This window comes from Pseudorasbora parva, chromosome 16 (assembly GCF_024679245.1).
Source record: "Pseudorasbora parva isolate DD20220531a chromosome 16, ASM2467924v1, whole genome shotgun sequence".
Lineage (NCBI taxonomy): Eukaryota > Metazoa > Chordata > Actinopteri > Cypriniformes > Gobionidae > Pseudorasbora > Pseudorasbora parva.
The window spans coordinates 29,629,871-29,883,314 of record NC_090187.1 but is presented as its reverse complement, the minus strand read 5'-3'; the positions used below and the strand labels follow the sequence as shown (position 1 = coordinate 29,883,314).

Here is a 253,444-nt window from a genome sequence, read left to right as displayed (position 1 = left end):
TAAATATATATATATATAAATTTATTTGAGAGAGAGAGAGAGAGAGAGAGAGAGAGAGAGAGAGAGAGAGAGAGAGAGAGAGCGCGAGCGCGAGCGTGTAACCGGAAGTCCGGTGTTTTATATATCAGAGTCAGAGACGCGTTCCCCACGAGCACGTGAATCAGCGGGGGCGCAATGAGGGCCGGGTGGGGTGAAAAGCAGAAATCCCGGCGACTGGTGGGGTTAGTGGGGGCTTTTGGGGTTCAGACTCCGTTAAGCCGATTATTTTAAATAGTCCACATAGAAAGCAGCACACGAAGAAAAATTATGACAGAATGCTATTCAAATGCCTTAGATTGATTTATCAAACAAAGAATAGCCCATGTCAATAAAATGACATAAAATATTGTAACGGAGGAATAAATAATTAAATTAAAATCATATAACTTCGAAAAAATGTAGCTTATTAAATTAAAAGCAAACATGCAAATACATTGCAACAGTTTGTTTGAAATTGATCTTTTTAATGAATCGGTTCTGATTTGTTTACTACTCGGACAATCCCGTTCCCTAAACAGAGAAATTTGAGTCTGTTCATCGCACAGTGCAATCGTATGACTTCAGAACATTTTGAATATAAAGCACCCATCGTGTGTGGATCTTTTTTTGCCTTGGGAAAGCTTTTCAGTCTCCATTGTTAGCCCATGAAAGAGGCCAGCTAGGACACTTCTGAAAGTAATAAGACAACATAATGGAGTAAGTATTGCAGCATTTTAATTTTTTTGAAATGTGAAATCCCTTCACGTTTGCTTTGTGTACGTTATGTAGCCTATAGTCTCCGCCCACCGATACTGCGCCACGCCCAGAGAGTTTTTCGGGGTCTCCCCTGCTGATGAATAATCATGAGGCGAAATGGGCGGAGCATCGCATGTGACTAGGCGTTGGGTCATATTGTCCGTCCGCCCCCCACTCTAAGTATTAATTTACATTTCCAAGGGTCCTGTATACAACTGAACTGTTTCCAAGAGAGAAAAAACAGATTTAACAGACACACCTTCATAACAGGAGAGGTGAACTGTCTTTCCTACTGAGGTTCGTCTGAAGTCACTTCCCATAGAGAAGTATCGTTCAGGACTGATTTTGAGGTATGTGTGTGTTTGAATGTGTGTCTGTTTTCAGGACGCTTTGCATCGAAACGCGTTATTTTTCGTGGTGTAAATGAGACTAGCGTTATTGGAAACAATGTTTATGTACACAGTCATATGATATATTGATTATATAGTGAATGTATAAGACAATAGATCAAACAATGAGTAACGGAACAATAAAGCGCTCAAATCACGCGCTTCAGGACGCACCAGAACAATGGCAAATGTTTGAAATAATGAAAGTAGGCGTTTCATATCGCTTGTCTTGTTTATATACACTTGCAAACTTGCGTTATATATATATATATATATATATATATATATATATATATATATATATATATATATATATATATATATATATATAAAACAACTTTATTAAAATTTCGTATTTCTATATGTTTTCACATTCTGAGCAAAAGGCTTATGCAAAAGTATTTAATGCATGCAGGTTGAGTTAAAAAAGTATAGAGGTATAAAGTAGTCAGCAGCAATTCTAAGCACATGGGACGTGTCATGTCTTGTCTTGTCATGTTGTCCTTACTGTACAGTGTCTCATTAAGTGTCAAATTTTTCCGCTTGAATAGCTTTTTATCTTATCCATACATTAGACCTTCTCATTTAAAACACAAACTATAGGGAACTTAAAAATGTGTATATTTCTAAAAATAGATGTTTTAGTGTAATTTAATTCACTTATGTCCAAGTGAACACAGTCGGAGCACATGCTCCACAGTGACTGATTCAGATCAGCTTGTTAGTAGAGATATTTAGTGTTCAGTATGATCAATGTTCAGTATGATCATATTGAAACTAGCTTTCGTTATTGGAGGGGATGTTGGGGGGCAGGAATGAGTTGGTTTCGAACACATGTGTTTGCAATTTGAAGGCTGTTTTGTCAAACGCCTTACATCTGTTTTTTGATCTTTGAACCATTCCCCCCCACTAGTGCTAGTGAAGTCTTCCCGTTTTCTGTTTGCCTATCTCTTTATCTGTTTCTCTCACACGTGCTATCATTCTCTGTGTGTGGTTTCCGTTTTGTATAACGATGAATGCGATGCAGAGAAAGTGAGATAGAGAGAAAGACATGACTTCAGTCTTCCCGTACATGATGATGCTTGTCCCTTGTGGATGGGTAGGACAGTGGAGTTGAGTGATTTAGAGAGGAGTCACACGATGTCCTCAGCCTTACGAAACATTTTAGGTCATGTGTTGTTTGTAGTAACATCTAGTTAAAACTGTTCTGACTTAGTATTCTCAAAGCAGCTCTCTTACACATGGGGGTCAACTCAGGGTGCATTCTGCCTCCTTAATTTGACCTTTCTCAATAGGTTTCCTTTGCGGATATAGACATTTAGAATTTATAGAAATGTATATGCTTTGACGTAGTTATTAAACATTAAAAAATAATACTTTGGCTTATTTAATTTCCTTGTAAACTGGGTATTACCTTGTTTAATTCTCTGAATACACTGTGAGTCAGCAGCATGCTCGGGTCTAGACTGAATTTTGTCTACACTGCATATTGAGTGCATGCTGGTGTGCATTTATATGCAGCATATTGATTAAACTAATGAACATGTTGCTTTAGAGGAACTTCTTTCTGTTGTGGGGCAGTGGCATTTCTGTACTTGAAACACATTGAAACGGATCATTGTTTTGGTCTGCTGCGTGTTCACGCGTGTGTGTCTCTGATGCTCAATGTGCTTTGTTCTGTTATAACAGAGCTGTTCTTTGACAGGTCTCTTTGTTTCCCCTTGTCTGCCCATTTACCTTCTCTTGTATCTCATATACATATTAAAAATAATGATAATACATCATTTTAATATGACTGCCTATATGTTTCTGCCGCACAAAGGATTCTGAGCTATATCTGCTCATTAAAGTATGATGCAATATTCATGTAGGGTTCGAAATCATAAAGCACAGAGTGCATGTTTATGTTCTTTGTTAGTCGTTTCCATGGATTTCTGTGGTGACGTTGACACCCAGGGGCTGGATTTTGGGGTATGCTAAACAGCCTGTGTTGTGTTTCGAAGCATGGGTCGACGTTGAGATTTGTTGTTTGGTTGATGGTTTAATATGGGCAGTCCTTGAGCAGATTAATTATTTTGTCAAATAGAAGTGCATACTGTGTTTTTGTTGGGGCATGAACAAAGAGTTTTGCCCCAAACCCGTTATTAATGTCTCAAGCGTCTTTGGCTTAATGTTAGGTGAGAGGCAGACTAGGATGGAGAAATGATATATGTAGTTACATGTGTGATTCAGGATGGTGTTTAATACATAAAGGTTTTTTTTTTTTTAATGAACCCATGTGTAGAGCGATATCTTGTGATTTTGAGGAGGGTAAATTATAAATCTATAGCACAGCGTTTAACAGATAAAAATTGTTTTAATATCCGATTTGAATTATGATGTAGGAAATTGAATGCTGTGTTCTTTTTGTCTTGTTTTGGTTGTAATTTGTGTTATTTTCACCACCATAAATGTCTTTGTGTAAGCTGTAGCTTTTGCATATTGTTTACTTTGCACACAAGTTTAGGTGTATGATTGTGTGAATTATAGATCTGTAGAGTAATCCAGACATGGACAGCTGTCTGTAAATCCTTTAGTCGGATCTGACCAATAGCTGCTTCGCATTCTGTTGCTGACATTGATCCCCCCCCCCCCCCCCCACACTCCTCCTTTAAATCAAACAAAAGAAACATGACAATCAGATACCTTTTCTCTCTCACCCGACATGGTCCAAGAAAGCTCACGGGGCAGAGGGAAGGCTGGACTAATGGATATTGTGCCCGATTCATGACCACAAGATAAATCGCAGATCTAAATCAGGATGTCACAGACTTGGATGAAACATTTTGTCCCGTGGAACATTTCATATTGTCTTATAGAAGCCCAAAATGCTTGTGAGGTGATTTTGCCATTGTAAATATAATAAAGATATTGTCCGTTTTGTGAAGGAAGGATGCCAGCCAAGTATTGGTGGTTGTTAGGATGTTCTAGGTGGTTCCTAGGATGTTCAGGGTTTTTCTACATTGAACATTTTTTTGGCGGCCGCCAAAACTAATTTTTGCTCATATGAACTAACTAACTTTATTGTATTAACAATAACTAGTTTAGGACTGCTATATTAAAGCCTTACCTTATTATAATGTTAATTCATCATTTAATATTCATACAATTTCTGAGTATGTTAAGTAAAGTAGGTACTTTATGTAAACAATTTTTGAAAAATAAAGTAGCCTGGTTCAAATTTCTAAAAATCTGGGCTGTGGCTTAATGACCATGGTAAAATGTGGGTCCCATGACCAAACCAGTTGAGAACGTCTGCTCTAGATACTTGAAACTAGGATGTTCAAGATGGTTACTTACACCTGTTTTATCATCTGCAATGCAAAAATCATTGATCTGATGATCGCTGGCTGCATGATTTAAGGTATCATTCATATTCAGAGCACAAATGTTGTTGAAGTTTAAAGTTACATGTTTGTTAAACTCAGTAATCCTAGTAGTGATACTTCCCTTATATGAGCAATAGTAACAGTGATAGTACTTACCTCAGCAAGTGCCACTAACAAAACTGGCTGTTTTCAAGCAGGCACATAAATGGCATGCAGACACATGTAGCCCCCCCCCCCCCCCCCCCCCCCCCCCCCCCCACACACACACACACACACACACACACACCACACGACAGGTTAAATACATCTGTCAGGTCAGCAGTCTTTGATGGCTTATCCTCTTCATCATGAAGGCAACAGTTGGCATTTTGCTGTCATGCCTCTGAGGGAAGTGTTTGCAGTTTTAAGACTTTCCTATAAGCCCTGTGCATTAAATTAATTTTTTGAGTGTAAACGCTGGGAAATTTTGAATGTGTGAAGTCATGTATGTAGATTTGAATGACCTTCTGTCACATTAAGTCATAGTTAAATAGAAATGGAAAAGCAATTGATGGGAGGAATAAGGTCTAGTAATGACGGAAGATAGATTCAAACTCATGTTTGCCTACATGATCACCACTGATCAATCTGTCAATCCAGTGTGGTCTGCGATTTTTCATTACTTGAAATCATTAGTCAGTAATCCTAAATGTCACAGACTTTTGCATGCATTCACACACAGGTCCCCAAACATACATTAGCTCCTCTCACACGGCTATTTAACGTAAGCTGTGACCCAGCAGGTGCTGGCCACAGCTGAGCAGAATCAATGGTCCCTCTGTTGCGCTGTCTTTGTTCTATAGCTCACAGTTGCTGGATCCCTCATATACATACTTATACACACCTGACCCATTCTGGACAGTTGCTGTACCCCTGATCTAGTCTCCATGTGGTCAGGGGTCTTAATGGTGACCTGAGAATGGAGATGCTGGCTTAGTTTTAGCTTGCACCGTTTGGCCTGAAGGGATGAAAAAAAAAAATTCTGTCATCACTTACTCACCCTTATGTCATTCCAAGATGGACAACAGAAGATATTTTGAAAATAATTTAATATTCAAAATTCAGTGCTTCAAATTTTTTTTTTTGTTGTGTGTCTATGTGTTCTGTAGAAGAGAGTCATACAGAATGACATGAGGGTGAGAAAATTATGACAGTTTTAATGTAATTTATTAAAGGCCAATTCAAACCACACAGACAAATGCCAACAAACATGTTTGTTGGGTTTTGTTGGATCAGTGTGTTACCCCTGTCAGCGTCTGTTGCCGTTGGTCTGGGTTTGTTTTCACCCGACTGAACATGTTTAATCAGCGTCTGTTGGGGCAGTGTGAACATGACAGTTATTTTTCATAAAGGTGTGTAAACTTGTTTGTTGGTGTTTTTCTGTGCAGTGAATTGGCCTTAAGACAAGCAATATTTTGAGTTATTGTATAAAGTTTAGCAAAGACATCAATTGATCTCTGCTTCAGTCACTTTACCACTTGTATTCTGTCAGTAAGTATGCTTCCTTTGCAGCTATAATCATGCCACAGCAGGTTATTTTGTATTCAGCTACTGTCAAAATATACACGACAGCTTTTGTAATAAATATTTAAAGTTGGTAGGACGCAGAAAATCCTGCATTGGTGCAAGCTCCGTAGCAGACTTCTTCCCGACAGTCAAAGCGGTGTAATGTCATGAAACTGCGGACTCGTAGCCGTAGGAATGCTGTGAGTGTTTAGGGTGCCATTTGGGACTTGGGCAAACAAAACGGCTTTTCTGACAAGAAAAAAATGTAGTGCAGGACCTGATTTTGTTTGTCTGGAATTGATTGAAACATTGGATTCATTATTATCATTTGCTATTGCTGTGATCACGTGACTGAGTGATGGGTTGTCCAACCCTCGGGCCGGTAAACGCATTACCAAAGAATGGAATAGATGTCAGGTGAGAGGGGAAGTTATTTTGATTAAAGGGGGGGTGAAATGCTGTTTCATGCATACTGATCTTTTTACACTGTTAAAGACTTGGAATCCCATACTAAACATAGACAAAGTTTCAAAAGTTAAGGTGGACGTTTGATGGGAGTATTTCTTTGTCAAAAATACTACTTCCGGTTAGTCATAAGTTTCGGCAAGTTTTTTGAGATCATGCGCCCCTTTGACGTTAATGGGGGCGGATTTTCCTTGTATGGGCCTTACGGACAATTCTACCGGAAGCGCGTGAGAGAGAGCGAGGGAGAGAGCGAAAGCAACAGCCTACGCCCATCAAAGCGCTGGCTTGTAGGATGCTGGACAGGTGACAATTACACATAGCACATAACAATGTCACCAAAAAAGTGCGTTTTTGGTTGCCAGACCAAGACAGTCCTGCAAAGATTCCCCAAAACCCCGCGTTAAGGCAACAGTGGATGTAATTTGCTTTTCCGGATCAGCAACTGAGTTGCGCGAATGTTTATATCTGTTCGCTGCATTTCGGTGCCGACTGTTTCATAAACAAGGCCCAGCTCGACGCCGGATTTTCCCAATCGCCTAATGCTGAAGGATGGAGTAGTCCCAACGTTAGAAGGGTGAGTGAGACTGCTTCAAATGTCTGTGTTTTTTTTAGTCCGCTTACTGTCTACACAAACCACCCGTAAACACACAAACACACGTGCACAACTGCACTTCCCACATGTACACCTTCAAAGACAAAAATACGACGATATAATTCAAGTATAAATATGTAAATAACACAAGCCGCTAAGCATATTATATAGTTAGTGTATAACTTGTACCACATATAGACGTCCTGCTCTAGTCGTTTTTGCTGCTGCTCCTGTTCAACTGCAGCCTCTGGGTCTGATTCCGGATCATAGATGTATGGCTGTATCTGATTAAAAGCCATATTTTTATTTTGAATAAAGTTTTTTTCCCGCTGTTAGGGATGACGCACTCGACTCAACACACAGCGCGCTGCTGCACACGTCATTATTTAGCTCCGCTCACACGACACGCCCCCACCCGCTCGGCTTTTTTCGGAAAGACTCGGAACAGCGCATCTTTCTTATATAATTATTAAAAAAATAAAGACTTTTCGGAGATATGCAGGATGCAATGCTACTCTATAGGTACTCAAGATTGACATGACACTGACTGAAACTGAGTGTTTCACCCCCCCTTTAAAGGTCCCATGGCATGACTTTTTTTATGAGGTTTTTCAACATTAATATGAGTTCCCCTAGCTTGAAAATTGTCCCCAAGTGTCTAGAAATGTTGACCAGTGTAAACTGAATTATGCCTGTCTTTCTCTGTCTTTGAGAAAATGAGAGCCCAGACAAGCTGATCTTGAATTCTCCTGTTATGACATCATGCCAGGAAAGGTTTCCTCCCCTTCCTCTGCTTTGCCCACCCATAGAATTAGTAGAGAATGGATTCAGTTTATTAGTCGCGATGTCAGCACAGGCTTTACCATATGGATTCAACAGCACTGCCACAAACAGTGAGTAACAGTGTTCTTTAATGCCTGACCTGGGATCAGTGAGTTCTGATTTGTAGCTAATCATTCAAGTTCACACAGATTTCTTTCTAAATCGTTCAATACTGTCTGTCCCGCCGCTGGCCGCCTTGATGCATCAGTGAATCAAGCCAGTGACTAAGGCCCCGTCCACACGAAGTCAGAGCTTTCCCAATCCAATCTTTTTTGTCCTTGTTTCAAGAAATATCAGCGTCCACACGAGATCACAGAAACCGACAAAAAACGGTGTAGTTTACATGCCAGGCCAGTGTGTGGCGCTGTAATTCTGCCACAGAAATACACTAAAACGGAAAAGAAGAGTTTTGGCTAGAAGGAGTATAGCAGTGGTAGGAGGTGAGGCAAAATCTCACAATAAAATAACAATAAAATACATTTGCTACTTAACAGATGTGTTAATTGCATATCAATTTATTAATAAATTGCATAACAATTTATTAATGCCTACACCTACCCCAACCCAAAACATACCCTTACAATAATGCAGATACAGTAATTAAATGACGCAATATTGATTGTCGCATGCCCAGTGCCCGTAGTTGTATGACCCGGTTTCAGAAAATATCAGATTCATGCTTCCAAAATGCTGGATCCGTATGGACGAAATGCTGATCAAAATGTATACGTATACAGCTGAACCCATCTCCGTGTGGACGGGGCCTAAAACAATCAACTTCACGTCATTTCTGTTAGTAGCATAGCATGAAACAAATCTGTTATTTTAATGATTTAACTACAGAGCGATCAAAGAACACTCTTTATAATGTTCGGATCTGTCCATCTCCCGTATATCTGCAGTGCACACGTGTCCAAACTGCCGTTATAATGAATGACGCTGCTCTAGTAATTATGCTCAACAGAAGCTCTTGCTGTATTTTAATGTTGTGTGGTGAAAGCATTTTGTGAGAAAAATAACGTTGCAAAGTTTACTCGTGTTTATTCAGAGCTCTCAGATACAAACAAAATAAATAATTGCGCTCTCAACAACTCGGTACAATAACGCTTTCTCAGCAATCTTTCCCCAGCTCCGTCTCTCTGTCTCTCGACTGGCAGTGAGTGCTCACTAAGCCACGCCCCCTCCGCACAAAATCTCATTTCAAATGCAAAGATGTCAGCCAATCACAACAGTGGGTGTTTTCATTGAAGACTCATAGCAGACACGCCCCTTGAAACAGAGCATTCCAGCCAGAGGGCTAATATCAGTAAAGAAAAAATGCCTTTTATTTCTAAATTATGACATTTTTTGATGTAAAAACCATACTAACAATATAAGTTCAGGAAACATTATAAAATAATAAAATAACTCATGCCATGGGACCTTTAAAGATTATGATTGCACATGATTAAAAAAAAAAATGTGCAAGGAAACTAGTCTGACATGGTCATACTCAATTCTAGTCAGAATATGAGTCTGAAACTGCTCCATTGGGCTGTGATTATGAGGCGTGTTTCAACCAAACCAGGAAAGACCTCAATTGGATAGACCTACAACCAATCAGAGCAACGAAGTGACGCATTGTCAAATGTCAACAGAGTTCAACTGCACTGTGTTGCCAAGTCCGCGTTTTTTCCGCGGGTTGTTTCTATGTCCGCGGGTTGAAGCGACTATTATGTGATATATAGACCCATGAGTGCGAATTTTAGCAGGCAACCTTGCCAAAATAACACACGTTTTACTCCCCAAACACCATTTTTCCCCCCGGAGAACCCCCCGAGAAGCTATTGTTTAGGGCTAGTAGCTGGCGGATTTTGTTGTAAAAACTTGGCAACCCTGTCTGCACGTGCTAAAATCAGGCTGGAATACACGATCTTTGCTGGTGTTGTAAAAAAAATAAAATAATTTAATGATACACAGAGTACTTACCCAACATGATCATCATTTCTGAGAGAAATTGTGAAGGTGAATGCATACAAAAGCAAGCTCTCCGTTTAGTATTCAAACAAATATAATCCAAGCCTCTTTGATGACGTGCTTGATTACGTTACTGTTGATCATCTGTCCATCATCATCTAAAGCCCCCCCTGATGATTTCATTGGTCCGAACAGTTTCTGTTTAGAGATAATTACTCCTCTATGGAGCAAGGCCAGAACGAACTGCCCGACCTAAAAATGTTGTGGGCGGGGCTAAGTTCGGCTGGCATCCAGGCTACAAGGAAACATCATTTATAATAAATACTGCAATATTCCATCATAGATAAGAATTGTCAATTTTGATATTATGGTTACTTTTTTTTTCTCATTTGATAAGCCAGTTGGGTATGACTCCCATTAGGAAATAATTTCATGCATAACATTTCATAAAGAAAAGGAGTTTAAACTTTGTATTTTGCAGCCAATACACAATACTGAGTCCATTTTTTGTCCAAATAACATTTATTACTTTATTACTTAACCAATCCTGACTATAATTATGTTTTTCTTGGTCTGCTAGTTGGATTTTTGCAAGAATGTGACTGGTGCAATTTAAGATATTGCTTTAATTTGATTAAATTAAACTTTTGAAACCTTATTGTGTTGTTTATAAAGACCTGTATGCCATAGACCTATTCAACAAGTTTTTTAAGGTGATTGCAAATTCACTGTGTGATTTAGAAAGCCTTTGCAGGTTCATCACATTCCAGTGGTATGACAACATGGTGTTGCACTCACTGAATAATCTCCATTCATGCCGATATCTCTCCTGTGGAACTCCCCTCTGAAGGCCTCTCTAACAACACACATTCAAAACTAACATAATCTACAGTTAATAATACCAACACTGTTCACTCGACTCATTGCTTTCTCACTTTACCCTCACTTGGCTGACTGTCATAAGACGTTTTATAGTCATTTGGTGCTCGGTTACAGCTAAAAACCGAATCAAGTAAAGACTTGAAACTAGAGTAGAAAAAGTTTGTGGTTATTAAGGACTTTTTGGTTGGTGGGTGAGAGCAACAGGAAGTCGTTTTTTTCTTTTACAGTTAGCACTAGGCCCCTCACAGAATTGAGAAAAGGCACACATGAGTGTGTTAAGCAGTAGGAGGTGGAGTGACGGATGTCTGAACACGGATGTCGAGATCACGTTATCTTCATTGTCAGATAAAGCTGTGACCCTATCAGCAAAAATTTTTTTGCACATTAGTAATACAGCATAAATTTTGAATTTGTACCTATTGGTAATTTGATGCAGTAATAGAAACAATACCAGCTCATATAATCAACAAATTTCCTTTTTTCTTCTCATGCCTAAACCACAGACTGTAAAAAAAAATATGGACGTAGTGTCCGTGACGTCACCCTTCCGATGAGCTGTTCTGAAGCATAAAGTAGAGACGAGCTGGCCGTTGCCATCTTGACAGCGCATCATCGTGCTTCACGCCCGGGTAACAGAAAATGGGCAAAAAGAACAGATAGACCGCAGAAAGCAGATAAATGGCTATCCAACTGTCACTCAAGTAACCACGCCCTTAATAATGCACAACTTTAATGCTTTATATAATGTAAAAGAATGTGATGTTACAAAAAAAAATTCACCCCCCTCACAGTTGTCATGAAGCAATATTAACTGTATAGACCAAAACCATAATTTGTACCAAGCTGTAAATATGTTTTTTTCTGCTGTAAAGTTGGGAATTTTAACATGGGGCTCAATGAGATTCTGCTCCCTTCTGGAACCTGCCTCTAGTGGCCAGTCGATGAAATGCAGTTTAAGTTACTTCCGTATTGGCAGAAACTGGGTGAAGTTACCGCTTGGGCTAAACACAGGGATGGCAGTTGGCGAGGTATAATTTTTTTTAATTTTTTTTATAGCATCTACTTAGACATTTTACTGAGCCCAGTGTGGAAGAGAGTGCTTTTTTTTGCTTGTCACTGTGTATTGATTGTGTATTGGTTTTAGTGTATTATTGTGTCAACATTTAGGGGGCATTTACTCTACACCATTTTCAACTATAAACGGAAAAACTTTTTATGCATTTTGGTCAGTTTGGCCGTTAATTTACACAACAACGGCAGGGTCTAAGAAGGTAAACTTTTGAAAACAGGTTTCAAAGTGTCACTGTCAAGGATGGAAAATAACTTTTTTGTCCACCGGCCACTGTGGCTGGTGGATTTCAAAATCTACCAGTCACTCAATGTTTTTACCAGCCACTTTCTTGTTTTTAACCGACAATGTGTATCAGCATCTGAAAATTAATACTATAAGCACTACAATACTTATTTAATCTCAAGTCTCAATGAAATACTGACATTTTCTCATTCTCTCTTATATACACACAAACCATGAACTGATATACATTTCATTAAATGAGTAGGGCTCTGTGCGCTCTTTGTTTTGTTTTGTTTTTTACCTGGATGGATGATTCGTGGTCTTTTATGGCTTCCAGTTTTAGGTTTTTAGTCCCAACAATGAAATGATTAGTTTTAGCATCTTCTGAAGCACCTGAACACACCTCGTTTTCAGACCAGCATGCCCATGGGCGAACAGATGGGCGCGAGTGCATTTGCTATTTAAACAACGTGCTGCTGGATATGAAAATGATAACTGTGTCGGACTGAAACTAGCAAAAAACGCTTGTGCTTCGCCTGGTGTTGTGTTGCGCTGAGATAGGGCCCTAATTATTACATGTTCAGTTTTTAGGCATGTAATTATTCTTCACAGTGACATGATTGCCAACTACTGGCCGAGCATCATATGACAACGTTGTTGTCTGTACACGAAAAGCTCAAAACACAATCTTGTGTAAACGTACTTAGAGAGTGGGTGAAATAAATGAAAAGGTAGATGAGCCATTTTAGCTCCAAAAAACTTGACTACCATTATTGACTAACAGGAATAACAGTGGGGAAAAAAAAGGACAAAAGGAGACTCCCACTTGCAACTGCACACTTGCACACACAAACAAGTGTTTCCTTTTCCCAGTATGCAGCAGTGTCATGACATCTCATCACATGACCTAATTTTCTTGTGGGTTAGTTGAGGTCAGGCCTTACATGCCAGAGGTCCTGACTTTACTCCGACTGGAAATTAGACTTAATTCTAGACCTTTCATCCAGATCCAGTTGTAGCTTCCTAAAAGCTGTTTACAACTGCAAAACCTGATGATTTGCCGTATGTTATGTCAACATTGTTTCATTAATCAAGGCTATTGAATTATTGACTACACATCATGTACTGTTGTTTTTGACATCCGCAGACAGCAGAATATGTCAGTCCAGATGCACACTTATCTCTCTTGACCTGATTCCTGTGTTTATTAGTGTATAACAGAGCTCTTCTCCACTGCCGCAGATACACAACCCCCACAGCAATGCCCAGGTGTGTCCACAGATGGCATGAGCGCGGGCGCTGTGTTGGTGTTTTGTCTCAGTTTGGCATATGGACTCAATCAGTTTTTATCGTTATTTTGTAGTTTGACTGTAGTGAGTTGTAACGGGTTATGCTTTTATCATACTGACTATAGATGGCAGTTTCGCCTTCAGCTCTATTGCTGTGGAGTCCAATAATTTTTTTCTAATGTAGTGGGGGTAATGCAAGCAGTTTAATGCTAGTAAGATGAAGTGTCTGACCTCTGACAATGCAAGAGAAGCCCATAAATGTTTATTTCTATGAGCTGTGGGAAACCCTTGGTTTATGAGATTTAACATTTTCTCCTGGCCCATCTAATGTGCATGAGATTCAGCTTAAAAATCACTTTAGGTAATTTCACTTTTTTTTTTCAAATTTAAGCAAACACAAGCAATTTCATTTACTGTATACTTGCCCCATAGTTTATTGTAAGTGTAAGTCAGTCCATTTGTTTATGTGGCCACTTATGCATATTTAGCCTGAACTATTCTTTAAAGGGTTACATGCAATCTGTTTCAGATCTCTAGCTGTTTAGCGGAGGTCTGATTCATTCCTGTTATGGTAAGACAGGCGGTTCATGAGAAAATGAGGGGGAGAAATGAATCGTCTAGAGGACTGTTGATACGAATTGATACCTCTGTGGTCTGTAATGACTGGCGGGGTGGGATGTAGAGTGGGGGATGGTCCAGAAAGGCCTTTATGCCAGAAATTGGGTTTAGTTGTTTTTAGAAAAGTGTGCAAGGGTTTTCATGAGTGTTAGGTTAGAAATGAATACATTATGAAGAATAGGTGAAAGTGACAGCACTACAGCACTAGTGAAAGGGGTTTTGGGATTGGGGAGGGGCTAATATACCCTCCCGCTGTGTGTAAACGGTGCCCAATAAGGGTCAGATGGTGCAATAGACTGCCAGCTGCTCCCTTCCTCCCTGCATGTCTCTGTCCCTAATGAGAGCGGAACAAAGAAGTGGCATCCTTTCCACCTCCTCCTCATCTCTCTGTGTGTGTCCCAGTACTTGAGTCTCACAAATACCTCAATTTTCATCTCCAAAATGTGACCAAAATCGCAAGGGATTTGTTGTTGTTGAGTTTGTCTGTTTCCTGTTATTGCTGCCCAATGTCTTCGTTCAAGGTTTGTGTGTGTGGGCATTGGGGAGATGACTGGAAAAGGAAGCTAAGGGTGATTGATTAAGGTGCGGCTACCCTCTGGTCTGTCCTATTATGTTGTAGACCATAAAAAAACAAATCCAAATACATATTGGCACATATTGTTAAAAGTATTGCAACAATCTGCATTGAAGGAGTTGGGGTCACATTTCAAGCCTTTAATTTTTGGATGTCATTTTTAGAACGAAGTCATGTAGCTGCATGACTCTTAGCAAATCTGCACAATGATCCAAGTATATAAACACTCATGATGACACTGTGTGATCATTTGCAGTAATGGTTAGTGCCCTGGGTGGGCATTTTCTTTTCTGCAGTTCCCCAGCTGTGTGTGCGCGTGTGTGTGTTTGTGCGTGAGTGTGCGTGCGTGCGAGGGTTTGTAAGGGCCATCCAAGTCATAATGAACTCCTGGAAAAAAAGTGTTTCCCACCATTTCAGTGAACTCTCTGTTAGTTCTTTTGTGCCTTAATTGTTAGAATGCCAGGAACAATTAATTGTAACTATTGTAGCAATATTACAATTTATATATTTGTATATTTACAATTTAAAATAACTATTTTCTGTTCATATATAACTTTTATGTTAAATACAATTAATTGTGATTAACTGTTTTGACAGCACTAATATATACACTGATCAGGGGTCCGTTCTTCGTACCTCGCTTAATACATCCAAGAGGATTTGAAAGATCCCAGATCTTCTAATCATAACTGAACTCTGGCTAATTTGGTTCTTCAAACGAATTTGTGAATTGGATTAAAATATCTGGATTAAGTTGTCTGACATTACTGGACGTTCTCGTGTTCCCTGAATAGGGCAGAAATCAAAACTCAAGCACGATCAGCATTGCAGCTATTGCCTGGCGGCAAGACTGCAATGTATTAACATATAATTAAAAAAAGAAACCTGATGAATTTCTGGACCTTTATAAGGCCCTGTCCACACAAACACGGGTATTTTCAAAACCGCAGCTTTTTCTACGCGGTTTGGCTGTTCGTCCACACGCAAACGCTGTATCCGGTTACTAAAACCGGACTTTTTTTGAAAACTCCGGCCAGAGTGAAGATTTTTAGAAACTTCGGTTATAGCGTTGTCGTGTAGATGGTGAAACCGGAGATTTCGGCTTTTTAAATTGAAGTGCGCGCCGTTCTCTCCTTTGTTTGATATCAGATTTTCCACATCTCCTTTTGATTTACGTGAGTCGATTCTATGCGGTGGACTCCACTAACAGCGCTTATCACATGTATATCCTACAGATACATGTTCAGTTATTTCATTGTATTGCAGAACAAAAGCGCCAGAATGCAATAATACAAAATAGTAAAGCAAGTGTGTGAAGCTATTACAGTCCACTTCGGCCCTGCACCTGTGTATACAGTTACCTGTCACTGAGTCCAAAGCAAAGGAACTTGTAGGAAGTGTTTCACTTGAGCCCATGGCATCCCTCAGTCAGTGCAATGTGCATTGGTGCAGTGAATGGGACCCATGGACGGCCAAGGCTCATTGATGCACGTGAGTAGGAAAGGCTGGCCGTCTCAAATTGCTCGATGCAAATGTTGAAACAAATGCGAAATATTACTTTGACACGTACCACCTACCTAAGCATTGTTGCAGATCATTTACATCCTTTCATGGAAACAGTATTCCCTGGTGGCTGTGGCCTCTTTCAGCAGAATAATGCACCCTGCCACAAAGCAAATGGTTCAGGAATGGTTTGAGTAACACAAAAACGATTTTGAGGTGTTGTCTTGACCTCTAAATTCCCCAGATCTCAATCCAATCAAGTATCTGTGCTGAACAAACAAGTTTCCTCCATGGAGGCCCCACCTTGCAACTTACAGGCCTTAAAGGATCTGCTGCTATCATTTTGGTGCCAGATACCACAGCACACCTTCAGGGGTCTAGTGGAGTCCATACGTGCCTCGACGGGTCAGGGCTGTTTGGGCAGCAAATAGGGGACCAACACAATATTAGGACATAATGTTATGCCTGATCAGTGTATTCAGTATATCAGATTTAACTAAATGGAAAATTGGAAGCTCGTTTCTGTCTGATGTTGGTACACATGGTTTAACACATTCCCACATTTTAATGTTAGTTCTTCTGGTGTTAGGAATAATTAGGCCAAGTTTTTAAACATCAAACATTGACTTGTAGATTTGGTGGTCATGTGCATGTCTTCAAATACGTGTAGAAAGTATCTCAGTACCAATAAACAGTAGTTGTATTGGGGAGGAACTTAAGCTTTGAATTTTGCAATGAACTGTTTCAAAAGATTAAGGGAAATTTAGTTTTGTCATGATATACCCGTTTCTTCCAATGTCACGCATATTACCCAATTTTGAAGACCAAGTTAACCATGTACAAGTTAAGTGTATTCACTTGAATTAAGATTCAAATTAATTGATCTAAGCACATATTTGATATTTTTTATGGAATTTTAAGTCTTAACTTCAAGTGGAGAAGGAACAAAAGCACTGTAGCTTTTAAACATTAATGCAAATCTGGCTGATATGCATGATTGCTCATATGTACTGTGATGTTAAATGAGAGCTGTCCCCTTCATGCGCAAGTCTGTGGGCTGGAACAAGGTACAAGTCTGAGGACTGGCAAACAGATGCCTGCCTAACACCTCCAGTCTTAATGAGTGACTAGACAGTTTACATGCATTCCTTTAGTACTTGCATGCGCAAGCACAGACATGCATGCAAATAAATGCTCTGATGTATCATTATCAATGCACAATCAATATGAAAATATATTGAAATGCTCATTCTTGGACACACCCATGTGTTTAGTGTTGTGGTGGTCATCACCATAGAGACGTCTGTGCTCTCTGCGCAGGGTTGAAGAGTGCAGCTCTCTAATTAAAAGCTAGATCTGTGCCTTTTATTAAATGCAGTTGTCCTGCAGAGACTTAAGCTCAATGAAGTGCACAAACCATGCAAAAAGTGTTGTTGACATGACGTTTAATGGCATGTAGTTCACATGTTTGAACATATTTGGGTTGTTGACATGACATGGCATTTTCACTGTTACCTGATAAAATAATATAATTAATATTGTCATAATTTAAAATGCAAGTAAGTTGTAATATATTGAGCCACACTGCTATGCTTGAAACAGTCACTCCATAGGACAATTAGTAAATAAAAAAAAAAAAACATATTTCAAAAAATGTAGGAACTTGATACATTTTGACACACCTCTGGTATGACACCAATCCTGATTTTAAATTTGGCAATTCCAGTGACAAGTTCAATTAGTTGAAGGACCCCATTCAAGGTCATGTTACTGTGACGCCCATGTCTCTGCAGGTTAGTAATAGGTGTAACCACATTTGTGTGGGCGCGGCCATAAACAGAGGGACGTTTTAAACTGTTACCTGATTTGCACGTCACAGTGTGGATAGGGTTTTAGAGTGGGGTCTGGTGAAGGTGATCATTTTCATTGCGTGATTTATAGAAACCCATAAATTTGAAAACACCCACAAATTTAGAAACGCCCACTCTTGTTCCGCAGAGACCTCATACTCATGACTCATGTGCACATGGTAAGATTTTGTCTCAGAATTGTTCAAATATGTAACATTTCTTTGAACCACTATAAAAATTTTCATTTCTGTTTTCCTTTGGCCTGAGACCCCAAAGTTAGTGACCCCTCATATTTTCTCAAACATCGGTCTTCACACTTGACTGGGTAAACCCAGTAGAAAATACAGAGACTCCCCAAGACCAATTTTTAATCAATTTTAAAATTGATCTTGGTCTGGTGATAGCCAGACTTCACATTACATTTTTTTTTGTTTTTCTTCCAAACTGGTGTTTTACAAAAAAAGTGTTTTTTACTGCGTATTTGTCAACTACCGTTGTATAGAAATGGTCAGTTATGTATCTGTTAATGTGATCGATCACTCAAAAATGAAAAAGCTGTCATTATTTTCTAAATTTATGTTCCGAACCTGTATGACTTTCCTTCTGTAGGATACAAATGTTTTTGAAATATTTACAGTGAATGAGGGTTTGAAAAAAGCCACCATAAAGATGTCATAAAAGTGGTCTTGTGAGCTATATAGCTTTGTGAGAAAGAAACAGATCGAAAGTCTTCATTCACTGATAATCTTATCAGTAACCACTTTGTCAAGATCACTGATCACTGAAGGAAATTAAAATAGACAACTGAGTCAGTGTTGTTCGGAAACTAATCATTCAGGGGTAAGGTTTCCAAAGCCAACTGTGGTCGCAAGTTCTGTCTTTACCAACACAATTCACCAGATCTTGTGTGCATAGTTGGCTAAAGGAACAGTTTTGTGATCTGAATCAATTGATTAATCGAAATATACTCACAGCAAAAGAATAATTGTAATTTTTTAGGTGAACATTTCTTTTAACTAGATAAGATCAATGTACCACGTCGACTTGAAAAATGTTAAGTTTTGTGAAACTCAGCACAAACTTTCAACACAGTGTCAACGGGAACTATTCTTAGGTTATAGCTGAAAATGAACTTTGAGTGTGAATAGACACATTATACAGCTGCCTTTGACGCACAGCATTAGGATAATAGCGCTAGCATCCATTTTCCCCAATGTATTCTTCCTGAATGCATAACGGAATTACTGGTTGTAAATAACACTGAGGTGATATGCCATATGCATGTGCAAACATATCAGAGCGGGAAACACTAAAGTTATTGCAATAAAATACATGAGCACGTGTTTTGCAACTTAATTATGTGTATTTAAACAGTGACCACAGTGAAAAAGGCTATAAGCAAACGTCATGGCCTATGAAGAGTGTTGATTTTGTCCTGGGAGTGCCACACACTTCACTGTGACATGATTTACCCTTGGCTTTGAGACATCCGCATAGAGTTTGGAATGTCCTCATATTGTTCCTTAAAATTGAATTATGTCAGGACAGTGAAAAAACAATCCATGTGCGTCACTTGGCTCATGGGGGCTTGTTGACGAGAATGACCTCTAGTGGTCAGCAAATGAACTGCAGCTCAAATTGTACTGCGTTGTTCAAATATGCTGCTCCGACATATTTGATTCTCAGATAAACTACAGTGTTGGTATTTTATTTCTTTCATGGTTTGATATAAATGCGTTATGTTGTTTTCTCGTCCACTAAAAACCTGCACTGTTTACTCTCAATTTCTTATTGAGGTTATAAGAATGATGAAAGTGTGAATGCACATTCATTTGCTAAAAATAACACTCTGATTTATGAGCACTTTGAAATTTTGAATACATTTCTGTGTAGCCCCATCACGTTCAATATTTTCTTTCTTTTAATAGCTACGACCTCAAAGTTTATCCTATTTCTGGAAGCACACCTGTGTTGAATTCTTTAGTTGGGAGTGTTCACCAGTTTATTGCTGCGTATTTGGGGCCACACTCTTTGATGTTTATATCTCGGGTGATAAAAGATTAACCGGGATGTTTGAGGGAGCTGCTCTGGCCAGGGGTGGGTGGGCTGTTAGGTAATAAAGCATCAGGCGGAGTCAGAAGAGCTGTTTATAGAGCGCAGTGCTCTGTCGGAGAGCCACTCAGACAGAGCTGCAGTTTCATCTAGCTGTGGGAAGTAGTGCTTAATATCCTGAGATTTTGAATAACGCTCGAACGCAGAGATGACAACCATGTTCAGATACCCAGTGTTTCCAGTCCTTCCAGGTGAGATTTGGGGTTGTTAAATGTATGCGAGTAGCTGACAGATAACATGAACATGCACTTTCTGGAAATACAATGCAATTTTAGGTTAAATGTATAAGTGAAAGTGTACATTTTTAGGTGGCGTGTTTTTAAAAGTTTTAATCACCTTTTTACTGTATTTTAAATAGTCCTGCCAATTTATGTTGTATCTTAATTATGTTGTATCTTATCTTAAATAATGAGGTTAAAAGTATTATCTGATGATATTCATTTTTTGTTTATTATTTATTATTATAATTAGAAAAAAATACCCAAATACTGAGTTGACCTACATGTACATGTAATGTAATTTTTGATGTTTTTTCTTTTAATTTCACATTATAATGTAAAATATTTCAAGTGGTGTTTATCATGTTTATTCAGATATAGTTAATCAAATTGCTAGTTGTTTCAGTATGTTAAATGCCTGTGTGCTAAATGATAAATGCTTGTTTGTTAGTGTAAAACTAGTGTCTAGTATCCGGCTGTAAACAAATAACTGTGAGATAAGTCACATGGGTTCATCATTCATCATCTGTTTAATGATATGAGATAAAATACGATAAACCAGTGAGAGAGCTTTATTTATTTCCTGATCAAAAGTATGGATTTTCCCCCAAAATTATTATTATTATATATTATTTAAATGTGTATTTTGATCCCATGGTTTGATACTAAATTAATTGTGTTTAATTGTCTCAAATATTGTTTTATTTTTTAAATATTAAAGTGCAGATGCTTTAGGAAATGTGGTTTATGCTTGTCAAACATTTTTACGTTTTTTACGTATTTGCGTTGATCGACTTGTTGTTGTGGTAGTTATTTTTGTCATACAGACGGTGGTCTGTTTGCATAATAATATTGAGCTAAAGAGGCATTTAAAAGAGCACATTTAAAGAAAGTTCAGATGAATTTATGAAATCAGTTACTTTGACTGTTATAAAATCTATTTGAAGCACTTTTTGTTTGTGTTATAGCATGTTAAAATGTGTGTCTTTATTTGAATAGTATGTCTTGTGTCCTTTTTCTCAGGGCTGGACCAGGCAGACATACCAGAGGGACTGTCCCGTGTGCGGAGCATTATGGCAGAGCCGGACTATATGGACAGTGATGGCGATGAACTCATAAAGCCCAAGAAACTCCTGAACCCGGTGAAGTCATCCAGAAATCACCAGGACCTACACAGAGAGCTCCTCATGAACCAGAAAAGGTGATGCACATACAGCCTACATTAGATCAGTCCTCCTACATGTGTACTTCTTTCGCTGTGTTTTCCCTCTCAGAATTCACCATTACGCCCCCAACCAGCTGCAATCATGTTTTCTCCTCTCATTTTCATCATCTTGGCAAATTATCTGTTCATGCTTTGTGGGCACTTGCCAATTCAAAACTATTTTATTTAGGATGTTAAACCTAAAATAAGTCACATTTGATCAAATACAATCAAACATTCTCTGATAAATGCCTATATGACTTGTGCGTCATATAAAGACCAACTTCAGCCGTTGTATATTTCACAAATGAGTTCTTCAAAAGTAAGAGTCTTTCTGAAAGTTGATGCTACCCAGAGGACTGTCAGGATAAGATGAATGATTTCCCCCTGGCAGATCCCTCTGTGTTTGTGTGCTGTATCTAGGCAGACAGGAACCAGGAAAAAATGCACTGGAAACAATAAGTTTGAGTCACTCGTTCTAGTCCTCTCTGCCTCATTCTTTTTCTCTCCGTCACTCTCATTCTCATTGGTGATGAATTGTGACAGCAAGTGTACACACATGCTCCCTATTACATAAAACAGTTTTTTCTTTTGCAGTTGGAAGTTATTAGGAAGATCCCTTGAGGGTAGATGTTGTTCTTGCCGCTTTGATGCGAACAAAAACGGATAAGTCACGGCACAAGTCATTTATGTTGCAAGAAACAAATAACACACACAAAGTCTCGGTTACCAGGATGATTACATAAACTCCGGTCTACTGATTCTCACTTCCCACATTAGTTGAGCATCTAAAAATCTGTTTGTCCTCTGCTGTGTGGGAATTGAGAATATTCCAGTGATTCCCAGTCAGGGGTATGTGTATGATTTAAGCAGGTTCGAGGAAGTGCTTGAAAGATTTGATTTTACTTTGTTATTATACCTGTAGTTACCTGCAGATCTTTGCTTGTTACTGATTGATAAAACGTTGTTGCTTGTGGGTGTTTAATACTTATTGAGCTTGCAGTTCCATCACAAGATTGCAAATCACTTTTATTAAACATCTAATCTAGCCTGATGTGGTCATACTCAATTCTAGTCAGAATATGAGTCTGAAACTGCTCCATTGGGCTGTGATTATGGGGCGTGTTTCAACCGAACCAGGAAAGACCTCAATTGGATAGACCTACAACCAATCAGAGCAACGAAGCGACCCATTGTCAAATGTCAACAGAGCTCAACTGCACTGTGTTGCCAAGTCCGCTTTTTTTCCCGCAGAGTGTTTTCAATGTCCGCTGGTTGAAGCGACTATTATGTGATATAGAGTGCAAATTTTAGGAGGCAACCTTGCCAAAATAACACACATTTTACCCCCCAAACGCCATTTAGGATTCAAAAAAATATAATCCAAGCCCCCATGTCCATCATCGTCTAAAGCTCGCCCTGATGATTTCATTGGTCCGAACAGTTTCTGTTCGGGGATAATTACTCCTCTATGGAGCAATGCCAGACCGAACTGTCCGACTTAAAAATATTCTGGGCGGGGCTAAATTCGGCTGGCATCCAGGCTACATCTAATCTGGTTCAATTTATAAATATATTTTCTTGGGTGAGAAAAATCTCAGCGATTGCCTCCAGAATAGTAAAAAATAGTCAAAAGACACAAGTTCGGGTGTTGTGTTAAAGAGAGAGAAAGTGTATAAAATGTATAGATTCATAAAAATAAAATTAAAAAAAGTTTTGTTATATTAATAAAATATTTAATAATCAGGGGTGTAGGCAAGGGAGGCAGTTTTGGATAACAAAATAATCCATATTACAAAAATAAAACTATGCAAATATTAGCAAATGTGACATTAAAGTAGCCTGACAAGCCAGACCCACATCAAGAGGTTTGGTCTGGAAACTCACCATAGACAGGGCTCAATCCGAGGGGCGGTATAAACGGTTGTCTTTCAAACTCCCCCTGCACGTATCTTTGTTCTTTTCTCAGAGAAAAGCTTAACTCCAAGTCTTCCAGAATCGCAGTCAATGCTGATTCGAAAGGCCGCCGTTCGCCAGTTTCTGTGTTTACTAGAAGCACGCGAACGCAACTCGGCCGTTGTCATTATGGCCCGACTTTATACACAATGTGATTGGCCCATCCAGATTGTGAGGAATACAGCTCAGAAGGGTATTGAGAGTTCCTAGACGACACTTGCGGGCAGATTAAATTTGCTGCCGCTAGGGTGCGTCTAGATTTCTAGGCTAACATTAAAGGGGACATGTCATAAAAATCAGACTTTTTCCGTTTTTAAGTGCTATTATCAGGTCCCCAGTGCATCTGTCAACCCTGAAAACGTGAGAAAGGAAAGTTCAGTAATAGTTTTGGTAGGCCTTTCTCTGCAAGCACGTGAAAAAACGAGCCGCTCAGATTTCTCTCCCCTTCTGACGTAGGAAGGGGATCTTATTAGAATATTACGGCCCCTTAATCTGCATTTTCCCCCCAATGGCAAATGGTGAACAAGACCCCCATTTACCACAGTTTTTTTTTTTAACACAACAGAAAATGTGAAATAGAAGTTACGAGACTTGATGTCTGATAGCCAGGTGTCTGTGTGCTTCCAATAAGTGTGCTCCAAAAACGATCCATTAGAAGTTTAAACTAATATAGCTTTAAAACGCGTTGAAATAATAACTTCAATGATAAAAGAACTATGCTATCCGTGAGAGTGATCGTGATATAGATGATAATCTAAATCAAGCAGATGTCTTGTTAATATTTGTCATAGAATCCGAACGTAGAGGCTCATTTGCATTTAAAGACACATGCACGAAAAAAACCTGTTCTTGACTCGGAAACATTCTGGGGACACATTCTGGGGACACCTCAGACTTAAATTACATCTTGTAAAAATTGGGATAATTAGTCCCCATTAAAAAAAACGTATAAATCACTTGTTTTTCTAAAGTAACGTTTCCAATAGCGACACCAGCAAATAAAGTTAGAGTGGGGGTCCACGTCTCTCTTGCCTCCCCTGAGCCCATTGACTTTTAACAGGCCCCCTAAAGTTTGCTGTGGGTTTAGTGTAGGATAACGGTTTCCGTACAGTACAGATATCTCCAGAATAATCAAACTTTTTTTTCTGCCCAGGGACTGCAAATGAAGTTTAGCTCTTCAGCTACTTTAGCAGTCATGGACTGTCCATTGACCCTGTTAAATAAACTAATCACTGATTTAGTGGCAATGAATGGGTTTTACTAATGGAGTTGTGAAAGTACATGAGATCTAATCACTGCACAGGCCTGGCGATCATGAAGACAAACAAGAAAGAGGGGCTTTAATTTCAATTGTCTTTTTGTATTTTTCCTACAAATGTTACAGAGTCTTACGATAGAGAGTGGGAAATTGAGTGTGTGTGCTTGTTTTGGTTAAGGAAAAGGGAACATTTCCACAATCTAAATAGGATTAGTTCCAGATGTGGTGCTCCGAGGGATGCTGAAAGATAGAGAGTTACATAAGAAGGATTACAGCATCCCTTAGACTTTCCTCCTACCCTTTCTGTGTTCTCTTTCTCTGACGCCTACCTTCTGTCTGCCTCCCACCCTGCTGTACACTAATACTCAGAGTTATAAAATCGATTGTACAGCCAGGGCAGAAGGTGAAGAACACAGAGTGATGGAGAGATGGAGGTCAGGCTATATATAAGTCTGTTGCATCATATATTAGATAATGTATTGGGTTGGGGGGCAGGGTGGTATTTTATGTAATTGCGGCCGGCCTCTGTTTTTTTTTGTCGCTATTCATCAGTATCATTCTCTTTTTTTCTATTATTATTGCCCAGTTGTCTGTGATGAGTAACATCACATAAGGACAAAGTGAGCAGTTTCCAAGGGACCAGTGTGTTCCTGGAGACGGCAGTGTTATATAATCAGTGACGACACACACTGAAATTCCTGACGATGTTTTGTATCTTGTCCATTCACAGAACAGAACTATTTTTAATCTTTTTATCAGTCTTAAAGGGATAGCTCCCCTAAAAAGTAAACTTTTGCAATCATTTACTTATGTCATTTAAACCTGTATAACTGACTTTCTTCCAAATTATATTGAAAATGACATCGGACCATACAATGTTTGGACAAAACAACACCTATGGGAATGACGGGAGGGTGAGCAAGTGATCAGTTTTTTTGGGTGCGAACTATCCCTTTGCATACAGTGTCCTGCAAGCCGATTTATCATCCTAAAGTCAATTCACTAAATAAATATAACTTGTTTTCTCAGACCCAACCATTGTTCTAGTTTTAGCTGAACGACAAAGAATATACAACCATAAAACCACACCTATGGACAAAAGCGCACTTATCTTAATACTAGCTCAGAGGAAGATAAAGGCTTTCAAAAAGGTCACTAGTCAGACTAAAGCACCTACTATTTTTTTTTTTTTTCTTTCCTTATTGTAGTTTAAACTAGAATTGTTTAGACCAGTTATCTCACACTCTTCTCGAGGGCGACTGTCCTGAATAGTTTATATCCAGCCAGCTCCAACTCACCTGTGTAGGTTGTTTGTAGTATTCCTGAAGACTAGACTAGCTGTGTTTAATTAGGGTTGGATAAACTGGGGCTGTCGTGGCCCTCCAGGAGCTGAATATAGGGTGAATCCCAAATGGCACCCTTCTTTGCACTTTCGGTCTTGTGGACTTACAATGGCTGCCGCGTGCGTGTGTGAGCTCCACGAGACCGTAGGGTGTCCCATTCATGATTTTAGGTTTCAGAAGGGTGCTTGCGAGCGGCCCCCTTTGCGGCCGTTATGTCCCCTCGATATGCTCTTCATCTGAGCCTGCAAGTTTGCGGGCCATGCTGAGGACTTTACAGTCCTGCTACCCCATAATTCATTGCGTGCCAGTGACTACAGGATTTTTTGAGAGAAATTGTCAAATTACACATATTTAAATGCAAGTATTGGTTTTCAACTAATATATCTAACGATACAAATGTAAAAATCAAAAACTTTAAAGGGGTTCAAATGTTTACATGCCGTACTAAGATGTAATGTAGAGTTTATACTCTTTATTATATACAGAAATGGACCATGGTGAAAATATTTAGACAGTCCCATTTAACAACACTCGGCCTGACTTTTGAGTCCTTTAAAGGGATACTTCACCGCTTTTTCATATTAAACTATGTTATTCCCTTAACTAAAACGAGTTGATACATACCTCTCTTGTCTGAGTGCGTGCACTTAATCGCTCTGATGCGCGGTGACGATCTGATAGCATTTAGCTTAGCTCACTAAGCCCAGTTCATTCATTAGGTACCAAACAGAGATCAAGTTAGAAGCGACCAAACACCTCCATGTTTTCCCTATTTAAATACAGTTATACGAAAAGTTGAATGATCAAGTATGGTGACAAAATAAAACTTGGCGCTTTTCTAAGCGGATTAAAAAGGAGAACTATAATGTATGGCAGAATAGCACTTCTGAGAATACTTCGACTCGGCACAGTAAAAAATCACGCCTGAAACATCCTACCTCACATCAGGGAGGATGTTTCAGGTGGGACTTTTTACTGTGCTGAGTCGAAGTATTCTCAGAAGTTCTATTTTGCACTCATAGTCACCTGCACAACAGATAGATATGTGTTGCTGTTCTTCATCTTTTCTCAGAGAAGAATGAATAGTTGGAGGGAGAAAGTGAAATACTGTTCCGAAACTAAATCAGTGACATGACACACAAATGGAGAACGGCAGATGTGGTTTCTACACTTACTAGGCCGATATTCTCATAATTCAAATTTTTTGGAGCCCATATAGTTATATAACTGCTGTCCAAATAGCTAAAACATTTTCTCAGCTCTGATATTCTCATTAGCTCCCTTTTTTCTTTTATTCATACTAGTCTAGACAAGTCTACAAGTTTTTGAAGGATTTACAAAGCAGTCAGCAAGCCTCTGTTGTGGCAGGCAGAGAGCTGGATTATGTTAAAATATAGCAGAGGACATATTTTTATGTTTTTGTCAGTGTAATTTTAACATTATTTATATACTTTATTATGTAATATATATTCATATTTGGAATTGGTGTTTAATTTCAATATATTTTTCAGTTTTCATTTTAATTTTAGCTCAAGTTGTATGTACTTTTGTGTAAAACAAAAAACCATCAATACAGCATACATTTTTCTTTCAGGTTTAGCAATTTTAGAATTTTAATTTCAACTTTTAAGTTTTCATTTTAAATATGTTTTGTTATTTATATTTTAAATTATACTTATTTCAATTGAAATTTTTATTTTATTTTAACTCAAAATGGTTTTAATAATTTTAGTTTTTAGAAAAAACTAAATCAGCAATGTGCAATCAATTATGAATTGTTACATTAGCCAGGCATTTTGAAATTATATTATATTGTGATTTATTGTAATTATTCATCATTAAATTAAATTGTTTTATTATTGGTCATCTGCCCTTAATTTTGGGAAACATGAGATTAAAAATTACGCAACAAAGATGTCACAGCAAAGTGCTGTAAATAAAATAAATAATCTCTGAATGCTCTAAATGTACAGCAGCTTCTGGACATTATGAACCAATTCCAATCCCTAAAACCCACCCAGGAATCCATCCATACTGGATTACACTATTTGGGGCAATCAGGATTTCCAGTCATATTATGTAACCCTATGGATTATATCATCTAGAGTCATATCTCTCTCTCTCTCTCTCTCTCTCTCTCTCTCTCTCTCTCTCTCTCTCTCTCTCTCTCTCTCTCTCTCTCTCTCTCTCTCTCTCTCTCTCTCTCTCTCTCTCTCTCTCTCTCTCTCTCTCTCTCTCTCTCTCTCTCTCATATATTGAGTCAGATCTCTGAACGAAATCATGAAATAGAAGCGGTTATGATTTTAAGCCCCTAACCCCAAATTGTACACTTATAAGTGCTCAAATTCTGCAACTTTTTGAAGATAAGTATGCTGTTACTTTTTAGATTTACAATTTTTGATGATAAAAACTATCAAACAAACTCCCATAGACTTGCTTTGAAGGAGATTCATGAGGCATATCTTCGCTGGACTGAAAGATGTTGTCGCACAGCAATAACTTGAGGCTGTCTCAACTGGACGTGACAAAGCGACTGTTGCAATTCCATTTGTTCTCCGTGTCAGAAGTAGCGTATAAACTGTGGCATCCATGGCTGTCTGGAATTCGTTGTCGCGTCCAGTGTAGACCGCATCATTGATTTATAATATGTTCTATTTGCTTTTCCCATGTCACATCGCTCACGCCCAGTTTTAGATTTTGGGTGGATTGTTTTGACTTTGATTGTCTAGCAATAACCCAGAACACTGCATAGCAACACCCTGGCAACCAACCATCCACAGTACTCTTGCATCATGGTGGCTAGTTTTCCAGAGCTAATCACCACCACCTATCTAGTTACTCATTGTCAAGTGTCCTCCTTATGTGTCCTACTCATTGTCAAGTTACTCATTGTCTCATCCTTTTTTTAATTTATTTTTTTTATCACAGAGGCCTCGCGCCGCAGAATAAACCAGAACTTCAGAAAGTGATGGAGAAGAGGAAGCGAGACCAGGTGGTGAAGGCTCAGAAAGAGGAGCAGGAGGCGCACAAGAAAAGATCAGATCTTGAGGTCGAGCTCATGAAGAGAAGAGAGACACTTGAACAGGTATGTCCCCTCACATACAAAGACATAGGAATACAATAAGCATTTCCAGAAACAAATGACTAAAATTATCTCTCTTTCCTGTTTAGCTGGAACTAGATCAACACAAGAATGAAGAGGAGCAAGAAAACACCCCAGAGTTTGTCAAAATGAAAAGCAATCTGAGAAGAACCAAACAGGAAGTGGATGGGCAGGAGCGTGCCACCTAGAAATGGTTTCCATGGCACATTTGTTGACATGGCAACTGGACTGTGTTTTGTGGGGATTTCCTGGTGTTCCTCCCCCATGTGTCCCTGTGAAACAAGTGACTATAGACGAACGGTTCCTGTTGCCTGCCCGCAGACGCAACCAGTATTCACGCAGCCTCTTTTCCTGAACAACAATCACAAATAAAGAGGATTGGAGAATAAACCATACACATACACACAAACTCTTGCACATGGGCGCAGCCTCTTTGCCACTGGTTGACCAGCTTCAAAGAACATGCATGGCGGAACAAACAAAGACCACATAATTACTTTGATGTTGGGGTTTCTTTTTGGAGGGGGGCACATATTTTACTATTTTATTTTTGAAACCTGAAACGGGACACTGGATGGACTCTTTTAAGCCAAAACAATCCTCTTTTATTTATGTTCAGCATAAGCTTTTGTTCAAAAGGGCTTCTCAAGATATTTTCTTCTTGGTTGATGATTTAAAAAAGAAAGGCAACTAAAACTTAAGTTACAGCCATGCAAATTGTGATGCATCATGCTTGCTTTTTATGAATTGTAATATTTGTGCGCTTCCTCTGCTATTTCATAAGCAATACTAGGTCTAGGTTTGTGAGTTTTCTTTGCAAATATTTTTGTTATACCTTTTTTAATGAATACATTATTAATAAGTTAATACACTTTAGTTCAATGTGATAAACGCAAGCGCATGTGTTTTTTTATTTTTCACTTGAATGGTAGTTGAAAGAGAAAATGAGATGTTTATTAATGAAGAAAGACACATGGTTTTGTGTAGATTTGAGCCAATAACTAACCACTCCTTGTGTTCCCTTAAAACCTTCTTTTAATAAATATTATTTTATCATGTTGAATTCTTTATTTGAATCTCTATATAAATCTGTGTAACCAAGAAGTGTAAGTTATCTTATAAATGAAGGTAGTTATGCAGATGAAGAAAGTGGATGAGTGAGTGGAACAACAGTCTTAAATTGCTGCAATTTTCAAGAAGAAAAGTAGGTGTAAGTGAGTCATCTGGCATTTGCACAAGGTCTGTAGCTCCCACAGCAAAAAATGAGACTGTCCATATAAAGGGATAAACACGAGTCTAAACGATTCACTCACATTTTAAGCATTTTACTTCATTTGTATCTGATGTCGCAGAAGACATGTTTAGTTAAAGAGATGCAATTTTGCGACACTGACCTCTTAGTTACGAATAAAATGTTAAAAGCAATTAATTTTTTTTTTAAAAAAGCAAATCAATCAATAGAAATGTCTTAATTCCAAGGGTTCTTATGTAACTGCTGTGTTGAACAGCTGGCAGCAAACGTAGGTCAGAGAGAACTGTGTCACAGACACTGAAAGATGTAGTTATCACAGCTGAAATAAGATCTACGTCAGCCCCATCTTTTCAGAAGACCTCTGAATATTACACCATTTATAGCATTGTGTCTCAAAGGAACTGTCAACAGTCAGTAATGTGATCTGATATATAATGATGGAAAGTTTTTTTTGTGTGTGTGTCTTTATTATCTTTGTGCACATATTAGTTCTCTTCTTATTTAAAAAATAAAATAAATAAATTGATACTATTGACCTGGTTGGAAATTAATAGCTAGATTATTTCATACTAAATCTATTTTCAGGAAAAGAAAACAAAAAGAAACAAAAAAACAGCCCTAAGGCAATAGATGACTCAAGGAAAATATAAAATGAAATCTAAGCAATATATAAATCCTACAAATAGATACAACACACAGAACAACAACGAAAAAAAAAAAAAAAAGACTAGCACTTGCTATAAGTGCTTTCACATAAAACAAACAAACAAACAAAAAAATACCAGTTATGTTTACAATGTACATTTATAAAACTAACACATATAAATATCAAAAAGTTTGGCAAAGATGTGAACAGGTAAACGAGGGACCCTCTATCATCAACATGTGAAAGAGAGATGAAATTAGTTTACTGGGGAGATGCATCACTAATAAGATCATATAAAATAACACATAAATGAACATTAACCCCCTAAGACCCTGGAAAAAAAGTCCTTTGGAATAAGTATATTAATACATGGTTTAGAGCATAAGAAACAAATTGTCAACTTCCTAAAATAATTGCCTAATGTTTGGGCAAAAATGTTATTATTATTATTATTATTATTTTTTTTTTTGTTGCATAAGTCATCTCCTCATGATGTTGGCCACCTCTGGTAAAGTCGCTCTCACCCTCAGTTGAACAGATCATGCAGTTCTACCCCTGTAGTATGGCCTATGTCAAGAGTGTGACCCTTGGCCAGTTTAAGTTTTTTTGTGTTTTCGGAGAAACCTGAAATAATGACTTGGGCAACTATTTAAGGAAGATGATAAAATTGTTTTTATTTTAATTTTTTTATTATTATATTTTATTCATATGCTATGATGTCCTCGTAAGTGGACACCTGGACTCATAAAATTACATAATATGACATCTATAGGCAAAAACAATGGAATTTAAAAAAAAAATCACTCACAAATAAGTTTTCAGGTTTCAGGTTTGTTTTTTAAACAAACTTTGTTTAAAGATGATTCTCAACTATGTTAGGAAAGATATAGCGGAATGAATTGATATACCATTTTACTTTATGCAAAACTTTGGTAAAATGACCATAAATGGGTTTTCCCATTCAATGCAACTCAATCAAAGCTCCACTGTATCTAATTTACGTATTAATGTGTTCTTGGAGCAACATGCAATGAAAAAATAAAATAAAAAATAGGTGTAATAATGGGAGCAATAGTTGACAACATTTTCAGAAAGATATATAATATTTATAGGACATATCATGTGACCATGTGACAGGATATGTTCTCCACATTACTGCCTGTTAAATAATCCCAGGATGTTACATGGTGCCCTTCAATACAACAACCACAAAGATTTTAAATTGAAATCATCAATATAAAACAAATACATTCAAACTCCAATATCTGCTAACGTTAGCTGAAAAATCTGCATTGGACGTTATAGTCTCTCAAAGTCGTACCTTTTGAGCGTTTAATTAAAATTATGTTTTGAGTAGGTGCACTTAAATATAATAACCTCTTGTGTGCCACTGTCCCCATTCAAGGACATTATATTTTAGTTAGAACCGTTTGTAGTTTTTCTTGTGGTATGCGATAGAGCGATTGGACTATGGATTGGACACGGAAGCTGCCGCGTGACGTCAGACCTAACAACGGGATAGTCCTAGCCAGAGCCATAGAAAAAGGCTTTTTCCATGGCTCTGGTCGTAGCATATTTTATTTAGTTTATGGTCCTAGCACCTTTTGTTAAATTATTTTTATGAAACACCGTGTAACTGTAACCACGTTTTAGAAGCGATGAGGAAATGAACAAACACCATGTGACAAAACTGTCTCTGTGGAGTTTGCTGCACTGCAGCCATAGTCTGGACAATAATTTAGCCATAAATAATAATACAATAAGAATAAATACAATGGAAATTTAGCAAAGTAGAAAAACATATTGTTTAGAAAGACCATTGTGTCGGACCTATTTGACAAGTTTTGGGCCACTCCTCGCTTTTTAAGTAATCTCTTCATGCCGATTTGCCATTCTACCAAATAATTTTCACTAAAGACCAGATAACGCAACACAGTATTGTCAAACAACAAACAAAAATAGATAAATAATAATATACATACACAGATTTACACAAATGCAAATTTAAATAAATTCTTTACAAAAGAAACTGAAAGTTGTATTTTCACACAGGCAAAATTCGGGGCAGCCCACTCACGCTGCAGACATGGCGACGCAGATGGCGGTAAATTCAGGTATAAATGTTTATATTCTATTTTATAAACATACTCCATGTTTTATACAGCACAGAGTAGCGAATATTGGCCATTCAAACCAATGTAATTTAATAGATTTAAAGTGCAAGTACCTAACGTTAGTCGTCTCTCCGTGTTACCCTTCATTAGTAAATATGCCAAAAGCGTGTAACGTTAGCTAACGTTATATGCGTCACACTACATTCATTATTATTATCTATCCACATTACTATAATTATCATTACAGGAAAAGTCGTTGTAAGACCATCTTCTCTGTGTGACCCTACAAAGCTGTTTATTTAGAACAATAACGTTAACTTAATTGCTAACATGTGAATAAGCTCTTTTTGTAAATAAGGTTAATAATCGCGAAGATAGTGTCTGATTTAAATCTAAAAATGCTTTAATGCGTATTTAAGAATATGGTTAGCGTGGTATCTTATATTTACTTAAATATGAGTCATTGCATCTATTTTGCATTCATGTTTGCTCCTGTTTTGCTCGCTGCCTGTTGTAACGTTACTTAATAGCAGTCAGTAAATTTATAGTTGATATCCAAGTTGCTTTCCATGCTTCATTAGTCGTATATATAACCTACTGAATTAATGATAATGTTGTAATAATCAACCTCTAATTTTAAGTCAAGGCAACTCAGTATAGTAACACTAAAGAATTTAACAAATTGTTGGACATATTGGAACTCGAAAAATCGATTCAGATAAAATACTAGGTATCCTCCAAACAGTATATGGTTTGTACAGAAAAAAGAGAGGATTTTATGATTTCATGGAAAGTGTAATAAACGGGAAAATAACAATCAATAATGCAAACTTCTTTAAATTCAAGATGAATTTAAATTCAAATTTAAAGAGGGCAAGTATTATATCAGCTTAAGTTTATACAGTACTGTGTTCAGTTCGATAACTTCTTCAATTATGAAATGAGTTCAATTCAGATACAAGAAGCTCTACTGAAGATAAGTGTCATTTATTCAGAATGCGTCAGTTCATTGTTAATTCAGTTCAGTTTAGTAACAATGTCGATGTTGCAACATTTGTAAATTAGGATTCAAAGTCACATTAGCAATAAAGCAAACAGTCATCGTCCAGCTCAAATCAGTTCAAGTTTTGTTCTCATACAAGAGTGGCATTGTAGTTAAATTAATATTACTGAACATTACAATAAAGTGTATCCTAAACCCATTGTAATGTGACATAAACCAAATGTGATGTGACATGGTTCCAGGAGCCAGTCTGTGGGGCCCGCTGAAGGAGCTCTGGGAAGCCGTGGAGGGCGCCATATGGAAACGTCAGCCTGAGAGCGTTCATCTTTTAGATCTACAGTTGAAAAAACACAAACCCAACTTCCTCTCCCTTTTCAAAAACCCAGTAGGCTTTTACTCTCCATATATTCAAAATATTTCAATCTCAATCTTATATTGACGACCCTTGAGGAACCCTTTAATTGTACTGTTGAGTTTGGTGGGGAATTATGAATCTGTAACCTGATTTGAAAGCTTCAAAATTCCAAATCAGTTTACAAAACCAATCTGAATGAATTATTCTCAAATCTTTTTTTCTTTTTTTTCGTGCAAAACAGCAGAAGAGTGCCGAACAAAGAGAGAAGGTTCGGAAAGCCAGCACCGAAGGCATTGCTATTCAGGGCCAGCAGGGAGCACGACTACTTCCTGAGCAGCTCATCTCAGAAGCTTTTATCCTTAGTGACCTTTTTGACTTGGGAGAACTAGCTGCCCTTGAACTGCTGCTGGCAGGTACGCACACTCAGCATACTCATTCAATACCGTTGAAATGCCCATTGCTCATATGATATTGCAGTTAAGTTGCTTTGTAGGCTTGCTACCATAGTCGGTTTTACCGGTGTTCAGCCAAACACAGATTACATCACTTGCCCACCGTCGTTTAGATTTTTTTTATAGTAATACAAATCATTTATTTCAGTTAGAGAACAGACACTACACTAAGACTGAACTTGAGCCAAAAGAGAGTCACAGCAGAGATCAGCAGAAGGAGTCAGATAAGCTGATAAGATGATGACAGAAGATTTGGTTTCAAACCGAAATGTAAAAAACGTCTGTATTTTGGATTTAAACCCAATGCTAATACAGGGAACCTGCAAACATTGAGGCAATCTGTAAACTTTGCCTGATGAAAGTGGCTGCATCTGGAAGTAACACTTCTAATTTACACACAAACACCTTCAAGCGCACCACAACAATGCAGCTGCCACGCTTGTTTGATTTGCTAATAAAAAAGACATTTAGTATTACTCTTAATGAGTTTTTCATTAAGAGTAATAATAAATTGCCAGAATTGCTTCTAATTCTGGAAAGTACAATGTGGATGAGATGATGTAATACCGGTATTACTGGTGTTGTCTTGTCACATGGCAATTAACCGGTGGGAAAATGTCCTCATCGTCACATCCCTTTTGCTTTTAAATAATGAGATCTTATGTGTTATGTGTGTATTTTTAGGAGAGCATCAGCAGCCTCATTTCCCTGGTCTGACTCGAGGCCTGGTAGCTGTGCTCCTTTACTGGGATGGCAAACGCTGTGTGGCCAACTCCCTCCGTTCGCTCATCCAGTCCAGACACGGGAAGACGTTCACTCTTGACTTGAGGTTTGCTGTTCTTCCTTCATGCATCCTCCATTATTTGGTCTCACCAAGCTCATGCTTCTCCCATACTTTACTTTTTTAAGAAACATTTTATCTAAGAGGTTCGACCACTCAACACCTCCCAGGATTATGGAAATATGGGATCATTGACCTGTAAACTTTATTGCAGACCATAAAAATATTGAAGCTTTTAGTCCATCTATATGCTAGTGTTTTATTAAACACTAGCAGATACATTTACATTTTATAGATTGATGCAGGGATCATGTTATTTTTGTAGTCCAAACCAAAAGTTAACATTACTCAGTAGAATTTTCTATTGGCCTTTGGATAATTGCTGAAAATATGCTCTGTGACCAACAAATGTTAATGAGTCCTACACATTTTGTTCTTCAAGGTAATCTAGAGTAGAGACCTGTTTGGCATGATGTTTAATGTCCCTGACAGTCTCTTTAGTCCCGTTTGGCTACTTGTTAACAACCACCTTTCAAGACATGTAAAAGCTTAAAATGTCATAGAATAAAATGTAAAACTATCTTGAGCTTGTGTTATTCATAGACCTTATTTCAGGAATTTAACCAAAAATGTAATTCTTTACAGAATTATTTGAGTGTTTTTGCTAAAAAAAAAAACCAGAAAAACCTTTTACTTCTGGATGGTGGAAGTGCTAAAACATGTTTCCAGGGTTTTGGACTTATTCCTGCAGCGCTCTGTAAACATTTGTGTGTTAAAGCAGTGGTTCCCAACTTTTCCCCCCCTAAGTCACACACTCACACACACATATCAGAGTACCTTTTATTTGCATCCATATTTGACCTCCAAGCAAGTAAGTTCCTGCTCTGACAGGGGGTGTGGACCGTAGTTTGGAAACCACTGTACTAAAGAATATTGACTCTTTAAAAAACGACAAATCCTGTACTGACAAATCGCATGTTTCAATAGGATTTCAGTCAAAGCAGAAAAGTAGTTTAAGTTTGTCAAATAATTTCATGTACTAGTGTGCCAACCCATAATTTTAGATAGATTGTAGAAGTGTTCATTACAAAAAACAGCAACAATTAATTTGTGTTTTTATCTTAGGTTTGTCGATTTTTAATGTAATTCTTTGGTTTTGTCATGATTTCTTCCCATGTAGTCCTGAATTGGTGAATCTCACTACACGGTTCACTGATGAGCTGATGGCTCAGGGTTTGACCAAGCAAATCTTGAACTTGCTCTCAGATGTCAGCGTGACCCGTGAGTTTGAGAGGCTTCAGAAAGAGCGGGGCCTTGGCAATGAGAAACACAGGAAAGAGGTGAAGCAAATAAATGTAAATAGACATTCTTTAATAGTAAGTATTAAAGAAGTATTTTTCATATGGTACAGGTATCTGACCTCATCAAAGAGTGCCGACAGTCCCTGGCGGAGTGTTTGTTTGCCTGGACATGCCAGTCACCTCTAAGCAAAGATGACACCCTGGCTCTCATCAGTCACTTGGAGACGGTGACTGCTGAGGCTGATGGCTCATTGGATAGCGTCAACCTTGCTTTAGTCATGGCGTTGCTTTATTGCTTGGATGTTAGTTTTCTGGAGCAAGGAACAGAGGACAGAGAAGGTATTCATGCTTTTTTTTCAACCATCTTTGGTAGCTATAAATGCTTTATTATTATCCACACTTATACAAGTGCAATTATTAGAAAATGTTGTTTATTTAGTAGAGTAGTTAATGTATTATATTTTCACAAATACATTTATTGTGTGTTGATTAGATTTGCTCCAGGCCTTGCCTCTACTGACGGAGAAGCAGTATGTGGCAGCAGTGCACAGTCGGCTGGTGGAGAGTCAGGGCTGGAAGCTTCCAGGACTGCAGGCAGTGGTGCAGCTGGCATGGGCTCTGTCTCTGCGGGCCCTCTCACAACTTCCACAGGGCGCAGGTTAACGTCTTTACATGTATATCTATATATGCTATAGTTTGTTATAGTAGATGCAAAGAGTAGATCAACCTTGAAAATGCATGAAAAAGTGTAAAGATGTGTTATTAGGTTAATGTACTCTCCCAATTTTATCTATTTTCTTCTCAGCTCTAGTGGAGTACACTGAGGCAGATGAGGCTTTGGCAGACCAGGCACTTTTGGGAGGTGTCTTCCTCTTCCTGACAGAGGGCATCCTGGGAAGTGATGGCTTCAGCCAAGAAGAATTCTACACACGCAGACTGCATTCTATGATTACTGATTTCCTGGCTCTTATGCCAATGAAGGTGCGAGGAGAAATGCATGCAATTTTAGCTATTTATTCATGCACACCAAGGGGGTGCCCAATTCTGTTTCTGGAGATTCAGCTCCAACCCTAATCAAACACAATGAACCAGCTAATTAAGATCTTCAGGAGCACTTGATAGTTACATAGTTGATAGTAACTTGATAGACAGGTGTGTTGGATCAGTATGTGTAGGTTTAGATCTGAACTCTGCAAGTAGATAGATCTCAAGGAACAGGATTGGGCACCTCTGCTGTACACTATCGTTAGAAAATGTGGACTCTTTATTGTAATGTTTTTAATTTTTCTTTACTCCAATCTACAGTCACAATTATTATCAATGTTGATTTCAGTTTTTGGTGCTTAATATTTTTGTGAAAACCGTGATGCTTTTTTTTCTTTTGTTGCAAGATTTCTTGATGAATAGAAAGTTTAAAAGATCATTTATCTGAAAGAAATTGATAGAAATCTTTCATAACCTTATGTCTTTACAGTCACTTTTGATCATATGTCCTTTCTGAATAAAAGTATTAATTAAGACATTAAGTGAAGAGTGTTGTTTGCAGGTGAAGCATTTGCGTAACCGTGCTGATGAAGATGCTCGACTGATCCACATGGCTCTGCAGATGGGCAGCGAGCCACCATCATCTCTACGCAAGGATCTGGACCACCTCATGATCCTTGTGAGCATCCCTTTACATTTATCACTTATTATATCACGTACTACAGACTTGATGACAGGGTTTCCGTGAGGTCATAAAAAGTAATCAATTTAACAACAAGAATTTAAGGACATAAAAAGTCATAAAAACATCTGGATTTTCCATACAGGGTCATAAAAACTAATGTAAGGCCTTATATAGTCTTAAATTTGCAGGAGTATTGCAGTCTAGGTCTTAAATAATGTGATAGTATAAAAATAACAGGTCTTAATTTTTGCTTCCGCCTCCCACAACGCGCGTTTATCCGGGGGTGTTTTAGTTGTTTCTTTCGCTAGTCCAACAATTGTTTGCTGTATATACAAATTAGACCAGTATGCATCTTATATTGCAGCCAATCAGCTTTCGTTTTATTGGCACAAGCCTCTTTCAGATTGTACCCCACAGACGCATAAAACTGATTTTATTCTTCAGCTGACAGTTCTTCCAGTACCACAATTGTGAAAGCGAAGGCCAGTCTTTCTCACCATATTTCATAATGACCAAATAAAAGTATAATATACCCGACTGCACTAAAAAGAGTTAATAACAGTGATGTAGACTCCGAACTCAGATGTCAGACTGCGTGTGTTTGCTGCCTGTCAGCGCTCGCACGAGTGTACTGAATGTGTTAGCTCATTAGCCTACTCTTACTTTACTTTACTTTATAACTTTATAGTCCTAAAAGGCAATTCTTGTGGCATAAGGCATAAGTACATGTTTGAATAGCAACACAGTATAATAACACACATTCAAATGACACACATTCATAACAAATCATTAAGAAAAGTAATTGCAGCAGGTATAAAGGAGTTTTTGTGTCTGTTAGATTTACACAGGGGGAGTTTAAATCTCCGACCCGATGGAAGCATTTGAAATTCAGTACATAATGGGTGGGTAACATCTGAATGGACTAACTGTGCCTTCCTAGTCACTCTAGTGTATAATCTGTAAATGTATAAATGTATGTATATAATCATACATTTGTTTAATGGTCCTTATATCAGTCAGTCCCGATGATCTTGAATGATCAAATACACACATATGCATATGCCCATATCCTGACTAGAGTAAAAAAGTTTGGGACATGTCAGTAAGTGCTGGATCTGTGCATTAGTAAGTTCTCAAAGTGAAAGCAAACTAATATAGCTTAACAACAACACAAACGGGGAAAACAGCACTTACACTTAAAGGCCCACTGAAATCAAAATAAAAATTTGAGTTTTTTAGCTTTTAGTATGACTGTGTTAGCCTTAAAGTTATGAATAAGCTGGTCTGTTCCAAAACAATGACAAAATTAGCATTTAGGAGATAAGCATTCAAAATTTACAGTCTCTCACTTCCGTTAAAACAAATCTCAGATTTTGATGACGTCTTCGCAGACTTCACCTTCTCGTCAAATCTTCTGTCCAATCAAAATGCTCTCTAGAACTAAAGCCCGCCCCCTACACTGCTGAAGCTGCGGCTGAAATCGGTCAGTTGTTAACACTCATTTACTCATTTCTACATGGTGAAAGGCACATAGGACACTATATATGTGATAAACAGTGTTAAAGGAAACTGGCTTTACCAAACAGAAAGGTCCGCTCTAGTCAAACTGTATATTAACGAAACAATATGGCCGTTTCAAAAAAGGGGGGGGAGCTGCTAACAGCTGGAGCCGTTTCAGGGGAAATAACGTCAACACATTGAATAATGCGGCACATTCCAAAGCACTTTAGTGGGCCTTTAAAGCACTGTTTGTATATATGTATCTTTATGTTGTATTCATTTGTCCTTTTCTGACAACTATTATCATTTGTTTATTAATATATATTTTATCACTGATAACTGATAACTTGATTACTTAATTACTTGAATTCTTTTTAACTTATATTAAGCAATTGCTTATTGCTGTGGTTTACTTGAAAGATTTGTCATGTTTCCCATCCCACCCCAAGCGATCATGTTATTAAACATAGATAGCACACCACTGGACCAGCCTTTTTTTTGTAATACCAAACAAGATTCATGCATTTTGTTTGATTTATTGCCATGTGTGACTATTGTGCATCTAACATAATAATATGGTTAATGGGGCATCCTAATTATGAAAAAAATAAAAATGTTTGCAAATTTATGGAAGTGACCACACAAAAAAAGAAAAGAAAAATAATTTTGATAAAAAAAAAAAGTATTGTGTGTGTGTATATATATATATATATATATATATATATATATATATATATATATATATATAAATATACACACATATATATATATATATATATATATATACACACACACACATATATATATATATATATATATATATATATATATATATATATATATATATATATATATATATATATAATTTTATAGGCTAGAATAATAAGTTTACTAATACTTTGTTCAATTTAAGTAAATTAATTTTGCTAATTTAGTGATTCTGCATTTCCTTTGCATGTTTTTTTTTATTATTGCGCAATATAGGTCTTAGATTTAATTCCTAATGGTCTTAAAAAAAGTCTTAAATTTGACTTGTTGAAACCTGCTGTTACCCTGGATGAATTCTTTAGCAGTTCATGGCTCTCTATAGCCAGGAAATATGCGTCTTCACATATTGCTTCTAAAATCTCAATTCTATATTAATTAGGATCTCATGCACCCATTTTTACTTGCACTAAAGCATTATATCAATAATTGGGACTTTTGAACCATTGTAATTAATGCTGAATAACTTTGTGTTTCAGATTGGAGAGTTTTACAGTAAAGATCCATTTGAACTTGAGCTGGCCCTGGAGTTCTGGTGTCCATCTGAGTCTCTTCAGCACACTTCCTTCACTGGATCTTTTCTTGGAGTACCTCCCCAAAGACCCCCTCACAAACAGGTCAGAAAATGCTAACTATGCTAAACATACTAAAGATGTATTTTTATTAAAAAAAAGTGCTTGTCCTGCAATATGCAGTGCCTAAGTATATTTGGGTGTGATGTGGCATGATTCATTACCATTGCTTTAAAATAAAGCACTAAATTTGAATATACATTTTTGCATGTCACTTCAGGTGGTTCTCTCCAAGTTTGTGCGTCAGATGGGTGATCTGCTTCCTGCTACTCTCTACATTCCTTACTTGCGCATGCTGAAAGGACTTGCTAATGGACCCCAGTGTTCCCACTACTGCTTTAGTCTGCTTAAAACCAACGGAGCTCCACACGGTAACTGCTCTCAGATCTTAAAATGGAAAGAAGTAATACGAGTGCTGTTGTAGTTACAAGTTTATTTTATGATGGCTGTTTCAGGAGAGAACCGGCAGGCTGGAGTGTCGGGCAGTTTAGTGTCATGGGAGCACTTTTTCCACTCTCTCATGCTCTACCATGAGAACCTGCGCCTTGATGTGCCCAATGCCGACAGCACACAGTACCGCCACCCACCCATCAGAGGCATCACTCAGAGAGAGCTGGATGGCCTCACTGCGTTCCTCCAGCTGCTTACCACTATCATCACCTGGGTATAGCACACATATATCACACTATTCTAAATAGTGAAAGATCACCATATCAGTCAATTCATTGAAACATTTCACTTCTAAATGTTGTGCAAATTAATTAAAGTAAGCAAGGTGGGAAAGATGTAATTTGCTCTCATTGAACTGTATTATACATCAGCATTAAATTTGCTACCCACCACCCAGTTTTCTAGATGTCAGCCAGTGCAAAAAGTCTGCAGAAATTTCTGAATAAATCACTGAGTCAAATTAAATATGATTCTGTACATCAAAGTAAAATTGAATTAGGAAATCGGTGTCAACCCAGCCCTCATCGCATCATCTACCATTTTTGAGTATTTTAGCATCATTCTAGCATAAATGCATTTTTGGATGTCTGTTTTCATTAAATTTCTTATATTTTTCAGAGTGAGAATGCTCGTCTGGCTCTTTGTGAACACCCTCAGTGGACGCCTGTGGTGGTGATGCTGGGATTGCTGCAGTGCAGCGTTCAACCTGTGCTGAAAGCTCAAGTCTTGCATGCTCTTGCTGCATTTGGCAAATCGCCTGAGATCGCTGCTTCCCTCTGGCAATCTCTGGAGTACACACAGGTTGAATAAATCTCTAGCCTATAATGCCAAACTGACCTACGCTAAAATAATGAATATTTTAACTGAATTAGCTCTACTAGCTTCAGCAGTCTCTTTGTTAAACAGTTTCAACAGAGATAGTGTGGTTTTCCCACTTTAGTGGCTTTTTCAGTTGAGTTGACTTGATTATATTGATATTGATCAATGTTGTTTATTTTCCCTTTCAGATCCTGCAGACAGTAAAAGTCCCTGGACAGAGACAGGCAGCTGGGATTGAGGTAAGCTCTCAGTTTCATATATATAGAGTATTAGGGATACACAATTTGGAAACAGAAATCTACTACAAAATGTTTATTTTATTTTTAATGCTTCAAGTTTGCTGTGCTTGTTTGTAGGGCTTCACTATTTGCTCAATTGTATGATAGATTATTAAGATTTGTGTTATTACTATATAAAAATATTAAAGTTAAGTAAAATATAATATGTAAGATAAAACATTTTTTTACAGTACAGTATTTATGGATTTGATTTTGAGATAACATTTACTTTGACCTGCGACACTGAATAATGACATGAGAAACTGGATCATGAGCTGCTCGTGAAAAAGGCACAGTATCATGTAGTGTTGTAGTCAAGACCAGCGTGTGCCGAGACTAAGGGTGCTTTCACATTTACCTTGTTTGGTCCGGATTTTCGGACTTTTCAGTTTGGTACGAACCAAAATACAAGTGTGAAACCTCCCTCAGACCATGGTCCGACTCCAGACCAAACAGACGAAATTTGGTCAGACTAAAAGAGGTAGTCTCGGTCCGGACCAAACTGGACAAAGGTTCGGTTCGTTTCTTGTGTGAAAGCATTTTCTGGATAGTTTGGACTTTCAGACCATTTACAGGAAGTTCTGGTGTAGGATTAGTGAAAAAACACAGATTAAACTCACAGCACATGCAGTGATGGAGTGCGCAGCATTTTAAACAGAACCGCTTGTGTAGTCAGCTCATGTGAACAGTGTGCTTTGCTTGACTATTTATTTTCGAGCTTTATATATGTCTGTGAGACAAGTAGCCTAAATGCTGAATTTCGGTTTATTTATGAGACCGCTCTGGTCAGTTCATGTGCAACGCAAATGATCGCTCTATCACGGGTTGTCTGCTATATTATTTATTAAAGCTTATTTATTAAATTCAGGCAAATGAAAAAACATTTATTAAAATTAATAAATACAATTTATACAATTTATACAAAGCTTTCTACAAAAAAAAAACTTATGAAGTGGTCAAAAAATCATTTCTGACCCGATGTCTTTGAGATATATTGCACATCTGTGCACGTTTCATAATCAATATAGCCTAGATGAAATAATTAAAAATAACATTCTAATATTTAAACATAACTATAAAACAAAATACATTGTTTGGCTAAAAAAGTATAATCTAGTCTTCTCCTTCCTGTCGGCGCCGATAAAATGTTTGCATAATTGTGCAAAATGTTTTACGAGGACGTTTATTTGGTGAATTTGCCTCGAGTATAGTTGGTGCTGTAGATAGTAATGCCATAATATCAACAGTATTGGCAACGATATGCGTCTGTTCATTCATTCTTGTCAAAGTTACCCGCTGAATTGACAACACACTGACATCAGACGCAAGTCCGCTAACAAACCAATTAGACAATGCACTAAATTAGACAATGCACCAGCAATTTAGTGATATCCTGTGAAGTCCAAAACAAGACCAAGACCTTCAAACAATGGTCTTAAGACCGGGCTCAAAGCCAAGACTACAATTCTAGTATATATATTAGGGATGTCAATTTTCACAAATTCCCATGATCGATCGTCGTTTAAATTAACGATCAATTAATCGATTAATCATTAACCATAATACTGAAATATGCGTCTACAGCAGTGGCTTATAGCCGACAGCATGACAGTAGGACTATATGTGCAATGCTGCTCAAAACGCCATGTTCTTCACCAAATGAATGAGAAGGATTTTTTTTTTTTTATCTAAACAAAGGGCTATGGGGTTGTAAAATTAGTCGATGTTATTTATAACTTAATTAAATTACTTATTTAATAACCGAATATAACATGTAATACAACACGAACGCCGCCTCAGATCTGTTATTCAGAATTTGTGGACGCACTTGCAAGAGCAACGTGCTAAAACGTCACCTAAACCCAGTTAATTCAAAACGATTTATTAAAATATTGTTTTCATGTGTTCATTGTTTTGTTATGTAATGTGACAGTCCCAATCAAAGTTATTATTAGTCGTGCGTTGCTGTTTGAACAGCGTGAGCTGAAGCCGATGCGCTGAATCAACACCGGTAAGTTACACTGAAACTTTGCTAGCACGTTATTTAACTCAACAAAAAGCTTCCTATATGAGATTAATCAGATTTATATAAAGTTAACAAAATATTACAAATTATATATCTTCACAAAGTGAACTTGAATTGAGTTGCTGATATTCATATTAAGAAGGTGTTCACGCGCTCTAGGAACAACGGCGCTCTTAACACGGCACCTAAACCCGACGACTTTACAACCATTTATTAAAATAGTGTTCTCATTTCTGTTATATAATATGACTGTCCCAATCATCGTTATTATGCATTGCTCTGTATGCGCTAAAGCCGAAGCACTGAATGAAAACCGGTAGCCATCACTTACTGAAGCAATTTGTTAGTGCGTTTTATTTCGCTGAAAGAAACGCATCCTATATGATTGATCACATAATATAACGTCACAAAATAAATGTAATATTACAAATTACTTTAGCACAATCTGATGCGAATGCAGAAATGAACTTGAACTAAGTTACATGCGCGAGTCAGAATGCGTGACTCATGTTGTGCATGCGCTCTTCCTGGATCAACGCAATGAAACACACGGCAAATAAACCCAAATAATTAACAATCACAATGTTTTATTACAATAGTGTTCTCATTGATGTTGTGTTATATGACAGTCCCAATCATAGTCATTATTAGTGCTGTTGGAGCTGCACGCTGAAGCTGATCACCGCCACGCTTTTACTACCGCTCACCTCTAACGTTAATTATTAACCAAATGCATCCTTATGAGATAAATCAGCTAAAGATAGGCCTGCACAAAATAAACACAATATTACAACTTACATTTGCACAAAACAAAAGGCTGTGAATGCACATGCAAGCTTGCAGTCATGATGAAGGTGTAACTCCAGCAGTAAAATGGTTCTAAATAGAACTCGGGCGCGCTCGCATCATTTTTCCTCCCGTTTCCTCACGCACGCGCATGACCCTGCTTAATCGATGATCGATAAGTCTTATCGATCAAATGTCTTATCGACAATTAATCGATCATCGATTAATCTTTGACATCCCTAATATATATATATATACACACACACATATACATACACGTATATTATTTAGAGCAGTTTATTTTTAAATAACTCTATACAATGTCTGTTGAGGTGTGAGACATGCTACTAGTATTGTAGTCTTGGCTTTGAGACCGGTCTTAAGACCATATATATATATAAAAACGTGCTTTAACTGCGGCACTAATTTCATTTTCCTCTAACAGGTGGAGCTGAATGAGATTGAATCGAGCTGTGAGGAGTATCCACTCACAAGAGCCTTTTGTCATCTGATTAGTACTTTGGTAGAGAGTGCACTTCCAGTGAATCTTGGAGCAGGACTGCGTGCACCAGGCTTTCAGCCTTATCTTGACTTCCTGCGTGACTCTGTGTTTCTGGCCTTCCCCACACGTGCATACCGTCGGCCAGCAGAAAAGGTTTGTTGGAGCCTGCTAGATTTAAACAAGTCTCTTATCTCTGTCTCGCCTCCATTTATGGTCTTGTATCTTTATTTCCTTTTTTACTCCAGTGGGAGGTAGCTGAGGCAGTGCTGGAGGTGTTTCACAAACTTCTACAAGAATATGAGCCACAGCCAGCGGACTTCCTGCAAGAGATGGTGGAACTGCAGGGGGAACAGGTGCTGGCCCATAAGCCCCCGGGTCACAGCCTGATGTTTCACCTGCTTAATGACTCGCCCACCCTCTCTCTCTGCCTCAGCCTGTTGGAGGAGGGTGCTCGTCAGCTAGACACCTACGCCCCCTTCCCTGGTCAGTATAATATGCCTGCTCTGCACTTTTTATGAAAGTGCTTTAACTTTTTATGCTTTTTTTTAATGTCCTGTCACATTTGTTAGCAACACTTTTAAAACTCTCATTACCAATTCATTTATTTTAGTGATGCAGCCATATTACAATTTTGGGTAATACTTGTAAGCTGATCATTCTATATTGTTTTGACTGAAATGGTGAAAATAAAACGCTCTTAAAAATCACAAATATAATTTAAATGTATATATTAAATAAATAAAATATAGTATTTAAACCTTAACTACAATTAAAAAGTTAGAGGTATTATATATTTTTTTTATTAAAAGACAGAGTAAAGACTTTTTATATGAATATTTCAATTTTAAATAAATGCTATTCTTTTGAACTTTCTATCCATCAAAGAATCCTGAAAAAAATACAATGGTTTCCACAAAAATATTAAGCAAGAAAACTGTGATAATCAGAAATGTTTCTTGAGCACTAAATCAGCCTATTAGAATTATTTCTGATGGATCATGTGACACTGGAGACTGGAGTAATGGCCGATTTCTCCAGTTTTTGTATTTGTTCATTACATTATGTCGGTGCTGCTGTTGTAGGTAAGAAGCAGTTGGAGTCAGCAGTGCTGCACTGTCTGTGTTTGTTGGAGCTGGCCTTGCAGAAGGAGGTGACGTTTATGGATCTGCTGAGAGAAAGTCAGACATCGCTACTTGTCTCCCCTGTGGAACAGCTCCTGCAGGGTGTCAGTGCTCAGAGCAGACGGGCTGATCACATCACCAACATTGCCAGGTCTGCTTTCTACATTTACATTGAGAAATAATTGTTAAGTGGTCTCTTAATTTTTTTCAGAGATGTATAGGTACCATTTATTGTTCACAGCTAAATAATTTTTTCCTTAACTCATTTTAGGAATGATTTATTGTATGTCTGATGCAGGGATACTTGTGCTGATTTTACTTGTTTGGCCTTCACAGGTACCTGTACCACAGCAGCTCGAACCCTGATGCTGCTTTCCAGAGTGCCAAGATCCTGCGGCGTATCGCACGCTACCCAAACATCCAGGCCAGACTAGTTGGAGACTTCACACATGATCAAGTAAGCGAGTTTACACCTTCATATGCACCCTCATATTGCGATTATGATGAAATGTTGGCAATATTGCAATTTAAACTTTACCTCATGTAAATGCAATATGTCGATCAAACTAATGAGATTAAGCTCATAATCGTAGTAACCATATTTGCCTTAAACTAATGCCCATTTTAATCACAACTAGACTAGACTCCCATTTTAATCGCAATAAACAGTAATGTAAACACCTAAATCACATTACCACTCACACAACTTTTTCACAAAACTTCATTTAACTGAACTCAGTGGCATTATTCAGAAGTTTCATCCTCTTCAAATCGCAAAAACTCTGTCAGCACAACTCGTTGCGCATCTCTGGTCTGTATCTTCATCCAGACGACAAGAAGAACGATGCGAGTATAATAAAACAATGGCCGGCATACAGCATGCATAATGTATGCCTATCTGAGTGTGGTATAACCATACTTATCAGAATAATGCAATTTGCATGTAAATGGGAGTGAAGAGTTCTTCTAGTGTCATGTTAGCATCTTACTGTGACCTTCCTTTGATTTCTTTTTTAAATTAGAAATAATTGTTGGCGCATGTAAACATAGGCACTGTCTATAGGTAATAAAATGAATAAGAGTTGCTGTAAATATGAAATTATTTTATGAGCAGGCAGTGAGTGAGAAGTTGATGGCTGGTTTTGTGGAGTGTCTGGACAGTGAGGAAGCTCAAGAGGGAGTGAGCACAGATGGTAAGTCCTTAATAATCCCAAAATGGCTGTATGCCAATTGTTTTAAGCAGCATCTAACAGCCATTTTTCTTGGGACAGACTCAGACCCTGAAAAACGGGTGGCCCGGATCCGTCATGAAACCCAGATCCACATCCTGAACCTTCTGATTACCTCTCTGGAACTAAAGGGCCCCAACCTTGGCCTGTATCTACTGGGCTATGAAGTGAAGAAGCCAGTTTCTTCTACTAACCTGCAGGACCCAGGTAAGATTTCAACTTTTCAACTTCGACCTCACACATGCTATGCTATGCCTGAAATGGGAAATGTTTATTGCTTTTTTGTCATGTGTTCATCAATAAGGTGTTCTTGGCTGTCCACGGAGCTGCCTGCATGCAATCCTCAGTCTGCTCCAGAGGGGCAGTGAGTGGCGCTCTGGACCTGTGCTTACCAAAAAGGCCCCTCAGTTAGCTGAACTCTGTTACCAGGTACACAAAGTTTAATTATTTGCATTTGATTTAGATTCAGACACTGAAATGGCCTTTACATCAGGTTAAAATACAGCTCTGGAAAAATTTAAAAGACCACTTAACATTGATTTCTCACTGTTAAGTGGTCTCGTAATTTTTTCCAAAGCTGATTTTTAGGCTGTGTAGCACCAAGTATTTTGTAGTACCCACCAGTTCACAATTAGACTAGTTTACTTTTTTACTGACATCAAAGTGAGCTTTTCACCAGAGATGAGATAGGGAGGGTGGTTTTTACCCTTGAGGTAAATTCGAGAAAAATGGGGAAGTGCAAATTTAACTCTCATTCCCTCGAGGAAGACCAGTTTCGGAGATGGTTTGCAAGAACTATTGACAGCAATGAAATGTCCACAAGATGTTTAATTGGGTACTATAGGAATGAACGTGAAGCTGATCTAGTTCAAGTGAAATTTGATTTAAAAAATGTGCAGCAACCCTGATCATTTATTTGTGCTGTGTATGATATTTTAATGTATAATATATTTTGTGTGTGTTCGTCCCAGGTAATCTATCAGTTGTGCGCGTGTCCTGACACTTCGGGGCCCACCATGCGATACCTCAGGACCAGTCAGGACTTCCTGTTCTCTCATCTGCAGCACCTGCCTTTCATTCTTCCAGGTGAGCTGCCTGTCTGCACTCTTTGTTTTGAGTTTGATAATTCACTAGTGTGTCCATAACATCCAGAACACTGCCGTTTAAAGGTTTGGGGTCAGGAATAATTTTTGTAAAAGTAATTATTACTTTTAGCAAAAATATTAAGCAGCACATCTGTTTTCAACATTGATAATACAAATAAATATTTCTTGAGCACCAAATCAGCATATTATAATGATTTTTGAAGGATCATGTGACACTGAATAATTATCCTGAAAAATCAGCTTTGCCATCACAGGAATACATTACATTTTAAAATATTATAATAGATGTATTATTAATTATTTTCAGTTGTAATAATAGTTCATAATATTACTGTATTTTTGATCAAATAAACGCAACCTTGGTGAAGATGAGACCTCTTGCAAAAACATTGCATTGTAATGTATTTATTTTATACCAAACCGAAACCTATGAATAATAGTGTAATATCCATTTTACATATTTTTTTGAATCTTTGATTTGTAACCCATTTCATGTGATACATAGAAAGGATAGCAGGCAAATTTGGTTTCAACAACTGTTAATGCCTCTGATTCCATCTTTATGTCTCACAGAGAATGAGATTGCTGCTCTGTCTCAGATGTCCTGGCTGATGAAGAGTACAGCCATTGAGCTTAGAGTGACCTCACTGAACCGCCAGCGCTCACACACACAGAGACTGCTCAACCTTCTCCTCGATGACCAACCACACACATTACATTCAGGTAATACGCATACACAGAGTTCAGCGAAGACCAGACAGCCACACTGAATTAAATGCATTCATTGTATCTGTAGCAGATGGAGAGACGGGCATGGAAGAGGAGAGTAGATCAGTCAGCGGTTTCCTGCACTTTGGCACCGTCTCCAAAGGTAATAGAAAGTCTGACTGCACTGCACCAAGGGCTGCTCGTTCAGCCAGCTGTTTTAGATTCAAATTAGTTTATCGTTATCTTTGGTGGGTTCAGTGCGCAGGAGGCTTCTGAGCGTTTTGGATGCCATAGACTTCAGTCAGGAGGCCCCAGAGCTTCTGCAGCTGGACTTCTTTGAGCGTACTCAGATCGAACATGTCATCACCAACTGCGAACACGTCAACGAGCAGGGACACACGGTCTGCAACGTCAAGGTACGTGGATGGCTTAACAATCCACAGTAGCTAGAGTTCATACTGTAATTTATTTTTTAACAAAAAATACAGTTAATTCCTTTATTGATTCATCATGTTTCAGTTGCTCCGTCGAGTTTTAGTTGCAGAGATCAATGCACTGCAGGGCATGGCGGCCATTGGGCAAAGACCACTGCTGATGGAGGTGAATGCATCTCTCTTATTTAAAGGCAAGAGATACAACAAATGTTTTTCCTAGTACTGATTGTTCTTTCATCGTCTCTGTCGCTATCAGGAAGTGAACTCCGTCCTGCAGCAGGTGGTGGAGAGGAACCGTGTGCGGCGTAGTCTCACTGCCAAGCGTCATGCTCTGCAGAGCTGGAGGAGTCTGGTGGAGACCATCCTCACGGCCTGTCCTTCAGAGCTCATCCCAGCAGACCAGCGGCAGCTCATCATCAGAGACCTTCTTTTAGACCTGCATGACAAGGTAGGCTAATAGAACAAAGGAAGGGAGTTTTTAATCATGATTTGCCTTTGGCGGGTGCTTTTATTCAAATGGGGAACAGCAATTTGACTTCCTTCTCTCTCTTTCTTCAAGGTGTTATCAGAGGATGCTGCAGGTGAACTGATGCCAATTGTAGCCGGGGCGGTCTTCACATTAACGGCACACCTCAGCCAATCAGTTCTATCTGAGCAGCAGGGGGCGGGGCCAGAGGGCGGATATGGATCAGGATTTGCTTCGATCGCAAACTCCGCTCTTCACCTCATTCTGAGGAAGCTGCTGGATTTTATCTTGTGCACAGGTTAGACGGGTCACATTTAAGACTAAACATCTGATCTAGGTCAATTAATTCCACCATGTTAATTCGTTAACCTTCTTGTCTTACTCCCTGGTATTTGTTTACATCAAGGTGGAGGTTTCCAACGTCTGCGGGCTCACCTTTATGGTGCTCTTCTCTACTACCTGCAAATTGCCCAGAAACCTGAGGAGCCTGAGACATTGCAGACAGGTATATAAACACATATGCTCATACCATCATCGCCAAAATATCATTTTATTCGCATACACTTACACATACATTCCTAGACAGAATTTTGGGCATCATGATTGCCTCGGAAGGTAGCACTATTTAGCTACCTACAATTCTGAAAGATTTTAGCAATGTCGCATATATCTTTCATGTCATATCCCAGAATGTATAATAAAGTGTATTTAATATTTAGTTGGATCTAATTTTATATATATACATCTAATACATTGAAATGTAATCATTTACACTGTATCTGCCAATGAAAAGCATGTAGACTTTTTTATAGCGATATTATGTAATGTATGCTAATATGTAAAACAATACAAATATTATATAATCCTGAATTTTCAGGTACATCCATGTGGGAGCGATTGACTGCCCCTGAAGATTGTTTCTCCAAGCTGCAGAGAGAGAACCTGGCCATTATTGAGAGCTATGGCACTGCACTTATGGAAGTGGTGTGCAGAGATGCTTGTGACGGCCATGAGATCGGCAGGGTACGAATAAAACAAGCCAACATCATCTTGCCTCCAAATGCCAATTGAGTTGATTCGAGGACATCATCTCTTTTTCAGATGCTGGCTTTGGCAGTGTTGGACAGGGTGTTGTCTGTTGACAGACAGTGCCAGTGGCTGGTGTACCTGTGTAACAGCGGTTACCTGCGTGTGCTGGTCGAGAGCTTGAAACAAGATGATGCCGCCCTGCAAACTCTGCTCACACCTCAGCCTCCACTACTCAAACCATTGTACATATACGAGTCCAAAATGGCTTTGCTGACCCGTGTGGCTAAGACAGCGCAGGGTGCGATGGAGCTATTGCGCTGCGGGCTGGTCAGTCAGCTGGTGGATTGTCAGGTGTTTCACATGCTTCCTCAAAATGATGCACTCAGGTACTCTTTAATCTCGAGTCCAAGCTATAGATGAACAAATGTATTTTGTTACCCTCCCTTCTTACGCTCTCGATTTCTCTTTCAGAGTGTTTGGGCAGAGAGATCCATCAGGGTTTATTCCTAATCCTCTAGAGAGGTACAGACAGATCCTGCTACCTACTCTCAGATTGATGCAGGTCATCTTGACATCCACCACCACACAGCACCAGCAGGGGGCAGCACAGGTACTTAAATGTCCATGAAATGATGTCCTCAGAAATGTGCTGAATCCTAATTCACATATCTCTCCTATATGCTAATAGAGTAAGCTAGTGATGGGGTAAGTACATACTTGAAGTACTACATCCTTCTGCATACTTAAGTTTGTAGTATGGTACGACTGAGTGAGGAAAATCAAGTTTATTTACACCTAATTTTGGGGTTGGCATGATCTTTAATGATTTTGAAAAGTCTTTTATGCTCACTAAGACAGCATTTTGTTCGATCAAACAGTAAAAGCAGATATATTTTGAAATATTATTACTAGTGATGCATTGAAATGAAATTTTTGGGTCGAAACCAACAATTTTGGATGCACTTGGCCGAAAACCAAGACTGAAAATGTTTTAATTTATTTATTATTTTAAATTATATAAATACATAAACATATGATGTGTTTTCATTTATAGGTGCTCCAGTGGCTCATTGTTCACTCTGATGTCATTCAGTCCATTCTGCATGGTCAAGATATGAGCATGGGTGCTCTACAGGAACTCTCTCTCCTCACTGCCATCATCAGCAAGACTGCACTGCCAGGTGCTGCAACACTACAGCTGTTTGAAATGATCCACAAACTGATGCATTACTAATGCTGTACATGTCAATTTTGTGTTTCAGGAGCCCTCGAGATGGGACAGGAAATCAACAGTTCCGCCCTTATGGAAATACAGGGACACATCGGCAGATTCCAGGTGAAATATTAAACAAAAAACATTTCAAAAACCTCTTATTTAAAAGAAGAAAATAACTTTAAATGGTTAAATATATGCAAGACAACAGCTGTAAGAAAGAAGACCATTCGCAGTTCATTATGATGACATCAGGGCTGTGGATCTTTGGGTAGAGCGAATCAATTCAATTCACAATTCATAGGTTTTGATTCTGCATTTTTTTTAGGTGCATTCATAGGATTATTTAAATGCTTCCTCTAGTCTAATGTATCTTAGGGTGTTAATAACTCAGCGACATTCAGGGGGTCAGAGAGTTGGGGCAAAACAAACCTTTTGTCATTAGATGTTGTTTCCTTCGTACTTTCGGGTTTAACAACATTAAGTTCAATTTGATTTATCATTCAATAGAATTGTATGCATGCATTTTAGACACTTACATTGTGTTTGCTCCATCCATTAGCAAAAAAACTAATGGAACTGTTCATTTAGATTTTTTAACATTTTAAATCAGTTATTGACCAAAATAAACAATTCAAAAATCCATGTTTCAAGTTCGATGCATATGCATTTGTAATTGTCAAGATTTGTAATTGATGCATCGACGAAACGAGTGAATCGTTACACCCCTAAATGACATCATAATTGTCAATTGCATTTTAAAAGCGGAAAAATCTGTAAATGTAGTACGTTTGCAAAATTAGTAATGTTTCTTGTTTCTCCCTTCTTCAGCGGCAGTCGTTGTCTCTGCTCGTGCGGCTGGTGGGCACTGATCGCGCTCGCTATCTGAAGCAGATTGAGGAGACTGTTTCCCCTGGTGACCTTGCAGAAAAGAGAGAGGAAATGGAGGTTGCCATGCAACAGGTGTGATGTCACAGTAAACATAGTGCCCACTAACTCCTGTTTGTAGCCATCTTAAAGTTACTGACTGTGTAAATGAGGAAAAACTGGTCATGGACTGAGGATCACTCAACTAGACTTTTGAGACGTTCTGAACACACTCATGCAGACACCTGCTAGGAGAGGCGTGATAAATCAAAACAATGTAATAATTCAATATAGCATAAATCATCATAATCATAAATCAAAATTTCAAAAAAGATAAACATGTCAAACATGTTTGAAAATCTTCAGACTGAATGGAATCTTAGGGTGCTTTCACAGTAGCGCTTTTGGTGCGCACCCGGGTTCGATTGACGTCAGAGTTCGGTTCGTTTGGATGATGTGAAGGCTGTCTTCTGAATTCAGGTGCGCACCTGCGAACCGTACCCAAGTCTGCTTAAAAAGGTGGTCTGGGGTTCTGTTCATGTGAACTCCGGTACGGTTCTCTGCTGATGTGAACACAATCGTACTAAATCGCAAAAAGTGAACCGCTATTAATGGCGATATGATAAAAATTAGTGTTTTGTGTGTTTCACTTATTTCTCTGATGAACGTGATTTACATACTGCAGGCAGAGAGCTATAGATCTCATTTCTGCTCGTCTTCAGCGTTCTTCAGAGCATTTGCAGCACATTCGCAGCAGATAGACGCAAGTGCCGTTTCATACTGAAGCTTTGGTAAGGAAACCAACCGTTAAAAACCAAAAATATAAAAGTAAGTTGAGCAACGCTGTTCATTTTGCCACCGTCGTACCATCGTTACCAAGCAATGGGGTAAACAGCTGCTGCTTTGATGCAAACACACCCCAGTTCAGACCCAAATAATATAATATGAACACAGTCCAGCTGGGGAAGAGAGTAGCAATGGAACTCGGGTTTGGTCCAGGCAATTGAACCAAGTGTGAAAGCACCCTTATGTAGCGTTCACACTGGACGCATGAAAATTTTGAATCCATTCGCGCATGACATTCACTACACAACAGACGCAAATTCATGTCATGGGAGGGGCTTCTGCCAGGCAGCGGCAGTCGTCAGAAGGACTAGCCGAGTTAAGGCTGCTCTCGCTGGGCTTAATGAGTGCTGATCACCGCTGATTGCCTGGATCTCACACCTCCGAAAACACCAGATCAAATTTTCAAACAGGCGCTCTCTTAATAAATAAACCACAGATTTGAGCTTTAAACAAATACATTCTGCCTGAAAAACTCTTAAAACTACATTTTGTGACACAATAACAGTATTTTTAAATTAAAAATGGTCTTCTCTTCACTCCAGTTGATGTGGTTTCCATCACCATTTGATGTTTTCCCTCAAACAAAGTAATAATAATAAAATAATAACAGCACGCATAAGTCTGTAACTGGAGATTGTAAGCAGTGTGTGGGGAAATTGGAAAAAATAGCCTATAGACACCAGAACGAGAGTCTAACCGGACCAGGACTGAAAAATGTACTTGCGGGAATTGGATAAAACGTGAACGTTTCAGGCATGAGCAGGATTAAAATTCTTTTCGACAGAAGCAGTATTGAAAAAAATCCATCCTATGCACTTAAAACCTGGTGTTGAGATTTTCTGTGAAATCTGTCCACTCTTGATAGCCCCAAATCTGTAGACAGGCCACTAGTGTCAAATTCTCTAGACTGCAGATCAGTGCAAAAAATCTGGGCAAACGTTGAGTAGTTTATCTCAGCTTTTAGATGTTTAACTCTGATGTGCATTGTGTGATTTCTCAGATTTGTGCCAATATTATGGAGTACTGCCAGACGCTACTGCTGCAGAGCTCCGCTGAAGCCCAGTTCTCGCTCTGCCTGTTCAGCCCATCAGCAAGTGAACCAGCAGGTTGGTCTTTGGGCTTCTGGCTATGTTGAGAATATACTGGCTGGCTTCTGTAAACGAACTCTGCATTTTCCTGTGTTGTTGTGCTGGATCAGATGTGTCTGTTCCCTCTGCGCGGGTGCCCAGTCTGGGATTGGTTCTGCTCCTACTGAAAAACAGCGCCACTGACTTCTTCCGGTACCATGACAGCCACAGACAGAGCCTGAATAAGCTAGAGCGAGTGGAACAGCTTCCTCCTGAGGAGCTGAAGGAGGTATACACACAAAGACGGAGAACATGTCTGATGCTTCACATTGATTTTCTCTGCTTGTTTGATTTTAAAAGGTTCAGAATTTGGAAGACATCCATGTGTAACATATCTTTTTGTGTGCAAAGCTGTGCCAGGGTCTGGTGTCTGGTTCTGGTGTAGTGGAAAAGATCCCATCAGTGCAGAGAAACGTGCTTGCCAAGCGCCGGCTTGTCCAGCTGGTCAACAACCGAGCCAAACTTCTTGCCCTCTGTTCCTGTATCCTAACACATAAAGATCGCCTGAGAAATCAAGAGATGCTCTAATTTGCTTTTCAAAATAACTTCTTGAGCTTTTGACTATTTATTGTGTTTATTTTTTTCTGGTGATTACAATCTGACACTTGGAAAGTGGACAACAGTTGCATATTTGTCTTGACATTTCTTTGAAGATATCATCGAGACGTGCTTGTTTGTGATTTGGCGCCACCTAGAGTTCTACTTGCTCTACTGCACTCCCACTGACCCTAAAGACTCACTTCTGCCAGGTTACAGAGGTCAGCTGTCCTGCAAACTTTCCTTCTTCAAAGCTCAGTTCATTTTGGGTTGTTTTTAACTGCATGGAGACTAATTTATCAAATGTCTGACTCATTTCTTTCTGTGTAGATCCTAGTGGCAGCAGAGGTTTAAGTGTGTCAAGAGTGAGCCAGCAAGATCTCGAACAGGTAATTGAGCACTTTCAGCAGGAAACTGATTTCTAGTCCTCTGATTTAAATTACATGTTGGTAAAGGGTGAGAACTGGCGAGCCACATGATTGTTGTCAAACAGCTACTGGTTCTTGACCTAAATTGATCAAAAGTGACTGTAAAGACATTTTATGTTACAAAAGAGTTCAATTTCAAATACAGTACAGGCCAAAACAGACACATTACTATTTGTAATGTTTTTGAAAGACATTTCTTCTGCTCATCAAGCCTGCATTTATTTGATCAAAAATACAGATCTTTTTTTTAATATTGGGATATATTATTACAGTTTAAAATATTTGGTTTTCAATTTATTATACTTTAAATTATCATTTATTTCTGTGATGCAAAGCTGAATTTTCAGGGTCGTTCTTCAGTGTCTTCAGTGTCATGATCCTTCAGAAATCATTCTAATATTCTGATTTATTATGAGTGTTGGAAACAGTTTTGCTGCCTAATATATTTGATGAATAAAAGGTTCAAAAGAACTGCATTTATTTAAAATAAAAACATTTTCATATAATATAAATCTCCTTTACTATCAATTATTGATTTATTTCAACAACAGAAAAAGACTGACCCCAAATTACTGACCAGTAGTGTATATTGTTGTTACAGAAGATTTCTATTTTTAAAACATTTGCTTCATTTTTATTTTATTTTTATTCATCAAAGTATTATTAAAATGTATCACAGGTTATGAAAAAATATTAAGCGGCAGAACTGTTTGCAACTTTGAAAATGAATCATCATATTAGAATGATTTCTGAAGGATCATGTGAGACTGAAGACTGGAGAAACGATCCTGAAAATTCAGCTTTGCGTCACAGAAATAAAATTATAATTTTTAAGTATAATACATTGAAAACCAGTTATTTTAAATTGTAATATATCACAATTTTTTTTCTGTATTTTTGATCAAATAAATGCAGGCTTGATGAGCAGAAGAAACTTCTTTCAAAAACATTACAAATAGTAATCTGTCCAAACTTTTGGCCTGTACTGTAAATATTTTAGTTTCTAATCATGAAAAAAACGGCATGGTTTCCACTAGGGATGGGCATTTCTGCCAATTTGGATCATTGATAGTTCTCAAAAAACCGAAAACAAGTACTCGAGTACCCGTGTGTGGCATGTCCGTCATGAAGATAATACAAATATTTTAAGACCGTTATGAAAAATAATGTTGAGGAATAAAAACATGAACATATGACGAGAAGAAAAATCTGATGATGCATCAATGTTTTTGAAAAAGAAACATCTAAAAACAAAATGACCATCTCAAAACACCCAGTCAATAATATCGAGCATTACATTTGAGCTGAAACTGAATAAACACCAGCCTGCAGAGCTTTTCTAGCGGGTTAATGAACTCAACCAAAGATTAATCAGATACCTATTACAACTTACATCTGCACAAAAGGACAATTTTAGTTTGCCGGTCTGGAAGCCATGCTGTCTAATGCCAGGCAGTTAGACCTCAGGTACCACCTAATAAGCCTTAATAACCAATAAAAAAAAAGACATTTTTTTTAAAGTCAGGCAATTATCGTTTTCATCATCGGTCGTCGCTGTCACTTGTACTCTTGCCCATTTCCACAAAAAAACTTAGCAGCACAGCCTTTTTTTAAACGACATGTTTCTTGATCAGCAAATTGTCATATTAGTGATTTCTGAAGGATTGTGTGACAGTGAAGACTGGAGTAATGTGTATTTTCAAATATATTAGAAAAGTTATTCTAAAATGTAATATTTCTAAATATTGCCTTTGTGAGCATTAAAGAATTTAGTCTCCCTAAACGTATCCGGATATCTGCTTAGTAGGCCTATCATTTTCAACCCTTTCTTGTTATAGTTGCAGAGTGACGTGTCGAACAGCTTCAGTGAGCCGCTACAGAGGAAGTTGCTGGAGGTCGAGGGGCTGTATAGTAAAACCCGCTCCCGTCACACCTTCATCCAAGCCCTTACACGCAGGATCCGCGGCCTAGTGCATCATGCCAAAGGCTGAACATTCACTAATAGTGCGAAACATTACTCTTTTGAATTAGGTGTCAAATAAGTGCTTTTTGCAAGTTTTGATTACGATCACCAGATTAAATTGTCTTACTATGAAGATCTATTGAAATTCAGCTTTTTTTCTAATGCGATAAATAAATGTTTTTCTAAACAGACAACACTGATGTTTCTGAAGTTTTTTCTAACCCTAACCCAATATATACGACTCAAAGAAAAAGATTTTAGTCAGTATGGGAAGTACTGTGCAGCTGCTTGAGATCATAAGCACGTCATGTGATTCGCATAGTGAATAGCTGAGGCACAAAACCATTGCAGAATAATCTTGTTTAATTGTTTAAGATACACTATAGAAGACAGTAAAGTGCGTAATTTTCAGTTTATTTTGTATGTTTAAAATGGGCTCTGTCTCGGCTTTGAGAGCTGGTGTAGCTTTACTGCAGAAAGGATTCTGGGAGTGATAATACTTGTAGGCTACATTCACATCACATGGTAAGGATTATTTCAAACGGCAACAATAAACACACGTCCATGTTTTAACACAGAAATCGACAGATTCAAGATGCCAATCTAGTTGCCTTCCTTGTTCGCCTATAAAAGTGTTCATGACTACATTATAAATGTCAGGCACATCTTATTCAGAAAATATGGACTGTGGAATCAACAAAATATATGAATACAATTCTTAGCTGTGATATGTTTCAACATCAGGTATCTTTTAAATCAATGTTATTACGATTTCCTACAATAAAAAAATAATAATTAGTGTGAAAGGTCTGTATCTCACAATGCTGATGTAACTAAAGTCGAGCCAAAGTCTTTTCCAGTAATACCAACAACACTTTAGAGAGACTGCAGGTTTGGCTAAAACAAAATGAAAATGCTCATTTCTTCAATACAAAGGGATGAAGAAATGGTCCAAACTAGACTGAGGGAATGAAAATGTAATTTTGTGCTATGTAAAATCATGCATATCTTCCATAAGTTATTTTTAAATAATAAAATTATAATTGCAGTATTTAAAGAACATATACATGTCTCCCTGCTCCAGCGGGCCTACTGAGTCTGATTGTGCTGCCCATCATTACATATACACAACAAAAACTCCTCACCTTCGGCTGACTGCCAACAAATAAAAGGACTATTACAGAAACTTCTAGACAGATTTGATTTACAACCAGTTATTTCATATCAATGCTAAATCTATTACCATGATTATTGAGTAAAAACTGATAAATCGCACCGTCCAGCTCTGATAATTCAATGTAAAATGTCTGTGGTTGATTGCTGAGCTGCTGTTTATGGAGCGTTTAAACAAGGACAAGTCAGATAGCTTATGGTGGGTGTTTTTGCCACTGTTGTTCATAGAGAACTGATCCGAGTGGTTTGATCGAGGTACAGCAGGACAGAAGGCTTATTAAGCTTTCATAGCTGATTTGCTGAGGCACTGCAAACCAGAAGGTGGCGTTGAAGCTCTTGATAACATCCCACAACAAAGTTAATGTTCCTCAATGGGCATCTTTGTTGGTCCTGGACTGCTGCTAATGGTTAGAGTTGTTTGAGGTTCATTGGGTTGCAGCGGTATAAGATTTTAGCAGTAGGATATCTCTGAAAATATCATGGTTTACTATAATATTAAATAACATAACTATAATATTAAAGGGCAAAATAAACAGAGACCAAACTATTGAATTCATTAGGCTACTTTAAATATAATTAACACAAACAAAGAGACTTTAAATAAAAATAAAACACTTGAATTGCACAAGGTGGTTTTCATACAAACTTGTCTTTGACATCCATAAATTATTAGCGGGTTAATTAAATGCTCCCTACTAGGCTAACCATCCAGCAGAATGGCTTTCCTGAGGTAAATATTAAGTAACTCGACATGTTCATAAGCAGCCTTGGCGTCTTTCTGTGGTTAAAACACCAAATAGACGATTAAAGGTGCACTATGTAGTATTTTTGCAGTAAAATATCCAAAAACCACTAGACCAGTGTTATATATTTTGTTCAGTTGAGTACTTACAATATCCCAAATGATTCCAACTATTTGTAAATTGTGAGAAAATTGCTATTTTAACTAAGGACAGGGACGTTTCAGCATAGCGCTTGAGCGAGTCGCCTGTCAATGGCGTCATATCTGCGTTACCCTCGGATTTATTCTGCAGAAGCGCTTTTCTCTTAGCAGTGTGAACATGTCACAGCAGCGCCGAGCGAATGCACAAAGGAACGTCATAATTTTAAAAACTTAAATTTATCTGATATGATAAAAAAAGAGCTGCTTTACCTGACCAGAAAAAGCAGAAGTGCACGCGCCCGGCGACTGTGTCCCGTCCCGTCATAATAAAAGTCCCGGTACTCACGAGCCGTGTGTTTGTATAACAATCGCTCCAGCGGCCGCTCTCAGCCCCACAACACTCGGTCCTGCTCTGCTTTACACTACAGTAATGTTAATAACCGCATCCATGAACATGATTTCTGCCTGAGTTCTATTTTCCACCAGCTATGAGGTGAAGACCACATGTCCCAAGATACTGCGCTCACACTTGGTGTCATCAAACTACGTCTTTGTTTAGAATAGGCACCCTCCAGTGGACGGAAAGTTGCATAGTGCACCTTTAATTGACAGCAAATACATTTCAATATGTCGTTTGGATCCTTCAACATACCTTGACGCTGCCGCTTAAAGGTGCAGTGTGTGAATTTTAGCGGCTTCTAACAGTGAGGTTGTGAATTTTAACTGGCCACTGCTCGCCCCTACCTTTAAAGCAAATAGAGAAGCTATGGTGGCTGATGCAGGACAAAGATGTCGTTGTCTGAGACAGCAGAGAGTAGCTAGCGATCTGTAGAGTAGTTTGTCCGTTTAGGGCTACTGTAGAAACCTGGCGGTGCAAAATGGTGTTTTCATTGTAAGGGGACCTGCGGTGTATGTAGATAGAAATGGCTCATTCTAAGATAATAAAAACATAACGATTAATTATGTAAGTTCTGAAACACCACTGAAAACATTGTATTTTATATTATATTGCATTTCTATCATTAGATCCTCATAAATATTACACACTGCACCTTTAAACTAAGACTACAGTGATTTGTCATGCCACATTAAACCGCACTCTACTGTTTATTGTTTGAATTTCGTGATAAAATTGACCGAATTTTAAACCTAATACTTTGTTTCTTATCAAAAGTAGCAAAGCACACTTATTGGATGGGAGGTTTATTCAGCCTCACAATTTTCTCTCTGTATAGGCGTTGCGTGTGCGATGAGATTCTCATTCCTGTTGCTTTCTTTCCGTACCGTCCATAAGTAAACGGTATGGTAATTGTCAAATTGAATAAAATGCTAGATCGTAAAACGATAGTATACCGCTGCAACCCTAGGATCAACAAAGATGCCAACACAACATGCCCGTCTTGGCTAAGTCACGATGGTCATCATGAAGGAGCGTCTATTGCATTCAGAGCGTTCTCTGATAGTCGCAGTAGATTGCAATCTTGATTTTTTGAAAAGCGCTCGCGCCCTGCACAACACATTTTTTACAATGGCGTCCACACATCTGGATTTTTGCCTCAATATACTATACAATATTTAAAATGTTCAGTATTTTGTACAATATTTACATTAGGCTTGAAACGGCATGAGCTGTAGTAATGTGCGATGATGGAATAGCATCTCCTAGTTCCCCCATGTACTCTTAACGTGCTCCATTCGCATGAACTTTAAATCTATCCAGGAAGGGTCAAGCTGATGTCCGTGTCCTTTTAACCCCCAAATCCTGGATGTGTTCAAATCCAAATGGAACTTTAGGACAAATGCTGTAGCTCAGACCGTCCAGCAGTGATGGCGCAGCAAGTCTGTGCAATGTGAGCAGGAGCGTCAACCCTTTTCTTACCAATTGCGTTGCGACACCAATAGAGACATCTTTAAAAATTTCGCTCTCTTTGCTCAGACCCCGTTAGAGCTCGGTTCTTGTGTGATTTCCGTCGAAAGGCTTTCTTCAGGCGATTCTGGTTCCTCTCCCGCCACCGCCATGCGGATCACTTTGAGCCAGCGCTGTTTCAGTTCCTCGCTCTCTGCGACAAAGCTGTGGACTGATTTCGACTGAGATAGTCTGAAGCTCGCGGGAGGGTCGGTGGGTCTCGGGCTGTCCTCCACCTGGTAGCCGAGCAGAGGAATTGTGGACTGGGCCTTGACATCCTGTGAGGGGACAGTACATCTTTGTTTAGTAAAGGGAAGTGATGTACAGGAACAGAAATAGCACGGTTCAGGAAGATAAAAGCCCGCTGACCTGAGGTGCTCCGTACAAGTAGAGAACTAAAGCTTCTTTCTGAGGAATGACACACCAGACTTTCTGCCAGGGCTTGTTCTTCTCACAGTACTGCAGGAAGCCACACATGATACTGTTGCCTGAGAACTGAGCAGCTTCAATCTGTGAGGGGAGAGAAGTTTAGCACTGAATATGCTTCATCACGCCAGTACGAGATGACAGGATGAATCTCACAAACCCTGTATGTGTGCAAATGGTTTTATACAGAATTATAATTCTTTCTCCCCCATAATACATTAGGTTGTGTCATAATTTAAAAGGATAGCGCACACAAAAATTAAAATGATCCCATGATTTACTCACCCTCAATTTCTGTATTGGTGTATATAACATTCTTCTTTTAGACGAATAAAATCTGAATTGTATATTTTTTTAAATGTCCCTGGCTCTTCTAAGCTTTATAATGTGACTTGTTGGGTTATTTTTGAAGTCCATAAAAGTGCATCTATCCGTCATATAACTGCGCCACATGGCTCCAGGGGGTTAAATAAAGGCTTTATTTCTGGAAAAATTCCTCCCATGACGCAAATTGACGATATTTGCATCATAGGAGGAATGTTTGGCCAAAGGCTAAAGACTACAGCCAGCAGAGGGAGCCATTTCCGCATGTTTTGAACCCGCACATGGAGGATGGAGATTACACTCAGAGCTCAGCTCGCAGCTACAGGCACTCATTTAAACGGAGCTATGGTCAGCAATGTAAGTCTTGTAACTTCTCAAATTAATTTCTATGAAAGTTAAGCTTGCAAAGGCATGAACTGAAACGCGCCAGACTGAACTCGCGTTGTGAATGTATGCCGCGAGTGTAGTCGCGATTACCTCAGCTCTCATCATGAGAGCTCATCAGCTCATTTATCTCACTCCTTCAGTTAGTGCTCAGTGCTGTGATACTCGCGCGGTGACTCACTCATTATATTGAACAGACACGTTTAGTTTTTAATTGTAGTGTCTTCTCCAACTCAGTCACAGTAATCCAGTAGCGGTGGCTTTGGGAATGGCCTCACAGGGCAGCGAAGCATTCTGGGAATTGTAGTCTTTCATCCCCATGAGACAAAAATAAATTTTCTGTCTTTTCTCAGTCGAGAAGGCACCAAATTCAAAAATAATTTCACATTTCTACTACATTGATGACCCAGTTTAAATACAGATTCATCTTCCCAGCGCTGAAGTACCCCTTTAACTTCAAAACAGAAACAGCCATTCACTGCCATTTTAAACGCTTGGAAGAGCCAGGACATTTAAATATATATAACTCTCTAATTATATATATAATTTATATATGAATATAAATTATATTTGCCTGCAAGAAGAATGTCATGTAAACCATGACTTGAGGGTGAGTATATCATTGGCTATCTTTTATTTTTGGGTGAACTATCCCTATAACTTCTTTTTGCCAGTTTCTGTAATTCATTTCCAATTTCAGTGTTCAGATTAAAAGGGAGTTAAGATTTCACTTCAAGATCAAAATAAAAAAATGGCACCTGTGTGACCCTAAAAAGCTTCATTTACTTAATAAAGTAAATACAAAATACAATGTATAACTTTTTATTGTGATTTTGAAGTGAAATAATCATGCTCTTGACAGGTTGAGAGATTCACAGAGTAAGCAAAACAAAAAGCGTAAGATTCAGTTTTACTGTAATTAAGAGTCAGTTTGCTCCCATGATGCACAGTGATAATTTAGAAAAGGGAACAAGCAAAACCATTACTCCACAAATGTGTTTTAAATGATAAGCTTAAACAACTTTGTTCCCTCTTCTAAAGCGTTACCAAACGTTAAAACATCAGTATATCAGTGGCAACACTTTATAATAAGTCCAATATTAATATTAACATTATTGCATTATATGATGCTAAACAGATCATTAGTACATGTAAATAAGTTAGAAATGAAACTTGGACTTGTAAATTCATGAGTGTATACATCAACCGCTGATCTGTTAAGCATTACTGAATGTTAATGATTACTGCTGCAGGTTATTATAAAGTGTTACCAAACCTATCTTACCGCTGCCTGTTCCACCACGACAGTTCGTGCACGTCGTATTTTCTTCCGTAACTGTATGTATAAAGGTTATATGAAGTCTTTTTCTGACAGTACAGTGGGTGGTAATTGATCCATTATAGATTGCAGCTCTGACCTCAGGTCACCGTTAGCAATTCATGTGCTTCTGAACTTACCTCTAGAATTCCCTTCTTCTTGCCCTCCCTCTCCTCGCCGTCTATATGGCCTGTCAGGATGGAGTAACAGTCTTTGCAAACCTTGCTCATCTTATTCCCATCATATTCCAGAGTGGCTTTGTAATCGGAGCACTTCCAGCAGACCACCTGAATAAATTGACATTTCGGCACATGCAATACACTTGAAAACTGTGAAAACACTAAATGTTTTTGGTTTGCTGCCGCTTACGTATCCACAGGCCCGACAGTGATGTCTCCTGCGTCTGATAGCATTAAAGCCCTCTTTGCACTTCATGCACATGGTCACCTCATTGTCTCGGATCCAACGAGGGGCTCTTTTTCCCAGCTCGGATATCTTAAGATCCTACATAGAAATAAAGACACGAGATGTATAAATATCAATTATTCTGGTGACTTTTTTCAGGTGATGTTTGCAGGACTTCAATCATTTAGTGTTTATCTGCCTCTTTCTGTTTCTTTAATACTTAAGTTTAACATGACTAATTAAATAATTGTAACTTTATTATTTAATTAAAAATATGAACCAATATTTAAATTATTCAATATTTGTAATTGAATTGTCATTTTAAATAATATTAATATTTTAAAAAATATCTATGCATTGCAAATCCTTTCTGTTATGCAAGTATACACCGATCAGGCATAACATTATGAATAATTTTGTGTTGGTCCCCTTTTGCTGCCAAAACAGCCCAGACCTGTCGAGGCATAGACTCCATTAGACTCCTGAAGGTCTGCTGTGGTATCTGGAACCAAGATGTTAGCAGCAGATCCTTTAAGTCCTGTAAGTTGCGAGGTGAGGCCTCCACGGATCCGACTTTTTTGTTCAGCACATCCCACAGATAGTTGATTGGATTGAGATCTGGGGAATCTAGAGGCCAGGTCAACAACTCAAACTCGTGCTCCTCAAACCATTCCTGAACCACTTTAACTTTGTGGCAGGGCGCATTATCCTGCTGAAAGAGGCCACAGCCACCAGGGAATACAGTTTCCATGAAAGGATGTACATGGTCTGCAACAATGCTTAGGTAGTTGTTACGTGTCAAAGTAACATCCATATGGAGGGCAGGCCCAGCACAACATTGCCAAAAGCATCACACTGCCTCCACCAGCTTGCCTTCTTTCCATATTGCATCCTGGTGCCATGTGTTCCCCAGGTAAAGGATGCACACACACCCGGCCACCCATGTAAAAGAAAACATTGACGTCGGCATCAGACCAGGCCAACCTTCTTCCATTGCTCTGTGGTCCTCTGATGCTCAAGTGCCCACTGTTGGTGCTTTCGGCGGTGCACAGAGGTCAGCATGGGCACCCTGACTGATCTGCTATGCAGCTCCATATGCAACAAACTGCATTCTGACACCTTTCTATCAGAACTAGCATTAACTTCTTGAGCTATATGAGCTACAGTAGCTCATCTGTTTGATCGGACCACACAGGCCAGCCTTCGCTCCCCATGTGCATTAATGAGCCTTGGCCATCTATGACCAGTCCTTGAACCACTTTTGATAGATACTTGCCACTGCAGACCAGGAACACCCCAAAAGAGCTGCAGTTTTGGAGATGCTCTTACCCAGTCGTCTAGCCATCATAATTTAAGCCTTGTCAAACTTGCACAAATCCTTAGACATGCGCCCATTTTTCCTGCTTCTAACACAAAACTTTGAGGACAAAATGTTCACTTGCTGCCATATATATTCCACGCACTAACAGGTGCTGTGATGGAAATAATCAGTGTCATTCACCTGTCATAATGTTATGCCTGATCAGTGTATATTCCCTTACAATAATAGAGAGCATTAGATATCTTGCATTATGTAGTCCAGGTGAATTTTACACTTCTAAGAATAATAAATACTGACCGATGTTTCCTCCACATCTTTGAATGCTGACTTAAAGGTCTCATTTTTCTGGAGGGAGATGTGTATTGTTTCCTGGAATGCCTAAATCACAGAGGAAGTAAATTTAAAAAATGTACATCTAATGACAATGTAATATTCAGTAAGTATATAAAAAGGTAAATATTACATACCTTTATCCAGCTTTTTTTATCCTGTTCAGAGCTGTAATGAAGCAACAACACTATTAAAAATGAAGAGTAGAAGTAAAGAATATTCTTGATGCATTATTAATGCCAGCATTTATATAAAAATGGCAAGCACAGATTGTACCTGGCCTGCAGCTCCAGTGTCCGTTCCTTTCCGGACACCTGAAAGGTGTGAGGATAATCCTCATTGAATGTCTCCATCACCTTCATGCCTTCAATGCCAATACGTGTGCGCACTGTAAACTTCTGTCCCACCAAGCTGAATTTGGGAACGCAGTACAGCAGCATGTTGTTGAACTGTAAGAGCGTTTAAGATATTTCAGAAAAAGAATGGCCAAATGCTCCTTAAACCTGTTTATTTAAAGCTAAATATTCATAATAACTCATCAATGCCTGAAATAGCATGGACAATAATTAGTTGACCTCACCAGGAAGAGATATCTGTCCATGGCTGAAGTATTTCTAGCCGCCAGTTTCAGAATATGACCCTCCTTTATTAACTCATTCGAGGGGTTCACGATGTCCTCTTCTTCTCCCAACATCTCATAAATTTCTAACAATTTCTTAAGGTTTTCCTGAGAGTTAAGGAGAAAGATAGAAAATGGAATCATTAATGAGAAAATCTTAAGTAGTCTTGCCTTCTCCCTTTAAATACTTTAATAATTTCAACAATAATTTATGCAATGTTATATATTATTTTAAAAGAAAGAAACTGGCAGGTTCATGTCTATCATGTTCAACTGGTTGCGGTTGATATGGGATTAACAATGTAGTTAATAATACTTTTTAGAGGGTAATTAGTTCAGTAATCTAATTACGCTGTTGAAGATGTATTCAGGTAATTATACTCAACTACTTTAACAGACTTTGGCTAAGGCATTTCAGAATTTCATTTTCATCTAGAGATTCAGTAGTACAGCAGAGGAAAAGCACTCACTGTTTTCTTAATGGCGCTGTTGGAATGCGTGGCAGCCATGGAAATAATCTCTAAAGACTCTGCAAAGACAAAGATTTCATATTAAAGAAAGGTCATGTTTCACATCCGTTTTGGGAATCTGTTTACTCCTGAACTCACTTTCAGCATCCCGTCTGTCTATGTGATCCTGTGGAAGTTTCTTCAGATAGTCTTTGAGCAGCATCTCGTATCGTGGCACTCTCTGAACAGGTTCCAACATGTGGTTCTGCAGCGTAAGACTGCCACACACTTCTTGACTCTAAACACACAAACATGCACACGTGAATCTACAAACACTAAAAAAGGCAGAAAAATACAGATATAGAGACTGAGTAAAGACATAATGGCCAGGGCTGCGTTTATCAAGAGCTCCACAAGCGTAAGTAAATCATACCGAACCATTGGTCTCTACGATCAACTTAACTCACGATGGTTTTTGATAAAAGCAGACATGGCCTAATTAAATCAGCCACATTTTAGGGGCTGTCACACCGGGTAGTTATAGGACCACCAGGACGGTCCCCCGAGAACAAAATGTTTCCCTAGGGCCATTTTCCTGGTTGCATTCACACCGCCAATACGATGTAAGCCAGCTGACAGTGACTTTATTTAAGCGCGACATTCAAAAGTGAACAACTCCATAGCGTAAAGGTACTTCGGCGTCAGTCCATCTATCACTGTTTTCCCATGTCCGTGGAGTTAGTTCATGGAGTAAGTAAATGTAAACTGTTTACATGGCATTTAAATCAGGCAGGTCCCAGTGTGTCGAATAGCATGTGTTCGGCCAATCAGCATACCCTTACGTCACTGTAGTGAGCTAATTCCAGTAGCTAAAATCGTTCTGTGGTGTAAACACACCAAAAATGTGTACTTCCTAGCCTACAAATCGAATCTGCAGCGAGTGTCGTCTAGCAACTCAATACACTTCTGAGCTGTAAAAGCCAAACTCTGGTTGGGCCAATCCCATCGTGTATAGAGTCGGTGGGCGGGGCTTAACATAATGACGGCCGAGTTGCGCTGGCGTGCTACTAGTAAACACAGAAGCTGGCGAACAGCGGTCTTTCGAATCAGCTTTGACCGCGACTCTGGAAGATTTGGAGTTAAGCTTTTCTCTGAGAAAAGAACAAAGAATGGCATTGAAGTCATCCTTAAGAAGGGAAGATGTGTTCTGAATTTTGCCGACCGGATACGGCGAAAGTTTAATCTTTCAACTAACTGCTTCACCTTCGTTGCTCTGGTTGGTTGTAGTTCTATCCAATTGCGTGGATGCCGTGCAGAGGGAGTTTGAAAGACAACCGTTTGTCCCGCACCTCAGATTGAGCCCTGTCAATGGTGAGTTTCCAGACCAAACATCTTGATGTGGGTCTGACTTGTCAGGCTAGGTTCTTCCATGAATAGTTATAGGAACTATGAAAACATTACTTCACTACGAAAGCCCCTTTTGTCTATTTTGAAATTAATGGTGATAGTTCTCCTTTATATCAGTTCTATAGTCTACCACCATCCATATCAATAATTATTAAACATTGTGTTTTCAAGTTTGGATTTTTTTGACTATATATATTTTTATAACTAAATTTCAACATTTAATTACACTGAACAACACAACTTTATTTTATATCAAATTAAATTATATTATATGATTATTTCATTCTATTGGTATTCCAGCTCTCTGATTATTGAAAAACAACTCTTGAAAATATACAAACTGCACATTAAGACTACATTTGTACATCAATGATTACCTGGATTTCCAAAATGATAGCTTTAAATGGAGGTGATCGATCGATCCATTGCTTCAGCAGATCCATGGCATGATCAAAGTTCCTCACATACTCAGCGTACATCTTAAGGAATGGCGTGAGCTTCTGAAGGATGTCCCCGATGCGAGGTGTTGACGTCCTGGTAGAAAAGTTTCAGAGCATTAAGACCATATTTCTTCCAATTAAACCAAAACCAATGTCCGCAAAGAGAGAGTGTGAATGTCTTGCCATTCTCCCATGCGTTTTTCCAGGTCAGGCAGAAGGAACTGGCTGTGGAAGGCATTAATGGAAGAGATGTTGGAAAAGACTTTCGTCACCACATCCACGGGGAATGTGTCTTTTCTTGCCTCTTCTATCAGCTTGGCATAAAACACCTGCACAGCAGGGCCAGAGTTAGATGATGTATGATCTGTTTGATTACTACTTAAAAAAAAAAAAGTTCAGATTGCCATATTGAACAACAATGCTCTTGGTTTCCCATTTGGCCTCATGAAAAGGAACTAAATGAGCCCTTACCTTATCTAATAAGTTGAGTCGTGCAACATAGGCCTTCTCTGTCTGCAGAAGTTCATTTGCTATCTTGTAGAGCTTCTGCTCATTGGTTTCCTAAACAAAAGAAGTTCTAAATTAACTTAAATGTTTCATGCAAATGTTGGTGTTAAAGATCTTTGATGGGGAATCTTACAAATAACATCATATTTAACACTAAAAATATTAAAAATGATATTGCACATAAAACATCATTATATCCATCACGATGTTTGGATGGTAAAAATCTTTAATACGCTACAAAATCTACAAATGTTCCCCAAATCCCATTACTGTGTAATGTGTCCAGATACTTTAATTTTGAGATTTTTCATAAATTCTTATTCTTACTATAAATGGTGATTTGCATTAGATTCTCATTACTGAAACACTTAAACAAAAATAATAAAAAATAATAATTAATAGTCGCAATTTGACAGCTAATGTCACAATTAAATAAATAAAAAATTGTCATTTAGTTAAATATAAAATACATTTTTTCTTTTGATTTTCGGGATGGAACATGATCTTATATTTACCATTAATTTGTGTCACATTTTACTTAAGTTATCAAATGCTTTCAACTCTTCTTGAGGCACTATAAATAATACAGATATCTTAAATTTCGGAGCTTTGAGCTCATTTTAACTTAAATTATACAATACTTTTTTGTTGGATTTCGCTGAGGGAACTAACACTGCAGACGTCCTTTAGTGCAACACCCAGCTCAGCACAGCAGCTCACATGGCTGAAGGGAAACAGAACTCTGAACATAAAGGTCAAGGGCAAAGCCAATTCAGAAGTTGACTCCCACTCCACCTACATTCCTCAACTCACCATAACATTTTCCCCCCTCTTTCTCTCTATCACACCCATACACAAATTAACATCCACTCGCATACACACGCTGCAGAAACTGAAGTCTGTTAGACGTCTGCACACACATATAGGTCTTCCTGATGCACACTGTCCACAAACAGTGCCGGTGTCTGCCTGTCAGCACTCTGAAGACACGTAGCCTATCTTTTCTTATCAGAATTTACAACCTCAGCTCACATAAATAACCTTTGAACTGTTTCGGACACCCTCCACCACTTAGCTGATGAAAGAAACAAACAAACATCCAATATATCCAGTTTTTTGTACAGTTGACTGCAATTCAAAAGAAATGTATTGTTGAAATGCACGTCAGAGGACAGGAAATGAAAGGATGGATAAGAGGAAACAAGTAAATCCAATGAAAGAGGTTCTGGCATGGACAGAAGATGGAAGGTCTAACACATGTTCACATTCACAGAAAAACTGGTCTTACGTTTTATTATAATAAAATGTATAAAAACAATAAAAAAAATTAATAATTAACATTTAAAATAATTGAAACTACAAAATAGTACAAATGGAAGTATGTGATTTGTATAGTGACCAAAAATATTAATAATACAAATTTAATTTTAATTGCAATTAGATTAGACATGCAGAATCCTTTAGTGTTTTTGAATCCCTTCTTAAAACGTTTTAGACTTGCTTATATGTGATTTCATAGTTATTTTAATTTTTTTATGTTTGTAGTATGTTTATTAGGCTATATTGTTTTGATGTTTTTTTTTATCTGTCTTTGTGTGTCCTTTTTTAAAGCACTTTGAGAAGTAGCATTTAAACGCGCTATATAAAATAAAGTTGTTTATCATTATATTATTAAAACTATGAAATAATACAAATAGAAGTGAATTATGCAGTGAACAAAAATGCTAAACAAATAATAATAAATTAAATCATTAAAAATAATACAAAATATATAATTAATATTTTAATGAATATTAAAGGGGTGATGAATTGAGAAATCAAATTTTCCTTGAGCTTTTGATATATAAAAGGTCATGATAATATAAGAATATCCTCTAAGTTTTCAGCTGAAAACTTCCTTGTTAGTCAAAGAAAAGCTTTTATAGACACCAGTCTCAGCAAACGGTCCTGCGCTTCTTACTGACGTCAGTGCACGTCAAAACACCGCCTCTACAGAATCTACAGCACGTCTAATTCAGTAGCCTCGCCCGTCGACTCATGGAGGGCTCGTGCTAGCTGGTCAACAACAATAAACATGCCGAGGAAGATTAAGATATTACGCTATTCCTGGTTGTGGAAGAACACAGTCACTGCATAAGCTTACTTTGGATCCTTATATTAGGAATGAGTGATTGAACTTTAGCCTAGAAATCTAGACGCACCCTAGCGGCAGCAAATCTAATCTGCCCGCAAGTGTCGTCTAGCAACTCTCAATACACTTTTGAGCTGTAATCGCCAAACTCTGGTCGGGCCAATCACATCGTGTATAGAGTCGGTGGGCTTAACATAATGACGACGGTCGAGTTGCGCTGGCGTGCTACTAGTAAACACAGAAGCTGGCGAACGGCGGTCTTTCAAAACAGCTTTGACCGCGACTCTGGAAGACTTGGAGTTAAGCTTTTCTCTGAGAAAAGAACATAGAACAGCACTGAAGTCATTCTTTAAAAGGGAAGATGTGTTTTGCCGACCGGATACAGTGAATGTTTAAACTATCAACAAGCTCCGTTTCACCTTCGTTGCTCTGGTTGGGTGTAGCGCTATCCTATCGCGTGCAGAGGGAGTTTGAAAGACAACAGTTTATCCCGCCCCTCAGATTGAGCCCTGTCTATAGTGAGTTTCCAGACCAAACATCTTGATGTGGGTCTGGCTTGTCAGGCTAGTTGAACTTTATTTTTAATGAAGTTTCAGCTCACGTGGGGAAGACAGTGGTGTTCACTTCATTTTACAGCGGGATCGTTTATAAACAAATCTCTGGTCGATGTTGGATTTGGATCCGACAGGAATGGTGCAACACACCGAAGTGAGTAAAACGTGTTTTTATGTGTGATAGTATTGCATTGTTATAGATCGTTTTGCTTATGTGTACGTTTCTAACAGAAACATTCCTTTAGTACGCTGGACTGAGACACGTATGGGCCAGGGCTCGCAAAGCCCGGCAGGCCGATGAATCTTATTATATTCCGTTCTTGTTCTGCTATTCTCTCTCTCTCGTTCGCATATTGTCCGATCTTGCTGGCTATGTGTAATATAAAAATAATATTCCAATCAATCGCGGGTGGATGAAAAAAATAAATAAATCATTGTGTTTGTTTGATAAAGACGTTTACGAGCCCTGTGATCGAGAAAATCATTCTGGTTGCCGCTTCTCCCTCAATCTCTCCTCTCTCATGTGAACTGACAGGGGAGCTTAAGCTCACTAAATATGTAAATCTTTTCCAATCCTAGCCGTGGGCGTTTACTTTCAAGTCTCCAGTGCGGCACGCCCATCAAAACACAGCGTTCAGGAGAGAGCCTCAAAACCAGTGTAGAAAATAGCCGATTACTTATTAGTTATGATGTTTTTGAATGTAAAAACCACACAAACATCATTAGTTGACCTCAGACAACAGTAGAAAAAAAGCCAGTTCATGACACCTTTAAAACATGTCAAACTATGAAATAACACAAATGGAAGTACGGACATGATTTAGCGACGTAAAATGTTAAACTAATCAGTCTAATATTTGAGTTGATTCTTTTTATAGATTCAAACGCTTGTCATTCTTTTAGCCCACCTTCATGAGGTGCATGCTGGGATGCTTTTTAAATGATATTGGAGGAGCTCACTTGTATGCTGGACACTTGCTTGCTTTTGAACAATTTATTGACTACATGACTTAGCATAAGTTTAAGACCATAAGAAACATTTAATCCAAGTCTAGAGTTTTAAATGGGAATATCAGGGACTATATTTTATAGCATATAGATGCCATTAAGTAGTTACTTTGCTTAATACATTTTTTAAGGGAAACCCTTCCAAAGCATTAATCTGTCGGAAAAGTCCATCTAAAGCCATCTTTAGAGGAAATAAAAGCCTGGTCTGTAAGACTAAAGGTTAAATAAAAAAAACAACGTCAGCATGTAAATCTAGCGGATGAGACAGCACATTGCTCAGCCGGTGTCAAATAACTTTTGGTGTGACAGTGTCACTATTGACTACACACACACACACACACACACACACACACACACACACACACACACACACACACACACACACACACACACACACACACACACACACACACACACACACACACACACATACACATACACATACACATACACATACACACACACACACACACACAAACACACACACAGCAGTACTATGCCTCACCAATCCTCTCAGATAACAAAATGATCATACCTTCTGCTCGGGAATGCTGTTCATCACAACGTCACACTGCTCTGGTGCTTTCCTCTCCGGCTCTTCGGCCTGGTCTATGTGAGCATGGGACAGATCTACACAGTCCTCATCCGTAACTGCCCTATTAGCCATATTGGCAGCATCTCCGTTCAGCAGTCCCTGCGTTTCTATCCTCACGACCGGAACGGTGTCATGCGTAACTCCATCCATGTCCCGATCTTGGTCCCGGTTTCTGTTCATTTGTGGTAGAACCCCATTGGGGGGTTTGAGAGCATGGCGTGGGCTGTTCGCAGCAGAGCCGGAGTCTATGGGCTGCTCCGTCTGTCTCTGGTAGTTCTTATGAGGTGGGCTGGAGTTAGGAGATCTGCTGACCTGCTTCAGAGGAGCGCCCTCCCTCAGACCGTCTGTGTGACTGTGAGCGAGAGAGAGAGAGAGACAGACAGAGTAAAGGAAGGTCACCTTCTTTAGAGTCGCCTGTACTCCCCAACAAACTTTTACGACGAACAGTGGCGAAAAAAGACCAGAAAAAAGAAAGATGCAGAGAAGAAGAGAAAGATGTGTTGTGCATAAGAGCGTGATGATCTAAAAGTGTTCAACAAACTTCCTCTGTCTGCATGTGTGTGTTGCAAGGGACGTGTGAATGTGCGGGTCATGGGAGGAGTGGAGGAAAAGAGGATAGGAGGAGGATGGGAGGAACAGGGAGGGTGAGGAGAGGTAGAATGAGGCTGCAGAGCGTCCCATGAGACGCAGCTGCCCTACTTCAGAATACATGCCAACATGCAAGCGAGCGCACACACATTTATGAGATGGTCTTTCTCTTTTAGACAAAATGCTTTCAGGAACTGTGGAAGCAAGCGATAAAATATGCAAGAGATCATGTACAGTGCATCCAGACAGACTAGCCACATTTTTATCACCCTGAAGGGGTTTATTTGGCGGTAATGACTGGCTGACTGTATATGATCCCACTTATTACACGGCGACTTAATAAATAAAAACATGCACATTAAATATTGATTCCAACTGAAATTATTTTACTACATAATAAGAAACATGGGAAGGACTGCTCCATCAAACTGAGTCACTTTGACCAGAAAAATATGTTTCATGAAATGAAACTGGAGTGAAACTAAATAATTAAATAATTAGAAAGCTGGGATTTCCCTTTTCATTGCAATGCAAAATATGAGATTATGATATACAGTACAGGCCAAAAGTTTGGACAGATTACTATTTGTAATGTTTTTGAAAGAAGTTTCTTCTGCTCATCAAGCCTGCATTTATTTGATCAAAAAAAAAGAAAAAAATGTAATATGGTGATATATTTAAAATAATTGGTTTTCATTTTATTATACTTAAAATGATCATTTATTTCTGTGATGCAAGGCTGAATTTTCAGTATCATTCCTCCAGTCTTCAGTGTCACATCTTCAGAAATCATTCTAATATGATGATTCATTTTCAAAGTTGCAATCAGTTCTGCTGCTTAATATTTTTTCATAACCTGTGATACTTTTTTATAATACTTTGATGAATAAAAAGTAAAAAAAATAAATAAATAAAAAAAGAAGCAAATGTTTTAAAAATAGAAATCTTCTGTAACAACAATATACACTACTGGTCAGTAATTTGGGGTCAGTCTTTTTTTTTTTTTTAAAATAAATCAATAATTTTATTCAGCAAGGATGTGTTAAATTGATCAAAATTGATAGTAAAGGAGATTTATATTATTTGAAAATATGTTTTTATTTTTAATAAATGCAGTTCTTTTGAACCTTTTATTCATCAAATATATTAAGCAGCAGAACTGTTTCCAACACTCATAATAAATCAGAATATTAGAATGAGTTCTGAAGGATCATGTGATAGACTGGATGTCACGTGACACTGAAGACTGGAGTAACGATCCTGAAAATTCAGCTTTGCATCACAGAAATAAATGATCATTTAAAGTATAATAAATTGAAAACCAAATATTTTAAATTGTAATAATATAAATCACAGTATTTGTTTTTTATCTGTATTTTTGATCAAATAAATGCAGGCTTGATGAGCAGAAGAAACTTCTTGCAAAAACATTACAAATAGTAATGTGTCCAAACTTTTGGCATGTACTGTACAAATATTCAAATTTACAACATACAAAATTACAATCAAGGCAATTGGTACAAATTGACACATTAAAAAGCGTCAATGGCATTTATAAATTTTCACAGTAAAACATTTGTAAATATTTTTTTTATACTGAGCTGAGAATTTTTTGTTTACATTTTTTTTTTCAAGCTGAGACTTTGCTCCTTCAAAAAACAAAACAAAACCAAAAACATAAAACCATTTTCTCATAAAATCGCATTTCCACAAACACCTCATTACAACTTCTGACAATTTTGTCACAGACCAATCATTATCAAGTATTCCAGAGTGCCGCGTAATAAGAATACTTTACTTGACAGATGAATAATAAATAATAGGGATGCATGATATAGTGACAATAACAATAGTACATATTTTTGTTATAGACAATAACTGATATTTGCTTCTAATCTCATTCTAATCAGACCAATACTGATATAAAAATATGATTGTCACTGATATATTGTGCATCCCTAATAATAATCAGAACTCCACGCGAGTAAACTTCAAAAACATGATAAATGTATAACTTCACACAAACGTGCATAAACCAAGCAAAATTAAGCCACAGTATAAGGCTTTGTGGTTCATGCACACAAACACACACACACACACACAGATATCCTGCACCTCCAGCTGTTTCCCTGTCTACGGCCCACCTGCCCTCTAGATCAGATAGCGTTTCCTGTGAGATAGAGAACAGAGATGTGGATCTGAGGGTACGGAGCACCACAGTGAACACTCCAGATTACAGACGGCTATTAATATACCGTTGAGCTCTGGACCGCTGAGACGGATTAATATGTGCCATCTAATATGTCGTTGTTCAGTGTTTCACTCAAAACATTTCAAATTTGTGGATGGCTATCAAAAGTCTTATTCATTTGGTATGGTATAAGCTAGTTACATCCCAGGCAAAATTATGCTATCAAATGAAGCCACACAAGTAGGGCAGTATGGATTTTCATTGTTTTTTCCCATGAGGCTGTAAACCAATCCCTGCAGTTGTCTGGGGTCATGGCTCTTCATTCAGAATTCATAAGTACGTGTTGGACCAGGCCAAACAGCTGCAGGAGTTTTAGAGTCAGACCCCAGTTTACTCCATCAACCCATGCTCTCTCATTTAGCTTCAGAGCTTACAGGATGAATTCCTGCGCAGATTCTGACCCACACACAAAACAATGCACTACAAATGGCAGGCAAAACAGGATAAGGGCTCGCAGGGATTTATTTGTGAGGAACTGGGGTTAATGGTCAGTCCATTTTGTTACTTTGGCCTTTCATATGCGCTAACTCAGTGACCTGACTACACCAATGCTGAGATACAGACTCCCAGCAGTTCACATATATAGTGAATATTCACAGATGTAGTGAATATTACAGTAAAGCAGATATATTTATCATGGTTGAGGGATGCCATTAGTGCTTAAGCACACATAAAAATGGTAACAACAGTAACACACTGCTTCAAGTGGCTTAAATATTTCATGAAACAGCAGCAAAAGCAATATGATAGAAGACACCAATGTTTATGAAATAATTAAATGTATTAATATAAATCACAAACACTTATTCTGCAAATAATATAGTAAAATAAATGAGCCTAAATGTAGGTGGTTTATGAAATGTACAGATCAAATCACTCTGACTAGTGGAACTTGCTATTAATATACAGTAGAATTCAACTTGGGATGACAGAATTCAAATCATATGAAAAAAAAGTACTAACTTATACGATGGTACTACAAGTGTCCTTGGAAATTACTTGAAAATATTTTTACAGTTTTTTTCTGCTATAGAAAATGTACACACAGTCATACCTCGTGTGATTTTGGAAACTGCGGTATGCTTTTGACGCAACATAACTACCACACGGATGTGAGTTTATGTAATTGGACATGAATTATCAACCTGTTATCAACTGTGTTTAAATAATTAAATGATTTCAAAAGTCATGTTTAAGGTATGATGGTGTGTAATAATCAGAGGTGTAAAACCATACTTGAGTAAAAGTACAGATACCATACAGCGAAAAGGACTTGAGTAAAAGCCAGTTTCACAAGCGTAGTCCCTCGGTTTCACAAGCCTAGCCCCAGACTAAAATGCATGTTTGAGCTGTCTTAAAGAAAGTGTATGTAAGATTGTGACCAAAGCTGGCCCTGCGTCCCAAATTCGCATACTATCCATACTAAATAGTATTCGAAAATAGAATTAGTATGTCCCAAATCGTAGTATGTTGAAAAGAGTATTCCAAAGATTCCCGGATGGTTTACCATTTCCGGTCCGAATTCGAAGTATGGATCGATGGGCACTCTAATGGCTGATTTTGCCCACAACCCATTGCGATTTGGATGAGGATTCGATTAGCATGAAGGATGTGCGAGTCCGATGGTAAAGTAGAGAAGTTTCCACTACTAAAGCTCTGAGATTACTATATATTTTTAAAAATGTATGATTAAAAAAAATCTGCAAGTTCGGCTGGCATAAACTTTACATTTCTTAACTTAATTTTTTTTGCAATTGATTGTATCAAATAATTTTTGTTATGCTAACTTATTCAGGTTTACAAGTGTATGAAACACCTGCGGTGCACAAATATGCACAACATATAGTACCTTCAATACCCTGTAGATGGTTATATAACTTCTTTTGTGGCAGAAATAAACTGTTGCAGAGAAAGTTAGGGGCCATGCAAAATTAAGTAATTTCATTAGTCATCAAAAATGTATTTAAGTAAAGAGTACATATTAGAGAGTAAACGTTATAATCTTTGATACTCAGTAAAACTACAAAGTAGTCAAAAAGATACTTAGGTTCAGTAACTGATTACATTTACTTAAATACTTTAAGCCATGATTAATGTTGTGGACTAACATGTGGAAGTCTCTTCATGTAATGTCAGCCACAGAACTCTTAAAAACCCATTAGAAATTCCAGTGGGAGTCCATGGTGAATTATCTTCCCAGGTTGGCCTACAAATGACTGAACAGCTCTATTGGCAGTAAAACACAATGTAGAGTAAGACATGAGCCATGGCAAAGTATAAATCTTTGCACCATGCTGAAGTATGCAGCTTTAAGCACTTTCAATACAGTTGAATACCTGAAAAAATATACATGAATCTTACCTCCCGTGTTGAAGTTATCACACACAGAAGTAAATGTCTCATTCAAAACTAGTTCTTTCCACTATGCTTAAGAAACACTGAACTGTACACTTGATGGTAAAGTAACAACTAACTTCTGCTTTTTGGTCTTCTTGTGTAATGAAAAAGAAGATGTGTGTTTGTTAATATTTCTGTTTTTACTGTACTGCTTTTACAAGCTTTGAGACATTTTTTCAGAAAAACAAAACTGCTTCAAAAATGTACAATCTACACTAAAGGCAGAATCAATAAATATATGTCAAACACTGATCATCAGCTAGACGTGTTTATCCAAAGCGGTTTACAGTGCTTTCAATGTATACTTCTGCAAAACCAAGATGAACAATGAGATCAGTAAACTTGTTTGTGAGAATGTCAGTATCTACATATTACAGAGGAAAGAGGAGTAGAAATAGATCCCAAGTTTACCGGTTCTCCTCGAAGCGACTGATGAGGTTGGACACTCGGCCCTTCCCAATTGCTCCTTCTACTCCTCCCCCCTCCATGCTGGGTTTGATGTGTAACTTTCCAGCAGCCAGAGGAAAGGAGACTTCCGTCACCGGACTCTGAAGGTGTGCTGGCTTAGGAGGCACTGCAGGAAATCACAAAGAGGACAGAGATTATATTTACATGCTAATGTAGCAAACAGTGCGAGTGGACGGCGGAGTGAGTGGCAGGTGGTAGATCCTTTTCATCCCTGAGCTTTCACTATACTTCAAACGGCATCCCAAAATGCAAGGAAATGTAAAACAAAGTGAGATTCTCACATTGAACCCCTAATAGTGAAGATGTTTTAAAGGGGTGGTTCAGTGTTTTTTTTAGGCTTGGTTGTAATCATAGGGCACAGTATAACATGTCTTAATACTTCTTCTTTTTTTTACGCCATATTTTCCATATTTTACCTTAATTCCACACCACTGTCCCACTGTCCTTTGAACGGCTCATTTGCTTCCTGCTTCTATGAAGCCCATCCCTCCGAAAAACCCAATGGTCTTAGATAGTTAGATGGCCAAATGTAATTTCATGTATTTTTATTGGCTGAAGTGCCAAGAAAAGGTTGTCCGGAAATTCCACACCCCTTACCACTAGGGCAGAAGTCACATCTGGGGCAGTGTTTATGTTAATAGCAAGGGTTTATGATGTCATGTCACCAACCCGGGAAGAAGCTTGTTGTAGTCCAAACCGGCCGTTTTTGTAGGCAATCAACTGCAGTAACTTTAAAAGACAATATCTCCGTTTGCATTGAACTTTCAGTGCTGTAACTTTGCAGATACTGTTTATGCTCAAGCAGCAACATTACACACTAACTAAAGTTAAAAAAGTGAAATCGCATGCAACCACCCCTTTAAGGAAGTACTTGGTTTAGTGCTATTAAACTGGAAGCTGTATTCACCACAAGGTGGCATTGCAGATTTAGTATGTTATGATGGAACCTGATAATAGTCTGCAAGGTGAGATGAAGTGCATCTTGAAGCCGAGGAGTCTGTCTCTACCTGTGGTGAGCGAATCACAGCTAATCTCAGTCAATCTGATGGGGTGGGTGGAGATACTGCAAAGCTCATGTCTCCATCCAGCTATAAATAGTGGGTACCCACTCATTTCACAGATCTCTAATTATGTGAGTGTGGCCTCTGAGGTTTATTTCAGTGGGCTTTCTGCCTTTAATTTCGCATAGACACAATATAATTTCTGTTCTATGAAGGAAGAAATCTGTTCCGACCCAATGTCGATCTGTGAAATAACAATCAACAACCATATCTGCAGTCAATGTTCTAAATACTTTTCAGTAAACATGAAGAGTCATCCAAGAGACATCCTAGAATTTGAGAGTTTAGGATCAGGCCTATCTACATTTTTTTTAATGCAAAGGAACTTCACAAATGTTTAACTGTGACGCATATGACTAGGAAACCATTCACACTTTTCAAACACAATCTGCTTAGTTTTTGAGCGTGGGTTCAAGGACACTGTGAGGATGCTTTACTCATTAAAACAGTTATGTCAGCATTAATCATTAGCCATGCTGATTTGAATTCTGTTAATGGTAACATTTAGTATTCAGAGCCTGTTGTAAAGGGGAAGATGTGTTTGTGTATAATTAGCATGTACTTCTTGTAAATTTGTATGGCTTTACATGAGCGGTTATCAACACTCGCTACTCTCTTTACCTTGTGGTTTGGGATGAAGTGGTGGCCGTCGGTCTGAAACTCTTCCATTTACTCCAGTAAGGCTCTTATTGCTGAATCTGCATCCACGATTCAACTTGTCATTGCGACGACCTTGCTCATCAGGACTGCTGCTGCCAATAGCTGCAGGAGATAAAAGGAGGATGGAAATAAATACATGGCAGTCGTTTTAAAAAAAGAGTTTATTTGATCGAAGTGCTTAGAAGCCATACTGTATGCAGACTTCAACATGCAAATACAGTACTGGTAAATATACACTCTGGCCTCTGTGCAGAAGTGAAATGCAAGAGGTCTGTTTTTGTGCTTTTGATATCAGTCAGTGCTGGTATGAAAGTGGCATTGAAACTAACAGCGACTTAAACTTGAAACAAAATATAAAAATAACCACAGGTTCCTCTGCATCAATTGCAGAACAAGCGAAGTGTTTCAGATTGTTTGTATGATCAATATCCAAACTATGAGGAAGCTGTTCTGTTCGCCTCAACCAAGAAATGTTTCCTGAAAAACAGCTTTGGCAAACAAGGCACGCACATATCTGTAGACAATGACAGACGGCCTTGAAAGTTCAGATCTAAAATGATATGGGTCATTATCTTGCATGTGAGGAATTCAGTTCTGTTTTAGATATGGAAAAATAACTGTATGAAAATCTTTGTGGTTTTATGGAAACTTGTTTCTGCTACGGAATGAAAACAAAATTGGTAACACTTTAGTTTAGGGTCCAATTCTCACTATTAACTCGTTGCTTATTAGTTAGCATGCATATTACTATTGCCTGTTTATTAGTACTTATAAAGCACATATAAATGCCTTATTCTGCATGACCATATTCTACACCCCTTAATGAACAACTACCTAACTAACTATTAATAAGCAGTAATTAGAAGTTTATTTAGGCAAAAGTCATAGTTAATAGTTGAATAGAGAATTGGACCCAAAAATAAAGTGTGACCAATAAATTTTTTTTTTTTTTTTTTTTAAAGATAATTGCGACTTTTTACCTCTTCCAATTCGGTATGAGCAAAATTTCAATATTTCCAAAACTTCAAATGGGCTAACAAAAGTCTCTTAGGAAAAGAATAAAAAAATCATAAAGAAGAACAAAAAAAAAAAAAAAGACTTCTCATCACTTCATACCATCAACATCAAGTCAACATGAAATGCCTTTGCAACCCATTTTACTTTCATAATGTGACATGATATTTCTAAGTAAAACTATAAAATGTTTTAGATAATTTTTAATGTTTTAGATAACATTTAGATTTAAATGCTAGGAAGGACTTGATTTTATCCTTTGGAAAATGACTGGATGTGACTCGTAAAATGGTCACTGGCAGGTTTTTGAGGAAAGAGGTTTCTAAATAAGAGGACCTGGTGATGTCATATAAACAGTAAAGTTATTTCATAGGCAAAGCAAGTTGTTACTTTTTAACAAAATGATTTGATGTTAAGAGAAAGAGTGAGTGTTATATACCCAAATGAATCCAGACCAAGTTTGCAATGCTATTGGCTAATTTAATCTGCCTGTATGGTGTGAAAGAGCAAGTTAACAAAAGGCAACCATTTTTTTATCACATGCACCGATTAATCAAGAAAATGAGGAACGTGTACCAAGGAAGTGAATGAGTTCATTTAGTCTTTTTTGTTAACTTTAACCAAAGCCTGTACAGCTAGTTCATTAGTACTACTATGAATGGGGGGAGAGAGAGAGAGAGAGAGAGAGAGAGAGAGAGAGAGAGAGAGAGAGAGAGAGAGAGAGAGAGAGAGAGAGAGAGAGAGAGAGAGAGACAGCTAAGTGCAATATAGTGAAACAAGTCCAGCACATGAAATAGGCAATTGGTAAAGTCAACACGTAATTCAAGCAGAGTCGCACGCACTTGGGACTGCACACGTGCATTAGCTTTATCAAATGGAAATTTGGCATTTATGGGCAAGTTCATGTCAGATTTTGCTGATTTAAAATGATATTTTTGAGACTTCAATATTTCCCCATTTAAGTAGGTAGGAGTTGGTATTGCTGTGACTGATTGGCCGTAAAGAGAACTGACTTTCCTTTTAAAAATAAAAATGCAAATGCATACGTTTATATATGTTTGCAGACAAGATAATAATGCCATTGCAAGAACTGTAAGGCCACTGTGACTGTGTAACATCATTAGTACACAACACATGTAATGTCCACTGAAGGATAGGTCCAATTGTGATAGCAGTGGTATTTGTAACAGTGTCAAGGTCCGTTCACACACAAAACATTAACATTCTGTTTGTTACAAGCTTAGACTGCACAATATCGCCTGCTACTTTAAATAAGCTCTTTAAAAGTCAGGTTGATTCCGATTGGCTGTTCCCTGATAATGTTTTTATGGTTCATCAGCAAGAAAAAAATAATTGTTCTTAAAGCCTCATAATCAAGAAAGCAAAAAGTTTCATTTTGAGTCCATAAACAAAATACACATGCAAAACAACATGAAGAGTTATATTTAAAGTCTGGCACTCTTTTTTGTCATCTAAGAAATCCCATTTGGATGCAATGAACAGGAAATCCAAGTGTGTTGCTTTCTTCTGTAAACCTTCTTCTTAAAGGCTCCCATGCAAATGAAGAGCCCGTCCCGTTAAATTAAAGCATGGGGATGTTAATGCATTAGTGAGCACAAAGAGTCTTTCTATGGCCTTCTCAGCGCTTTTCTTCACTTAGGCCAATCTAAACATCTTAGGTCAATAGGCTGCATGGGACTGTCCATGTCTGACAATGAATGATGCCGTTGTGCTGGCAGTAAATATATGGTGGTGGTGATGATGGTGGTGTAAGAACAGCTTCATGTGAGATTGGTCCATTCATTTCAGTTTTGGCTAAGTTTGTGAGCAGGATTGACAAAAAGCTTTCTTTTAAGGCTGGGAAGAAAGCTTCTAAATGCCTGTATTTCAGGATTTTTTTTCTCAACCAGAATTAAATCATTCCAATTTATGAATTTAAATGTAGTGTTTACATAAACGCTAAATAAGTGATCAGGCTGATTGTGAGCATTTATGTGTCACAAGCTTCAAAATAGTATTCATGCAGTGAGCTAAAAAAAAATCATCTGAGTTTCTCCTCTGTAGGTGGCTTGGCTCATACTAACCCTCATCCTGTCGTCGCTTCTATTTTCATTTTAATTTTTAATTAAGCTGTTTGCAAATGAGAGTCTTAAGCAAGGACTGTCCTGCACTACTTTACAGATGGTCAGACAGTCATTTAGGACACATTCAATAAAAACAGTAGCAGCTTGTTCCGTGCATAAAACGTTATTATTCCATTTCATATTATATATATATTTTTAAATTTTTTATATACATTTATATATATTTTTAATTGTTTCTATGTTTTATGGGAACTTTCCATAGGCGTAATAGATCATCTACACTGCCCCTACCCCTAAACCTACCCATCACAGGAAATATCCAGCATTTTTCAATTTTCAAAAAACATCACTTAGTATGATTTATAAGATGTTTTCCTCAAAAAATGTCCCACAAGGACAAAGATTTCAGATATTGCCATCTTTGTGGGGACATTTTAGCACCATAACGTAGGTAAAATTATTTAAAAAAAAACAAAACTAATTTCAAGCTATTCAAAACCTTCATGGTGGTTTCAGCGCATCTGAAGTGCTCTCAGTTATGTGTCCATTATATATAAGCTTAACACAATATACCAATATGGTGGCCGATATATCTTGCATCTCTAATAATAATTAAATATTACATTAAAATGCTACAAAAAAAAGACAACAATATTCTTTCCTACCAAGTGTCAAAACACTTCAAGAAACATGCAGATATTGTTGGTATATAATTAAGATTAAAGCGTTGATTTGCATTTTCACACATTCAGTCTTATCAGTAAATTTCTCATCGTCTTTCTATTTAAAAGGTCATGTGTGATCAAGGCTGGTGGTCAAAATGAAGAAATGGAACATTGCCGGAAATGTTCTGATGCTGCATGTGAAAAACACCGTAAGATTAATAGTTTGAACATGTACAAGTATGATGAGTATAATGAGAATACTGTTAAACTAGTATGAGCCAAAGTTCTGAAAAAGCTGACAACACTTCACACGGTTTAGTTGTAAACCTGTCACACATCTCAAAATAATAATTAGTGACACTGTGGGAAGAAATGTCATCAAACTGGATAGATGCAAAGACGAAGAGCTTCTCTTCATCCGAACAGATGAAGAACTTATTAGCCCGATTAGAAAATGTAAAGATTTTCTTACTAAAATCTAACAAGACAAAATACTATGGTATTGAAGGTGCTAAAAAGCCATTTCCAGCAGTTAGCATCATAGATTTAACAGCATTTTGGTGCTGATGTCTAAGTAGTATATATTATATATAGTGAGGAAAATAAGTAATTGAACACCCTGCTATTTTGCAAGTTCGAAGTTTTGAAATCATGGAGGGGTCTGAAATTGTCATCGTATAGGTGCATATATTCACTCTCCCTCCTCTGAACCTGACCAAACCATCTGAACCTGGCCTCTCTAACTTTGTCTCCAAAACATCTCACATGTGCTGTCCCTCTGATGTACTCATTCCTGATCCTATCCATCCTCGTCACTCCCAAAGAGAACCTGAACATCTTCAGCTCTGCTACCTCGAGCTCTTCCTCCTGTCTTTTCCTCAGTGCTGTCTCCAAACCATACAACATCGCAGGTCTCACTACTGTCCTGTACACCTTTCCCTTCATTCTTGCTGGTACTCTTTTATCACACAACAGACCTGACACTTTTCTCCACCCATTCCAACCCGCCTGCACACGCTTCTTCACCTCTTTTCCACACTCCCCATTGCTCTGGACTGTTGACTCTAAGTACTTAAAATCTTGCACCTTCTTTACCTCTTCTCCCTTTAACCTCACTGTTCCTCTTGGTTCCCTCGCATTCACACACATGAATTCTGTCTTGCTGCGACTAACCTTCATTCCTCTCCTCTCCAGAGCAAACCTCCAACTCTCTAGACTTTCCTCCACCTGCTTCCTGCTCTCACTACAGATCACAATGTCATCCGCAAACATCATAGTCCATGGAGATTCCTGTCTGACCTCATCTGTCAGCCTGTCCATCAAGAAGGGGCTCAGAGCTGATCCTTGATGCAGTCCCACCTTCATCGTGAAGTCCTCTGTCTTACCTACAGTACACCTTACCACTCTCATACATATCCTGTACCACTCTAACATACTTCTCTGCCACTCCAGACCTCCTCATACAATACTACAGCTCCTCTCTTGGCACTCTGTCATATGCTTTCTCTAAATCTACAAAGACACAATGCACCTCTTTCTGACCCTATCTGTACTTCTCCATTAACATTCTCAAAGCAAATAATGCCTATAGTGCTCTTTCTATAGCAGCACCTAGCAGAATTTTAAAATATTCTGCATGCCGTACTCAATTATCAGAATACAGCTCGTACTACGGGGACTCGAGAAGGCATCAACATGTAGAAGTAATACTAAAAGTCAATAGACAATAAAAGTTACAACATATGAGAAATAGCCTACTTTTTACTGTGTTGCTATATGTTTCAATAGGATTTTAGGACCAAAAAAATAGAAAAAACTGTTATGCACATCATAATAGAAACACCTCCAGGTACATCTATTAGAAATGTCTCGCTGGAATTTGCAGCTGTAAAGAGTAGCAGAGTGAGCCATGTTGATGTCAAACCACGTGTGGTCTAGCATGGGAAAAAGTACAAATGTTCCGCATTCCCAGAGTTTAAAACACAGATTTGTGCCAACTTTGGCATTCCTAGCTAAGTATAGAAAGGGAAAAGAAGTCTGTGGTCTGACCTGACATATACAAAGAGCTCAGTTAAAGATAACGGCTTACATTAGTTCAACATCTGAGTTTAATAGCAACAGTTTGTTCCAGTAAAGGATTAATGAATGATCTTAGGTCACAAAACCATTTCCAGATGTTTACGTGTTTGTACATGGACGTTCGACACAAAATCCAGTTTTAACTAGTTACAGTTACAAATTGCAACATAATAATCATCCTCAATTTGAATAGTGCAATGTCCAGCTTATGGGAAATACCCCCATACAGAATATTTGAATATGGCTGGTTCTGATAGTATCAATAAAAACCTTGTGGGAAAGTATCAACTAACACAGAACTGATAAGAACAGCTCATTTAGTTCACAAAACGAGGTGGGAACTGGGAAGTGGGAACTGACCATAAGGAGCAGGAATAGCAAGCAAAAGTGTTTTAGCTTGTCATGCAATACAGGAACATAAAGAGGCAATAAAAAAACGTGAAGGAAGCTAGAAATGAACATATGTAAAATGCATTTCCTTCAACATGTGATGGTGCTAGATGAAAAATTGCAAACTAACAGGACTGGAAAATGTGAACTGCTTAAACTTGTCCATACATGTTGGCAAACAAACCCGTGGGAAAGTCAGAAAGCAGACAGGTGAACAAATGTCTGACATGGACATTTCTGCAGATAAATAAATAACGTGGAATTCTATCACATATTCATAAAATCATTCTGATTTAAATTATTCTGTAAAACAACAGTTACTAAATAAAATAACATTTAATGCAATTTTACAATGTCACACTCACAGAGAAGAAAACAAAAACAAAGATTTTCCAGCGTTCTCCGCTAATGTGCTGTTGCCAAGTTGAATTATGCTGTGAACCAATGAAAACTCAGGACTAGAAGGGGTAAGATTGTGATCAGTGTTAAGCCAGAGTAATCTTACCTTCTGTCTGTTAAAATTAGTCCAAATAATCCTAGGTCAACGAAAATATAAGAGCCGTTTTCTTCATTCAAGCCTTTCCGGTCCTCTATAAACCACAGACTGAGTGAAACTCTGCCACAAAGACACGAGGAAACAGCCCCTCCCTCTACACACACACACACACACACACACACACACACACACACACACACACACACACACACACACACACACACACACACACACACACACACACACACTCAAGCACAACAGGCCACTTCGATTCAAACCCATACGCTCATAACCCATGGTCTCAAATTATATAATATTTTGTTCCTTTGAAAAGCCATTTTTCACATTTTCACCTTTTGTGTTCTGGAGCAGGTTTGGAATGGCATGAGTAAATGATGACTACATTTGTATTTTTGCATGAACTAATCCTTTAAAACCTTTAGTGCACAGTCCAGTGTGATTATTATTGTTGTATTTTTGAAAGGAGTGAGAACCAGAGCGACTGTGAGGGGAAGACACGTGATGAAATGATTTGATGGTTGATGAAATGGAGGAACAAATGCAAGACCTTAGTCAGGGTGCATGACATAGTGAAGTTTACGTGGAAGAAGAAGAGAATTTTTAAAAATGGAGTTGGCACGTACAGTTGGCACGTAGTAAAACACAATCACTGCACTGTATTTTTTCACAACCTCTTTCACTCCTGTCAAAAAGTCTATGGTGCCCCTTCATTAGCTTCAGGCAGCATAAGTCTCATTCCCAACCTCCAATTCTTGAACATGTAAACTGCATGCAGACACACTTTTCAAGTTCATTAAAATGTTTACCAGATTCCACTGCAGATCTGATTTACTTTAATCTCATTTTGACATCAAGTGGAGAATTTAGTGAAAATTTAGTGTCCCGAGAATCTGGGATTGCACAACCATCTTGATGCATCCCAGACAGCAACAACTCAACTCGAAGCTAAAGTACTGCAAAGTCTATAAATATGCATGCCCTCAGACTTTCTGTTCCACACAGTTAATGAAGTAAAATTTTCATATTCCGTTTTGCTGCTTATAACTTCCGGTGGCAATTTGAAGATGCTGTTAGTATTTGCAGAAATGCACATACAGCATCTTTCTGAACATCAACCTGCCATGGCAACAGTATCCACAACAATCACTAGGGCTATGATGTGATGATGCACACAAAGATAATGTGAAGTCCAACATACAAAGCAGGATGTTTTTTGTCTCTGCTACATCAACACTACAGGAGGAAACCGAAAAATCAATTAGTGATTTTATATAATGCAAAATATAGGTACATAATATTTAGCATACACTACCGTTCAAGAATTTGGGGTCAGAAAAATATATTTTTTAATGTTTTTGAAGTCTGTTATTTATTCCTGTTATATAGTAATTCAATAAGATGCATTTTCAGCATCATTACTCAGTGTCACATTTCAGAAATCATTCTTATGCGCGGATCTGCTGTTCAAGAAAAATGTCTTATTATTATGCGTATTGAAAACAGCTGTGTCGCTTAATATTTTTGTGAAAAGAGACATTTTTTTCCAAGATTCTTTTATGAATAGAAAGTTGAAATATTTATTTGATATAGAAATCTTTCTAACATCATAAAATGTCTTTAATGTCACTTCTGATTAATGAAATGCTTCTTTGCTAAAGAAAATAATTTCTTAAAAAAAAATAAAAACACTTACTGACTCCAAATGTTTTAATGGTAGTGTGTGATGCTTCAAAGCAATTTACACAATATAAATAATCAAGTAAAATCCACTCAACCACTATAGGTCATATACTCAGGGCCAAAACCACACCATAACCCAGTGAAGTTCTCATGCAGTTCTCAACTCAAAGTGTTCATGTCTCAGAGCTTAAACAAGTCTGACCAGCACAACTACTGTAATGCCATGTCACTACAGACCTCCAGTTGTCCATAATGGACTACAGGAAAGAACAACTTCTCTGTTTAATACTAATGTGACAAATGAAAACAAACGTTCTATAGGTATACCATGGCATTTGTTTACACAGAGCAAAGGTCGAAGGCCATCAGAACAGCACGAGGCCTGTGGCGTGATTGATAATAAGCGTTATAACAGCAGGATCTTCGAAAGCATAAAAGGAAGAGCGACGACATGGCCTGGGCATTTATGTTAAGTTTTGTTTATATGTCTGTCTGTGTGTGTGTGTGTGTGTGTGTGTGTGTGTGTGTGTGTGTGTGGCAGTCGTCTTGTGTTTATTTTGATTTATTAAAGTTGTGTAAAACGTTCGCCGGTATCCACCTCCTCCTTCCCATTCAATGTACCGTACCTTGTTATACATGTATTTGTAATTATGTGTTCATTTATTAATTGAAAATTTTCATCCAAAGCAAGGGGTGCAGGGATGACATTTTTTTTTAGGCCAAAATACGTTTCCATTTAAGCACTTCCGGATCCATCGTCTTGAAGTCAATGGGTTTTTGGAATGTTTTTTTTGTGTTAAATGTCGATTATATTTATGCTTCGAAATGTATAAAAGTTTTGTTCATCTGTGAAGATAAACATGATTAACAAAATGGTATGTATAAGCTTTGCATCATTATGGAAAGGCCTCTAAGACATCGATTATAAGACACCACCCCCCAGCACTTTGTCAAATCAACAACTGGCCGACGATTTTATTGCAAATTAGAAAAGCCCGGTCTGATAACCCACACCCATTCTCTTTATGCATCCATCAACACCTCCAGCAACCCCAATCTCTCTTACCCTCCTGCACTTTGTGTCTGTGTTTAGATCTTCCAGAAACAGACGCAAAGGACCAGGCTTAGACAGTGTTCCACCAGCCTGTCTAAAAACCAGTGCTGACCAGCTTTCCCCTATCTTTACACAGATCTTCAACAGACCACTGGAGTTCTGAGAAGTTTCTTCCTCCTTCAAATGCTCCACCATCATTACCATCCCAAAGAAACCCAGAATCATAGGACTGAATGACTACAAACAAACCTGTTGCCTTTACAGCTGTTGTCATGAAGTCATTTGAGAGACTGGTGTTAGCCCTTGCGGTTTGCTTACCGAACAAACAGGTCTGTGGATGATGCGGTCAACAAGGTTTTCCAAACCGCTTCCTGTCCAAATTAACCCAGCTCTCGGTGCCCTCCTTCATCTGTCAGTGGATCACCAACTTCCTGACAGAAAGGCAGCAGTCAACACCTGCACAATCAGCACTGGCGCCCCCCAGGGATGTGTGCTCTCCCCACTACTATTCTTTCTGTACACCAAGGACTGCGCCGCAAAAGACCACTCTATCTAGCTCCTGAAGTTTTCAGACGACACCACACTCAGCCTCATCCAGGACGGTGATGAGTCTGCTTACAGACAGGAAGTTAAAGAACTGGCTTCAGGTGCAGTCATAACCTGGAGCTTTTTCTCCTGTTCACCATCATCAACAAGCACTGTGGCAGCCGTGGAGTCATTGAGTTTCCCCGAGCTCCACCATCTCTCAGGAGCTGAAGTGGGAGTGTCACAAACTCTATTGTTCTTCGCCAGCTGAGGAAGTTTAACCTGCCACAGGAGCTGCTCTCTGCAGTCATGGAGTCTGCACTTCTACCACTGTCTGGTTCAGCTCAGCCACCAAATCAGATCTCAAAAGACTACAGCAGTCTTCTGCAGTCCGGACTGCTGAGAGAATCTGTAACTGATGAAAGTGCTGAGGATCTGTACTCATGTAGAGTGAGTAAAAGGGCTGCAAAATCAGTCAGGACTCCTCACATCCAGGCCACTTCCTCTTTGAACTGTCGCCGCCTTGCCGGCGCTACAGAGCGCTGAGCACCAGTAAAGCCCGCCACAAGAAAAATGTCCTTTCTCAGGCAATCCATCTTGAGAACAGTTAATGCCCCTACTGTGCAATAAACATGTGCAATACAAAATAATATTTATACTTGTATATATTTAGCACACCATACCCTTATTTACGTTGCCTTACAGTTGTATATAACATACCTGTACATACGCATTGTCTAAGTTGTATATTTGCTATATTTTTTATTATCTGTGTCTTGTCAAGGTCATTCTATCTGTGCTGTAGAAGCTTGTATGTGTAAACATATTTGGCAATAAAGTTAATTCTGATTCTGATCACCGATCTTATTTTCTGCAATAATCCAAACGCTAATGGGAAAAATCTTTTGGGTTTTTGTCGAGAGAACCAGGTTGATAAAAATATGGGAAAACAAATACGTCACCCCTGCACCACTCTATTTCTTGCAGCTTTTGTCCTTACCACAGAGAAGCAACAAGCAAAAATATATTTTGTAGATCGCATTGTTTCTATTTATGTGGTTGCATGCATGACAAACCCACTGTATAATCTCATTGGTCCAGTGATCCTGCCCTATATAATTGTACATTAAACACCAAATACGGCCTGGACTGCCAAATTCATCTCCATGTTAACCCTCTTCCATTAATCAAGAGAAACGGGAGATAAACATTTGAAAACAGACCGAAAACTGAGGTAGCTGAATCTTTGACCCAAGTGCATGTTCAGTAATGCCCATTAAATTTACATAACACTTAAAACTACAATTACATAACATGTAAAAGTATCTGTCATCTCTTACAACAGATAATAATTACAACAGCTCGCACCTGCATGTTTTTAGGACAGATTTATTCTGACACCCAACAGCTACAGTAAAATGGTAGACTCCCCTGTGTCCAGCGCTCCAAGTCTTAATGAACAGAGAAAGGAATAAACAAAATAAGGAGGAAAAGGGAGGGATATTGCCCACCTTTGTTCTGAGCAATCTTCAACCCAACACAAGGTTCCTCTTCATCAGACTGCTTGGAGGGGAAGCAGCTAGGGTTGCCAGCTTTATCTGAAAGACAACATAAGAAATATTTAGTTTTATTCTTACCACTATTCACAAAGTATGGTCTGCTCTGCAGTGTCACAAAATCGTTCAGAAATCATTCAATATGCTGATTTTGCTGCTCAGAAAACTGTTGTTTTTTGATGTATAGAAAAGCAGTAGAAATCTTTTGTAACATCATAAATGTCTTTACTGTGACTTTTTTCAATCTAATGCATGTTTTTAATCTTGTTGAATAAAAGTATTAATTTCTTACTGACCCCAATTAGCATCAGCTAATCGCTAGACCAACACTAATGGTATTAAAATTTGATCCTAAACCCTGATGCCTCTCCTAAGATGCACTGGGGACCTCCAAGTTGTTTGTATGTATGTAAGCAGTTAGGCAGTTTGACACGCAATCCAAACTACTGAAATCACGTGACATTGGCGATCTGAATCATTGATCGATTCACTGATACCGTTTGAATCTTTGAGGAACACAGAAGAGAAGACAATGCTGAATAAAGTCGTAGTTTTTGTTATTTTTGGACCAAAATGTATTTTCAATGCTTCAAGAGATTCTAATCAACCCACGATGTCACATATGGACTACTTTGATGATGTTTTTATTAGCTTTCTGGACATGGACAGTAAAGTGTGCATAGACTGCATATACTCTGGGAATAAAATATAAAATATCTTAAACTGTGTTCTGAAGATGAACTGAGGTCTTACGTGTGAGGAATGACATTAGGGTGAGACATTAATGACATCAATTTCATTTTTGGTAAAACTAACCCTTTAATCTGTCATTCACTGAATCACTGATTCAAATGATTTGTTCAAAAAGCTGATTCATTCAGTAAGGAAAACACTGCATGTTGCTCAGAGACGCGATTACAGTGCTGTGACTGTTTTGAACTATTCTTGTTGGCAAAATAGAGTAAAACTGTGCAATATGGTGTCTAAAATGCCACTTATTAAATTCTTGTTTAGTAAACTTCTATAAAATCAATATCACATTTGTTATCATGCTGATATCTGTATTCTTCCAGTGATCCTGGAACTCACTGGATACGACTACATATATCACACTAAATAAGATTACATATTTATTAAAAATACATGCTGTGAAAGCGTGCACCCGCACTAGTCTAATCTTCAAGACTACATCACATAGTGTACGCACACACACTCTGGGTGTGTGTATGTGATTGATATATTCGATAATGTCAGACCGCACATTGTTAAAAACGGCAACGTGTCAGACGATATATAAATCGCACACCCCTACTTGAGGGTAGGCTGAAAAAAGAAAATAACAGGAGATATCTTAAAACTGCCAAAAACATGTCTAGATTACTGCATGTGGACACCAGAAACACATGTGAAGCACATTGTGGCAAGGGGGGCGTGATTCAGCGAGGTCTGCAGCGGGAGAGAGAGCCGCGGGACGAGCGGTAAGTGAGTGGGTTGGACTCAGATTAATAACACCTGTCTCTTGTTCCAGTAATGAGCGCGGAGAGGGTATAAAACATCGGTGGAACCGGAGACCAGGGAGAGAGAGAGGGACTGCTGACGCGACACACACGGACACTGAGAAACTGAGCACGTTGACCCGGAAGCGGATGTTTAGCCGGAACCCGGAAGTGACTGAGAGAAATACACACTCGCTGAGAGTGTACAAAGACTGAGTTTGATTTATAATAAAAGCGTCAGCAGTCAAGCCGACCCCCGTGTCCTCTTCCTTCCTCACAATACGAACTTTATCACACTGGTGCCGAAACCCGGGAAGGAAGTAGGACCGCGCCGCCGCCATGCAGACGCCCTCCGCCACGCCGTTTGCGGACATCATCACCTCCCTCGCGGCCCTCCACCAAGACCAACACCAGGCGATGCTGGACCTGCGGCCAGATCAAGAGCGCCGCTTTGAGGCGATTGTCCGAGGCCAGCAAGAGGACCGCGAGAGGTTCCGGAGCTGGATGGATCGGGAGGTTCGCGCCGAGGCCGCCGGGCTGGCCAGCGCACCGGTGCACGTGCCCCTCCACAAAATGGGGCCAGAAGACGACCCGGAGGCCTTCAGAGACTTGTTCCAGAAGGCCGCGGAGGCCTGCGGGTGGCCCCGGGCACAGTGGCCGGTGCGCCTTATTCCACTACTATCAGGAGAAGCCCAGGCGGCCGCACAACAGCTGCCGGTGGCGAACCTCCTGAAATACGACGACCTGAAGAGGGCCATCCTTCAGCAGGTCGGCCGGACCCCGGAGCAGCACCGCCAGAGGTTCCGCTCCATGGAATGGGGCGAGGCCGGCCGACCCTTCGCAATGGCCCAACAGCTCCGGGACTCGTGCCGCAGATGGCTCTTGGCCGGCGGAAGCGACGTGGACCATATCGTCAATCTGGTGGTGCTGGAGCAGTTTATCACTCGGCTCCCAAGGAAGACCGCCGAGTGGGTCCAGTGCCACCGGCCCACGTCGCTGGAGACGGCCATCAACCTGGCGGAGGACCACCTGGTGGCGTGCCCGGGGGTCGGCGAGCCCCCATTAACCTCTCACTCTCTCTCTCCCCCCTCTGTCTCTCCCTCTCGCCCTGTCCCTCTCCCCAGGTCCCGCCCTCCAGGCCCTCCTCGCGTTTCCCCCAGAGGCCGGGGTGGGATAGGCCTAGGACCGTCCGGGAGTTTGCGCGCTCCGCCCAGGGGGGCGGGGCCGCTGGGGGCGGGTGGTGACAATGGCTCTGGTTTCACCCCCTCCCCGCGCTCATTCTCCAACCCACTCCCCGCCGCAGGGGTGGCGGGTAGGCCTGGGCTGGCCTGCTGGCGGTGCGGTGATCCGGATCATTTTGTGGACCGATGTCCGATGATGGACATCGGAACAATGATCCGGATCCCGAACGTCCAGCGGACCACCCCCGATCAAGCAGGAGAGTACCAAATTCCTGTGAGTATCAAGGGGGGTACATATCAGGCCTTGGTGGATTCAGGATGTAACCAAACCTCGATCCATCAAAGCCTGATGCAGCCTGGGGCATTGGATACAAGCCGCATGGTTAAGGTGCGGTGTGTGCACGGGGATGTGGTGGAATATCCGGTTGTCCCAGTCACGATACAGTTTCGGGGGAAAAAGCATAATGTAGAGGTCGCGGTTAGTCCACACCTCCGGCATCCGCTAATTCTGGGCACGAATTGGCCCGCCTTTCCGGCTTTATTGGGGTCGCTATGCGCGGATGCCGCTTGGGAGAAAAAGGCGAGGAGGGGGGCGGCGCGAGTGCAGCTTGGAGAGACTGAGACGGGACCCTTGGGGACAGCTTCAGAGGAACCGAGCGGGATCGAGAGACTGATTCTCTCGGACCGCGATGACTTTCCTCTGGAGCAGTCACAAGATGAGACCCTCAAAAATGCCTTCCAGCAGGTCCGATCGATTGACGGCCAGTCTCTCCAACCTGCCTTGCCTGTCTCGTATCCGTATTTTGCCATAATAAAGGATCGGTTGTATCGAGTGACCCAAGACACTCAGACAAAGGTAGATACAACCCAGTTGTTAGTTCCAAAGAGCCGCCGGGAAATGCTTTTCCAGGCGGCTCACTCTAATCCAATGGCAGGCCACCTGGGACAGGCGGCCACGCTGAATCGCCTCATGACCCGATTTTTTTGGCCAGGCATTCATGACAATGTGCGCAGGTGGTGCGCGTCTTGTCCGGAATGTCAGTTGGTGAATCCACTGGCCGCCCCAAAAGCGCCGTTGCGCCCCCTTCCATTAATGCAGGTCCCCTTCGAGAGAATTGCGATGGACCTCATCGGGCCATTAGAGCGATCCGCACGCGGACATCGTTTTGCGTTAGTCATCGTGGACTACGCAACACGATATCCGGAGGCAGTGGCTCTCCGCAACATCTCCGCGAAGAGTGTTGCGGACGCACTGTTTCGACTGATCTCCCGAGTGGGGATTCCGAAAGAAATCCTCACTGATCAAGGCACGGCGTTTATGTCACGCACGTTAAGCGAACTCTACGGATTATTGGGCATTAAATCCATTCGAACAAGCGTCTATCACCCACAAACGGACGGCTTGGTCGAACGGTTTAATCGCACTCTTAAATCCATGATCCGTAAGTTCGTACAGGAAGACGCCAAAAATTGGGATCGGTGGTTAGAACCCCTCTTATTTGCCGTGCGGGAGGTTCCGCAAGCCTCCACGGGGTTTTCCCCCTTCGAGCTTCTCTACGGACGGCAGCCCCGGGGGGTGCTGGACGTCCTACGAGAAACTTGGGAGGAGGGACCTTCTTTGGCCAAGAACGAAATTCAGTACGTGCTGGACTTGCGAACAAAACTCCACACCTTAGGGCGGCTATCTAGGGAGAATTTGTTGCAAGCCCAGGACCGCCAGAGCCGGTCATATAACAGGGGTACGAAGCTACGCAAATTCACACCGGGAGAGAAAGTGCTCGTATTACTCCCTACGTCGAGCTCTAAATTAATGTCAAAGTGGCAGGGGCCGTTTGAGGTCGCACGACAGGTTGGAGACCTCGATTATGAAGTGATACGATCCGATAGGAACGGGGCACGTCAAATATACCACCTCAATCTCCTTAAGAAATGGAATGAGGTGGAATCAGTGTTGTTGGCAACGGTGATCGGGGGAGAGGATGATCTCGGGCCAGAGGCGAGCATCAAAGCACAATTGGTCGCGCTGGCCCCTGGGGGAGATCACCTCTCACCGTCCCAACTCACTGATTTATCGAAGCTACAGGCGCCCCTACCGGGACGTACCAATTTGATTCAGCACCAAATCAAAACTGAGCCGGGCGTGGTAGTTCGCAGCCGGCCGTATCGCTTGCCTGAACACAAGAAAAAGGTGGTTCAGGAGGAATTAGGGGCAATGCTCGATATGGGAGTAATAGAGGAGTCCAACAGTGACTGGGCGAGCCCGATAGTTTTGGTCCCTAAGACCGACGGCTCGGTCAGGTTCTGTGTGGACTACCGCAAGGTGAATGCAGTGTCGAAATTCGACGCTTATCCAATGCCGCGGGTTGACAAGTTGCTTGATCGGCTGGGCACGGCTCGATTTTATTCGACATTGGACTTAACAAAGGGCTATTGGCAGATCCCCTTGTCTCCATTGTCCAAAGAAAAGACAGCTTTCACCACGCCGTTTGGATTGCACCAATTTGTCACGCTTCCTTTCGGGTTGTTCGGGGCGCCCGCTACCTTTCAGTGCCTCATGGACAGGATTTTGCGTCCCCATGCCGCATATGCTGCTGCCTATCTGGATGATATCGTGATTTACAGTCACGATTGGCAGCGGCATATGCAGCATGTCAGGGTGGTCTTGAGGTCGCTGAGGGCAGCGGGGCTCACGGCCAACCCAAAGAAGTGTGCGATTGGGCGGGTGGAAGTAAGGTATCTGGGCCTCCACTTGGGTCATGGACAGGTGCGTCCCCAAATTGATAAAATTGCCGCGATTGCAACCTGTCCGAGACCCAAGACCAAAAAGGAGGTAAGGCAGTTCTTGGGGCTGGCGGGATATTATAGACGGTTTATACCAAATTATTCGGACCTCACCAGCCCTTTGACTGACCTTACTAGAAAGGGGCTACCAGATACGGTCCAGTGGACGGAGCCGTGCCAGCAGGCCTTCACCCAAGTTAAGGCTGCTCTATGTGGCGGGCCGCTTTTACACTCCCCTGACTTTTCTGATTCAGCGAGGTCTGCAGCGGGAGAGAGAGCCGCGGGACGAGCGGTAAGTGAGTGGGTTGGACGCAGATTAATAACACCTGTCTCTTGTTCCAGTAATGAGCGCGGAGAGGGTATAAAACATCGGTGGAACCGGAGACCAGGGAGAGAGAGAGGGACTGCTGACGCGACACAAACGGACACTGAGAAACTGAGCACGTTGACCCGGAAGCGGATGTTTAGCCGGAACCCGGAAGTGACTGAGAGAAATACACACTCGCTGAGAGTGTACAAAGACTGAGTTTGATTTATAATAAAAGCGTCAGCAGTCAAGCCGACCCCCGTGTCCTCTTCCTTCCTCACAATACGAACTTTATCACACACATGTACTTGTTGAACATGAAGCACTGTAACATATTCACAGTCACAGTTTTAAATCAGATCGCCTATGCAAATACCCTAGCGCAGAGTTGCAGACACTAGCCGATTGCGTTCATGCAACACTAATTGTATAATTGGCTGTTACCACTATGATGGTTGCATCAGCACCAAACCAAATGCAGCATAAACCCTAATGATCAAATTGAACAAATGAGTTAAATCAAATTAACTTAAATTTTCAAGTATTTTGAACTTTTTTCCTTTGACTTCACAAAACTGACATATTTTGAGTAATCTGAATTGTTTCATTGTTTTGAGTTTTATTAACTTGGTTCTTTTAAATTTAAACAAACTTAAATTTATATCTGAAACAGGGCTGGGATTTCTACTTCCCAGCATGTTTTGCCATAACACTCATAACAGAGAGTAAATGTTAAAGTTAAGTGTTATATAATGTTTTTGGTGCAAGATCAATGTTAATTGGGAGATTTAATAGTGTTTAATGTTTGGTTATATTAGTTTAGAAGAGTATCATTATGTTTTTTTTGTAGGGTTTCCATTATATAGTGACGAGTGGAGCATGAGCTTAATTTTGAAATTAGATACATGTTAAATGTTTTATATTGTTGTGCTCATTCAGCAAGCACTATGCTATGCTAATGCTATCAAAGCATTGTCCCCTATTAGCAAGGGGGTATTTATTGAATTGGTCAACCCTTAAATGCATACCTCTGGGTCTTTAGCGACCAGAGACGTCATTCACTACGCTCCTACTCTTTTATTTTTTAATGAAGTTTAAAGCTTAAAAATAATGTCAATGCAAAATAAATCAAATAGACTTCATTTTATAATACAAAATCACACACTAACTAAATAAATATGCTTAATTTCATCGGCATGCAGACTATACATTTGACCTTAGACGTGAAACCATAAAACTGCATGATGTATGCTATTGTGATTATAGAAGTATACAAATGTATTCTGAATGATAAAAAACACTGAGCAGAAGGTCTGCGTGTGAAGAGGGAGCACAAGAGAACATTAATCCAGCATTTGTAGCAAAACAAAAGAAAAGTAAATCCCCAGAGACGCACCAGCAATTAATTCTGCTGTGATATCTAGGGCATGAGATAGCCGTGTTAATGTATACTCTATTTCTAATGCACATAAAAGATGAAAGCCAAACAGTAAACAAGTGGCGTGTGGTTTCCAATTGTTCACACGTGCGCATGAAGGCACACACAGACACTCACGCAGCTTATAAAGAGCACACACACAGCTGAAAATATAAAACTGTTACACTACAGTACTCACCGAGAGACAATTAAACAGGCTGGGGGGGGGGGGGAAGAGAGAAATGATGCAGAGATAAAGAACTCAAATGAAAACATAACCACACCAGTGGAAATGTAAAAGACCCCAAATGTTTAATGAAGTAAACAGAGAATGTGACAAAAGCAGTCAGTATAATGTACATTTAAATAAGTTTAAAGTGAGCGGGACGGGGTGTGTGTACATTTTATCCTGGGTGTGAGATTAAAGCAAGGCTTTTTCCTTGTACCATCTGGAGCCCTTGTGACAGAAGGATCTGGTGTCCCCCACACACTCAAACGAACACACATGTTCAGATAATAGTAATTTTTTATGGAAGAAAAAAAAAAATCTCTAAGCTAACACAACAACCACAACAAACACACTTTAACGAACATGAAAGAAAGGGCTGGTGAGACCCTAAATAAAGCCTTTTTTCATGAGCGATCAAAGGCAGACTCTTCCAATAAACGCTCCACAAATCAGCACAGTCTTAATGGAGTACTAGGATGTGTAGAGCTGGATAACCATCCAAATTGTTTCCATGACACCTCAATTAATCAGTTTGCTTGGTTAGAAACAATAAAATACATCTTTAATCTGAATACAAAATGACGCTTTTATGAGGTTATTTATGATACTGTGTAGCATGCAATTTAGCATTTATGTGGAGCCCTTGTTTGAGCATTAGAGTAGATTTGCCATGAATCATGTTCACAGTCGAGTAACCATAATGAATGTAAATACTGTGGTATTCAATAAGGCAGTGAATTATGGATTTGGTCGATGTAATAATGAATGCTTCCATAAATTAGGCTCAATCAATTTCCAGTATGTAATGCATGCATGCATTTAAGGGAATTGTAACCAACTATCAGATCACTGAGCTGAACTATAAAAGCATGCAAGCAATGATACATCAGATTAATCCCGCATTTACCAACTGTACTCTGAGCACGGATTCAATTGACATAATAAAGAGAGCCAAAACATTACAAAAATAACCGGTTTCTACCAAAATAAGACAGCATGCAGCTACTGTCATTATTACTACTGTACACAGTATATAGCAATAGTAATTAATAGGGGATTGCATTTAATCCGTGTAAGAAGCTTTCAGAACATTCACGATTGCTGTTATTATTTGGCTTTTCTTCAAGATACTGGTGGTGATTAATGCACTTTAGATATATCATTCTGTAAGGCCCACCCAATCGTCCCAAAAGGTGGTTTTCAATAAGCGAGTTAAGATTTCCGGAACCGTTTGGTCTTTTTAGCATGGCATTTTATCTAATTCCAATTTACTTTTATCTGAATCCATTTTATCATGACCTTGAATTTAGGTTAGAATGCCAACTGGTTATTTGGTCATTTGTATGATTATTCTGTTTAACCCTTTGTTGAATTACTGTTCATCTGGATCCCAAGGACACTTTGTGTCTCGCATCGGCCGGGTTACGATTTCTTCGTCACAAACTCGCCAGTCTTGGTCATTGGACAGAGGCGATTGACTAATATTCTAGATGACAATACTCCACTCCACTCATTCTAGAATATATTATTTAATCCCCATAGAGTAGAACATAATTAAGGCAAGACTTTTGACCATTACCTTCCTCTTAATTGTAACTTTGCATAATAATGCTGTGGTTTCCCACGTATACGTATTTAAAATAATATTACAAGAATCAGATATTGAGGCTACCCTAATTAGATCAGACTAACAACACTGTTGCTCTAAATGGAAAACCCATTGGGCCTATTAGCCTCTACAGTCTAAATATACATAACTAAAGCCGATGTGTTAGTTGCTGGGAGCTCTAGATCATTAGTCTAGACCGAGAACAGGATCCCACCCTGACCCTCCTGCAACACTCCTCAAATACCAAACCAAGTCAGAATTAAGGTGATTGAATCAGTGTCGTGTTGCATCTCAGGTGGGGATGCTAAGTGCATAAGAGAGAGTTCAGATGTTAATTTCCTTTGTTTTCTTAGAGAGCCACCCTCTCTTCCGGCTTTCCAGTTTCAGTAATAAAATACTCATAATTAATAGAGAGAATACGAATAACTGAAAGATCTCAATGTCAATGGATTCAATTTATTTTTAACGAACATCCTATAAACATAGTCATGTAAGTGCTGACTTGAGCGTTTGTACTATACATTTTACAAGCGACTGTTTTGAGAACAAGTAGCAATACAATACTGGCTTTGCCCAAATACTTTTGCGCAAAGATCAGGCTGTGCCAACTGTTCTGGAACCACCAAGGACTCTACAAACTGTAAGTAGCACATTTAATTTGTAAACAGGTAATGACACTAAATAATACTAAATAATAAAAAAGTAATTGAATCGTATGAATAATCCTAGTATTTTACTTTAAAGAATGCTCTCTTTATAATGGCTGAAGCTGTCAATCACGTAGTGCAAGTTTATCTGGACACTTGCCAAACACTCCCGTTATAGTGAAGCTCTTGCACTACACAATGAATCTCTTACTGCATTTACATTGTGTTTGCATTGTTAGTTATAGTGAAAGTATTTTGTGTGAGTGTAGAAATGCAGATAACTGCGGTCACATGATCAACAGACTGTCTGTCATCTGCTAAATGCTCATCACTGCAACCTTCCATGTGATCTAGATGCAATAATCGACACTTCTCACGATTCGTTCATTTTGACAGCTGTAGTAAAAATTTAGTACAAGTATTCGAGAGGCTGAGCAGTGGGTGTTTACACTGAAGTCTCACAGCAGACACAGCGTTCAAATCAGACGGCTAAAACAAAGTCCCTTTCAAGGAAAGTCGGTTCACTCAGCTTTGGCGGCCATATTTGCAACACCTCTAGGCAGCTATTCCATGCACCCAAGACCAAGTCCTATGTATTAATGTATATGAATGGAGGAAATCTTGAAATCTCAAAAAAAAAACTCAGCAAACTTGCAATTAAATAACATTTCAATTCAGCAACAAAATCTGACACAAACTGTCCCATCAGTGTTGTTTCTCATGCATAAATAGCATTTAAAAAAGCATGTTTTCAGAAATGAAATTCTTCTCTACTACAGTGCGAAAATAAGTATGCCAACAGAACAGTATATCTGACTACTACATAATATTCGACAAATAGTAGGCAAAAAGTCCCCGGATGACCTACTGCCAACGAGATTCTCGATGGACACTTTAGTATCCCATGAGGCCACAGATGAGGATTTATTAATGGAGGTGAAGGTACGCAACTGATGCTAGTAGGTCACATAATAATCACAACATGGCAGATGTAGTATGTCCAGATTACATTCATACTACACGCTAGTGTTGTCAAAAGTACCAACCGCGATACCAAATCGGTACTGAAATGTTAAAAATGTGACGCTTTGAGCACTGTTGAGCTGTAATCATAAACACCTCTGACTAGCCATTGTGCTCACGTGCTCATCGGATGTGCCTGTGATTGGCTACAATGATCAACGAATGGCAGCGGTTTTAAAAGAACACGGAAGTGTTTGAAAGTGTTTTGAAAGCGGGAGCAGGAGTGTTTGAAAGTACAAGCAGGCATCGACCAGTGGACCGGTAGGCTAATAGACACCTGCATTTAAACGCTCTGTGTGTATCTGTGTAAGCGCTCCGTGAAAAGCGCCATTGATGTATTTTTACAACATGTTTGTGAAGCGCTGATTGTAGTAGCCATTAACAGACATATTTGATGAGCACGTGAGCACACTGGCCAGTCAGAGCTGTTTACGATTCAGCTCAACAGCGCTCAAAGCGTCACATTTTTACAATTTGAGTACTGATTTGGTATCGTGGTCGGTACTTTTGACAGCACTACTACACGCATTCATACTACTGTATATAGAACGGATTTATTTTAATGGTCACGGAGTTCATATTCAAATGTAGTACTTACTAAGACTATGGAACAAGCTTCTATGGGAACCAGAGCTTATAACGGCAGCTGCAGTGTCATAATAACTTAATCAGTGATTGGCTCTTTAACCTTAAAAGGCAGGAAGTATACCGCCATATTAGTGTCATTTACGTGATGTAGTTTCTCCCATTGATAACTAATGGGTCGGAACAGTCTTTCTATATCTATTGTCTTTGGCTGGAAAATAGCCATTTATTTATAAATTATGACAATTTTTTAAATATAAAAATCATAACATTATTAGTGTACCTCAGGAAACATTATATAATTATTTTAAAAAATGCTGGTTAAAAACATAAAAACAGTTAAGTCTATTGACTTGAAAAAAGATTAGTCTATTTGATCCTAAAAATAAGACTGATTGCACCTTGACTAACCGCTAGTTATTCATACTAGTACTTGTGAAAAATTCTTAACATAACTGGCCCCTGGACAAATTTTTTGACTTGCTGTATGTGGTTGCACCCATTTATATATGTCTGTAATAATTTACAGCAAACTGTCCACAAGATGAACTGATCAGATGGATATCATACACCAACAGATATATGCAATGTATAAATAGCCTGATTTGTGTACTAAAAAAAAAAAAAAAAAAAAAAGACAGAATGCATGTCTGTCATCGCAAAACTTAAATTGGTCAGACAAACTGGTCTAAACAAGACTATTATATGGCACAAATACATGTGAACTGATGGTCGTGTCACAAGGAAATGCTATATGAAAATGAGAAAAATACCTGATCTGCTACTTGTCCCCCGGTGTGACTGGGTTTGAGTTTCTCTCGCATTCCTAAAATCTTTCTCCATCTTAAATAACACAGTAATATGCTAAGCAGCAGGGAAATGCTCTCTACATGCAACTCGCTTTACAAGTCTCACCCAAAACAAGCAGCAGCTTTTCTTCCTGTGGCTGTCTTACTCTTCCCCTCACCGGTCACAAAACCGGTTTCACAGCTAACGTGACAAGCCACCGGACACTGACTAAGCAAATGTTTACTGAATAAAAACATAGGCACTCTAAACATCAACTTAAATTATTAATTGTGCTACCAATACCTCCAGAAGAAAAATAAAGCCAAATGCAGAGAATTCCCTCTATTCTTCAGAGCTTTCTAAAATATTATGTCTGCATGTACAGTAGATGAATTTGCTGACAGCTGGAGGCTAAATAATAATTACAGGAGTAAATAAAAGCAGCTGAGTGAGGGATCAATGAGAGGGAAGTCATGTGTGATAATATCAACAAACTAACACTTTCCATCTTTCATCTCTCTATCTATCCCATATAAGTTTTTGCAGAACCATATAGGTTTTTAAAAATAATTATGAAAGGAATGAATGGATGGCACATTTTTGAAACTCTATACTAAGGTTGGTATCTATAACACTAAGGTTGGTATTAAAAACATATTTAGGAAATGAGTCATAATCTTATACATTTGTCTGCAAATTATTTTGTCTATTTTTGCTAATTATTTTATGTCATCTAAACAATAAAATATGCAGTTGTATTATTATAAGTAGTATAATGTAAAGGAAATATGAATGCTATGCAAAAGTCACCACTGTGGTGCTACAGTGCTGTGGTTGCCATGGTCTTGCTTTGCAGTTGCTAAGGTGTTCTGACTGTTTTGAGAGCATTGGAATTAGGTTCTGGATGGCTGCTCCTGTAAGTGGATTCCTACTGTCAAACGATATTACTGTTGTTCCTGAGTTGTCCTAAGTCCCTCACCTAATGTAGGTCTTTAAGTAGTAAGATTTTTTCACCCGTTTTTATCAAGTCAAAGCACCTTTCGTAGATAAACTGCACAATGTATCATTTAATGTCTGTAGAAACTGTGCTGGAGCCAACATTTTGTACTCAATTATTCAAACAAACTCCTAACCCCCAAGTATGAAAATAAATTTGGGAATTAAAAAAACAACAAAAAACTTCAGAATAGTGTTTTTATATTATTTAAAAAAATACTATGCGATCTGATTATGATTGATGACTGTTCTAACAGAATTCTGTTCTCTTTTTTGAGCTTGTTTTTATGTCACTTTCTTGCAGCACAGTTCTGCTTTTCGCTTCTTGCTTGTGTGCATGATTGACTTCACAACTGAAAGCAGTCACATGTTTAACAGTGAAAAGCAGATAATAATACAACAACATTTCTGTTTCTCAGTATGAGAGAGTGTGGGTGTCGGTGAGGTGAGGTCATCAACCCATCACTCGCACAAGACTGCGCAGACGTTTGCCACAACCCTTAGGTGAGAAATGACACACTAGACCTTAATAGTTTACACAGAAACAAAATTAGAAAGAAAAATTTGTCAGCCCTAGATTTTAATAACGTCACAAACTAATTGTAACGTACTGCTCCGAGACTAAAAGGTTTCGGATCCAAGCGCAGTGTTTATTTGAAACATATTCATCCATTCACAATCGTAGTCAGGAAAAAGGCAAACACAGGCAAGCAGTCCAAACAGGCAAACAAGGCAGGAGAGACAGGCAAAAGGGTAATCCATGGAACAGGCAAGTAATCCAAGACTAAGAGACAATAGACAAGAAACCAGGGAGAAAGCTCAGCAATGCAACATTACACTTAACAAGACTTCGTAGTAAATGACAGAGTAAACATGGTTTATATATGCTGCGTTCCAGTTCGTTTGTATTATGCCCTTCACTCGCTAACTTCCCTCCGTCTCGTTCACTCAGATGTGCGTCATTGCTTACGTTGCATGAGTGCCCACTACTGGCGGAAGCTTTGCAATGGGCTGAACTGGAATGTCCTAAGGCCCTGATCACTTGGAATCCACTATGGAGTTGATTTATTATTTATTTTTGTCCTTTATGAAATTGTTTAATGCAGCGTTCTATATGTATATAGGTGTGTTTGACTTGTTTTTAAAAAAATTAAACTTTTTTTTTTAAATATCCTAGAGTTGTTTGTGGTGGGGTAAATTAAACGCGATATGCGGTGACGTCACAATCGTGTTGCACTGTGGTATATGAAGCTTCCTGAAGTGTACATATGAAATAGACTCGCTACGTTTTTTGTAGCTATAAAACGTAGGCAACAATAGTCTACGCGTCAAATAATTAGCCTACTCGTTCATGTAAATATAGGCCTACGCTACATTTAAAGACAAGACTATAGACTGTCTATCTGTTTTGGGGTAAAAACTAATAAATCATAGCTATTTGTCACAGCAGTAGTCCTCCCTACCAAAGTTTATGGCATGCCCATCTCGGGAATTTGGGTATCAAATTTATTTCCAAACTTGCCAGTGGTAAACACGACATCAGAGGGCATTCAAGTGCAATTTTTATCTCGGAAACTCTGAAATGTATTTCAATTAATCATAAAATGGTCCTGAAATGTCACTAGACATTAAGAAATCATGTTCATTTCAAATACTTATATCACTGACAACAGTAGTCCAGCCAGGATATTGTCATTTAAAAGTTGCTGTTGCAGCCCTCAACTGATGTCGATGTTGACATGTTGTGTTTTGGCCTGATGCTCCGCCCTCCACCTATCTACCAATCACAAAGTCAGTAGTGTTTCTGCATCTGGGTTGCCAGCTCTGCTCTATTTACCATAGCTGCAGCTACAAACGTTGCAGCCTATCTGGCAACCTTGAGTCAGGCGGGAGGGGGAGAGGGGATACACCTGCAGGACCAGTTTTGGCCACAATCTTACATACACTTCCTTTAAAGTGGAGTGGAATGCAGCAATAGACCGATAATGAGGTAAATGAGACAGGGGTGTAAACAATGAGTCTGGGTAAAGGATTATGGGTAATGTAGGCTTTGATGGAATAATAGTCCTGGGTGGAGTGCACTCTGGTGGTAATCAGGGCCCTTTCACTGGTGAATCGTGACACTAATGTTAGTCAAAGCCATATTATTTGATGATATTACACTATAATAGTGTTAAATATATACTACAGGTCAACATTTTTGAATAATTCAGATTTCTAAAAATGTTTGTCTCTTACGCAAACCAAGTCTGCAGTTATTTGTAAAAAAAAAAAAAAAAAAAAAAAAAACAGTAATATTTTGAAATATTCTTAATTTACTTAACTGTTTTTCATTTTAATATATTTGAATGGTTTTAAAATATTTTATTTCAGTGATAGCAAAGCTGAATTTTTTTGATTCATCACTCCAGTCTTCAGTGTCACATGATCCTTCAGGAATAACTTTAATATGCTGATAAAACTTTTTTTTTTTCCAAGAATCCTGAAACAAAAGTATCCGTTTCCACCAAAATAGTAAGCAGCAAAATCAGCTTCCAACACTGATAATACTACGAGCTATTATTAATCATTGAGCAGCAATAACAACATCATAATGATAAATTTGAATGATCATGCGGCAATAAAGAAATATATTGAAATAGAAGTCATTTTAATTTAATATTAAACAATATTACTATTTGTACTGGATTTTTGATCAAATAAATGCAGTCTTAATGAGACTTATTTCAAAAACAAACAAACAAAAATTATTCCAAACTTTCGACTGCATTTTGTGTCTATTGTAGGGTAAACAACTGAGATGAAGTTTATAATAAAAAAAGAGATTGCGCTTGAACTGACTTACGAGTACGACTGAGTCTTAGCCGTCTGGAATGGCTATGCACACTACATATTTGTTATTTAGCAGGTTAATGAGTCTTAACACTCCCTTGATCCTGTAAAGAGATACTTAATCTGATTGCGGTCTGGTATTTGCTGGTGGCTGCTCACTGATCACACACCTATCACACCCACACCCACAGATCTCCACCTGCTTCCATGAAGCACCCTGACCTGTTTCCACATCCATCTGTTTCTGCATCTGTGTCTGTGTTTGCATTTGTATGGCTGATTCACCACAGGAATGCTCATTGCTGTGACTCGAGCACAACAAAAAGCAGGTTTAAATTTGTCATTGCTTCAGGTTTCACACCGTTTAAAAGCACCATTCACATCCACCCACGTACACACACACACACCGCTGCTTCAGTGTCTGCAGAATTATAAATGTGCCTTCCTAAATAAAAATGTCACACATAATTACTTTCCTGTTCAAAGCAGCACATTCTAGACTAGTTGATAGACTAAACCGTAATGCTGCGGTAAACCTGAAGAGCTTCAAGAGCCACAGCCCTTCTCAACTGTGGTCAGCTGTGCGAACGCAAAAGATTAAAGCACTGACCTGAAGGGAGTCTTCCGTCGATTTCGAGATGGCAGCAGCGCGTGTGAGCCAAAGAGATTTCCACTTCAGTTCTCCAGAGGAACTGGACCGTCGTTCTTATCCAGAGAACCACACCAGACTGAACAGCCCTCTCATGAACCCTCCCTCTCTAGCCGTGCTGCCACACACACCGCATCCTCCATCCTTCCTCTCTCTCTCTCTCTCTCTCTCTCTCTCTCTCTCTCTCTCTCTCTCTCTCTCTCTACACTTGCTTTACTCCTCCTCCTTTTTCTTTCCTCCCTAACTTGCTTCCCCCGCACACTGTTTTCCGCTCAGCCTCTGTTTTTTTCTCCACAGAGGATAATCACATTCCAGAGGAGGGACGGCATATGGCAGGGAAACGCCACACGCTCTTGTCTGTCCGTCTTTATGTGCCAATGTGTGTGTGTTGTATGGACAATTACCCCTATTGTGTTGCTGGAGGAGTGGGCCAACAAACAGGGGGTGGGGGTTTTGGATAAAGGGGTGGGGTGAGACTCGGGAGGATAAACTAGAAGACTATTAATGAGTGGGGTATGATATTTGGGGAATGCCAGCTCTCCTCCCGATTGGTCGGGTCATCTGAGTCCACGTATCATTATAATTCAGTGGAGGGGTGAAAATGAGGCTGATTCTATTGGAGGGCACAAACCGGTCATGTGACGAAATGACCCGGGCCACATGGGAGACAGCAGAGGAATACAGATGAGTCAGTGATTTGTGGGGGAAGGGGTCACTGTCACCACCTACAATATTCTCACAATTTTGGATGATGAAACAAAGCCAATAGGGGAATATATAATACAAGGTTTCATCATTTCACTTTTTTTCACTCTATAACAACAAAGTACACTGGTGACACCATGGATTTTTGGACATGTACTAAGGTAGTACCGTGGTAATTACTAATCTGTATTTCTCAAGGTAAGCCCCCTGTATTGCCATTGTAAGGTATTTTTTACCCTTACAAATATACATTTATGCATGCGACTGTTCAAAAGTTTGGGGTCAGAATTTAATACAAAATTAATACTTTTATTAATTTGATCTCATGAAATGTGAAATATGACAAGCCAATTTGTATGCCATTTTGGCGTGCTATGAAGACGCATAATCTCTTTTTAACGTGTTTATCAACGCTGTTTCATTCTATCCCCCTACACTGCCCCCATCCCTAAACCTACCCATCTCACTCACACACACACACACACACACACACACACACACACACACACACACACACACACACACACACACACACACACACACACACACACACACACACACACACACACACACACACACACACACACACAAACAAATTAGTATGTTTATAAAACTATTTACATTGTGGGGACACACACACATAATGGTCACACACATAGACATTGACCCGGAATCACACACACATCAAAGTCATGATGTCATGTTGCAGGAAAAGGCATTTATAATATAAAAAATATATATTTCTATTTTAAATAAATGATGTTCTGTGGAATCTGAAAACATGTCTCATTTCCCACAAATTCCACATATCCATATTTTTTGATCAAATAAATGCAGTCTTGGATACTTTTCCAAAATATTAAAAATAGTTGAATAGTTTGAATAGTTGTGTATATGGCGTTTAGAATCAAATGAGTAAATATTGTTATATATAACATGGAAATAACCTATTTTCTGTGGCAATTAATTTACAAATGGCCACTCCCACTCTTTTGTTAAAAATAAGGTGGATAAGAGTCTATGGGAATTAGTCATTTACTTCCTGTTTTTCAAATCTATTATGTACCATAGCTCTAAAAAATAAGTGACATACAGGAAATTGAATTTAGCCTTTAAAAAGTGCTGATGTTCATTTTAGGTTTTACTTTCACTTCTCATTTACACGAACATGCTTTAATTCTGATGGTTTCTGATGAGTGTGATCCAGTAAAGCTGAGGCTGACAGCCTGAGGTGACAGTGTCATACTGAATTCCTGGCATGCCTGTTAATGTACACGCACACAAACACACACATATCACACTTCAATACTTGACTATAAACCTCCTAATTATTTATGTCATATGCCTCGGTTTGATGACCCTTGTGCTAATTCAACCAGCCAGGCTAAACACTCCTGACCTCTTTTGAGTCGCACTTAGTCCCTTTCTGATTTTACTCGCTTATCTGACTCAAAAAAACACCACCATTATCTTGCCCTTTGACAACTATACTTTATTAAGGTCCCATCAAAGCAAACACACACAACACATTTCCATCTCCCCACTCTCAGCTCCCTTGCTGCCCTTAGCTCCTCCCTCAATCAATACATGTTTGGTCCTCTCCTCCCCCTTCACCACGTGTAGTAAACGGAGCCTCAGGCCATGTCTTTTACACTGACTTGATTCCCTAAAGATGTTTTGTAATGATCCTTTGACAAACTGCCTTCATAGTCGACTGGATTCAGTCACTGTGTTTACTAATAGATTAATCTGGCCTAAAAGAATACATAATCCATAAATACAAATAAATAAAAAAAACGAATTATTATAAATGTAATGTAATATCTCACTAGAATAAAATTGTAATCTAATAATATAGTCTTAATTGGATGATACAATAAAATGTTAATATACGTGTCCTTCTATCCATCTGTCCATCCATCCATCATCCAAGTATCTATCCGTCTGTCTGCCCATGTATCCATCTTTCCATCTATCGATCATACCATCCATTTATCGATGCATCCATTCTTCCGTCTATCTACCCATTCATCCATCTGTCCATCCATCCAATTATCTTTTCATCCATCCATCCATCCATCTACGTATCCATCCGTCCACCCATCTATCAGTCCATGTATCTATCCTTCCATCTATCTATACATCCATCCATCCATCCATCCATCCATCCATCCATCCATCCTTCCAGTGTCCATCCATCCATCCATCCATGTAGTTCTCCTTCCATCTATCCATGTATCCATCCATCATTCATCTATGTATCCATCTGTCCACCCATCTATCAGTCCATCTATCTATACATCCGTCCATCCATCCATCTTTCCATCCAGCGTCCATCCATCCAACCTTCCTTCCATGTATATATACTTCCATCTAGCTATCCGTCCATCCATCTATCCTTCCAGCATCCATCTATCCATCCATCCATCCATCCGTCCAGCCGTCCATCATCCATCCTTCAATCATCTAAAAAAAAATTAAATAATTATTATTTTAATTTATTGATATAAATGAAGCCCTAAAGGTTTGGTATGTTTCAAGTTAAAAAGCCCTGAGATGAAACGGATATAGGCTAGGTTTTAATAAAAAGGGCTTTTAATGTCAAATGATACAGTATATCTCCATTACATAGCACATTTGCCAAACAATTTTTTAATCCATATCACACCATAACTGCTGACTCACTAATACTGCTTCTAAAAGACATCTACCAGTTGTCGACCATCCATTAGGACAGTATTATGAAAGTCACGAACATGTGGCAGAATCATAAATGTCACTGAATCTGTAAACTGTACTACTGATTGTGTGAGAGCAGGTGCAGGTGTTTATGATCTTATAAAGGGTGCATTATTCTCAAAAAATACCTTCCTTGTTATAAATACAGAGGACAACCAAAATACCACCCCAGCGTGCATATAACACAAACATGCTTCAGATTTCCTGTCAGACAGCTTTGTGTGCGAGTGCACGAGTCACGAAAGCTGACAAAAACGTTCCTCATTGTTGTCCAACTTGGCTCAGTTAATATCAATATTCAAACATGAAGGAAAAAACAGAGCCTCTTTTATTAGAATTTTTTTTAGAATTGTCCTCTTTTATATTTTAAAAAGAATGTAATTAATACACAAATCTCAAGTGTAATAAAGATGTACATACTATACATACTATACAGACATACTATACTATATATATAGACAATCAGTGCACACAAAACTGCACATACTTGTCACTTATTTTGGGCACTGTGTTTTCAGAAGCATTCTTTTATAATGACAATGTGAGTTGGTAATTGCAGACTTCACAGGTTTCTGTACATGGGGTGTCAAAGCACCTCTGCCCCCTGCTGGACAATCATATATACGTTTAATTTCATATTTTTTTCCTTTGTCGAATTTCCTATGACTAATATAACAGCAAACTTTAAATAAGTAGGTTTAAGAATAAATCATTTAAGAATAGGAATAATAAAATAATTTAAAAAGCATGAATTGTGCAAATAAAATGTTAAAAAATAAAGTCAAAGCAAGTGAATAAAAAAAACTAAATTTAGTTTAATTTAATTAGTTTTTCATAAAAATTAAAAAAATCCACATGCATATTGTGCCTCAGCACAAATATAATTAACCAAAGCCACAGTACACACAGAAAAGTGAATGGAGAGGAAAGGCAAGGACAAATTACACATAAAGAGACAGAAACGGAGAGGAAAAGAGAAGGAATGGGAGGTGGTCCTCATATGGCTCAGACACTACAAAGGGAAGTAGAATGGGAAAGAGAGAGTGTGCACATTTAAAAAGGATATGATGCCATTATTCAGGTGCATGAGAACATTGGAGAACAACCCTTCCTCAACAGCACATAGGTTCACCACACGTGTAAAAGCATTAGAATAATTCATTTTCTTAAAAGACTAAGCCTGGTCAAATCAATCAACTCTATATTGATTTGAAGCAAAAATGTATTTGAGAGAAGACTGTGCAAGAGAGATAATCTGGTATCTGGATTAGCCCTGAAACAGCTGCAATGAATTTTAAAAGAAAACTGAATTCCAGTTACGGTGTATAACTAAAGGCAGTCCATTTAAAAAAAATTATAAACACCTTTTGTTATACTGATTGAAACTCTCTTTACATCGGTCCGAATGTAATGATGAAATGCCCTACCTGCCTGCCAGCATATACATTTCTATACCTCCATACACCCTGTTTGAGCAGACATCACGTGCTCCATGAGACTATGCACAGTTGAAGACAGACAGTCACCGAGCGCCACAAACAAACAGCATCCGCCTTTTACAGCTCCCTCTGACCCAAAACAACAAGCCTATGCTGCCTTCACGACATGTTGTAACCATAATTAAAGAGTTAGTTCACACAAAAATGAGAATTATCCCATGATTTACTCACCCTAAAGTCATCCTAGGTGTATATCTATATAATGATTCAAATAAAATCATATTAAAAATGTCCTGCAGCTCTTCCACGTTGATTGTTGGGTCCTTTTTGAAGTCCATAAAAGTGCATCTATTCGTCATATAACTGCCCCACACTACTCAGGGGGTTAATAAAGGCCTTCTGAAGCAAAGCGATGAGTTTGTGAAAGAAAAAGATCCATATTTAAAACTTTATAAAAGTAAATTATCTAGCTTCTGGCAAATCACCTTCCGTATTCAACTTACGGAAAAAGCGCAGCGCCTCTCGCAGTTCAAAATGCTTACGCTACTTCTGACGACACTGCACACCAGTTACACTTTTTCCGTAATCATGTTTGATCAACATAAAATAAAAATGTATGGTATTAGCTTTAATACATACATTTTATCAGAGCATGTTAATTGAATGATTAAATTGTCTTTGTAATCTTGTTTCTAAAATGTGTAGAGTGCATCATTTTGAAAATCAGATAAAAAGATAAAAAAAAGTTACAAGACTGTACAAGTGTACTGCTTTAGTGAGGGAAAGAACTACAATCCCACAAAGCATTGCGAACAGCATAATCAAATTAAAACCGAGAAATATAAAACTACTCATTTACAAATGTTGATTATATGTACAAAAGCAATACACTTTAATTTTACTTCATAAATAAATAAATGAATAAATTACACACACACACCTGTTTGGTGTAATTTTCTGTAAAGCATAATGGGTAGTGTAGTTTTTCACCAGGAATTCCACTTTTAAACAACCATTTAAAAAAGCTGAAATAATGCAGGCTGAAGGCTTCAGCAGACTCAATCCACAAAATATTGTAAAATGTGTAATATAAAATGTGCTACGGGTCACTTAGAAAAACTTCTCCAGGAAGCTTGCACAAATGTCCTGATTCCTTCTTTTAATGCAGTTTTGTAAAGGGATAGTTCACTCAAAAATGTAAATTCTTTATTCATTATTATTTATTCATCCTCATGTCATTCCAAATCTGACGTTCTTTCATCAGCAGAACACAAAATAAGATATTACGAATGTTTTAAGTGTTTGTCCATACAGTGAAAGTCATTCAAAACAACATTGGACCCCATTGACTTTCAATGTATAGACAACAAATATTTAGTTTTAAAGAATGACGTGAGTGTGAATAAATAAAATTTTTGGTGAACAATCTCTTTAGCACCGACTACCAAATATGAATGGTTACTGAAACACATTACCTTTAGTTGGCCAAAACCAATACTTTTGACGATGCTTCATTTTTCTCAATCCATTCCCCATGATCTGTTGTTTTGTGATTATCTGGATGCAGCTTTCCTACTCATAACAGATTCATTTTTGGCAAGAGTCAGAGTTCTATCAACAGCCTCCATTCTCTAACAACCAACTGCTGTTTTCTTTCCCAGAGTCACGGTAAAAATTCTCATGGCTGGCATGTTGGAGCTCATTACAGCGAGAACTGTTGGGTCACCTACCGGAGGCCAAGCGGTGGAGGAGAGCTTTCCTGAAGCCAGAGCCCAAACAATCCATCACTGTCCATCAGCGAGACTCCAGCACAGAGAAAATGAGTTAAAGACAACGACGGAAGTGCAGGGAAGAATCCAGGGGTTCCACAAAAGGAGTGACGAGAAAGTAGGGGGAGAAAGTGAAGCCCGGCTTCCTGTAGATGAAGAATAGACAAATGTATCCACTGTATCACCGCTTCCTCTCTCAGGCACGCTTGTGTACACCCCTGAAAAGCAGTTCGGTTTCCAAAATCAACCTCTTAAAGATCCAAACGATCCCATAATGGTAGATGAAGGAAGACAGGGATTTGTTTTACTCAAAAGCTGAAGATTCCAAGTTTTCAATGTTTCTTCATTCGCTGATGTTGACGGAGAAATATACATGTTTTATGTTGCCATTCCAGGAATTTCCATTAAATCCAGCAAGTCCAGCAAGACTATGTGGATGAAAGATGCTACTGGTTCTGAAAGTCTCCAAAAATGAGTCTTTAGGCATGATGCATAAGTTACAGGATTGCCCCATTCCCCTCCGGCCCGAGGGAAGAAACTCTAGACAAAAATCAGGAAACCCCAGCCCTGAGCCAAGTTGAGCAAGAGGAAGGGGCATGAGCAGAACTGCACCGGGTGGAGTACATGCAAGAGCTTTAACTTCTATTATCATCACTACTTCACTAATTCTCATAGGTAAACAGTGCAGAGATCTGACCTGGGTGAGCCTGAGTCAACTAAGGGAGAAATCAATAATCTTAAAGTCTCTTTAGTGTATCATTAAGATAAGACAGGAAGTTACATAGGGCACAATAAATAAATAAAAAATACACTATTTAGAGCACACCAATGTTCCTGATTTCTCATCGCCAGACCTAGACTACTTTTTTAACCTGATTACCAAGCTCCTGTATGATATGACTAACACAAGACCTTGCAACACCCCGTCCGCCGCACATTGTGTTCTTCACAATAGGCAAGAATGGAATACACCCTCCTATCATCAGAAACTGACAGGAAATGCGTCATTTTGGATTGACCTTACAGGACTTTCCCATGGATACCCCCCCCCCCCAACAAAAACAAAACAAACAAACAAACAAACAAACAAACAACAACAACAATAGTAATAACTAAAGTGATGAACCCTACCCTGTGCATGTACATAAAAAAATATTGAGTGATTTCACGTCTTCTTTGTGAAAACTAACTAATGGCCCTGTTTATATCTTGCAATTCAGATTTTTTTTAACTTTATAAAGACACAATTGTTAGATAGGAATTGTGAAATATACTGCAAACATGCAATTCTGAAATAAAAAGTCACAATTATCATTTTAAAATGTTATATTGTAGCAGAAACAAGCTTCCATAGAAAACGGTTGTGCTGCTTAAAGTTTTTTTTGGAGAGCATTATACATTTTTCAGTTAATGAATAAAGTTCAAAAGAACAGCAGTTATTTTAAATAAAAATATTTTGTTGCATTAAATGTATTCACTGTAAACTTTAACTATTAACTGAAGCCATTGACTTTCATAGTAGGAAAAAAAATTACTATGAAAAGTTAATGGTTCCAGTAAACTGTTTGGTTACTGACATTCTTCAAAATATCTTCCCTTGTGTTCAGCTGAAGAAAGAAATTCATACAGGTTTGAAACAACTTGAGGGTGAGTAAAGGATGACAGAATTTTCATTTTAAAGTCACCTGTCCCTTTAAATTGTCTTAACTTTAATTATGTTTTTAAAAAATTAAGCTAAAATAAAAATAAAAAGATTTATACCAAAAAGAGGGGGAAGGTGAAATATAAAAGAAGTAAGGCTGAGTTTTAACATTGTAAAGAAATATTAACAGTTTTGACTAGCACAAATACAGTTTTTTTTTTTTTGTATTATACTGACACCTGCTGGATGTTTCTACATGAATACATGCCTTTAAAGTCCCAGTGAACCGGAAGCGAGTTTTTCTGTTTTTCTTCAGTACTGTGACGTATTTACAAGTGAAACAGAAAATACTGAATGGAGGGCAGAGTTTTACCTCAGCGCTTCTCCTCTCCATCTCTCGTTCATAGCAGACTAATGGTTGGAGGGGAGTGGTTACGCATTTTAAACAGACAGACAGACAGACAGACAGACAGACCTCAAACTGACATCAGCTGAGAAGGAACGCCGTTTCCAGACCTGAAGTAACTTTTCAGATTTTTATTAAAGTTTACCACAGCAAACAATTTTATTCTGTTTATTAACTTGCATAGATTAATTGTTCACCCGAATTGTTCACCTTTAATATGTGCTTATTGTGCTGAACAAAGTAAATAAGATCGATGATTTCATGAGGACTTTAAAAAGCTCTGTTGAGTAACTTCCCTAAAGATAAGGTTATTAATGCCAATTATTTGCTGATAGAAAAATTACATTATTTACTTTAGTCTAGATAACAATTTCCTGCAGCTTGACCGACCTAATCTTTAAATATTTACTGGAGGATAATGGAGGGTGTGTATGGGTTACAGAAGTTATTTATAGCCCCTCTCTATCACATGTCTCACATCACAAAATACAGCCCTCCAGAATACAAAAAAAAAAAAAAAAATCACATCAAAGTCTTTTACTCTGATGACGCTACAACAACAGATCCATCTAACCTGACTGACTCTCAACCCCAAAAACAGACTGGCCACAGAGAAAACATGGTATTTAGCAAAGCGGCACCAACAGTTAATAGTTAACTTTATAACACAACTTGGGTTAATGAAAACTCTTACTAAAACTAGCACAATTATTCAAATCCTAAAAGTTTCCAGAGAAAAGCATCTCTAAAATTACAGATTGAGAATAGCTAATCATCAAACACTTTTACTAGAAGAAAACCCATTAAACATGAAAGTATTTTGCAACCATTTAAGACATTCATTGATAAAACATCAAAAAAAAGTACACACTTAGTAAACTTTTTTATTTTGCCAGTTGGCAATGATTATATACATACTATATAGGTGCATTGTGCACACACATATATTATATATATATATATATATATATATATATATATATATATATATATATATACACACACAAACACACAGGCTCACAAGTTGTTGTTTTTCGGAAGTTATTGCGTTTAATAACTCTTTTTAACATCAAGCAAGTCACATAAGTAAAAGTCGTGTGCTCAGTCTATTCTCTGCTATATGCATCGCAGCTTTGACAGCTTTTTTCACAATGTTGAAGTAGCCTATAATCTTTCAGATATTGCGTGCCATTGAGATATGCATATTGCGATATGTACATTTGCAATATTTCGATAATTTCGATATATTGCGCAGCCCTAGCTGGCACATTACCATGGTATCATTTTAAGGCACGATTTTACACGAGTGTCAGAACTAATGCTGATTTGTTGTCTTTTAACTTTTTTATTTCTATTGTTGAAGAGCTTCAATAAAAAGTGCCACCACAGGCATCAGAAATGGATTAAAACCAAATCTGCACAATATTAAAACACAACATTAAAAAAACAACAACTATAAAGTCTGTTTTGTTGAGGAGATTTGAGAATGTTAACAAAAACAACAAAAAGTATAATCATTATAAACATTTAAAGGTAGGCTAGGTAAGAATTGGTTAAAAAAACTTTTTTCCAAATTTGTTTAAACATTCTTTATATATCAATACATAATTAAAATGTAAGTACTCTAAAAAAGAAAGTATTAAATTTAAGTGTCTGTAGAACTCTCACGACTGTTCTTAAGACGGCTCATTATTTCCATTCACTCCACCTTCTCCCTTCTGGGCTGTTTCCAAAGCCACGCCCCCAAAACACATGAACACGCCTCACCGACCGCTCAGCTAGAAGACGCATTAGGTGTGTTCGACATCGGCTGCAGCTGGATCCATGCGATCTGCGAGAGTAGCCGTGTGCAGGCGGGGAGGAGCAGCAAACGGAGATGTCAAGTCGGACACTTTCTGCTTCCCGTGGTGACGCTTGCGCTGCGTTTGCAAACTTTATCACAGCTGAAGTTAAATAAATGCAATATTTCTCAAACACACAGATGTTTAAAATGACATTTTCATTCAACGCTTTATGTACTGCTTAATAAAGTGTCTATTTGGACAAGATTAATGTTCAACATATAAACCTACACTATCAATGAAGTGTTGTCAACGGTTTTTATCAGTTTTAGTTTGATAAACATGAGATAACATCGCGACTACATGAAAAGAGGTTTTCCTATTATAAATAAATGATTTGTGAGCATTAGCGTAACATAAGGGTTTAGAATTAACACGAAACACGTGGGATCACTGTCATGCGGTGAATCCGACCAATTGTGGATCAGCAGTGTCGTCATCAGAGCTCGTGCATCCTGCTGCAGACACCCTTGAGAATCTGCAGCGGCTGCTTCAGCCGGCTTGTCTCGAGTCTCTCTCTTGCGGTACTTTGTTGACATACGTCACAGTCACGTGCCGTCGGCGCTGTCTCAAGTCGGGCAAAATTTCTAACCGGCATGCACTGCTTCAAGCCTGCCGCCGATCGGTCTGCACATCGCTAGGTGAAGTCGAACAAGCCTATTATTTACCTGAGAGGAGCGGTGTGCATGTTGTGACATCATGTCAGAATCACATGTAATACAAAATCTAACTTTATCAGTATGAATATAAACAAAAAAGATGTTTTTTAGTACTCACTATCAAGCTAGAATACCGGTAAAGTTTAAAATGTATTTTTGTTTAATTTGGTAACAAGCTAGTTATAATTATAAGGCAAAGCTAAAAACATTAGCAAAAACGGGTAGCATTGATACATTTTTTCCCCCAATAACATGAGTTATACTGTGATGAAGATTCATTTTGTGTAAGATTCATAACATATACTGTGTTTTGCATGTAAGAGTTTCCATGACGAAAGCATTGTTGATTAGTAGTAACTAGATAAAGCTAACTTAGTTCTAAAAAAAAGTTCCTGGATGCGGTGTACTAGCTTTTACACATGCCTACACATACACATTATCTAAATAATATAAACTTTTGTCATTTGAAAAAATGTTGTGTGCTACTTGGAGTTTCCAATTGTTACTTTAGCATCTCTTAATGTTGTCTTACTAAGAAACTTTCAATTTGAATTGGCTGACATGCAAATGTTAGGGGCGTACATATTAAAGGGGGGGGTGAAATGCTGTTTCATGCATACTGAGCTTTTTACACTGTTAAAGACTTGGATTCCCATCCTAAACATAGACAAAGTTTCAAAAACTAATGTTGGACGTTTGATGGAGTATTTCTGTGTTAAAAATACTCCTTCCGGTTTCTCACAAGTTTCGGAGAGTTTTTTCGAGTATGGCTAGACTTGACGTTAATAGATCGGAAGGTCCTTGTATGGGCCGTACGGGCTCTTCTCCCGGTAGGGTGTGCGCGCGCGTGACTAGAACGAGAGGAAATGCACGCCCATAAACATTGCTCTCAAGCTGCAGATCCAGTCGTCCGTGAACACTTATGTCGGTTATAGTCCACGCCGCGCTCCACTTCATTCCTCCACTTTGACATTAAGCTACTTCAACGCTTCAGCACAGCATTCCGGGAAGGCAGCGCTGCATTTGAACCGAATTGAACGCAGAAATGACGGGAAGCTTCACAACATCGCTTCAGTCACATCGCAAAGTGGATCTCCACGCTCCAAGAAGTGTGTTTTTGACGGAGCGGTCCCACCGATAAAGGTTCGGTCCTGCTTTGGAAGCAGCCGGTGAGTAAAACTGCTTCAAATGTCTATGCTGTTGCTTATCGTCGCGTGAGTAAACATCAGTAAACGACACGATCGCGTGCGCATGCGCTAACGGTTAGTCCATTGTTGTTCTATATATAACGTTACATTAGTCTGACGTGGAAAACCGTTTTGCTTGCTACTGCTAAGGTTAGTCGCATACAATAGTCCATAAACCGAATCATGTCTGAATCATTCTTTAGCTCCGCCCACACGATACGCCTCCAGGCGCTCGTTTTTTTCCGGAAAGACTCAGGACAGCCCATATTTCTTTTATAAATATAATAAAACTAAAGACTTTTTGGAGATATGAAGGATGCAATACTACTCTATAGGTACTCAAGATTGACATGAGATTGACTGAAACTGAGTGTTTCACCCCCCCTTTAAGGATCTCAGTGATTGCGTCACAGTTGGCGTTATGTTGAAAATAGCCTGTTTTTCCATGGTGATTTTCACAAACAAGATTTACATATGAAGGAGGATGCAATGGTGTTTGAGACTCACTGTATGTGATGTCCATGTACTGAACTCTTTTTATTTAACTATGGCAAGATTAATTCAATTTTTCATTCTAGGGCACCTTTAATTTTGTATTTTTTGCATAATTAACTAAACAAATTCCTCTTAAAGGTGCACTATGCAACTTTTCCGTCCGCTAGAGGGCGCCTATTCAAAACAAAGGCGTAGTTTGATGACGCCAAGTTTGAGCACAGAATCTTGGGACTTGTGGTCTTCACCTCACAGCCGGTGGAAAAGAATCGGGATAGGACTCATGGGGATAGGAGAAATCATGTTCATGGATGCTGTTATTTACATGAATGTAGTATGAAGCAGAGCAGTACCGAGTTTTGAGGGAGCTGAGCAAGGCTGCCGGAGCGATTGTTGCACAAACACACGCCTCGCGAGCATCAGGACTTTAATTATGATGGGACACAATCACCGAGCGCCGGCGCTATTTCTGCTTTTCCGGTCATGAGAATGAGATAATGCAGCTCTGTTTATCATATTAGATACATTTGAGTGTGTTGAAATTATCCAATGACGTTACTCTGTGTGTTTGCTCAGCAGCTGCTGTGACACTTGTTCATGCAAAGAGTAAAGCGCTTCTGCCAAATAAAACTGGAAACCGAGGGTAACGCAAATATGACAACTGACAGGCGACTCGCTTAGACACAATGCTCAGACATCCTGGCTCCTTGGTTAAAATAGCAATTTTCTCACAATTTACAAATAGTTGGAAACATTTGGGATATTGAAAGTACTCTCAACTGTACAAAATATATAACAATGGCCTAGTGGTTTTTGGATATTTTACTGCAAAAAATACTACATATAGTGCACATTTAAGAGCAAAGTTAAGCAGCAAAGAAAATCCTTTTCTAACTATTCAACTCCAAAGAAACCCACAACAATGTAACTCCACTGTGTGCTCCTCATGCTCATTCCGATTCACTGGGCAGACAAGCTAACAAGCTCAGAAAGTGGAACTTCACCAGATAAATAAATGAGACCCCTGCAGCCTCTTGAATAAGATACAGTACCAAGAGTTCTCTCGACTGACAATAGTGAATAGCCAGCCTTAAGAATAAACACTGTATTATAAAGATACAGTGTTAACCCTAGCCTAAAATAATAAAACAAATAGAACCTTAAAATTGTATTAATATGCAACAATATGCAAAGGACCACAGTATGTTGCTGTTGACAAGCAAAATATGCATTGGCATTCATCCAGTCAAAGTCACACTGAACTCTATGGCACCAATTGACTTCTATACACCAGTGACTCTGCTGTGCCATGCAGAGTAGTATTTACAGTAGGCTGTTATCCCTATAAACATAGACTGACTTAATAGATTAAGATCTTGCACATTCCTTGTCCTTAAGCAACAGAATTATGCAGGCTGGTTCATATAGTCAGAGATGAGACATGTCACTTGCAAACACTATAACGCAACCTGTCAGGACTTGTTCACTCTCATATTCTGAGCTTTCAGTACAAACGGGGCTTTCTTCTAAAGAAGAAAACGGTGTCTGGCATGTTTTCCAACGCATTTCCCTAAATCTCTTGTGTGCTGTCAGAGATTAAGGCAAACCACGACGATGAATTTGAGCACGAAAAGATTGTATGGGCTGGTTTGACATGAGAACTAAGAACAAAAAGACCTCTCAAAAAGTAGATCTGTTGATGTTTTTTGTTGTTTTGTTTTTTTTTGCAAAAAAAATATTTAATAAAAGGACTCAGGCCTTAAGTGTGTATGTATGTTTTAATAACTTTTTAAAATATCAAATACATTTCCAAATATTAATTAATAGTTAATTTATATTAATAATAAACATGTTGTGTTGGTTCAAATACACACTGTAAAAAAATTATTTAGAAAAAAAGTTACCTGTTTGCCTTAAAATTTTGAGTACATTGAAATTAAAATTGAGTTAATACAATGACAAATTTTTGAGATTCGACAACCTTTATTAAAATATTATTAAAAGATTTTGTAAGTATATTGGGTAATTGAGTGTCTTTTATTACTGATGATGCAGTAAAACATGCCAAATAGTGCTATTTTCATGATTTATCAAATTTTTTATGTGGTTCAGATATAATATTCAAAAATATTTTGAGTTTCTATTTAATAAACAAATTTCCTTAATTGTATCAACTCAAATTTTTAATTTTAATAAACTCAAAATTAAGGCAACCAGGTCACTTACTTTTTTAAGTTAAACCAACAAAAAACATCCAATTTTTTTTTACAATGCACCAATATATTGCAATTAAAACAAACGCTAATTGCCACGATATGCCTACCTTTTATGTTTTAATTGCAATATATTGGTGTAGCTACACCAACATAACCACATGTCAATCGATATCAATTTTATAAGCCTAACATTCATAACTAAATAGATAATCTATTATGATAGATCATAAAAAGTAAAATAAAACATTATAAAAACTTTTTTTTACCGAGTAGGCCTATCAAGTGTGTCGTTGTTGTCGTTAATTATTTACAAGCTGACCAAAGAAAATATTTCCACAAATTACCGATGGAATGATAGAGCTGTTTGTTTCCCTGAATAAACTGTATCCAGTGTAGGCTATTAGACGTTTGACACTTGAAGGATAAACCCAAAAGCGGACCATACCTGACCGCTGCACTCACCTGAGGACTGCAGGCATTCCTCCGCCGACCCTTCTGCCTTCTTCGGCTTCGACTTCCTCCTGATAGCGTTTCTCCTCAATTCACTCATGTTTGCGTTAGTACGTTCCAACATTTAAAAGATTTGTTTTACAATTGAACCCTTACATAAAACATTTTCGCTTTACGTCCACACGGCATGTCTGCGAAGTCCTAAGCTTAAGCGCCTGCGACAGTAAACGGTCTAGTGTTGGGCAAAAGTAAAGCGAAACGCTTCGTTTCAGTGTTTTCCTCTGATTCTTTGGCTCCCCAAGTGGTGCACTGCACTGAGTCAGTCATTATCGCTTTATCAGCCCACATCACCGCCCTCTAACAGCTCTGATAACACGATTGGTCCAGTCATTTCATCTGTGCTCTGACCTCCTGTTTACTTTAACTCACCGACCTCAAAACTTTGGTTGGTGGAGATTTGATAAATCAACGAGTCGAATCTTTTGAATCGGTTTACTTAAACGCAGATTCCCAACCATTTAGAGGACAGGTTGTTGTCCTGAATTTTGACACCTTGCAGGGTGATTCTCCGCATTGAAGAATAACTAGACAAAAAAAACTGCCTATCAAGCTAAATGAAATTAAATAAATAAATATTAAAATAATTAAGTCATTTTCTGGGGAATTTTGATTCATCTCAGTGAGTCGAGTCTTTTGAACCTGTTCACCTAAACATGGCTTAGCCAATCAAATTAGAGGATTGGAACTGTCGTACACTATAATGTTGATTGGGGTTATTTAAAAAAAAAAAAAAAAAAAAAAAAAAAAAAAATATATATATATATATATATATATATATATATATATATATATATATATATATATATATATATATATATATATATATATATATATATATATATATATACACACTTTATATACACTTTATATATATATATACACACTTATATATATATATATATATATATATATATATATATATATATATATATATATATATATATATTTTTTTTTTTTTAAATGGACAGAAATAGTTAAGAAAACTTAATTGCAATACAATAAAAGTGCTTAATACTTTTTATTTTGTGGTAACAGTTTAATAAAAGCAATAATTCAAAGCAATATGTGAATATCTATCTTCACAATACAGCCCAGCTTTGTCAAGTATTACTAAAAATTAAATAAATAAATAGATTTTGCTCAGTCCTCTAGACATTGATATAAAAGGTGTAAACACAAATGTGAGCTGTGATATGCATGAACAAAAAACCTTTCACACACATTGTGTCTCATATAAACAGGACAGTAGACAATGCTATTTTTAAATTTTATTTCACGAAAAACTTATGTGGTTTATGACTGTATACACATAAAAATATCCTGCGGCAAGACCATGCTTTCCCCAGTCCACACCATGTGACATTGTAGGTGTTATTGACTATATTTCACTTCAGAGGCAGAACATTTACCACAATGTGTAGTTAATAAAACGGAAACTCCTCTTGTCTTATTGAAAATGCTCAAAAAGAAATGCATATAGTCTAAAACACCAAATGAATGGGTTAGACTGAACAGAAACTGAGAACCGGGAGCTAAAAGAGATTGAATGAGACCATTTATCTTATATCCTTCTTTGTATGTCATTACATAGACTGAGCTTTGTTCTAGCTCCACAATGGAGATAGTTATGCTTTGAGAAGCTACTGATTGTATTCTTAACACATTAATAACCTTTTAGTTGATCAATGAGACTGAAAATGTGTTTTTGTGGTTTACTGCCATATAAAAATCTGATGTCCTGTTGGTAAAAATCACGGTGTGATTGGAGGACATATGACCAAATGATATAAAATGATCCTGTGCCTGTTTCAAAATGCATAGATATATATGTTTGTGCTTTATATAAGGTAAAAGTTAGATATAACTTAAAGAGAAAATGAAAGGGATATATGTAATGAGTGATATATGCCTCATATGCTGTTTTTGAAACAGATCTGACAGTAATAATCTCACTTGATGTTCAAATTTAGCTGCGCACTAGGATCAAGCCCCACTCAAGCTATAATGCCACTTCCTCAAACATATTTTTTGCCCATCAGGAACTATATGTCCACTCAATCCTCAAAGACTTATCTGACATCACTTCAGCAATAGAAAAAAACAATTAAGGTATAAAATATAATCTTGCTCAGTACAGAACAAAAACTTAAAAAAGGACAAAGGAACAAACTCCATGTGCAGTTACGTTAAAAAGGCGGAGACTGGCAAAACTCAATTGTACTATCAATGTAAGGCAATCATCACCTCAGTTGCTTAAAGTTCAAAATAAAAGTCATTCAAATACAACATTGAAAATTGTCTCAATAGTCAATATCAACCATTCAAACATCTCTTTCTATTATGTCACACTTTGTTGTGCGTTTTGGAAGTCTAATATTAGCTTAGACTTATAATGGCACTCGAGTGGCCTTGCATACTGTAATGTACTCCTGGGTTGATGTAATTAATACTTCCATTTTTAGGGTTTAAAAGTGTATTTTGAAGCAAAGCTGTATCCGTATCCATATAATCAGACATACCACACATCATTTTTTTTAAAATAAACAAACAAAAACACAAATAAGTTAAATAATAAATAGATAAATAAGTGCATCAATCCATTTACGTTTGCTCTCATCTCACTCAGCATGATAATAAATACTTTCACAATGAGCATCATTGAATAATTCATCCAATCTCAGCGATTGGGTGAGAAATTAGGGCGGGCTCCTGTAAGATCAATCATACATTTCTAGGGGCATCTCTGATTGGCTGGAGGTCACAATTGACTGATTTGCCCCGCCCCCCGAATCTTTCTCTGTAAGGATAGGCCACTGGCAGTTCATTGACAGGAGACTAAGGGCCAAAGAGATGAGAATGATGGGCCAGACAGTTGAAAGGGTCACATGGAAGTCTGAAGTTGGTTTCAGGTATCTGGTCCTCTTGAAGAGCTAACGACACATTAGGACTACCAAGAGACAAATGACACAGCCAGAAGAGAGAAAAAAGAGAAACAGAGACCATAAGTTGGTGTAAAATGAAATCTCCATATCCTGTTCCCTAAACTGGAGGAACTGCTATAGAAATAGAATCATGTAAATCATTTAATATCGCTGACATGAACATTAACTCACTTTTGACAGACACACAGGGGCACGTGCAAAAGCTGGCAGCATTTAAGCAGGCAAAGGGGTTTGGGAGGAAAGGAATGTTTTCTATATTTGGCAGCACATGGATGAGAGGGTGATGAAAGGGCATCGGGATATTTTGTTTGCTTAAACCATCAGGCTAAAGTTTGGAATAATTAAGATGGTTAAATGTATTTATGTTAAATTATTTTTACAGTTTGAAATTCTGTTTTAAATGTATTTTATTCATGTGATGGCAAATTTCCAGCAGTCATCACTCAGTGCCATAGTATTCAGTGTCACAAGATCCTTCAGAAATCATTGTAAATGGTTATTATTATCAATGTATATATTATAAATATATATAAATGTCTTTACTGTCACTTTACAACAGTTTCCTGCATCTGCTGATAAAGTCATTATTTTCCTAAATCGTATAACTTTTGAGCAGAAAGTGTATCACGGTTTCCACAAAAATAAGCAGCACAATTGTTTTCAACATTGATAATGATAAGAAATGTTTCTTAAGCACCATATAATATTACAATGATTTCAAAGGATCATCAAAAAAAAAAAAAATCATAATTGTTCCATACTTTTAATCGGTAGTGTTCAGTGGTGTGAAAAAGTGTTTGCCCCCTTGTTAAATCATTTTCAATAGGGTTCAGGTCAGGGAACTGGGATGACCCTTTCAGATGCTTGATTTTGTGCTAGTGACCCATTTTGATTTTGATGTTTGTTTTTGGATCACTCTCCTAAAGGAAAAGATTCAAACATGGCCCGTTATAAGATTTCTAACACAGGCTGTCAGGTTTTTATTTTTTATCTGTTGGTATTTGATCGAAACCATGATGCCATGTTATCTGAACAAGATGTCCAGGACCTATGGCAGAAAATTGTACACATGGGGTAGTTTTTTGTCCTTGAGTGCACCAAACCCATATTAAAGGGATAGTTCACTCAAAAATGAAAATTCTGTCATCATATACTCATCCTCAAGTTGTTCCAAACCTGTTTGAGTTTATTTCTTCTGCTGAACACAAAAAGAAGATTTTTTAAAGAATGTTTGTAACAAAGCAGATAAAATACTATGGTAGTAAATGGTTGCTCTATCTGCTTTGTCACAAACATTCTTCAAAATATCTTAATTTGTGTTCCAAAGTTGAACAAAGGTCATGAACAGCATGAGGATGAGTAATGACAGACATATTTAAAATTTTTGGGTGAACTAACATTTTAAGTGTTTGCTGCTTTTTGTTCGTTTCATCAGTCCCTTTTTGTTTACAGCCACCTTTGATCATATTTAACAAGGGCGCAATGACTTTTTCACACCACTGTATATCAACTGCTTTGTAAAAGTGTGACCAAGTAAATGGGTGCTGTTAACAATACTTGTGACTGCATGACCCTTCTGTAGGTGTGACATTTTTCTCTGTGAGAAATCGAGTGAGAGAGGACGCAGTAGAGAGCGAGTTCCTCCAAAGGGCGGGTTACCTGTGGCCCGTGGATGCCCTCCCGCGCCTCAGTTGTGGGGAGGTTGGTGGTACTGAGGCAACAAGCTGCTGACAATCTAAGAGAGACTGATAAATTAGACAGATATACAGAGGTGTGACAGTCAGGGTTAGTGACACAAACACAGACATTAATGGGCACAGAGATGAGAAGATAACACGCTTGAAATGGTTGCAGTAGCAGCATGGGTGTATGTGTTAGTCTCATGCAGAATCACACACAGAGCATGTGAATGAGAGAAAGTATTTATACATTTGCACATTTGTGAGGAATGCCAGGTACAAAGATAGAAGGAAAGCAACCTTTCTGTTAAACAGATACACTATCGTTCAAAAGTTTGGGGTCAGTAAGATTTTTACATTTTTGAAAGAAGTCCCTTATGCTCACTAAAGTTGTATTTATTTGATTTAAAAAAAAAAAAGCAGTGGAACAGGTAAATTGTGAAAAATTATTACAAATTAAAATAACTGTTTTGTATTTAAAATATTTTAAAATGTATTTTTTTTTGCTGTGGTGGTAAAGCTACATTTTCAGCCTCATTACTCCTGTTTTCATTATCACATGATCCTTCAGAAATCTTTATGATATGCTGATTTGCTGCTCAATAACATTAATTTTTATTATCAATACTGAAAATTGCATAATATTAACAGATTATTTGATTAATAGAAAGTTCATATTCAACAGTATTTATTTGAAACAGAAATCTTTACAAATGTCCTTATACTCTAAATTCTAAATTCTAAAAAGCTAAATTCAAACAATTTAAGGGGTTAGTTCACCCACAAAATGAAAATTAGCCCATGATTTACTCATCCTCAAGTCATCCTAGGTGTATATAACATTCTTCTTTCAGACGAATAAAATCAGTGTTATATTAAAGTCCTGGCTCTTTTTATAATGGCAGTGAATTGTTGGGTCATTTTTGAAGTCCATAAAAGTGCATCTATCCATCATATAACTGCTCCACACGGCTCTGATAGGTTAATAAAGGCCCTCTGCTGCAAAAGAGTAAACCCTGACATGATGTAATAGGAGCATCGCAAGCTTTGACGCCTCTCGTGGATAGGGCTGGGCAACAAACTCAAGCCCCTCTTCTCTTATTATATCTAAATCCTCCACCATTTCTCTTTAAAAGTTCATATTTTAGACTCTAATTCATGACTGCCGTTTTATTTTGCTATAACCTCTGCACTTCTGCATTCGTCAATACGCATGCGTCAAGGGTTACTCTTTCACCGTAAGTCGACTTGCGTACCGCTGACCGCCGGAAGCTAATTATTTTAGTCAATAAAGTTTTAAATATTTATATTTATCTTACACAAGCAACTTCGCTTCAGAAAGCCTTTATTAACCCCCCAGAGCCGTGTGGAGCACTTATATGATGGATAGATGCACTGTTATGGGCTTGGAAGAGCCATACATTTTGTACATAAATTTTATTTTATTAATCTGTAAGAATAACGTCATAGTCACATGACTTAAAGGGGTAAGTCAATCATGGTCTAATTTTATTTTTTAGGTGTACTTATCCTTTAATGCATCTTTTCAAATTAATATCTTAAAAAAGAAAAACTTACTGACTTCAAACTTTTAAACGGAATGTCTGTGCAAATTACATGCGACAATGTTGCTGCTTTGTTAATGAGAGGTTAATGAGTGTTAACACATACGTTTACACATTTAACAAGACAAAATATAAGATTTAAAACATAGTTTATAAATAGCTATAGAGTTTATATATATATATATATATATATATATATATATATATATATGCTCTTACATATATATCAAATAAGTGGACATTTTAAAAACATCCTTTCCCCGTTTCATTGTGAGTTATTGTGCAAAACTCATAGTCATGATGCTAGGGTTTTATGTGTGGTTGTCAGGGCACTGCTACAACTATCTATGCATTTTTGAAAATGTTGTTATGCACTTGCTAGGTGGTTGTTTGCATAAATGCATTAGTGATAACCATTCCATACTGCAAACAATTATATCTACAGCTCCAATTTATATAAACAAATATTTGTATTCTTTTATTTATTTAAACTTATATGGGAAGGTAACAACTGCTCTAGGGTTGGCATACGTTTTAATCAACATGGGCAAAACAGCATTTGACACGTTCAGTAATGGGCAAAGGTTGTGAAATTTAGAAACGCTGACGCCTGCAGGCAGAGATTGGTAACGACTACTGCTCTTTTAGGGGCATCATTAAACCAGGAACAATAAAAAGTATTTTTATCCTCACTGCTGTGAACTATTTATTAGTGTTAAATTAGTGTTAAATAGTGTTAAATGAATGTAGTGCATTTATTTGAAATACATTGTGTGTCATATTTTATTTCAAGGTGACACAGGTGAAGCGGCTCAGACTGGTTTCCATTAGAACTCTGTGATTTACAAACACTATTTACTGAATCACATCATACACAATACACGCCACATACATTTAAGTAAATCACAGGAAACAGTTGAATTAGAAAACTAAACTAGACCTGACATCTCTGATTACTCCTAGAAAAACACCTCTTATTTCCAAAGGCTTGTCTATACATGTACCTTTAACAACTGTCTATCATACTGCATGAACTGCATCTCGGTCAGTCTTGATTGAGCAATACTAACACAGATGTTCTGAACCTTTAACTTGTCAAATGCTTTTTGGCCCACAGCTCCTTAAACAAAGGCCATTCTACAAAACAAGTGCCATTTTTGTATTATATACATATTAAACTACAAATAATAAACACTTTATATACATATGTTAAAAATCCTTTAAGACAGTACACATTTTCATCCATTATTTGTTAAAAGCTGCAGTCCATAATTTTTGCCTCTTTGTCCCTATCTCGTTTGAAACCTGTTTGTAATTGCAGTTATTTGTGGAATTATCATCTTTACGTGGGCTGTGCATCGGCATGGCTCCTCAGTGCGGATGAATCTAATGTTTTGAGGATTATATGTGGCTGTTATTCATATATATATATATATATATATATATATATATATATATATATATATATATATATATATATATATATATATATATATATTGCATATTGTGATAAAGTTCTTTATTTTCCATAATGTAATGATAAAAATTTAACTTTCATATATTTTAGATTCATTGCACACCAACTGAAATATTTCAGGTCTTTTATTGTTTTAATACTGATGATTTTGCCATACAGCTCATGAAAACCCAAAATTAGCATATTTCATCCGACCAATACAAGAAAAGTGTTTTTAATACAAAAAAAGTCAGCCTTCAAATAATTATGTTCAGTTATGCATTCAATACTTGGTCGGGAATCCTTTTGCAGAAATGACTGCTTCAATGCGGCGTGGCATGGAGGCAATCAGCCTGTGGCACTGCTGAGGTGTTATGGAGGCCCAGGATGCTTCGATAGCAGCCTTAAGCTCATCCAGAGTGTGTTGGGTCTTGCGTCTCTCAACTTTCTCTTCACAATATCCCACAGATTCTCTATGGGGTTCAGGTCAGGAGAGTTGGCAGGCCAATTGAGCACAGTAATACCATGGTAAGTAAACCATTTGCCAGTGGTTTTGGCACTGTGAGCAGTTGCCAGGTCGTGCTGAAAAACGAAATCTTCATCTCCATAAAGCTTTTCAGCAGATGGAAGCATGAAGTGCTCCAAAATCTCCTGATAGCTAGCTGCATTGATCCTGCCCTTGATAAAACACAGTGGACCACACCACAGCTGACATGGCACCCCAGACCATCACTGACTGTGGGTACTTGACACTGGACTTCAGGCATTTTGGCATTTCCTTCTCCCCAGTCTTCCTCCAGACTCTGGCACCTTGATTTCCAAATGACATGCAAAATTTGCTTTCATCCGAAAAAAGTACTTTGGACCACTGAGCAACAGACCAGTGCTGCTTCTCTTTAGCCCAAAGTAGCGTGACCTGGGGAATGCAGCACCTGTAGCCCATTTCCTGCACACGCCTGTGCACGTTGGCTCAGGATGTTTCTACTCCAGACTCAGTCCACTGCTTCCGCAGGTCCCCCAAGGTCTGGAATCGGTCCTTCTCCACAATCTTCCTCAGGGTCTGGTCACCTCTTCTTGTTGTGCAGCATTTTTTGCCACACTTTTTCCTTTCCACAGACTTCCCACTGAGGTGCCTTGATACAGCACTCTGGGATTTCTGTCTTTCTGTGTCTTACCCTCTCGCTTGAGGGTAATATATATATATATATATATATATATATATATATATATATATATATATATATATATATATATATATATATATATATATATATATATGTCTAACGATCTAACCGTGCAAATTATTAATTTAGTTATATTTTGTTCTCAACAAAAAATGTTTGTTATTTTGGCAAGGTTGCCTGCTAAAATTTGCATTCCTGGGTCGATATATCTCATAATTGAGGTCGCTTTAACACGCGGACATGGAAAACCACCCGCAGGAAAACCGCAGACTTGGCAACACAGTGCAGTTGAGTTCTGTTGACATTTGATAACTAACCTTAATGCGTCGCTCTGTTGCTCTGATTGGTTGTAGGTCTATCCAATTGAGGTCTTTCCTAGTTCGGTTAAAACATGCCCCACAATCACAGCCCAATGGAGCATTTTCAGACTCATATTCTGACTAGACTTGAGTATGACCACGTCAGGCTAGATTTATACGATGTTAATTAACAAAGATTCGGGAGGAGGGCTTTCAGATAATTGACACAGGTGGATAGCACTCAGCTAATCAACGAGAGGTGCATATATATACACTGCAGTCTTACCTCCATTCTGTTGAAAGTTTATCAGCACGGGCGGCATTTCCGACCATTCGCCCCGCCTGCCAGCCCCCTCACGCTGTCTACGGCTCCGCACGCCTCTTGAAGCAGTTCTACAAAGCTAAAATCTTTTTCTTTCAAAATTATAAGCTACCTCAAACCCCCTATTGGGGCCGCGTCGATCAGCATTCACGCTAAAAAAATAAACTTATGCTTTCACGAGATGTAATCATTTCTTCGTCACGTTCACAAGCTCGTCTCTGTCTTCTAACCGATTGACAAAATAAGCTATGTTCTATCAATAACGTGGTGTGTTTAGAGCAGTACTCGGACAGCGTAAAGAGTGTACATCGCACAGACTTTCAACAGGGACAACAACAGTTCCTGTCTTTAAATGATGTGTACAGCAGCAAGCTTTTCTTGCGATCTCGCCGCCTCTTTATAAGTTACTACAGTACAGACGGTCACTTTCACACACGAGAAGTGTAAACACCATGGACGCGCATGCAGTTGCCGTGGTGATGAACAACAAACTTGCTGGTAAAGCAAAACGTATCGCGAGGCTAAATCGTTAAAATAACGGCAACGTAAACAACGCTTATTTTGCCAAACAAATCAGCCACTATTGGAATCAGCTGATAATCATTGCTTTGATTCAATACTTCCCAGCTGACGCTCACAAGCTCGGTCACAGCGTGACCATACTCTCGTTTGCGACTATGAACAGATGTGTGCGATCCATACAACGTAATTAGTGGGCACTTGAGCGTTCACGTTTCAAAAAAAAAAAAACTGAACGGGGCACTGTTGTGTGTTCTACTAGCTTGCAAGTTTTTCAGAATGCTTCAGAGCACTTTGGATATTTATGCAAATCTCCTTGTGAACAATTACATTATTTTATTAACATGATTATATCGTCATATTTTGTATACAGTTGTAAGGCTGTATTCCATGTCCCTCATAAATTTTAGTGAGTATCTTGCAATATAAGGCATATAGGCCTACATTTCAAAATAAGAGTCTCATCTTTTAGCCAAATCAAATTCCGATGCAGTATTGTCCCGTTTAACACCGTGAAGCTGCTTTGAAACAATCGTCATCGTAAAAGTGCTAAATAAATAAAGTTGATTTATCGATTGATTGATCTGGTTACACAACGTATTTCCCTTTTGTCCATCTAATTTTTTCTCTCATTTTTCTCCTACAGGAGATCAGTTTTTCTGGCTAATTTTCTCCACCAGCAGTGCTGTTCCTCTGCTCCCACAGGAATTAAGTTTCTAACTAATTTTCTCCATTGCAACAGCAGTGCTGTTTCCTCTGCTCCCGCAGGAGCTTCGTTTCCCTGAATGATTTTCTCCACCAGATCAGCAGTGCGGTCTCCTCTGCTCCCGCAGGAGCTCAGTTTCTCTGAATAACTTTCTCCACTGCACCAGCAGTGCTGTTCCCTCTGCTCCCATAGGAGCTCAGTTTCTCTGGTTATTTTTATCCGCGGCTACAGCAGTGCTGTTCCTTCCGCTCCCGCAGGAGCTCAGTTTCTCTAACTAATTTTCTCCACTGCACCAGCAGTGCTGTTCCCTCTGCTTCCGCAGGAGCTCAGTTTCTCTAACTAATTTTCTCCACTGCACCAGCAGTGCTGTTTCCTCTGCTCCCGCAGGAGCTCAGTTTCTCTGGTTATTTTCTCCACGGCTACAGCAGTGCTGTTCCCTCTGCTCCCGCAGGAGCTCAGTTTCTCTAACTAACTTTCTCCACTGCACCAGCAGTGCTGTTCCCTCTGCTCCCGCAGGAGCTCAGTTTCTCTAACTAATTTTCTCCACTGCACCAGCAGTGCTGTTCCCTCTGCTCCCGCAGGAGCTCAGTTTCTCTGAATAACTTTCTCCACTGCACCAGCAGTGCTGTTCCCTCTGCTCCCGTAGAAGCCCAGTTTTCTCTGGCTAACTCGTGTCTTTGAGAGCAGAGGAGACACAACATAAAATCCAACAGTTCAAAATGTGAATTTCTAGCCCTGCTCGGCCATTTAAACTTTGCAATGCACATCGTTCCGCAGGGTCGCCCCTTCATATCGCATCTCCTCTCGCTCGCGTCCTCAGTCCAAGCGCTAGAAGATCCCATCTCCATAACCCAAGCATGTCATGGCGAACTCAGGTTATGGTTAATATTTCTAATTCATTGGAAAGCCTTCTCTATTTTGCTATAGCTATCTCGTTTCGTGCCCCATCGATATATGATCGTTCACAGACGCTACCCCCTCAATCGGTTTGGGGGATTTTATCAAGGTAGTGGTTTGCTTCTCCATGGTCACCGGAGCTCAGGACATGACAGTCCTTAGCACTATTTAAGCTTTAACAGCTCATAGTACCAGCTTTCCCGTGGGAGAAATAATGGGCCACTAAAAGCATTTTTAAGGGCATTGCAACAACGACACAATGGTGCATTACATAAATTAAATCCATTCCTATGCATCTGCTATGATGCCATTTTTTAAGGTGCCTCGTTTGTGATCAATATTACAATATTATTATATTGCGAACATTTATAATATATTTAGTAACATATATTCATAATTGCTAAACACGTCCCTGGATCAGAAACTATGTTGCTGACTCCCTGTCTTGCTTTCTATTTCAGAAATTCAGGACGCTGGCTCCAGAGGCGGACAAATTCCCAACTCCAGTACCTCACTATTCGCAACTAATATTCCCGTAACCCACCCGCTAAAACCCCTACTCAACGCATCGCTCGACGCCATCCTCCAAGCGGTGTCTCCTAGGACCCTCCAATCCTACGTGACCGCTTGGAGAAATTTCAAAGCATTCCACATTTCCTACAACATACCGTTCCCCGATTTCACTCTCCTTTCAATCACCTCGTTTATTTCCTACCTCAATACCATTAAAGGCTTCCAAGTTGGGTCTATTAAAGGTTACCTGAGCGGCATTCAGTTTTTCCACAAACTGATGTATGGTGCTCCTTCTCAGGAGATAAATAACTCACAAACCTCCCTCCTGATCAAAGGGATTCAAAAATCTCAGCCCACCCGTCCTGACACCAGACAACCCATAACACTAGACATCCTCAACAAATGTATCCGTACCCTCCGCACAGGCTACCAACCTCTCCATACCGCCCGGACACTCGACGCCATGTTTATCCTAGCCTTTTTTGGGTTTCTCAGATGCTCAGAACTCGCTATCACTTCAAAATTCGACCCTAAAAGCCATCCCACCATCTCAGACTTATCAGTACTAGATGGAGAAACAATCTCCTATTTGATTAAGCGAAGTAAGACTGACCAAACCAAAAAAGGCCATTTTATCTACATTTTTAATCTCTCATCACCAATTCATCCATACCAGTCAGTTCTGGCTTATCTCCAATGGAGAAATTCCCAAGCTAAATCTCCCCTGGAACCTCTATTCACAGACGAATCAAACAAACCCGTGACACGCTTTTGGTTCCAAAAACATCTAAAATCTGTTCTCCAGCAGTCAGGTGTCCCAGCAAAAAACTTCTCAAGCCATTCATTCCGCATTGGCGCTGCAACCACAGCAGCTCAAAAAGGCCTCTCCCAACAGCAGATCCAAGATCTCGGGAGATGGTCCTCAGACGCTTTCCAAAGTTACATCAGGACCAACCGTTTCCACATCAAAAAAAGCCCACCAAACCCTTATCGGCTAAAATCCTCCGGGTCGCCACCGGCCCAGCGGATGAAGCAATTAATCTCCCAGTCATACACTCATGCTGTTCTTTCATGTTTTTCAGCGAGCCACCGGGAAGTTCCCACGCAGCACAAAAGAGAGTGGAAAGTTTCCACGCAGCACGAAAGAGTGGAAAGTCGCCACCCAGCACAAAAGAAAGTGGAAAGCTTCCACGCAGCACGAAAGAGTGGAATGTTTCCACGCAGCGCGAAAGAGTGGAAAGTTTCCACGTAGCGAGAGAGTGGAAAATTCCCACGTAGCGCGAAAGAGTGGAAAGTTTCCACGTAGCGTGAAAGAGTGGAAAGTTCCACGTAGCGTGAAAGAGTGGAAAGTTTCCACGTAGCGTGAAAGAGTGGAAAGTTTCCACGTAGCGTGAAAGAGTGGAAAGTTTCCACGTAGCGTGATAGAGTGGAAAGTTTCCACGTAGCACGAAAGAGTGGAAAGTTTCCACGTAGCACGAAAGAGTGGAAAGTTTCCACGTAGCGCGAAAGAGTGGAAAGTTTCCACGTAGCGCGAAAGAGTGGAAAGTTTCCACGCAGCGCGAAAGAGTGGAAAGTTCCCACGCAGCGTGAAAGAGCGGAAAGTTTCCACGCAGCGTGAAAGAGCGGAAAGTTTCCACGCAGCGTGAAAGAGCGGAAAGTTTCCACGCAGCGTGAAAGAGCGGAAAGTTTCCACGCAGCGTGAAAGAGCGGAAAGTTTCCACGCAGCGTGAAAGAGCGGAAAGTTTCCACGCAGCGTGAAAGAGTGGAAAGTTTCCACGCAGCGTGAAAGAGTGGAAAGTTTCCACGCAGCGTGAAAGAGTGGAAAGTTTCCACGCAGCGTGAAAGAGTGGAAAGTTTCCACGCAGCGTGAAAGAGTGGAAAGTTTCCACACAGTAAGGAAATGTTTTATTGTTGTTGTTTCTCTCATATTTCTCTTTTCCCGTTTTTCTTCTTTTAGACAATCTACCACCTACGCACACCAAAACAACATCAGGGGCCCCCTGGTCAAGCAACCAGGCCCTTTCCCGAATGCCAGCCCGCCAAGCTCAGCTTTTTGGGGGGTAATTAGCCAGGCGGCTGTCCTATGCTCAGCATTTTTTGGGGGGTACTCTGGGTTCGGGCCAAGTTCGAGCTCGAATCCCTCCCCCCGGACAGCACGCCAAATACGCATTTATATTACTCTATATAATTATATGTAAGTGTGAACTCGTGAAACGATGTTAATTAACAAAGATTCGGGAGGAGGGCTTTCAGATAATTGACACAGGTGGATAGCACTCAGCTAATCAACGAGAGGTGCATATATATACACTGCAGTCTTACCTCCATTCTGTTGAAAGTTTATCAGCATCCCTCCTCCACCCCTTCTCCACATTTTGCTCTTTTAGTTCTAACCACTTACACGAAGGGGGGGGTACTCTGGGTTCGGGCCAAGTTCGAGCTCGAATCCCTCCCCCCGGACAGCATGCCAAATACGCATTTATATTACTCTATATAATTATATGTAAGTGTGAACTCGTGAAATGTGAATAAAAGCCTAAATTCAATCTGTTCATCATATAAAGCGATCGTGTCTCTTCAGAAAATTTGGACAAAACTTCTCAAATCATATGGATTAGTGTTACGATCTCTTCATGAACTTTTTAAAACATCAAAGTGGTAGTTGCGTAACTGTCAACGGAGGGACAGAAATCTCTCAGATTTCATCAAAAACGATGAACGACGTGTTTGGATTGACACAAGGGCGAGTAATTAATGACAGAATTTCAATTTTTGTAAGAACTAACCCTTTAACCCTGTTAAAATACATTCAAATTCATACATTTAGCTTGAGATGGCACCATACACTTGTTTAAAACTTAAATGAACATGAGAGAATGTTTAAAATTTCATTAAGAAATTTACTTTAAATGTCCTTATCAAACTTGAAAAGGCACCAGTTCCATAGAATGACTCATGAATGAATGGCACATTTGATGTGGCTCTGTTGAATGTACTCTACAGCTCAGTGAAATGCAGTTGCTGGGCAGCAGGCAGCATAAGCAAGAACACGTCCCTCCATTTGCATATGGCAGATCCTGCATTGCCATATGCTGCGTCCATGAATAGAACAGCTCTCTCCGGCACATTTTATCATGCAGGGTGCCTTGGGATCATCTGAGCATTTTCTGTTAGCTGGCGAAGCAGTTTGCATTTAGGTTTAATATAAAATATAGATAGGCAACTGCTCAGAATTCCAATATAAATCACTTTGAAACACTAGCAAAGCTTTAAGACTGATGATATACAGTAGATATAAAGGTAAAGGTAACTGTTCTCCTCAAATGCACACTGTCACCAGTGGATGGAGCTATAGTTAAGTCAGATATGCTGTTTGCTAATGCAAAAATAACCGAGAACTCCATCACACAAACTAACAGCTTGGCATGCAGTATGTAGCACCCATTTCATCAAGCGGTGAAATGGAAGCACACATGCAGGGATGATATTCCAATAGACACATGCATCAATCAATACCTGTTTTGCTTTAAGGAATAACTCTTCCAATATGATCCAAATACATAGATGCAGATTCCAACAATTATGCTTGCAAAGACCTGTTTTCTTACCCAGTCCGCAAAAACAACATCAAACACGGGTAGTGCAGTTTCTTTGATTTAATCTTATTTTTATACATCATTATTTCAATAAGTACCATCTCACAAAGCCACGATGTGACTCAAATGTATCTACAGTTAGCAAAACACAAAGTAGTATCAATTATATCCCTGAGTTGAATCAAACAATCATATAAGATGGAAACCAGTCTGTCCTTAAACTGTGTCACCTACTGAGGGTCAGTACTAGGGATTCTGGGAACCCCAGGCTGGCCTAGCGAGTGTCTTGAAGCGGCCGAAGGCGTGAACTGAGTCACATTGGAGCGAATGCGAGATCTCACGGACCGTGGCGACGGCTGCCGAGCACCTAGGACAGGAGAACGGTATGGGGAAGTCGGAGCAGACCTGGGAACGTGAGCATTAGATTGGCCAGAGTTTCCGCTATGAACAATATGACAAAACTCAATACTCAATGTCTGTGGGTCTAAGACTAAAGTCTGAGTGCCCAGGTTCCACTGTGACTGGCCGAGGAAAAATGGCTGGGCTGAGGAGGTCCAGGAGGAGGATTGATTAGGAACATCCAGTGAAGGAGAGCTACTGGCTGATGCAACCACATTGTTTTGGAATTGACAAGAAGGAAGCTTTGAAACCGACGCAGTGGGACTAGAGGGAGCAGTGAGTGCAGTTCGATGACTTACTTTTTGAGGGCTGCTCTTAATTTTTGGCACTTTCCCTCCACGGCCACAGTACGACTGCTCGTGGTCAAACTCCAAATCCTCCAGACGCTGTGTGAGGGCCAGTTTCTGCTGAATGGCCATTCGCAGGAGGGAGTTTAGAGTCTTCTTTTCATCTTCTGCGGCAGCCAGCTGCCTCTGCATCTCATCCAGTTGAGTTACGTACTCATCGCATCTAGAGGAAGAGGGAAAGAGAACCTCAAAATGACTCAAAGAGATTAAACAAAACATCAGAACACACTGTACAACAGTGGTTCTCCAGCTGGGGGAGAGGGTCCACTAGGGGGCCTTAGAAAATGGTTTAATGAGAGAAGATATTTCCAAAAATGAAAATTAACCCATGATTTAGTCACCCTCAAGCCATCCTAGATGTATATGACATTCTTCTTTCAGACAAATACAATCAGAGTTATTTTAAAATATGTCCTGGTTCTTCCAAGCTTTATAAATGGCAGTAAATGAGGTTGAGATTTTGAAGCCCAAAAAAGTGCATCCATCGATCAAAAAATCAGGTCTGCCATTCACAACCATTATAAAGTTTGGAAGAGCAATTATATTTTTTAATATAACTTAGATTGTGTTTGTCTGAAAGAAGTTAGTCATATACATCTAGGATGTGAGTAAATCATGGGATGGCTAAAATGGAAAAATTTTAGAAAAAAAAAGAAAATGGATGGAAAAAAAAGAATGGCTAATTTGTTTAGTCAGTGAGTCAAAACATACAGCACAACCAGTGTAGTCAACTTCGTGAAAAATGATATGAACCGTTTTCTTTTTAGACTCAAATACATATAGCTTACATGTTGTTTATATGACATTGTATAGCTAAAATGCACATTCTGTTTTTTTTGTCAGTAGTAAGATAGGTTGCCACATTTTTAGAAAGATTAGAATGATAGGGTCAGAAATGTGAATATAAAAAGGAAATCAGTACAATTTGCATGTCCTCAATAATATAAGGTGCATATATTGGGTGAAAATGTACCTTGTGGCAAACATTGCCCTCAGTGAAGAAAAGGTGGCTGCGTCTTCTTTGAGGGCCTTCAGTTCATTTCTAAGCTTCATCATTGTCTCCGTCACCATGCATTTTTCATTTTCATATTTGCTCTTCAGGTTCGCCAGGGCCACCTCTGCCGTCTAAATAGAAGTGGTGTACATGCTTTTACTTGAGACCAAACACAACAGAAGATATTGGAATGAGTAGCAAAGATATATACACTTGGCCTTCTACAGTACCTGTTTGTTGGCTTTCAGGACAAGACGCAAGGTGGCGATCTGCTCTCTTTTGGTGCTCAATAGGGATTTGAGTTTCAGGATCTCCTCCATGCAAGCCTCCTTGTCCTTATCGAGGATGGGTGCCAACTCTCGTGCCGCAGCCCTCTGCCTGGATAACTGGAGCGAGCGGTCCACAGCTTTCTGCAGGTGTTTGATCTGGTCACGGATGATGGCGTTGAGGTTATAGATGTTCATGGGCTCCCTGCGAAGATCACCTGTCTCTGGTACTAGGGAGGGCGAATGAGATGAACCATTGATTGGTGAACCAAAGGGGGTTCTGTTGGGACTTCCTGCTTCCCCTTTATTTCCTTCTCCAAGGGGTTCCTTTGATGGAGAGTCTTGAGGACTCTTGGACATTTCTGAGGAGTTAGCAGCCGCGAGACGGCGAGCTAAACGTGGAGAAAGCAGGGCTCTTGGGTCCTCGGGGCCTTTGAGACTGCCGCTACGCGTAACTCGGCTCTGGCGATAGTAGTCCAGCATGACGCGGTTCGGTGTCTCGTTGTTGCACAAGCAGACGTGGTGGTAGAGCTGAGCAAGTTCCTCACTAAATGTAACCAGCTCGTCCTGAGCTGCGTTCAGCATACCGTTACTTTCGCTAGCCATACCCGAAGCACACCGGAGCTCTGCTTCCAGACTGCTAACCCGCTCGCGGCCCTCATGGCAGGCTTTCTCCAACCGTTTCACCTGCTCTTCGAGAGCCTGGATCTTCCCTTCGCCGTGGTTGCTTTCTTCTGATCGGCTCTCCACAGACTGGTTATATTTTTCCTTCAACACCTTAAGCTCCGCCTTCAAATCAATTACCTCAGTCACGGCAACTCTGTATTTGCACTCCAGAAGCTCTATTCCATTGACGTCCGTCTCGTACTCACAGCAACCGTTTATGGGCCCATCGGCCTTCTCAGACTCCTCCGTGTCAAACTCCTTGTCGCCGTGGAGACGCTTCATAGCATTGACACGCTCTGTAAGACGGTGAACACGACTGTGTTGTTCAGTTAAAGCGCCCTGCGTGTGCTGCAGTTGAGTTTGAGATTCCTGCAGGTTGTTAAGCAGAATTGCCTTCTCTCGCTCAACCTAGTAGATAAGAAGACACACAACTAGTTAGCAAATACCAAGGTCTAAAATGCTATTATTAGCATAGCCATTCATTTACACTACCATTCAAAATGTTGGGGTCAGTAGGATACTTTTTTAAAATGTATTAAAAACTTTTATTCAGTAAGGATGCAGTAAATCGAACAAAAGTTACAGTAATTGAAAGCCATTTATAATGTTACAAAAGATGTTTCAAATAAATCTATAGATTTTCTAGCCTATAGACTGTTATATAGACAAAACAGGGACTTAATTAGTTACAATGCTGCATTTTCTTGGTTCGGTTTGCTTTCACAAGGCAACATTTCAAAGCATACCAAAATGTGTTTATGTAACTGAAATGCGAGTACAACGGTCCTCTTATTTGGTCTTCTTAAGGAAAGTCAGCAACAAGGATATTTTCTCAAGAACAGCTAGTCCCAAATCACAAAACAAAAGAGCACTCATTGAATAACATGATACCTTTAAAAAGAGCTTTTCATCTAATTTGATTTTAATTCACTTTCTCTAGTAAAGGCCTTATCTACAAAAAAAAAAAAATCACTTTATCTGTGGGATTATACAAATTCCACTCTACAAACAGTTGTGATAGTTAGGTGTGTTAGCTTGCTTGTCACAAATTTAGCATAAATGCAGACATGTGATTCCTGTCAATGAGCTCAAGTGCTGCTTAATTGCTTTTTCATCACTCATTGTATCAGAAGCGTCAGCCATCTAGTGCATGAGGCTGAGATAGCGAAACCCAATCGATTCCTTACTGGAGAGGATCCAAGAACAACAATATAGGGGTGGATGAGGAAACACTTTTTGTTTGGATAAATGCCAGGCAATTACAATTGCTTAAAGGGGTGAGGAAACAATTCATTATAACCAAGCAGTCATATAAATGTATAAAATGCTTATCTAAATACTAATACTGTAGCAACTTCTTTGTGCAACAGGAGGCGGCAATAACAGGCTTCTGGCTATGTATTTGATAGCAATACCACATAGCTAAAGAAAACATTCCCCAGAGGAGACTCTTAGATGCAAACATGTTATATAATACTTTATTAAATCGATCTGTTTAGACTATGTGGATGAATTTATGTGTGGTAACATTGTTTTTTTTTTCTTCTTAAATGACCAAATGCCCATAGTTTTTTGTTTCAATAGATCATCACATATAGATTATGTATTTTATCTTAAAATTCTAAATCAATATTTTAATAAATTGTTATATATATTATATATGTTTTTATTATATTATAAGCTACATTTTTTTGACATCCCAGTGCATTTCATCCTTTAAGCAGATGATGCTCTCTATGTTTCTGTGTCCAGCCTGGCAGATTTTCTATTCTTGTCCCATGCTGTCTCTTATGCTGAATATGCCCGTGGCGCGCGCTCACACACACACACACGCACGCACGCACGCACGCACGCACGCACGCACGCACGCACGCACGCACGCACGCACGCACGCACACACACACACACACACACACACACACACACACACACACACACACACACACACACACACACACACACACACACACACACACACACACACACACACACACACAAATACATTACTGTGTCCTGCTTTTACAGGGACAGCCACAAAGCATTCGCTCATAATGGTAATCAACCTGACAGTAGCCTCCCGAAGCACAAAATAGACCATTGCATTTACTGCATTCAATTTTCCTTCAATCATATTTACACTTAAACTGTTTAATACCAGCTAAGGTATTTTTTCAGTCAGTACAAAAATGTCTACGTAGAAGTGTCAAAGGCATGAAAATGTGCAAATATGGAAGGCACCACTTAGATGTCCATTAAAACTGTCCATTGAAACAATAACTTGCATGTAAAGTTTAAGGTATTTGTGTTTATTTCTAAAGTAGCATTTTGGCTCATTTCCATCAAGTTGTACGGTACAGTACAGTTCAGCACGGTACACAATCATTTCCATTTCCATTTCGATTGTTAGAAGTTAGGGTTAGATTTCGTTAGAAGGTTTGAGTTAGGGGTAGAGTACCAAAATGGCAAACCATGGGACCCTTCTGTTGGGGTACCTAGCACAGTAGTCCGGTACCTAAAGGGTGGAGCTGGACTCACTGCAGAACATTGATTTAGAATCGTCACTTGCGTGTGCTTTTTCGTTTGCTTTGCGTTTTTTGTGTGTGACTAGAACAAAGCTTGTCTTCTTCTTGTGGCAAACAGCCACATGCCGAGAAGCAAGAACAAAATCTGCTGTATGTTCTCCATTGTTGTTTATTGTGTCGCTTTTTTCTTCACGTGAGAATGTTGTCAATCACTACACCACGCCTATTAAGTAAAGGTACTGTTGGTGGTGGAAATGCAAGCCATATTAGGGTTTACCATCCTGAATTGTATTGTTCTGTACTGTACCGCTCGGTGTAAACAAGCCATAAGATGCCACCAAAATGTAATGAAAAGTTCTTCACATAAGTCAGTAGACTCAGTATTTAAAACCCATTTAATGCAATGGATAACAGCTATTTTTCCCCCAAAGCCCCCCTTATTGATTTACCAAACATTTTTACTAAAAAGGCCTGAATGAATTAAATAGTCATTCTGACAGATAAAAAGAAAAAATGAACGGAAAACTGTTAGAGGGCATATCAACATGATATTTAAATGATATATAATGTAAATTATAAGCCATACATTGGGGGGGGGGGGGGTATTTTTATTTTACAGATATTCCTACATGAGCATGAACCATGCTTAAAAATAATTAAATAATGACGCAAATAGCAGTAAATTGACTCGTGCAAACCTTAGTAAATCACCTTTTCATGATTCATTTAAATACTCTCACCCAATAAATTTTGCGTCTGAAAAGGAAACTCTTACAAATTCATTTGCAATAAGATCCGCCGCAAAAACACCATTCACGCCTTTTCAGCACTAGTTTTTCACTGCGTGTCTTAAGTAAATCCTAACAGTAGTTATCTAAAAGAGGGTTTGTGCTGACGCAAGTCTCCAGTTTCATTTCATAATCTGGTTGTGTCAAAATCCTTGCATATTTTATGCCTTAAGTGTCATGTGACTAACCTGTAGAAGCTGTTGCTTGAGTTTCTGTATCTCAGACAGGTTGAGTTCGCTGAAGAGATCAGAGACGGGGTGCAACACCTCTCCCTTCCTTCCACCCGGTCGGTGATATTCTCCGTTCAACTTTGGTCCATGCCCATTGCACTCATTACACCGGTTACTGTCCTCATTGTTGGGGCTAGACTCGGATGCAGATGTGCCGTTGGTCGCCGCCTCCTCTGCGAACTTCAAACCCTCCACGGCAGAGATGGCCAGGTGGGTGCTGGCTCCATACACGCTGTCCGTCAGGCTGAGCTGATGGGCCAGCTCCTTTCTGAGATTGTTCTTTTGCTCTCTTTCACTCTTCAGAGCATCCAATGCCTCCTCCAACTGGCCTTCAGAAATATCTTTTAAACGCAAAGCATCTTCCAGCTGGCTGTTGAGGAGCACTGTCTCTTCCTCAAGTACTTTGATTTCATGCTTTAGACCTTCAAATTCCACCTGTACATTTAAAAAGGTTTGACAATTATTATTATTATTATATATTTAATTTATTTTTATTTTCAATTTACTAAATCACAACCTCAGTACCTAATATAGCACTGAATAAAATATATAAGAATAGAATAAGTATATATATACATTTAGCTGATGTGACTAAAGTACATATTTTGTATATTACACTATATTGTATACTATAATTTTAATTAATTAATTATTATTAGTATTACTATTATTCTGCAATTTGGTGGGTTACTAAAAATATGTTATCCAATAACTACTGAGGTCATTTGGCTTTCTTAAAAGGTACACACAATGTAATTAATTTGCTCAAAGTAGAACATGTTCTTGGGTGAAAATGCTTTCTCATCAAATCCTCCCATTCAATCATAGTCCCTCCTAACTCTTACCTACTCCTAAAATCAGAGGAAATCATTATGAAAATGTTGTTGTAACCTCTGAACCCCCACCTTAAACCTAGCTGTCAAATCTGATTAGTTAATACAAAGTTTTCCAGGATCAAGTTAAACTAAGATGGTGATCCAGGAACATGTTCTACTTGGATATAGTAGCTTGAATGTTACGCTTGGAGGAAAAACAGCCTGCTTAATTTTGAGGGTGGAAAATAGGGGACTAAGCACGAGAAACCTCACTAACATAAGTGTGAAGACAATCTATATACCCGATAAGTAGAATAGTGTGTGTGTGTGTGTGTGTGTGTGTGTGTGTGTGTGTGTGTGTGTGTGTTTGAACAGTATACCTGATTCTGCTTAAGTGTTGACACTAGTTTCTGTAGAGTGATGTTCTCTTCCTCCAGTTCAGTGTAGTCCTGCAGCAGTCTGGTCTCTCTGAACTTATACTCTCTTATTTCCTCTCTCATCCTGCTCCTCTGTAGCTCTAACATCTCATTATTCTGAAAGAGAGAAAAGGACAATACAGAGTCATTTGGTTAAGCATGACCCCATTTCAGAAGAAAAGATGACTGACAAAATAAGCTTATTAAAGAGGTAAAACATTTTTTTGATGTTCTGGACAGCATAGTTTGAGGGGTTTGTCTTCTCCGAGGAGGCAAGGGAGGCAATTCTTTTTCATACACAAATGAGCCAGGTTTTAGCAACCATTTATCTCAGTTCATTTAAAACTAAACATCTGGTTCTAATAACAATGTTTACTATTAGTATTGTTATTATTTTTAATATGCCTTTCTCACTCTCAATGCAAAAAAGAGAGAGAGAAAAGGGCGATATTCTGGACATTAAAAAAAAGTGTTTACACTCAAAAATTCTGCACATGGACACAAGGAGAGATTAGGCTATTGTCCATGGTAAGTTTAAAGTTATAAGATTTATTAATATTGGTTGTAGTGTTGATTAACATAAATTTTAGTTTTAGAATAAGTTTCCAGCAAACAAGCAGAAAGTTGAAAAGGCAGAAGGGAAATCAGGCTAATATAAATCTGGCTTTCGTTAGCATAGCAATGACAGCCCAGGCCAAACTTCTGGATAATCTGCCTAAGAGACAATATATAAATACTAAACAGAGTAGGACCCAACAGCGACCCCTGAGGGACACCCAGTAATGGCACAGTCTGAGATTTATTAGAACCCAGGTAGACAAATTGGGAATGTTATGAGAGATACGATGCAAACCAGTTCAATCTGTGATAATTTTGAAATATGCAATGTTAACCAAGGACTTTATGACATTCTCTGGAAAGAGGGTAGCTGTTTAATTTATTAAAACAAAAAATTAGCAGAAATGAAACCTATATTTAGAGCCTCATTATTGCCATTATAGTGGTGGTATGTGGGAATATGCCATTATGATTTTTGTAAGCTATACATAAAGATCCATAAGGTCATCACTCTATAATGATTCTGCTACTTGTGCAGACAGGAATTCTGGGTAACAAAGTGCTTTCCATCAGAGGAAACCCTCAAGTCAGCACTTTCTTTACATATCTCTTACACTCTAAAGTCCCCAGCCTAAAGCTCACTCCCATCCGGTTCACGACACCAAATGTAACTGTTCTGATTCGATCCGCTCCGAGTGGTCTCCAGCATGGGAGACAGGCACTTACATGCAAAAGACCGCAGCTACTAGCATCACTTGCTAGCAAGCCTCTTGAGGCATTGGGGAGTGAAGATTAGATGCACAAATCCTACTGGCCTATGTCCATAACATATACACACATATATACATTTTACATACTATACTGTAGTGTCTATGACATTTTTTTCCTAGACATTCACTTAAGCAGCAACTAATTTATCTGAAGCTGACTCCAATAAATGTGCCACTAATAACTGGAATAAGAGGTTTAAACTTTGTTATAGTGTGAGATATATTGCACACCCTGGCAGATGACCTTCCCATGAGCTGGGATATTGATTACTGTACACGATATCACAGCTCACCCAGAGGATGTGATGTCTCATTGCATATTTTAAGCAATGCCGAGCCAGTTCAAATGAGCAGGGCATGAACTCCAGGGGATTACTGAACAATTATATCCTACTACAGCTCTATTGTAGCAGTGGTAATCATGGGCTTCACACACTCAGGGGTCAGGAGTAGTGCAGCAAACCTAGTATGTGCTGTGCCAGAAACTGCTACAGTAAAGCTGGTTATAAGGCTGAAATGCTTCACACACATTATGAAGTACATAAAGGCTCAAATTAAACCAGTGCCCTCAAATGGTATTTCAGAGATAATGACTTGCAAACCTCCCTTCTGCCCTACAAACAGAAGGATCCGCCCCAAACTCAAACAACTGGTGCCACAGTTTAGTCAAAAATTGCTCTTTTATTGCTCCTGTACATTAAATTAGAATATGATTTTTTTTAACATTTAATTTTTAAAGTACTATATATATATATATATATATATATATATATATATATATATATATATATATATAGTGCTTCTAGTAAACACAGAAACTGGCGAACGGCGGTCTTTCGAATCAGCTTTGACCGCGACTCTGGAAGACTTGGAGTTAAGCTTTTCTCTGAGAAAAGAACAAAGAACGGCACTGAAGTCATTCTTAAAAAGGGAAGATGTGTTCAGAGTTTTGCTGTTTAATCTGTCAACTAGCTCTGCTTCACCTTCGTTGCTCTGGTTGGTTGAAGCGCTATGCAATTGTGTGCACGCCTTGCAGAGGGAGTTTGAAAGACAACCGTTTATCCCGCCCCTCAGATTGAGTCCTGTCAATGGTGAGTTTCCAGACCAAACATCTTGATGCGGGTCTGGCTAGTCAGGCTAAAGTGAAATGGCTTCTCTAACAAGAGAAATTGAAGGGCGGGACTTGATTTTGTCCATATACTAAAATGACTGGATTCGTATTCGTTTTGGAAAGTGTTTTTTTTCTTCCGAGTATGGCCCTATATTACATCATAAAGAGCGGAATTCCTTGTATGGGCACTTCCTCCAGATCAGTGTGTGCTCACTTCAACAAGAGTGAGCGCAAGATCACATCGACAGCGCTTTTGTTTTAAGACCACAAAATGTCACAAAATAAGTGTTTTTGGTTGTGAGGGAAAGATAACCTTGTTCAGGTTCCCAAAGAATTCAGCATCAAGTGTTTTTTCCGAAGCAGCAACAGAGTTGTGCAAGTGTGTTTGTTTGGGGCATTTCGGAGACGAATTTAGTTTATTTCCATGATTGGATGGTTGTGGTTTGCTATTGCTGTGATTTCATGCGATGGACAGGTTGTCCCGCCCTTACACCAGTAAACAAGTCATCAGAGAAGAGATGTCGTTGCAAATGCGAGGGGAAGTTGTTTAAAAATAAAATAAAAAATGTATATATATATTATATATATATATTATATATATATATATATATATATATATATATATATATATATATATATATATATATATATATATATATATATATGTATATATATATATATATATAATATATATATACCAGCCGTACCGAATGGTTCAATATTAACTTGAGAATAGTGCCATCCCTTTTATATATATATATATATATATATATATATATATATATATATATATATATATATATATATATATATATATATATATATATATATATATATATATATATATATATATATATATAGGGGCAATACACAATCACAATACAACATATATTGTATTGTGATTATCATATGTATTATATTCTATTATCATATGCACTGATAAATCATTTATAATAAATACTGCAATATCATAAAAAACACAAATGGTCAGTTTTGATTTCATAGTGATACCATAGTTTTAATATCCCATGCATTTTGCTTAATAGATAAATTGCTCATTTAATGGATGTTTAGGGAAATTTACACAAATAATAAATATATAAATACATATAATAAATAATAAATATATATTTTTAAACATTCTAAAAACATACAACTGTATGTAAAATGAAATTAGAATGACATTCCATTGATTATTAGAGCTATAAAATGCTCATCTAGGCTGTCAGAGTACCTGTGTGTACTGTAGTAATTAAGCTATACTAAATTTAAGGTATGTGACCCCAGCGTGAAAAACGTAGTGAAATTCTCTGTCTCAGGGCCACAGTGACCGCACGTGTGTACAGTGTGTCTTTGTGCCGACCTCAGGGTATTTCTCTTATGCCCCAGCTTAGCCATGGATTTGCCCCCTACAATGCACTATGGCGACAGTCTCTGACCCCGACACCATTGACTGCTGACACACACCACACACACAGACTCACTGCCCTCAAAACAACCCTTTGGTCTAAGATGTTATAAGTTGAATAAAATCACTTACTTTCAGAAAGGGTGTATTGTGAATTGTGTGCTGACGGCGGTTACACCAGTACAAGAAAATACACAACTCACCTCTCTTAGTTCTTGCAACAGGGTGCTGAGACGTTCGGTCTCCGCTTGGGCATTGGAGGCCACAGAGCCGCTCAGTTTGAGCTGGCTTTGAAGGTCCACCAGACGTCCCATGTAATAGGCCTCTTTAGAGGCAGACTCCTGCAGCAACGTTTCTTCGTTTGTCTCACCATCCTCGGCTACTTTACGCTGGTTGGTGTAGGCCTGACCGAATGCCTGGAGGAAAAAAAATAACAGAGACTGAGGTATGGGGAGTGTTCAGTTTAAATAAATGTCTACAGAAATAATGGGTATGTTACAGCATATTACCAAGTGTTACCATATCACTGTTTTTTGCAGTATGCACTACCATTCAAAATTGTGGGGCCAGTAATTTTTTTAAGTTAAAAGGATGCGTTAAATAGATTAGAAGTAACAGTAAAGACAATTAAAACAATTGGAAACACGATTCCACAGTCTTTTGCTACTATGTTTACACAAATTAAAGGACAACTAAGGATAATTAACACATGGTTACTGAGTAGATCATTTTCTGGGATGTGTTTTCAGGAAAATTAAATGTAAAGAGTTTTATCTCTAAAAACAGATTAGCTTATAACGCTAGTATAATGGGGCATAGAATAAGTCAAATTAAATCGCTAGTTAATACCACTAACAAGGTTCAAAATAGCCTCACACTAACACGGTAGCATAATGAGGGTCCCAACATGCAAACCGAAGGATTGAGAACTTTGTAAGTGTACAAACAGTTTAATAAGAAGATACGGACAGGCAAACAAAGTCTTGACCAGTCGAGCCACGAACACATTCCTCCCCATAAATATATTTAAATGAATCATAAAATGGCCCTGATATGTCACTAGACATTAAGAAATCATGTTAATTTAAAATACTTATATTACTGACAAAAGTTGTCCGGCCAGGATATTGTCATTTAAAAGTTGTTGTTGCAGCCCTCAACTGATGTCGATGTTGACATGTTGTGTTTTGGCCTGATGCTCCGCCCTCCACCTATCTACCAATCACAAAGTCAGTAGTGTTTCGGCATCCGGGAACCTCATTTTCACCAGAGTTGTCCTTTAATTTGTGTAAACATAGTAGAAAATGACTCTGTGTGCTGCACAATTCAGAGAAAAGCATACTTGGGAACTCTCAACTTGAAGTTTCGGCAACTGAAAAACTAGAAATCTTTACACATATTAACATTGCAAAAGAACATACTGAATTGTGACAAATGATCAAGCAATTAGCACATTGATGGATATGTGCCATTAGGAAAGAGTCAAGAACAATTTTGCACCTAAACAATTAAGTGAATTTCTCAAATATATACTATGCTAAATGACAGCAAATTAAACCAATAATATGATCTGACAACCAGCAACATTATGATATGACTGACTTGATCTTGTTTAGATTTTACTGAGATGTCAGCACTCAACAAAAAAAAAGACACCGGCAAGGTATGCCTCAATGTTATGGTTGGATGGTACAAAATGTGATGTGTTTGTTAATGCAAGATTAATGTCATTTGAATTTAAACAAAAAACAAAAAACCTCCTGGTGAAGAGAGCCCACATTTCAACATCACCTCATCGCTCACATCACCTGCCCAGTCTAAGTGGTGCACTTCAAGGTAACTGAGATAATATTTCAGCTGCTCGCTCTGATCAATAGAAACAGTGTTCCGATTCCCCTGACACAGGTTTTCACACCATGCAGATCCAGCGTTTCATGACTGAATCATCCTGTCTTGTTTGGAAGATTACAGTAGATGGTAAACAGGAAAGAGGAATGAGCCAGGTTTAAAAGTCTGTTTTCAATAACAGATATATGAGAAATCAGAAATCAATATATGAGGTTTATTAAAAAATGAGAATTAAATAATTCAATCCTCATTTTATGATTTACCTATATGTAGCCTACATTACCACATGCGATAAATCAATAAAGCACATCAGAGATCATAATCCTCTGGTGCAGGTTGTAAACTGTATCTCTGTGACGTTCCCAATACCTAGACTATTATGAGCAAAGCATAACTGGGATGAGTACTAGAGGCCTTCCATCAAAAGAGAAAATCATTTGAAGATGTACTAAAAATCCATTGGAGTACCAGTAGATGGCACCTTGCAGCAAATCTGACTGAAATTGGGGTGGTTAAAAAGTTGCTGACGTGGAGAGAAAATGTCAAATACTAGAATTAAAGCACTGAATCAATTCCATTACTAATTTACAACAATATGTTTACATGCATCCAAGGTAAAAACAAAAAAAACAAAAAAACACTTCATTGTAGCACCGTCTCTTTTCTCAGAGTGTCTTAACAGTTTTAACAGTCTTTTTTAACAGAAAGATTTGGTCTCTCTAAACTCCTCCTTTCTGAGAGCCTACTCTGCTCTGATTTGGCCATCTGTTGGCCTGTTGTGATTGGTCTATCGCTTACAGATGTGTGTTGAAAATTAAATGTCAATTACCATATTTGAGTTTTGGCTCAGAAGGCTTCCTCAGCACTTATAAACACAATGATAGAAACAGTAACAATGCCGCTGGTTTTATCATATCAATCCTGATCCTTTGTGCATGCAAAGTGGATTTGCCTTTGCAGTGCACAAAACAGCATATTCTGTAAATGTTGACAACACGAACCAAAGTATTCCAGGCCTCAGGTTCAACTTTGAGGGCGGGTCAAAGTTGTTCATTGGCAGTCAATGAAGACCATAGTTGGGCATTATGCAAATTTGTTATAAACTAAAGTAGGTTTGTGCAGAAAGTGATACTGAAATTACTGACGACATTTCAGGCAGTTCAGATTTGGTTCTTTCTTTGGCCAAAAACTTCAAATGTTGTGCACGTTGATCTTTGAAACTAGTAAAAAGGTAATATCTGAAAAAGCATGTAGAGGCACTTTAAGAAACACAATATTTCAAAAGGTTGTTTGTTAAATCCAAAAATAGAATTATATGTAAATATTTACACATAAATTTATAAATATTTTTTTTATTTTATAAAAACATTAAAAAAAATAAATGTATTACAGTAAGGGAAATTTAATTGGACAACGGGTTTTAAGTTGCCATGAAAATGTCACCATGCAAAAAAAAAAAAAAAAAATTATAAATCATAACAGTAAGTCATTATTTATCACATACACAGTTTAGCCTCATAAGTAAATCCGCACATTAGAATGTAAAACTTTCCTTTTTAGTGCCTTTAGTGGATCTGAGTATATTGTTTTGTATGTAGTAGTTGTTTCTGCCACAGGCCATTTATCATACTCGCCCATTTCATGAACACGAATAATAAAGATATTCCTACTACATTATTTTTGTATTATTGTCAAGATTTTGATTTATGATGCACTTTGCAGTTTTCACAGGTTCTATTTAATAATCTGGCTTCAGTGGTTAAGAACTCACTGCCACAAGATTATCAGTAAATAATAAATTACATGTTGGTCAATATCTACACAAAGCTATGGCTTCAGAAGCCTAGTAAATACAGTGCACAAGTTCTATGAATAACGCTCACAGCTTTTCTTTAAAAATGTTCCACTCCTTTTGACTGCTGAACTCTGGAGAGAATTAAGACACAAAAGCAAATGGATACACCACTTTCATTAATTCAGTGACAGAAGTGTGAATAAGCTCTCATTGTGATTTAAAACGAGGGCCTGTCACTGTCCCAGGATCCCTGCTGAAGGCCCTCTGCCTCGCAGCTGCGCTCTGAGAGAACAAGAGACTCATATATAGGACTCACATATAAGACGTTGCTATGACCACAGAGACTGGTTCTTTGCTGTATAATGTAGGAGGCAGATGGTTTGTGGAGAAGTGTGTCCGCAAAGCCGACTTTCTCCATCTGTTTTCTTTTATTTAGAGCGGGGTGGTCAAGATATGATGCTCACTCAAAAACTAGTCTCTAAATAGTGTCTGATTTTAAAATGTATGCAAACAAAACAAATACATTACTGAAGCACACTTCTATTCATTTTGTAAAAAATATATATTTTTATATTTTTGAGAACAGAAGTATGATGTTTTTGCATGCTTGTATTTCAGAGAACATCACAGTCACTGCGTAGCCTACATTGTGACTAACGTTATATAAACATGCAATATAGTTTACAAGAAAACACGAGTCTAAAATGTAGTTTAAAAAAATAAAAACAAAGAACTGAAAGCACTGGTTTTGGTTTTGTCCAAGCCTGCAGCACCCCTCTCAGAAACTGAAGCCTCCGCGCCTCGATCGCCCCCAGGTGACCGGTCCCAGTATAGCCGCACCTCCGTGTTTTCTAATGGACGCGAGTCAAACGAAACAATCAAATTACACTTCAAATATTCGAAGAAGAGCATTCGAGTGTTCGTGTATGCTGTTGCCAGATATATATATATTCCTCATTAGTGCCAGCACGGATCGGTCGAATGAGGCATCTATGTACACATATGATCGCGCTGTTATTTTGCCCTTTTTGGCGGAAGTAATGGCATTGGGAATACTGGATGAGATTCGTCTGATATGAGTATAAAATAATACCATGAATACTGATCGTTTTGTGTTTTAAGACATCATTGTGTCGCCACGAGCCACAGGGTTTAATATGGATTCGTAATGTCTATGTGTTTTTTACTCATAGTGTCTGTCATAGAACCCCCCCCCCCCCCCCATTGACATGCATTATATCAGCAATGGTAAGGTCATTCAGTTTCTTTACTTTTAATGAAAATCATTGTGTGTTGAGCATCTGTGACTTACTTTCAGTAGTTTGTGCATTGGCTTGTTAAAGAGATACTCCACTGGTCATCTGCGGCTATGCATTCTTCATTGGCGCTGTCATATCGGGCTATAACATGTCATATAGCCCATAATACACTCTGACACGTTCATTTTTTTCCAGCATTGTTGCGAGGAGTAATGTGGTTTCAACAACCAGATGCGTTTAGACTTTAGTTTTGAGTGTAATGCAGCCCAGACCACCTCCTGAAGTGGCTCTTACTATTTACTTTTGTGTATTTATTCTAAATGAGAGTTTTGTTTGATACATTCAAGAAGCGTGTTTTCCTTGAGCAGGTAAAATTAAAGGTTCAGTTCATATACATAACTAACTGACAAAATTATATATACATGATGATGCAGAGCATCGTCAATGCATTGTGATGAATCATGATATCAAATTGAACCGAATCGATGCTAATCATAATCGAACCAAACCATGAGTCCAGTGCAGGTTCACACCCTTACAGTGCACATAAGAACTTAACAAAACAAAACTCCCGTTATAGGCAAAAAATCTTATTTACATTGTGTTTGCATCTATTTACATTATATTAGTTATGATGAAAGCATTTGTTGGTGTGCAGAAAACGAGTTGTAATGACGAGATCACTGCATTCATGCGCTCAACATGTCTGTGTTTAGCCACAATGATCCCCACTGCAACCTTTTATGCCACAAAAATATGCTACATTTTCGAGAGACTTCCATGTAATATTTAGCTATTTCATATACAATCAGAGGGCTAGAATCAGGGTAGGTAAAAGGCCTTTTATTTCTGAATTATGACAATGTTTAATGTAAAAATAATACTAACATTACAAGTGCACCCCACGAAACATCATAAAACAATAAAACAATGCAGTTCATGACCCCTGGTCAAGCAAATATTTACCTGTTATTTTACAAAGTGAGAGCACACTTCTTTTTTGTTGTTGATATATGATTCAGACATGTTTTTGACAGATTTTTTGACAATCATTTATATAGATTTATTTTCGTTGTTTGATTTTCGATTTACCTGTCACTAAACATGCCATTAAAAACAGCAACTGCCGCAATAACATTAAACTCCATGCTGTGTAAATTAATGTGAATTCTTTCACCGCTTTCACGTGAGCGTGTGCATATGCATGGGAAACAGATAGAAAAGACAAAAGAGTGGGAGAAAGAGAGAGCTCAGAGCAGTCATCAGTCAGTGCTGTCAGTGATTTGTTGCAGACAGTCATGGTCGCAGCATCTGCATGTCAGTGACAGCAGGACAGGAGTCTGTTCTGTAACGCTGCCAGCACAATTCAGAAAATCCTTGTTATTTCCATAACAGCAACAGTCCAACCTTGCATTATGTCTCATTCATTCAAAGGTATTGGCGGTCAGTATGGATTTTGTGTGTCTTGAATGTAAGTGAAACATGCCATATAGTATTGTATCGGTTGAATTAGCAAGACCTTACAAGATTATATGTATTTGAAAGTAAAATGTATTATTGCATGTAAGGCAACAATAATAAACTGCATGCGACAACCAACCTTTAAGCAAATAAACCAGAGAATAATTGGCAAAACAAATTTCTGCACACTCCTAACTAAGCTCACGACTTCTCTCAAAAATACACCAAGGATTTATGTAAGCAAAACAGAATCTAAACATAAATCACACACTGATTTGAATTCTGACATCAGCATATGGTCAAAACAATGTCTTAAGCAAAGTTTGAAGCAAAAGCAAGCTCATCACATTCATTTTTGTTGCTCCACAGTAGATATACTGTATATAAAGTACATGTGGGCATTTTTCCCAAGCACTTCAAACTTGGAGATCTGTGATATAATGCATATGGAAAAACCCAACTGTTAATATACATTTTTAAAGTAATATATATATATATATATTATAGTATATATATATTATAGCAGTGGAGAAGACGTGCTCTGGAGTGCTCTGGATCACGCTTTTCTGTCTGGCAATCCAGTGGACGAGTCTGGGTTTGCTGGTTCCTAGGAAAATGGTACTTGCCTGACTGCATTGTGCCAAGTGTAAAGTTTGGTGAAGGGGGATTATGGTGTGTGGTTGTTTTTTTGTGGTTGGGCTTGGCCCCTTAGTTCCAATGAAAGGAACTCTTAATGCAGCATACCAAGACATTTTGGACAATTTCATTATCCTAACTTTGTGGGAACAGTTTGGGGATGGCCTCTTCCTGTTCCAACATGCACCAGTGCAAAAAGAAAGGTCCATAAAAACATGGATGAGCGAGTTTGATGTGGAGGAACTTGACTGACCTGCACAGAGTTCTAACCTCAACCCAATAGAACACCTTTGAGATTCATTAGAGTAGAGACTGTGAGCCAGGCCTTCTCGTCTAACATCAGTGCCTGACCTCACAAATGTGCTTCTAGAAGAATAGCAAAAAAATTCCCATAAAAAAAAAAAAAAAAATGGGCAAGCGTAAAAATTTGAGCAAGTTTGACAAGGGCCAAAATGTGATGGCAAGATGACAGGTTCAGAGCATCTCCAAAACTGCAGCTCTTGTGAGGTATTCCCTGTCTGCAATGGTATTTAGCTATCAAAAGTGGTCTATGGAAAGAACAGTGGTGAACCTACAACAGGGCCATGGGTGGCCAAGGCTCACTGATGCACCAGCAAAGGCTAGCCCGTATGGTTCAATCAATCAGACAAGCTACTGTAGCTCAATTCTCAAAGGCAATGCTGGTTCAGATAAAAAAGGTGTCAGAATACACTGTGCATGTCTACACACTGCATAGCCGCAGATCAGTCTGGGTGCCCATGCTGAGCCTGTCCACCGCCAAAATGGCCAAAGGTGGGCATGTGAGCATCAGAACTGGACCACGGATCAATGTAAGAAGGTGGCCTGGTCTGACGTTTTATTTTACATCACATATCTATGGGGAACACATGGCACCAGGATGCACTATGGGAAGAAGTCAAGCCGGTAAAGGCAGTGTGATGCTTTGGGTCATAATGTTATGCCTGATTGGTATATATATATATACAGTGTATACACAAACATATTTCCTGAATGTAATTTTCATCATGTGTAACTGCTCTTAAATCAGATTATTCTCAGATGGATTATCTATTTTTCAAAACCTCAACATAACCTCAATCATAGCCAGCAGTATTAAGAAAACTACTGCTCTACTGTAGCAATAGTCTCATCCTCATATTTCTCTTTTAGACAAACATATTTGTGGAAAAGACACAAGAAGGCTAGTGGTCATGCAGCCAGTTCAGAGATTCATCATCATGACTCAGAGAGAGTGTGAGTGTTTCACAGGCTTCCTGTCAGAAGGAAAATAGATGGCAGTAGATACAGCAAGCCAGCATTATGGAGTCTCATAGCATAATATATTTGAAATGGACACATTAAAAAAAAAAACAGAAACCTCAAATATTGTAGTAAAAGCTTTGCAATAAAGCCTAATAATTATTTCACTGATATGTACTGCATGACAAATTACGACAAAAGAATACATATTTTACGTTTACGGCCAAGAGTACTGATGAGAATTAACAGTAGCTATACAGTTCAAAACCAATGTGATGGAAACACCTGGAACTTGTTGAGTTTTGGTGGGGTTCTAATCCCATATGCGAGGTAATTTCCTGTTGTTGTACTATTTATCAGGTACCACCAGAGTATGTTTTTAGGTTTTAGGGAACCAGGGTTGTTTTCACAGTCTCAGGAGGCTTATAAATCCAGGGTGGAGTTTGGCTAAAATGCTTTCCTCAGCAGTGAGAGAAAGCAAACAATACTATCTTCATTCTAGAACATACCCTGCTGAAAACACTAGCTTATTCCCGCATAAGCATCCATACTGTTAAGTTCTGGTTTGTTGCTGGTCTAGCAGGTGAACCAGCACAGTGTCACATGATCGACCTTCAGAATCCTTCTAATATGCTGTTTTGCTGTTTAAGAAAGATTTATTTCTAGAACAGACGTCATTTGTAACATTATACATGCCGTTACTTTCACTTTGATCAATTGAATGCAATCATGCTAAATAGAAGTATTAATTTCTTAATTTTTTTTTACTGACTAAAACTTTTGAACAGCATTGTATATTGATCAACATTATAATATTTTATACAAGTAAAAGTAAAACATGACATGCTTTACATTACAGTTCAAATGCTACATAACTTTGTGAAGAATTAGATATTAGCTTATACCACATCATTACAGACCCTTTTCAAATCTTAAATTTATGTCTAAAATACTAGAAAATGTTCAATCATGATTGTTCAATCATGAAATTTTTCAGTCAGGATTCGGGGTCTATCATAGCACAAAAAACTGTGCTTGTTAAAATTACAAATCCCTTAGTTTTAGCTTTTAACCAAGGCTGCATCTCAGTATCTTATCTTAGTGCTGCATTCGACACTAAATATCGTGACATACTCATTACAAAATTACAATAATATTCAGGGACAGGTATTAAGATGGTTTAGATCGTATGCATATGACTGTTACCATTTTTGTTTATTTAAACAGGGAATTGTTAAAGGGGTGATGAGTTGAGAAATCAACTTTCCCTTGAGCTTTTGATATATAAAAGGTCATGGTAATATAAGAGTATCCTGTAAGTTTCAGAGCTGAAAACTTCCTTGTTAGTCAAAGAAAAGCTTTTATAGACACCAGGCCCAGCAAACGGTCCTGTGCTTCATACTAACATCAGTGCACAACGAAACACCGCCTCTACAGAATCTACAGCGCGTCTAATCCAGTAGCCTCGCCCACCGACTCATGGAGGGCTCGTGCTAGCTGGTCAACAACAATAAACATGCCGAGGAAGATTAAGATATTGCGCTATTTGTGGTTGTGAAAGAATACAGAAAAATAAATAAATCATTGTGTTTGTTTGATAAAGATGTTTATGAGCCCTGTGATCGAGAAAATCATTCCTGTTGGCGCTTCAGAACTGAACTGACAGGGGAGCTTAAGACCATTAAATATGCAAATCTTCTCCAATCCTAGCCGTAAGCGTTTATTTCCAAGTCTCCAGTGCGGCACGCCCATCAAAACCCAGCGTTTTTGAGAGAGCCTAAAAACCAGTGTAGAAAATAGCCTATTACTCATTAGTTATGATGTTTTTGAATGTAAAAACCACATGAACATCATTAGTTGACCTCAGACAACAGTATAAAAAAATTAAAAATCCAGTTCACACCTTTAATGTCAGTAAATCATGGAGTGCAGCAAGGGTCTGTTTTAAGACCTCTGCTATTTTCAATGCTGCCTCTTCGTAATACTATTAGAAAACAAGTCTCAGATTAAATCTCTAAACTATCCAAGTTGACAAAGTGTGTTAAAGATATTATTGTATATATATATATATATAATATTGGATGAGCAGTCATTTTCATCTATTAAATTTGGATATCACCCGCCAATAATCATGATTTCAAAACCGACCTAAATAATCGTGATTATGATTTTTTTTTTGCCATAATCAAGCAGCCCTAACGCCCACTCCAGTTTGAATCCAGCATCTTATGAAGAATTCAGATGACCTAACACCTGTGAAGAGATGACGCCAACCCCCGCCAAGACTTCAGATGACACCAACTCTAAACCAACATGCACCACTGCCAAATTTTTTTTTATATATTGTAATCATTAAAACCACATCTTGTAATATTTGCTTTTGAGCTCATTGTTTCTGCCTAAATTAATACAGGATATTAGCTAACTGTAGGATTTGTATTATCTTAGAACTGTACATTATTGACATATGGACACCTAAACTACTAAATTGTAATTGTAGAATTGTTGAAACCTGCATTTTCTTTAAAGCTGCTTTGAAATGTATTGTGAAAAGCGCTTAACAAATAAAATCTGAAATGGATTGAACTGAATAGCATACTAAACCAGCGCACTTCCTGGTAAGTGATTATAAAAATAAGATGAAGGGAGGAGGAAACACTAAACAGTTTTTCAGCAAAACACCTCTGCAGCAATGCAGCACTTCTTATTCACTGCAACACATGTTCAGCTGACAATGGAATGCAGGGCGAGAATAATAGAAGCCTGTATTGCTCCATATCACCGTTTGGGGTATAATATGCCTGTGAATTAGGAGTGTATTAGGAGCCCAGAGCAGGAAAGAGGATTTTCTTTTTATTATACCTTGTTGAAAGGGATGGGCAGAATATGATTATGTTTGAGATTGAAATGCGCAGCATGCCTAGTAACAAAACCGACTATGAAAACAGCCTCGTATTTAGCTGAACAGAGCCTCTTAAATCTCTTATTTTGGGGAAGCAGCATTAATGCCTATCAGCCCTGTGCACTGCCAATAGGGTTGTCAGTTAATGTGTAAATTATCTGTATTACCTGTATAGCAGTTTACTTCAATGATAAATGGCTGCATAGCTCATCATACTAATACCGCATTAAATAATGTACAATACATTTCTGCACCCCTGAGGCAATGAAAACAAGCCCATTCATCACAGTTAAAACAGTATAAACCAGTATGATTTGGTATCTCTCTTGCTGTCTCTCCCTTTTTGTCTCTTTTTCGGAGACTAGTCCAGGTCTTGAGTCTTTTAGGGCAGTAAATTGACTTGTATAGAGGTTGTATTCCAGTCCTCTGCCTCAAGCATCTCATAACATCATTACTTAGTAGCCATCCTTAGAGAGCGAGTGTCCTACATACATGTTGGGAAAGGAACTGAGACAGGGCAGGGTCCCATCTAATTAGCACACAGGTCAGGAGCCATGGACCACAACCACCTGAACATACAAACACTGAAGGACAGGAAACTGTGCCACTGGGTAACATCCAAACAGGGTGTAATTGATGGCAGAGTCTGCTAAGTCTCATAACATGCTGGCATGGAAATAACATGGTAGTGGGGAAATGAGATTTAGTGGAGGATTATATTGATATAATCATACATGTCGGATGTCTACCATTGTGTCTACACTGGAAGCGTCCTTAGAATGTTTATTTACCACAGATCAGCTGTGAAATCATCATCATCATCAAAAATAAAAAATAAAACTGCTGAAAAAAATAAAAATACAAACATGGGTTAAAATGTTGGCATTTTAGTGAAGTGAACTCATATGAACAGATAGGTAGACATATGTATTTGGGTTCCTCTATGATTAATAGCAGTAATGAGAGAAAACTCTACAAAGTGAAATGAGTATGAAGTGTGTTCACCGTGATACACTCCATAAGGCAGGAAATAGATTTGTCACACTTAGTGAGAGAACAGATAGAAATAGAGTCTATAGTTTACATGATCTGCCTGAAACAGTCATAACAGAGACTTAATTCATTTCATTGTCAGAGCCCACAGTTTCTTTTACTGCAGGCAGTGAAGTTGCAGTCTAGAAAGCTAAAGTAAAGCAACAATCAATACACACCCCTGGGTAAAGCAGGCTATTTCCCAAAGTCTCATTGCAGCAGAAATAAACACAGTGTGAAAAAATGTGCAGGGTTCTAGCAGGGCCGTAACCACCATAGACATTTAGGGGGACACATCCCCCGAATAATTAGCAACTCCAATTTTGTAACAAAACAACTGTTTATATTTACAAATGCACTAGAATGCTCTCTCTGAAAATCATAAGACACAGCTACTAGATTAGGAAGTATGTGTATTCAGATACAGCCTATCTGGTGTTTTTATTGGCAGGTTTCAAATTATTATTTGACTAGCTCACTATGTGGATGCATCAGTTAAAGTCTACTCCAGCAGGGACTTACGAAACTGATAGGTCATTGATAGGGCCTTCTGGGTGGTTGCTAAGTGGGGTTATTAATTGCCCAAGTCAAAAGACACTATCCCTATTTGATCATTCATCATGGGAAAATTGTCACCCAGCTCAACCAGATGCGTAATTTGAGGTATCATCCATTCGCAGTAATTAAGATTAACATTCAAGATGTGCAACGAAATAGTGATGCTTCCTGTAGCAAGCGCCAATGATGTACAATTAGTCTACTGTACTGAAAATACTGTTTATTGGTAATAATTTGGAGAATAGTGCTGGCACACAATGCAACACTCATTTGCATCAGAGACTCAAATCAATATCTCTCACCTCTAGGGGATTCTTGAGAGATGAGGTCCTTTGTGCCAAGAGGTTAGGCTATGGGGGCAGGGCAGAAAAACTAGTTCCTGTCGACCAGTCTTTATCGATCAGCTCCTTGAACCTCTGCTGATGTTGTGAGGGGGTATTGAGGCTCTTACCATGTCCTGCTGTCTCTCACTATTTTTCTTTTCAATATTTTCTTCTGTCTAGGACAGGCAGATTTATGACTCCATAATGGATGACCTAGAAATGCTCTATGCCCTTTTGTGAGTATTCAAAAGAGGCCTAAGGTCAAAGAGTTAATCAGAGTTCTTACCATATTCCAACTACCTAACTCCACCTTTCAATGCCACTTACATTTTTACTTTGTGTACTACCATCCTAACTGCTCTCTCTTCATCATTTTAATAAAGAGTTACAGATCTATGACTTTGTGTTGGGCTTTATGCTCACAGCTTCATGCTCACTGTTAACTAAAGTTGTGGAGGCTAGTTTTGACATACTCAAGTGTATTTGCTGTCACAAAGCCTTCTGAATCTACAGTGTTGGGCAGTAGCAAGCTACAAGTAGTGATGCTACTAGTAGCTTAACTACATTTTTCAGTAGCTTGTCAGTAGCTGAGTTATTTTAAAACAATATACTAGTCCTTCTCAAAAAATTAGCATATTGTGATAAAGTTCATTATTTTCCATAATGTAATGATAAAAATTAAACTTTCATATATTTTAGATTCATTGCACACCAACTGAAATATTTCAGGTCTTTTATTGTTTTAATACTGATGATTTTGCCATACAAAAAAAAAAAAAAGTCAACCTTCAAATAATTATGTTCAGTTATGCACTCAATACTTTTGAATACGGGAATTCTTTTGCAGAAATGACTGCTTCAATGCGGCATGGCATGGAGGCAATCAGCCTGTGGCACTGCTGAGGTGTTATGGAGGCCCAGGATGCTTCGATAGCAGCCTTAAGCTCATCCAGAGTGTGTTGGGTCTCAACTTTCTCTTCACAATATCCCACAGATTCTCTATAGGGGTTCAGGTCAGGAGAGTTGGCAGGCCAATTGAGCACAGTAATACCATGGTCAGTAAACCATTTTCCAGTGGTTTTGGCACTGTGAGCAGGTGCCAGGTCGTGCTGAAAAACGAAATCTTCATCTCCATAAAGCTTTTCAGCAGATGGAAGCATGAAGTGCTCCAAAATCTCCTGATAGCTATCTGCATTGACCCTGCCCTTGATAAAACACAGTGGACCAACACCACAGCTGACATGGCACCCCAGACCATCACTGACTGTGGGTACTTGACACTGGACTTCAGGCATTTTGGCATTTCCTTCTCCCCAGTCTTCCCCCAGACTCTGGCACCTTGATTTCCAAATGACATTTCATCCAAATTTCATCCGAAAAAAGTACTTTGGACCACTGAGCAACAGTCCAGTGCTGCTTCTCTGTAGCCCAAAAGTGTCTTGACCTGGGGAATGCGGCACCCGTAGCCCATTTCCTGCACACGCCTGTGTACGGTGGCTCTGGATATTTCTACTCCAGACTCAGTCTACTGCTTCCGCAGGTCCCCCAAGGTCTGGAATCGGTCCTTCTCCACAATCTTCCTCAGGGTCCTGTCACCTCTTCTTGTTGTGCAGCGTTTTTTGTCACACTTTTTCCTTCCCACAGACTTCCCACTGAGGTGCTTGATACAGCACTCTGGGAACAGCCTATTCGTTCAGAAATTTCTTTCTGTGTCTTACCCTCTCGCTTGAGGGTGTCAATGATGGCCTTCTGGACAGGGTCGGGTCGGCAGTCTTACCCATGACTGCGGTTTTGAGTAATGAACCAGGCTGGGATTTTTTAAAAGCCTCAGGAATCTTTCGCAGGTGTTTAGAGTTAATTAGTTGATTCAGATGATTAGGTTAATAGCTCGTTTAGAGAACCTTTTCATGGTATGCTAATTTTTTTAGATCAATTTTTTTGAGCTCAATAATCCGCTCTATGCAGATGCGCTTCATGAGCTGCTAAAACAACATTGTAAATAAACCAAAACTCAGCAGGCTACTTGCCTCACAGACATGAGATATATCATGTGTAGGCTAAAGAAAGCTTGAAATGTACACTTTTAAACAAAATGAAAATAAATAGGCAAGCAAAGTGCCTGTACCATTGACGCAAAAAGCTCATGATACTCACAGCGGTTTGTTCAGAATGCTGCTCTCCATCACTGCATATGCTGTGAGTTTAACCTGCATTTCAGACTAATCCTTACTAGGGTGAACACCCGTCCCTCTCTGCGTGTACCGTAGGCTACAGCATTTCCAGCCCTTGTCCCGCACGTCGCATATTGAGAAAATGTCCCACATTTTCATCAGTCTGTTAGTTTTTAATTATCATATTAAGAAATGCATGTGATCAGAAAACTACTGGATAATTCGGCAAATTGGTTATATTGTTAATATATAATATAAATGAATATATAAAACTGTCAATTAACTAATTTCATGTTGATTTATATTTTATTTTGTTCGTTATTTATTTTATTGGGTTTTAGTTGGACTTGGTCACAACTCTTTCAAAAATAGTTTATCTACATGATGCCTGCTGCCTTTGGGCTCAGTGATGTTGAATTTAAATAAAAAAATTAATTGTGATGTAATGGTGTTTTCTGGTAGGGACTAAAGAACAAAATATGTTTATCAGCTGAAAGGCAGAATACAAATGTTTTTATTAACTTAGACATTATATAACAGTTTCAGTTTTGTTTTAGTGTCGGTAACATTTCTCACATTGTCCCACACAAACTTAGTAATCGTCCCACATTGGGTTTGTTTGATGGTGGTAAACCTATTCCTGACTCCTGAATATTTAATTTAAGTTGCATACATTTTGTTCTTGCACTGATGTAAAATTTTTAGCCATGTTGCACTTTGACAGTCAGTTTGAGATATAAGCTATATTAGATTATTGTGTGTATCGGATAGTTTACAAAATCAAATGATTCTGACAGTTTTTGCCTTTGAAATTACTAGGGGAAAAGTGTCCCAATCAACCTGAATTCACACTATACTCTTTGAAATCAATTCCATTGCATTATGTTGCTTGAAACCCCAAATAGTATAACATTATTCATTAATTATTCAAAGTTATTTGTCATTGTAAAAAAAAAAGCAGTTTCAATGTAGCTAGCTACTTTTTGATCGTTACTTGTAGTGTAGCTAACTACTTTTTCAAAACGGTAGAGTGAATGTAACTTAACTACTTCAAATTACAGGTAGCTTGTAAAGCTATAGTTTCAGAGTAGCTTCCCCAACACTGTGCATCTATAATGTTCATTTTCACTAGATGGTGCTTGTCTCTTTAAAGGTTAGTTCACCCAAAAATTCTGTCATTAGATTACTAACACTCATGATGTTCATTCATTCGTGTTCAGAACACAAATTAAGATATTTTTTTTTAATGAAATCTGAGCCCCATAGACTGCAATCCTAATACCACTTTCAAGGCACAGAAAGGTAGAAAAGACATAGTCCATGTGACAATTTCTTCTCTTTCATGTCAGTCTCCTATGCTGTTCAGGTTGTAAACACAATGCAGCTCTTCCGGGTTCTAAGTTAGAACGCTGGCTCAGTATTGCCTTCTGCGTCGTGGCGCTCACGTGAACAGCGTTTGCCAATAGTGAGCCGGTGTTCAGACGTAGGACTGTTTACACAACATGAAAAGAGGAGACTGGCATGAAAGAGGAAAAAAAATTGTTTAATAAAGTTTTTTTTTTTTTTTTTTAAGTATTCTTGTCGCTTCATAAAATTAAGATTTAACAATGTCTTTACTATCTTTCTAGGCCTTGAAAGTGGTAATAATGTTGCAGTCTATATTGGGGGCCAGAAAGTTCGTATGTATAATACGCCATAAAGTGCGTATCATATGCACGCGAAAAACCACGTAGCATTTGCACGCCAAAACTCATTTTGGCGTATCCATTCCACAAGATTGCAAACTCGTACTATTTATATGCATTTTCGTGAGATCGGGCTCAATTTATTTTATTCCCATCAAGCTTTTTGTATGTCTTCCTGGTTTATCATTCTGGTTTAGCATGAAGAGATGGAACGATTTTTTCTTTGCAAAGTTTAAAATGTTTCTCTCTATAATTACTTATGAGTTTAAAGGCATATTTGTGTTTTCCATGTAATTGAATGTGTGACTGATGTTGGTTTTATATTCATCCTTGTTATTAATTTCCAAGGTGTTGGTGTCTATGTCTATAAGCGCATTAAAAATCTATAATAAAAGCACCTCAGCCTTCATGTTGTGACTACAGACGAGTCCAAGGTCATGGGTTCGATTTCCAGGAAATGCATTAACTAATCAAATGTTTAGCTTGAACGCAATATAAGCTGCTCTTACTAAAACTAGTATAAATACAAAACTATGGCCTAGAATAAAACTCTTTATTTTATTTTATGTCTTATCAATGTAGATCAAGTCACATCAAGAGCATTTCAGTGGAAACAGAACTGTAGGGCACTACACTGTTCAAATACACACAAACCCCCTCCGTTTGTAACCATAAACACTCAACAGTCTGTTATTTGTGTCCTGAGGGACCGAAAAACATTTTAAGCTCCATTTGCTGTTTACCACAAGTAGATTAAAAAACAAATGCATAACAATTAATCCTTTTACTCTGTATGTCTGAAAAACTGAAGATGATTTATTACAAAATTTAACTCCATGTGAATATATTATGCATTGTACTATTGAACTTAAAGTGATAGTTCAGACAAACAATTCAAATTCATAAATTAAAAAATACAAATGAAAGAAATTTAGATTTTTTTAGGTCCAAAGTCAGTGGGGTCTAACATTGTTTTGGACCCTATTGACTTTAACTGTAGACAAAAAAGAGTTCTTTAAAATTTCTTCTGTATTCTGCAGAAAAAAAAGAAAGTCACATAGAATGACATGATGGTAATTTTAGGTGAACTATCCCCTTAAGTAGGGTTTTAAGTAAATTACAGTTGTAGAATTTCCTGTTTATGAACATTTAATAAACTAATGGCATTGACCTGTTTTCCAATGGCCAAATTCTAATAATCTTGTATGCTTTTTAATGCTCCATTTAACATGATAATCAATGAACCGATAAATTCTAATATCAATTCTGAAAAATTACTCACAAACTGTGTGCTAACTAAAATATGTGCACTTCCTTTATTATAGTAAAAAAGACATATCCACAGTTATGCTTAACAAACAATAGTAGCAAATTACAGTACAATTTGTTAAGTTCTTTATGACCAAAAACCCATTGTAAATACAAACGGTGATGAATTGAGAAATCAACTTTCCCTTGAGCTTTTGATATATAAAAGGTCATGATAATATAAGAATATCCTGTAAGTTTCAGAGCTGAAAACTTCCTTATTAGTCAAAGAAAAGCTTTTATTGACACCAGGCCCAGCAAACGATCGATCTCAGAATGTGCCACACCTGGATGTCATATTGTGGTGAAACATCGCCTCAACAGAAGAAGAACGCCTGATTCTGTAGCCTCGCCCAGTACCAACTCGTGCCTGACATGACATAGGCCTACGTGGAGCTAAACAGGATCGAACTTCTAAGCAATAAACATACTGCATAAGCTTAATTTGGATTCCAATTTTATGAATGCATGGATGAACTTTATTTTTAATAAATACAGGGTTGCCAACTTTTAAGTTCAGGTTGGAGTGAGATTTTTTGGGGGCCGGGGGGGGGGGGGGGGGGGGTAATGCTTTTGATCTTGATTCAGTATCAGTTTATATCTAGTATATATACTGTACATAATAATATGTTTGTTTTGGCACTAGTTTAAAGATTTCTTGGGTCAAATTATATGTGCCATTCCTTAATATTCACTTGTGTCTGCTTATATAAGTATCATTATTCATTAAAAAGATTAGGATGCAAGTTATTTAAGTTTTGAAATTTCACATTTAAAGAAATCTAGTGTTTGATCATCATATCTAAATATTTATTAGAATGCAAAGACTGCAATATATTTTTGAGCAACTAGATTAGATACATGTATATTTATTAAAGAGCCATAAGGCACCTAATGGCATTACAAATAAACATTAATATTTTTTAGCCACAAAATGACTAATTTGCCTCTTTGAATTGGAATTCTCCATTTTAATATTAATTACTACACTAATTGTAATATAAATTTTAGAAGAAATACAAATATTAGAAGAAAAATATTTTAAGTGGTCATTTATTGAAAATAATTGTTGCACAAATAGTTTTTAGTACCAAAAGACCTCCTCAAAATATTCAATAAATATAATTTAATGAGTATGAGTGTGACCTATTAGTAAGGATTACCTGAGGGCTAAATACAAGAATAACATTAATGTTAACAATGTTGCATCTCTATCACTCTCCATAATAAAACGATCCTGTAAATATGGCTGACTTAATAATCAATAAACACTAAGCTGTACTGTTTACCAAAACTTGCAGCAAACATCTATATGGTGAAACTGTTGTGTATCCGCTTAAGCCATTTAAATTCATTGGCACAGCGCTATGAGCGCTCATGGGCCACGTGACCAGCGCGCACCGCAGGGAGACGAGAGCATGCAACTCCGCTTTTCAACGCCTCTGGCTTTAACATTATGCCACATTAGCGCCAAAACGCTATTTATTGTTTGAATTTCATTAAAACACATTTAAAAAAAATTAAAGCTTATAGCTTTGTTTAATATCAAAAGCAGGTTTGGCAATTTGGCGTGAGATTGAGTTGGGCGGAGTGAGAGCGTGAGACAGAGCCTGAAAGCGTGAGAATCACGCCAGATGCGTGAGAGTTGGCAACCCTGTAAATATCCAGCTCACGTTGGGAATTTATTGCGTGTTTGTTCCTTCATTTTACCACAGATTGTAAAGGATTTGCAGTAGGGCTGCACGATTAATCGAAATCGAACCGCAATCGCGATTTGGCTTGTGTGCGATTATGAAAGCTCAGAGGCTGCGATTTAAATAAAATAAATAAATGCCCTGTGTGTTAGCGAAGAGCGGCTCTGTGATCAACGCTGCTCCGTCTGAAAGACTACGAGTTTGAGTCGTTTATAACGTGCGTTAAAAAAGCAACACGAGTTAAACATCTTCACAAACTAGTGAAGCGCTCATAAACCTGTTCAGCAAAAGACAACGTTTAATAACATGTTTTACCTCACTTCATATCGTCAGGCGAGTGTGTGAGCTGATATCAGCTGTGATGTGGCTTCTCATCAGAGTGAGGCAGACGATGCGTTATTTTATAGCATTCTATGTCAATCAGCACTGCATTATAATACACTTTATTACTATGAAAATACCTTTGACGGCTTGAAGAACTCAAATACACCATATTTTGCTGCAGTCGTGTTTATTGTCGACATCTTTAATCAAAGCGTCTCTATCTTCTGTTTACAGAACATTATTACTTCTCTGAGGCAAATGTGGCGTTTTCCGCTCAAGGGCGCCCTCTAGCGTTCAGTATGAATTAAAAAATTTGGATAATCAATAATAAGAAAAAATTATATTTAATACATTTTAAAACTTAATAAACTTAAAAAATTATACATTTATTGGACAATCCATGTTTTTCTTCAATGTACAGGAGTTTTTCCCCCCACAGTGGATGCACAAGAGGTTCATATTTCATATTAAAGACAGACTTTAAGAAATTGAAATCACAGATAAACCACACACACACACACACACACACACACACACACACACACACACACACACACACACACACACACACACACACACACACACACACACACACACACACACACACACTTTTCTTTTAAAATCTTTTATTTTATTTTTTTACAATAACTCCTTAGGCTTAGACCTTTCTAATGTTTTTAGTTATAGGCTGTCTGCATATTAATAGGTAACCCAGCAGTTTTTTTTTTTTTTTTTGTAAAATAAGTTTTCTGTAAAATATTACAAAAATAATAATAATTAGTATTATATTGTTATATTTATTCTGACATGCTCTTTTTATTTGTAATTATGAAAATGTTATTGTAATGGTAATACGTCTTATTTTTTTAAAAATATTTTAGCAGTAATAATAATCATAATAATTATTATTAGTCACATTAATATAAAAACACAAAATGTTAAATACACACACTTTACATTTGTAAAAAAAATTATAATAACAATAATCGCATTTTAAATCGCAATCGCAATTTTATCCAGAATAATCGCAATTATATATTTTCCCCAAATCGTGCAGCCCTAATTTGCAGACAGGATGAGATTACATAAACAAATGAAGCAACACACTAATAGGAGTAAAAAAGAAAAGAAAAGTATATATGTATAGGCCAGAGCTCGCAAAGCCCAACGTCCCGGGGCTATGCGTTTTCCAGATGGGCTACCAAAACGGGCTATCTTAAATAGTGAAATAACATTCCTCTCTTGATGTGTGTTGTTCACTCTCTGGACTTGATATTTGAAGGAAAAATACAATAGCGGAAGTTTTGATCATGCAACGTACTTGGCGTATGTGTGTGTGTGATGCACGGTTCTCGGTTATATCCAACGACCACGTGAGCCAAGTAATAAAAAAAATAAAACATTCCAATCAATTGTGGGTGGATGAGAGATAAATCATTGTGTTTGTTTGATAAAGACGATTTGCGAGCCCTGTGGGTGATTCATTCCGGTTACCGTTTCCCCACTCTAGGGGTGTGCGATATATATCGTCTGCGATAATATCGCAATTGTCGTTTTGACGATGTGCGATCTGACATTATCGAGTATATCCTTCACACTGTGTGTGTGTGTGAAGGATATACTCGATAATGTCAGATCGCACATCGTCAAAATGGCAATGTGTGTGTATGAAGGATATACTCGATAATGTCAGATTATCAGAGTGTGTGTGTGTGTGCGCGTACACTACGTGATGTAGTCTTGAAGATTAGACTAGTATGGGTGCATGCTTTCACTGCATGTATTTTTAAAATAAATATCACAGGAAGAATACAGATATCAGCATGATAACAAATGTGATATTGATTTTATACAAGTTTACTAAACAAAAATTTAATAAGTGACTTACATTTTACACTCTAAAAAATGCTGGGTTAAAAACAACCCAAGTTGGGCTGAAAATGGACAAATCCAGAAATTGGGTTGTTTGAATGGGTCCTTTTACTAGGGTTCAAACAACCCAATTTCTGGGTTTGTCCATTTCCAATCCAACTTGGGTTGTCCTTAACCCAGCATTTTTTAGAGTGTAGACACAATATTGCCTATTTTTACTCTATTTCGCCAATGAGAATAATTCAAAACAAAGTCACAGCACTGTAATCGAGTGAGCAACACATGCTGTGTTTTCTTTACTGAATGAATCAGCTTTTTGAACAAATCATTTGAATCAGTGATTCAGTGAATAAGACAGATTAAAGGGGGGGTGAAATGCTGTTTCATGCATACTGAGCTTTTTACACTGTTAAAGACTTGGATTCCCATCCTAAACATAGACAAAGTTTCAAAAACTAATGTTGGACGTTTGATGGAGTATTTCTGTGTCAAAAATACTCCTTCCGGTTTCTCACAAGTTTCGGCGAGTTTTTTTCGAGTATGGGTCTATTTGACGTTAATAAGAGCGGAAGGTCCTTGTATGGGCCGTACGGGCTCTTCTCCCGGTAGGGTGCGCGCGCGCGTGACTAGAGCACGCTGTAAACAGTCTCTCAGCTGCAGATCCAGTCGTCCGTGAACGGCGCCGCGCTCCACTTTATTCCTATGGGTGACGTCGAGCTTCAGCACAGCATTCCGGGAAGGCAGCTAAACTGCCTTCTGAGTTAACTTAAACTGCTTCAAATGTCTGTGCTATTGGCTACCGTCGCATGAGTAAACATCAGTAAACGACACGATCGCGTGCTTCGTCATTCAAATGCGCTAACGGTTACTCCATTGTTGTTCTCTGTATAACGTTACAGTATTCTGACGTGCAAAACCGTTTTGCTTGCTACTTCTAAGGTCTAGTCGCATACAATAGTCCATAAACCGAATCATGTCCTCATACACTGCGAGTAAACACACAGAAATGTGGAGAGGCCATTAAATACAGTAACTTACCACAGAGACGGACGTCCTGCTGTTGCCGTTTCTCCTGTTCAATTTATTTCTCCCTCAGATTTGATTGTGGATCATTATCTGTATTAGCTGAGATAGATGGGTTTCTCCACGCTTGAGGACGTCACCGCTTTGCGCGCTTGTCATTCTTTAGCTCCGCCCACACGATACGCCTCCAGGCGCTCGGTTTTTTCCGGAAAGACTCGGTACAGCCTATATTTCTTTTATAAATATGATAAAACTAAAGACTTTTCGGAGATATGAAGGATGCAATACTACTCTATAGGTACTCAAGATTGACATGAGATTGACTGAAACTGAGTGTTTCACCCCCCCTTTAATATAGTTGATGATTCGTTTCTGAATGAATCAGTCGTTTGAATGAATCGGTTGAATATCAATGACTCATTCATTAACAGGGACTTGCTGCCGCCTATTGGCGGTTTTAGTTTCACATTTAAAGAATCTTTTCATGTTTTAAATAATTTCAAATATCAATATTCAACGTTATGTATTTAAAACATCAAAACGTTATTTACTACTGGTTATTTGTCACCGCAAAGCTCATTAGACAGCCACTTCAAATGCATCTCTAGCCTGGATGCCAGCCGAACCTAGCCCCGCCCACAACATTTTTAGGTCGGGCAATTCGGTCTGGCATCGCTCCATAGAGGAGTAATTATCCCCGAACAGAAACTGTTCGGACCAATGAAATCATCAGGGCAGGCTTTAGACGATGACGGACAGATAATAAACAGTAATCATGCACGTCATCAAAGGAGCTTGGATTATATTTACTCCTAAACGGAGAGCTTGTTTGTATATGCATTCACCTTCAAAATTTCTCTCAAAGATGATGATCATGTTGAGTAAGTACTGTGTGTATCAATAAATTCTTTTATTTTTTACAACACCGGCTAAAATGGTTTGTTTCAGCGCGTGTGCAGACAGGGTTGCCAAGTTTTTACAACAAAACGCGCCAACTACTAGCCCTAAACATAGCTTCTCGGGGGGTTTTCCTAGGGGAAAAATGGTGTTTGGGGGGTAAAATGTGTGTTATTTTGGCAAGATTGCCTGCTAAAATTCGCACTCATGGGTCTATATATCCAGTAGCACGGGAAGAGGGGTGCTGCGGGGGCTGCAGCCCCCCTCGTTATAGCATCAGCCCCCCTGTTGGGGGCTGTGGACTAAAATTGTATTGTATTTAAAACATGAAATGAAATAAAATAAATTAAAATAGACTGACATAACATACTGTGTTTTAATGGGATTAAAATAATGGGCAGTGGATAAGATATAAACTAATTAATAATTATTTTAATAATTCCTTAGGAAGCGCTTTCGTCACCATCATCACCTCGCTCACTCTCGTTTGGTCATGGTTAGCAATAAGCAGCAGAAACGTATTTGTAGACTTTTTTTGAGTTACGTTACTACTAACACGGTTAAGAAAAGTAAAATTGGGAAATCTTCTCAAAAAAAAAAGTATGTAAACAACGACGCTGACCTTGACACCGACACAAACTCTGTTCAGAAATCCGCGAGGTTTGTGAGCTGGACGTTAACATGTAACTTAGCCTACTCTCACCAGTCTGCTGAAGTCGGGACACATGATATTTTACAAACGTGATTATGAATCATTATTTCTCCAAATATGCGCACATGAGGGACTTAAAGCCCTGGCAGATGCTGGATGTATGTAGCCTATGAACACAAGTAAAAAGAATGCTTTATGAGTGATGATTAACGTGTGTCTGTGTATGATCCATTGGCGTCGGAAACATTGTGTGTCGTGAGGACAAGACTCACCCACTTTTAAAGACCAATGAAATTGGACGCTCTCACTTTTATCGTCACTAATTCAACACGTCTGTTTACCTACCCCTAACCGAGAAAAACGTATTAGGTGTTTGACTCTTTTTTTTTTTTTTCACTTTTCTATTATTTTTTAAATTTTTATTGAAAATAAATGCCTTTCTGATCTGTGATGTGAAAAGGGAGTAGCGCGAGTTTGGCAAAAGGCAGGGCAAATAACTCAAAACAAATAACAAATAGTATATATGTATCTAACGTTACTCCAGCAAAAATAAATTCTGAGACCACCCACAGTTTTGCTTCCGACACCCATGGTATGATCGCGTTTTAACAAGTAATTAATTTTAAACAACAATAATCTGGGGCGGTGGGTCCGTCTGTGCTCTTTGACGGTAAAGGGGGGTTCTACTACAACACCTGTCTGGTTGCCACCGACAACATAATGACGTCACACATTTTCCGACCTAACTTTCAGCCCCCCCGGAATTAAACGGCTTCCAGCGCGCCTGTATATATCACATAATAGTCGCTTCAACCCTTGGACATATAAAAAAACCGCGGAAAAAAACGCGGACTTGGCAACACAGTAGTTGAGCTCTGTCTGTTGACATTTGACAATGCATCGCTCCGTTGCTCTGATTGGTTGTAGGTCTATCCAATTGATGCCTTTCCTGGTTCGGTTGAAACACGCCTCATAATCACAGCCCAATGGAGCAGTTTCAGACTCATATTCTGACTAGAATTGAGTATGACCACGTCAGGCTAATGCATCTCTCCATTGCGAAGATGAATTTTGTTGATACTCATTTAATTTGATTGATAACAGCCCTATTGTGTCTTATTATTATTCCAATTTAATTTGATTAAATTTATGAAATGACCAAAAAAAAGAAGAAGATGCATCTGTGCACATCCATATAATTAGGTTAAATAATATTATCGGCACGCCCATAAAAACAGTGTCTTGAGAGGCTCAAAACCAGGGTAGAAAATAGCCTATTACTTATTCATTATGATGATTTTGAATTTAAAATCCATGCAAAAGTAATAAGCTGACCTCAGACAACAGTATAAAAAAAATAAAAAAGCCAGTTCACACCTTTAAAAAAAAAAGTGTGTACAGTAAAATTGTCTTCTGAAAGATTTTCTATGGTATTTCCTTTCTCTTATATTTTTCTCTCTTCTGGTATTTCAGATTCAGAAAATCTGATTTGCAAGTAAATTCTAGGAAAACTCTCAAAGGAATTGAACTGAGCCCAAAGGCAAATGGTGCAGTGTGGTCTTTCATATTCTGTTTAAAATTCATCAAAATAAAGGAGGAACAGAGACAGATAAAAACCAAATACAATCTTTGAGATGAAATATCACCTCCAGCACTCGTGCCCTTCACAAGACTATCAGCCGCAGACAGACTCTATTATAAACAGCACAAATGCTTTGAACAGAGAGAGAGAAAGAGACACTATTCGAAATGCAAGGACCCAAACAGATTTGCATTATTGATCGTATCATAACCCTAAAAGATAAATCTGAATTTAAACTGTTTGCACTTTCTGTACTCAAAACATTTCTAATAAACAAGGAAATCCACATCTGAATACATTACCTCATTGCAAATAACTAACAGATGCTGCACAGTTCAGCAATCCCAAACTAGTTGATACAATGAAGGTACATTTTTGTCAAACTGACCACATTTTTTGGTTGACTTGAAAATACAATCTGTATCATGATTTGCATGATAGAGTTAATTAAAGACAAGCCCACAGGGCAGACTACAGCAGCAGATCTAGGGGGAGCTGCCATGAAAGAAAAAAATGAAATTACTGACACAATTTCATGACAGTTATTCACTGCAAATGACTCATTGCTGTCCATAAATAACTATAAATGTCTGAGATAAGCATTTATACACATTGTCAAGCTTAACAAAGACCTGTCGTCACTTTACTTCAGGCCAGGGTCATTAGGGAAAAACAACGGGTCTAGGCTAGGGATGTGCGATATTAGATTTTGGCCAATATCTTATATTCCAATATTTTTCAACTTATTTTGACCGATAGCCGATATCAATATTTTTTTTACTTTTGTTTGGAAACAACATCAAGTCTCTCCTGTGCAGAGCCAGAGATTATAAACAAATCATTTTGCATTTCGGTTAGTTTTGAGCAAAAATGTACTTTTGTAAAACATTATTATGGCTCTTTTTATAATGAGAGTACATTGAAAGATTTGAAACTAACAGAAATTAAATCATAACATGAATTTTTTCATAAATTTTCATAATTTTTTTTTCATAACATTTTCTTTATGGATTTGACATTTGTAGATGGTCCACTACAGCAAAAAAAAAAAAAAAAAAAAAAAAGTTAAAATTGTAGCATATATGAGTTACTGCAAATGCATAAGTAGATGCATATTTTAATCCTTTATCAGCCGATTCTAATAATGTGCCGATAATATTGTGCATTCAGAGGGGTCCAAATTTGCAGTACAAGTTCTTATAAGCAACACACGCTATTGTTTAAAAGTTTTGGGTCAATTAGAATAATAATAAAAAAAATAAAAAAAATAATAATATATATATCTTTTATTCTGCAAGGGTGCATTAAATTGATCAAAAGGATCAGTAAATACTTCTACAGTGTTATAAAGATTTATATTTTAAATAAATGCAGTTTTTAAATGTTCTATTCATCATAAAATATTGAAAAAATATTAAGCATTAACATTAATGAAAAATGTTTCTTAAGCACCTAATTACCATATTAGAATGATTTCTGAAGGATCATGTGACACTGACGTAATGATGCTGAAAATATAGCTTTGCCACTTCAAGAATAAATTACATTTTTAATATATCTTCATAATATAGTTTATGCAATAATTGTAATAATATTTCAAAATATTACTATATTCAGCCTTGGTGAGTTAAAAACATCTTCATGACCCCAAACTTTTGAACAGTAGTGTAGTAAATATAACAAATCACCTATCAATTATGACACCTGTATAGTCTTCCTGTGCTGTGCAGCCAGTCCCTGGATCACTGCCGCAGTCAGAAAGTATCTTGTTCCATCTTTTTTTTTTTTTGTCTCAGTTTTCCTTTGTCTCTCACCTTTCATCCCTATCTCTTCATTATTTCACCTCTCTAAAAGGGTCCATTTATCCACTTTAGATGGTTACAGTTGACTCCATTTGCCTCATTGTTCTTATCATTAAAGATGTAAGAAAAACAAAGAAAAGCATGTTTTGAGAGTATTATAACACAAAAAATTGCATAATGATTCATAAAAGCTTCACACATCATAAACAAGTCAACAACATGCTTAGTTCTGAGTTTTATACATTACAAATATGCAGACGATAAAATTGCACTTATATACTATAGTGAATAAACATCCTGTTGACATTCAGACAGAGATACACAGAAAAAAGACAACATTTCCCAACAGAGATGGACTATATGAGTCAACGGTCTAGAAAACTTACTGACACACCAAAGATTCTTCATAAACCTGTGACACCAGAATCAATGCTCCCTTGAGCAGTCTAAAATTGATGCAATATTTTTGAGGAATAAATAAAAACTCAATTTCTTTCAACAATGTTTCAAAATATACTTAGAAAACAGTACCGTGAAAATAATATGGTGCTGTTAGTGAAAGACAAAAATGCAGTATCTAGAGGCATACATTAGGCTACAAACAGTGCGTGTGAGTGTGTGTGTGTGCATATATATATATATATATATATATATATATATATATATATATATATATATATATATATTTATTTATTTATTTATTTATTTATTTATTTATTTATATATTTTACATTTACTGATGATCTGTTGTTCCTGATCAGCCCCTGAAAGCGATGTTTACCTCCTGTAGCTGCTCTAACTCCTGTTTGAGAGCCTCCTGCTCGGTCTCGAGCTCCGCGTACTGCTGCTTGAGCGTCTGGTTCTCCTCCAACACAACCAGACCGCATTCCGCAGCCCGGATCTTTTCCCGGTTTGCTTCTGCGAGCTCACGGGTCAGCCTTTCCACCTCGGCCCGGTACTGATCCACTGATTCCCCACATCCTCCCCCGGCTGCCATCGCCTCCGGACGGGTGTAATCTCTGCGTGCTCCGTTCCCGTCACTCGCGCGCTCTCGGAGAGGCGGAGGCTGAGGAGATTCAGGTGAATGCTGCAGTCCGTCAGTCCCGATGCGCCTCCTGTTTCCTGATGATTAAATGATTATAAACGAATGACATGGGCTGGACTCAACTGCTTCATCGTAACATGGCTGTAATAAACTGCACTATTGTTCCATCCATCAAGAACATATTTATTTTTTTCGGTTTTAAATTAAGACGTTATGAGGAAAACCGGCGCCATCTACCCGGAATGCAAAGTGTGCAGAAGTTGAATCTGTCTCCTAACCCGTGACGTCACTCCCACACACACACACACACACACACACCAAGAGGAATTTTTTTTTGGAACTCTTTAATAGATACAATAAATTGGAAAAAGGCGTGGTTATTACCTTATAAATTTTGTATACCAAATAAAGTTAAAGAAATACACTTAAAATTCTACATAACATATACCCAACCAATGAGATTACTTCTAAATTTGGTAATGTTCATTTGAATTGTAAATTTTGTAATTCCAATACTGAGTCAGTAGATCATCTTTTCTTCAAATGCCCCTTTATCAAAGAATTCTGGTCTGATTTGTCAAAATTTCTTGCTTCTAATTCCAGTTTTGTCATTGATTTTACCATGTGCGATATAATTTGTTATTTTTCTCATTGCAATCATAGTATAGAGTACATTGGGAATGTATGTATCTTGATGGCAAAATACTATATTCATAAATGTAAATTTTCATCATTGATACCCAAATTGAATAATTACCTTTGTGACTTAAACTACTTAATTAAGACACTTAAAAAAATTAACACAAAAAAAGTGTCAAACTTGTGGAACTATACAATGACTTGTTAGAAATGATATAACTTACTTATTGCCTCTGTAATTTATTTCTTTTTCTTTTTTTTCTTTTTTTCTCTTCCCTTCCTTACCATTGTTCTACTTATAGAACCTTGTCATCCATTGTTGCTTGTTAAGATAATTGAATGTAATGTTTATTCATATCTGCAATAAAAAAACAATAAAACACACACACACACACACACACACACACACACACACACACACACACACACACACACACACACACACACACACACACACACACACACACACACACACACACACACACACATATATATATATATAAAACAATTCGAATTAGTTATATCATATGTATATTATAATAATCATTTGTAATACTCGGCCTACATTTATCCTATTATTATTCAGTAATAATTCTAATACTCTAACACTCTGCCTACATTATACCTATTATTTATATTATAGTATTATGTCATTAGTGCACATTTATATACTGCACATATTTTATAGTGCACATATTTAACCTATTATTATTCACAAACTTAATCTACATGGTGACAAAATAAATGTAATAACTACACAATTTCCCGCTACTTAAATCTGCAAATTCACATAGGGCTAACCTTATGCTATTGTGGTTGAAAACATAGCATTTTATTAAATACTATTCAGCCACCTGCTGGAAAAGAACATACATTACATGCTTAAAGAAAAGTTGTTGGTGGTTAAATAAATAAAAATAGGGAGCTTTATTTACACTGTAAAAAAAAAAAAAAATAATTAGGCATCTCCAATTGAAAATGTTCTAGTGACTGATCACATCTAAATTTTTCAGTTGGCCAAATTTAATTTCTGTGAATTGATACAATGTAATTCACAGAAATTCAATTTGGCCAACAGAAGCAAATTAGATGTGATCAGTCACTAGAACATTTTCAATTGAAGACCTGATTTTTTTTACAGTGTACTTTTCTTGAATGAAAACGTGACCATGTTGTCTAATTATACAGTTCCAAAATATGCAATCAGCGAGATGCTTTTTGAAGGTGCAGGTGAAGGTGCTCAGTTCCAAAAGACTGTGCCTTGAGCAGTGTTGGGGTAGTTATTTAAAAACTAGTTTGTTACTAGTTACTAGTTACTTCTGTAAATTGTAATGAGATTACTTTACTAGTTACTGCATTTAAAAAAAGTAACTTCAGTACTTATTACTTTACTTTCCCGTTTCTTAATTTAGAGTACATGGACAGATATCATAGCCCTGTCAGCATAGTGTTTATTGTATAAATGTTTACAAAATGCCACATAAACCATATGAAAGAACAATATCTCTTTCTGCACAAAGAAATATGCCTCATGTAAAATCCACAAACAACAAGATAAAGGAGGCTATAATGGGGTCATTTTAAAATGACAAGTTTCAAAACACAGCCTTGGGGAAACATGAGAACAAAACTCTTCTCCTGAGAACAAAAACAGCTTTTTATTAGATTCATGGCACACACACAAAAAAATAAAAAATAAAATAAAAAGGTCAATGAAAAATATAAAAATAAAGGTCACTTTGTGTTTAAGAGAGATAATGAATGTGAGTCAAGGCCAAATCTTGCAGATAAAGTTGAAAACTCGCTCATTTAAGAACGTGCATTTATTACATGGACAGAGCTAGAAAATAATGTAGAAGTGTTTAAAATGCAAAGCATAGTTCAGTTGAAACCTTGCCTTCTTTGGCTTGTTTGATGCAGTAAACTGAATTTACGAGGCAAGCTGACTGTTTAAATAAAACCACTGAAATATATGCGCTATTTATCTCTTAATTCATGTAGGGCCATTCACAGGTCGCGTTTTGTGGTTAAAATGCGTTATGCAGGTCTAGAGAGGAGAATTGTTTTTTTTTTTAACTTAGGTGCCGTGTTGCATGCATGCACAATGCCATGCAAACGTATGGAAGAGATACAAGCGCAACAGTCAAACGGCCTGGTAATGTTTACATTAAAAACGAAAGAAAAGTAGCAATGGAATATAAAAAAAACATCCTGCAATGTGGCATTTAATTGCCCCTCTCCACGCAAGGTTGCATCCGTTGCTATATTAACATGTAGGCTTCCATTCTGTTTTCGTTCCAAATTATCACTGGACCATAGAAAAGTAAAAATGTAGGGGGGAATGGTGAAATGCTGTTTCATGCATACTGAGCTTTTTACACTGTTAAAGACTTGGATTCCCATCCTAAACATAGACAAAGTTTCAAAAACTAATGTTGGACGTTTGATGGAGTATTTCTGTGTCAAAAATACTCCTTCCGGTTTCTCACAAGTTTCGGAGAGTTTTTTTCGGGTATGAGTCGGCTTGACGTTAATAGAGCGGAAGGTCCTTGTATGGGCCGTACGGGCTCTTCTCCCGGAAGAGTGCGCGCGCTCGTGACTAGAGCGAGAGAGGAAATGCACGGTGTAAACAGTCTCTCAGGTGCAGATCCAGTCGTCCGTGAACACTTATGTCGCGCCGCGCTCCACTTTATTCCTATGGGTGACATCAAGCGACTTCAGCGCTTCAGCGCAGCATTCCAGGAAGGCAGCGCTGCATTTGAACCGATTTGAACGCAGAAATGACGGGAAGCTTCACAACATCGCTTCAGTCGCGTAGCAAAGTGGATCTCCACGGTCACTGCTGTCAGGACTTCACCAAATCATACCAAAGAAGTGGGTTTTTGACGGAGCGGTCCCAGCGATAAAGGTTCTGTCCTGCTTTGGAAGCAGCCGGTGAGTAAAACTGTTTCAAATGTCTGTGCTGTTGCTTATCGTCGCATGAGTAGACATCAGTAAACAACACGATCGAGTGCTTCGTCATTCAAATGCGCTAACGGTTAGTCCATTGTTGTTCTATATATAACGTTACACTAGTCTGACGTGCAAAACCGCTTTGCTTGCTACTGCTAAGATTTAGTTGCATACAATAGTCCATAAACCATATCATGTCCTCATAAACTGCGAGTAAACACACACAACAAATGTTGACGGGCCACTAAATACAGTACATACCACAGAGACGGACGTACTGCTGTTGCTGTTTCTCCTGTTCAATTTATTTCAGCCTCTGAATGTGATTCTGGATCATATGTCTATTAGCTGAGATCGATAGCCATGGGTTTCTCCACGCTTGAGGACGTCACCACTTTGTGCGCATTCGTCATTCTTTAGCTCCGCCCACAGGATATGCCTCCAGGCGCTCGGTTTTTTCCGTAAAGACTCGGTACAGCCTATATTTCTTTTATAAATATAATAAAACTTAAGACTTTTCGGCGATATGAAGGATGCAATACTACTCTATAGGTACTCAAGATTGACATGAGATTGAGATTGACATGAGATTGAGATTGACATGAGATTGAGATTGACATGAGATTGACCCCCCCCCCACCCCCGTTTCTGTAGCAGCTCTGAAAGTCGGAGGATGATATTTTCCATCTTTAAAAGGTTTTTTGTTGTTGTTGTTTCAGACAGTCTGTCAGGAATCACTCTTATAGTCATAAACCTATATATAATATATATAATATATTGAAAACATATATTTTCCCAACTTGTTTTGAACACTGATCAGTTCATAGCAAAATGGAAGAAGACGGTTCTTAGGCACAGTGTGTTCACCCATAGCCACTTTGAAAGTATGCTTCAGTTTTAAAAAAATCAAGATTAGTTTAGTTGGCAAACACTTGGTGCATGTCTTATAAAATATTAAAAATATAAACGTCTGGGATAAAGAGAAGGTTAAAGTTGGGAGAATATCAGAAGTGTATCAGTGTATTGGATCCGTGCATTTGGCCTTAAAGTGACATCAGCTTTGTAAAGAGCTTTGTAACTTTTCTACAAGTATTTAAATGAGTTTAAGTTAGTCGTATGCTAGTATGTCGGATGGAGCATCACTGAATGGCTTAAACCATGATGACAGTGTGCATTTATACAACAATAATAAAATAATGCATTGGCATAAAAAAGAAAATTTACTTTGATACTTAAGTACTTTTGAAAACAAATACTTCTGTGCTTTTACTTGAGTAAAAATCTTTTTTTTACAACTTTCACTTGTAACGGAGTAATATTTGACCAGTAGTACTTTTACTTTTACTCAAGTAATAGAGTTGTGTACTTTGTCCACCTCTGAGTAAAGTAGTTTAGTTACCGAAATTTTAAGTGTAATACTTTACTTTACTTTGTTACTCAAAAAAGTAGTATCGTTACTGTAATCCGTTACTTTGTAACTCGTTACCCCCAACACTGGCCTTGAGCCACAAAGCTGCTCTGAAGATCAAATTCATCATGGCTATATAACTAATAAGTTGTGCAATTGTAAATCACTGTGGATCTACTGCCATTGAACCAATAACTGATCACTAAGAGTAAGATATTTAATAATAGGCTACATTTTCCTTTAGTCTCTCCACACATGCTGCACATTTCAGCATAACGTAACCTTGAATGTGATGCAGAAAGCATAGAAGGAAGCATGTCTAAGTACATTATATGAAAAAGAGAACAGGCTGAGGAAAAAGATCTCATGATGCACACTATCCTTCTGAATGTTTATTCTTCACCAGACTGCATGTAATTTAATTTAACTGCGTAGCACACCCACTGGTTTCAACTGTTCAAACACGTTAAAGGAAATCAAGCATCATTAAGGTGAAAGATCACATTATCTAGAAAATGCGCTCGACTTTCATAATCATTAACTACAGTATGGCACAGTCAAAACAGTGTGATTCATTTCATCAGAGGAATGTCTGTAAGGTAAGAACAGCATGTCTTAACATTATCTAATGGTCTAATGAAAGAAATGTTCTTATGTTCATGAGAGCACTGGGTATCCAATGGGTTGATCTGATGAGAGAATGATTGGATGATTAGGTTTGTCCTGTCACTATCTAAGATAAATCTGCGAAATGAGGAACATGTGATACGTAGTATTTGGAAAGTCTTGCATTGGTCTGGTTTTGAGAGCTTTGCAGGAATGCAAAACCAAGCTCACAGACATTATTAATATGCTGTATCCAAACATAGAATAAAAAATAAATAAAATATAAGAAAGAATCTGGTTTATGGTTTACTACAATTTTTTTTCACATACTAGGTTTATTTTTGAAAGTCAGGTAGGCACATCGTTTAAAGACTTGACAAAAAAAATCTATTGCGACAAAAACAGGTTCATTATGTTCACACGTTTTCACACCGGGGTAAATTGGGAACCTGCGATTGCAGCAATACTACCAGTATCACAGGTTTAAAAATAAAATGATCACAAAATTGCTATAAGAAGGATAAAAGCATCATGGCTTCAGCAAATAATGCTGAACTTTCTACACTGTAATTTTTTTGTTGTTGGTTTAACTTAAAAAAGTAAGTAACCTGGTTGCCTTTAAATTTTGAGTTTATTGAAATTAACAATTTGAGTTGATACAATGAAGGAAATTTGTTTAATAAATACAAACTCAAAATATGATTGTATCTGTACCACATAAAAAATTTGATAAATCATGAAAATGGCACTATTTGGCATGTTTCACTGCATCATCAGAAATAAAACACACACAATTACCCAATATGCTAACAAAATCTTTTAATAATATTTTAATAAAGGCTGTCGAATCTCAAAAAATGTTCATTGTATTAACTCAAAATTTTAATTTCAATGAACTCAAAATTAAGGCAACCAGGTAACTTTTTTTCGAAATATTTTTTTACAGTGTAGGAATAGAATAATATTATAGAATATTATATACTAATAGAATATATTACTTTGTATTATTAATCATGATAATATATGTGTATGTACTGTGTATAATTAATATTTCTAAAATATATACATGAAGGAATGTGTATTTATATAATAATTATAATAATCAAATTAAGAAATATTTGCATGTATATACTGTATATATAATTTATCTTATATATAATATATTTTTTAATAAAAAATGTAATATTTGCATGTATGTGTGTATATTTATATATACATAATAATTATACACATAGCCTGATGTGGTCATACTCAATTCTAATCAGAATATGATTATATATATGAGTATACGAACTGCCCGACCTAAACATTTTGTGGCCGGGGCTAAGTTCGGCTGGCATCCAGGCTAATTATACACAGTACACACATGCAAACTTTTATTTTGGATGTGATTAATCATGATTAATGCACATGATCAGAATTATTGGCAACCCTGGTAAATACGATCATAGATGGCTATAAATATAAATCTGCATTGTTAATCCTTTTGATATTTTATTTAAAAATGTGCCAAAATCTAACCTTTCATTGAAGTAAAATAATTGAAAGGGGGGGGGGGGGGGGGGGGGGGGTAAATCACATTATGATTTTTTGTGCCATAATTATTGGCACTCTTTTATTAAATACTTTTGCAACCTCCTTTTGGCAAGATAACAACACTGAGTCTTCACTTATAATGCCTGATGAGTTTGGAGTACACCTGACAAGAGATCTGAGACCATTCATTCATACAGAATCTCTCCAGATCCTTAAGACTCCCAGCTCCATGTTGGAGCATCTTCTCTTCAGTTCACCCCAATCATTTTCTATAGGGTTTATGATGGCAGAAGCTTCATTTTGTGCTTAGTGACACATTTTTTCAAAAAACGAAAAAAGCCCTTTTGATGTTTGTTTTGGATCATTGTCCTGATGGAAGATCCAACCACTGTCCATAAGATTTCTGGCAGAGGCTGTCATGTTTCGATTTTTTATCTGTTGGTATTTGCTAGAATCCATGATACCATATCTGAACAAGATGTCCAGGACCTCCAGCTAAAAAAATAGGCCCTCATCAGTCAATATTAAAGATCCAGCGGTATTGTTAGCCGTGGGCATGGGGTACTTTTTATCCCTGTTTGCACCAAACCCATCTGGTAGATTTGCTGCCAAAACGCTATTTTTTTTAGTTTCATCTGACCACAGAACCAGGTCCATTTTGACATTCCAGTCTTGTCTGACAACTGAATATGCTGGAGAGTGTTTCTGGATGAGCAAGGAAGATTTTTCTTGAAACCCTCCCAAACACGTTATACTGCGCCCCATAAACACAACCAACCTTAAAAAACAGCACGGAACCACCCCTTTAAGTATTGCCCTGTTGGTGGATATGGGAATTTTCAGTGCTTTAGCAATTTTTCTTCAGCCACTTTCTATTTTGTGAAGCTCAACAATCTTTTGCTGCACATCAGAACTATATTATTTGGGTTTTATTTATAGTCCTGTGGAACAAGACATAATAGCTGGACAATTTCATAGTCACCCTGGTGTGCTAAAAAATGTAAATATTAATTGGAATACTTCAGAGATATTTTACTCATAAAATATTCTAGGTGTGCAAGTAATTGTGGCCAATGTGTTTACGAGAAAAACATTTATTTCATAATGTGCTTCCCCACCGACTTTCCATTCTGTTAAAAGGAAAAATCAATGAAAGGTTAGGTTTTTGTGATTTTTTTGAATGATAGATCAAAAGGATAAACATTCATTTTAAAGCCATATTTGCCAGGGGTGCCAATAATCCTGGCCATGACTGTTATTTTTTTATTTTTTTATTTTACAGTTTACTAGATAAACTCAATGAAAATATAAAATGTTGCTTTGGCAACTGGCTGAAATAAAATAAGATTACATTTTTTTTTTGATAATGAATTGGATTTCAGTTAAAGTTTATTTTATTTAAAGTAACAAAAATTGAATGGTTTTAGTTATCCATGAGTTAACCCTGCACCAAGTTACTATATAAACCTAGCAATCATTCAGCAGCATAAAAGGACCCTTGCCCTCAGAGAAATAATAAGTTATTCTCTTTTGCTTTTAATTCATTGCATGCTTCAAATTGATGATACAAATTGAAATGCATGCATATGCACTGGTGCGCATGCACACATTTGTTTGTGTGTGTGTGTGTGTGTGTGGGGGGGGGGGGGGGGGGGGTGTCGAAGTATATCCTTAAGCCAGAAAGAGCTCTGCTCCAGCAACACGTGGCTCTGGTCAGCTGCCTGCAAGTTGTGGTGTAATTGAGTTCACATGAGCAGCTGATAGGTCCCATAGCATTTACAATCAACGGCAGCATCCCCAAATCCAGTCCCGTGTCTCTGTTTTCCCCCTTCCCTTTTCCTCTCTGGACTCTTCTTTAGTATCCTGTCCTTAACTAGCTCTTGCCCTCTCTCTTATTAGAACTTCCATTGAGAATTCTACACTGCCTCCTATTTCCACACTCATGGCTCCAGAGAAGACCAGTGATGGGCTGGACAACTATGCATTTACAGTGAGTAAAATCCATTAATAGACAGAAATTTAATGAATTACTCAATTTGACCTTTAATTCGTTTTAGAGCTTCTAGAAATGGGAAGATCGAATCCCGGAACATTGAAAATTGAATGAATTATTTGATCATCGGTGTGTAAAAGTTCTTGTATTCATTACGTGTCAGACTGCAGTCATGTTGTAAGAGATAAACAACTGTAAAGATCTATGGTGTGATACATTTTAACCACCGAGATGATTCAAACATTACTCATGTGTTTGTTATTGTGGTCATGCTCAGTGTTTTAGCGGCTGGAATGCGTAACTGGAGCAATGTGCGTGTATATCACTCAGAGCTCAACGTTTCTCTTTTGATAAAATCATTATGATATTATTTTGCATAAAACACCAATTTCTTTGAAAATTGTGTACAATTTGATGGAGGTTGATAGACATTGCAGTAATTTATTATTATAAAAAAACAGCAATTTAAAACCAAGACATCAGAATGTAGAGGAAGTGCCATGTAAAATTTACTGAATTAGGAAACATTGTTGATTGAAAACTTCTGAATTAGAAACCGTTTAATCTTTTTTGACTTTAGGTTGATGGTGTAGACCGCTTCTGTAATTTATCGGAAAATATGAACAGAAGAGGACGTTTTTCAGAGGGAGACCGTAACAAACTAGCATATTGTGTCACAGATATTCCACCATGGTACCTTTGCATCTTTTTGGGGATTCAGGTAAGCATTGTGCACATCTGCCAGTATGAACATTGATTTATCTTATATCATTGGACTCATATACATCAATTCAAATAGATCAATATCAGTTGGAGTATGGACTATGAACAGCAGAGCATTCATCACTACCAATAAATATGTACAGTTCTAAAATACGGTGTGCTCCAAAAATCTAAAACCACATTTAGTCTGATATTTTTAATGGCTGAATATAAAGAGAACGAGATAGCACTTTACAATAACCTAAAATTATACTTTGCTAAAAAAATTCCTATGTACCTGTATTGCTGTACTAGTACAAATGGCAAATCAACTTTTCAACTTCAATGTTTTTATGTAAATAAAAGCCCCTAGATTTAATCTGTTCATCATATAAAGCGATTCAGTGTCTTTAGAAATTTTGGACTAAACCGTTCAATTCATATGGATAAGTTTTACAATCACTTTATGAACTTTTTGCAGCAACAAAGTGGTAGTTGCGTGGACTGTCAATGGAGGGACAGAAATCCCTCAGATTTAATTTAAAATATCTTTATTTGAGTTTTGAACCTAAAGTCTTCGATGACAATGTTTAAATTTTTTTTTGGATGAACTAACCCTTGAAATAAATACACTTTGCAAAATAAAACCATCTTCATTAGTGATCACAGACTTTTAGACTTCACTGTACATAGGATGTGTTTAGCAGGTTACTGAATGATGCACTGTTTCTCTCCACTGTTTCTCTGACAGCACTATCTTACAGCTTTTGGTGGCATCATAGCCATTCCTCTGATATTGTCTCAAGGCCTTTGTCTGCAGCATGATGGCCTCATGCAAAGTCATCTAATCAGCACTATTTTCTTCGTGTCTGGGGTGTGCACCTTACTACAGGTCACTTTTGGAGTGAGGTATGGTTCCTTATATCACTCACAGCAAAATTATGTTTCACAGGGAAGCCTGATGAAAAACTGCACAGCAGAATTAAAAAATACTGACAGAACCAAAGACAAAATCAGCACAGAGTGGGAAGTTAGCCGGATTTCCATGGGTCTTAAAAAAAGTCTTAAAAAGTCCTAATTTGACCTTCCACAATTTAAGGCAAATGTCTTAAATTGGAGCAGAAAGTCTTAAATTCAATATTGTAACATTAAATTACCTGCGATGCAAACAACATGGACAGAACCATTCATAAAACAGATTAAAAGTAAAAGTTCCTGAAAAAAAGTATTTCATAGGGCGCTAAAAATATATATATTTTTAAACGTTTAATACATTTCTGTTAAATTGTCTGTTTCATGACTTAAGTTGATTTTTATGAACCCATTGGCAGCTATTTGCTTTTAATCGTAAAATCCCTTTCACAAGATTTCTTATCTCAAACTTTAAGATATTTCTTTTTTGTATAATGAGTTAAAAAGTTATGGAGATCTGTTTAACATTGCATTTTCTAACTTTGAAGTGTTGCTAATACAACTGTTCTTCCTAGACAGTAGACATTTACATTTCGTGTTACGTTCCCTACAAATGATTCCTTAAATGCTCTTTAAATGGTCTTAAAAATGTCTTAAACTTACCTTCATTAAAACGGCAGAAACCCTGAGTTAGGCAATGACAAAGATTTTGTAAGAATGAGGTGTTGGTTAAACAACAATGATCATTGTAATTTGTCATGAATCAGTTGTGTTGTGGTTACTGAGACAATAAAAAAAGACCTTGATTTTGTGAGGTATGTTTATGATGCAATCCAGTTTGCAGGGCATGAGTTTGTATGTGTTTATTTTGAATGTGTTATTTGAAGAAAAGTTACTTATGTTGCAGATAAACTATCTCCCGGGACAACAATCCAAATATTCAACCCAAAGGTTCATTGACCTAGAAAAGTGTGAATAATGTAGGCTTAGCAATGTTTTCACTGTCTGAAATCTCACTAGGCTGAAATCTCATTGTGTTCTTCTGCTAGATCTGCTTGTCCTGAATAACAGCCCAAAGAAATTCTGCTAAGTTAACTCTACCAACTTTAAGATCTTCGAGGGCATTTGCTTTTATCAAACATGATGAAAATTAAACAATCTATAACTGATGTACAGCAGATTTGTGTGGGCCATTGGTCGGACTGATTCATGAATTAACTGAAAACCATAATAGGATTAGGAATTTTCCATTTTATTAGCATGAAGTTCAGCACATTTTAAATCCACATTCCTCAGGTCTCTCAGCTGAGGAGCTCCCTTTTGGGTCTGTTAAAGGGACAGTTCACCCCTAAAAATGAAAACTCCGAACACATCTTCCCTTCTTAAGAATGACTTCAGTGCTGTTCTTTGTTCTTTTCTCAGAGAAAAGCTTAACTCCAAGTCTTCCAGAGTCACGGTCAGCGCTGATTCGAAAGACCACCGTTCGCCAGCTTCTGTGTTTACTAGCAGCACGCAAGCACAACTCGTCATTATATTAAGCCCCGCCCACCGACTCTATACACGATTTAGATAATAAACGCCATCTGAAGCGAACTGATGGGTTTGTGAAAGAAAAATATCCATATTTAAAACTTTATAAAGTAAAATATCTAGCTTCTGGCAGACCATATTGTGTATTCAACTTACAGAAAAAGCGTAACTGCAGTAACTACGTTGGAGTGTGAGACACTTTAAAATTGAACGGAAGTTGAATACGGAAGGCGATTCAACGGAAGCTAGATATTTAACTTTATAAAGTTTTAAATATGGATATTTTTTCTATCACAAACCCATCGATTATACACCCCTGAACAAAATCTTAAGACCAGGGGATGCATTGCAAGTTTTACACATTTCGCACTTGTCGCACCGGGTTGTAAGTGCTGCTTCAAAATGCCAAAAGAAGAAACAGGCGCAAGAGACAAAAAATAGAAAGTAGGCAATTTATTGAAAACTGCATTTAAACTGAAACAGGCCGTTCATCAGCTGATAAAAAGTTTAAGACCATAGCCATAAAAAGGTCAAATCGGCACAAAAATATGGCTTTCATGTCATTGTCCTTTAAGCAGTCATACTGTCAAGATCTCCTGATGGCAAAGGCAAAAAGGCTTTCTCTCTTTGAACGTGGTAGGACTGCTGAGCTGCACAAGCAAGGCCTTTCGCAACGTGCCATCGCTGCTGAGGTTGGACGCACTAAGACAGTCATTTTACATTTCTTAAAAAATCCTGAGAGTTATGGGACAAAAAATTCAAGTGGTAGACCCAAAAATATTTCACCTGCACTGAGCCTCAGGATCCGACGGGTTGTCCGTAAAGACACAGGTCGATCCTCAACCCAAATTAAGGCCCTTACTGATGCTGACTGCAGCCCAATAACCATAAGACGTCATCTGCTAGAGAAGGGCTTCAAGAACAAAAAATGTCTTCAAAGGCCACGTCTCCTCCCACGAAACAAACTTGCCCGTTTAGAATTTGCAAGGGAGCACCAAACATGGGACATTGAAAAGTGGAAGAAAGTTTTATTCTCTGACGAGAAAAAATTTAACCTGGACGGTCCTGATGGCTTCCAACGTTACTGGCATAACAAGGAGATCCCACCTGAGATGTTTTCTACGCGGCACAGTGGAGGAGGCTCCATCATGATCTATGGTGCTTTTTCCTTCAATGGGAAAATGGAGCTTCAGGTTGTGCAGGGGTGTCAAACGGCGACTGGCTATGTGGATCTGTTGCAGTGGGCATCCCTCTTGACCGAGGGCCCCAATCTGTGCGGTAATGAATGGGTCTTTCAACAGGACAACGCTGCAATTCACAAAGCCCGCCTGACGAAGGACTTCTTTCAGGAGAATAACGTTGCTCTTTTGGACCATCCTGCGTGTTCCCCTGATCTAAATCCTATTGAGAACATTTGGGGATGGATGGCAAGGGAAGTTTACAAAAATGGACGTCAATTCCAGACCGTGGATGCCCTTTGTGAAGCCATCTTCACCACATGGAGCAACATTCCCACCAACCTCCTGGAAACAGTTGCATCAAGCATGCCGAAGCGAGTTTTTGAAGTGATCAACAAGAATGGTGGGGCTACTCACTGCTGAGTCCTTTTTTGACACTTTTAGTACTGTTGTGGGTTTATTTTTGGGCTATGGTCTTAAACTTTTGATCAGCTGATGAACGGCCTGTTTCAGTTTAAATGCAGTTTTCAATAAATTGCCTACTCTCTATTTTTTGTCTCTTGCTCCTGTTTCTTCTTTTGGCATTTTGAAGCAGCACTTAGAACCCGGTTATGATCCGCTAGTGCGAAATGTGTAACACTTGCAATGAATCCCCTGGTCTTAAGATTTTGTTCAGGAGTGTATACACCTATGGCTTGAGGGTGAGTAAATCATAGGGTCATTTTCATTTTTGGGTGAACTATCCCTTTAAGTTAGTTTAGCACCCCTAAAACTAAATTACGTTTTGTAGGCGTAACATATCTTGTGCAAGATTGCAGTGTACAGTAAATGCATAAAATGGCTCTAGATGTTCACTTATAGAAATCTTTTAAAAAGAAGTCATTATATACAATTGAACGAGATTTGAATAAACTGTGCAGTTAATCTTACTGACACACAACAGTTTTATCTTGATTTTAGGTTGGATTAGTGGATTAGAAATGGATTAGATAAAGCATTGACCTTTAGTCAGGAATCAGAATGGGTTAAAGTCAGCTTGAAACAGAAGTTGTGAAAGTCCAGTGAAATGGCCTCTCAAAAAAATTGTAGCATGGGACTTGATTTTGAACATTGGGAATTAATTGGATCATTTTCCATTTCTGTGATCTCATGTGAGAACAATTAAATATGTACTCAGAAAAGAGATGCCACTAGAGGTAATCGAAGATTATATGGGCATATGATTTAAAAATTTAAAAATAATGAAAGGATAATTCCACACGTTTATCCAAACAATTTCTACGTTGACAAAAGTGTTTGAGACACCTTTTTTAAACAAAAATAATCATTGACAAATTTCTTCTCTTTCCTAATGCAAGGTTACCCATTATCCAAGGTGGAACGTTTACGCTTCTTTCGCCCACCATGGCTTTGCTTTCAATGCCTGAATGGAGCTGTCCAGCCTGGACACAAAATGCCAGCCTGGTCAACACCACATCACCTGAGTTCATCCATGTTTGGCAAAGTCGAATCCAAATGGTGAGTATCTCAGTAATTGATAGACCCTCCATGTAAGGACACTACTCTACATATGTGCATAGTGTAGAGTAGGGGTGTCCCCGACTAAGGATTTACACATTCGAATCAGAATTTTCGAATCTCTCTATGGTCGATCGATAGTCGAATCATCTATGCGTGTGTAAACCATAGACCGGAAAAAAATAAACGATATAAGCAGGTTGGGAAGGGCAGGACACTAGTCAGCAGGAAGCTAAGACTATTTTTATTTTACTTTACACACAGCCACCACTTTTAATAAAGTGATCAAAACTAGGCTACACTAGCCTACACATTCGTAAATTAACCGTTCTGTCATAACATTTAAAAGCCGCGATCAAAACACAGAACATCACACAAATATATAAGAACATTTTGATAAATAAACCTAAAAAAATACCTGCCTAGAGAGGAAAAGAACACTGAGTGCGTTTATATGTACATTCTTAAGCCGATTGTGCCTAAAGGGGGTCGCACACCGGACTGAAGCTCAGCGCCGTGTCTCAGGGATCTTACACCAGGCAGACGTGAACATTATATACGCGCAAGCTCAATTTTGAATCGACTTCTGACAGAAGAGCTGCACGATGAGTGTAGCTATCTTGTAGCACAGGGTGAAATCAGTATGTATATTCACGATTTGAGGGAAATATACATTTAATAGCCGCGGACAGGCATCGAATGCCGCCGTCGGTGTATATGTGTTCGAATTTTAAAGGCGCGGCGCGTTTGGTGCGAAGCTCAGGGGAGATCGCTCAGCACTGTGACACATCTTTATAATAGTAATATTGAGCACCCCCATATTGCCAAAATGGTATGATCCTCGTTTCATAACACCAGCCAAGATTCGACCATGAGATCAGTGCTCGAATCCGGTCCTGCATATCGATGCATCGACTCTTCGACTATTAGGGGTCACCCCAACTGTAGAGTAGTCCCAAATTGTATTAAAGTCGTCATGAAACAAAAGTCTTTTCTTCCTTATTGTGACATATATCTGAGTGAAACAGCTTAAAAAACAAAATGAAATTTAGGGTAGGACTTGATATTGTCCTTTGAGAATCGATTGGATGCTTGTAGTTCGCTACTGCTGTGATCTCATGTGAGTGAAGTGCAAGTTGCTTGATAACATGTGGCTCAATATTTTATATTCTAACCCAATGGAATTCACACTTCTTGGGGCCACTGCATATGTAGATAGATGGAAAGACAGAGGTAAATATGTTGTCTAACAGAAGGTATAAAAGATTATCTTGTTGCAGCAACACAACATCTAAAAGAATATCATTAATGCTGAAATTCTGTTTCTGTTGTCGTCTCTGCACAGCTCCAAGGCTCAATCATGGTGGGCTCCCTATTCCAAGTACTGGTGGGATTCTCCGGTCTCATTGGCCTCTTCATGCGCTTCATTGGCCCTTTGACCATCGCACCAACTATTTCACTAATCGGACTATCGCTTTTTGACTCCGCTGGCATAAACGCAGGACACCATTGGGGCATCTCTTCCATGTGTGTACTTCTCAGATCACCATTAATCAAAATTTGAAGTATATGTTTACTATAATCAAGAATACTATTTGGAATAAGCTATATGTTTTTGCTTTTAGTGTAGGCTAGATAACTACAGTAAGTTAGCATACTATACGTTTCTTTTAATGTTTTAATGATTGACACACACACACGCATGTTTGTTTTTGTGAAATGTGGGGACATTCCATAGGTGTAATGGTTTTTATACTGTACAAACCGTATATTCTATCCCCTTACACTGCCCCTGCCCCTAAACCTACCCATCACAAGAAACATTCTGCATTTTTACATTTTCAAAAAAACTCATCCTGTATGATTTATAAGCCTTTTGAAAAGTGGGGACATGGGGAAATGTCCTCATAAGTCACCCTTTTCTGTAATACCTGTCATACCCATGTCGTGTCTTGTTATGTCACAAAAACAAGCGCGCACACACACACACACACACACACACACACACACACACACACACACACACACACACACACACACACACACACACACACACACACACACACACACACACACACACACACACACACACACACACACACACACACACACACACACACACACACACACACACACACACACACACACACACACACACACACACACACACACACACACACACACACACACACACACACACACACACACACACACACACACACACACCTCTAATTCATCCCAAATGTGTTCTATCGGGTTGAGGTCAGGTTGTGCAGGCCAGTCAAGTTCCTCCTCACTAAACTTGCTCATCCATGTCTTTATGGACCTTGCTTTGTGCACTAGTGTGCAACTGTTCCGACAAAGTTGGGAACATGAAATTGTCCAAAATGTCTTGGTATGCTGAAGCATTAAGAGTTTCTTTCACTTGAAACAAGGGGCTAAGCCCAACTCTACACTACAATCCACCCTCCACCAAACTTTACACTCGGTACAATGCAGTAAGGCGTGCACCGTTCTCCAGGCAACCGCCAAACCCAAACTCATCAATTGGATTGCTAAACAGAAAAGTGTGATTCGTCACTCCAGAGAACACATCTCCACTGCTCTAGAGTCTGCTCAGAGTGCTTTATGCCACTGCATCCAACGCTTTGCTTTGCACTTGATGTAAGGCTCATGGAAGCCCATTCCATGAAGCTCTCTGTGCACTGTTCTCAAGCTAATCTGAAGAGCACACAAAGTTTGGAGGTCCAGTTGCCCTTAAATATTTAGTAGTGAGGACATTTCACAAATGGATTCATTGCACATATGGCAACCTATCATTGTACCACACTTGAATTCCTTGAGCTCCTGAGAGCGACCCATTCTTACACAAATGTTTGTAGAAGCAGTCTGCATGCCTAGACACCTGTGGCCATGGAAGTTATCGGAACACCTGAATTAATGTTTATATATATATATAAAACAAACTAGGGAGTAAGGAGTGTTAGGGAGTAACAAACTGCTAATTAATATTAATTAGCAGTTTGTTACTCCCTAACACTCCCTACTCCCTAGTTTGTTCCCAAAGTAACAAATCAATTTTAAGTCACTATGAAATCCAAATGACTGAACTCATTAATTTCTTCTCTTCATGACATGAGGGTGGGGCAGCCTGTCTCTCAAACGAGATGATTACAGGTTATGCTCTTTTTAAAAACTGAATCTGACACCGAGCCATAACACACAGTCTTATTCTCTTCCACAGGACGACGTGTTTGATTGTGATATTCTCACAGTACCTCCGTCATATTGCCATCCCTTTCCCCAAATACAGCAAAGCCAAGAAATTTCACACCACCAGGATGTACATATTTCAGATTCTGCCTGTAAGTTTTATATATGTTTTCTAAATATGAATGCTTCATAAAAATACCTTTTATCAGCAAGGTCTGTTTCCTCAGGTCCTGCTAGGAATTACTCTGTCTTGGTTGATTTGCTACTTGCTGACAATCTACAATGCCCTGCCCTCAGACCCTGATAAATATGGCTATCTGGCTCGGACTGACATTAAAGGAGACGTTATGAGCAGGGCCCCTTGGTTCAGATTTCCTTATCCAGGTATTGCAACCCGCATAATTAACACCAATATAGTATTTTATATGACAATTACTGAATCTTAACAGTCATATTTTATTTTTGATGTTGTATTATCAGGCTGTTGAAATTATCCATATATATATATATATATATATATTATGGATAAGTAATTATTTTCCCAGGTCAATGGGGAGTGCCAACTGTTAGTCTGGCAGGAGTTTTTGGAATCCTTGCAGGAGTTATATCCTCAATGATTGAGTCAGTGGGGGATTATCATGCCTGTGCCAGGTTATCTGGGGCCCCACCTCCACCTAGACATGCCATTAACAGAGGCATTGGCATTGAAGGCATTGGGTGTCTGCTGGCAGGTGCCTGGGGCACAGGCAACGGAACCACCTCCTATAGTGAGAACATAGGAGCCTTGGGGATCACCAAGGTACAAAGTTTCACAATAAGTTTTACCATGATAATAGTCGAAATGTTTCATATTTAATTGCATTTCATAATGATTGCATAGTCTTACAACACTACTATCCACTATCTAAAATACTTTTTATATAAAAAAAAAAAATAAAAAAAGCTTTTTTCTTTGCAGGTTGGTAGTCGCATGGTGATTGTGGCAAGTGGCTTTATAATGATTATAATGGGAATGTTTGGGAAAATTGGAGCCATATTTACTACAATTCCAACGCCTGTCATTGGAGGAATGTTTCTGGTCATGTTTGGGGTCATTATGGCTGCTGGTGTTTCAAATCTACAGGTAAAAAAATGCAATCGTTAATGCAAAAAGATTCACATTAGGTACTCATGTTGTATCTACACTACCGGTCAAATGTTTGGGGTCAGTAAGGTTGCTTTTGAAAAAAATAAAAGTCTTATTCTCACAAAGGCTGCCTTCAAAATGGTCCAAGACCCTAGGACTTTTGTTGCATTTGAACCCCGAATACACAAATAAATTACTGGATTCAAGGGCCTTTGTGCTTGAATATTTAAAAAGTAACAAATCCTTCACTCTTAGGGAATGAATGGAATGTGAGGAATGTTTCAGAACACTTAAGCCCCTTTCACACTGCGATTCCGGCAAATACACAGATAATGCGACCCAGCATTTGTTCCCGGGCCGCTAGATTTGGTCCATTCACACTGCCAGCGAAATACCGTAATATGTGCGCTTTCACACAACCCGTAACGGTCCCGGATCGAGTTGACACGTGACATCCGGATGTGACGTATAATGGCGAGCGATCTCAGCTTCAGCACGGATAGTAAGGAGCTCCGTGGTCTCGACTTGTGTCCAGTTTGCGCACATTTCTGCTTGTTTAATTTTAGTTTCTTTTGTATATGAACACTCTCTGCGTTTAAAACACAGACTAGCTCTTCTGGCACTGCAGGGTTGTATTATTGAAAAAACAAGCTCTAGGAGTCACACGATAACTACGTACACGTTGCGGCATTAGTTTTAGCTTTTGTTTACACAGCGCTCGTCCCGGGTCGAATCCCGCAATGTTACTAGGTCCCCGACCCGGGTTTAAGTCGGTAATCAATTCCGGAACGTGGTTGCTTTCACACAGAAGGCGACCCGGCAATGTTCCGGGAATATTGCGGGTCCGATGTGCAGTGTGAAAGGGGCTATACAAAAACCTAAAAATACTCAAAATTCTAACTAAAGATGATAAAAAAAAGTTTCTATAATGTCTGTTTATCTGAATGCATTTTGAAGAGAAACTGACTTTAGGACCCAGCGGAACAGTTCATTTGCTCCATATAGAGCGATAAGGCCATCTAATGCGATAAGGCAACTCATGAAATGCCATGTTAAATTAGTTATTTTTCCTCCACAAGAGATCAGCAAAGACACAAAATGTAAGAGATTTTAAGCTGAATTAAAATGGCTATAGCCTGACAAGCCAGAACCAACATCAAGATGTATGGTCTGGAAATCAAGGGAGTAATCTAGCACTCGGAAAGCATTCCACCCATAGGGGCGGCCATTGCTAACCAAGCCATCACCTGCTGTTAGCATCCCATTGACTCCCATTCATTTTTGAGTCACTTTGACAGTCAATAACTTTACATCTGAGGTGTTTAAAGACTCAATTTGTCCATTGTTTATTTATAAAGAAACACGACAATGCATAAAAGGCTCCGCTACCTTGTATCTTACACTATCGCCCCGTAGAAGCTGTTTTTGTAAAAAAAAAGGCTAACGATTGCGTCATAATCAACGCGACTGTCGCTCAGTTGCGAGATTACCAAATAGACAGAAGGAGACGCTCAGAAGCAATCTTTTACTGTCTATGAGGCAGTCGGGGGGACGTGGAGACATAAAGTCCGATAAAGCCAAGGGAGAAGATTGGGGAGAAGCCCAGAGAGAGCCAAAAGCAACGGGAGAAAATATTTAAACAACGTGATTCAGATTTCACTTTCCGAAGACCTACAACTGTCAGACAGGTTGGTTACGTCACATCTACGTCGTCAAGCTCAGTCTGAGCCTGCGCAGTACACTCAGCCATCAGGAAGTGAGTGCCTCTGATTGGCCTCATTTTTCCGCCGTTGAAGTCAATGGGATCGCTCTGTCCATTTCTTTTACTGTCTATGCTGGAAACTCACCATTGACAGGGCTCAATCTGAGGGGCGGGATAAACGGTTGTCTTTCTAACTCCCTCTGCACGCGATAGGATAGCGGTACAACCAACCAGAGCAACGTGAAGCGGAACTCATTGGTAGATTAAACATTCGCCATATAATTAATAATAATATAATAATAATAATTAATAATTTGTTACATTTATATAGCGCTTTTCTAGGCACTCAAAGCGCTTTACATAGAAGGGAGAATCTCCTCAACCACCACCAATGTCGAGCACCCACCTGGATGATGCGACGCCAGCCATATTGCGCCAGAACGCCCACTACACACCAGCTTATGGTGGAGAGAAGACAGAGTGATGAAGCCAATCAGGATAGGGGGAAGATTAGTAATAGCAATAGAGTTCCCTTGAAGGAGTGAATGAAAACGAGTGTGTGAAGTCGGACAGTCTGTGTGTAAAGTTACACTGGCTGTACACTCGTTATTGCGGTGCAATGTGGGATTGAATGAGTGCACTCGATAACGTCCACTATATGGTTTCGGACACCACTACAAATGTCTGTCCCATACAATCACAATCAACAAGCATATTGTTACACAACATCACTGAACTTTCAATTTAATATTATTTATGAGATAAACATGTTTTATGTTACAAAAATAATCTAATTTCGCTGGAGCATATTTTTACCTATCCAGTCGGCAAAACTCTGAACACATCTTCCCTTCTTAAGAATGACTTCAGTGCCGTTCTTTGTTCTTTTCTCAGAGAAAAGCTTAACTTCAAGTATTCCAGAGTCGCGGTCAAAGCTGATTCGAAAGACCGCCGTTCACCAGTTTCTGTGTTTACTAGAAGCACGCAAACGCAACAACGCCCGTCTTTATGTTAAGCCCTGCCCACCGACTCTATACACAATGTGATTGGCCTGACCAGAGTTTGGCGTTTACAGCTCAGAAGTGTATTGAGAGTTGCTAGACACTCGCGGCAGATTAGATTTGCTAGGGTGCGTCTAGATTTCTAGGCTAAAATGGTTATGCATGAAATTGTGACATTTAGAATTTGTTGAAAAAAGTGATTCAATTATTTATTGATTAAAAAAAATGTATTTAAAGGGAAATCAAATCTACAAAGAAATTGTATTAAAAAATAGAAACAATATTATAAAAATTAAATTAAATAAGCTTTATGGACCAAAAAAAAAAAAAAAGTATAATTTTAAGGCTTCGGGTCATTTTGACCCACAAGGGAAGGATTTGTTAGTGTGAAGGATGAGGGTTAAACACAAAATAAATTAAAAAACTGTAAAAATTATAATAGAATAGTATTACAATTTAAAAGAGCTGTTTTCTATTTTAATATACCAGTTTTTCAAAATGTGATTTATTAATGTGATGGCAGAGCTGAATGTTCAGCATCATTAGGCATTCAGTGTCATCCTTCAGAAATCATTGTAACTGATTTGCTGAAGAAGAAACATTTCTTCTTGTCAATTTTTAAAACAGTTGTGCAGCTTAATATTTTTGCGGAAACCGTAATACATTTTCTAGTCCTTTGCTGAATAGAAGCTTCAACTGAAATAAATAAAAAATACAAGAATGAACTGTTCAAATAAACAGAATTAAAAATCTTTTCTAATGTTATAAATGACTTTTCTGCATCCTTGCAGAATAAAAGTATTAATTTCTTAATTGTCTTTATAAATACGATTAATATGATATATTGATAACATTTCCATCATTAATAGTATACTGACATGAATTCTTCACGCAACATCTTCATCTTTGGATTCTCCATGTTCACTGGGCTTACCATTCCTAACTGGATAATGAAAAACCCTACATCTATAGCAACAGGTATAGCCTATATATGACCATACTGGAAAAGCACATGCTACAGTTTCTTTATAGATCTGCTGTCAACAGATGCTGTATTGTAATTAATTCTCGTGTGCTATACTTTTTGTATTAGGAGTTGTTGAACTGGACCATGTGCTTATAGTGCTTCTGACAACCAGTATGTTTGTTGGCGGATTCTTTGGATTTTTTCTTGATAACACAATACCTGGTGAGTTCTGCTCCAGTAACTGTACAAATTCCAAAATCTGATTCATCAAGTAACTTGGTGTCCAAGTAACGGTCTGTTTAATATTCCTTCAGGAACCAAACACGAACGTGGCATTATTGCATGGAACGTTGCCCACCAAAATGAGTCGGACACCACCATAGAAAGTGATGACGTGTATGGGCTGCCCTTTGGAATTAATACCCGCCTCTCTTCCTTCACATGGACAAAATATGTGCCCTTCTGCCCTACACACAAAGTCAGCACACAGAATGACACACCCTCCAGTTTGGATTCCTTAGAAGCCAAAACAGAGCCTAACAAAGATGATGCACACATCATAGTGGGGGTGGCATTATAGTCTGTGATGGTGACCTCCATCTTAAATCAGAGACAATATCTAAAGTAGAAAATGCTCCATATTCAGAGGTATGGACTGCACTGAGAAGGCAGCTACCACCATACTCATAATCTAATCTGAAGCATTACTATTCAAATATAAATCTCCAGTTCACCATTATGTAAACATAATGTTAACGAATAATGGGTAACACTTCACATTAAGGTCTCATTAGTTAATGTTAGTTAATGCAACCAACTTACAGGGAGCAATACATTTGTTAAAGTATTTGTTAAACTTTGCTAATGTTAATAAACATACAACTATTGCTAGTTCATTTTAACTCAGGTCATATAAATAATATTAACAGATACAACTTTGTTTTCATAATGTATTAGTAGTAAATGTTGAAATTAACATAAATAGATTAATAAATGCTTTACAGTAGGTTATAACTAAATTATCTAAATGTCACGAATGCAACAAAGGAAAACTGGTGCGAGGACTCAAGTGCAGGTAAATGAGGATTTTATACAAAATGAACATAAATACAAAATGAAACCCATGAGGGGGGCAAAATAACTAAAAATAACAAAACCAATTGAAAACATACCAAAGAGAGGACACGGTAGACAGCGCAATACAACGATCCGACAAAGACTAACAAACACAAGGAGCTTGTAAAGGGGACAAATCAAGCAGGGAATGAGGAGGGAACACAGGTGGGGCAAATCAAACCAATAATGAGATAACAATGAGGAGGGATCAAACAATGACAGGAGCACATGGCCAGGCATGTGACAAATAGTACCTTATTGTAAAGTGTTACCAATTAATATTTTTCTAGGGGTGATTTCAAATAAAGATGAGAAGAGCAAACATTTATTAATATTGTTTCTTTTTAAAATGCTGATCATTATAAAAGGAATGATTTTAGCTATAAGTGACAAACTGTATTATATTTTGTACACATAATTTTGATTTAAATAAATTCCCTTTCTCTGCCTTTTAATCGGTAATTCTCACAGTTATTAATAAGTTCATAGATTTTTAAATAATGTAAATATAAACATAAACATAAATTTTCCTGCATATGTTTGATTTACTGTGTTTAGGTCTTTTAGCCAGATTTTTTTCAAGTAGGCCAATCTCTTAGAATTCGGCACAACACCCGAACAAATAACGATTGTTTGATTCATTTGTCTCCCCATATAGAGATTTTATAATATACAAACACGAGTGATAAATAGGGTACAAATATAGGCTAGCCTACATTTTACAAAATAAATAAACTCAGCTTTGGAGTTCACGCGATGTCATTGAAGCTTTTATTAAGCTTTAAAGGAACACACAATTTATGGATAATAAATCTGTTAACTGCTCTGGGGAGATCCTTAAAACACACCTGATGGACACATGCTGAAATATTGTCTGTATTTAAGGGTCCTCGGAGACTCTAAACCCCAGATAACGAGGCCGTATTAAATATCTTTCTGTTGTAGTGTTGATTGACAGTGTTGAGGTGACAGAGAGAGTTCAGTAAAAGTTCCTAAAAAGACCAAAATACAAAATGAAACTGTAGCGTGACAACAGGATTAAACGATTTACAGTAGGCTAGGCTAAGACCTGCTGAGACTAACGAGACTGTGGAAGTAAGCTGTATTGCTAATACACAATTCAAGAAACAAACAATCGAACTACACACCAACCTGAACAAACCTCAAACGGTCACGTGGAAAACATTCTCTCTTGTCAGAATCAATCAATCAAAACACTATAACATTAGGATTCGTGATTAATTTCAGATCATTGTTTTATCAGTTTCCAACATAAACGAAAGAGTGCAGATAGCTAGGCTACAATAAAATACATTAATACAATACATTAAAATACATTACAATAAAATACAGTACCTATAGCAATTTCTTGGTCTTCTGATAAAACACTACACCTACAAGGCAGCAATTTCTCATTTAAAATAAGGTAGGACAACATGTCAAACAAAAACAATAGGATACAATACAAATTGGCTGCAAATAAATTTGACAATCAGTTTGAGAGCGTACAACATGTCCAACAGTTGACTGTAGCCTACATAGAATAGTGAAATTTCCCTAATTTAATATACTGTCATGACTCGTGTGCAGGCTAGTAGCCACAAAACCTTATGGAGGATGCAGTTTTATGGAGTGAAATTTCCCTAATTTAATATACTGTCATGACTCGTGTGCAGGCTAGTAGCCACAAAACCTTAAGGAGGATGCAGTTTTATGGCATTCGTGTTTTAATCCACAAGATGGCGCCAAATAACAACAGTTTTCAACCTCTTTAAACCCATTTTGGAGCTCCAATTTGTCTCTATATACAATATGTTTTGTATGCAGTCCATTGTGAATGATCTGCTAAATTCATACCTTTGCAAATAGATGAAGAACTATCAAGGATGCTCTTTGGTTAATCCTAAACCTTTTTTTGCGCCACTTTCTGCACTTTTGAGACCCCTTTCGCCCATTTGAATCAGACTTTTGAGTTTTAACACAACTGCATTATGCTGAAAGCATTTTGCTAAAGAAGGACACCATGTAACTCTAGTTGTCAAAATCAAGCCTAAGTGCATGAGCAGCAGATGTTCCTCTGCATTCCAAATGAAGGCGTTGCCGTTACAAATGCTCACATAAGTAAAACAGTGTGAAACACACCCAAGGTGCATATGAGTTGATTTAGTGTTATTGAGCTTGGAGTGGAAAGCAGTGGTTGGTGGAAAACTGTGGTAGGTCTACTAAGTGCCTTATTATATATTGCGCTTGAAAACCCTGGTCGGTTTTGTAGAAGAATCTGTGAAATACTGAGCTGAACGTCCTGTTTTTTTTTCTTCTTCTACAGATGTGTAAAAACTTGACGTTATACAGAGGTTTTTGGGGGGCCTGAAATGTTCCACAGGTTTTTGTTGCTGTTGTTGTTGTTGCTTTTTGGCCATCATCACCTATCACAATATCAAATGATCAAGATTGTTTTAATTGTATATATATATATTTTACTTATATTTTATATAGTCTAGTGTTAATTATTGTTAATTGTCTACTGTTAATTAAACAATGAAAAAACTATTTCAACATGTCTGTTAATAACATTATCCTGTCTGATGACATAAATCTCTTAAATGCTCTTAATTTGCTTTAATTTACTCTCAATTATTGTTTTTTTTTTTAATGCATGAACTATTTATTTTAAGTATGCTTGCATTGGCCAAGAAGTTTGTTTTAAACTGGTTTTGCACAATGACGCACGCCTATCACTTCACAGCCGCGCTGAAAGGAAAAAAGAATGAAACCCACATTTTTTGTTCATCTTCCATCCTGCTGAGTGCATGATTCTTGGCACCTGTATATCAGTTTCCATTGAGAACAGAATCCTGTGGAAGCCATCTGCTGTAATCTCTCTTTCCTCAGGCTTCTGATCTGTGGTTCCTCCCTTTCCCTAAATTAGTAATAAATGAGACTTTGTGATTAGGGTTGGTGAAGCTGATCATCCTAACCACAACAGAGCTAACATACTCAGGCACGACCATCAAACTATTACCTATCTGCTCCTCATAATCAGTTTGCTGATCACGCTAATCGCTATCATCAAAAGGAGAAATATATATTCCAAGACAGACTAAAGTACTTTCAACCACATATGCCATTTTCCACAGTAGAACCATCTTGTTATTGCTAAAACCAAGGAATGGAGGGAAATATTTTGGCTTTAATATAATGATTAAAATACTAGATTAAAAGGACACAAAAATTAAATGAAATGTGAAAAAATGTTGATGTGCTTTGCATGCAGTTAAGTATGTTTTGGCTATTGATTAATAAAAAAAAAATAGCTTGAACATTTTTAAAAGGATTGATGATCAGCCGGATCTCACGAAAAATGCGTATAAATAGTAGGAGTGTGCAATGTCGTGGAATGTGCATATGATATGTATACATTTTATTCAATTCACATCTGAAATACTGATGGTTCTGATTGGTTTCTAGGCTGCTGCTGGGTGATAATTGGTTAATCAGGTATTCTGATTGGTTGGGCTGCTGCTGGGTGGTTACTGGTTAATCAGGTGTTCTAATTGGTTGCTAGGCTGCTGCTGGGTGGTTACTGGTTAATCAGGTGTTCTGATTGCTAGATGGTTGCTGACTGGCCCAAGGCCAGCTGTTCAATAGTGTATTAATCTTGTTTTAAAGGACAGGCTGCACTTTAACCATTTGTCATCTTTGATTCTCTCTCTCTCTCTCTCTCTCTCTCTCTCTCTCTCTCTCTCTCTCTCTCTCTCTCTCTCTCTCTCTCTCTCTCTCTCTCTCTCTCTCTCTCTCTCTCTCTCTCTCTCTCAAATTCTTTGCAGTTTTATCACATCAAAACAATATAGACACCATTATGAATACATTTATATTAGAAGTATATTAGACCAGCATCATGATAATGTCATTGTAAGAATAATGGCAATGAATATTGTGTTTTTGGAAAATATTGCTAATATAATTGGCTAAATAATATGATTTATTTTTTCTTATCCTCCTAAGAACCAGGAAAATAACGTCTTTTATTTTTTATGTCATTACATTGTTTAGAGGATAATAAACAAATTAATTTTTGTTTTGTTTTGAAAAAATATATTTTATTCACATGTTATATACTATGTCCTCGTAAATGGACACTGGGACTCAGTTGTTTAAAAAAAAAAAACCTGACACATGTATAAGCAAAAACACTGGGATTTTCATTCACTATTGAACACTTTTTCAGGTTTCAGGATTTTTCTTTTTTAAAGATGATTCTCTTAACTATGTTATGAAAGATATAACAGAATTAATTGATTGAATGGTTTTCCCATTCAATGCAATGTATCTATACACTGTGTCTAATCTGCATATTAATGTGTTCTTGGAGCAACATGCAATGGAAAAATGTGAATGTATAATGGGAATAATAGTTTGCATAATATCTAATATTTAATAGGAACATTGATATCCAATTTATTTCTCTGTTAATTTGTTGTGTCTCCCAAAAGGCATGATAAACATGATTAAAGTCCCGGTGTCCTCTATTGAAAGTCCTATTTTGATTAGAGACCCCATAACATTTTCCTAAGATGTTGATTTATAACAATTAGAAAATTAGTCAGATTTAAATGTTAATTACAAAATAGTATCATATTTCCATAAGAGTGCTTGGATCAGTGCCACCCAGGATGATAAGTGGCGAAAATGAGCTTTGATATACATTCATCAGACTAATCAGTCAGCTAAAGTAAAGGTTTTATCTCTACTAACCTTTGCGGGAATGAAACCTTTTATTTTGCAGATGATGCCTGAGAACTGCAGCATATTGTTTCCTCACTTCCAATATTCAGAGGCATCTGGGGCTTGTGATTGTGATCCCTGTGGAGAAGATGATTCTAGTAAAGTCTGCTGGACATCCTGGTCTCCTCACTTTGGCCTCAAGGCTGTGTCCCTGGAGTGTTTGATGAGGCAGCTCTGGTGCCAGACGACCCAGCCTGAATCTCTCTATAGCAGACCTGAGACACAAGCACTCAATGTGGGCTTATAATCCTGCTTAACATCTCAGGCCAAAAAACATTCTTCATCTACCGCTTCCAATGGAACCAGTTTAATGTTCACTCCATTGCGTGGAGAGAAGTATTGATGAACAGAAAGGAAGAGGTCACGAAGACAACAGGGTGTAGAAAGACCAAAAACATATGTATTTGAGAGTTGTCCAATTAATCCTTTAAAAAGTGTCAGGATTGAGAAGGCAAAGCTTGTGCTGATAAGCAGCTGTCACAAACTGACACTGAACACATTGTGAACATACCCATTAAAGTGAAGTCTTGAGGTTATAGTAAGTTGAAACTGAAACCATTTGGAAAGTGTTTGGAGGCATGTACTTTGCCGGTTTTAGTGGCTATGAATGTCACTCATATCAATGTGTGCATGACATGGCCTCACCCACAAAGGGGAGGTAACAGGTAAGAGTTATATTTTTGAGCTATTTAAAACGTTTGAAGTCATGAAATAAATGCCCTCTATCTTACTGAGAATATTTTAGGGGCTGTTCACACAGAATGCGTTATTTCTTTCCAATGCGCTACTTTTACATTGTTTTACAATGTAAACACAGGCAAGACAGACAGCTCATGTGAAACACATTTTAAAAGATAAAATAACTGTTTTCCATTATTTAGAAACTTTTGTGCAATGGAAAGGTTCCATTGATGTTAAATGTTCTTCATGGAACCATCCCTGTATGACACCAATAAAGAATAAGCCTATTTTTAATCAAATGTAAAATAATAAAAAAGCAAACAACTTCCCTTTTTTTGGGTTGATCTCACCAAGCACTCTTCCTTTGAACCTCTCTCTATGATAATATTTGGCAAATTATATCTAGAAAGGACTTGATATCACCAAGGATTTCAGCAATATGGAGAAGGCGGAGGTAGAAGCAACGCAAGGATGGATTCGTCATTCAAGACGTTTCTTTCCAAGGTGTCTTGCTAATGACAACATTGCCTGCTATTTTGATCAACATCTCTGGCCAGATCCAGCTAGGTGAAGAGACAATGTCTAGTTGTTGTGTTTTTTACAGTAAACTTACAGTATAAAGTGACATTGTTGCAGTATTATGAATGTCCATGTCAACATTTTGGGCGTGTTGAGAAATAAATTAGTTTCTTCAGTCTGCTACATTGGTATTGGGTAGTGTTTGGTGGATTTACATTATATTCGTACTTTGTTGATGGTAGCCTACTTCAATCTTAGGGAAGTAGAAGTGCTGAAAGTGTCTTAAGTGTATCACAGCAGAGTGTAACTTGTGCAAACAGAGTATAGTAAGTAAAACGTTTCATATTGTAACAAAGTTTGGTTTTTAAACAGAAGTGCATAGTAGAGTTTATGCAAGGGATCTGTATTGTTTTGCTATTGTGTGTATTTTTTGAAAACACGGGCCCTGTTTTGAAAATTGTGCTTAAGCAACCCAAAACTGTAATTGTAAAAATCTAGTAATCTGTACTATTCACTATTCCATGTTTACTCAAAAAACCCAAGTTAAGAGTAATTGATTGGTTTGAGTGCCATTTTGTCAAGCAAAAAAAACCCAAAAAAACACCTCACTATTGTGGTGATCGTGTTCAAATAAATCTTAAGTAAAAGATCAAGTACTCTCTATGTCAGGATACACACACTGGACAAGGTTAATGATGAACACAAGAAGACTTTATTTGGACCATATAGGGCAGTGAACGGTAAATTAGAGAAGAGTAGAGACAGTCTTACGGCTGAAGGAACACAGGAGAACTGGAAAAGCCAGCGGCTGCAGTCTTTGATGATGGAAAGGTAACCAACACTTTGGTAAGCATCACAAGGAGTCTCTGGAGCTCACTCAGGAAGATTCACGAGTTCACACTTACATCAATTGAACAGAGTAAAGATTATGCGTATTTGGCGTGCTGTACGGGGAGGGCTCCGGGCTCTGAAATTTTGCCCGAAATTAACTAAGCATTTGTTAGATACTAGTCCTATTTCACTTCACTTCAAGTTTTTTAAGGCAATCGCTTTGCCTGCTTTTTTAAAGTAAGTCTAACTTGTTGGATTTTGCAGCGTATGTTACTTTGGGTTTTTCCCATTATCATTTGTGTTCTTGGTTTCAGCTGTGTGTATTAATTAGTCCTGTTTGTGTTTGCTATAAGTTAAACCCTCTCATTCACTCTCTGTTCGGTCTACGTTCACATTTAGCGTGTTGTTCCTGCCTGTTTGCCTGTTTTGTGGATCATTAATTCGTGTTGGAACTTTAATCTTTGTCTTCGTCGGCCTTCCTACAACCACCCGTGACACCTGTCATTTAAAGTGCATTTTCATGATTCAATCAATTCTTATGAATAAAATCTAATCCTACATTTGTTTTCTTGTTCGATATCCAGCTTTATGTGAAAATAGGCCTCGTTACATGACTTAGGCATACACTAGTTTAAAAGGCTGAGGTCAGTGCATTTTAATAAAGTTTTAGAAAGAAGTATCTTATGTTCACCAAGGTATTTATTTGTTTAAAGATACAGTAGAGTAATATTGCAAAAAATTATTACAATGTAAAAATATTTTTTTTATTTCAAAATGTAGTGTATTCCTATGACAAGAGCTGAATTTTCAGCAGTATTTAGAGAAACATTTCTTTCTTACGGTCAATGTTGAAAATAGTTATGCTACGATAACATTTTTGTGAAAACCATTTTTTTGATGAGCAGAAAGTTCAATAGAACAGAATTTATTTGAAATAGAAATCTTAGAAATGCCTTTACTATCAATTTAAAACCATTTAATGCTTCCATCCGGAATAAAAGTATTCATTTCTTTTCTTTCTTTTTTTAATCTTACTGACAAACTTTTAAATGGTTATAGATGTCAGTAAATGGGTTAAGAAATACCATACATGTAGACTTTTATACATAACATATACCTGAATATTAGTTGTAAATAGATAATGCCAAAGCCAAATACCCGTTTACTTCACTTTCCACGGAAGAAAGGCAGCTGATCTAAGGCCCCGCTACAATATCTTTATTTGCCATTATTCTTTGACAGAAAGGTGCTGAGATTGACCACTCAGTTCTTGGCTGTACGGTTACAGCTCTTGTTCTGATTTTATCTCCTGCTGGGTTCCTGGCCACAGGCCCATCACCAGGCGCACTGACCTGAAAGGAAATCCCTCATTTAACAGCCGCCTGGAGAACTATCACATAACACCGGAGCCAATACATTCGGCCACAGAACAGTCACACCTAACCAAGGGTCATCTGTCCCACAGAGCTTTGCATCCATTAGCAGTATCTTCTTTTTAATACGTTCATATACTTTCAAGTTTCATATACTGATTATCCACCTTGGAATCTTTAAATGTATGTGTAATAATCTGCAACACGAACACTGGCATACATCATGCTGTGGCGGTGATATCGTTGTCTAAAAACTGTAATTAGTGTTCGATGAACAGCTCTGCAGAGACACATGCTGCATTCAGCTACGCATGACTGAATACACTGAAGAACGGAGCTCTGCTGTTTCCTTCTGAAAAACACATCAAGTCTAAATGAAGGTAGTGTGATAGGCATGGTTGTGTCGTTATCTGATTTGCATAATTGCTAATTATAATTCTGATGCTGAAACAAGCAGACAGTACATGTTAAAATAAATAAAACCATCATTCTTAGATTCTTAGTAGCAACTCAGTGTGTGTGTGTGTGTGTGTGTGTGTGTGTGTGTGTGTGTGTGTGTGTGTGTGTGTGTGTGTGTGTGTGTGTATATATATATATATATATATATATATATATATATATATATATATATATACTCACCTAAAGGATTATTAGGAACACCATACTAATACTGTGTTTGACCCCCTTTCGCCTTCTGAACTGCCTTAATTCTAAGTGGCATTGATTCAACAAGGTGCTGAAAGCTTTCTTTAGAAATGTTGGCCCATATTGATAGGATAGCATCTTGCAGTTGATGGAGATTTGTGGGATGCACATCCAGGGCACGAAGGTCCCGTTCCACCACATCCCAAATATGCTCTTTTGAAATGATTTGAGCTTTGTGACATGGTGCATTATCCTGCTAGAAGTAGCCATCAGAGGATGGGTACATGGTGGTCATAAAGGGATGGACATGGTCAGAAACAATGCTCAGGTAGGCCATGGCATTTAAATGATGCCCAATTGGTACTTAGGGGCCAAAAGTGTGCCAAGAAAACATCCCCCACACCATTACACCACCACCACCAGCCTGCACATTGGTAACAAGGCATGATGGATCCATGATCTCATTCTGTTTAGGCCAAATTCCAACTCTACCATCTGAATGTCTCAACAGAAATTGAGACTCATCAGACCAGGCAACATTTTTCCAGTCTTCAACTGTCCAATTTTGGTGAGCTCATGCTATTTTTAGTGGAGATGAGTGTTATCCCCGGTGGGGTCTTTTGCTGTTGTAGCCCATCCGCCTCAAGGCTGTGCGTGTTGTGGCTTCACAAATGCTTTGCTCGGTTGTTACGAGTGGTTATTTCAGTCAAAGTTGCTTTCTATCTATTCTCCTCTGACCTCTAGCATCAACAAGGCATTTTCGCCCACAGGACTGCCGTATACAGGATGTTTTCCCTTTTCACACCATTCTTTGTAAACCCTAGAAATGGTTGTGCGTGAAAATCCCAGTAACAGAGCAGATTGTGAAATACTCCAACAACCATGCCACACTCAAAATTGCTTAAATCACCTTTCTTTCCCATTCTGACAGTCAGTTTGGAATTCAGGAGTTTGTCTTGACCAGGACCACACCCCTACATGCATTGAAGCAACTGCCATGTGATTGGTTGATTAGATAATTGCATTAATTAGAAATTGAACAGGTGTTTATAATCTAATAATCCTAATAATCCTTTAGGTGAGTGTAAAATAGAATGTGGTCTTAAGTATCACTCGGGACAAAAATTATTTAGTAAGTATTAAGTTGTAAGTATTAAGCTAGAATTAGTATAATGTAATTTACTGAATCAAGTTTTTGTTGGCTTTACTTAGCAAAATTAGCTGATCTAATTTCTTAGTTGGGATTCAAATTAAAGTCAAGGAACTGCTGCCTAAAGAAAGGTGATTCAGAAGATTCATTTTTAAAGAAACCTCAAACTGGGCCATTCATTTTAGAGCAGATTATGATTATACTGCAACATATTAGAATAAAGGTAAACACTTTAGAACTGTTCAGTCATTACACACCATTAACATTAGTAACTACTATTAAATAACATCAAACTGATTAATTCATTAGTAAATAATGGCACTTCTCTTCTTTAAATAATTAGCTAGGCATTAACTACTATTTCTGTCAGGATCATTATCGTCAAAGATGACTGACAATTAGCATACAGTTTAGATTTGCGGTATGTTTCTGTTCTGGGCAAAAACTTCCTGCGCATGAATGCAGCCCAGCATTGCAAAAGAGCAGGGAGAGCAGCAATAACCCCCCTTAGGGTAAACAGAACCAACATAATGTATTGCAGATATTATTAATGTTCAACGATTTAATGTAGGCTACATAAGTTGAGAAAGTAGTCTGATTTAAAGGGGAATCTGAAGGCCAAATCCTGACAGGAGGAGCTGGGCATGGAAGAGGGTTTATTAGCTCATTGGAAATACGATAGCTGCTGATAAGGACCTTATATGAATACTGTGAAAGGCATCATATTTCTATATATTCCTAACAAAATGTAAAAAGATAACTAATGACTGAAGTCAGCTTTTGAGGATTTGTAAGGTTTTGGATAGTAATTGCGTCTGACGGATTTAGTAACACATGAGTCATTACTATTGGGTTACCATAATCTTCTCTTTAGAATACTGATCCAAATGGCCAGTAATTCCTTTAGAAAGCTTTAGAAACACTTGAGTCATTACTATCCAAAACCTTACAAAAACCTCAAAAGCTTACAATGGCTTTTCAGTAATTACTGGTGTTGTCATGCTGTTCACTTTAGAATACTGTTCCAAATAATTAGTAATTCCTTCTGAAAGATTTGGTAATACTGGAGTCATTGGGTTACCATGATCTTTACTTTATAATTAATTTTGTGCATTACTCTCATGTGTTATGAACCTCTGGGAGGTATGAAGAAATTGTCGGCGCAGTTTTTGATTAGCTATAGTGAACTATGCCTCATACAAATGTTTCTGTGTAGTCATTAATTAACGATGGAACAGTATTCTAGTGTTACAGAATTAAGTAATATGCTACTTGAGGCTATAGTGATATTACCAGGGCATAAGTACTGTACAAAAGGTTGGCAACAGCATTATGCCAAAAGACCAAATGTTGTATTATGATAATAATCAGAATATTCCTAATGGCAAGTAATTAATTAAGGAATTAGGTTCGTGAGCGCCATTGCCAAACAATGCAGCAGTAAAAATGTCTAGTAAAAATATCTAAATATCTTAACAAAAATATTTATTTGAGAGAAAAATCTGCACAAGACATTAAAACTTATTTTCATAGATTTTATCTAATATTATATATATATATATATATATATAAAGATACATTTTTCTCACTTGTTTTAACTATAAACAAATGTTTACATTTATATTTAAGTAAAAATAAATTGGTCATACATTTCAGCTATATCTGTAAAATAAAACATACAGAATTTGCAGTGCTTTATAAATGCCATAAAACAACTTTTTTGTTTCTGTTAATCTAGTTGTATTTGAGAAAATGTTTGCAGGGTACAAAACCATATCTTGACTTTATGCTCTGAGCTACACCCAACTGGCAAAGGTTTATCATACTTCTATCTTTACTGGAAGAAAAGTAATTTTCATAGCAGACCAATTAATATTAATCTTTCTTTAGACAAGAAAATATGCTTACTGCACTCTAACTACAAGCCAATTGACTCTTTCTGTCCTGCATACACTTGCAAGGTCCTTCATAACATCAGGAGAGCATCTCAAGGGTTCGCTCTTTCACCTCTTAGCTCCACTAGAACAGACCTTTTATCTGTCTATCTGGTTTGCTTCCAGGGAAATCCTGGCACAAACATACACACAATTTCACATGCACTCACAGACGAACATACACAAGCAGGTGTGAGAAATATGAAATGATTTTCTGCTGCAAATTGTGAAATCCACTTAAACAGACTGTTTTCACAGCTGTGTGATAGGCGCCAGTACTTAGGGCCAGACGGAGCAAAGCATAAAAAAATAAAAATAATCAAGCCTTAGGGAAAGATACACTCTTGAAGAATGTTTTATATTGCAATGCTTCATTATGGTGGTTGAGACAGTGACCAGTGAGGAAGTGGCATGTTTTGTGGTGCATTTTCTACTGCACTGGTTTTCCATTGCTATGTAAAGTACACATAGCTCTTGTATACCTAATATGGAAGCGGCTAAACTTGTAAATAAGCTTATGTCGGGTAAAAACTACAAAATATTTTTGTCTGTTATACGATATTCACTGTGTAGAGGCATGTGAAGTAAGGGTATCTTGTTTTCACAGGATTGTAAATGCAATGCAAATTTGTATTCATTTTACATTTTTATTCCTGACCGCAAGTCAACCTTCCATGTTGTGTAAAGTAGACAGTTTTTTTTTGTGTTCATTTTTATTCTGTAATTGTGCAGGCTCTTTTATTGTATATGAGTGTAAACAGCTCAAAAACCCTTTAATTTAAAGGCTTAATTTATATCTTGTAGACCAGTCCATTATCAGTTCAGATGCATTATGACTAAGCAGTATCAATAATGTTAAAAAAAATCATGTCAATGTAAAATGTCTCTGTGTGTATGTTGTTTAAATGTGTCATGAACTGGCTTTTTAAAATAATTTCTGAGGCAGTTTTCTGAGGTCAACTAATTCAAAAACATCATAATGAATACGTAATAGGCTATTTTCTAATCTTGTTTTGAGGCTCTCTCCTGAACGCTGGGTTTTGATGGGTCTTGGGGGTGTGGAACAACATTAGGGTGGTTCATTAATGACATCAATTTCAGTTTTGGGTGAAATAATCCTTTAACGTTACATGTCCGAGTCTGATCTCAAATCTCAATGAATCAACAAATAAAAGATTATCCAGCCTGTGACAGTGTGCTAAGGTATGTTCTGTTAGACACGTACACATAATCAAAACAATCTTATTATAATAATAATAATACTACTAATAATAATACTAATAATCCTTTGCTACATTTATATAGCACTTTTCTGGGTCCTCAAAGCACTTTACATGAAGGGGAGAATCTCCTCAACCACCACCAATGTGCAGCACCAACCTGGATGATGCGACGGCAGCCATATTGCACCAGAACACCCACCACACACCAGCTGATTGGTGGAGAGGAGACAGAGTGAAGAAGCCAATCAGTATATGGGGATGACTAGGAGGCCATGATGGACAGAGGCCAATGGGCAAATTTTGTGTTACACCCATACTCTTTTTCCATGTCCACAGAGAGTCAGGACCATGGTTTAACGTCTCATCTGAAGGACTGTGCTTGTTACAGTATAGTTCCCCCATCATGCACTATACTAGGATGTTAGGACCCACACAGACCACAGGGTGAGCGCCCCCTGCTGGCCTCACTAACACCTCTACCAGTAGCTACCTAGTTTTCCCAGGAGGTCTCCCATCCAGGTACTGACCAGGCTCAGTCCTGCTTAGCTTCAGTGGGAAACCAGTCTTGGGCTACAGATATGTCTTCTGGTAAGTAACAATGCAATATTAACACATATAAAAATATGTTTAAAAAAAATAAGTCTCTTGCACCATTCCTGTCGGATCAATTTATCAGTGCATGCTGACATCTACTAATTTTTTCTTTCTAGTTGAGATGGTGAAGACGGCTAAGACGTTTAAATATTTTTTTTCTCATTTATCATATTTTGTCTGTGGCATTGAAAAACAAATCACATGTAAAATATTAACATTTCCTTCACTTTAAAACATTTATGAATATAATAAACACATAAACAGTTCAACTTTGTCCATATGTCTCTATTTTTTTCTTTCTACTAGTTCTACTGTACATTCATATTTTCATTACTAATAAAAAAAATCTGTAACATTTCTCCAATTCTCAATATCAATAGTTACTAGGATATTGGCTGTTTATTAAAACACATATTAATGCCTTATTCTGCATGACCATATTTTTCATCCTATACCTAAACTTAACACCTAACTATTAATAAGCAGTAATTAGGAGTTTATTAAGGCAAAAGTCATGGTAAATAGTTAGTTAATAGTGAGAATTGGACCCTAATATAAAGTGTGAAAAAAAGTCTACATCTTGGCAGCTGTTTATAATATTTATAATAAGAATTTTTTTTAATTTATTTACAGTGCAATCCAAGTGCACAACAGACAACATTTTACCACAGCAATGGTTTCATATCACTCCATTTCCTGTAATGATGTTGGTAATTCTCAATAGCACACAAAACTTACTGTGCCAGTAAAAATGAGGGGACTGATTCACGTTTTCATTCACAGCTTGTGTCTGCTTGTGGTCCAGTCAACATATCAGTAATGTACAGGTTTACTGGCTGATTTAAGTCACAGTGTGGTCTGCTCCTGCTGACTCAAACAAAAGAGAAGTAAATCATGAAAGCCACATCTTACAATGCTGCCCACCCAGTAGGATGAGGATTTCAGATCTCAGACATACACACTCCTCTCCCATGAGTCTCAGTGAGTTGGGCTGGGCAAAACCAATGTTTGGAATGAATAATTGGTTGGTTAGTCAAAGATCTTTCCTTTGGTCTGGACGAAGTTGAACTGTTTCTATGTTTATTATATTCAGAAATGTTGTAAAGTGGAGGAAATGTTTATATTTTAAATGTGGTTTGTTTTTCAATACCACACACAAAATATGAAATGAGAAAATTGTTTATTTAAAATAGTCTAGGCGTTAAACGGTGCAGTCAGACAGTCATAATTACAAAATACATCCCGACAGGGTTTATTTTGTGAAAATGTCTTACAGTATCCTTGTAATTAAATAGCTGGATACTTACCATATAAATAAATACATGGACATAAAAAATGACTACATATTCAAAAGAGCTATAATATACACTACATGTAATAAACACTACATATACTGTATTTATCAAAATGTGCATAGAAGTATATACAGCTATTGATAATTGCCCTTTTTCACAGCTAACAAAAATATGTTCTAAGAACGTTTCCCTAATGTTCCTATTAAGTTGCGAAAACTCTATTTCTTAATGTTCTCAGAGTGTTCAAAATGTCCAGTTATTTGTTTTATTTCTTGGTTATGTCAATTTTGGAGAAAACATTCTCCAAAAAGGTGCAGGCCATAAGTTTTGCTTCTTTTTCCCATCTCTGTTTGAAACCTAATTGCAGTTATTTGTGGAATTATCATCTTTACGTGGGTTGTGCATCGGCACGACTCCTCAGCGTGGATGAATCCAATGTTTTGAGGATTATGTGTGGCTATCATTCATTCACCACACCAGTTTGGATACTGTACTTCGGAATCAAATTTTCTACATCTTGGAAGTATGACCAAAATAAGAATTTTCATCAGAGAATTACAATAAATTGCGTTACCAATGGGGACTAGATCTAATTATCACTCAGCTCATTTCACATCAAATATTGTAAATTACTATTATTGTTATACTTTCTTCTCAAATTGTTAATGTTAACAACATCAGCATTGTGTGACTATGCATTGGGTGAATCTTCTGATGTCACTGATGATTGTTGTTTGGACCTTTCAGGATTACAATCTGCCATGAAAATTAAACATTGAATTATTCCAGCGGCTGTGAGAAAAGGCTATAAATCAGGGGTCTCAAACTCAAATGACTCGAATCGCTGGAGATAGACTCTGGGTCAGACTGGGCCGCATCAAATTTTCAAAAAAAAAAAAAAAAAAAAAAGTACAACTGATCCAATCTTCTCAATCTTTATTATTAACAGTTCTTCAACATTAATGTTTCTTCTGAACATGAACATGGCTTCTCTTGCTTACTCATATTTTTTTTTATATTGCCAATATATTTTTGACATTTTTGGATCTGGTTATCCTTCGTCCTTCACACCTATCTATTTCCCAACAGGTGTGTGATGGTAATTGTGTACTAATAAATATGGCCAATAGAAATTAAATCATTATGTAATACTGAAATAATAAATGTGTTTATTTTTATTTAAAATAATAGACTATTTCAAAGCAAGGCCATAACCAGGTCAAACAGATCATTGAACGAAATTCTACGAAATTGCATTAATTGTTGTCAAATATTATTAGTCCCATTATTCCCATGAGTGAATAAATACGTACATCCGCTGCTTATATTTGAGTTCCTCAGTGGTCTAATAGTAGACTTTTAGTAAATCATCTAAAATGTTCAGAGTTTTAATCCGCTCATATAGTTTTCTTCATTATAATGTTCATCAATGATTGTATATTAAGAGCATGGAAACGTTGCATTTTGTGTGCTTTTGTGTGTGTGCAATTTAGTTTTGTGATTTTACCAGAAAGAATAGTCTCTCTTCGCAACGGCATTACGTGATAGATTGACATGCTCGTCTGTGCGTGGGTGTGAGAAGACTGCGGGAGCATGTGCGCGAGCCAAAAGAGCGGTGTCAACCAATACTGCATGAGAGAGGGCCGAGCTAACTCTCTCAAACACACACACACACACACACACAAAGTGAGGCATAAAGCGCGGCACACGCAACGACTCCGCAAAAATGACTTTCAAAGCAACTCGCGGGCCGCACTAACACTAAACTTTGATGTCAAGTAGGGGGCCACAAAATATCATCCTGCAAGTGGCCCGCGGGCCGGGAATTTGAGACCCCTGCTATAAATGATCCACCACCTGCAGCATCCTCACACCCGGACTTCTATATGTTTACAGACATGACGTAATGACGTGAAGACGAATGCTTGAATTTCCCATGGAAACCAACCAGTATACCTCATACTGCACATTATTAAAAGCTTCCTGTTGTGAATCAGGCAAGGCAAGGAAATAGTTTTGAACACTGGCTGGTCATACTTGCTCAAAAATTGATTTTGGATAATTTTAACCCAAAAAAGTTGCCGACTGCAGCTTTAAGGGAATGTGTTCTTGAATTTATCACTTTGCAAGTATTATGGGGACGTTACAATTCAATGTTCTCTGAATCTTCTGAAAAAACTAGTTAGTAACATTTTCCAACTAAAATGTTTTAGAAAAATGATCTATGAATGATGCATAAGTAACATTTTTGTGCTTGTTTTGATAACAGTGGGTTTTACCCTCTTCATTTAATTTAATGATTACTTCACAAAATGTTTTTTTTAACAGTCGCTGCAGTTCCGTTGGTTGAGCTCATTGTCCTCTAAACAGGAAAGTCTCTCTTTGTACATGACATTTAACTGTTTTCTTTCTACTACAGCTATTTTTATTGAGTAACATTTTTTCATAAGTTCAAAGTGAGGACCATTTTATTAGCAAAATCAATATGGAAATGTGTATTAATAATAGAAGGGTATCTATCCATATGTGTCCGCATACTGTATGTTCTGGTGCTTGTGAGTTGTGACATACATCTAAAATTGAAATCAGATGAAATGTAACAGAACTATTATGGGTACCACTTTATTAAACTCAGACCATACCCAAGCTTTATGAGGCTGACATCAAAATTTACACATTCGCAAACCTGACAAAGACTTTTCCATTGTCAGCACAGATCAGTGATGTCTGGAGTTGATATAATGGGATGACATAATGGAAGCCTTCCATGAAGGGTGAAAACACCACAGCAAAAAGCACAGAAACTCTGCATAGAGATTTGGGGTGACAGGGGTTTCTTTTAAAGAAATAAACACCCATGAACATAAGTTGAAAGGATGGTCTTAGTTTTAATAAAACATCTGAGACAGAACAGTTCCTCCAGATGCATCAATGTTTTACTAAGCTTTCAGACTCTGTAGGCCTAAAAAGTATATAAACCATTTTAATTTGTGTTCAGTTTAAAGGAAACGAATGTGCTTAACAACACTTCATAAGAGAAAGTAGAATTGTCCGCAGTTACCCTGAAAAAGACCATTCGTGTCCTGGATGAACTGGCAAACGCTAACAAGATTTCCCTCAATTTGAGGAAAATAACTCTTAAGTGCTTCTTGAAAGCTCTTCAAAGGTCTATGTTAGGCGATGTAAATAATGGATTCCAATTCTGAATGTTTTTGGGCTAAATGCCTCTGAGGGGAAAATTATGAAAGTTGAACTTTCCAAGTTCTTGAGAGACCAAAGGTTTGTTATTCTTTCTTAGCTAAAATAAACGGAGTGTGTATTAATCACTTTATCCTTGGTTTCCATCATTAATACAAGCCCTAAATACATATGAATAAAAAAAAAATCATTTTAACAGACTAACAGCAGGCATGAATTGGTATGCAGGAAATGCAGAGCTCCAGTTTAACATTTGCTTCTGATGTTCTGATGAAGGTCGAACATAGATAGATAGATGTACTATGTTGTATATCTCTGAAACATATATTTTCTTATAAATAATCTTCAAATTGAATTCTGCCAGGATCAACAGAAAACTGACCAAGAAGGTTTAGCGCAACATTAATTGCACTTGTCCTGTTTTGTAAAAGGGTCAGTTCACCCAAAAATGAAAATTCTGTCATTAATTACTCAACCATGTCGTTCCAAAACCGTAAGACCTTTCATCTTCGGAACACAAATGAAGATATTTCTGATGAAATATGAGAGCTCTCTGACCCCTCCAAAGATAGCAATTTAATTAACACTTTTAAGGTCCAGAAAGGATGCAAAGACATTGTTAAAATCGTCCATGTGATTACAGTGGTTCAACCTTAATTTTAAGACAAGAATACTTTTTTGTGTGCAAAAAGCAAACAAGGGTAACGCCTTTATTCAACAATTTCTTCTGGCCTGTGTCAGTCTCCAATACTGTTGGCATACAGTGCATGTGTCGTGGTGCCCACGTGAACAGCGTCGGCCAAACATAAGCCGGCGTTCTAGAAGTGCTGCACTGTTTATACTGCGTTAACAGTGTAAGAGTCTATCAGACGTGAAGAAATTGTTGAATGAAGTTGTTATTTTAGTTTATTTCATCAAAAATATCGTAATCTGTGTTCCGAAGATGAACGAAGGTCTTACAGGTTTCAAACGACATGAGAGTGATTAATTAGTGTCAACTGGGTGAACTAACCCTTTAATAAGACATGATCTATAATATTAATGGGCCCACTTTATATTAGGTGACTTTACTATGTATTAACATTTAAATTAATAATTTAATACTTATTGTGTACATATGTTTTTACACATTTTTACACTTGAGTGAAGTTACATCTGCAATTCATTTCTGTAGTTTATAATTACACTGTTGATCCATCTTTTACACCTAAACCGACCTTTAAACTTACCCATACCACCACACCTATCCCTAACTTTACCCGTATTCCACCTCAATATCAGCAATAGTCACCTAAAGTGGGACCACCTAATATAAAGTGGGACCAATATAATTTACATAGGTAAGAGGCATTTAAGTTTATTCTTTGTTATTTTAGTATGGCAGCACAAACTTGAAAGTTGTAGCAGCAGTTAATAAACTGCATTTATTATTATTTTTTTATTTCTTCATATGAGAAAAACAGAAAATGTTTTAAATCTTGTTTGACATTTCTGTCAGTCAAGTGATTCAGAACATCAGCAGTTCCGCACCACAGAATTGTGGGATTAGTAGTGATTCTTCTTTCTTTAACCTAATAATCCAGCTGAGCTTTCATCCACTTAGTCACATCCATTTAGACTCATCAGTGGCACAATGAGAGTGTCTTTTTCTAGCAAATTAGAAATACATCAATACAAACTTTAAGTGAAATCCATCTTTATATGATATTGACAGTAGGACGCCAATCTAAATCCAATTTGCATCATGAATTGCAGCGGGGGGGAAACATGAGTGAACAGAAATCTCCGTCTTTTTCTCCACACCTCACTGCATTTCTTGTATCCTGGGGTTGAACTTGTACACCTCTGTCCCACCAGCCGGCTTACACTCCCCAGACTCAGCAGGCTTCTGATAGCAGCACATTTATCTTCATTAAACAAACTATTTCATTGCCTAACAAAGATCTGTACCCTTTAGGACCACCAGAGCCAATCAGAGCTAAACAGAGGAGAGGGAATCTCCCTCTATTCGTTTTAATTCAATTTATTTGAAAAAAATAAATAAAATAAAAAATACAGTAAAAAACAAAACAAATATTTAATTTAAAAACAATTGTTTGCTACTTTAATATTTAAAATATAATTTGTCCCTGTGATAGCAAAGCTAAAAATGTTTTGTCTACAGTGCCACAATGATGATTCAGAAATCATTCTAATATGCTGATTTGGTGCTCAATAAACATTTATTATTTTTATTCATAATATTGAAAATAGTTTTTGCTACACTGTAAAATATTGTACTGGTCATTTTCTGCCAGTACATTATCCAGTAATTTTACGGACATTTTAGTTAACCCTTAAAACACAAACTAATGCAACGTGTAATTCAAAATACAGGCAAAACACCTATAAAAACCAATATGGAAAATGACTTTGTTGTTGTTGTTTTTTTTTTTTTTTTTTTTTACAGGAAATTCTATACATACTGCATTTTATACACATATATCTTATTTTATACATATCTTATACATATACAGCACAACATATGCACTTTTGTAACATACACTACTGCTAAAACGTTTGGGGTCAGTAAGATTTTCTTTGGGGAAAGAAATGAATTATTTTATTCAGAAAGGATGCATTAAATTGATCAAAAGTGACAGGAAAGACAAAAGCTTTGTATGTCAGATACATGCTGTTCTTTTGAACTTTTTAATCATCAAAGAATCCTGAAAAAAATTATCTATTTTCAACATTATCATTATTATTATTAATACTACTACTACTACTAATACATGTTTCTTGAGCAGCAAATCATCATATTAGAATGATTTCTGAAGGATCATGTGACACTGAAGACTGGAGGAATGATGCTGAAAATTCAGCTTTGCATCACAGGTATAAATTACATTTTAAAATATAATAAAATGTAAAACAGTTATTTTAAATTGAATTTTTTTTATTTATATATTTGTATACATTTTATATATATATATATATTAGTGTGACAATTTTATAAATTTGTCTATGTTTTATTTGCAACAAGTCTGTGTAACACATATGTCACCCCTCTAATGCATTCTCACACATTATACACACATTCCAGCGACTTACTGGGAGTTACGGCTACACAGTATTTCAGAATCTGGGAAGACCTCTATTTTTGGCTGGCAGACTACAATGGAGAGTGTTTCTGGTTTATGTTGAACACTTGTTAAAGTTGCTCAGATTCAGATTTTCCCGAGACCTTTTCAGAAGGTGTTTGATTACAGTGTCACTGCATGGGACAGTTTGATTTCATATGAGCAAATGGTGCTCATCTCACTGGAATGTATCACCTCATGTGTTTTACTGAGCTTAGTGAATCTGACCCGTTGAGTCCTACAGAAGAAACCCCATTGAAAGTGCACAGGGGAAAATCAGGTTCTCCTCATCCACTTGCCAATGAAAAGGGGTTGCCAGACATGGTAAAAAAACAACAACAATTACCTGCTAATTTAAATAAAGAAATGGCAAAACTTAAAAGCCTGTCTAGCAGAAACTACGACCGCTTTCATTACAATTTAGTTTACTGCAAAGGACAATGTGTCCGCAGGAATGACTGCATTTAAAATGCATATTTTCCCAAATAATCAAAAACATTAGGGTTAATATAATGACACACAACTAAAACAAAACAAACTGAAATTTTGTCATCATTTATATTACAAAATAGCAACAGTACCATGAAAGTGTGCAAAGATGTGTATTCTAAATGCTCTGTAGTCATTTGATACTTTTGTGTAAAAAAAATAGATATTTATTTGATTAAAATCATCTTAGCTGTACTTCTCAAATCTCCGCAGCACTTACCAAGCTAAAACACTTAATATAATTGGTGGGAAAGGCTATTTGAAATTAGGTAGTAACACAAATGTTTGCGGTCAAAAGTAGCCCAACGGCATTCAACTCAGAGTAAGTGTTAAGTAATCAAGCTAACTCTTCCCACATTTCGTCTATTGAAGGTTTCACGTTATATCTTCCTAATATGGGACTAAAATTGTAGATTTACTGTCTATATATATGCCATGCCAAGACCCAGCATGCATTTTCCCTCTTAAAATCCCCAACCTTTTTGTTTTCCGAGTGTTTATGAGGTATGGAAACCCGTATACAGCGGTGGGGGACAAACATCTGTTGCAGTCGAACATCCCACTGGAGACATTTAATTTTGCAATGAACGGAGGGGGTTGGCAGAAAATTATAGCTTCTTATGGAGACAGGGACAAAATACCAATTTCCAATTTTGACCCTGACCGCAAACTGACAAGAAAAATACAGCAAACTCTGTGAATTTATAACTTTTAATGAGAGAGTTTCAGTTGGGCATATAGATAGAGTATGGGATTAATGGTAGCATTAGTATTGGCTTTTAGTTACACACTGTGCATATATCATACAAGGTCAATGGGGTTTGAATATCAACGCTCATCATATGCATGAAATGTTGCCCTGTCTGTCTCCACTCTCTCCCTTTCTCTCTCTACCCACCCAGCACAGCAGCTGTTTGTTCTGTGATGCCATCTGGACTTTGTCAAGGTGGAACGATACAGAAACAGATAGAGAGACAAGGGCCAGGACACAGAGAGCCAAGCAAGCTCCTTTATCAAACTGTGCATGCATGTATATTTATAGTAAACAAAGTGTTCAGAAAGATTAATGAGCTGTGATGTTAGATTGTGACAATATTCACCCAATACCTTCCTAAGAAAGAAGGTTAGTATTGTTCTGCCAACAATACTGGAAAATAGTACACTGGCAGCAGATTCTAATTGAGGAAATGGCTTGTATTCTCAAAATTGGCTAAAAGCCTACTGGGGGGAAACTACTTTTTCGATTATCTTCCAAAACAATATAAACTAACCAAAAACCACCATAGAACTTGCTGTTTTTAGTTGTAGACTGTGAAATTGCCCCAACCAATGAGGTCAAGAGGTCACTATAATGACAAAAATAAAATAAAAAATAAATTAATATTATGAATAATTAATTTAAACAATATCAAATAAATAAAAAGTATGACACATTTTGAGACCAGATGACATTTTTTTTCCTTTATGTACCCTATTGTATGCTTGAAATTTGCAAATGCTCTGAGTTCTTAATGGAACGCAGTTTTATTTTACGACATGCTGTTTTATGCGAGAGATTATACCAGCGGGGTGGTTGACATTTCAAGATTGCACTGCTGCTGGGTTTTACAAATGGTTTAGACAAAGGTTTTTTCCTAGCTCTATCTAGAGATGGAGAAAACTGTAATTACAGTCACATGAAAATCCATTATGTAATGCTCTGTTTCATTATTAACTCTTAAATGCATGAATGTTTTGGGAATCCTTATTACATTTTTGGGTCTTTAGCGACCCTGATCTATATCTATGGATGGATCTCTACCTGTTGAGATAATATAAAAAAAGGGTTCAGTTTGAGCAGATGTTTTATACCACCATCACTGTCCTCATCAGAGCTCATTTCCCAGTATAAATTCAGCATCTTGCTCATATTCACCATCTCAAACATATAATTTTCAACATCTTCAAATATATATTTTGATCGCTGACAGCTTCTTTATCAGATCCACCATCAAGTGACAGTGAGAGTAATATTGGATTGCGTTCAGTGCTTGCTCTGCAGTTAATCTCAGAGCCATTTAAAGTTTTGCTGATGATACTTTCTATTTTATTTTGTTTTCTGCCTGCGGTAACTATGAGTGAAACATCACTTTATCATTGTGTATCAGACATTGCCACCTTGTGGAATAGAGGTGAATTGCACTTATTCTGTCATGAAAGATTCCATTATTGTTGTGCAGAAAAAATATTTTGGTTGATGACTAGGTTAATGTCTAACTTTAAAAAAATGAGGAGGAGGGTATTGAATGACCTCCCGGGTCACTAAAGAGGTATGCATTTAAGGATTAACTGCATGATAAATAGATTGCAGTTTTTTTAATCTCCCTGACATTTAGACACAGCAAATCAAAAAGATGATAAAATGATTATTTTATACCACCACCATCATATTTACCTTTCAAAGGCTCCTCCCAAGAAACTGTCTAACAGTTTATAATAACACTTTCCAAGATCTGTTTAAAATGAACGAATGCTTTTGCACACACATTTGCATTTTGTATGTTCTAAAAGCATGACAGCATCAATAGATCCTAATAGCACGTCTTCCAAAGAACATTAAAGAATTGCTTATTATTGCTATGCTGGATTCCCCTCTGTAACGGCTTTCTGCATTAAAGTCAAATTAATAAATTTAAATGAACAAAAAATAAAGTCAAATTAAAAGAAAGTCGCAAGTGACAATGCAACACAATTGATTGTTAGAGAACTGCAGATGAATGAAACATGACAAAATATCACAAGATCTGATTGCAGATCTTAAGAAACAGCACAACTGAGCAGTGTTACTTTGCAAGAGTCTACTGACTGGTGAGTTATTAATTTATTATAAATTATTGATCAGAGCGTCTTTGCTTCAGTCTGGAATACTGACTATGACAGCAGAAGATGGAGTGGAAACCTGTAATGGATTATTCTTTAAACACTCATTTGATAAAATACTTGAATATCTTTACATCAGTAAAAAGGTTCAAAATATCAATATCTTGATATACGTTAAAGGGGGGGGTGAAATGCTGTTTCATGCATACTGATCTTTTTACACTGTTAAAGACTTGGAATCCCATACTAAACATAGACAAAGTTTCAAAAGTTAAGGTGGACGTTTGATGGGAGTATTTCTTTGTCAAAAATACTACTTCCGGTTAGTCATAAGTTTCGGCAAGTTTTTTGAGATCATGCGTCCCCTTTGACGTTAATGGGGGCGGAATTTCCTTGTATGGGCCTTACGGACAATTCTACCAGAAGCGCGTGAGAGAGAGCGAGGGAGAGAGCGAAAGCAACAGCCTACGCCCATCAAAGCGCTGGCTCGTAGGCTGCTGCACAGGTGATGTGCACATAACAATGTCACCCAAAAAGTGCGTTTTTGGTTGCCAGACCAAGACAGTCCTGCACAGATTCCCCAAAACCCCGCGTTAAGGCAACAGTGGATGTAATTTGCTTTTCCGGATCAGCAACTGAGTTGCGCGAATGTTCATATCTGTTCGCTGCATTTCGGTGCCGACTGTTTCATAAACAAGGCCCAGCTCGACGCCGGCTTTTCCCAATCGCCTAATGCTGAAGGATGGAGCAGTCCCAACGTTAGAAGGGTGAGTGAGACTGCTTCAAATGTCTGTGTTTTTTTTAGTCCGCTTACTGTCTACACAAACCACGCGTAAACACACAAACACACGTGCACAACTGCACTTCCCACATGTACACCTTCAAAGACAAAAATACAACGATATAATTCAAGTATAAATATGTAAATAACACAAGCCGCTAAGCATATTATATAGTTAGTGTATAACTTGTACCACATACAGACGTCCTGCTCTAGTCGTTTTTGCTGCTGCTCCTGTTCAACCTGCAGCCTCTGGGTCTGATTCCGGATCATAGATGTATGGCTGTATCTGATTAAAAGCCATATTTTTATTTTGAATAAAGTTTTTTTCCCGCTGTTAGGGATGAGACAGCTTTACGACGCACTCGACTGTCGACTCAGCACACAGCGCGCTGCTGCACACGTCATTATTTAGCTCCGCTCACACGACACGCCCCCACCCGCTCGGCTTTTTTCGGAAAGACTCGGAACAGCGCATCTTTCTTATATAATTATTAAAAAAATAAAGACTTTTCGGAGATATGCAGGATGCAATGCTACTCTATAGGTACTCAAGATTGACATGACACTGACTGAAACTGAGTGTTTCACCCCCCTTTAATAACATTTCCATGTGCAAGCAATCTCGAGGTTGAAGAGGACAGTAAGAGGACACAAGAGAAACTACAAATGAATATGAAGGTAATCGTTTTTAAAGTTGCACTAATCACTACATCCACATAAGATGAGAACTGCATTTTTGGTGGCAGTTTCAGGAATAAAATAATTTGTAAAATTAGTGATTAGTGCAACTTTAAAAATGATTACCTTCATATTTGTAGTTTCTCTTGTGTCCTCTTACTGTCCTCTTCAACCTCGAGATTGCTTGCACATGGAAATGTTATTAACGTATATCAAGATATTGATATTTTGAACCTTTTTAATGATGTAAAGATATTCATGAATTTTATCAGATGAGTATTTAAGAAAAAACAGACCAGCATTTAACACTTGAATGAGATGATCAAGTAAGTCTGCATAAATCGTCTCAGGTTACGTATGTAACCATGGTTCCCTGAGAGGGAACGAGACGCTGCGTCGAAACGCTAGGGGACGCCTCTGCGTGCCATGTCATGAAGCACTTGTGTAATCAGTCCAATAGCGGGACGATACGTCACGGGCGGGTGACGTCATCGACCAGGAAGCTATAAAGCATGCCCGGACCAAACAGTCACTAGCTTCTGAAAAAGTCGAACAAATCGATCACAGGCATGCCGGGAGTATGGCATCTCGACGCAGCGTCTCGTTCCCTCTCAGGGAACCATGGTTACATACGTAACCTGAGACGTTCCCTATCTCGAGGGAACTTCGAGCTGCGTCGAAACGCTAGGGGACCTCAATACCCACGCCGCCAGAGTCCCAAATGTCTGTTTGTGTGATTTAACCCAGAAACACCCGGGACCCCGGAGTAGAGGCTACATCCAGATTGTAAAACCTCACAAATGTATGCGGAGAGGACCACCCAGCCGCATCACAAACCTCTGACAGTGAAACTCCCGAAATAAGAGCCATAGAGGCAGCCATACTCCTAGTAGAGTGGGCGCGGACCCTCATAGGTGAAGGATGTCCGACCGACTCATAAGCGAGCGAGATAGCCTCGACTATCCACTTGCTAAGCGTCTGCTTTGAAGCCGATTTTCCCTTACTCGAGGACCCAAAACATACGAACAACTGTTCTGATTTTCGCCACAGGGCAGCTCTGTGGACATATGCATCTAGGGCCCTGACCGGACATAGCAGATTTAGCTTCTCTTGGTCTTGACTAGTGAACGGAGGCGGACAGAAAGCCTGCAGCATTACTGGTCCCGGCACGTTGGTCGGGACTTTAGGAACATATCCTTCCCTCGGGAAGAGAAATGCTTTCACCATTCCTGGTGCAAATTCAAGGCAGGAAGGTGCTACTGATAGAGCCTGTAGGTCTCCTACTCTTTTCAGTGATGAAATGGCTAGGAGAAACACTGTTTTAAGTGTGAGGAACTTTTCTGACACTTCCTCTAACGGCTCGAAGGGAGCCAACATAAGGCCTTCCAGCACTATGGCCAGGTCCCAAGTCGGCACCCTGGAGCGTGCCGCAGGTCTGAGCCTCAAGGTACCACGGAGGAAACGCGTGACCCACGGGTGTCTCCCTAATGATGCGTTATCTAATGGATTATGATATGCAGATATCGCCGACACATACACTTTCAGAGTCGACGGGGATAACCCTGCGGAGAATTTTTCTTGCAAGAACTCGAGAACTGAACCGACCGGGCAGTTAACAGGGTCCAACGTCTGGTGCGTACACCAGGCGACAAAAACTCTCCATTTGAGTGCGTAAAGTCTCCTTGTGGATGGTGCTCTGGAGTGCAACATGGTCTCTATCACTTCAGTTGATAGACCCGTGTTTATGAACTGGGCCCCCTCAGGGGCCAAGCCCACAGTTTCCACAGTTCCGGGCGCGGGTGCAGTACTGACCCCCCGGCCTGTGAAAGAAGATCCCTCCTGACTGGGATTTCCCAGGGAGGACCCTCTAGGAGAGACATGATGTCTGAGAGCCATACTCGGCCCGGCCAGAACGGGGCTACCAATAAGAGCTGAACCCCGTCCCGGCGGACTCTCTCCAGCACTCCTGGAAGCAACGCCAGAGGGGGAAAGGCGTACAGACGCAGCCTCGGCCACGTCTGTACCATTGCGTCCAGCCCCAGTGGGGCTGGATGTGTGAGGGAAAAGAATGCTGGACAGTGTGTCGTCTCTCGAGACGCAAACAGATCCACCTGGGCTCGCCCAAAGCGGATCCACAGCTCCTCCACCACCTCGGGGTGGAGCCTCCATTCCCCCGGCACCACTCCCTGCCTCGACAGGGAGTCTGCCGCTACATTCAGGACCCCCGGGATGTACATCGCCCTTAGCGAGAGCATCTTGCCTTGGGCCCATATTAGAATGTGATGCGTGAGCTTCCACAGCCGACGCGATCTCAATCCCCCCTGGTGATTTATATACGAGACCACCGAAGTGTTGTCTGACCGAACTAACACATGGCGGCCCCGTAGGTCTGGGAGGAAGTGTTTGAGTGCTTGAAACACAGCCATCAGCTCCAGCTGGTTTATGTGCCAGGAGAGCTGATGGCCCCTCCACAGACCTTGGGCCGAGCGGCCACTCATGACCGCTCCCCAGCCAGTTAGGGAGGCATCCGTCGTTAGCATTACGCGACGACAAGGAGCCCCCAGAACTGGACCTTGGGAAAGGAACCAAGGATCTTTCCACTTCACCAAGGCACGTAGGCAGCGCCGCGTGACCTTGATTAGGCGAAAAGGGTTTCCCCTCGGGGAGAACCCCTTGGTCCTGAGCCACCACTGCAAGGGTCTCATGTACAGCAGGCCAAAAGGTATCACGTTGGACGCTGCTGCCATCAAACCCAACACTCTTTGAAAGTGTTTGACAGTGAGTGACTGGCCTAGCTTTATCTGGCTGAAGGTATTCAGGATCGTTTTTACCCTGGGCGGAGATAGCCGAGCCGACATCGTTCTCGTGTCCCAAACTACCCCCAGAAAAGTAATGCTCTGCTGTGGCGCCAACATACTTTTCTTTTCGTTCAACCTTAGCCCCAACACCTTCATGTGGGCGAGAACAGCTTCTCGATGCTGAACCGCCAGTTGTTTTGACTGTGCTAACACTAGCCAATCGTCGATGTAATTTAGCACGCGGATGCCCTGGAGTCGCAGCGGAGCCAGAGCTGCATCCACGCACTTCGTGAAAGTGCGGGGCGATAAAGCTAGACCGAATGGCAGCACTCGATATTGGTACGCTTTTCCCCCAAAAGCGAACCTGAGGAACTGTCTGTGCTGCGGAAGGATGGAGATGTGGAAGTACGCATCTTTTAAATCTATCGTGACGCACCAGTCCTCGGACCTGATGTGACACACGATCTGTTTTATCGTGAGCATTTTGAATTTTAATCTTTTTACTGCTCTGTTTAGATGACGCAGATCTAAGATAGGCCTTAACCCCCCATCCTTCTTTGGAACTATGAAGTACCGGCTGTAAAACCCCGACTCTCTGCAGTGGGGAGGGACCCGTTCTATAGCCTCTTTTCGCAGAAGAGTCTGTACCTCTTGTTCCATTACCAGAGCCTGCTCGGGGCTTACTACCGTGGTAGTAACCCCGTTGAACACGGGCGGGTGTAACCCGAATTGAATTCTGTACCCTTTTTCTATTGTACGCAGGACCCATTCTGAGACATTCGGCAGAAGTTTCCACGCTGCCAGAAAATCTACTAAGGGAACCAGCCTCTCGAGGCTGGTCTCTGGATTTTCCTGTGTGGTCAGCCCGGTGTCCTGTAACGGATAACCGGCAGGTAGCAACCGAACTGACCGCCCAGGGGCCCTCCCGAGAGGGCGCGAACATCGCCAAGCCGCTACGTTTCCGGGCGGACATGGAGATATGCGTTCGCCGGGGACCGCCGCGCCCTGAAGCACCAATGGTGGCAGGGTTGGCAGACCGGCCCCCCGACCGGGAAAGAGCGGGCGCCTCGGCGAGCCGCACTTTCCCGGAGGGGACTGCCATCGGAAGCCCTGCGCTCTTGGCGTCAGGACTTCTTAGCCGAGGCCTTCCTAGCGATAAGGACGGTCCTCAGATCCGTCCTACCGCGGGAAGGTCCCGGCTGAGCGCGTCGCCCGGTCCCCCGTTCTCTCTGCGGGGGGGCCCGAGCGGCCACGCTCTGTTTTTGTTGCGCTCGATGCGCTGCGGAGGAGGACGTACTCGGCTGGGGCTGCCCCCGCCCGGCAGCCCCTGGGGGATATGATTTGCGGGGGAGAAATTTTTGAAATGCCGCCGCCTGCTTCCTGGCCTCCTGGTAACGGTCGACGACTGTTGTTACAGCGTCACCAAAGAGGCCAGTAGGCGAGACGGGCGAATCCATAAGGAACTTTTTGTCACGTTCTTTAATATCTGATAAATTTAACCATAAATGTCTCTCCGTGGCCACCAAGGCTGCCATAGAGCGGCCGATGGATCTGGCCGTCTCCCTGGTGGCACGAAGAGACAAATCTGCCGCCCGCCTAATTTCGGCGATCGTTTCTCTCCCCACTTCCTCTGTTTCTTCATTAATATCCCCCAACAGATCAGCTTGATATGCTTGCAGGACGGCCACCGTATGTAAACAGGCGGCCGCCTGCCCTGCTGCCGAGTACGCCCTGCCCACCAGCGCTGATGTTGTTCTCACGGGCTTGGTGGGCAGCTGCGGGGCTTGCAGCGACGATGCCGATTCGGGGGAGAGATAGCTCGCGAGCGTCTCTTCCACCCGCGGCATCGCCGCATAACCATGAGCCTTCAACCCGTTTATATTGGAATATTCAGATGTGGACGGGTTAAAGACTCTGGCTGATGCTGGTCTAGCCCAGGACCTCGACACCTCGGTGTGGAGGTCCGGGAAAAATGGCAAGCCCCGCCTAGGAGGTTGTGTATATGACGGTAAAAATCTCTCGTCTAGCCTGCTTGTATGTTTGTGTGACTCAGAGCGCTCGGCCGGCCAGTCTAAACTTAATCTGGCAACGGCGCGAGTGACAACCTCCATAAGCTCCTCCTGTGCGTGTGTGTGTAATGGTGGAAGTAACTCGTCAGTTTCATTTATGCTTACAACATCCAGTTCCTCGGAACTGGAGTGCTGCAGCTGATCTTGTGCCTCAGCGCGAGCGGAAGAAACCGCAGAGCGTGCTTCCAACTCGCGAGCTGAGGCTTGAGATCCAGCGGGTAAGGGCAGAGATAGGGGATCACCCGTCTCTAACCCCGCCACTAGATCTAACTGCGATCCCCAAGACGCGAGCCTTCGCTGTGCCTCGGCAGCAGCGGGACCCGAGCCCTGAGGACCGCGAGCCAAAGCACTCTCCTCGAAGAGTGCCCGGCGTGATCTTAATGTACGCATTGGGAGACTCTCGCAATGCTCACAGCCAACCCCCTCGAGAGCTGACTGGGCATGCTCGAGCCCCAAACACATTACACACAGGTCGTGTGGATCCCCACCCGTGATGTAACGAGGGCAGGGAGTGACACATCGCCTGAACTGACTCGACATTCTTTTTCGTTTTCTTTGACACACACACAATAAATGGACATACAATATCACACAGAGCGCTTTGTGAAGACACAGAAGCTAGTGACTGTTTGGTCCGGGCATGCTTTATAGCTTCCTGGTCGATGACGTCACCCGCCCGTGACGTATCGTCCCGCTATTGGACTGATTACACAAGTGCTTCATGACATGGCACGCAGAGGCGTCCCCTAGCGTTTCGACGCAGCTCGAAGTTCCCTCGAGATAGGGAACAAAAAGGTTTCCACCATTCCAAAAATACTATGAAAAATACTTTAAAAAATATATATACTTTACACGTCTGCTTGCAGTTTATATCATGGGCAGTTAATCAAGATTAATTTGTAACAAAAGAAAATGCCTTCATCTCAAATTTGTTGTCTTGCATTCCACGATGAAATTTGATGAGGTCAGTACCAGTTTCAAAAACTCTCATCAAATGATTCAAAAACATATTCAATTAGCATATGCTCAGCCACAAAACATAAACAAGGGTTCTGAAAAATCTAACTATAAAAGAAAATTAAAGCAATTTGGATATTATGCATTTTAAAAAATAGGTGTGTAATGCCATTGTCAACACACAGCAAATTCACAGGAACATATAAATATCTCTTTTCGAGTCATATTGGCAGATATTTTCAGACATTTAGCCTCCACAAGGGTGATTTTTATGTTTCTAATTACTTAAGCCATTATGTACACCTCACATCTGTCCAAGATTCGACACTGCTGAAGTAAAATGGCTTCACTCTGCAACCTGTACTTACAATAAACTCTTGCATGTCTTACCATTTGAACTATCCCGACTGAATAAGACACAGACTGCCTAACCACTGAGCTTTTGCAAAAAGGGCAGGGCCAAAGGACACACAGTATAGTCTCCTGTAGAATTAACTATATTTATATCCTCCTTAGGGTAACATTCCCATTTCCCATTACTTTTCCACCACACTGACTAGAAACATGTTGGCGGAATTTTCCACATTCTTGTTAGCATCCCAGTTTCTTTGGTCAAAACCCACAAATATTCTCATTTTGCCAGAAGGTTGTCTAGTCCTGTTTGAGCTTTATCCATATTTCTTTTTTCACTCTTAAATTAAATGACTGTTTCTTGCCCTTAAATAGACTGTGGTTGGAGGCTATGTATTCGTCACGTTTGGTTTCCAAAATTAAATCCTTTGTGATGTTGTATATATTAAGATGACACTATGGTGATTTATTGAGAAGAAGCGTCATGTAGTCGCCAGGAAAAGCAGCCAAATGAAGGGGACCATGCTTGGGTGGGTTCCATAATTGAAAACAGGCATCTCAGTGGCATGTAGAGAACTTAAAAATGCCCTTTTTTAAAGACTTTTGTTTCTAGTCTTTTGTCCAGACAGTTTGAAATGGCTTCTCATGCAAAATTTAGAGTAGCCTCCAGAATGCTGTCACTAAAAAGCAGTTTTGAAACCCTCAACCCCCCCCCCCCACCCAAAAACAAAAAAAACAAAAACAAAAAACAAACCATGAGACTGAGAACTAGTTAATTTTCATTAATTTTTTATTTTTTATTTTTTTTGTGGGGCGGGTTTCGGTTTTCTTTACTTGATTATTTCCTACCCCTCTCCAGTGGCACAACTACACGTTGTCTTTAAATAGTGAGATAAGTCTCAATAAAAAACTAAAAATTATCATACAGCAAAAATGTTTTTTTTTAATATGTTTGCATTTTAGAAGTTCAAACACGAGAATGAACCTCATTGGTTCTTGAGGAAGCTCAAATGTTCTGTGTAACACATAAGAACGAAACTCATTGGTTCTTGCAGAAACTCTAAAATGATGCGTAACACACGTGAACGAACCTCATTGGCTCTTGCGGAAGCTCAAACGTGCTCACAAAAGAACGAACCTCATTGGTTCTTGTGTAAGCTCAAACATGCTGCATAACACAAAAAAAAATGAACCTAGTTGATTCTTGCGGAAGCTCAAACGTGCTGCGTAACACAAAAGAACGAACCTCATTGGTTCTTGCAGAAGCTCAAACGTGCTGCGTAACACAAAAGAACGAACCTCATTGGTTATTGCAGAAGCTCAATCGTGTTGCATAACACACAAGAATGAACCTCATTGGTTCTTGCAGAAGCTCAAACGTGCTGTGTAACACAAAAGAACGAACCTCATTGGTTCTTGCAGAAGCTCAAACGTGCTGTGTAACACAAAAGAACGAACCTCATTGGTTCTTGTGTAAGCTCAAACGTGCTTTGTAACACAAAAGAACGAACCTCATTGGTTCTTGCGGAAGCTCAAACATGCTGCGTAACAAAAGAACGAACCTCATTGGTTCTTGCAGAAGCTCAAATGTGCTGCGTAACACAAAAGAACGAACCTCATTGGTTCTTGCAGAAGCTCAAATGTGCTGCGTAACACAAAAGAACGAACCTCATTGGTTCTTGTGTAAGCTCAAACGTGCTGCGTAACACGAGAATGAACCTCATTGGTTCTTGCAGAAGCTCAAACGTGCTGCGTAACACACAAGAATGAACCTCATTGGTTCTTGTGTAAGCTCAAACGTGCTGCATAACACAAAAGAACGAACCTCATTGGTTATTGCAGAAGCTCAATCGTGTTGCATAACACACGAGAATGAATCTCATTGGTTCTTGCAGAAGCTTAAACATGCTGTGTAACACAAAAGAATGAACCTCATTGGTTATTGCAGAAGCTCAAACATGTTGCATAACACACGAGAATGAACCTCATTGGTTCTTGCAGAAGCTCAAACATGTTGCATAACACACGAGAATGAACCTCATTGGTTCTTGCAGAAGCTCAAACATGTTGCATAACACACGAGAATGAACCTCATTGGTTATTGCAGAAGCTCAAACATGTTGCATAACACACGAGAATGAACCTCATTGGTTATTGCAGAAGCTCAAACATGTTGCATAACACACGAGAATGAACCTCATTGGTTCTTGCAGAAGCTCAAACATGTTGCATAACACACGAGAATGAACCTCATTGGTTCTTGCAGGAGCTCAAACATGTTGCATAACACACGAGAATGAACCTCATTGGTTCTTGCAGGAGCTCAAACATGCTGCGTAACACACAAACCTCATTGGTTCTTGCGGAAGCTCAAACGTGCTGTGTAACACACGAGAACGAACCTCATTGGTTCCCTCACGTCAAGCAAGCATGTTTGAGCTTTTGTTTACTGAAGTGTGCTGATGAATGTTTATGTCAATAAAAACCTAAATTAAATCAGTTCATTATACAAATTTGGACTAAACTGCTCAATTAATATGAATTAGGCCGTGTGTCCACCAAAGCGTTTTTTCACGCTGCTGGCTGGCGTTTTCAATTGCCTGGAGCGCAACGAGGCGCTGAGCGAGTTTTTCACGCTCAAGCGCTGAGCGTGCAGCGTTTTTAACTGGTCGCCGAGAGTTGAAGAATGTTCAACTTTGAGTAAAATGCAGCGCTCATCACTGTCACTCTTCACCCAGCTGTCCAATCACAGTGCAGGAGCGGCGGGACAAATACAACAGACCAACTGCCACATTCTGCGTGTCGTCATCAGATGAAAACAAGCAATAATAACAGAACAAAATGATTTAAAACAAAAGCCAGAGCAAATACTGTACATTGGATCTGCAATTTTATATATACAGAATAAGTATATATATATATATATATATATATATATATATATATATATATATATATATATATATATATATATATATATATATATATATATATATATATAGAATAAATACAGAAACAAACTACCTGTGAAATTAGTAAGACTTCCGTGGATTTTCCGTATCACAACAAGCAAAGAGTCTTAAATGAAGAAAAAAAACACTGCCTGCCAAAACGATCTCAAGCGCTCACAGCGAGGCGTCTAAAAACGCTTTGGTGGACAGGGCCTTAGTGTTACAATCTCTTTACAAACTTTTCGAAGCGTCAAAGGGGTAGTTGTGTGGACTGTCAATGGAAGGACAGAAATCTCTCAGATTTCATAAAAAAATATCTTCATTTGTGTTCCAAGATTAACCTACGTGGAACGACATGAGGGTGAGTAAATGATGGCAGAATTTTCATTTTTGGGTGAACTAACCCTTTAATATATATTTTGGCAAAATACTCCTACTTCGTGCAAAGTGAATCAAAAACCAGGCCCAGGTGTTAAGAGTTAACTTCTAGAACTTATATCACAAGCACATTTTGTTCTATGGCCCGACTGCCCACTGTGAAACGTTCCTCTGCCAGGATAGATACATCTGGCTGCAAAAACTGCATTGGATTAAAAGTTCAAAAGACTAACAGGCCTTATCCAGCTGCCTTTGCAGCCTTGTACAGAGAGTAAGCACAGTCAAAACACATTGTTTCCATGATAAGGTAACTGACAGCAAGGTCAGAGCATGATAAATCTTGGCTGAGAAAACCTACCGTAAACCTTTTGACTTGGCCTACTATGTTGCCCTATCTGCTTCATAGTATCTGGTTCTAATGTGGTGCGGTCACAGCTCTAAAGCACATGACACTGAACGAAGTTGAACAAGAGGTGAACTTGGATATATATAAAAATTATGTTCACGCTACTGAATGGACGCTTTATTTTCCAAGATTTAAAACAAATAAATAAATTTTGACAGATCATTCCGAGGCCAAGACAGAATCAGTCGACTTCATTTTAGCCTTTTCTGTGATGATTATTACTTAACAAAATTACAAAAACTAACAAATTAGTGAATAATTCCAATTGGACTGATCCAATTATACTTATACACAACTTCACATAAACTGGTCTGAAAATAACTGAGCGAAGCCTCAAATCATTTAACAGAATCAAATAGGAAGTTTTTCCTTATTTTATTGGACTTTTATAGGGCTGCAAACATTTTTACTTTTGAGTTTAAAATATGTTTTGCAATGTGAAAGCCCTCTGGATTCCATAATTATGTAACAGTTGAGTTTTGTGGTTGCCAAGAAGTTTGCATCATAAATGTTATTGATTTTTCAATTTATTTACTTGTTTTTTTGAGGTTTGCAAAGGAACCATTTTCCTTAGGGATTTGACATCATTTCCAGGAGTCTAGTTCCTACTAGAAAGATTCATGTATACAAAAAGCAACATTCCCAGGCCAGTTTAAGGCACACTTAATTTAAAAATGTCACCGCATGACCAAAAGCAACACAAATGAGCATACAGAATATACAGAAGGTAGCAAACAAAGAATTGTGATAAAACCAAAGATACCCTTAAAGAATTACTTTCACTGTTGTTAGTTGCACTCAAATCATCCTTGTTCACATTACTTAAAAAACTCATGTAACTACATGAACTTAAATTTACTGAGTTGTTTCTACTAAAAACGAGTATTGATAGCTTTAGTTAATAAGTATTTGTTTGGTCATCTTGACATCGCTGAGTAAAATGAACAAACTGGGCAGTGGATCTGTAGTTCCCAGCATGCTTTGCAAGGGACTGCATTAGGAGAGTAAATATAGGGATAAAAGTGGTATTTTATGTGTTTTTCAGCAAAGGGAAAGATGTTGTTAGTTTATGTTAGTGTGTTAGTGTTTAAAGGGGTGATAAATTGAGAAATCAACTTTCCCTTGAGCTTTTGATATATAAAAGGTAATGGTAATATAAGATTATCCTGTAAGTTTCCGAGCTAAAACTTCCTTGTTAGTCAAAGAAAAGCTTTTATGCACCAGGCCCAGAAAACGATTGTGTGCTTCATCCGGACGGACCAAACTTAGAGCACCGGACCAAACTTAGAGCAGCAGAGAGAAAATGGCGCAAATCAAATGACCCATCTAACCTGAGTAAGTATCAATCTCTGCTCTCTTCCTTCTCAAATGATGTCCATGCAGCTAAATCCTTATATTTTCCACTACAAAATCAACAGCACCTCATACACACGCGCACTTTTCAGAACGTTCAACTCTCTCCTCTGTCCCCCTCCACCACCTCTCTATCTGCAGACGATCTCGCCTATTTTTTCACAAATAAAACCACAATCATCAGCAGTCAGTTCCCACCTCCACACACAAATGATTTTAAATTTGGCCACATCCACAGCCAAACATATTCTCTCCTCTTCACTCACTGCAGCTGAAGTATCTAAACTTCTCCTCTCCAGCCATCCCACTACCTGCCCTCTAGATCCCATCCCCTCAAACCTTCTACAAGCCATCTCCCCTACACTCTTACCAGCACTCACACACATCATCAACACATCTCTCTGCACCGGCATCTTCCCTACCACATTCAAGCAGGCTCGGGTAACCCCACTGCTTAAAAAAAACATATTAGACACATCACTTCTCTCCTACCATTCATAGCGAAAACACTTGAAAGAGTTGTTTCCAACCAGGTCTCATCTTTCCTCTCACAGTCCAATCCACTGGACGTAAACCAGTCAGGTTTCTAAAAGGGCCACTGAACTGAGACGACATTATTGTCAGTTACTGAAGCCCTGCGGATAGCAAAAGCTGCTTCCAAATCATCAGTCCTCATCCTCCTTGATCTATCTGCTACCTTTGACACTGCGAATCATCAGATTCTTCTGTCCACCCTCTCATCACTGTGCCTCACTGGGACTCCACTCCACTGGTTTGAACCCTATCTCACAGGTAGGTCTTTTAAGGTTGCCTGGAGAGGAGAGGTATCCAAAGCACATCAACTGACCACGGGGGTCCCTCAGGGCTCAGTGCTTGGACCTCTCCTCTTCTCCATTTACACAACATCATTGGGACCCACCCTTCAGGCACATGGTCTCTCATATCATTGTTATGCTGATGACACACAGCTCTCATTTCAACCAGATGATCCCACAGTACATGCACGAATCTCAAGCTGTCTGGCGGATATCTCCGCATGGAGGAAAAAACAACACCTGCAGCTTAACTTAGCAAAGACTGAGCTGCTCGTCTTCTCTGCTAATCCGACCCTACAACACGACTTCACAATCCAGCTAGGTTGATCTTTAATTACCCCTTCAAGGTCAGTCAGAAATCTTGCAAACGCTGTGGCACATCTTGTCTTGAATGAGCCCAAAAGGGCTCATGTCACACCACTTTTCATCTCTCTGCATTGGCTACCACTCGCTGCCCGTATCAAATTCAAAGCTCTGACTCTTGCTTATGGATCTTCCACAAGCTCAGCACCTGCATACTTCGACTCACTCCTACGAGTCTACGCCCCCACCAGAAGCCTTCGCACAGCTAACGAGCGGAGGCTTGTGGTACCATCACAGAGAGGCATGAAATCCCTCTCCAGGACTTTTTCTTTCATTGTTCCTGGTTGGTGGAACGATCTTCCGTCCTCCATACGCACAACAGAATCACTCGCTCCATTCAAAAGACAGGTAAAAACCCATCTCTTCCACTACTTTTTCTCTATTCCCTCCCTTTTCTGTTTTTTGCTACTCTGAGTAGTAAACAAATCTTTGTATTTAAGGCACTTTTTGCGTTTCTTTGCCTCTTTATGACAGATCGCTTCCTGTACTCCTCAGTTGTAAGTCGCTTTGGATAAAAGCATCTGCTAAATGCATAAATGTAAATGTAAAACGTTTTTTTTATATGTAATAGTAGTCACGGGGCTGTGTGTTTTCCAGATGGGCTATAGGGCTATATACACCCATAACCATGGACCAAAATGTATTAGAGGATGTAAACCGCTTCACATACCTTGGCAGCATCATTTCAAAGGAAGGTGGCACGGAGGACGATGTTCAAGCCAGGGTCGGAAAAGCTAGGACAACATGTAACATGTTAAACAACATTTGGAAAGCAAAAAACTTGTCACTCAAGACCAAACGGCAAATCTTCAACTCAAACGTAAAGACCACTCTACTATATGGCTCTGAAACCTGGAGAATCACCACCACCATACTCAATAAACTGCAGACCTTCAACAACCGGTGCCTCAGATGCATACTAGGAATATACTGGCCCATCACCATCTCTAACGCCAACCTGTGGGAACTTACCAAACAAGACCCAATAGAAATTCAAATCCGGAGGAGGAAATGGAAGTGGAAAGGGCACAAAGTGTGTGTGTGTGTTGGCACTTATATCCACCGATCGTGCGGGCCATGTAATATAGAAATAATATTCCAATCAGTCGCGGGTGGATGAGAAATAAATCATTGTTTTTTTAGTAGAGATGTGCCCTGTCCTGTGAGGGAATCTTCCTGTTTGCCGCTTTCAAATCAATCCCTCCCTCATGTGAACTGAAGTGACAGGGACGCTAAAGCTCATTAAATATGCAAATCTTCTCCAAACTTAGCCGTGGGCGTTTACTTCCAAGTCTCCAGTGCAGCATGCCCATCAAAACCCAGCGTTTAGGAGAGAGCCTCAAAACCAGTGTAGAAAATAGCCGAATACTTATTAGTTAGGATGTTTTTGAATGTAAAAACCACATAAACGTCATTAGTTGACCTCAGACAACAGAATATATATATATATATATATATATATATATATATATATATATATATATATATATATTTTTTTTTTTTTTTTTTTTTTTTTTTAAAACCATTTGGTTATGCTGGACATTTGAGTGTCTGTAATTATGTGGTTACCATCAGTGTTGCCAATATTACTTTGAAAAAGTAGATTACTGATTACTCCTTTAAAAAGTAACTTAGTTACTTTACAGATTACTTTATTTTAAAAGTAACTAGTAAGTAAGATTACAAGTTACTTTATTAGTTACATTCAGCAGTTGCAGACAATACCCCTCAACATAGAAATGCCAAACGTTTTTGCCAACACTCACTTTATTGGAAGTGCATTTTAACAGTAACATCAACAATGTATCTCCAGACATTTTAAGTTGAAATAAAAAAAAATATTTCCTGAAAAAATACTCTCCCCCAAACTCAGAAAGAAAGCAAAAATATATTTTTTGCACTTTATACTAAGGAATGACTAAAATAGTAACTCACAGTGACTTGGATAAATTACTTTAATCTGATTACTGGTTTGGAAATAGAAACGCGTTAGATTACTCGTTACTGGAAAAAAGTAATCAGATTAGACTAGAGTAACACGTTACTAAGTAACATGTTACTGGCATCACTGGTTACCATTATGCAAAACAGTGGTGCCTGTGTTTAGGTTGTGGGCATTCATATTATTGGATGGATTTCCTGCCCTCAATTAAATTGAGTTTGTCCATTGAGTAATTTTTGCATTTTGTTTCTAAAAATATGCTTGTTATTTGATAGTTTTACATTTACACTTGTAGAGCAAAATATTTAATTTAATAAGGTAAATTAAATCGATAAATGTGTTCAACTAACATAATTAACTTTTATGAATTTAACATAACATTATTAAGTAAACTGCACATATAAATATTATGTAAATAAGTAATCAGCTTTACTTGAATTTCTTTTGTTCATAAAACTAAATTGTTATTTGTAAAAATTACTCAATATAGTTTTGAGTGTAGATCTTGCAGGGGATTCATATACATTTACTCAGTCGCTGTGGCCACGCTTGGTTATAAAAGACAGATTTACCTCTTTTATGGAGTATCCAGGTGTTTTAGAAGATAAACATGTGACCTTTCACAGAGATGTAGAAATTAAACAGGGGATATTGTGGCCAAAGGACAAGAAGTCTTATTGGAGCTGAGCATGAAGCGATGAGCTGCAATCTACATGTCAGAGCATCCGTGACCTTAAAGGTTAAGATGAAGAGTTGAGGGTTGCAATCATGCATTTACAAATAAAACCAAGAGTTTGGTTTTCCACGCCATGTGGATTCAGTATAACTCCAGTCATTAATCACCTTACTGGAGTGGCCACAGTATAAGGCTTTTATTTGCATTCAATGTTGTGTGTGCAATGTCAGCGTTAAATGAATGGGACATGATTGCGTCTGGTGCGTCCAGCGGCTTTATGGTAACGTGGCCTTATGAGATCAATGGTGTAGCCAGCATGTTATGAGGTTTGAGGTGGACCATAAATGTGGCTGAAGCTTCCTCTTTCCCGGTTTCTTCCTTAATTGAGACAGCTGGATTAAATTATGCCTTTGAGAAGCAGAACTTTCTCAGCTACCCCGTGTTTTTGATTGCAACTCGCCATGTGAAGTTTCAGCACACAACATAGAATGATCAACTTCCCTGAGAAACAGGTAAGTACTCTGCTCATTGTTTGAACAGTATGGTTCAAAACTATAGGCTATAGATTTTTTTGTTTGTTTGTTTGTGTCCCCCCCCTCCCCAAGATAAAACAGCATTTAATAATTAAAGTTTGCATTTAAGTGGATGCGTTTAAAAAAGCCAGAATTTGAAAAATCTGGTAAGGCTCTGTTTCCAGTCTGGAGCATGTCAGGGAGTGCTTGACAAATGGCCCCATTTCATTAATTATCCTTTCATAATCCCAGAGTTTCCCCCATAATCTTATCCTGTATTCGTCCCAAAAAGGCCCGGCTTTCTTTTATTTGGCATGGTGGGTGCACAGCTGCTCTGAGTGGAATGGCCACCAAAGAGCAATTACCATGACAAAAAAAAAAGAAAAAAAAAGAAACGTCTCACAACCATTTTCCCATCAGTCCTTGCTGCTCAGACATCAAACAGCACCATTAAGGTTCTTGTGAAAGTGAAGATTCATGTGCCGTTTAAAACCCGGTGAGTAATAAGTCTGCCATTTCTTACTGTGAAAAGTTTTCTCTGGCCCTAAGGGGTGCCTCTGACAGGATATCCTGGGAGCAGTGCTCCAGAAATAGCCCGTGGTTCCCCTCTCTGAAAATGAGTAGTTTTAACAGCACAAGTCATTAGGATGAATAATGAGGCAGATATGACAGCACTGGTAGTTTGACTCACCTACGCTTATTTGCCCATGGGTTCTCACTGTGCGTTTCTACTGCACAGTCTGCTCTGCGAACCGTTCAACTTCAAACCCATATGTTCTGTTTTCTAAAGTATAGCAGGTCTTTTGCTATAAATCATCTTTGCTATAAAATTGATCCTCAACGAGACAATGGCAGTTTCCCATAAAGCAAACAGAATAAACAAACAAACAAACAAAAAATAAATAAATAAATAATATTTGATTTATTTAGGGTGGTTTTAATGGTAAAAAGGCTATCATTTAAACATTTTTAAAAGAAGTCTCTTATGCTTACTAAGACTTTTTTTTGATCAAAAAACAAAACAACAACAGTAAAACAGTAATATTGAAAAATATTATTACAAACTTTTATATTTGAATATTTCTTAAAATGTAATGGCAAATGATGGCAAAGCAGATTTTCCCACAGCTAAACTCCAGTCTTCAGGCATTTTATTAATGTGGAAAAAGTTGCTCTGCTTATGTTTAGGGATATTGTTATACATTTTTTTTTCAGGATTTTTTGATGAACAAAAAGTTCCAAAAAAATTATATATATATATATATATATATATATATATATATATATATATATATATATATATATATATATATATATATATATATATATATATATATATATATATATATATAAAACAATGTAAAAGTATTTTTTTTTTTTTATTAAAAAGTATTATTAATATTATTAATTTTAAAAGATTTACTAGTACTGCCCGTCACTAGTACATTTCACATTTTATAACCTTTATTTTACCAGGAAAAAGAAGCACACTGAGATTAAAAATCTCTTTTATTAGGGCTTCCTGGCCAAAATATTGCCTAACATTTACTGGATATGCTCACATACAATTTTTTCACAAAAATTCTTTTAATATTGGACATACATTGTTATGTTCCTATAGCATAAATATACATATAATTTAAAAATGTAAGATCTAAACAAAATTGATTTTCACTTTAATTTTTCAGACATTTTAAATATTTTGGTGACAATTTATGTTTTGTTTTTGCTTGTTCTATTAGTCTGTGCTCTATTAGTCCAAATATATATGAATTCAGATATGGAAATAAAATATAGCATTTTATTACAATATTTCCTCAGGCTGAACTTAATGGAGCACTACAACATGATCTAACCTCATTCCCACAAGTCTTTCCAGCTTTGGCTACGCCATTCTTCCATGCCATACATACAAAAGTGCATTTCCTATAGACTATTGCCACAGCTGCTACCGATTTCCTCCCTCTGGATTCTGCCAGCACAGTATCAGTACCTCTGCCTGGCACGTTTGGAACTGGATTGGCTAGAAAGGTAATACAGTGGAGAAAGCAATGGTTTAGCCAAATCAAACACCTTGTGAGGTAACAGAGAAACTGATTTTTGGAGAACCGCTGATTTACACACACAAGACGGCAGCTGTGAAAGAAAGCGTACAGCATAAGTACAGTCTTTTAAATGTGCACGCAGCTAGTGGAGAATATTAAAGTACTCCAGCAAAACATCCCAATGCAATCCCGCTGCTTTATTTGACTATATTGTTTCACCAGCTCCTTGAATAAACTGTATCCTGTTTTCTGCACAACCTCGGGGTTTGCGAGTGCTGAATAGCTCATTAATCATTTAGATCAATCTATTATACCCATTCTGATGGCACATGCTGGGGAGATGTCTGTAAGCTGACAGACATTTGAGGTCTCATGACTCCACAGTGAGGTTTGTGGCTGAATTTTACCCTCTGTGTCCTCACACTGGGTCTTTGATGAGTGGCGCTGGTGTGTTGCTGAGATGGTGTCACTGCTGGCCTGCTGCGCCCCTGTACGAGACAGATGGCACTAATACGATTAACATCTGTGTGTGCCCAGTCCTGCTGTTGATCAGGCTTTGAGAGATGGCATTGTCCACAGTACGCTTTTATTGCTGTGCTTGGACGTCTGCGAAGGCCATCATGACTTTCTGTGGTATTAAGAGGATTTTAATTACATAGAAAAGTGGGTGGGCTGACTTTAAGGATGGGCCAAAATGCAACTCTGGTTTTCTACAACAGAAACTGGGAAAACTAGCCTAGAAATCGAGTCACTAATTTGTATGTAGTCTAGCAACTCTCAATAGACTTCTGAGCTGGAAAAACTAAACTATGGTCAGGCCAATCACATTGTGTATAGAGTTGGTGGGCGGGCTTAACATAATGACGGCAGAGTTGTGACGGTTTCACGTGCTACGCTGGCGAACGGCGGTCTTTCGAATCGGCTTTGGCCGCGACTCTGGAAGACTTGGAGTTAAGCTTTTCTCTGAGAAAAGAACAAAGAACAGCACTGAAATCATTATTAATCGGGGGTGGGGGGCTCAGTTTCAGTCAATGTCAGTCTTGAGTACCAATAGAGTAGTAGTGCATTCTTCATATCTCCAAAAATTCTTTAGTTTTATATATATATATATATATATATATATATATATATATATATATATATATATATATATATATATATATATATATATATATATATATATATATATATATGTGGTACTGCATCTGAATTTGCGGCTTAACATTTGTGTGCGTTTACTCGTGATTTATGAGGACATGATTTGTTTTATGGACTATTGTATGCGACTAAACGTAACGGTTTTGCACGTCAGACTAGTGTGTAGTGTACATAGAAATGCAATGGAATAGTAGCGCATTTGAATGAAGAAGCACGCTTTTTGTGTACATCCCCTAATGTTTGGGTGGTTTTACAATAAACAAACAGACACCTATAGGGGTCAGCTAAACAAATGTATTTAAACACACACCATCGCATCAGTGTTCGAACTATACCGTGGCCTTTGGGGGAGCCCACTTAGTTTTTTTGCGCGGGGGGGTTGCGCGCATATACAGTAAAAGGTTCTGCGTGCCTCACAAGAGGACTTGTATATTCCTTCACACACAGGCGAGTAGGGTTGTCAACAATAATCGATTCGGCGATGCATCACGATGCGGAGCATGAACGATTCAGCATCGATGCGGCAAAGTGCCATAATCGATTATGTCACTGTTTATTTTCTGGCGGACGATAAAGTTGTGAAGTTTAAAATACTTCCGGTTCCGGGAGAATAACAACAACAACAAGGAAGATGGCTGAGGCGGAGGGAGATGACCGCGATAGACGGGTTATTAAAAACGCGCTAACGACCCGAGGTGTGTAGGATTGTTCGTATATATTTTTTTCACAATAATAAATTAATCTATAATGACGAAATACGGCGCAATTCACCTTTATTCCACAAGGTGGCAATGTCTGATACCCAATGATGAAGTGACGTTTCACTCATAGTTACCTCTGACAGAAAACGAAACAATAATTATAATCTGCAAAACTTGAAATGGCTCAGTGATTTACTTCAGAGAGCAAGTACTAAACACAATCATACGTTAGTGTCACTGTCTCTTGATGATGGATGTGGTCAAGAAGCTGTCAGTGATCAGAATATTGATTTTGAAGACATTGAAAATGAGTTTGGAGAATATGCTGGAGATCGCGAATATGAGGCAGATGCTGAATATACTGGTAAACGAGCTCTGACGAGGTCATATGATGATGGTATTAAACATCTGCTCAAACTGAATCCTTCCAAGCTCCAAAAGGTAGCGAAATAGGTTTTATTTTATTCTTCTGTAGCTGTTACTCTAAAATCAGGAGTTTTATATATTATCACGACAGGTAGAGGTCTATCCATGTTAAATATAGATCTGGGTCGCTAACGACCTGAATATGTAAGAATGTTTGGTGAAACAGTCATGCATTTAAGGGTTAATTGCATTTTATTTTATTTAATAACTTTTATGTCAAAGATACAGGAGACACATAGCAGCCAATACAATCTGTTGTTTAATATCTGCTTATATTGCCTCATGACTGATGAAAAATTTGCTTTGTGTGCAGTAGAATTTTGATGCAATGCATCGTAGAATCGAATTGAATCGAATCGTTACCTGGTGAATCGTAATCGAATCGAATCGTGAGGGCAGTGCCAATGCACAC

General features: G+C 38.4%; 5 protein-coding genes across 11 annotated transcripts; 3 read left to right on the top strand and 2 right to left on the bottom strand.

The window, feature by feature from the left end:
- The first annotated feature begins 939 nt into the window (after nucleotides 1-939).
- fam107b (family with sequence similarity 107 member B) lies at nucleotides 940-30,178 on the top strand. Of its 2 annotated transcripts, none has more exons than XM_067420195.1 (4): nucleotides 940-1,124; nucleotides 21,275-21,452; nucleotides 28,941-29,097; nucleotides 29,184-30,178. In XM_067420195.1, exons 2-4 carry the CDS (start codon nucleotides 21,325-21,327, stop codon nucleotides 29,301-29,303), a joined length of 405 nt encoding a protein of 134 aa, XP_067276296.1. In that variant the 5' UTR covers nucleotides 940-1,124; nucleotides 21,275-21,324; the 3' UTR covers nucleotides 29,304-30,178. The 2 variants fall into 2 exon arrangements, with proteins under 2 accessions (XP_067276296.1, XP_067276295.1); XM_067420194.1 differs by lacking the exon at nucleotides 940-1,124 and adding an exon at nucleotides 20,067-20,224.
- Nucleotides 30,179-33,046: 2,868 nt separating this feature from the next.
- On the top strand, nucleotides 33,047-61,245 carry nup205 (nucleoporin 205). Of its 2 annotated transcripts, none has more exons than XM_067420205.1 (41): nucleotides 33,047-33,127; nucleotides 34,373-34,515; nucleotides 34,727-34,898; nucleotides 35,622-35,766; nucleotides 36,899-37,058; nucleotides 37,130-37,358; nucleotides 37,513-37,677; nucleotides 37,825-38,000; nucleotides 38,566-38,682; nucleotides 41,433-41,570; nucleotides 41,746-41,896; nucleotides 41,981-42,189; nucleotides 42,594-42,776; nucleotides 42,983-43,033; nucleotides 46,330-46,539; nucleotides 46,632-46,869; nucleotides 47,469-47,658; nucleotides 47,844-47,964; nucleotides 48,622-48,700; nucleotides 48,779-48,943; nucleotides 49,041-49,165; nucleotides 49,708-49,822; nucleotides 50,416-50,565; nucleotides 50,642-50,713; nucleotides 50,809-50,966; nucleotides 51,070-51,150; nucleotides 51,241-51,432; nucleotides 51,544-51,748; nucleotides 51,857-51,955; nucleotides 52,328-52,473; nucleotides 52,552-52,865; nucleotides 52,951-53,089; nucleotides 53,534-53,660; nucleotides 53,742-53,815; nucleotides 54,524-54,655; nucleotides 56,406-56,511; nucleotides 56,604-56,761; nucleotides 56,884-57,013; nucleotides 57,186-57,290; nucleotides 57,400-57,458; nucleotides 59,336-61,245. In XM_067420205.1, exons 1-41 carry the CDS (start codon nucleotides 33,100-33,102, stop codon nucleotides 59,486-59,488), a joined length of 5,910 nt encoding a protein of 1,969 aa, XP_067276306.1. In that variant the 5' UTR covers nucleotides 33,047-33,099; the 3' UTR covers nucleotides 59,489-61,245. The 2 variants fall into 2 exon arrangements, with proteins under 2 accessions (XP_067276306.1, XP_067276307.1); XM_067420206.1 differs by having other exon boundaries at nucleotides 33,072-33,127; nucleotides 50,639-50,713.
- fgd4a (FYVE, RhoGEF and PH domain containing 4a) lies at nucleotides 59,859-127,005 on the bottom strand. 3 transcript variants are annotated; one of them, XM_067420213.1, is made up of 18 exons: nucleotides 126,728-127,005; nucleotides 94,585-94,671; nucleotides 83,027-83,167; nucleotides 81,288-81,450; nucleotides 75,581-75,992; nucleotides 71,317-71,406; nucleotides 71,029-71,174; nucleotides 70,783-70,939; nucleotides 69,158-69,296; nucleotides 69,020-69,078; nucleotides 68,511-68,657; nucleotides 68,207-68,379; nucleotides 68,068-68,098; nucleotides 67,898-67,978; nucleotides 66,244-66,378; nucleotides 66,015-66,161; nucleotides 63,792-63,932; nucleotides 59,859-63,700 (listed from the first exon to the last, which is right to left on the bottom strand). In XM_067420213.1, the coding sequence occupies exons 1-18, from the start codon at nucleotides 126,837-126,839 to the stop codon at nucleotides 63,449-63,451; spliced, it is 2,613 nt and encodes an 870-aa protein (XP_067276314.1). In that variant the 5' UTR covers nucleotides 126,840-127,005; the 3' UTR covers nucleotides 59,859-63,448. The 3 variants fall into 3 exon arrangements, with proteins under 3 accessions (XP_067276314.1, XP_067276316.1, XP_067276315.1); XM_067420215.1 differs by lacking the exon at nucleotides 126,728-127,005 and adding an exon at nucleotides 111,132-111,272; XM_067420214.1 differs by lacking the exons at nucleotides 94,585-94,671; nucleotides 126,728-127,005 and adding an exon at nucleotides 89,803-89,916.
- A 2,136-nt stretch (nucleotides 127,006-129,141) lies between these two features.
- Nucleotides 129,142-183,137, bottom strand: bicd1a (bicaudal D homolog 1a). Of its 3 annotated transcripts, none has more exons than XM_067420209.1 (9): nucleotides 182,609-183,137; nucleotides 153,947-154,159; nucleotides 149,861-150,013; nucleotides 148,624-149,100; nucleotides 144,424-145,533; nucleotides 144,173-144,324; nucleotides 143,152-143,362; nucleotides 131,377-131,462; nucleotides 129,142-129,722 (listed from the first exon to the last, which is right to left on the bottom strand). In XM_067420209.1, exons 1-9 carry the CDS (start codon nucleotides 182,822-182,824, stop codon nucleotides 129,611-129,613), a joined length of 2,730 nt encoding a protein of 909 aa, XP_067276310.1. In that variant the 5' UTR covers nucleotides 182,825-183,137; the 3' UTR covers nucleotides 129,142-129,610. The 3 variants fall into 3 exon arrangements, with proteins under 3 accessions (XP_067276310.1, XP_067276311.1, XP_067276312.1); XM_067420210.1 differs by having other exon boundaries at nucleotides 131,377-131,452; XM_067420211.1 differs by lacking the exon at nucleotides 131,377-131,462.
- Nucleotides 183,138-188,435: 5,298 nt separating this feature from the next.
- Nucleotides 188,436-207,200, top strand: slc23a4 (solute carrier family 23 member 4). Its single transcript, XM_067419698.1, has 13 exons — nucleotides 188,436-188,470; nucleotides 191,913-192,003; nucleotides 192,587-192,727; nucleotides 193,460-193,617; nucleotides 197,687-197,846; nucleotides 199,192-199,373; nucleotides 201,091-201,211; nucleotides 201,287-201,443; nucleotides 201,605-201,858; nucleotides 202,018-202,182; nucleotides 205,758-205,866; nucleotides 205,982-206,077; nucleotides 206,170-207,200. The coding sequence occupies exons 1-13, from the start codon at nucleotides 188,460-188,462 to the stop codon at nucleotides 206,433-206,435; spliced, it is 1,911 nt and encodes a 636-aa protein (XP_067275799.1). The 5' UTR covers nucleotides 188,436-188,459; the 3' UTR covers nucleotides 206,436-207,200.
- The last annotated feature ends 46,244 nt before the right edge of the window (nucleotides 207,201-253,444 follow it).

Bases quoted from the DNA above. Each gene is read 5' to 3' on its own strand.
- fam107b (XM_067420194.1), top strand. From the start codon at position 20,182: ATGACAACCATGTTCAGATACCCAGTGTTTCCAGTCCTTCCAG. The intron at 20,225-21,274 runs GTGAGATTTGGG...CCTTTTTCTCAG, and splicing joins AGTGTTTCCAGTCCTTCCAG to GGCTGGACCAGGCAGACATA. The intron at 21,453-28,940 runs GTGATGCACATA...TTTTTATCACAG, and splicing joins CTCCTCATGAACCAGAAAAG to AGGCCTCGCGCCGCAGAATA.
- nup205 (XM_067420206.1), top strand. From the start codon at position 33,100: ATGGCGACGCAGATGGCGGTAAATTCAG. The intron at 48,944-49,040 runs GTAAGATTTCAA...TTCATCAATAAG, and splicing joins TACTAACCTGCAGGACCCAG to GTGTTCTTGGCTGTCCACGG. The intron at 51,433-51,543 runs GTAGGCTAATAG...TCTTTCTTCAAG, and splicing joins TTTTAGACCTGCATGACAAG to GTGTTATCAGAGGATGCTGC.
- fgd4a (XM_067420213.1), bottom strand. From the start codon at position 126,839: ATGTTGGAACGTACTAACGCAAACATGAGTGAATTGAGGAGAAACGCT. The intron at 71,175-71,316 runs GTAAGGGCTCAT...CCTGCTGTGCAG, and splicing joins GACTCAACTTATTAGATAAG to GTGTTTTATGCCAAGCTGAT. The intron at 68,658-69,019 runs GTGAGTGCTTTT...CTTAACTCTCAG, and splicing joins ACAGCGCCATTAAGAAAACA to GAAAACCTTAAGAAATTGTT.
- bicd1a (XM_067420209.1), bottom strand. From the start codon at position 182,824: ATGGCAGCCGGGGGAGGATGTGGGGAATCAGTGGATCAGTACCGGGCC. The intron at 150,014-153,946 runs GTGAGTTGTGTA...TCTCTCTTTCAG, and splicing joins TGTTGCAAGAACTAAGAGAG to AATAATGAGATGTTAGAGCT. The intron at 144,325-144,423 runs GTACTGTAGAAG...ACTTCTATTTAG, and splicing joins TCCTGAAAGCCAACAAACAG to ACGGCAGAGGTGGCCCTGGC.
- slc23a4 (XM_067419698.1), top strand. The intron at 199,374-201,090 runs GTGTGTACTTCT...TCTCTTCCACAG, and splicing joins CATTGGGGCATCTCTTCCAT to GACGACGTGTTTGATTGTGA. The intron at 201,859-202,017 runs GTACAAAGTTTC...TTTTCTTTGCAG, and splicing joins GAGCCTTGGGGATCACCAAG to GTTGGTAGTCGCATGGTGAT.